This window comes from Emydura macquarii, unplaced genomic scaffold (genome assembly GCF_026122565.2).
Source record: "Emydura macquarii macquarii isolate MOO-44397 ecotype Brisbane River unplaced genomic scaffold, CSIRO-AGI_Emac_v2 contig_3603, whole genome shotgun sequence".
NCBI lineage: Eukaryota > Metazoa > Chordata > Testudines > Chelidae > Emydura > Emydura macquarii.
Window position 1 is genome coordinate 6,490,458 of NW_027133740.1, and position 288,358 is coordinate 6,778,815.

The 288,358-nt window shown below is 41.3% G+C and overlaps 3 protein-coding genes across 8 annotated transcripts in view; 2 read left to right on the forward strand and 1 right to left on the reverse strand.

The window, feature by feature from the left end:
- Nucleotides 1-1,244: 1,244 nt before the first annotated feature.
- SPATA16 (spermatogenesis associated 16) lies at nucleotides 1,245-177,086 on the forward strand. 4 transcript variants are annotated; one of them, XM_067536563.1, is made up of 11 exons: nucleotides 1,245-1,746; nucleotides 65,909-66,548; nucleotides 87,891-88,036; nucleotides 97,543-97,632; nucleotides 118,440-118,524; nucleotides 136,311-136,458; nucleotides 140,886-141,032; nucleotides 142,708-142,820; nucleotides 151,939-152,103; nucleotides 156,321-156,401; nucleotides 176,742-177,086. In XM_067536563.1, the coding sequence occupies exons 2-11, from the start codon at nucleotides 65,934-65,936 to the stop codon at nucleotides 176,862-176,864; spliced, it is 1,713 nt and encodes a 570-aa protein (XP_067392664.1). In that variant the 5' UTR covers nucleotides 1,245-1,746; nucleotides 65,909-65,933; the 3' UTR covers nucleotides 176,865-177,086. The 4 variants fall into 4 exon arrangements, 1 of the variants encoding a protein (XP_067392664.1); XR_010917718.1 differs by lacking the exons at nucleotides 65,909-66,548; nucleotides 87,891-88,036; nucleotides 97,543-97,632; ... (5 more) ...; nucleotides 156,321-156,401; nucleotides 176,742-177,086 and adding exons at nucleotides 7,318-7,448; nucleotides 8,788-10,162; XR_010917716.1 differs by lacking the exons at nucleotides 65,909-66,548; nucleotides 87,891-88,036; nucleotides 97,543-97,632; ... (5 more) ...; nucleotides 156,321-156,401; nucleotides 176,742-177,086 and adding exons at nucleotides 7,318-7,381; nucleotides 8,788-10,162.
- Nucleotides 177,087-199,237: 22,151 nt separating this feature from the next.
- On the reverse strand, nucleotides 199,238-254,667 carry ECT2 (epithelial cell transforming 2). Of its 3 annotated transcripts, none has more exons than XM_067536518.1 (26): nucleotides 254,525-254,667; nucleotides 249,783-249,941; nucleotides 243,878-243,957; nucleotides 243,686-243,778; nucleotides 242,262-242,444; nucleotides 240,156-240,245; nucleotides 238,915-239,022; nucleotides 235,764-235,837; nucleotides 235,495-235,625; nucleotides 234,138-234,253; nucleotides 233,870-233,932; nucleotides 233,053-233,275; nucleotides 231,151-231,287; nucleotides 230,351-230,470; nucleotides 223,559-223,627; nucleotides 222,199-222,309; nucleotides 220,771-220,867; nucleotides 219,507-219,588; nucleotides 218,474-218,552; nucleotides 217,953-218,072; nucleotides 210,408-210,546; nucleotides 208,746-208,900; nucleotides 206,024-206,131; nucleotides 204,565-204,711; nucleotides 201,997-202,317; nucleotides 199,238-200,605 (listed from the first exon to the last, which is right to left on the reverse strand). In XM_067536518.1, exons 2-25 carry the CDS (start codon nucleotides 249,910-249,912, stop codon nucleotides 202,021-202,023), a joined length of 2,952 nt encoding a protein of 983 aa, XP_067392619.1. In that variant the 5' UTR covers nucleotides 249,913-249,941; nucleotides 254,525-254,667; the 3' UTR covers nucleotides 199,238-200,605; nucleotides 201,997-202,020. The 3 variants fall into 3 exon arrangements, with proteins under 3 accessions (XP_067392619.1, XP_067392620.1, XP_067392621.1); XM_067536519.1 differs by having other exon boundaries at nucleotides 254,515-254,667; XM_067536520.1 differs by lacking the exons at nucleotides 243,878-243,957; nucleotides 249,783-249,941; nucleotides 254,525-254,667 and having other exon boundaries at nucleotides 243,727-243,780.
- Nucleotides 254,668-261,296: 6,629 nt separating this feature from the next.
- Nucleotides 261,297-288,358, forward strand: part of NCEH1 (neutral cholesterol ester hydrolase 1) — a 27,411-nt gene continuing 349 nt past the window's right edge. Inside the window, exons 1-5 of the mRNA XM_067536651.1 lie at nucleotides 261,297-261,464; nucleotides 276,141-276,369; nucleotides 277,701-277,770; nucleotides 283,072-283,243; nucleotides 284,232-288,358. The exon at nucleotides 284,232-288,358 is cut by the window's right edge and continues 349 nt beyond it. Coding sequence (XP_067392752.1) covers nucleotides 261,327-261,464; nucleotides 276,141-276,369; nucleotides 277,701-277,770; nucleotides 283,072-283,243; nucleotides 284,232-284,849 — 1,227 coding nt within the window. The 5' untranslated portion in view covers nucleotides 261,297-261,326 and the 3' untranslated portion in view covers nucleotides 284,850-288,358. The remainder of the gene's footprint in view (nucleotides 261,465-276,140; nucleotides 276,370-277,700; nucleotides 277,771-283,071; nucleotides 283,244-284,231) is intronic.

The window sequence follows — 288,358 nt, forward strand, 5'->3', positions numbered from 1 at the left end:
CACATCTATTTTGAATTTTCCCCTGAAATTTACTTGCTCGTATTGTGAGAAGTCTTTATAAAAATGAACCCTCCAGTGGAATTACAGATACATTTTTCAGTGATCTTAAAAGGTATGTTTAAAGCTGGTGGGTGTCACTTTGCAGAGAAGTTTAGCACATTTAAGACACACTTAAATTATCCTGCTACATATAAATCACAAGGTTCTCTAGGTAACCTTGGGGCAGAAGTTCCTCATTTCATGGTATTTATTTCCCTGAGATGCTATATAATATAGACAGTTGCCCCAAGGAAATTGCTGGTGTTCACATAGCACCTTCCCTTTGTATTATACTCTCATAACTTCAGTTATATTAATGCACCCTTCCTTAAATACAAAGGATTGCTACAAATTGCAAGCAGTTATATGGGATAATAGAGGGTTAAAAGAGCATATATAGCCAAAAAATATAACCAAAGCCTTCAGCATACTAAGCAGGAGAAAGCAGGCAGATAAAAATCAATGATAAACCCCAGGACACTAGGAGAGCAATTAAAAATAAACAAACAGCAGTTAAAAATAGAATTGAAGCAAAATGTTTTCCCCCATGGGTTATAAACTTGTGGAGCACCCTACCAAGAGCAGCAATAGAAAAGCAAATTCCGTTCTGTTTTAAGGAACATGAGATCTATTCTTCTGCTGGAAAGTAACCTAGCCCCCCCAATAAAAAGATCATCAAACACAGCAAATGGGCTGATTTCCATTTTAGGGATATGTAATCACTAGACAACTGTTAAGAGAGTAAGATTTGGGTGATTTGGTTGCTGCCTGCCTTAGATGTTGCAAAACATGTAAATACTTATACTCACCTGGTTTATTGCAGTTACCTTTTGGCACTACTGAAAACCCTGGTGAGCAGTGTGCTTTGTTCCTTTGGCTCAATCAGAATGCAGGTTGAAGCCCCTTCTGATTAATTGGCAGTCCCTTCTAAACAAGGGGGATATAACCTAGGCACTTCATCAAGTCACATCTCTTTAACAGGATGTTGAAAATTTGTCTTTAATTTTGTCACTTCCCATACCCGGAAAAGTGCAATGAGATCACACATAGGTGATTCAAAAATTAATAGGACTGTGGTGGTGTATGTACCACACAGGCTCTGAATGGGTTCATGTGGGCCCAACTGGCTACACCTGAAGGGAGAGACAGCCTTTAATTAATCATGAAGCCCAGCTGGATGGGAGCAGAGTGGTTAGTAAAAGGAGAGGAAGTTTCTAGCAGAAGGGGTTTGAAAGGAAAAAAATTGCTGGTCACTCTAAGGGGGTAGAGAGATATTGTGATAGATACAGGCATAGCAATAAATCATGGGCTCTTAGTCCTGAAAAGAGAGTCAGCCTAGAGAAGTTGTGAGGAAGAAGCCTTAGAACAGCTGGGTGAGAAGGAGACCAGGGAAATAACAACAAGGTGTGGGACTGTGCAGACCTTGGTTGTTGGTTATAGGGTCTATGGGCTGGAGCCTGATGTGGTTGAACAGCCTGGGTTTCCCTCCCAGCCACTGGTAAAGTGACATGAGCCTAGAGTTGCGACCAAAGTTGCTTCTGTGAGGACATTAGCCTGTTTTATGTGAGACTTTCTGTTACTCCAGAAGGGGAGAACTAAGTCGTGGCTTGACCGGAGGGCTGAGTTACAGGAAGGATCACCACCAGAGTGACTGTTGGCAGACTAACGGACTGTTGCCATGTCTTGCAACAAGGAGATGCGCCTGTGGTAAGCCGTGTTATAATTTATTTGAGAAACTGCTTATGATTGTGTGCTAACAGCCTGCCTCATTCTATGTGTGCAGAAGGCAACAGGCTTAAGATTAGCACCTGGTTAATCACCATTAAGCTACTTGGCACTATCTAGATTTATACCAACATTGTCTCAGTTAACCAACAGTTATTGCTATTCCCTTGCATTAGGCTAAATCAGTTTCCTGGGAGACGTCCCAGTTATCCAGCTGGCCTAACATACTGCGTCCCAGTGAGCTAGAATCCACTGTAATTATATTTGCTATGCATATAGTCTCTCTCGTCTCAAAGCACTTTTTGTATTTTATCCGTTGAGCACTATGGCGCTGCACCAGGCTCTGAGGTGACGGGTCAGTAGCCACCAACTGGCACACAAGACCCTGACAGCAGGGCAAGGGGTTGTTTTGTCCAGCAACACCAGTGCAAACCTCTGCTTTTACAAACTGCACGATGAGCTTGTCTTGAAAATTCATTGTTCTTGATCTATTATGACCTTGGCAGTTTGTCATGCTTGAGAAAGGGGGTCTGAGCCGACCAGGCCTGTATTTGAACTGGTGTGTAGGTTGCTAAACTATCTCCTCCAACCTCACACCCACTGAAAAGGAGTTGTGACGTACAATGTCTTACTCAGCTCAGTGAAGAGGACAGAAGTGGCTCTGAGGACCACCTGGATATCAGTTTCTGTACGTTCCTTTAGACAAAAGGACCATGTTGACAGGGACTTTTTTTAACCAGGCCCTGTATTTCCCTAGACATATGCATGTGAATCCTAGCTAAGTCAGAGTGCAGGGGATGAGCATAAAGGAGTAGACTACCTGGCTAGTTTAGCTATGCATGTAGGCTCAGTCCTTAGCTGCATATTTTATTAGCTAAGGGTCAGATCCTGAGCCAATGGAAGTCAATGTGCTCTGGATCAGGCCCTCTGTGGGAGAACCCCAATTCAAGAGGTACCCTGCCTATACAGAGTGTTCTCTTTAATGTCTTATGGCTGATCCAATGTTTCAGAGGAGATATTTTTGAAAGACTTGATAAGGGCTAATTCCGTGTAAAAATATGAATTTTCTGCTGCAAGATATTTCTGCTGTAGATTTGATCTAAAAAGTTGCGTTGTTTTATAACGTAATGGAGATCGTGTATTTTATTCACTATCCATGTATCCTCAAATATCAGAACCTTTGTTGCATAAACTTTCCCAAACAAAATTGCCTTCAGGCAGAGATCCAGTCTGGAAAATTTCAGCCTGAAAGATGAATGTTTCAGAGAGATCCAAGCCCTGAAAACTAGGGGTTAAAATAAAAATTAAATTCTGGCTTAGCTACAATGGCTTACCTTACAATATAGTCCTAGGATTGTACAGTACTTGGGATTATACTGCTCAGGATACATTGAGACTACTTTTGAGACTTCCACCTTAAGACCCTGAGTGTCTTGGTCAGACTCTAACATGGATCAGGATTTCAAATCTGTTTTATAAAGGACCAAACCAGACATCACATCAGCAGAAATGTAGTATGCAGATATCTGACTGATCATCCATCAGTCCTTTCCATTCCAGTGACATTGGTAATTCTTAGCCATTGTTTTAACAATAAAATACTTTAGGTGCTTATAATTGGAACTAATGTTCTCAATGTCCTCTAAAATCACCATAGTCAAAAAGGGATTTTTGATTGTTAAATGAGAACTGTTTAATCCTAAATCTAAAATATGCTAGTGCTCAAGCAAGAATTGTTAGACTGGGCAAAAAGATAGTTTGGCATAAGTATTTCTTAAAGAATAAAATACAATCACCCATACTATTGAGAGCAGGTCCTTGAACTCTATTGGATAGAATTTTCAAAAGCAATCAATGCTCAGATTGGCCTAACTCTGTTTTCACTGAAGTCAATCCTCTATTTTGAAACTGTGTTTAGTTAAACATAAATTGAGTGGATTCTCATTCTGTTTGAAGGGCATTTTATTATGCTGTATACTGTTACACAGAGAGAGTAAAAGATATTTCTACCCCAATAGTATTAGTTCAGCACATATTAAGCACATTTTTTTAAAAAGGAAGAAAAATGATGATTCTCATTAGAGCTGATTGAAAAGAGGTAAGTATATTTAACAAAAAATATTGGGGGGGGATTCAATTTTGTTCATATTTTTTCACAATATATTTCACTTTCAATCAAATTTAGCAATGACATTTTTTGAACATTTTGAAAATTAATGTTATGGGTGTGGGGGAACAGAAAATGTACACTCACTTTTTACTTACATCTCCCTCCCCTTTCCCTAGTGGAAAAAAGTTAAAATGTGAGAGGGGCATCTTTCCCACCAAAAAAGATGAAAAATTGTACATAGTTTTCATTTTTAACCTGTCAAAAGACAGTAATTTTTTATTAAATCAGAATATATTTTGGAAAAAGTATTTGTTAAAACAGCCTTCTTGAATGATTTTATTTGGTTAAAATATTTCCACTATCAAATTATAATATTCAAGAAGTCCCCTACTTCTCCATAACTTTCAATGCTGTTTGTTTTTTATATATATTCCTATAGCAATTGGAATCTTCTGGGGATTTTCTTTATTCTTATACCATTTGCAGAGTTTCTATCTAAATGGGAATAATGACCAGTGGCTATTTATACAGCACAAGGCCCTCTCTACTAGGAGTTGTGAACATCACCCCTGGAGATCTATACAATTAGTGGCTGGTGGCTAGATTTGTGCTACTGCATGTTTTTAAAAAAATCATTGATAAAACTTTAGCATTTGCCAACTTTTTTCCTCCACTAATAACCAATTTAGTGCTTTAAGTGCATTAGTGACTTAAGATCTGATCCTGCTCCAAGTGAAGTCCGTGACAAAACTCATTGATTTCAATGGTATTGAAATGGGCCCTAAGTACTGATGTTAGTCAGTTGTTCTTCGTAAGTTTCAAAAGCAGTTCTTAGCCAGCCAGCATTCATCTTTCCTAAAAAATAGCCAACTATTGAATGAAGTTGCAATTCTGTTCTAAAGAATTTCGGATTAGAAAACAAAAGAATACATACTCCAGTTGTGGAAGTATGAATGTATAGCCTACAGTATGCCAAGATCTAAATAAGGGTTATATACCTTCATGCTTCAGGACTGAAGCCAACCACTAATTACTGTGGGTTAGGAGGAAATTTTCCTTGGAACCAAGTTATCCCATAGCTGCTTACTGCAGAATTTCTTGCATCTCTTCTGAAACACAGGATACTGGACACAGGACCATAGTGATCTTTTCCAATATAGCAACTGCAGTCCTATGAATAATATGTGGCAAAGTTACATCAGTCTCTATGGAATGTTTTTTGAGCTACAAGAACTTCAAATAGTAGAAAGTAACCTCTTTTTTTTCCATACTTATCAAAACAGGATATAAACTGAGCCAAAAACTAAATGAATAAAAAGATAAGTCCATAAAAAATAATTTACTCTCACAAAAGATAAAACTTTTTTCATGGAGCAGGAAGAATTGGGTAGTTAAATCCATTAGCAGGAAGGGGAGCAATGCATCTAATTCTCACCTCACACCAATCTGCAAATATACCCCTGGATGCTGAAATTATCAGGAAATGTTCAAACAGCGTTTGGGGAAAATATCTGCATTGCCCAAATCTATAATTGTGCAACTGATAGTGTCAAAGAAGTTATTTGGCTCAACATCATGTAACCAAAAAAGCCTGACTTTAAATCTTTGTATAATATTTTATGTAATGGTTATAACACACTTGTCAAAGTATGTAGAAACACGTGTGGGAATTTGGCAACATAAAAAAACCGGAGTAACACTGGGCTATGTTAAATTATGCATAATACAAGAGCAACTGACAGATGGTATTGTAGAGTGTGCTGAGACTGGTATCTATACAATGATCATTAAAATAAATTTGTCTGGATAAATGAGGTTATTTGCAGATAGGACGCACCTAACTCTGAAATAAATGTTTATTTTAGGGTTACGTGCAACACACACAAGTTACTTTAGAGGTCGCATATGTCAGAATGTGAATGGTGTTCTGCAGAAATGCAGACACCAGTAAAGGGAGCTCACTGTAGCATGTAGAGCAGGGAGAAAAGTGTGAGGAGGGAGTGGCTTCTGTAAAACAACAGCGCTGCACACAAAGAAGCTGTCTTGACAGTGGGAGGGGAATGGGAGCGATGAGTAGATAAGTAAGACATTGGAAATAATTGAAAAATAATTTCAGGAAGCTAAAAGGACATAGCTAGAGAGCAAATAAATGGCTAAGGTAAAGGAAGCATCTATGAAATGTGACAAGTAGCTAGCAGGGGAAAACTCTTCTCCTGGTGTCTGTATCTCCCTTTTGCCCTCATGTCCCCACCCCTCATTCTAAGAAAGTTGGAAAACTGTAAAACACGGGTTCTCAAAGTGGGGGTGGGGGACCCCTCAAGAGGTTGTGAGGTTATTATGGGGAGTCGGGAGCTGTCAGCCCCCCTGCATGCTGGGCCTGTGGCTGTCAGCTGTGTGCATGGCTGACAGCCAGAGCCCTTCAGAGCTGGGTGGCCAGAGACCAGCAGCTGTTGGCCGGGTACTTTGAAGGCAGTGCTTCCCCCAGCAGCAATGCAGAAGTAAGGGTGGCATGACATGAGGGAAGGTGGCGTGGCATGGGGGGGTTCATCACTTTTTGAGGCAATGGGTTGTCACAGCCTGAAATATTTTCAAAGGGGGTCCCACCAAAAAAAGTTGGAGAACTCCTGCTGTAAAACTTCTAGGGCACAGGAAGATAGGAATCAACATAATAGAAGAAACCAGTGTCCATCCATTTCACTCTCCTGGCCAGAGGCATTTTAAAAAGGTGCAAGATACCCTGAAATACATAGTTACCCCTGGGGAAAAATGTCTTCTATCTCTGGAGAATTAGAGGTTGGCTTAAGTTCTAAAGCATGAGGCTTTAGATATCCTTTACAAAATCATCTTTGTTTGCCATTTGCTACTATAACCGGGCCTTTGGTTCTGCATATAAGGAAAAGAGAGTTGATGCTTTCATCCACATGCATAGAGTTAGGTGTAGTCAAAATTACAAAGTAAAAGAGGGCTCCCAAATTGGGTCTAAAGTATTACAGGCCTGAGCCTGTAGGCCTTGCATTTCGGCCCTGCTTCACTTAGATACTTGATACATACTTATTCCTAAATACTTATCGATCATCAGTAGAGGGATGGTCCCTGCTGTGGTTTTCCATGGGCACACCCAATTTTGCCCAATCCAGGAGTCCTCTTCTATATTGTAATTTTGACTATAACTAACACACTCTATGCATCTTCATGAAAGCATCAACTGTTTTCGCTTATCTGTTGAGCTTGAAACAGTACCGACCAGAGCTGAATCCACAGTGGTGTAAGATAACATCACTAAATAAAATAAAAAGCTACAGAGCAGAAGTTGGAGCCACTGGTTTCTTCATGCAGTCACCTCAGTGAGCTTCACACTGTCCCTGCCAAATCTAGCTTAGGCAGCTGCTTTTATTTCACATAAAGTTCCTAAGCGTCCCCTGATATGTCTGTGCATCCCACAGCTGTTTCCTGGATATCTCCAAGCCAGAGTGAGACTTGTGTGTGCCAGTATGAAGCTCTCTTGGGGTGAGGTGGATTGTGGCTCTCTTCTGCTCCCTGCACAGCCTACCCTTGTGGATGTGCAAGAGGAAATGTGAGTCTCATTCTGCTTGCAGTCAGTCCACAGGTCTGGATTAGAGTGTGCTGGCATCTTTTATTAAAAAGAAAAAGCCCACTTTTTAGTCAAAGGAATACAGTGAGTGATGTTAAGGCTCCAATGCCATGTAGCAGAACATAGCAGTGATACCATGGATCAGCTCCATGAGTTAGCAGGGTAGGTAACTTTATGGTGCTGGATGCTTAAAATTCCATCTGTCCTGCAGAAGATTTCCTGCCCTGCAGGGTGAATTCAACTGACTAGTATTGAGTTCCTGTAAAATAAAGAACAGGAATTGCCATCCTGAGTCAGACTAATGGCCGATCTAGTCCAGTATACTTTTTCAAACAGCAATTAATACAAACTGCTTTGGAGAAAGAAATCCTGAAGCAGGCAGTTATACCCCCTCAGAAAATGTCCGCTTAAATCCCAAAGGATTATAGTTTGGTTTATGCCCTGAGGCTTGCCTTGGAGATTTATATCTTTTCCAAAGCATTTTTTAAAATATTTTCTATTACAAATCTGGATAGTCTTGTTTTCCTATAAATGTTCAATCCTTTTTTAATCCTGCCAAGCTTTTAGCTTCAAAGCTATCTTGTGGCAATGAGTTCCACAGGCTAATTTGTGTGTGGCTTGAAAACTATTTTAATCAGTCTTGAGTGTTCCCATATTCTTGTATTTTGTGTGTGAACAGAAATTGCCACTCTACCCTCTCTATGCCATTCATTATTTTGTATATTTTTATCATGTTTCCTCTTTGTCAGCCTCTTCCTGCAGGACTGAAGTTTTTTTTTTTTTTTTTACAGCGCCAGGCTTGTAGTTAGCATATGTTAGCAATTATTGCTAGGTAAAAGAAAACACTGAACAAATAATCTCAACCTCAGTGTGTGCCTCTTTTATGGGTGCTCTTTTAAGTATTTGACTATAAGGAAAGCATCCAAATTTCCAAAGCACATTCCTCTTACAGCCCGGATTCATTTGGGTTTTCATAGCCCTTGCACCTTCCCAGAATCTCAAAGAACAGTGATGGATGGGAACACTTTTCTACAGTCATGTACTTTTTTTTTTTTGCTCCTGACAAGGAGTTCCACCCATTATGAATAAAGGAGCGATTTGAGAGGGAGAGGAATTAGCAAAATAACTGAAATCAAAGCTCAGAGAAGATATCATGTACACTAGTATCAGGATAATAATCCCATCTGCCCCAATGAACAGCAATTAAGTGCTAGATGGCTGCCTCCCTTTTGGCCCCCCTATCACATTCATATTTTAGAATTTTTTTCCACGTATACATATTGTTGCTAGACCATTATAACTTAGTTTCTTTCTTTTGCAGGTCTTCTGCTGATGCTACTCGTAATATGGTAGCATCACCTTTCTCCATCAGCCAAATTAAAAATCTTAATGAAGCTTGAGGCTCCAAAAGAAATCAATATCTTTGTGCCCTACAGAATTGCTCTTTAAAAATGTAAACAGGGAATTAAGTACAGGTTTGATGTTAAGATATGAACTGTTAAAAGCATGTGTGATGTGGAAAGCATATAAATGTGATACCCTTTAAATGTCAACACTTGCACTAGAACCAGGGGGCCAGGGAGTCATGCCCCCATCCCCCTTTTTAAACAAAAGAAACATAAGCACAAAATTCATGTCCCCCGCAGATTTCTTTTCCCCACAGAATAATAGATTCTGCTAGAGAGGCACTGCAATTATACCTTTCACCCACCAGAAGCCACTGTGGTGCCAGAAGATAGGGCAGCTGGCTCACTGCCAAAGCAGCAGTCATGGAGAGGGAGGGGGCACTATGGCTTTGGCCCCCCACTTCTACGAAGGTTTGGGCACCCTTGAGTGTTAACCCTCCCACACAATAATTCTACTGTCTGATGTGTGTTTGTGCTGTCCTTCAGTCTCTGGTCGCTATGGATCAGTGCCAGCAACACCGTTTAGTCTACCAGCCATGCATCCTGGCTTTTCCTCTCAAGTAAAACAGTCTATGCACATATAAAGAGCTATTCATATAAAACCCATAAAAATAGCAAATACTAACATGAATCTGAGCATCTCACTTTTTCTTTAGAAATTCCTCAAATACTTTATCCCAGTTCTGTTCAACAAAATAAATAGTGCAAAAAAACCAAGTAAAAATATTTTCAGCCAAGATAATTTCTCCTGGTTTAAAGTCTTATATGGCATGTAATGTATTTATTTGCATGAAGAGGGCATTATGCCAGTCAACATCTGTTCTCTCTAGAGTTGGTAAGTCTGCCTCCCATAACAAGTAATCAATTCTGCCTGAAAACACAGCTATCTCTTTGCTATAGATCCTAATGTATTGTCCAATTTGTGTGTAAGTTTAGTGAAATACTTCTGTTTAAATCTTATTTGGAGAGTGAGACATCATTCAAATTCCTTCCTCCTTCTTTTTCTCTCCCTCCTCCTCCCCATCTCCCCCTCCCCCTATGATGTGGACGTCATTCTAAGAACTTTTTGCTCATATGTTCTATTCAAAATAATTAAGGGTCAGATCCTCAGCTGAAATAAATTTGCATAGCTCCAATTTACACAAGCTCAGGATTAGACTTTAAAACTTGAGTGGCATTTAAACCAGGTGGGGTTACAGCAGGCAAATGAACTTAAAATCATATGTGCTTTGTAATCTCATGTAACTCAATCTGTCATTATAATAAAAACACAGCTATTTTCCCCATTGGAATACAGAGATATACAGATAATGGTGAAGAATGGGATTTTTCAATTTAAAATGGCGGTAGGAAAGAAGTGCTAGATCTTTAGAGGCCTAGATACCTTTAAAAATGCAAATAGATACCTACTGGGATTTTCAGAAGTGTCTGTCCTTGACTCCCATTGATTTCAATAGAATTTAGGTGTCTAGTGCCAGAGCTGCTAAGAGGGAGGAAGGTGTCTCCACTGGGAGTCCACTTGCCTCTTCTACTTCAAGGGTATGTCTACACTGAAATTGAAAACACCTGCCACTGGCCTGTCAGCTGATTCAGACTGGAGCTGTAAAATTGCAGTGTAGATGTTCAGGCTCCAGCCTAAGCTCTGGGACCCTTTGGGGTGGGGGGTGGCATGGTCCCAAACATCTACATGGCAATTTTACAGCCCTGGAAGCCCAAGGCAGCTGATGCAGGCCAGTTGTGGGTGTTTTTAATTGTAATGTAGTTGTAACCTAGTAGATCTCTCTCCCCCTAGCAAACCCCTTCTCTTGGGGGACCAGAGTAGGAAGACATAATAGTACCTTGACTCTGCATACAGAAAAAATTACTTTGAAATGCCTTAAACTCTACAATGGAAAAAACTGCACTGGGTATTTCAACATTTTCTTTGTATTTACATCAATGCAGAGTCCCAAGAACACTGGGATGTGCTTTCACCCATTTCTGCAAATTATTCATGCAAATCTTTGTTTGGTTGGCTGTGGGCCTGCTTGGGAACATGAACTGTTTTTTAGATGCATTTCTTCTCTTGGCCCACATTTCTCTTCTTTCTGTGACTGGTGGCCCAAAGATGACATAGTGCTGCATTACCACATGATATCAAGAGCTGTATTAACAGCCACCGAAATCTGTGGATTTCCTCTCCTGACTTGATCTTATTTTGCCTCTAGGAAAAAAGCAAGCAAGTAATGAATCCAGCAACAGGGATGATTCTAGAGTTGATCCCAAAAGTAGAATGTGTTAGTAACCTGATTATTTCCCCAGGTGCTAAGAGGTTTATGCCTATGCAGAGCAAGAAGCTAAAACACATAATAATGGTCAGTTTTACAGTTGTTTTGATGGGCTTGCTTCTCATAAATAAGAATGTTGGGTAACATTTTCAAAAGCACCTCAGTCATTTATGAGGCTAAAATTTATTGATTCTAATGCCACTAAGTTATTTAATGTCTCCTCTTGTGCATTTTTACACCTGAAGAGAACATTAGGACTGAAGAGATTTGCTAATTAGCTGACATCTAGAACAAGAAAGCACTGAACATTTGTAATGTCATGTAATATTTTTGTACCATAGGCAATAGCTCTGTGCTTAAATAATTAAGTCAGAGAGACTAAGGCAATAATATAACTTAACTGGTAGTACCCAAGAATCCTAGAAATGTAGGGCTGGAAAAGATCTCAAGAGATTATCAAGACCAGTCCCCTGTTCTGAGAGAGGACCAAGGATACCTAGATCATCCCTGATAGGTGTTTGTCTCACCTGTTCTTAAAACCTTCAATGAAAGGGGGGATTCCACAACCTCCCCTGGAATCCTTTCCAGAGCTTACCTATCCTCAGTTAGATATTAGGTAAAGTTTTCTAATTCAATCTGCCTTGCTGCAGAATAAGCCAATGACTACTTGTTTCTACCTTCAGCGGACAGGGAGAGCAATAAATCATGATCTTTATAACAGCCCTTAAGTCTTCATCTATGTTACCAGGTCCCCCCCACCACTGTTGTCTTTTCTCAAGACTAATCATGTCCAGTTTTATAACCTTTCCTCATAGGTTAGGGTTTTTCTAAACCTTTACTCATTTTTGTAGCTCTCCTCTGGACTCCCTCCAGTTTGTCCACATCTTTCCTAAAGTGTGGTGCCCAGAACTGGATGCAGTACTCCAGCTGAGGCCTCAGCTGTGCTGAGTAAAGTAGGACAATTAACTCCTGTGTCCTACATACAACACGCCTGTTAATACACCCCAGATTGATATTCACTTTTTCGCAGCAGCATCACACTGATTCTCATTCAATTTGAGATCCATTATGAGTCTCAGATCCTTTTCTGCAGTACTACCACCTACCCAGTTATTCCCAATTTTATAGCTGTGCACTGGATTTTTCCCCCTTCCTAAGTAAAGTAATTTGCACAGTTTCTATAAAGAACTGTATTACAATGAGAAATTTCTCCAAGGTCTGACTGCCTATACAGTCCATAAACAAAGCTTGCAAGTCTAATAGCACCATCTGGTGACTCTGTGTTGTTCAGGCAACTATCGTGTGCAATAAAACTGCAAATATTAGCAGTGAGACCACCTCTCTTTACTACTGTGTTCAATATTTGTAGCATCCATTTTGTTTGTAATGTTTCCCCAGGACCCTTTGTGACTGCATGGTTGGGATCTCTGCTTTGGCTTCTGTGTAACTTTAGCCACTGAATGAAACAGCCATATAACACTTCAGCAAACAGAACAAGAGCACTCAATGGAAATGTCATGTGCTCTGAATATCCAGAGCAGTAGAAATATCTTAGATTGCTCAGGTCAACAACATGCCCACTTCTCATCAAGAAATTGTATAACACTGTTTACTGCTTCTTGAAAGGTTTGTGATCCAAATTATAGTTGCCATATTACTGTCAATTGCCGTACTCTGCCTCACTTTTAGTTGGAGACAAACATCTTATTTCTTTGCTGAGGTTACTAGTTTTTGTGCTTCAAATTCAAATCCCTCTTTGGTTTGTGTTTTCTCTTGAAATGGTTCACATTTGGACAAGAAGATAGATTTTTGTTCCCTTGATGTGGTTTTGACTTCTCATATCAGAGGGAGAAGACTGGCATAGTTTCAGGTTATTTGGAGGAGTCAATTTTCTAGGATTAATGTCTCAATCAAATGGAAGTATAGCTTCAATTTTCTTCTTAAAAGGTGCATCAAATCACATCTTTCTCTTGCCTGGCAAACGTTTTACTTATTTTTGGAGTCTGCAGAATTTTGAGTCATGTCTTCTCTCATGTCACCACAGCAGGGGCAGGTTTGATTGTCAAACTTGTATACAGATTTGTTCTAGAAAGACTTATTCACTAAAGTTGGGTTGCTATACCTTACTCAACAAAACAAGAGTAAATTCACAACAGGTAAGATTTCCCCCTTGTTCAGATTTTTAACTCCGTATGTTCTTCTATTCAGAAGCTTCCACCTTTTTCACACCTGTCTTAAGAAGCACCTTTAAAACTGACATCTACAGGGGTGCCACTGAAGACAAATTTCACCACCCCAGGAACTTGCGGTATCTGTGGTACCTTCCTATACTTACAAAAACCGGAGTTATTACAGAGCTGCAGTTGCCATGAAGTAGCAAATATGAAAGTTTCAATGGTTCTCATTGCATGAGACACAGATTGACCAGCAATGGCTGAATAGATGGGAAGTGCCTTGTGCTTCCTCATTCCTACCAGAGAACAAATTGTGTTCTTTCTTGTGCCAGCTAGTGGAAGCCATGGTTCCTTTGTGAAAAATACTGTCACTGTTTCAGACACTGTCTTCACCTCAGTAGCATTTTCACATTGTGAACTACATGCTAATTTCTTATGTGATGCTTGGGAACTTTCCCTCACCTGTCAATGTCAAGCTACTTAGGTAGGACTAAAATGTTGTAAAATCTTTTAAAAACCACAATTTCCTATGAATGGGGGCAGAGGTCAAGTTGTCAGTCCCCCCAGGCAGGGGATTGAGACTTCTATTTGCATCTTTACCTAGATTAGCTGAATACAGTCTAGATGAGAACAATTATATACATCCCCCTTCAACTCCCACAAAGTGCTTTTTCTTTAGTATGAAGTAGTGGCCTCTTTCAGTCCAACACCATTGCCTCTCCATAAATCAGCTGGCAGCAGCTGCAGGCACTTGTTACTTTTCTCAGAATCCTAGTGCCTCAAATCCTGAATGCATTTGACTGCCATGGTCTCAAATATGCATTCGCCAAGCTGTCCCTAAATATAGGACTCCTGTAGTCTTTCTACCAACCTAGTAGATCAGCTTGTCTCTCATCTTTAACAAGACATTTCTACAGTTTAGCTTGTTTTAATTTTAAATATTTTCTGTTGTATTTTGCATGATACTTTTGACATTTTGTTGAGTAAACTGAAATATTCCCGACTGCCACACTAAACAACTCAGTTCAGCAGATGTACGTGTCATTCTACGTTTTGTGTGTCTCTCTACAAGAATAGAAAATTTTTAGCGAGAGTCCCTGTTGATCTGCACTTAAGCTTGTAACATCAATGCCTTCAAAGTCTGTACTGACATGCATCTGCCCTACTCTACTATACCAGATGGTAGGGCAAGACTGAGGTGTATTTCACTCCATTTTCCCTTTAACAGTATTCGAACTCCTGCCATAGAGTAACATCATGCCAATGTAAACCGCTTCATGCTCATCTAAACAACTGGCAAAAGCTGGTATCTGATTAATAGCAAGGTGTACACCATAAGTCTGTATGAAAAATAAAGAAAGCTACTTGTGGATTTTTACAAATCGACAACATTATACCTGATAGTTGGAACTGGTGGAATACAGTACAACTGCAATTGTCTAAAATATAGTTCCTGAAGTATATCATTGAAAACTCCCTCAGATATTTGATGTCTAACTTATCCACATTCAGTGTCCCATATGACATTCATGTCATCAGGGATGTGCTGTATAGTGAATCTCCTATACAGTCCTTGGGAGACATTTGTGCTCTCGGGGAATGTAACATGAGGAACACTAGCTTTATTTTTGCACTTTCAGCTAAATAAGACCCTGTCTACACTTACCTCTGAGATTCGGCGGCAGTTGATGGGAGTTACACAAGCTACGCAAAAAACTTGCGTAATTCCCATCGACTTCTCTGCTTCTCTTCTGCGTGCCATCTTCACTGCACTGTGCTGACAGGAACCACATTCCCGTCAACGCAGTGCTACGCCACTTGCGAAGGTGATCTTAGTACATCGATTTCTGGATCGACTGAGCGGGTCTGCACTGACCGCTCAGTCGATCCGGAGAAATCTATCTGCAGTGGTGACTTTGCTGTCGTCAGTGTAGCCGTAGCCTTAGTAGATAGGCCCCAGGGGAAATGTTGCTATTTTCTTTTATGAAGGGGGGATGTCAGAGGGCAACACCTAATAAAAATACATGTTTTTATCTTCAAAGTACTTTTTAAACCAACATGAATTAAACCTCCACATACTAATGTGAGTTAAGCCAGCTAATACAAACCTCTCTATTTTACAGATGTGGAATAGAGGCAGAGAGGTTAAGTGATTTGCCCAAGACACAGACCAGTCCAGAGTTCCCACATGCCAATACTGTGCTCAGACCATTAGCTGTGCATCCTACGAACTGATCAAGCCATTAGCATTCCCAAAAAGAACATACACCAACACAACAATCTTCTTCAGACCATACTTCGGCACCTTAACTTGCTCTTTTGTCCATTAGGCTTTCTACAGTGGCCAAACAAATGTTTTCAGTTAGATGCTTTTTTGGAAAGTGTATCTGAAGCAATTTTCTGGCATGTTGGTTTGGGTTGGGGAATGGAGATAAATAGAATCCCCAACTCCACTCACTCCAGATAAAATTATTAGTGAATTATAACAAATTAACAATCCAAATCAACAGGATCTGGGGAATAGAAAGATGCTGCCAGGGGCACAGAGATTGCATGAACCTCCAGATTGCCTTGGCACTCCAGTGTCTATAAGATCCATGGGGGTTTGTGGGTAGTCCCTCAACATGGTCTGCAAATGGGTAAAACCCATTCCCCCAGTGAATGGTCAGGATAAGCCTTTATAAGGAAAACCTCACAAAGATTCAACCCCTTCCTTTCTTCTGCAGGTTTTCCTGGAGAAAGGCATAATGAGGCTCCCTGTTTATTTTCATTCCCAGTACAGCAAAAGAAAGCCCAGTTCTAATAGTTTCAATCTATTCCATGTCTCCTAGCTGTTTACTATCTCTAGCCAATGCTCTTATTTTAGGCAATCCAAAAGTATACTAGTATAATACCTCAAACACCATTGTACCTCCAGCGTTTGTGTGGGCTGTCCTGTATAATTTCATGTAGCTTTTCTGGAGTAGGGTATAAATCATTAACTAGGTGAGAGTGAGTTGGTTTTATTTCTCATTAGCAAACATTATTTATAGTCCCTGGGTGTTTAGTTCTAGGCCTGTCTAATTTTTCCAAGCATGAGATGGAGGGATTACATTTTGGGTAAGGTGTCAGTTACCAAGCTAGCTGTACTACTTTTCTTTCTTGGGATCTCTAAGTGTATGCCCCCAGAAGTGTCAGTCTTCAGGCCTTTACTTTCCTGAAGTAGAAATATGCAATTTGGCTACTCTTAGACCAGGTCCTGAGCTGCAGCCCCCTGGATAACAAATGATGTTAATTCAGCAGGTCCAATTGGGTTTAGGCCTTGCAAAAGTTTATTTTTGAAGCCTGTGATGCAGTTGATTAGCCATTCAAAAACAGCCTCCTCCAAACAAAGTATTCCTTCTTCAGAGTTAGATTTGGCTCTAAATGCTTTGTAACTGTAAAAGGTTTACATGCATGGAAGTATACAATGTATTTGTATCTGTGTCAGTCCCAGAATCTTAGAGAGATGAGATGGGTCTTTTATTGAACCAACTTCTGTTGGTGAGAGAGAGAGAATCTTTTGAGCCACACAGAGCTCTTCTTCAGGTCTTGGGCTACAGCTACACTGACAGTGGCAAAGTCGCCGCCGTCAGATCGATTTTTCTGGATCGACCAAGTGGTCAGTGAAGACCCGCTCAGTCGATCCAGAAATCGACGTACTAAGACCACCTTCACAAGTGGCATAGTGCTGCATTGACGGGAACGCGGTTCCCGTCGGTGCAGAGCAGTGAAGACGGCGCGCAGAACGGAAGCAGAGAGGTCGACGGGAGTTACGCAAGCTACGCAAAAAACATGCGTAACTCCCGTCGACTGCCGCCGAATCTCAGAGGTAAATGTAGACAGGGTCTTGGAAAGGTACTCCTAGTGTCACAGCAAAATGCAAGGTGGAACAGATTGCTTTGCATAAGTAGTTAGCACATATTCTAAGGAACCGTTCAAAATAGTGTCCTATTAACACCTTTGTAGTCAGAAGAAAAAAGGGGGTTAGTGGGCCACAGGTGATAAGGTGTTTTCTATCTTTTATCATTTTCCTGTGTTCATTTGAGAGCATAATGATTGTCTTGTTTCACCCACACAATTGTTAGGCATTTAGTGCACTGGATGAGGTATACCACGTTGTCATAGTCATGTGTGGGTTCCATGGATCTTGAAAAGTATTGTTGGGGGTGTTGATCATTGTAGCAGTGGAGATGTATTTGCTTGCATCTGTTCTGGCAGGGTCTGGTGCTGCTTTGAGTTGGTGTGCCTGGTGGTCTGTGGGGGAGCTTGCTTCTGATGATGAGGTTGGAAAGGTTGGGGGGTTGTTTGAAAGCCAGAAGTGAAGGCTCAGGATGGGTTGTAGTCGTTAACTTATATGGGTTCCAGTGTGAGGTGGGGGGAGGGGGGTGACAACTAGTGTGCGGTCAGCAGGTTTTATTTCTGTATTGAAGCAGGTTCTTTCAGGATATTTGGGTGGCCTGTTCCATGATGTGGTCTACTTCTCTGGTCCTTGTTTTGTGAAAGCCATTTTAAGAGAGTTGAGGAATGTATCCCAGACTTTCTCCTCAGAGCATTTTTGGAGGTTTTGGAGTGCCTGGCTGTAAGTAACAGATTTCTTGGCCTGTTTGGGGTGGTTACTGGATCTATATATTATGACAGTCAGGCTGGGCAGGTTCAACTACTAACCATTCAACTACTAACCAGGCCTAACCCTGCTTAACTTCTGGCACATTCGGGGTGATATGGCCACAGACATGCAAAAGAGTGGTCCTATTTGGGTTCCAGGACCTGTTAAAAGCCCCTCTCCACACCTAAAGGGAGGAACTACTGAGCCTGGGACTCAACTAAATTCAGGGGATAACAAATGAGAAAACAGGAACAGGTGTGAAGGTCAAAGGGTTAAATGGAGAGACCCTGAAAGAGGACACTGAGCAGAGAACCCTAGATAGTTCCCACTGCTTCTCAAAGGTGTCTAAGGAGCCAGGGGATGTGGCCCAGAGGAACTCTGCCCGGATGCGTGATTGGACAGAGGAGCGGATGTAGGCCCCACAGTCACAGAGCACCTCCTCCACCGCCATCCTCTCCCTGTTGTTGTAAATGGCTACCTTAGCCAATGCCAGGAGGTCGATGAGGAGGTCCCCTGACTTTGTGGCGTCACGGATGGGGTGTGTGTACAGGAACAGGTAGGAGAGCTGATGTAAAGGGCTGGGGGTCAGAATTAATAGCTGGCTGGAGTCAAGCAGATGTGGGGAGATGAAAGCTCCTGAAGTGGGAGCCACTGTAATAAATCTGACTCACATACTGTCACTCACACCAGGGGCCAAACCAAAACATTCTTTTTATGTATAAATAAGAACTCTCTTGATTGCTGTGGCCACTCATGATTTTCTGGTGGTCTAACTCATGATTTTTTAACCTGGGGGCTTGACAATACTGACCAAATTCTGAGAAATGCTTAAATCTTAGTTTTCAGGGTTTGTAGCCCCTGTGTAAGCGCTGTGGCTGACCTCATGCTTGACACAGTAAGTCTTATCAGAGCCTCCATTCTAAGGTATGTCATTTTTTAAAATCTTCCTTTGTTTTATGTTAATACCGTGTGGAAACAAAAATCCCATTTCCAGATGTTCTATCCTTTCAATAAAGATAAAATGAAACCTGGTAAATAAGTCATAATGTACTGTAATTGTTCTTGTTTAAAAACAGCTTAGATGTTTAACTTTGAAAATTGCCTAATGTATATGCAAAATAGCCCCATTTACTGTTAAAAATAAGTTTCCAAGATTTTTATAGCAAGTCACATGTTTAAGCACAAATATTATACAGTAAAAAGCCTTGTAATTAATAGCCAGGCTCTAATCTACCACTGTTACTCTAGTTCTGCACCCATTTAATGCCACCAGCATACCCCAATCAACCCAATGCTGCAAAAGTAACCAGCCAGGCCCTCTTTCACAGTGCTGAGCTGGGTCTCAAAAAAAGCAGCTGGTTGCTTAAATTCTGGCAGTGCAACATGAGTGAGCTGTGTTGTGAGAAACTGGGAAGTATGCCTCAGACAGAGAGTTAGGGTTGAGATATCTATGGTAAACTGCTGAGATCCATGAGATTGGGGGTAGGTCCCACTGCTTTAATCTGCCAAAGAGCAAATTCCACTTCCTTCAGTGGAACAATTTGGGAAAAAACTTCCTATGTCCTCTCCTTGATATCCCTTCTGCAGGTTCTCAGGGAAAAGTGGATTGGGACATAACTTTTACTAATATTAAGCATCAAGGAGACTACTACCTATTGTTGAAATGTTTCTACAGCATTAGCTCAACAGAAAGCCTCCAGAGTCTGAGGAATAGCTCAGTTTCACTGCAGGAGGGAGAGGAAAAGACCCTACACAGGAACTCCACGCTACATCATGCTCCAGCCTGACACCATGTTGACCAGCATGGGGGGCATGGGGATTTGGAGCTAGATTGGCATAAAGGCAGTGGGCCTGCCCAATTTTTTGGCCATATAATTACTTGAATGTAGTGGCTACAGACTCCTCTATAAGAGCCACACAAGGGCAATGGTTCCTGTTTCAGCCCAGAAGCCGGAGTAGAGAACCTAGAGAAGTTGTGAATCTGCTGGGTTTTTCCCTTGAATCCTACTTTAGCTCCCTTTCCTCAGTCTCCTGACAGTTCCTGCTTGTGATGGTTTTGTGCAGGGTTACAAATCTGAGCCAGTCTTTGAACCTAAACCTGTACATCTTGAAGATGCATCAGTCTCCAGTGAGAAATGTCAAGAAAACAAACTTCCACTGCATCTAAAACAAAACATTGATAAGACTGAGCACTATTCTCTGCTTTGTTTTCATAGGGAAAACTGTGATGCTTTGCAGCAGCAAGAGGAAAGTCAGTGAGGGAATCTGCTCCACATCTTGCATCAATATATACATGCAAAAAGTATGGGGGGGGAATACATTTGCTCCATTATGTCTTAAAAAAAGATAAATTTCAAGACTGGAATATTTGATCTTTGCCAGAGATTAGACTGTCAGCTCCCTACCACCTCTGTTACCTGCAGGACAAGGTTTAGACTAGCAGTGTCTCAGGGATGTTGCTGGTGAGGCAGACCATCAGTGAACAGGAGTTCCTAGAGGCATTTCTGCAGCAGCTGGTGCCTCTCGCTAGGGCACTCACAGGAATGAAGTTTGCTGCCTCCAAAGTGACACTGTACCCAGCAGCCTCTTGGCTTAGCTGAAGACCCACACATCGCTTTAATACACAGCAATGTATCTAGGGTTTTGTAATAAAAACAAGAATAATTGGATTCATTAAGAACAGAGATTTAAGTGATACGAGCAAAGATGGTGGGGGGAGAAAGACAGGTATGGCTGCAAACAAAACATGGTTTCTGGTGTGTAAAGCATAACCCATTACAAGCTTGGTCTCAGGCAACTCCACACCTATAGTCAACTCACATGGCTGAAGGATCCACTTTTCACAAATAGTGAGATCTCCGGCTTGTTTTGTCTCACGTGATGGGTCCCTAAACTGTCTTTTTGGACCCCTTATATTACCCAAAGTCCATTATGCCTGCCTCAAGAGCCAGGGAGGCATCCTGGGATGCAGACTCTGTCCCGCAGCATGCTTACTAAGTTGTCTCTGCTGCTGCTGCTTAGCACAGTAGCTTTGTTGGCTTCCCAAACTCCCACTTTTATAGCACATATATGTAACTTTGTACACAACCCATACATACATCACAATGATTTTTGGGACCAGCATCTCACCAGTTAACATGATACCCTTTAGGTACATATTAAAACTGTGTGTGTTTGGGGGAGGGGGGGGAAGGAAGTAGTGAGACTGTCAGGCCTGATATGAGTTAATCAGGTGGTTCCTCTGCCAGTTGGCATTGAGGGGCTGTTAAGATCACAGGCTAGAGCTTGTTCCAAGAAAAGGAAGGAGTTAGAGCAACAGAATGGACTTAAAAGGGTAAACTTTCCCAGACTCTAAAGAGCGGTAGGCAAGGTTCCCCTGAGAAGAAAATCTAAGGGATAAAGGAGTGCAAGAGAGGTGAGTTTCTCAAGAAAACAGCATTAAAGACACAACTGCCAACTAGCCTGATGTAAAGGAAAGATAGGAAGAATAGTATGAGGCTAAGATGGCTTCATCCAGAGCCCCTTAATGACCTGAAAGTCAAAAATGATTCTTATAAAAGTGGAAACAAATTGCTAGGGATGAGTACAAAAGAATAGCGTGAGCATGTAGGGACAAAATCAGCAAGACTAAATTGTGTTGAGTATCTGGTCACCATTAATAACAAGGGGGAGGGAATCCAAGCCAAAATATGAAAAGAACAGGCTAAAACTATTTAGACATGTTAGATGTATTCAAGTCAGCAGGGCCTGATGAAATTCACCCTGAGGTACTTGACGAATTAGCTGAAGCAATCTTGGAACCATTAGCAATTATCTTTCAGAACTCACTGAGGACAGGTGAGATCCCAGAGAACTGGAGAAGGGCAAGCATAATACCTCCCTTTAAAAAGGGGAACACAGGGAATTTATAGAGCAGTCACCTTAACTTCAATGCCTAGAAAGATACTGGAACAAATTATTAAACAACCGGTTTGTAAGCACCTAGAGGGTAATAGAGTTAAAAGGACTAGCCAGCATGGATTTGTTAAGAACAAAACATGCCACCAACCTAACTTCCTTCTTTGACAGGTTAGACATTGTATATGTTTTTAGTAAGGCTTTTGACACAGTCCCGTATGACATTCTCACAAGGAAACCAGGGAAATGTTGCCTAGTGGCAGTTACTATAAGGTAGGTGCACCACTGGTTGAAAGGCCATACTCAAAGAGTAGTTATCCATTGTTCCCTGTCAAATTGGGAGGGTGTAGCTAGTGGGGTCCTGCAGTGGTCAGTCCTGGGTCTGGTAGTAGACAATATTTCCACTGATGACTTAGATAAAGGAGTAGATAATGTTTATACAATTTGCAAACCCCCCGCCCCAACTGGGAGAGGTTGCAAGCACTTTGGAAGGCAGGATTAGAATCCAAAATGACCTTGACAAATTAGAGAGCTGGTCTGAAATCAGCAAGATGAAATTCAGTACAAACAAGTGCAAAGTACTTTGCTTAAGAAGGAAAAAAAGAGATGTACACTACAAAAATGGGGATTTACTAGGTAGGCGGTAATACTGCTGGAAAGAATCTAGGGGTTATAATGGATCACAAATTGAATGTGATGCAGTTGCAAAAAAGACAAACATTCTGGGGGGTGGGCATTAACAGGAGTTTAGCATATAAGACAGGGCAGGTAATTGTCCTATTCTATTCTGGCACTGGTGAGGCCTCAACTGGAATACGGTGTCTAATCTGGGTACCACACTTTAGGAAAGAGGTGGATAAATAAGCGAAAGTCTAGAGGAGACCAACAAAAATGAAAAAAGATTTAGAAAACCTGATCTATGAGGCAAAGTTAAAGAAGGTGGGTATGTTTAGTCTTGAGAAAAGGATAGACTGGAAGGGTACCTGATAATGTATTTCAAGACTGTTAAGGACTGTTACAAAAAGGATGGTGATAAATTGTTCTGCACATCCACTAAAGGTAGGACAAGAAGTAATGGGCTTAATCTGCAGCAAGTGGGATTTAGGTTAGACCTTGGGAAAAATGGTCTAACTATAAAGGTAGTTAAATTCTAGAATAGGCTTACAAAGTTGTGGAATCCCCAACATTGGAGATTTCTAAGAACAGGCTGGACAGACACATGTCAGGGATGGTCTTGGTTTACTTGGTCCTGCCTCAGTGCAAGTGACTAGACTTGATGACTTCTTGAGGTCCCTGTTAGCTCTACATTTCTATGAGTCTATTAAATTGCTCTAGAATTTTATATTTGATTATAAGGGACATAAAAGAAAGTGATCAAAAAATTCTTTATAGTGGTTCTTGCTCGATTTGCACTATAAAGTAGAGAATGCCGGACTTTATAGACTCTAAAATATAAAAAGGACCTGAAATCCAATATATAGCCTTTTTTGTTGTTTGCTTCAATAAATCTACATTTTATCTTCTCAGCAGTGCACATCTTTATCTTCCAAACAATGTCCACTTCTAAGATACAGTCAGCAGCTCTGCTCTGGGGTATAATTTCCCCTCTTCTCCCCAAGAATCTGTGTGTGATAGGGAGTGGGCTCACCAGTAGCCTTGCCTAGTGGTTAGGTCACTGGGCTTTCACTTTGCGCCCATCTCCGGGCCTGCTGCCAGCAACCACTCCAACACTGTGACCGCTCACCTCTTGGTAGGTGGCCGCTCAGCCCTCCTGCTGGGTCTCCATTTCAGTTCACCCCTTGCAGGGTAATAGAGTTCAAAGAAACAGACTTCCACTGCCTCACAACAGGGAGGGCTTTACGTCCACCTCCTGATCCTTGTAGGTGGCTTGCCCTTGCCTTGGTGCTTATAGCATCTCTACCCTGCTCCTTGCAGGGGGTTGTGGAAGGGAGGTTTATGTCCCCCTCTAATACAAGGGTGGTTGGTAGGAAAGCCCAGGCCCTTCCACTCCACCAGACTTCAGCCCCTGTGAGGGCAACAAAGGGGTCTGACGCTCAGGAGCACCTTAAGCCTGCCCTCCATGGGCCATTGCCTACCACCCCAAAGTTTGCGGTCTATAACAGGAAAGGGTGGAAGGGGTCAGCTAACCACTTGCCCCCTCTCCACAGCAAACATGGCATACTAGCTCTCCCCCTCTTGAGGCAGCAGCTACCTCCTTTCATGCCTTGGCCCTCTGGGTCTGGTCAGTTCCAAGTCTCTCCCCTTCAGGGGCAGTCCGTAAACAAACCACAGGGAATCAATGCAAATAAACTGGGTTATTATGTGGAAGGGGGAAATGCCTCCATCTCAGGATTTATCAGAAGCAGGTCTTCCCTTCCCTTAGAGAGCTACTTTCAGGCAGTTGCTGATGAGAGAAATCCTGTCTTCCTTCAGTCCTTCCTACAGGAATTATAGCATGATAATCCTTCCTCTTCCCTGGCCTGCTCCCTTTTAACTCCTTTTGTGCATTTCTTGCAGGTGTGGCACGGCGGGGCTAGCTGAGCCCTGAGTACCTGCTCAATCTCTTGTTGCCCAGTGTAGGGTTTGTAAACCTCATCACCAGAGGCAATGTTAAAAATTGAACAGCCATGCTTGAATCTTTCAGGAAAGAAACAATTTAGCACCATCCAGGTGTAGATTCCAGGTGCATGCAAGTATGCTGGATTCTAAAAATGTACACAGATGGTTGCCGATAATGTATAGCTAGATTATTAGTGACTCTTTGCTTCGTATCTCTTTTTAACTTTCTGGCATGAAAGAACCAGCTCATCACATTACACATGACCATTAGGACTCATTACCACAGCTTGATCTTTCATTAAAGTATCAATATTCCTCCCAACACCCTTTGCTCCAGAATTCCCAATTAAATTACCGCTTAATTGTCTGCTGTCATTGATGGATAGGTAAAATACATATACATAGTCTGCAGCAGCAGCTGAAAGTACTTGCCTTGATGCTGAATTACAGTGTGGATTTAAATGTTCTTTCTTTAATGCATGAGAAACTGTCATAAATCACTGCTTCAGAGGAGTCCTCTTTTAACTGTGTTTCCTGAACTGTGGTCTCAGGGGGCACTTGCTGATGGCCTGTGGAAAGCTGGCTGGTCATATAAAGTTGGCCCTTCCTGATTTCCAGCCTCTATAACTGAATTGTGTGACAGCTAAAATCACAATAAATAAATCCCTATTATTACTGTTCTAGGTAATAAACTGCTCTAGTTGTCCCAGGGATGTTGTTTGATTGTCATTAGGCAGGGGGAGAGGGTTCTATGACACTATTTATTAAAAAGTGGCCCATGCTCTGAAAAAGCTTGAGAACCCTTTCTATAACTCAGCATTGATAAATATGAAATATATATATTCAACTTCATTTTCTTTTCTTAGTGATTTGATCTTTATACTAGATCCCGAACTTAAATTGTGCTAGAAGGGATTTATAGATCTGGTGTAGTTAAAAAGAGGTTGATGCTTTAAAGGCAGTTTTTTGGTATTATTATAGACAAATCATATGATCCTGACCCGGTGAGTTAAATGTAACCCTGGGTATTTCAATACAGAACACCTGGGTTAAAGAAAAGCCTCAAGCCACTTTTTTCCCTTTTGAACTACTAAAAATCAGGTAGGCTGTGAAATTGATAACCTTATAGTAAACAGCTATCTCCTCCCTGCCAAATAACAGGGCAGCTATTGGTGCCCATCTATTTTCCTTATAGAAAAAAGAATACTGAGTTCATTAGCGTCAGAATAGTCCTAAAAATGGTAAATTCACCAAACTGGAAGGATGTGAGCTTAAGTGGGATTTAACTGGTGCATGTATGTTGTGCTGGCACTCTGCACAGGGGTAAATTTCACCCCAGTATTTGAGTGCAATATAGCTACCAAATGGGAAAAAATGAGAGATTTCTATATTTCTGAGCTGGAAGCATTGCAGGAAATTGTGAGTCTACAGTACTAACTCTTAAAGTGTCTCCCAGAATACTTCTTTCTTGAGATGGTCTCTGTGCTAAGGAAAGATGGCTGGATTTCCTCTTTTGGTCCCCTCAGTTGAAAAATCAATTTTCATCTCACTTGTCTTCCTCTTTGTGTTTTTTCTTCTTATATGAGGAAAAAATACTGTTACTCATAAACACAGATGTATATTACATATCAAAACTAATGTCAATGCCATGTTAAAGCTGAAAAATCAAGGGCAGAAATGTCAATAAGAAATTCCTATATATCAGTGTCATGGGGAAGCAAACCTTCCTACAGCCACCCAGGCCTGTCTCATCCATCCAGATTACTATACTGGACTATTCCTAAAATTTAGCAAAAGGCTGCAACAGCTGCAGAAAGTGGCTGCTTTCTTGCTGCCTAGGGGGAATGCAAAACTTTTCAAAAGCATCCTAAGTCCCACCTTCAACAGTGATTTAAGCACTTAGGCCCATATCTCCAAAGATATTTAGATGCCAACTCCCATTGATTTCACTAAGAGTTAGGGGCCTAAATACCTTTGAGGATTTGAGTGATAGGAACCTAAGCTCCATTGACATTCAATGAGAGTTAGGCTCCTAAATCCCTAAATCACTTTTGAAAATGGGACTAAGACTCCTAAGCCACTTGGAAAATTTTACCCAACTTCCTTAATTAACACTGGATGTCAGCATTCCAAAGGATGCAATGCAATTTCTTCGCATGAATATACAAAGCTGTTTGCTTCATTACTTAGGACCTATATTACAATCATCGATGTTGCCTAGCAGTTTCGGTCAGTGTAGGCTGGTATGCTCTTTCTCCAGATTCAACACTGATCAGTGATCCTTTGTTGTGGAATTCTGACCCAAAAGTAGGTCACTGGAGTCTACCACATTAGGGCCACTGCAATTCTCATTTGTCATTCTTCTGTGTTTTGGGGGTTTGTTACCTGACCAGCCAAGATCTGATATTAGTGTGGTTAGGAATTGACATGACACTGGTTCGATAATGATAGAAAGGCTTTAACTACTACACTTATAAATTGAGCCCCCCAAACCAAATATCCAGTATACATTAGCTGCAAAAGTAATTCTCCTCATCAATGCAGGCAAGAGGCAGTGGTTTGAATTCTTGACAGGTTCTCCGAGAGCCTGGATCTGTAGTCTCAGAAGAACTCTGGGTGAGATGACAGTTCTGTGTCTGGAATGATTTCTCAGTCTTGAAGCGTCCTTGTTAGCGGGATTGCTTCCCTCTTTATACTCTTAAATTGAGTGTTTTCAAAGCATTTTTGGTATTTACATGACAGAACAAAGGAAATCCAAACAAAACAGGGGAAAGACCTATATGTTTCTAAGAAGGTGTTAGCCACCTGGATTTTATTTAATCGACAATCCAGCACTTATTTGTCACACAGTTTCACTCTTTCCTAACAAAAGGGGGTTGGAGTTTGCTGAAATGAAAATTGAATATCACCTGAGTTGGTACCCATCGGAAGATAGGATCATGTGGTATCCTTGAAAAATATGGAGCCACTGAGGTATAGATGAGTTAATTACAGAAGAAAATTTCATTAAGGAGACTGGTCAGTCAAGAGACGCCATTAATCATAGGAAAGGCAGTTACCCTGATGAAATACCAGACATGCTTAAAGAAGAAAACAGCACGTGTGATGTAATAAGACGCAATCACTTCTTTTCAAAAAGGGATTCCAGCCACATTCATGCTTTTGCAATCTGCTTCTTATTAGTAATATTTGGTAGCTTAATTTTATAAGTAGGCCTAGCATAGCTTGAATTTCATAATCAACAGCTCCTTCGTTTTTGTATCTTTGCTTTCCCGATTTCACCTTGCTAATGGGCAGTTGAATCCTTTGCAAATAGGGTGGTGTGACTGAGAGCTGTTTGGTTTGTGCTCTACTAGTTATGGCTGGCTGGTCCTTTTTTAAATTTTTTCCAATGTTTTGTATTGTAGGTCTTAATAGGATATTCATCAATGGATTACATGAAATAAACCAGGCTTTCTTTAATTAATATCTTTAAGTTAAATAAATGTGATATATCTCGATTTAGTGAGGCTTTTGATAATGTTTCACATGACCTTCTTGTAAGCAAAATAGGAAAAAAATAGCGTAGACAAACCTACTAGAAGGAAAGTGCACAACTGGTTGGAAAAGCATACTCAGAGAGTAGTTATCAATGGCTCACAGTCAAGCTGAAAGGGCATATCAAGTGGGGTCCCACAGGGATCTGTCCTGGGTCGGGTTCTATTCAGTATCTTCATAAATGATTCGGATAATGGCATAAAGAGTACACTTATAAAGTTTGTGGCTGATACCAAGCTGGGAGGGGTTGCAAGCTGTTTGGAGGACAGGATTAGAATTCAAAATGATCTTGACAAACTGGAGAACTTTTCTGAAATAAATAGAATGAAATTCAATAAGAATAAATGCAAATACTACATTTTAGGATGGAATGATCAATTGCACAAAACAAAATGAAAAATGACTCCTAAGAAGGACAACTGCAGAAAAGGATCTGTGGTTACAGTGGATCACAAACTAAATATGAATCAACAATGTCACCATTGCCAAAAAAAAAAAAAAAAAAAAAAAGCAAACCTAATTCAGGGATGTAAGCAAAGCATTCTGTTGTAAGCAAAGCATTAGAAGTAATTCTTCCACTCTATTCAGAACTGATGATGCCTCAAATGGACTACTGTGTCCAGTTCTGGACACCACACTTTGGGAAAGATGTGGACACACTAGAGAAAGTCCAGAAAAGAACAAGAAAACTGATTGAAGGTCTAGAAAACATGACCTACAAGGAAAGATTTTTTTTTTTAAATGAGTTTGTTTACTCTGGAGAAGAGAGAACCTAGTGGGGATGTGATAGCAGTCTTCAAATATGTAAAGGTTGTTATAAAGAGGAGGGTAATAAATTATTCTCCTTAACTACTGAGGACAGGACAAGAAGTAATGGCTTAAATTGCAGCAAGGGATTTAGATTAGGTTAGATTTAGGTTAGACATTAGGAAAAACTTCCTAACTTTAAGGGTAGTTAAGCACTAGAACAAATTCCTTAGGGAGGTTGTGGAACTGGACTAGGTGACTTATCAAAGTCCTTTCCAGTCCTACACTTCTATGATTCTCATCTTGAGTCCTTAAGTAGTTAAGGGTGTCTCAGTAAATGCAATGTTCTAAACCATTTTAGCTTTAGTGAGTCCTGAAAAATTGTGCAGAAGTTATTCTATTGGACATCTATGAATAAAGTTTTGAATTTTAAAAATACGAAGTTCATTTTCTTCAAACCTGAATATCTTATTTCTATCCTAGCAAGGGCTATAAACCACACTGAATTTGAAGTTCCTATCTTTAGCCATTTTCTTGAAATTATGCAAGTCCAAAATTAAAAATGGAACACATGGAGAGTCTTTTTACACTCAACTGAAAAGATGGCTGAACTAGTTCTGATGAAAGGTTGTTTTTTGTTTGTTTTAATATTGCCTTGAGACTGAGCTGGATCATGAAAAATTTCAAAATAAATAGGTATATTTTGAGAATGTTATGGGTTGCTGAAAAAGCTGGGCTGCATCTTAACCTTAACTGTAACTTTTGATATCAGGAACACTATAATAACATCATAATTATGTATAATATCTGAGAATTTTCTGTTCATCCTCCATAAAGATAATGCAGTGTGAGTCACTAAAATTATGAAACCAAATTGCCATTTTAATTCTAAGATGATATTATCTCAACTTGCACGACCCAGATATATCTCTCCAGGCAGTAAGTTTTCATATTTACACAGGAAAAATATACGCAGAATAATTGAACAACCAGTGGTTTAGAGCTGGTCATCTGAGCATTATTATACTGGAACAGTAAGATTAGGTCAGCCTGTGGTGCTTCACTTCTCCATCTGCTGTTTCTCTTATTGATTTTTGGCAGTTTTTCCTAAGTGACAAGACTATGGTGAAGGTCTGAATCCAGTGATCTGAGTGGGTGATATCTATCAATCTTGTGCCACACAAATGCAATATTGCTAGGCAACAGGTAGCAGCATGACACCCGCATTCTACAATTTCCTCTTGGTGATTTAGATTTCTACTCTAATGTATTAACTGTGCTGAACTTTCTTTCACATACTTTGGATGGTAACTCCTCAAAATATGGCTGGTATGTGTTGAAGGTAACTGTATGGCCAAAATGAAAGTCTTGGAGGCCTTTAAAACACAAAAGATCATGAGGAGGTAACTAAGGGAGAAGTTGATGTACTTACCTGTTCCTGTTCTGGCTCCCTTCCATCTTTTTCCAACTTCTCTGATCCAGTGATTAGGATACTAGCTTAGAACTCGGGAAACTGAGGTTCAATTCCCTGCTCTGCCAGAGATGTCCTGTGTGAGCTTAGGCAAATCAGGGTATTGCAGAGTGAACTTGAGTTATCTCCACTCGTGTTATTTCTATTGAATTAGCCTAGCTTGAGGGAGAGTGGCCACACTGTGAAACGACACTTGAACTTCTGCGTCCCCACTAGTGCTGCACTAACACAGGACACTAGAACTTCTGGGGGTACATCCCATGGTTCTTTTTGCTGCAGTAAACTGAGCCATTCTATGAATTTTCCCACTGAATTGTGGGATAACTTGTCTGTCTGTCTTTTCAAGGGGGAAGGTGGGAAGGCATTGAAGGGCTACTGGCACTCGAGTGGAGCTAGTCTGCATCCACACTGCAGGGGGGTCATATTAGCAGCTGAGTTGTGCTAACTCGAGCTTTAACCTAGACCCCCTGACAGGCTGGCCAGCTTGAGTTTAAAGCACCACCATAATCAAGTTAAGAGTTTTCAGTCATGAGGATAGGTCCATCAATGGCCATTAGCCAAAATGGCCAGGGATGCAACCAAATGCTCAGGTGTCCCAAAGCCTCTGGCAACCAAAACCTAGGACAAGATGACGAGGGATGGATCAAGCAGTAATTGCCCTCTTTCTTTCATTCCCTCTGAAGCATCTGGGATTGGCCTCTGTTAGTAGACAGTATACTGGGCTAGATGGATCGTTGGTCTGATCCAGTATGGCCATTCATTCTTCTCAAGGGGAGTAGTGGGGGCAAAAAACCTAACTGGCTTTAAGACTGAGCTTGACAGGTTTATGTAGGGGATGGTATGATGAGATGGCTACCATGGCATGTAGCCAATCTGTAACTGCTAATAGCAAATATTACCAATGGCTGGTGATGGGACACTAAGGGAGGGCTCTGAGTTAGTTAAGAATTCTCTATAGTATGTATCTGGTTTCTGGGTCTTGCCCACATGCTCAGGGTCTAACTGATCACCACATTTGGGGTTGGGAAAGAATCTTTCCCCATGTCAGATTGGCAGAGAGCCTGGGGGGGATTGCCTTCCTTTGCAGCATAGAAGACATGTCATCTGCAGGTTTAAATTAGTGTAAATGGTAGATTCTCTGTAACTTGAGGTCTTTAAATCATGATTTGAGGACTTCAGTAACTCAGCCAGAGGTTATGGGTCTATTACAGGAGTGAGTGGGTGAGGTTCTGTAGCCTGCGAAGTTCAGGAGGTCAGACTTGATTATCACGATGGTTCCTTCTTACCTTAAAGTCTGAGTCTATGGTAGGACTTGAGTTAGGGGCAACATTCAAGTTATAACTCAAGTTAATTTTTCAGTGAAGACAAGTCTCATTTAATCTCTCTGTGCCTCAGTTCCCTATCTGTAGAAGGAGGATAGCAGCACTTCCCTAACTCACATACATGAAGATACATACACAGAAGATTGTGAAATGCTCAGATGTAATAGGAGCCATATAGATAGAAATTTTCTTTTCTTCTAGCTTAAATATTGTTATAATTAAAGAATTGACTGATGTATCTCTTTGGAAAAAGAAAAAAATACTTTAGTTTTTATATCAGTTTTATTCAAGAAAACAAAACACAAATATTTTATAATTAATCTATTTTTATAAATCTATGACTTGTACTATTTTACAGCAATAATACTACAATTTCAAAAAATAAAAACTGAGTGAATGTAATGGTCAGTAACTAATTGGTTGTAGGCACCTGTTGTCCAGGTGTCTAGTATTTCATAGCTGGGGTGGCTTATATAAATAGGCATATTTTCAAAAGATCAATGGCTGTCTCTTGAATGTCAGTGCACATTGATGCATCTCTGCAGTTTTAGTTCACAAGCCTCGATGCCCTTGTTTTGAATACCACACATTGCTGTTAATTCATCACAGAGCCGGATTCTGCTTCACACTGGTGTAAATTTGGAGTAACTACACTGGAGTCAAATTACTTTGGATTTATATTGGTGTAACTGAGATGAGACTCTAGCCCGTATTGTCTACATATTCAGGTCTCTTTCCCATGAACTGCAACATGTGGCCACCCGTACAGAGTTCTGTAGGCTTCAGTGGAGCTCTGTGCTGGCAGATGTGCCTGTGCAGAATTACAATAAAAGATCAGGGCTTTAGTATGTAAATCGAATACATATTTTAGGAATTGCATTTCAAAATCATAGCCCAGGTTGGAAGATACTTTGCTATTTGTTTTTGACTGCATCTCCCTTCTATTCCATTTAGGTTTTATGCTGTGTACATCACCACGTTGTCTGAATGTCTCCTAGTGGCACATTAAGTGACATGACTAGGAACTGTTACAAGTGGTTACTTCTTCATTCCTTTCCCACAGGGGAAAATAGCATGTGGATTTTGGGGAGATTGGAGGGTTGGGGGGCCGTTACTGTTCATATGCAGAAAGTTTAATTATTTGAGTCTGGTTTTATTAATTGTACATGAATATCCCATTGAACCCGTCTTAAACACATTCTTTTTCATGCGACAGATTTGAAAGTCCCATATTTACCCGCATATTTTTGAGCAGTGACACATCGCAGATTATAACTCTGGCTGCAATGGTTTCCCATGCTGTTTTCCTATATACGAGAGTAACCTCTTCAGGAATTTGAGGAACATGAGGAACTTTTCTCCTGCTTTACGCACCTGTCCTCTCCCACCAGTGCAGTGCAGAGAGGAGCAAAACAAAGAGTGGGCCAGAGAGGTGGGCCACAGAGGTGGCCAAATAGGATGTTCATCCCACCTCTGCATAGCTGCCCCTCTGCAAAAACTCTGCGTAGCCTCTGGGCTGTTCAAGGGGGGAAAGTGACATTGGCGGAGGGGTTGGAACTGGGGGATGGGTACTGCAAGTGGAACATTCCCCCTCTCATACGTATTCTATAATCCATAGGGAGAAATACCAGATGAGTTGTTCCTGCTTGTCATTGCACCAGCTTATCCAAGATATTTTATGAGCTCCATTAGAGGAATCAGGGAATGCATGCATTGTCCGACAGCTAATGGCTGTCAGCTTGTCTGTGAGCTAGCCTGGACTGCCATTGCTGGACTGCAGCCCTTGAAGGGGTATGGTGGAAGAGACCTTCACAATGGGCTGAGATTAATGGGGTCTGGGGCCAGGCTGTCAGCTGCCACATGTAGCTACACTGCAAAAAAAAAAAAAAAAACCAAAAAAACCCAACCCTATGGCAGTGAGTCTCAGAGCCTGGGTCAACTGACTCAGGCTCGTGGGGCTCGCGCTGTGGGGCTAAAAATAGCAGTGTAGACATTCAGGCTCAGTTGGAGTCCAAACTGTGAAACGCTGCAAGAGTAGAGGATCTTGGAGAGGCTCCAGCCCAAGCCTGATTGTCTACACTGCTATTTTTAGCTCCATAGCACAAGTCCAGCAGCCTGAGTCAGTTGACTCAGGCTCTAAGAATCTCTGCTGCTGTGGTGTTTTTTGCAGTGTAGATGTACCCCTACACACACATTTTCAGCATCGAATCCCACTGGTCCTGTAGAGCTGGGGGAAATGCAGGCTGACAACTGCACATAAAAATCTGGATGGGTTTTTGATTATTTTGTTCCCTGTTGCTGCAAATTTTTATATGAGCCTCAATAAGACCTGGGAAAGCCTGCCATGCTTGCAAACGCCTCCTAGCAGTAAAAATGTGAGAATGGCTTTGAGATCCACACAAATCTTCACTGAACAATGCTTTTGTTTAATTAAAAGTAAAGTTAGGAACTGCATTAAATGTCAGTTTAGTGAAAAGCAGCAAAAAGTCTTGGTCAGAGAATTCATACCTAGGCAGGGATTCAATTAATATAATTTTGGATGTATTTGCAGTAGGTGTGGAATTGACTTTGGGGGCTGATACTTTAATTAGATCCCAGTTTAAAAACTTCCCATGCCTAATTTCAGGAGCATTATTTCCAAAAATAAATATCTTAATTTTACATAGGGTGTTGCTTCGTTTTTGCTGGACAAGCAAACTCTTGTTTCCTTTGACATTCTGGCCTTGACTGAGCCCTCAAAATTAGGATCTCCTTGTAAATGAAGGTTACTTACTTCCCAGACTTCTTTGAGATGACTCTGCATAGTCCCATGTATGGAGTCTGTGCCAGCTGATGGCATCCAATGGTAGAACCTTCTCTAAGCAGTGTCTGCACAGCCCCTTCCAAAGGGTTTTTGGACATTCTGAGGGCAAGACTATGTAAGGGGGCCCTATGCACTCTGCTGCCTCTGTGTTAGGATTCATGGGAGTTGAAGCTGGGTCTGCGGGGCTCCAGGTAGCCTTGCCAGAGCTACTGTCAATGCCTCATATACATCGTGGGAGATCAGTCACTGCAGGAAGTGCCACCCATGGGAGAGAACTGGCTCCCGTGCTACTCCCGTGATCTCTGATTGGCTCAGATCTACTATTTAAGCCTGGAGGGAGTACCAGGAAGTTGTCCGTGCAACTAGGTAGATCTCTGACTTATTGCTAGAATAGAACCTGCTTTGTTCCTGGTCCCTGCCTAGTCCCTGCCTTTCCTTTCCCAGCCCCCTGGTTCCTGGCTACTGGCTCTAGCTTGACTCTTGGCGACAGTTCCTGGATGCTGATTCTGGCTCGCCCATTGGCTACAGTTGCTGGCTACTGATTCTGGCTCGACTTTGGGCTCTAGACCCAAGATGCTGACTCTGGATCAATCCCTTAGGCCTGAATGTCTGTGACTCTAACTGCTGGACATGACTGCCCATGCTCTGGTTCTTGACATACTGTTCTTGCAACCATTGCACCTGATGGAAGTGAACCATTCTGGTATTTTGGATCTGGGGTTTTCTCCTATTATAGTTGCAAGTATAGTTTTAATATCCAGTAGTTTTTAAGTATAGTAGAATATAGATCAGAATAGTTTTGTAAGGCAATTCTGGGTATTTGAAAACACCAAAGGAAGGGTTAGGGAGGGGGTGCACATGCACTCCAACAGGCACTACTTGGAGAAGATTCTACTGTTGAATACTACCAGAAGGCCCATACGTGGGAATATGAAGAGCCACTCAAAGAAAAGTTTGTGAAGTTCAAAAATTATTCTTAGAAAATAGGCTAATCTTATCTAAAGAAATGAAGCACTGATATGAAAAAGGGTCAATTAAATATAAAATTTGTGAATTTCAAGAAAATTCAAATACTGGTAACTTAAATAGAAATGAAAGCAAATGCAAATGTTACATAAAGTACAGATGGAGTAAATTTTATAAAGCATTTAAAAATAATTTTATAAAGCTTTCAGGTTTGTACAAAGATCTTTAATGCGATTGACAAAAAACAGTAAATAAAATTTCCCGTCTCTATAAACTGCACTGCAGTAACAACAAGACTGCTGGTTATATCCTTCTCTCACTTACACAGTTATAAATCAGGTGTAATTCAGTTGACATCAATGGAATTACACCAGTGAAAGTGAGAGGAGAATCAGGTCCACAATTTTTTAACAGAACAGAAATATTTCTTTATAACTTCATAGACTCTCACTTCATGTTCAGATAAAGCAATCTGATGTGCAGTCAATAGCAACTGCTTCTTGGATTGATTGCGTAATTTAAAATATATACACACTGTATAAAACATAATGCAAAACAAGATGGCTGTATTTGTGGACACAGGGAAGGTCAAAAATGTTTTATGGACATTTTTTATTTAAACAGTGCTTCAGTGGTCAAATTCTGCACATATAACAACCCTGTAGCAATCTGTAACTAAGCAAAATAAATAAATGTTATAATAAACACAATGACAGAGAATCATAAATACAAGGAAGGAGGAATTTTATTTGCATTATTTTTGAGAAGATATAAAACAAAGACTGCATTGGGCAGAAAAGGAGGTATTTGTATAGAAAATCCCTTTTGTTGTTTCTCTCCCCAAATCTCTGTCTACCTGTCTGTCCATCATTAGCCTTTGGGGAAGAAACCATCCCCCTTTTTGTCCATCTGGACAGCACATAGCACATTGTGGGTACTACCTACTGCAAACTAATAATAATTATAATCTCTCAGGGTCAAATTCTTTACTGATTTACATCCCATGCAACCCCATTGACTGGGTTATCAGTCAGGACACAACTTCATCCCTCTGTGGGAATTTATATGACATAGATTGTAAAAATAATTTATATAATCCTGCAGTTGGAGTCTCTTGTGTGAAGCTCTACTCAGGTACAAGAGTCTGCATAAGTGGATCCAACAGCAGGAATGGGATTGTACACATAACTAATAAAAATGACAACATAAAGTTCCCCTGTCTCAAGAAGAGAACAGACCTCAAACATTCCCTGAGTGGGTCCATTTCAGGCAGAATTCCATCCCTGTATGATGCCTAGTTCAACTACTAATAAGATCTTTTGAAGCCATGAGAGTGTTGATGCTGGCGGGAGAAGCAGATGCAGGGGTGGGTGAGTGCAGTATAATGAGGCTGTCCATTCTCTTTGGGGAGACCCGGCCAAATGAATACATTTCTTGAAGCAGATTCTCAGTGGTTTGGATGTCATCACCAACCCTCCATGGAATACAGAAATGTTAGGTTACACAGTTACTCTGCTTCTGTTCCAGTTCCAAAAGGCATTTCGTTCCTAAAATGTAACAAGCCCTTTTTTCAGTCCTGGCTTATTTTGGTCTTTTTGAAGATGCCAAAACATAAAGGAGTCTGAGTCTCCATTGCTTTGTGCTTTGCCTTTCATTTACCTCTGTGCAAAGTGGGTGTAGAATGCTGCCAAATGACAGTGACGGCACTTTACACCCACTCTTGCACAGGTGCAAATGACTAAACAAAGTGCAAGGTGATGGGGAATCGAGCACATGGATTTGTCAGAGGCTTCAAGTATTTGATTGCTTAGCTGTGGCAGATTTTTTTTTTTTTTTTTTTAAAGCAAAATGGTCTGGTTTTTAGTCCTTCATCTGACCTAGCCATTATGGGTATGTCTACACTGCAATAACAGCCCTGTGGATCAGCCTGGATCAGCTAACTCAGGCCCACGGGGCTTGCACTATGAGGCTGAAAATAGCAGAGTAAACACTGAAGCTCAGGCTGGAGCCTGGACTCTGAGACCCTGAGAGGGGGAGGGTCTCAGATACCAGGTTCTAGCATAAGCGTGAATGTTTACACTGCTATTTGTAGCCCTGCAGCTGAGCCCCATGAGCCCAAGTCAATTGATTTGGGCTCTGAGACTCGATATCGTGTGTTTTTTACTGCAATGTAGTCATACCCTGTATTACTTCTATACATATATGTGCACATAGAAAATCTAACAAAAAAGTGATAAAAAGAATGGTGCAGCTTGGTTTCTTATTCAGATCATTGAATCATTTCAAGTTTCTGTTTTGAGCAAGATGCTTCTTATAGTTCTAGCTGGAATATACAAAGCTAGTGATGTACATTACTAATATACAAAACAGATTTCCTATTACAAGAAGGTGTAGACATTTAATGACTCTGCAAGTAATTTCTCACTGAAAGTAAAGGGTGCCAGAGTCTTTGACTGAATTCTTTTTCCCCTCCTGCTCAAGACGTCCAAAACCATAGCAAGTAAATAAATTGAAGGCTATAATGGCTTTATCAACATGTCCCTAGTTCTATTTTGAATCATGAATGTGATCTACAATAAGATCAGGCAAGGTTATCATCAGATGTTTCTTGTCCCATATGCCAGAGATTGATTCTGATGTAATTTATTCAGCAGAAAAGTTTTTTTTTTTGTAAGAACTGTCTCTTCAGCACAATTTCAAGCCTGATTTCAAATACCAGAAAGCCTGTTAGATTTCTTAAAGTCTCCTGGAGAATTTGAAATTCTACAGACAGTGCATTCCAAGAAAATATTTATGAAAATTGCATTTAAACAGCATCAAAGGGACAATGTCAAAGCTGTTATGCTAAAAACCAGACCTATTTGGTTCAGAGGCTTATGCATATGAAATACATTTAATGTCCATAACGATATCTTCCTCTAGAAGCTGGCTCCCTAGAGACTAACAGTCCACTACTTACATCTCCAAGTATTAATTTATCATTTTTGTTTAAAAAAAATCTTAATTTTAAATTAATATGGCTTTCTCCCTTCCTCTCAGAAGATAAATATTTTCCTGCGGTGTAGTAGACTTGACATTGTGCTAGTGCATGAGACTCAAAAAAGTTAATGCATGAAGTTATTTAATCTAATTCCATTGTGCAAATGTGTGAAATGCATGGAGTGAACAAACAGTATAAGTGGTGAAAAAGTTAATATTCAGGGGGAGTTAGGTGCATAAATTGCAGCCAAACTTCCATTGTGGAGCTGGTCCTAGGTGCCTTGTGGGATTTTTCAAAAGCACTGATCTGCATCTTTAGGCACCAAAACACCTTTGAAAATCTGGTCCTAAGTGATTTGCCTTAGCCCATACAGCAAGTAAAAGTCAGGACAGAGGTTCAAATTCAGGAACTCTGGCACCTGCATTTAGTCTATGCTTTTTCTCATATAATATTTATCCTTATTTAGCCATCCCTAGTATGAGCAAGCAAGATAATCAGAATTCTCTCTTCATGATATGTTGCAGCCAGTCTCCTATTTCCTTATGGCATGTCAGAGCGATGACCTAACACAATTCTTCGTTGTGAAGAAATGTTGATTATCAATTATCATTTACTTGGAAGGTTTGAAGTGCAGTTTTCTAAATATGCAAAGTAAACCACACCATCAGATACCAAAAATATGGAATTATGATGAAAATAAAAAACCCCAATGTATTCTGTATTTTTAAAAATGTGTAATAGTAACATGATTTATCGCTTTATTTTATTGGGATTATTGCAGTCAGTTTATACACCAACCCTCTGCACAATTACTCCAAAATCACGCTGTAGAATATAAGCCTCAGTGCTAAATTGAAAATTAAGGGCCTGAATTTCAAAGGTACTGAAAACCCCTAGATCCCATTTACTTCAGGAGGAGTTGTCTGTGTCCAACACCTTGGAAATTTAGGCCCTAAATTAAAGATAAATATTATTTTTATTCTGGTAATATCCCCATTAATATCACCCAGGAATGATGCACTTCTAGCACTTCCCATATGAAAAGTAATTGTCTTTTGGGATTATTTTAAGATAAAAGCACAGACCAATGTTAGTCTTCTTACCAGCTGCATACTAATACAACTGGAGAAAAGGATATATTTGGAGTCTTCTAATTGACTCAGTGGAGTTCAGGCTTCGAACTATTAAAACATTTATGAAAAGCAGTTTTATGGAACATGAAGAGTATCCACTCTAAAACATTAATATTTAGGTAATATTAAAAGTAATTTGTTTAAAAATAGGCTGGGGGAGAGCCTGTCTGTTTTAAGGCCTAAATGTCTGTCAAGTTCTGTTGGCCTTTTTAAGTTGTCACTGAGACAATCTCTCCTTACGCTTCTCCTTTCCAAACTGCAGCTGGGTGCAGATAGGATCCAGTGTCTCTCATTTTCACTTCAGTCTGGTACTACCTCAATTCTAGGGCCTAGCATGCCACTGTTCTTCTTAAAAGGCAAGTTTCACCTCTTCCTCCTCCTTAGCAGATACATATGGCCCTAAAGGCAATGGATCTGACTAAAGTGGTTGAGAGGGGAAGTCAAAACACAAAGGGTATGTCTACACTGCAGAGTGAAGTCGACTTTCACCCGCCAATTTTTAGAAGTCGCTGGAGCATGTACACACCATGCTCTTTGCGCTGGGCTCATGCGTCCACACTCACCACGCTTGTGTCGACATTCAAAGCAGTGCACTGTGGGTTGCTATCCCACAGTGCAACTAGCTGCGGTGGCTGTTGGGACGAGTGTCATCGTCCCATGATGCAAAACTGCTTCCCCTTTCCTCCTTCCCCCAAACAAACAGGAAAACTGTTTTCGCACTGTTTGTTTATGCCATGTGCTCGCCATTGCTGTGGAGACATGGAGCCAGCTCAACTCTGCACTGTTATTGTGAGCATCACAAATACATCACAGCTTATCATCGAGTATTTTCGAAGTACAGCAAGAAGCCAAAGCACAGGCAACTGCGATGCCACCGAGGCTGCCCTGCTACAAGCCATCAAGCGGAACAATTCCCGATTGCTGCAGGCTATAACGCATCATCTGCAGTCCGTGGAGCGCCGGTTCTGGTCCTGGGAAACAAGCACAGACTGGTGGGACCGTGTCGTTATGTAGCTGTGGGATGATGACCAGTGGCTGCAAAACTTTCATATGCGAAAGGCAACTTTCCTTGAACTTTGCTAGGAACTGGCCTCGTCCCTGAAGCACATGAATACTCACTTGAGACAAGCTCTGACAGTGGAGAAGAGAGTCGCATTGCTCTGTGGAAGCTGGCAACCCCCGACTGTTACTGCTCGGTTGGGATTCAATTCGGAATCGGTAAATCTACAGTGGGTGCTGCCGTGATTCAAGTGTGCAGGGCCATCAATGCACTTCTGCTACGAAGGGTAGTGACTTTGGCAAATGTGCTGGACATTGTGGACGGGTTTGCCGCGATGGGGTTCCCAAACTGCGGGGGGGGGGCATTGATGGGACACACATCCCTATCTTAGCTCCTGCCCACCTAGCAACCGAGTACATAAACCACAAGGGGTACTTTTCCATGGTCCTGCAGGGCCTTGTGGATCACAGGAATGGTTTCACCAACAACTATGTGGGATGGTCTGGGAAGGTGCATGACACGCATGTATTTTGGAATTCGGGGCTGTTTTCTAACATGCAGGTGGGCACTTTCTTCCCTGAGCAAAAAATTCACATTGGGGGTGTGGAAATTCCAATAGTGATTCTGGGGGATCCTGCTTACCTCTTGCTCCCTTGGCTAATGAAGCCATACACCGGGCACCTTGACAATGACAAGGAGTGTTTTAATAACAGGTTAAGCACTTGCAGAATGGTTGTAGAATGTGCCTTTGGGCGTTTAAAGGGCAGATGGAGGAGTCTGCTCACTAGGCTGGACATGAGTGAAAAGAACCTCCCGTCAGTTATATCTGCATGCTGTGTTCTTCATAATGTGAAACGAAGGGGGAGAGGTTCCCCCAGGGTTGGGCTGTGGAGGCAGAAAGACTGGCTGCCAATTATGAGCAGCCAGATGCCAGCAATACGCTGAGAGCTAACTGTGGAGCGCTTTGCATTAGGGAAGAATTGAAAACCAGGTTCTGCAATGAGATGCAGGATGAGATGAGACTGTTCCTGTATGTTATTTGGCTTTGCTCAACATCCCCCCCACCATTGATATCAGTACCCTCCAAATCCCTCCCAAACAAGATATGAATTAATAAAGAAACATGTTGAAATGATGCAAACTTTTATTTGTGAGCATTCAAGTCATGAGGGCGGGGGATGGGGAGGTAGTGTTCATTCACATTCTCAAGGGGTAGCGTGGTTTCTTGCAGGCCAGCTGTCAGCAGGGCCGCCACTGCTTTTTGCTCGTCTCCACCGGGGTGGAGTGCATCACATACTGCAGCCTGGCCATTCTCCTCCGAGATCTCTTGGGGGTGTGAGATGAGTAGGGCAGCAGAACCATAGGCGGAGGAGCGTTATGGAGGGGCTGCAGCAGGACTCTGTCCGGCTCCGCTTCTCCTGAAGCTCCACAAACCGCTGGAGCATGTCTGCCTGGTCACACATGATTTGCAGCATCTCCTGCGTGGTACTGCGATCATGCTCCTGCGTTGCTCTGCGACTCTCCCTGTCCATGTCTATATTCTGGGACAAAGTGAGCTGCCACGCTTGGAGCTCTATCTCTGTGGTCGCGGAGGCATTCATGAGCTCGCCAAACATGTCGTCTCTTGATTTTTTTTTTCCTCTTTCTAATCTGCGATAGTCTTTCCACAGCATTTCTAAAGGGTTGGCCAAGACTGAGGGGTCTACAGAAGTAAAAGAAATGCACAAGGTTGCCATTACTAGCAGAGGCAGGAAAATGAAACAACTGCAACAATGTATAAAATACTCCCCTTGCAGTGCACAAGGCAAACCCACACCCTCTTTCCATTCCTAACATCCCAGAAGGGTCGGCTCGCTGTGCTTTTACAGAGCTGGTAAGTCAGGGGCACTTTACGGTGCTATAGAGAGGAATAATGATCTTTAAAAAGCTCATTTCAAATGCCCTGTATTAGAGCGGTGACTGGGCAACATGGTTTAATTTGGATGACTGTTTTGTCAAGAGGCGGCCACAGGGGATCTGAGGACAGCGCAGGGGAGTTAATAGTCTCTTCTGAAACCAAATCAAAATAATTAAAGTGACTTGTTAGGACACTACAATGCGGAACACAGAGGTACAGGGTATCTGCTGTACATCTCAAGTATTTTAAATGTGCGCGGGCTTCCCGAGGTGACCATGCGCGATATCAGTCTCCTGAGGGTCACGCACGAGGAAAGGGAAGATTTGCTGCATGCAGTGGGGTACCGGCCTGGCCCTTTTGCCGCTATGCTGTGTTCTGCCATAATGCCGACTCCCTTGACTGCAGTGTGGCACAGCAAAGTATCCTACTGGGGAAGAAGGAACAAAGTTGCCCTCCCCTGAAACCTTGTGCAAAGGATAACAGATTACCTGCATGAAAGTTTCCTTGAGATACCAACTGATGATTCTCGGAACATACCTCTGCACATAAATAATCTGTTCCGGGGGTAACCCCCCAGTAAAGTCCGATAAACGCCTGAAATCCCCTTCCCAGCCCCCCTCCCGCCTTTAAAAGGACACAACCTGCTAAGAAGAAGAAAAAACTCATGAGATGTGCCTTCCCCAGGATCATTATTGCTGTCCTGGGTGCTGCTGGACTGCTCTGGGGTCAGGAATAGGTCCTGACTGTCTCGGAGAACAGACACCCTGCTCTCCTGCACCCTGCACTCCTCTGCCTCCTCCTCCTCTTTGTCCACGGAGTCCTCATCATTGTCCATGGACTGTGACCTAGCGGAGGTAGCTGTGGGGCGGCACCGTGGTGGGGTCGCTGCCGAGAATTGCATGCAGCTCCTTGTAGAAGCGGCATGTTTTGGGTGAGGAGCTCGAATGGCTGTTAGCTTCCCTGGCTTTCTGATATGACTGCCGCAGCTCCTTGATCTTCACGCGGCACTGCTGCGCGTCCCTCTTGTGTCCTTTCTCCAGCATGCCCTGGGATATCTTCCTATAAATGTCCATGTCCTTCTCCTTTCAGTGTACTGTACCAGACATTAGAGCTGATTAGAAAATTGTGGGGTTGGGGAGGTTATGAGGAAAACGTTGATGAAAATGGAAAAAATTATTTTAATTGAAATTTTCCATAGAAAAGTTCAACTTTTCAGTGAAAAATTGTAAACAACAATGTTTCAGCCAAATCCTAGAGTATTTCAGTTTGGAAATACCTTAAGGAGTTGTAGTTGATGTACTTCATTCTCTCATTCTCCTCTATAAGCAGCATTCTGTTGTTGGACTACATCTCCCACGATGCACCACAGCCTTCCCCTCCTAACTGACAGGAGCTGGTGCATCATGAAGCACTCTGTCTGAGGCCCTCAGCCATACAGGAGAATAGGAACATGAGGCAATGAACTACAAGTCCCATGAGACACTATAGCAGCATATTTGAATCAACATATTTTCATACTTAGATGGGGTTTTTTAATTGTTGTGTGTGTGGGGGGGGAGAAGCAAATTCTGTGAAAAGTATTGTTTAGTTGGCATCCCAAATTTCCATCAAAAAAAAGTTTTCAGAGTAAATTTTTGATCTGGCCTACCAGATGGTCTCCTTCATGTGGGCCTATTCCCAATAAAGAGGCTTTAATATAGTTGACAAGTTTTTTCTCTCTCCTAGAGGACCTAATGAAATGCAACCAAACACAGGGGAAAAAAATATACTGCTATATGTCACTGGACTCTTAATTTCCGTTATGCTCTTTAAACACCGTAGTGCTATGCGCATTAGAAATATTCAGCGGTAGAGAGAGAGGAACTGTTGTTTTTCTTATTTGGCTTGTCTGCATCTGACATAGATTTGCCCACTGCAAACATTTTGCACAAATAGCTCCCAACAAGTCTTCTCCCTCTCTCCCTGGGAGAAGGAACGTGACAAGGTTCAGGAGCAGATTTTATTTTCCTTGTTCCCCTTCGGTCTATGGAGTATGAGAAAAAACACAAAGGATTCTTTGCTTTTTCTCCATACCCTTGCTCTAAGGTGAAGGTAAGAACTCAGTGGAGGCAGAAGACCTTCTTTCCTCACTCCCCCTGGAGCAGGGTGCGTAGGGCTCAAAGAGAAATCTTAGCCTAGCTCTTGCTCTTCTGCTTGAGTTAGCGCTCTACCACAGCATGGAGAAAGCAAGCTTGTGTGCCAGCTCCCATATGGATGAACACATAATACCTCCACCAAACCCCAAGAGTGTCTAGTTCAAACATTGCTGCACAGGGAATGTTTATCCCAAAAAATAAGTCTGTTTCCATTTGAAGTTTTGAAGAAATTTTTCTTGGAAACCTTTCCATTCTTAGGGTGACCAGATGTCCTGATTTTAAAGGGTCAGTTCCGATGATATTTGGTGCTTTGTCTTTATATAGGAATCTATTACCTCCTGATCCCCATCCTGATTTTTCACACGTGCTATCTGTTCACCCTATCCATTCTAAACTTCATTGTTAAATCTAAATGTGGGGACAAAGATAACTTGACAGTGTCCTTTTAAAGGCATGCAGGTTATTGCACTGTGTATGGTACCTCCTCAAATCTTCCATTTCAGATGTTTTTGTTGAGAGTCAGGAAAGCAAAGAAACATAGAATAAAGCTTGTTATAAACAGGGACCAGACCCTTGCAACAAAACACATTATAGGATGTACAGTATATTACTCCTAACAAAAAACTTGTATTGGACTTCAGCTCTGTCACCCAGTACTCCAACACAGGTCCAATATTATGAACAAGTAATGCAAATAATTGCTTATACCTTATAATGTGGCCTGAGGGAGAACACACTGGTTTAGATCTGTACTGATTGGGCAACTTGTTTCCCAGTCAGAGGGCCATAACTAAGAAATGGAGGACCTCTGTCAACACGGTGTTAGGGCTATAGGTTGTAGAAGGAAGGCGTATGGTTTCTACTTAACAGAAACCTCTAGCCACCCTGATCACTCCCATCTTGCTGCTTCAGTTCCCACTGCTATCTGTTTTCCTCTCCAACTGGTCTGTGCTCCAGGGCCCTACCTCCACAGCGGAGCAGGAGGCGTGGATAGAATGTCATGTTTCAAACCCCTCTGGGTTCCACCTGCCACTTCGGGGCCATACCCAGGTTGCAGTTAGGGAAGCTTCTCAGAGTTCATGCCCAGACTGCAGCTACTGCAAAAGTAAGTTTCCACTGTTAAAACTTCCATCTTGGGTGACAACTGATCATTCATTCAGCTGCATGAAGAGGGTGTTTAAATTAGGTTGGGGCAAGCTAAACTTTTCCCTTATATAGGTACATTTTACTTTGATTTAGCTGGTCAAAGTGACCCTTAGGCAATGCTTAATTTGTCGCAGGGCTGAGCCCTGGCACCTCTAGGCTTGGTAGTTCATAGCCCTGGGACCTCTGGGCTTGCCACATCAGTTATGAAAGTAAAAGAATTGCTTGAGCGCCGGCACCTCTTTCATTGCAAATTAAGCACTGCCCTTCAGCTCTCCCCTGACAACACAGACACCCTAAAGGAGAACTACAGAAGGCTCTGGCTGTAGTATAGCAAACCACACCCTCTTTCTCGTCCCCCACTCAGCCAACAGACGAGCAGGCTTGGGAATGGGAAGCGTCTCTTCCTTTCCAAAAGACCTAAATTTACAACCAAGCCTCAAGAATAAAAAGAAACTAAACACATTTTCTTCCAAGCTGCCTTCTCTCCTCCCTATCAACTCTCTCTCCTATAGTCAAGTTCCCTGACACTCCCTTGTTCCCTCCATTGCCTAGAATCAGACTCCACACAGTACCGCCATCTCTTTGCTCACGTCAGCAGGGTTCCCCAATCTCTCTCCTGCACCCGCTCCCATCAGGGTCACTTAAGTAAAAATTACATTCACTAACTTTAAAGGAATGGGGCAGGGGGGAAGGAGGACAGAGGCCTCCCTTCTTTCTGGCCCCCTTTTTGTTTCTATGTTACCTTCTTTTTCCATCTCTCCTTCCCCTTTCATCTCCATTCAATTCTCTCTTCCTTTCTTCTGATTATTGCATTCTCTCTCCCAGGATTTCCCACCTTCCTCCCCTCCAGACTCGGAAGGGTCACCCATTACCTCTCTCTTCCTCCTTTGAGTCTTCCACATTCCTTCTCACGGTCTACCCAACTGAACCTGGGGCTGCCTGCATTTCTCTTCCTCACCCTTCTTGCTGCCTTAGATCCCCTTGCCAGCCCAGTCTCACTGTTCTCAGTACCACAGCTCCATACTCTGAAGGCCAGAGGAGCAGAGGTATGGATAGAATGTCATGTTTCAAACCCCTCTGGGTTCCGCCTGTCCCAGCAACCACACAGCTGGGGTATGTGGGGTTTAGAGGCCACACGCAGGACGCAGCTGGGGTTGCTACTCATAGGTTGCACCAGGACTGCAGCTACTGTAAAGTAAGTTTCCAGCTAGGTGGAGTTAAATCATTCAGCTGCGTGGTTTGTAATAATCTGGTGCCTTTATTGTTCTGTTTGAGGCTTCAGGTCTTATTTGTTCTTTGTTAATTGTATTTTCTTTGTGCTGCCTTGTCTACCTTTTTACCTCTGATGGTAAGACTTTGTAGTGCTGAGGACTTCAGGGGCTGGGTTCAAATGGGATTCAAATGGTTTGTGAGTTTGATTTCTCTGTGTGACCTATTCTGACGTGTTATGTTTGACAAATGTGCAATACCGAGGCATAGTATCAAATATCAATATGATGAGCCTTTCTCTACTGCTCCTGTTTTTGGTCAGTTGTCCCATGAGTCTTCTTCATTTGGGTTAGAACAGGCAGGGACTTTGTCTCTTCAGGTGTTCTCTAAATGCTGTATATCCTCATGGCACTCTTATAAAGATTAATGTTAACATATTACTAATTGTAGTTCGCCCATACCGACTTAAATGTGTGCCTCATTTAGCATCTCTTTAAGGGAATGAACAATAAACATGTTATTGTAAAAAATGTTTACCATTTAAATTTGGGGGAGGTCAAGTGGGAAGGGAGTGAAGATGTCATGGGATCCTATTGACCTGCTAACCTCTCTTGCCTAGGCCCAAGGTTTGGATAATTCAAGGTGGGTAAATGCCCCTGCTCTGTGCTGAAACAAGCTGTGAGTGAAGTGATAGGATAGGGGTGCAGGATAAACTTTCCCTGGGGAGTGTGTGCTCATAGGGCCTCATTCCATCAGGCCTGGCATGTTCCAATTGCAAAATATTGTCTCCTCATGGAGCAAGTTATTGAGCTAGGAAGAATCCCCACACCGTGACTGGGTTGGGCTGGCTAGCTCACCTTTGGGGAGGAGGTGATCCTTAGAGAGAGAGAGTGAATATGAGTATGAGTAAGTAGTTGGACTAGGACTCAGGAGATATGAATTCAGTTCCCATCTCTGCTACTGACTTCCTCTGTGACTGGAACAAGGCATTTACATCTCTTTGGGTTGCAGTTCCCCTTCAGTAAAATGGGGATAATAATACTTCCTTCCTCTGCTTTGTATATTTGGATTGTAAGCTTTTGGGGGCAGAAACTTACTATGCCCTGGTTTACACTTACTTGGAAATTCAGCGGCAGTCAACGGGAGTTACGCAAGCTGGAGTTACGCAAGCTACACCGAGTACTACTCTGTGTAGCTTGCGTAACTCCCATCAACTGCTGTGCTTCCCCTCTGTGCACTGTCTTCACTGCACTGTTCCTGTCGATGCAGCGCTATGCCACTTGAGGGGGTGGATTTACTGTGTTGAATTCCTGATAGATTGAGTGGGTCTACACTGACCACTCAATCGATCCAGAAAGATCGATCTGACGGCGATGACTTTGCCGCCATCGGTATAGACATACCCTGAGTGTATGTACTAACACAATGTAGCCCTGATCTCAGCTGGGGCCTCTACATGCTACTGTGATAATAATAACTATATTAAGCACACATAATTACTCTGCACAGAAATAGATTTAATGACATAAGGCCCTGATCCTACAAGTGGCTCTGCATGGATTTATGCATCGATCCAAATGCAGGATCAGGGCCTCAGCTGGCATTTTGGGAGGTGAAAGAATTCCTGCCAACTGCTGTAAAGAAGAGAAGGAACATGAGACTCCAACTCCAAGCCAGTGAAAAGAATATATTTTTCAGACATTTTGATCTTTATCTCATTGAGCTTCCTTTTTCTCAGTTAATTTAATAATATGTTCTAAATCTAATATCCACATCCATAGTTCACCAGTCTATTTTATAGTTGGGGAAATACATTTCATATTTGGATTATAACTTTTTCCAGTAAAGTTTAAAGAATGTGTGACAACTAATCTGAAAATATTGCCACTTAATGTCAGCTTGTTTACTGAAAAAATACATGATAAAGCCTTTTCGGTAATCACAGCTTGAAACAAACCAGAGCTCTCTTGGGCTAATGAGCGAAGATACATTTATTCATTTATAGGTTTTTCAATGGCACTTATCATCCTTATACCTTAGTATTTCACAAGCATTAATAAGTTTATTCTTACATCACCCTGGTGAAAAAGGGAAACATTATCTCACTGAAGGACAAAGATCATGTGACTTGTCCAAAGCTACACAAGAAATCTGCCACATAGCTAGGCTGACAGAGTTCCTGATTCTTATTCAGGTGCCTTTACCACAAAATCATCCTTCCTCATCCAGCATTGCTACCCCTAAGCAATACAAATCATTACTCAGGCTCCAAAAAATCATGAGATTTAAAAAAAGTAATACATGTGAAGTCTTTTTCTTTGCCTTCTGAGCCTTTACATCGCACTGGGGTCACATTTGCAAGCTTTTCTTTGCAAGCTTGAGGTTTGGTGTGGTTTTTTTTTTTGTTTTAATGAAAGCTGAGCTTCTCACCTGATCACGTGCTTCTATGAAGGTGGGGCTTTGGGAAGCAGACAAAATATGGAGAGACTTGTCATAAAATGATCAGAGTTGGCAACATTGCCACGGTTATATTGTATACATTTTGTGTAAAACATTATATTACCATATCAAATTCCTCTTTTAGCCCATCCATACTGTGCCTGGCTTTTTCTAATGCTTTCAGACTTCTTTTGATCTCACATGAATTTGGCACGCTGGGCTGCAGGTTTGGGCACAGGTTATAACTAAAGAACACAACCTTTCTGCATATAATTTTGTGACCACAAACCAGGAAGGGTTATTCAAGTGATGCAGTGTTACTTCTAAAAATAAATGAGGTGTTTTATGAGGTCTGTTATATATCGTAGTTTCCCTTCAAAAACATTTGACTTTTCGTTTGTAACTAGGTAACATTACCAGGTTAGTCACAGTATTTTTTAAAACTTGCAAACATACTTAGGGAATATTAAAGAGAAATTATGATAATATTTAAATACAAAGGCAATTGAAAGGTGTTTATGGACAATCACCGGTTACATAGAGAGTTGGATTTTTAAAAGTATTAACTTTGCGCCCACTGAAGTCAACGGGAACTTTACCATTGATTTCAATGAAAGCAGAGTTAGACCAGTGATGAGAAAATGCCACCGATATATACTATTTTAAAAGTGTGCAGAGAGTACAGTTAAAAAGGTTTTATTGGTTCCAAAGTATTACTCCACTGTAAATGTAGGCCCTCATCCTGCAAACACTTATGCACTTGCCTAACTTTATGAAAGTCAGTTGACCTACAGGTGTAAGATTCAGCCTGTCTCTGGGTGTTAGTACTTAGCACCATAGGAAATAACTACTTATCTTACACTTTAAAAAAAAAAACAAAAAAAACAAAAAAAACCGACTTACTGTGTCCACTTTAATTCAAACATTTTTAAAAAAAAATTCAATCTTTCAAAATGTACAGTATATAAAAACCCTGTAAGCTTTAGGATCTTGTAGGCTCCTTAATCCTTCTGTAACTAGGCTACAGAGCAGCACTCAAGCTGCTGTGCCTTTGTTGCTTCTTTGAAAATAATGTTGCTGCAGTTGCAGCAGGAATTTAAAGAGAAACCAGTGTTCTGAAGCAAGCTCCACTCAGAATTTCCTTAGTTATCTTTCTATTTTTATTTACTTATTTTATTTCTCATGCTTGTTTCATGCTGGTAATGGCTAAGGGTTGAATTCAGAGTCATTTTCTTTGGCCTTGATGCTGAAAACCTCTGCATTTACTGTACCTCTGTAGACACATCCATTTGGAGAACAGCAAATGATAGTTCATTTAAAAAAAAAAAAAAAAAATTCTTCCTGACCAACACTAAAGCAATTTCTTTAAAAGCAACAGCATCAGGAAAAGGGAAAAATATGGGCTATGTTCTCAGTCACACTAAGGCCCCTTTCTGCAGTGTAAGGGGGCACAGATATCCACTGTGCAGTGGCTGACCCTGATGGAAGTAGAACTGGCCAGGGCTGTTTCTAGATCCTGGCACAAAGGGATGCGGTATGTCAGGGGCAGGGAGGCAGGCATGGTCAGTGTACTGCATTCCTTGTTCTCTGCTTTACAAGGCCCACAGAGGACCAGAGGAAGCAGAATGTAAAATGTAGCAGCAGGGCTCTAAATAGTCCCAGACCCAGATGAGGCACAAAAGAAATTGCCACCATCATTGCTCCTTCCCCTAATGCGAGGACAGAGTAATTGAGAACCAGGTCCGATAACTTTCCCCCTTTTCAGTGACATATTGATATGATGGTGGCGGAGGGCAATAAAATAACTTTGAATTGCACAATTGAAAAAGCCTCTATATGTGATTGGGAACTGACATCAGCTAGTCACACCACTTCATCATTCATACCCATCTAATAAAATAAAGCCCTTAGAAGAACTCACATCTTAAGGAGCTTTACATTAAAACGTGATACAAAAAAGCAAAACATATTTTTTAAAACAAGTAAATCAAGATCAAATAGAAATTGAAAACAGTCTCTTAATTCAGCAGTTTGGGTTTCTGGTCAGAAGTGGCTTGTATTTCTAATTCAGGACACACAGCACTGAAAGCACCTGCTCCTCTTTTAACCTGAATTTTGCAGCAGCCAGTAGACCAGCTTGGAAGATCTCCAGCGATGATAAAAGTCATGCTTTGGCAACAACTGTGATACACTGGTCCCAAATATAGCAACACCATTCACTACCAGGTTCTCCTGGCAGTTTTAAAATCATTTTGATACTGAACGAGGGAACCAAGGTAGTTCCCTCTCAACTGGTGTAATATTTTGAGTCACCTTATTGCAAGTTAATATTCAGGTTGCAACATCTTGCACCCATTGGAGCCTTGAAAGATGTTCTCGGGAAGGTCATAAAATAAAACATTACAGTAGTCTAACTTAAAGGTTACGAAAGCATGGACTACAACATTAGCATTAGTCTGTGACAGTGTTGGCTTTGTTCCAGCAGTAATCTGTAGGAGATAAGAGCAAGGACTAACCATATACTTAATATGATGAACACAGACACAAAAGTCTATTGCAACCCAGATTTGGGTTTTTTTTAATGGAAGCCGAAGGGACATTTAAATCAGCATCAATGCATACATGTATAAAGTGGTGTACTTGGTAGAATGTTCTCCAGTATAAATAGGAAGCCTACACTGCCATTTTATGTCAGCCCTTCCTTTAGATGTGTATGATCAAACCAAGATGACTGCAGTATTCAGTAAGGAGAGAGAAAATACCTAACGTTGTAACATTGTAATCTTGAAATCCGTAGTGATGAAAAATAATGCACTGAAGGTAATAGACACTGCTAGAGCACAGCACAGAGATCAAAAAGAGATCACTGTCAACGCCAATTGTGGAGAGATGAAAAAACTGAATTAAGGTCAGAAATTAGGACCAGCCCATTGGTAAATTACCAAATAAACTTCAAAAGCTTCAAAAGTAAGAGCTATCTCAGAGACCAACTAGAAGCTTGTGATTGTTCTAGGAGGACACTATAAACCAGTGTCAAAGCATAGCAACTGTTATTTACCTTTAAATTACTGATATCTACTGTCAAGCTTATCTCCAGTTTAATGTAGGTTATTTTCTTTCTTTCTTTTTTTGTCTAGGAATATTAAACAAAGTCCACATTATTCCACATTGCATGAAATGGAATAAGCATATCTTGTGTATTTGCCATAGGAGCTAGTGCAAGTCAGGACTTGGGGTCTGGAGAGCTATCTGAGTGCTTCGTCATTTATCCAAACCTGCGAGGTTTGCCTAGCTATAGTTGCTACTACTACAAAAATATTATAGCTCAGATGAAGAGCAAGTAGCTCTTTACCATAAAGATGATAAGGCAAAAGGCAGTGCTTGCCTAATGAAGGAGCATGAATCTATAGAACTGATCATAGGTTGACTAGCTGCCAAGAACTTTTGTACTCTAGTTCCTCCTTAGACATTGACTTACTGTGTGCGTTTGGGTCAATTGCTTGATTTATCTGTCTGTTTCCCCACCGGTAAAATGGAAACACAAATATTTAATTTCATACCTAATGGGGAATTCAGTCTAACGGAGGTGGGTTTCAACAGGTGGGAGCACAGCCCGTTGCAATATTGGTTGGGGCTGCACTGGGTATTAATGAGCTTATATTAGAAGAGGGCTTAGAAAATACAGAGCATTTTATCCGTTCTTGGTAAGACAACACTATATTTGCTACTGGGTTGTATTATTCAACCAAACACTGATGTCCTCTTATTATTATGTGTTTTTTCCATCAAGTAGTACTCAGAGGCCTCAGTCGAGATCGGGCACCATTGTGTTTACTGCTGCTGCTTCTAAATCTAATTGCTCTTTGCCACCACTAAATCTGAAGTGAAGTGTATTTATTGCTGCAGGAAGGTGCAATCATCTTTTCCATCATCAGGATAACTCCGCCCTTCCCCCTACCAGCACTTGCAGTCCTCCCTAGTCTACAGCCCATTTAATAAAACTGTGCATCGGGTCTCAGATTTAGCCCTGGCTCTTTAATTGCTGTAACAAAAATGATTAGCACAGACTGTTGCACGTGAATAAATGTCTGTGGCTTTGAGAATAAACATCTCCACTTTACCTTGATGTTTATTTTTGATAAATGTCTTGTCATCTCAATAAGGAACCTGAGTCATTTAACCATCGCTCATTGAAATGACACCTGGGCCTAGAGATTGACTTGAAACTTTTTAGCAATTTGAGTCCCTGTGGCACTGCATTCCTTTTCTTTTCATGGCATCAGGAAATTCCAGGTTGTGGGTATGCATTTGATTTCACATGCATGAATGCTTCGGTGCCCTCCCATCACTTATCACTTTGATTCTTATTAGCCAGCCTAACTCAAGCAGAAGAATTCCAATACTGCCTTTAAGGATCACCTGAGCAGAAACTTCTGGATAAATTGTATTGTTCAGTGCACCGAAGTTCTGTGCAGCTAACTTGTCAGAAAACAACTTAATTCTGTAGACTGAAGTACAAGGATTATGGTTATGACATATTTACTCATTCTTTTCTATAGGAATGAACTTATGATAAATAGGAATTACTTGGCTCCCAGAAAGAATCACCAGCTTCCCTCTTTCTAGATACATGTGCAGGAAACTCCAGGCCAGATCCAAAGCTGGCATAAATGGATCTAACTCTATTGTTGCCAGTTTACACCAGCTGAGGATATGGCCTGATTTCCTAATTCTCTTTGAGGGGCTGGGCCCCCTGAACCCTTCCTGCAACATTTTCTCAGTTGAGGAACAGATTATGCTTTTCAACATCTGTTGTCTGGTGCTCTGTGTTCCAACCCTTGATTTTGCTCTGCTGTTTTCACTGTTCTTTCCACTTTACTATTCCTGCATAGAACATCAGATACAGTAGTTACAAAGCAACCAAAACAAACAAAAAACCCAACCAGTGAAACAGTATAGACCAAAAATGAACTTTAGCGCTAACTAAATGTAATCAGGGAGACCTATGCAGTGAATGAAGATAATATGGGAGAACATTTTGGAAGGATGAATGCCCATCGGATAGCTAAAACTGGCTTTTGTATTCATAGGTGAGGGCAGTGCTGGGATGGCTTAAATTTTCTTCTTTCTCAGGCCCCTCCTTCTGAGTTCCTTTACACCTTTTCTTCTCCCTCCCCCTTTTTTTCTTCTTTCCCCCATCATTTTCATCCTCTGTCTTCCTTTCTCTTTTCTTGTGCTTGTCTGTTTTTTCGGTGATATATAAAGCTTGTTCTTTAAGCCATAAACCTTTCCCTGTGTCCCAGAGGAAAACTTTTTTTTTCCAGTTTCTTCATAATTTTGTTATTGATCTTTCAAGTAAACTTATAACCACCACACAAATATTGTATCTTGGTTTTGTGGCATTTGCTATTGGAAGTTCTTCAGCTAACTCTAGAGTAGCATAATCTGTTTTGTAAAGACTGGACGTAATTATTTGAACTGAACCTATTATTAATCAGACATGTTAGTTCTCACTGGTCCTTCTGCAAATTGTTTGGTTTTTTTTGATGTGGCAATGGGCTGGATTGAAACTTTAGGCATAACTCAGATCAAGAGGTGGTCCATATAGTGCATCAACTCAGGAGTAACCCCAGAAGACATTATGACTTTCACACTCCTCTGAGCAACAATTCTTATCTTGCTCTGTGGAGTAGTAATTCATTGCTGACCAATACCAGCTGGTTCATCTATGATGGCCAGTGAGTAGAAAGGATGGAGCTATGCTCTCCCTTAGGGCACTCCCTGCTTATTCCCCTCCTATCTCACCCTTTCCTTACCCACCTGCTTGGGGAAGGAAGGAAGCAGGTGCCTAGAACTGCTCACTCCTACGTACTTGGATGCAACACCCAAGTAGCCCACTTGGAAATGTCAAGAGGGTTCTTACTCTGTTGCATGAATGCATAGTCCAAATCATAATCTAGTCCAGAAGAAAAAGGTTCTGAGGTTTAAGATGCAGTGGACAGGGTTCCCACAAAGCTATATTTATAAAATATACCTGATTACATTAATAAGTCTAACCAATAATTGGAGCAAAGTGATATTTTATCAAGAATCTACCTGTCTTCGGGAACTGAAACATGCTTTGTTAAATGTAATTAGTTCTTCCTCCCATTTTTATCCAGAGGATGAATAATATTTTGTACAAAGCCCAACCTGCTTATATCCTTCACCTTCACAACTTCCCCGTCATTTTCCCCCCTGGGTGCATCCCTGAACAGGAGACAAGAGCAGACAATAAAGATGGCATTAGCATCAATGACTCACCAGAAAACAAATAGGAAATCTCTTATTTCAGGACTCCATTCTTAGGTATAGACAAAATTTTTCTCTCAACGCCTCAGAGCAACATTTTATAGTCTCAGAACCAGAAATTGGCAATGAGATATTTGAAAAACTATAGTCTGGCTTGGAAAGTGAATCCTGTCCCACTAATACCCCCATTCAAACCAAGACTCTAATTCCACTGGGAATCAGGAGAGGCAATGGGAGGGAAGAAAATATGGGAAGCCCACACTAGGGGTCTGCACACTTAACAAGGTCTCCATGCATTCTAGCACAAAGAGGGATTTGATGGGACAGGGAGGGAATTGATGACCTGGAACTAAAAATATCTCTTGCCTTATCTACACTTAGGCTTTCACCATTGCTAGCAGTGGTAGAATTGCACTGGTGGTAGACCTAGAGTGGTGTAGAGCACCTGAAAATTCTCAGTGTAGATTCAGCTCCTGTGACTGTCATCTCTTCCTTTTGGTCTTGTCTGAACTTAGGATCTGATATCACAAATGCTTACTCACAGGAGCAAGGTTTTGTAGGATGGGTCCCAGGATAGATTGTAAGTTCTTTGGTGCAGAAACTCCATGGGGTAAGGGCCTGATCTGGTTCCCATTGAAGTAAAAAAAAAAGTGGTGTGGGATCAGAACGGTCTTTGACATACATAAAAGGCCATAATGTGGACACTAAAATCAGTTACTTAAAGAGTTAGCACTCATCTGCCATGCATCAAAGCAGCATAGCTTCATCCTAAGGGACTGCCTACACACATTTTTTTAGTTATGTGTTACATATAACCAGGAGTAAGGACACTCCACCATACTATGCATGCAGCTCCTCTTCAATTCCAGGATCTTCAATGGGAGCGGCCCCTCTTCCCTAACTAAGGACCCATTGAGTCTGGAGGAAATCCCTTCCACTGGCCTCACCTTTCCCCCCAGTTGCATGGGAGGAGGAGGGTGCATGTACTGCTGCTGGTTTTTTTCTTCCTGGTGTATCTGTCGTATTGGGACATAAAAGGTTCTGTTTCCCAGATCCCTTGCTTTCTACTGTGTATGCATTAGACTAGTATGTCTGTATCCTTGGTCAGTCTATCTGTGTGCTGCTTAATGGCTTCCTTTATCTTGAGCCTGGTTACTTGTTCTGCACTAGTGGCTGTTATTGTTTTGATCCTTCCCCTGGGCAGTTTAGCTGCCTTTGCTACTTGTGTCCCATTCTGGTATCCGCAGTTCAGTAAGTTCAACTGATAAATTGGAGAGGGACCAGAGAACAGCCATGAGCATGATTAAAGGATTGGAAAACATGCCTCGTAGTATAGAATCAGTGAGCTCAATCTATTTAGTTTACCAAAGAGAAGAATAAGGGGTGACTTGATCTCAGTTTATAAGTAACTACATAGGGAATAAATATGTGAGAATGGGCTCCTCAAACTAGTAGAGAAAGGTAAAACAAGATCCAATGCCTGGAAGTTGAAGCTAGACAAATTTGCACTGGAAATATGGCATACATTTTTAACCATTGGAGATTGAATGTTTCTCTGAAAGATATGCTCAGGTTCAAACAGGAATTACTTTAGGGGACATTCTGTGGCCTGTGTTATGAGATGAGACTAGATCGTCACTGTGGTCCCTTCTGACCTTATAGTACCCTTTCCTTTTTTCTTTCTGCCTGATCCACCTGTCCAAGATGAGCCAGGGGATAAGGTCAGCACAATGGTCAAAGTCAGTGGGACTTTGAAAATGTTTTGTCCCAGCCACCTGTGAACTGACCACCTGCCCATCCAAGAAAATTGTAGGTGGTATTACATTGTCTCCCCATTGATGTCCTGAAAATCTGAGGGTGCATGAAAAACCATGTGTTTCTGGGTTCTGTGTCCCATGGTTCTTTGTGCTGAGATGCTCTATGATTCTTTTCCCAGCCAGTTGTGGAAGAACTTGTCTGTTCTTTGGAGGGAATTGTGGCAAGACATTGGAGGACTATCTGCATCTCCTTTCTGTAACCCAGTTTATAGCCTGTACCTGTACTGCAAGATGGGTGACTTAGCTCCTGAGTTAAAGCAATAGGAGGTCTCTAAATTAAACCCAAGCCAGGTAGCAAGCCCATTCAAACCACTTATAAACCCAGATAAGAGGTTTTTGTGTGTCAGTCGTAGGCAGGTTGGAGGTAAGAGCCCAGATTAACTCTGCCGTGAAGACACCACACTTTAGGAAAAATGTGGACAAATTGGAGAAAGTCTAAAGGAAAGCAACAAAAATGATTAAAGGCCTAGAAAACATGACCTACAGGGAAAGATTTTTAAAAATTGTTTGTCAGTAGTTTATTCTGTGGAAGAGAACACTGAGGAGGAACATGATAATTACCTTCAAGTATGTAATGGTTGTTACAAAGTGGAGGGTGATAAATTGTTCTCCTTACCACTGAAGGTAGGACAAGAAGTAATGGATTTAAATTGCAGCAAGAGAGGTTTAGGTTAGGTTAGGTATTAGGAAAAACTTCTTAATTGTAAGGGTAGTTAAGCCTCTAGTGAGGTTGCAGAATCTCTGTCATTGGAGTTTTTAAAGAGCAGGTTAGACAAACACGTGTCAGGGATGGTCTAGATAATACTTAGTCTTGCCTCAGTGCAGGGGACTGTACTAGAGGACCTATCAAGGTCACTTCTAGTCATGTATTTCTATGATTCCGTGAGGTTTCCTGGGGTCCCATGAGACAGTGGATATGACAGCCATGATGGTAAAGCTCGCTCTTTCCACTCCATGAATCCCACTGCTCCCACCCCAGACAAACAATGTCCAAGAAGGTATGGCAACTTTATATTGTTAACATTAAATCAGTTGAAACGCATTTCAATGATCTCCGCTATAAATATTTCCTCTCATTTTAGAATCTTTCAGTTCATTGTCCTGCCAACCCATGACTTTAGCAGGAGCCTTGAAGACCCTTTATCCCAGTTCTTTTAACCCAAATAATCTGGACTATTTTACTACAACTTTTGCTGGCTTTCATAACCAGTTTTATGGTACTGGCTGAGTTGGACTTTTGTTACCTTAGACAACTGAGAGCACAGGTCTCTCTGCACAACAGTGCCCAGAGATTTAGCTCCCCTTTTGATATTAACATAGATTATTACTGTATGAACTGTTGTTGTAGCTGTGTCACTCCCAGGATATTAGAGAAACAAGATGGCTAAGGTAATATCTTTTTTTGCACCAACTTCTGTTGGTGAGAGAGACACACTTTTGAGCTACACAGAGCTCTTCGTCTTTCCAGACCTGAAGAAGAACTCTTTTTAGCTCAAAAGCTTCTCTTTCACCAACAGGTATTAGTCAAATAAAAGATCACCCACCTTGTCTCATTGATTATTATTATTATTTAGCATTTATATTGTGACAGTGCCTACAGGCTAACTAGGTCAGAGTCCCATTGTGCTAGGCACTATACAAACATATAAAAAATGATACTTCCAGTCTCAGAGAGCAATGGGAGACATATGACTAACTCTCTGCAAACTACTCTGAAAAATTACCACTCCTCCTGCCAAGGTTTAGCCCAGAGCACAATTTTGGGGGTTTTTTTGTTTTGTTTTTTGTTTTGCTTTTTACAACCACGTTAAACATAGTGAGTGAAAATAGCGGTTTATAGTGGAAATGCTAACAAAGCTTTACTGCAACAGCATGGACAATGCAGCTATAGTAATGGCAAGTGTGCCCTTATCACAGCAAGAAAAATGTAAGGAGTTCTGATTTTTGCACAGAATGAGCTATTACTTATGTCTACCACAAAGAAATAGAGTACTAGGGAAAAAAATACATTAAAGTTTTTTTTTTTCCCCCAAAGGAAAACTAAAAATAAAAAAGATCAGATGTGACTCAGGCTTTCAAACAATAAAAATAGCAAAATGAAAGAACAAGGTTGCTTCATTGCCTAGAGAAACGGCTAGAATCTTTAAAAAGTTTGAAACCTGATTGTGAGAGATTCACTTTATGGGCTGCTAAGAAGGTGTTGACCTTCGTCATCAATAGATAATCTAAGCTTTTGTGGTTTTCAGCAGTAAAGGGAGTGATTAAAAAGTCATCCCATTGAAATGTCAGTTGGAAAAATCTCTAGTTCAAATCTCAGTGTAGTTGTTGTCTGCATACACAGACACAAAATAATCTATCTAGCACAGATGTATCTTGTTTTATTTTTAAGTGACAAATCTGGTAAGCCTTGACTTTTTGGACTTATCGGGATATCTGGAATTTGGTACAAATGCGTTTTGATAGTGGAAATTTAGCTAATGGCCTATTTGGTAGGGGGCTTTGGATATGTTTTGCAATAGTACTATATATCTGTATACACCCTGGTGAATTGGAACATTGGTCATTGAACTAGTGGGATGATAGTGGTGTACATACCAATGGTCTAGTGCATTCCTGAAAGAAGGGATTACTTGCATGGTGTTTGTGACCATCTCTGTTCCAGGACTGGTATATATGTGCAAATAAACAAGTTATAGTTAGAATATATCCACATTCCATGTCACTGATGTTTCCTCCACTAGGAAATTTATCTCCAAGGCCACAGATATCTGTTACTGCTCAGCAGAGGGGCAAAAATACGATACATCCCTAGGAACTGATGCCATTTCCAAATAGATCTGAGTGAATAATTGTTTTTTCAATGTTAAGGACCAATTGGAAAAAAAAATTTAAAAATCAGTTCAATTTGAATGGAAACTGAATTTTTTTCAGCTTTTTTGTTTTGGGTTTTTCATTTAGCTTTGGGTCGTTTGGGATGTTTATTTCACTATCTTTTTATTTAGCTTATTTTCAGAATAAAAATGCTGTTTTGAAATGAAAAGTTGAAACACTTTATTTTGGAACAGCAAAATTAAACATTTCAACTTTTAAAAAAGGGACATTATTTGCAAATTCAACCTGAATTCATGACTAGCTTCAATGCCCTGAAAAATGAACTTCTTCATGAATTGACTATTTGCCAACAAAAAAATTGGTCCAGCTCTAATTTCCCCATTTTTCTGTGAAGATGAAAGTCAAGATGAATAATCAGCTTGCTCAGTAAGACAGATTTTTTCTGGGAGCTTTTTAAAAAGCAATCCTGAGGTGTCTGAGAAAGGTGGCAGAGAAACTGTGGAGGGTGGTTTGCCAGTACCAGATCCATGCAGTGGCTAAAGATGCTGTTCATCAGGTGAAGTGCTGCTTTTGGGGAGGGGTACAAACAAAACCCCACCTTGGACAGGAAAGGCTCAATCAGCCTTGCCCTGCTACATCTGCGATAGGTGTCAGACTTGCAAGAAGGACTTAAAAGGGTGAGCACTGCTCATTTGGGATCTGGAGGGGAAGGAGAACAACTCTTCATCAGCCCTTGCTGTGTGAGAAAAGCCAGCGTGGGGCCAGGAACTGACTAGACTGCCAGAGCTTCTCTCAAGGAAAGCAGGCCTGATTTGGAACTACTACCTTGATTTGCTACCAGCGATTTGTAATTTGCTTGTCACTGCTGGGTAAGATTGCCCTGCCTGAAGGAACCTACCACAAAATAAAGATCTTTTGTTTTGTGTCCCAGACTGAGGACCCAGCAGTGGTTTTTCATGACCCCAGGAAAGACCCTGTCACAGGCCTAGACCCTGGTGAAATTCTCTATGCCAGGTCTATGGTGAATGTCAAGATGTTGGCTCTCTGACTTTGAGGGCCACACTGCCATTTAGAGCTGTTTTCGGGTAATTCTAAAATTATGCCACTGGCATAGAGTCCATGGGAGATTGGTGTAACATAAAGGTACCTCACTACATTCTCTGCCTCCACCACACCCCAACTCACCTTGACCTGCCCATTATGTTGGAAGGGGGGTAGAGATGCAAGGCCCACCAATGACCTAGATGTGCCAGCAAGACCTCCTTTCTGTAAGGGGAAATATCTGCTAATGATACTGCAGCTGACAGACAAAGCAGCTTCGACTGGATTTCAGTTTATGGCCCCATGATTACAAAATGTTGGGACTGAGTTGTTTCTGAGACCTGGGATGAGTAGCAATGTCTGTGTAACTTCAGAATGAGGAAGGAGACTGTTCTATACTTACATGAAGAGCTAACTGTGATGTTGCCGAACCAGACCATGAGTACTTCAATCACTGTGGAAAAGAAAGCAGTAAAATATTGTAGTGGCCCAGTTATCTTAGATACCAAAATACAACTGTGAGCTGGATAGCCTCAATACTTCCAACTGCGAGCACAGAAAAGTACTAAGGTAACCTTAACTGCCTGGGGAATGAATCCAGAGCGACTAAAGAAACTTTACTGGGTGCCTGCCTGACATACCCGGGTGACTGGGATTACATTACTCTGATCTTCTGATCACTGTCCTAGATGCCTATTCATATCCATATTGGATCACAGTCAAAATCTGGCATGGCTGTTTTGTGTCAATTTTGTGGGCAGAATCAGTCTGGGTGTGGCTGGAACAGCCCTGGACGATAACCCCATGTATGAGGATCGTCCAGTAAAATAGGCTTCTATGCCACACGCACATTGGTGCAGAGAACCCAGCTGGGGGGAAAAGGTGTGGTGGCCACAGCAATTCTACATCCTGCTACTCCCCAGCTGTTGTATTGACCTACTGGAGCCGTTGGCTTCCAGCAGGACTGCCTGATGATTACTCTAAATTACACCAAAGTGCTAAACGAGTACGCAGTCAGTCAAGGACTGGAGGAGCACAAATATCCACCTTTGCCCTTTATTCCTCAGTCCAAGCTGAGCTCTGTACTCCTCCATAGCTAAGGGTCTGTGCTCTAGGTTTGATTTTGCAGAGCTTTCAATGGGCTGGAAGTATTCTTTCTCCAAATTCGTTCACCCTCCAGAGCCACAACCTCTCCAGATTGCTGAGATCCTCAAGGACGATGACTTTTGGTGTGGGTTAATTGTTTTAGCGGATGCAGGAAAGGAATCCTTGTCAGCAGCCTGCTTAAATTCTGAAGAAACTAATGTGGTCACTTGAAAAGTGACAGCGGAACTTAACAACAGGTGCCTTCTAAAGTGCTAGTATGATTTAGTTGCATGTGCTGTTTTCATCTGACGAGAGATGGTAAAGGATGTTGAAGGTAGAACTAAACTAGCTATAGAATAAAAAGGCATGAGGAACAGGACTGGTGAATTGAATGAAGTCTACTAAGTAGGCTACTTTCCCTTAGAAGGGCTTTTTTAGTCATAACCATTGCAGAACAATCAGTGAGCTAAAATTATAAGATTTTAAAGATAACTATATGACATAAGATTTCTTTGATAAAAATAACACATTTTTAAATGGAGACCTTTCCATATGAAAGCAGCTGTTTCTATCATAAGAGAAGCCAACAAAATGCTTTGTTGTGGTACCTGGCAGTTCTGTGAATTATAGTATCTCTGCGAAAAAGAAGTAACTCCAAAATACATGGAAAGCTATGCTTGGTTGCATTCCACAAATAAACTCATTCTTGGGAGCCCACTATGTAAATTTAGAACAGTTGCCCTCTGGAAATGATGATGAGTTGCCCCTCTGCATCCAATCCTGCACATGGATTCATAATAAGCATTTTAGATTATTTTTGTTTTTAGTACAATTTTTTTCTTTCTACAGTTGCCAGAGTTGTGTTTTAGATTGCTTGCTTCTATACGGAACCTAGTTTTGCAGTAAACTGTTCCAAAATAAAGAATGGGCATTTTAACAAAAGTCTATCAGGAAAATACTTATCTGACAAAGATAATGATTTTCTAATAGCTTTTTCCTAAAGGTGTTCTTTATTGAGGCAGTGATTAAAGTGTAGCCCAGCTGAGTTATAATGTGCTTCCTTAGTACATCCTAAAGTCACGTTAATCAACTTGAACACATAAAAATACAATAGTAGGGGAGGCAGGTGGTGTAAATCTATTTGATACATCTGGGGTCATTTCAGACACCAAATAGAGAGGAAAAATCTCCCACCAGTGATTACAAAAACACAGGTCTACATTTTAAAAGGAAGGGTTGTGGCCTAATTTTTTTTTTTTTTTTTTTTTATGCTTTGCTTAATTATTTTAAACTTTGCTCACGAGGCTGGTTCCATGATAGCATATTTGGTCAGTGTCTGCTCCCATTATAGCCACTATTAAAACTCCCATTGAGCCTGGAAGCTATTGCTGTGAGTTTTCTGAGGAGACAGTAGAGTAATTCAGTCATGTTCCAGTGTATGTCAGTTTAGTATGTACAATATCATGCTGGACACTTAAGGCAACATTTCCAAAAACATCTGAGAGGCTTAGAGTCCTAAATTCCATTTTCAAAAACGACTTAGTTGTCATTGAAAGTCAATGGGTCTCAGGCTCCTAAATCACTTAGGAGCTTTTGAGAATTTCACCCTTAATCTAAAACTGCAAGCAGCATCGAGCAATCACAATTCCAGGTCATTATGCAGGCTTCCGAAAAAACAGTTGTGTGTGTTATAAAACAGGGAAAATTGATGCCAGTTTTAAGGGTAGCTTCCTTCAGCTGCTTGGGGCGGTCACTTGAAAAGCTTGCTATAGATAGGGTCACCTTGGTCCAGTTAGGGTTGGGCTGTGCACTCTCTGGGAAATGCTGAGTATTTTCAACCCCAATTCAAGTTAATGGGAGTTGTGGGTGCTCAGGGCATCGCAGCAGAGGGTCTTTGAAATCACCTTGAATCAGGCAATTAGGCCCTAACATATTGCTGCTCCTCCTGTAGTATTTGTAGAGGCCTAAAAAGGCTTTTCTAGAAGCAGTTAATCTAAAACAGAGTTCTCAACCTGTAGGTTGTGAACTGAAGTCAGCGGGTTGTGACCACCCTACCATTCAAATACTGTGAAATGGGAGTGGGGTCCTAATTAGATCCCAACTAGATGAGAGGGGGGCCTAGGGTGATAAGGTGGGTTACAACATGGCAAAGGTTTGGAACCCCTATTTTATACTGTGACTGATTAAAGACACCGTTTCACGGTCTAAAATGCCGCCTCCTGTTTTCTCTGCTCTCTTCTGTCTTTTTCTTTTCTTCTTCTGTTGTCTAATGCCCAGTGCCCTAATCAGCGAATCTGACAATCACTGTGCCATGGTGTCCAGGGGCATAGTCTTGGTGCCTGCAATAAGCCCCATAGTACTCACTGTAGACCTTTACCAAAGCTGGAAAAGGTTGCTATGTGTAATATTTTAAAATCTGTTATTGCCCAAACAGATCATTGCATCTATTTTGTAACTATCTTTTGTACAATCTGCACCTGTATTTAAACACATTAAAATGATGGTAAGTGTGTAGAAGATTGTTTAACTGTAATGCGAGGTTAGAGGCCAAACCTTTCTGCTTAACAAGCCATTCTGAAAGACATTCACCATTAAACCTATTACAATTAAGGTTCTCACACTTAATTGAAAAATGAAAAAAAATTCCTCTCGCCTCCCACACTTCTAGACTGAGTTCAGAAGAGGCAGCTGTGAATAGGAAATTTCTTTTGAATATGAAGTCTATTATGTGAGCGAGCAGTCAGCTTTGTAATTTGGTTCAGGCTACCTGTCTCTTTCTGAGAAAAGTAATGCAGAGATGAAGTTTGAGCCTGATTCTGCAATTTGTAATGCTGGTTTGATGCCTCTGTAACATTAAAATGGAGTAGAGAACTGGGCCCTTTGGCAATTATGTTTGTTAACTGCAATATATGCCTCAAAACTTAGTGACCCATACAGTCTACATACACCTGAGTCATCAAGCCAGATGTGAATGATCTCAGACTTGTCTAATACTAGGATCCATCTTCGAAATCTACCGTTAGGACCTCTCTCTAATATCCTCATTAGTCTGATTTTTGTCAAACGTCCCACAGCTCCCATTACCTCAATGCCTGAAATCAGACTATGGTTTTCTCTTGAGATGACTTTGTGCAGTCCATAGAAGTGTGCATTATGGCTCAATCAGCCACAGATGATTCCTTCTGAGACCGAGGTCCTGACTCTTCCATTCCTGCTGCACTTTTAACTCCCATTGAAGGGACTGAGGTTTAACCCTAGGACTCTATGTATTTACTAATAACAATTTAGGACTAGATTTTGCCACAAAGACACAGACCAAACTGTAATCTAGTCCTTAGTATTTTTGTTTATGTGAGCCTAGGTAAGAGTCCATGAAAGCAGCAGTTTTTTTTTTTTTGCACATCATCAATGTAAGATACAGAGACACTGGTGTCACCATTAAAAAGATATCTTTTGCCAACAGCTACCAAAGAGTATCTGAGACACCTGATCTATTGCCATATGCACAGAATAACTATGCTGCCTCTGATAAGCTATATGCTAACTGCTGGTGAATGTTGACTGGTAATGATGCCAGCGGTCGATGTGCTGAATAAAACATTTGCATTGTTTTCTTTGCAACAGTTTAGAATTCTAAACTTTTTCCACATTTTCTCATAGGACATTTTGCTTTCTTCAATGAGTCATGGAGTCAGTAAGCAACACAAGTTTTGGGAACATCGTAAACAAGGTGTGCCAAAATGAAACCTGCCCCAAAGCAAACGCTAGTAGGGAGCCAACAGGAGCAGCCAACAAACTGAATGATATTCCAGAAGCATTGCAAGAGGTGAAAACCCTCCTTGGGGAAATGGCAGTAGAAAATGTAATGGAGAGAATAAAAATGGCAAAGAATGGCAAGGAAAAACAAAGTCATGATTTAGACAGAGCAGGATTTAAACGGAAATTAGAAAGTGAAGAAAAGCCAGCTGTGAAAAAAGAGGCAAGAATGTTAGAGCTTGATAATCAGTTAGTCACAATGCCTCTGCCTCATATTCCTCTGAAAAGTCTAATGGATGTGGAAATAAAGTTGGTCTATGTTGATGAGGAGGATATTACATATGAGTTCGTCGGGCCCATGGCGTCTACCAGCACACAATCAACGTGTCGAGATGTTGAAATAGTAGGCTCTCTGACTGCGCCTAATTTCAGCTTTCTGCCACAGACTGACAAATGGCTTCAGGTAGCCTTAAAAGATGCCAGCACTTGCTATAGACAAAAGAAGTATGCTGTAGCAGCAGGGCAGTTCAGAACGGCACTTGAGGTATGAGATTAAAGGAGTATAGATTAATGGTAGAAAACTGTGAAATGCACGGCTATGATTGCACTGAATGGTTCTGACAACATCATCATGAGCAATAGTCACAAAATTCAAGTGTGTTTATGGTTTCAACAGAATCTTGAGATATGATTTTATGTCAAATCTTCAAACTAAGGGATATGAATAAATCGTTGGTTTTTTGAGGCATTATAATAAACACAACAAAGCTCAAGTGATTTGTGATGTTACCTGCACCCTAATGTACTGTAATATAATGTATGGGGGAAAAAATTTGACTGCTAGGGTAAATGCATTGCTCCTTTATCACCTTATTTCCTCCTGTATGTCACAGAGGGGAAGGATGGCTCAATGGTTAGGGCACAAGCCACTGCAAAGACCTGGGGTCAAGTCTCTACTTTGCCACAGACTTCCTGTGTGATCTTGGGCAAGTCATTTAATCGCTCAGTACCTCCATTCCCATCTGTACAATGAGGATAATAGTACGTCCCTGCTTCATGGAGGTCTTTGTGAAGATAAATTCATTAAAGCTTGTAAGGCACCTATATACTACAATAATAGGTGTCTTGTAAGTAACTAGGATCCATATTTCTCCTTGTTCATTGCCCTTACTTTCCATCACTATCCTCAACCTTTTCCTGTTGCTTTATGAACAGATCCTTTTTGGGCTTACTATTATTAGAGCTATGCACATAATGGATTTTTTTGATTCAGTGGCCGAACCGAAGAAAAAAATAATTATGGCTCAAACACACTTTTTCATTTTTGAGTTTTTTAACTTAAAATTGAAGCAAGATTCAAAACAAAAAGTCCTTTAGAATTAAAAGACTGTATTTTGAGAATGTCAACACAAAATGCTTTGATTTTTTTGAGGTGAGAAGGGAATTTTTTTTGTTTGTTTTCAAATAAAACAATTCAGTGAATTTGACACAAGTCTGTGAAACATTTTGGTTGACCCGAATCTGCATTTCTTTTGTCTGAAAAAAATGTCTGAAAAATTTCACCCAGATCTAATTGTTATGTCCTTCTCATGGGGGAATGTGACATCAAAGGTAAATAAACCAGTCATCATTCTCCACTTTCTCCCTTAATGCATCTTAGTGGTTAAAAATATATAATCATGTTTAATGAAAAATCAAATCTTTGGATGCATATCTGAAAAAAAGATATTTTGATTCACATTGCACTCACTGACACTGGATCAAAACTACAGAAGCAAAATGAACCTGGACTATCTGAAACTCCCCTCTTATGCTCCCATTTACTCTATACTAAAATTCTCCTGTTCATCTGAATTCCTGTTTATCTAAATTACTTTCATGTTCTTTCCATTGTGATATTAGATGTTTCACTGCACCGTTTTTTGCAAATAGAAACATGCACAGACATACAACTGAGGGATATTGGACTGCAGTGAGTGAGAAGAAAATAATTCCATATTCCCTTCTACCATCCGGGACAATGGGTAAAAGTCTGCCTACCAGTATATGGAGACAGGAGTAAAGTGACATTTTTGTGATGTCACTCGTCCCATAAAAGGAAAGGATCCTGACCTGTTGTTTTCCTCTCTTCAGCAGATAAGCCTGTAAATAGCTCTTTCAATGACCAGACAGCAGTAGACCTTTGTTATTTACCACTTTTAATTTGATGATTTCCACCTCATCCCCCCAGCCACATCTATTCTGCTGGGATTCGACAGGCTGTAGGGTGCTTTGCAGGAAAGACTGTGAGTTTGTGTGAAGTTATGTTTTGCTCTCTTATTCCTTAGAGTACTCTATGGAGAAGTGACCCCTGGCTGCTGTGTGGGGGCCCTTTTTCGTCTAATTTGCTAGGGATCAATCTGCTAGACAGCAGTCCTCTGTGGATATAGCTTAATTTTTCTCAGACAGCTAGAGACCAGAGCTCCAGCTTCAGTGATGATAGGAAAAATCTTAGCTGCTCCAGACACAAAAGACGTTAGATCTTGGCTAAGATTTTCAAAACTGACAGATGATTTTGAGTGACTATTCTCTGGAGGCACCTTAAAGGAATCTAATCTTCAGAATGTGGATGCTCTCCACTTTCTGAATATCACGCTTCCAAAACTGAAGTACCAAAATCCCTAGTCACTTTTGAAAATCTTGGTCAAACTTGTGAGTGAGGTCCCATGGTTTTGCCAGTGTTATAATAACGTCCTAGATTAATGGAATAAAGGGAGGAATTTCCAGGGCTCTGTTAAGAACACAAGGAATTCTACTGGAAGAGAAGGAAGAGAAAAATGGTGAAATCTTTAGGAAGTCACAGCATTGCAACATTATGCCCAGATTTCTTTGGTGCTGCCAATATCAGTTAATTATATTGGAAATCCCTTGTATTATAACCGTGTAATTCAAACTGTGCCAGTAGAAGTCATGGTTCATAATAATCACATAATGGACAAGGAATTAGATGTAATCAGATTTTAGTTTCCCTGTCATGTTTCCATAATGCTGCTATAAAACCGACATAATCACAAAAAAGCACCAGTTTTTTTACATCTTTATCAGATTGATGTACAGTCTCTCTCTCTCTCTCTCTCTCTCTTGCCCTCACTTTTGCTCTCTTTCTTTTAAACAATGAAAGATAGCAGAAATTGGATTACAATTGCCGGGAAGAGGCTATGATAAACTGTTTGCTTGTGTGCACAATCAACCTTAATGATGGCATCAGTCTCTCTTAATCATTAGTGATTAGCCTGTATCACCCTGCAGCCAAAGGCTGCATCAAAAGAAGCGATATTATAGCATTTTGAAGGTTCATATAGCTGCCTTAAAGGAAGTTCATATAGCTGCCCAATAAAGCTTTAGGATGGCCTCACAGATAAGGCAACAGCCCTAGTTAGTCTTGCCTTTTTTCCAATAAGTAATGCAAAAATCTCACCGTAAAGGGCTATTAAGAATTTGGCAGCTAGAAATCCTACCTAGTCTGATGTAAGGGTCCTAAGGTTATATTTAGACTCCAAAACAAGTAGCCTGAGTTTTAAAAGTGCCAAGCAGCACTACGCAGCAGCCACTACCCCTCCCCTACTGCTCCCCTTAACTTAATTGAGCCATCATCTTGGTCATCATCTTCATCAAAAAGTACATAGATTTCTACTATGGCTCCATGAAGGAGGACAGGAAAATGTTGATTCTACAGAAAGGCCATTAAAAAAGCAAAATATTTTGGAAATGATGCTTATTGACTTTGGGCCTACCTTTCCAGTATCTAAGGACTAATCTCTGAAGGACTGATATTTAGACCCTTATTTTAGGCACTTTATTGAGTCAATCAAAGTGATTGGAAATTGCTCTTGTTTAACCCATCTCTTCCTATGAAGCCCACAAAACTTCTCCATGTTTTATAATTATGTGCAAAAACATAAGAATATAAGAATGCCCATACTGGGTCAGACCAATGGTCCATCTAGCCCAGTATCCAGTCTTCCAACAGCGGTCAATGCCAGATGGTTCAGAGGGAATGAACAGAACAGACCAAGAATTACATGATTCATCCCCTATTGTCCAGTCCCAGCATCTGGCAATCAGAGGTTTAGGGACATCAAAAGAATGGGATTACATTCCTGACCATCTTGGCTAATAGCCACCGACAGACTTAATTTCCATTAATTTATCTAATTTTATAATTCCATTATAGTTTTGGCCTTCACAGCATCCCCTGACAATGAATTCCACAGGTTGACTGTATGTTGTTGTTCTTTTTGTTTGTTTTAAATCTGCTGCCTATTAATTTCATTGGGTGACCCCTGGTTCCTGTGCTATGTGAAGGGCTAAATAACACTTCCTTATTTACTTTCTCCACACCATTCATGATTTTATAGACCTCTATCATATCTCCCTTTATTTGTCTCTTTTCCAAGCTGAATAGTCCCAGACTTTTTAATCTCTCCTCATAATCTCTCCTGTTCCAGACCTTTAATAATTTTTGTTGAACTTCTCTGTACCTTTTCCATTTCTAATATGTCTTTTTTGAAATAGGGTGACCAGAACTGCGTGCAATATTCAAGGTGTGGGTGTACCATGGATTTATATGTTGGCATTATGTATTTACTGTCTTATTGCCTATACCTTTCCTAATGGTTCCTAACATTCTTTTAGCTGCTGCTGCACACTGAGTGGATGTTTTCAGAGAACTATCCACAATGACTCCAAGATCTCTTTCTTGAGCAGTAACACTAATTTAAATCCTATCATTTTGTATCTATAGTTGAGATTATATTTTCCCTACTACTTACCTCTCTCCAGTCTGAAAACTGACCATTTATTCCTACTCTTTGTTTCCTGTCTTTTAATTAGGAGATCATTGAGAGAACCTTCTCTCTTATCCCCTGACTGCTTTCTTTGATTAATAGCCTTTGATGAAGGACCTTGTCAAATGCTTTCTGAAAGTCCAAGTATACTACATCCACTGTATCACTCTTGTCCATATGTTTGTTGACCCCCCTCAAAGAATTCTAATAGATTGATAAGTCATGATTTCCCTTTACAAAAGTCATGTCGACTCTTCCCCAACAAATCGTGTTCATCAATGTGTCTGATAATTCTGTTCTTCGTTATTGTTTCAACCAATTTGCCTGAACTTAGACTTATTGGCCTGTAAATGCCAATATAGTATCTGGAGCCTGTTCATTTTTGTGTCTTTTGCTAGTTGCTTTTCACATTCTTTTTTGGACTGCCTAATTATAGTTTTTCAATTGACTGGCTAGGTTAATGAACATTACAGTTACGTTTTTTCATGCACATGGGCCAGGAAATTCAAACTTATGATTCCCAAAGCAACTGTAAGAAAGACACTTGGTACCCCAAGTGAGTCTGAGGAGCCAATCCAGAAAAGTATGTGCATGAGCAGTTCCACTGGAGTCAAGTGCTACCATCACACAAATAATAAATAACAATAATAGCAATTATTTTGTCAAATTATCCTTTGCACACCTACCTATGTATTTGTAATGTATCAACACGCTTCTGTCCCTGTTTTAGAGGTGCCTGCATTAGTGATACTATCCTGGTATTTCTTAGAGAATGGCATATGTACTAGCCTGGTAATATATTTGCACATGTAAATATTGATTTTGAAAATCTAGCTCTAAAGATGTCACATTTCATTAATCAAGGAAAAATATTTGGAAAAGAGGAAAATTGACTTTCTTTTCTCATTCAGTGACTCTTGTACCTTAGACAGCATGTTGTTGATCACCCCAGACACAATAAAAGTGGTGCTATCAAGAGAAGAATAAGTTACTTTTCACCATTTCTGCACTATTTATCTGCCATTAAAATAATCAGAAGGGACTTTTTGTCTGCATTACACTTGATCTGGGCTAGGACAAAATTATACTTCCTTGGAGAACTGTCATCACTGAAGCTTAAGAATTAAGTAGTTTCTGCCACTAGCACAGAGAACACCTGAAGAAATTGGGGCACTAGTCCCTGTACATTGGCAATATGGTATGTGGAGAGAGAAGCCCTGTAAATTCACCTTCGTTTTTGGGCTCCATCTGTTGCAACAGAAGGAAACATCCAGATTGCTATAAGGGGATATGAGAAATTACTCATTCGCTTAAGCAAGCTCTACAAAACCCAGATTTATATATGTCAAAAAATATTGTTGTAGCCATTTATTAATAACTTTGCTAGCAAGAAACAGGGTACCTTTGGGGGGCAGGATCAAAAGATCTGATCTTACATTGATCTTCCCAGTATCAGAAACTGTAAAAATACTTCATAAACATCATGCTGTGTCATAAATCTTTTACAACTTTAAATTTTACACTCTGTTGTCCTGAAAATATTTTTCTCCTGGTCATTAAACAAAGAAATGAAAGAAGTTAACAACTATTCTGTTACTTAAGAGCATAGAAAGAATCCCACATTATTGTGGTAGGTACAATATCCAGCATAGCGTGTGTCTCTGGGATATGAAATTCATCCCATGAGTGAGGTGAAGACCTTAAATAAAGTGTGATTAATTCACAGGAGTGCTTTAGTGGTCTTTTTCATGAGCTGGATTATTTCCATATTCCACAGATGGCCATTATGGTCTCTGCTTCTCTGACAGTGAAAGAAGCATTAGTATCTCTCTTTTTTTTTTTAGTGCACTTTCTGATTTTAGATTAACCCTCTGTGTGACTTGCTGTTGCCTTGTGAAACAAGATTTTGCCAGTGACACTCTCCACCCTCTCTACAACAGCATCCTTGATGGCCAGGCATTTGGAGAGAGAACATGAAGGTGACGGTGTACCGTGGACATAATTACAGTTAGTCAAGGAGATCCAAAGTAGCCCTCCATCATGTGGCTTATTACATAACTTCTATGCAAAATGAGGCATGAAACAAAGAGGAGTATTTCCTAGGCAGCTGCAACACCTACACAAAACAGAAGGCTAATCTGAAAAATGATGGTCAGATAGTGCCTATTAGGCACAGCTGGCTTGCATGGAGACAGTGTAGACCCCCTGCTGCAGTGGGCACTTCAGGAGATGTTGTACACAATGTCTGCTTGAGTGCCTATGGTATGCAGCCACTCCACCACACTTGGAGACATATTGGATGTGTTCTTTTCTGCAGCTAGTAAACTCTTGCAAGCTGCGCTGGAGGGACGGGGGCAGCCATTTGCTGCCTTCTCCATGTTCCTTCCTGTCCCTTTCGACAACCTGTTCCAAGGGAGTACACAGGGGCCTGAAATTGTAGCAGATCCCTGCACTGGCATGAAAGAGAAGAGAGGACATCTCCCTGTCACTTCCCTAACCCCTCCTCATTGTGCCCCAGAACAAGAGCCAGCCACAGCCTGACCCCTGTGAACTGCAAAATCCCATGGGCTGAAGCTGAAAATTCAGCCTCTGCACTACATTGCTTTCCAGAGCTGAAATCAAACCCTTAAATTATTTTATCATCGTCATTAAGGCCACACCTATGAACCCCATCCAAAGATCAAGGCCCCATTGTGCTAAGCACTGCACAGTTGAGTAACAAAGCAGATAGGCATTGCCCCAAAGTGCTTAAAATCAAGATGCTGAGTTTACACTCCAGGAGTAAAGTTTTCATCCTCTAATAACAAAGCTGTTTCTTAAATGCATAAGTTGAATTTGACTTTCTTGAAGAAAAGCCTCATAATCAGCAGTTTCTCTCTCCCTATGGTACAATCACTATATTTGTAGGCTTTAAAGCCAAGAAATTGATTTTTTTCACCCACTATTTATTGTCTTTTATTGCTGCAGAGGATTTTAGATCAGGGATGTGAAACTTACAGATGGATCAGATCTGGTTTGTGGAATGGAGTGGGATTCTATTATAATGATCCATTTGGGCATATCCTCACCTTTTCATTACTGAATTTGAATCTTTCAGTCTTCCAGGCTTTTTAGGGTGTGTATCACCATGGTAGAGCTAAAATCTGCACAACAGATTGTCCACAAGGAATCTTGTTCTGTCCTATGCCTTGTTTGAGCTGCTGTTACTTATTTGGCTTACACAGTGCTGTTTCTCAAAGGAACACTATGTGTGAATCCATAAAACAATGTGCTTCCCCAATAAGACTTGTACAGAAGCAAAATCCCTATCACAGAAAGGACAGAGTATATTTTGCTATCATTTCAGAGCCAAAGCAGATCAGTCAATTTATACTTAGTTCTAATTGGCATCCTTACATGCTATTATTTACCTGGAGGTGACAGGTATTCAAAAGCACAAAATATTTCTTATTGCCTTGGAAACATTAATAAACAAAATAATAATAATTGTAAAAAAAAAATCACCCTTAACTTTCACTTACAGCTGAAAATCCCACTGCTCTGTATCACTACCAACTAGAAACTAAAATGTGGTCCATATAGTGGATTCTCAGTAGGTACCATACAGAAAAGGAAGGATGGTCCAGTGATTCAGGTACTAGCTGGAGACCTGGGTTCAGTTCCTTTCTGTCACAAATTTCCTGTGTGACCTTGGGTAAGTCTCTGGGCTTCCTGGAAATGAAAATGGGCATACTAGTACTTCCCTGCCTCACATGTGTGAGGATGAATATATTAAAGATTCTGAGGTGCTCAGATACTACAGTAACGGCAGACTGATAAGCACCATAGAAAAGCAGGTTGTTGTGTTTGAATTGACAGCTTAGAGAATTTGCATGCTGGGGAGGTTCTTTCCTACTTAGTTGGCCGAACCCCCTCTTAACTTTCTTGAATGTTGCACAGAAATGTGGTGAGTGGATCCAACAATCAGGAGGCCCCACATATGGCTTGTGACTAATTTATTTGAACTAATATTTTATCATCTGCATTTCTAAGCAATGCAACCCACCTGTGAGTGTGCTTTCAATATGTTCAAAAACACCAGTTAGTGATGATTCACCAGCAATTGGAAACTGGCAGGCAATTTCTAGATTAGTCACAGTCACCCCAGTAATTGAAAGGAACCCCAATTATACAGGCCTGTGTTATCTGCTACCCACGCTATTGCACAGTATCCAGGGTGAAAGTGTGAGCCTTGCACTATGTTAGGTATTTTTATAGCCCTATCAACATATTATCTGAGCACCGCCCAGACAATAATTAAAGTGCCCTCACTATATCCCTGTGAAACAGGAAAGCCTGATTATCCCCACAGTTACAGATGGGGAAGTGAATAGAGAGATTAAGTGACTTGCCCAGGGTCACACAGGAAGTCTGTGACACAGCCAGGAGCTGAAGCCAGCTCTACTTCGGCTCAGTTCAGTGCCTTAAGCATGAGTCCATCCTTCTTCCTAGAATCTAGGTGCTTCCATAGAAAAATTCACCATCAACAGTGTCTGAGAATTCACATGCTGGGACAATTAACCAGAGCACCTGGGCAGGTGGCCACTGTCTGGAAGGTGCGTAATAGGATCATACGGGGCACAAGAATTATTGTTTAGTTTGTGGCTGTGACATTTCATGATTAGAGGCAACATTGATTGAAAACATGGTGATATGCAGCTTAATTTGTAAGGAGAACATGTGGGCAAGTACGGAGAAGGTCCAAACACCAGCAGCATAGGTTACATAGCACAGGCAGTGGTGGTAATGGTTGGGGCATTATGTTGTAGTATTTTCTACCTGAAGAGTCTTTAAATCAAATTGCTGCACACTTATACAGACTCCTCTGAGAAGAGAGCTGAAAGTGCAGGCTGAAGTGAGCACTCTCAGAAGTTGGTAAGTGTTCATGAACTGATTTGAGAGTAACTTTATCTGTGAGGACAGTTCAGAGAAAATGTGTTATTAAGGTACTTTATATCCATTTAAAGATTCACACCAGCACACACAGACAATAGACGGTGACAGCTCTTCCCAGACCCATTTGTTATTTTACTCTCTCAAAGGCTGAACAGGCGTACGAAGAATATAAGTGCTGAAAAGCTTTGGTGAAGCAGACAATGAAAGGCATAGGTGGGTGTAGTCGGTTCTGGATGCTTTTGGGGAGGATTTTGGTTTTGTTTGTTGGTAATGCAAGTGAGATCGCCAGGTTTCTAATGCTTTATGCTGACAGCACCATTCAGAGCAAGGCTTGCTTTGGAGTTTACGATACCACACATGTTACTGGAATTGTGAAAGTGAGGGAGGCTGGCTGTGCAGCTAACTTGAGCTTGATATGCTGATATTGCTTGAAAATAATTTCCGCAGATGATTACGTTTCGCCAGTTCCGGTGAGTTGGCCATCCAAGGGAAACACCTTCCGTTTCTTAACTATATTGCTTCAGGACATGGTTTGGTGCACTGAGATGTGTGAACATTTGGAAATAGGGATAGCAAACCTCCTGGCGCCAAAGGGGTTATGTGGCCTGGTCCCTTACCACTTTGTCCTTTGTCCATGACAGATCTCAAGCTAACTCAAGCTAAGAACATCAGTACTTGATGTGAAAGCCACTTATTGTGATGTGCGGGCCAGCATTTGAATTGGCCGCCTGTAGTCCCAGATGACCAGACACTACATCAGGTGACGACTAATCACAAAAAAGTATTCACTCAGGCAAACTTTACCTGCAGAGATTAACAACAAAACGGTGTCCCTGCCATCTTCTCCCTTGACCTGTGTCATGGGGCCAATAGCTCTTGAGGAGAATTAGGGCCTAACTGGCCCATGATGACGCTGTAGGCTACACTTGGGAGCAATCAGGTGCCCCAGGTGGTGCCTCTTTAGAAATTCAAAGGGAGCAGCTGGGCTTGAAAGAGTCTGCTAGGACAATATAAAGGGAAAGTTGTTTATCAGGAAGAGGAGTTGAACTCTGCTCTCTCTAGAGAAGGGCTGCGGCTGCTGTGGGCTGGAAGGAGCCGATAGGAGGTAGAGTGAGCATCTGTGGGGGCAAGCCCTGAATGAGGACTTGGAATTGGACAGTGAGAGCCCCAAGAGCGTTGTCAGGGTCCCTGGGAAATGGAGACAGTGGTAGAGCTCCTCTTATTAGGCTCTGGGAAGAGAGCTGGTGTACGCCACCAGACCCAAGAGAAAAAACCCACGGGGAGCAAAATAGAGTCCTATGGGGGAAGACCTGAGCTAGGACCTACAATAGATAGAAGAAATCCACAGGAGCAGGTTAGGCCCCTGTGGGAGAAATCCTGTGATCAGGCTTCTAAGTAGGTGTAGCAAGACCTCAGAGTTAAACTTCCAGAATCCTTGGAGAAGGGAGGCAGCATGGAGAATCCCTGCTGGAGTAAAAGTAGATATCAGTCTGGCCTGAGAGGGGCTGAAGAATTATTAGTTTGGGTTTGTTAGGACTTTCACTGGGATCTTTTTTGTTATCCCAGAAGGGGTTTGGACTTCATGTGAGTTGGCCAGAGGGCTAAGCCACAGAAGACCAGGCTAGATGGAGATAACCTGCAGGAGCTTCCAGGAACAAGGACCCCTTGGCAGCATCATACCTTAACATAAGGCGGTGGTACAAGTGGTGAGTACACCACCTTACAAGCTGGAAATCTACCAAGAACAGCCACTAGTGTCACAGAGTATTGATTTACTTACAATTTTTTTTTAAGAACAAAACGTAGGCCATCATTGCTTCAAAGAGGTCCAGTGTAGCCCCTGTTTATTAAGTGCAAATGATGTGTTCAGTTCTGTACAAGACACAAATGAAGACAGATCTTGTCCCCACGGACCTCACAGATAGAGCAAGATCTACTGGGGAACCCAGTTGAGGTGTTAGCTTAGAATGCTGAAATGCTTTCTTTGGTTTTGTCTCTCTCCTAGCTTTCACACCATTGTGTCTTTGGATGGGATTTGAATGAGGAGAAGGTGGGGATTGGAGTAGTGAGAGTGGAAGGTCATTCCATGAATTGTTGGCTGGGGACAATGTGGTCAGACTGACAGGAGAGGAACATAAATTGAGTGGCTGCATTTGGGCGGACTGAATATGTGGGATGTAGGTATCCAGAGATCAGCAAAAAGGAGGCTGCAGTAATCGAGAAAGGAGACAGCAAAGCTGAAGATGACCCCATGGTACAAGCCTGGATAGCAGGGAAGATAATGATGTAGTTAGCAGTAACAGAGAATAGGCTAGGTGCAGAAATTTGCATTTCCTTGCACTAGTAGGATGAATCTGTCCCTTATCTGGATTAACAATTAACATCTCATGCTGTAGATGAGTGTGATACCAGATATGGTAGATCAGAGAGTGCCAGGAGACATTTGCAAGACAAGATGCTCTATAAATGACTTTTTTTTATTGTATTGCTCAGACTGCAATCGTTCCTCTGGAACCATCACAGTATATTGATTCAATAATATATGTTTAATTGCAGAGGTTGGGGTTTTTTGCTTCCTTGGCCACACCTCTCACCTTGGCAATATTCACATCTGGAACATATTGTGAAATAATTATTCCTAATGAGGGGCACAGTTTTATAGGACTGCACACAGGTTAATATGATGGTGGAGTCATTTCTGTAAAATGGATGACATTTTCTGAAAGCTTAGTTTCCTGATTTTACACTGGCGAGGAAATAATTTATGATAATAGCAACACAACCCCGGCTGTGTGTTACAAGTAGGGTAAAACTTTGGATTTAAATTAGGACAGTAGAACGGCATGACTAAAGGGTGGGACTGCTGCAAGGACTGTATGCTTAGCTATTGTATATGAGACTGCTTCATGTAAAGTTAATATACATATATCTATAAGATAGTCTAGCAAAAGACTTTTAACAGCCAACTAGAAATGAGCGCAAACTGAAATACCAGATCTAAGCATCCCTTGAGTTCTGTGGGCATTTGAAATCTGAATTTTGCCAATTGCCCCTATCTTCATAGCAGGCTCAACCAAACACCTACATCTACATACCCTCAAACTTTGGGGTACTGGAAATCTGGATCTGGATTTGAATTTTTTACTTGCAGCCCCAGCCTGCAACCAAATCATTCGCATACTCTTATTTGTTGAAGTGAGACATATTAAAAGTTGCTTTAGACTCTGGCTGAGAAAAGCACTTACACATGTGCTTCAGTGCCCTTCCTGAATAGCCATGCTTTCCTGAATGGCGGACTTAAGTATAAAAGATAATCTTCCAGAGTTTTGCATGTCACAGGTGCACCTAGCTCACTGCTAGCACCATCTAAATAATAGACAATCGTATCCCCATCCATACACTGTATAAAACATCCATGGCAGAATAGCTTGTGCAAAGCCTAGTAAATTTAGCTCTTTTTGTGTGACAGCTGCATACAGATTTAATAATGAATTAAAATTATGACACTTTAATTCATTGTGCAGAAAATTATTTACACAAATATCATCAGCAGTAAAGGCAGGGTTTTTACATAGAATTCCTGCTCAGTTGACTGGAACTATAATCCAAGATGTTGATATTATGTTGAACCGAAGAAGGAAAGTTGGGTTCTGAACAATGATATCACTAAGAACCGATCCTTTCCCTGTTTTTTTTTTATCCATACTGATTTATACTATGCCACTGTTAACTAGTTCTTCATTATGCTGATTTCCTACTATTTTGCTTGGAAAGTGAGGCTGAACAGAATATACCAATAAATTCAGAGACTGTTCTTCTTTGTATTTTATTTTACTTTTTTACAAAAAGAAAATTAGTTTAGATGAAAGTTGTGGTGGTCAAGCCATAAACAGCAGTAGGAGCTGCCAAATTTTGAAAGCTTTGCCTGGAAGTAGCCTTCCAGAAAAGGCAGTTCCTGAGATGAAATTGCAGTGTTAGAACTGTCAGCTGATGGACATGCAGCATGATGCAATGGTTTTGTAGCAATGTGGGTTTCAAGATATCAGAGAGATAAGGTGGGTGAGGTAATGGGGAGAGAGACAAGCATTGGAGCTTACACTGAGCTGTTCTTCAGGTCTGGGAAACTAAGGGCTTGTCTTCACTAGCGCTTCTACTGGCAAAACTTTTGGTGCTCAGTGGGGTGTTCTTTTCAAACCCTAACTCAGAGTATGACTGATAAATACAAGGTGGAACAGATTGTTTAGCATAAGTAGTCAACACATATTTCAAGGGACCCTTGAAGGTGAAGTGGCCTGTTAACACCCTTCCAGTCACACAAAGGAAAGGAAGGGGGGGAAGGGGTTATTAGTGAGTTACAGATTGTTGTAATAAACCATAAATCCAGTGTCTCTATTCAGTCCATGATTTTTAGTGTCTAGAAAGGTTATGAATTTAAGCTCCCAGGCTTGTCTTTTGAAAGCGTTGTGCAGGTTTCCTTGGAGAATGAGGACTGATAGGTCAGATATAGAGTGATTGCTTTGTGAAAAGTGTTCATATTAAAAATCATGGACTCAATAGAGACACTGGGTTTATGGCTTATTGCAACCATCTGTAACCCACTAACAACTCCCTGCAGTTAAAACAGACTAACACGTCTACCCCTCTGGAACTTTTCTCCCTGCAGTTGCTTCCCTGCCTTCCCCACCCACACCCTTCCTTTCCTCCCTATGACTAGAGCGGTGATATGGGCCACTGATTTAGTTTCCCAGACCTGAAGAAGAGTAAACTCGACAGCTTGTCTCTCTCACAAACAGTAGTTGGTCTAATAAAGATATTACTTCAACCGCCTTCTCTCCTGCAGTATGATGACATTCCTAAACACAGTATTTAGAGTGATGATAGTGTTGTGTGGTTAAGGCATTGGATTAGGATTTAAGAGATCTGACTTCAATTTTTCCCTGTCCCAAACTTCTTCTATGACCTTGGCCAAATCACTTTATTTGTATTACGGTAGCACCTGAGCGGGTTCAGTCAAGATGTGCTAGGCTCTATACGTCCAATACAACTAGTAAGAGACAGTCCTTGCACTGAAGAGTATATAATATAATTAATCGCTGTGTCTGTTTCCCAGCTGTAAAATACAGATACTTCCTTTCTCCCACCCTTTGTCTTGTCTATTCACATAGTAAACATTTTGGCACAACACTGTCTCTTACTATGTGTATGTACGGTGGGACCACAGTTGAAGCTGATACCTCACTATACCATACTATACATTTAAAAAATATTGTTCTGCAGCTATTCAGACACTGAGCACTATAACTAGAAGTACTTTCCCTTCAGTGTATCCCAGGTAAGTATTCTCAGGTAGTCTGAGCCTATCTCGGTTTTAAAGTAAACCTTCTGAAAGTAAAAATACTGTTTGTCATATGTGCAGGACATAAAATGACACATTTCAGCTTTTTATTTTTTTAACCCAGAATGGCTGTAAAACTTCGACTTTTTAAATTGTTTTCTTCAACTTTATAGCACCCATAAACATTTTAGATACACACAGATTTCCACAGAGCCAAAATGGCATAAAAATATTTTGTAAAAAGTACCCCAAAATTTCCCAGTTCAGCATTAAAAGCAAACTGTGCTCTGTAACATAACTGGAAAACAAAATCACCTGTGCAAAAGCTAGGAAGCTCTCCATCTTTTGAATGGTTTTCAAAAGGCCACCTGCTTGCTGCAGTGGGTTGGAGTGGATGACCCAACACAGATTTCTTTCAACCTTATTCATATTAACACAAAAAAGTCTTCTTTATAATGAGGGTAATAACGAGGAGCTTACTTAATTTACAGTTCATCTCACTAGTATCAGGCATTCTGAACATTTCAAGGATTCAAACCATTCAGTTGCACATACTCTATTTTCAAAAGTAAAAGTTTATGTTCTAATTGCAGCACTGTACTTGGGATATTACAGTAGTATGTGGAGGCCCAAATCAAGATCAGGGCCCCACTGTATTAATCACTATATACAAATACTTAGGAGACACTTCCTGCCTTGAAGAATATACTGCATAAATAAGCAAGACAGACATAGTATTGTTACTCCCATTTCGCAAATGGGAACTAAGGACCAAAGGAGAAACTGTCATTTATGTCTTCGAAAATCTCCCCCTAAGGACATATGGCAAGTATATGGTACAGGTAGGCATTGAACCCTGGTGTCCTAGACCAGTGCCTTAATCATAAGGCCATTCTTCCTGTCTATGTCAAAGCTTGTTGGGCAAATCTTTATCTCTTTTAAAGTAGTTTAATAAGGCTCATGCTCCCTTCAAAGACTTAAGAAGGATTATAGCATTGCACATGAGTTTTCAAATCAGCAATAAAATGAAACCCTGAAAAAGACACTGAACTGCAGAATTTCAGGGTATGGATCCCATATGATTCCCTCCTTCTCACTATCCTTCAAGAACTTGCAGTCTAGGAAGTAGCCTCAGTGTTCCAATTCCCATAAATGTAACAGAGGTCGCAGCATGACCTATTCAGCTGAGAAGCATTACCACTGAGAAACCTGATGATACCTTTATGCTCACCGATGTGTGAACATAATTCTCTGAATCTTTTAGCCACATATAGCATGTCTTACCCGGAGAAAGACTTCAGCAGATGTATATGGCACCTTGAATAAAGTTACAACTGATGTATTCTCTGATTTATAACTTTTCCTGGTAACAAGATAATAGAAAATTGTAAGCTTATGGGTGCTGCACAGTGCACAACTTCTTCCAGAAGAGGCAGGGAAAGAGAAGATATTTATCACCCCTAAACTAAGGGACTGCTTACTTGTATGACCCCTGTTGTCTGTAAAATATGGAGCTGGTTTCAAAACAATCGCACAAAATGAATGTTAAAGACTGGGGTAGCCTTGTAAGTGTTAAGTGTCAGTACTGGCACGTGATCCTTCCTGTTTCTAGTGGGCATGTCTGCAAAAGCAGATGAGACTATGGAGACGCTTTCTTTGTTATTTAAAGAGATGTGTTGACCTATTACTGTGACTTAACTCTTTCAAAAAACAATTGAGTATTGCATCTAAAACAGATATTAGCAGGTCACTAATTTTGGTGGAGAGGGAATGGACGGAGAAGAAACTGGCATATGCCCAGTCCTCCATTCTAAGGTTCTTGATCACAGTAATAAGCAGAGAAGGCAGTTCAGAACTGTCAGACCTGAACTCTGGGGGGCAGAGCCTCAGTTGTACCATGATCAAGGCAGAAGTTACTCTTCCATGACAGAACCTGGTTGTGGCTTAGTGTGCTCATGGGGTCCTATAGATCATTTTCAGTGAGATCTTAGGGTTTAAAGACACATCTTTAGCAAATCCGAAATCCTAACTCAGTATAGCCAACGCTCCAGAGACAAAAAACCAAGAGTCAGACCCTCAAAAATCATGAGATTGGCCCAAAAAATCATGAGCACTTTTTATTAGACTGAGATTTTTTTCAGTCTGACTTTTGGGTTTTTTTTAACTCCCCCCCACCCATCCCGTGTGTGTGTCTCTCTCACACACACTGTTGCCCGCTCTCCCACATTTATTGGGTAAGGTGTTTATGGCCCCTGCTGCAGGAGCTCTCACCCCCCGCATCTACCCATCTCCTGCTCAGCAATTAATCCTGTCCACCAGTGCCCCAGTCAGTTCAACCTCCACCCCTCCTATTCTGATCCCCCCAGCCTCACTTCTGCTCTTTCTAGGGCTTTTCACCGCTCTCCCCTGGCTCTGGGGGGCTGCAGTGGGTCCCCTATCTCATTTCTAGGCTCCCAGAGTTCTTCACCCCCACTGCCCCTGCCCAGACCAGGCACTTCAGGGGGAAGGGAGAGGAGAAGAGATGTCATCCTGTTCATATTTCTTACAGGAGAGGCGGGGGGGATTACAGGGAAGACCCCCATTGGGGTGCTGGGTTCCTAAGGTATGTCTACACTGCAATAGAAAACCTGCAGAACTGAGTCTCAGAGCTGACCCGGACTCGTGGGGCTTGGGTGGCAGGGCTGAAAATTGCAGTGTAGATGTTAGGGGTCAGGCTGGAGCCTGAGTCCCCTCCTTGCAGCATCTCGGAGGCCAGGCTCCAGCCTGTGCCCAAACATCTACGCTGCAATTTTTTAGCCCTGCCGCCCAAGCCCTGCAAGCCTGAGTCAGCTGACCCAGGCCAGCCACATCTTGGGTCTTTTGTCACAGAGTAGATGTAGCCTTTGTACCCTCCCCTCCCCCCATGAGAAGGACGAACAAAGGGGAGAGACTCTGTCGGTTGATCTGCATGAGGGAATGGAGCTTCTCACATCATCATCAAATGAGCTCCAGCACCCTCTGAAGTCCCGCCCCCCATGCAAACATCATGATAGTTTAAAGCTCGGTTGCAGTGATGTAACTCAGGTACCACTAAGGCCTTGTCTACACTAGCACTTAAGCCAGCAAAACTTTTATTGCTCAGGGGTGTGAAACCCTCTCTCCCCGCACCCTGAGTGACATAAATTTTGCCAGCACAAGCGCTAGGGTGGACAGCGCTATGTCAGCAGGAGACGGTCTCCTGCCACCGCTCATTTAGGTGGTTTTATTATATCGGCAAAAGAGCTCTCTCCCATCAACATAACGCGGCTCCACAAGCGCTTTTACAGCAGCACAGCTGTACTGATACAGTGGCACAGCTGTAAGTTTTAAGTGTAGACTAGCCATAAAGCCATCCTTTTAAAGATATCTGCTTTGGCCAAAAGGAATGACATATTATAATTACACTTTTGTTAAATTGCCCCATATCATTATTTTCTCTAAAAACATTGTTCTGCTACCTGATCCACAGTGTGCTTGTAATTTAATTTCAGTGTCCCCCTCCTAGAAATGGACAACTAAGTCATCCTAAGTTTAATTTCCCTCTTTATGGGCACTAGAAAGTTATTCCACTGTCATGGTAACACCCCGTTAAATAGAAAGACCTGACTATATTCCTGTATAATGGCTCTGTAAATAAAAGCTAACTCTTGTAATGATTGTTTGTTTCTGATATTTACATGACAAGGATTTGTGAACTTTTTTATTTTTCCTAAGTAAATAAAAAAGAAAGTTTATTACATTGTCTAGATGAGGCAGTTTAGTACCAGCCCATCAGAGTGCTTGAAACACAGTTATACCTCAACCAACTTTTTGTTCTTAAATTCTACCCATGAGTCTCTTGCTAAACACTATTCAGTCTTAAGGTACATCTATACTGCACGCAGAAACCAGCAGCAGCTAGTCTAAGCACCCATGTGTACAGACTCTGCCTTGTAGGACTCATGCTGTGGCACTAAAACTAGCTGTGTAGATATCCAGACTTAAGCTCCAGAGGCTGATGTTCAGCCTGGGGAGGGTGGTGGGCTTCAGACAGGGGCTTTGAGACTCGCTGCCACAGGCTTCTGCCTGCGGTGCAAATATGCCTTAGACGGGGAGCCTATAGGTAGACCTACACTTCAGCAGCAGCCGATAGCTGGAAAGATTCAGAAACCCACTGTGACTTTGTGGTCAGCAAGCAGAATTCACTAGTTCAGTAATGGAGAGATTCAAAGCTTACACTTCCCTCCCACATCCCATGTTTCCTGAGTCTACCATATTAGCTATAGTTATTATTATTATTTGTATTACCATACTGTGCTAGGCGCTGTACAAACACAGAATAAAAAGATGATCCCTGCTTACAATCTAAATATCGGACAGCAGATGGATACAGACATATTGGGAAGTACAAGAAAACAATGAGACAATATTGGTCAGTGTGAAAGGCTCTGGTCTCAGCGTACCAGCAGCCTAACTGTCACACTTTTTGTAGGCATCATGGAAAAGGAGGATTCTGAGGGAGGATAATGAATGAGTTTTGTGGCTGTTATGGGGAGCTCCTCCCAAGTGTGAGGGCAGCCTAGGCGAAAGCACGATGGTGCTTGTTTGAAAATATAACAAGTGGGCGATGGAGGCTGGCATCATGGGCTGATCAGAGGCAGGAGTCAACATCTTGAGAGCGAAGGAGAGCTAATAGGTCTTCAAGGCTATCGTGTTTCCTCTCTCTTCCCTTCATGAGGCTTTTTGCTGGATAGAAGGTTCTTGCTCTTTAGGGCAATTCCACTGAAATCAATATAAAACTCCTTCATTATGTAGAGCACTTACTATACAATGTTAATGCATCTAAGAACAACCTTACCGAAAAGGAGTGTTTATACACTTTGTATAAGGTGCTAACGGATGAACTCGTCTGGCAGAAAATCTAGATCTCTCAAATTAGTCAGTTAGCTAGTCCTTGAAGCATTAGAGACCTTGTCTGAGGATTCTTGGAGGATATGACAAGATAAATGGATGATCTTTATCTCCAATAGGTTGGAGTTGTACCAGCTTCACAGCCAGACAAAGAGCTATGAAATACCAACTGTAAATCTTAACAGTCGGCAAAGAAAGCTCCCTAAATGGAAAAATATGTACAACCTGCAATGGGGGATGGAGTAGGATAACAGGAAACAGGTCATAAAGGAAGAGCAGGTAATCCTCATCATCTAAAAGCACAGGGATCTTTATAAAACATTTTTGATCGCAAAGTAGGTATTGAGGATATCTGTTAACGAGGAAAAGTTAGGGTTAGTGTGATATAGTCTCAATTTTATGTTACTCCTGGCTGTTCCTGTAAGTGGGCAGGAAGGATCGTGAGAGGACGCTTTCTCTGCAACCCATATGACCTGTGTATCCTCAAGCACACTATACAGTAGCAGGTATATTTCAACTTGATGATTGTAACTTTCTGTGGTGAGCTATACCATGATTTTCCTAATAGGTCTCAGTGTGGCAGCTCTTTTTTAATAGTCTGTTTACATGCCTGAGGCCCTTGAACCTTGCTGAAAGGTTATCTTACAGTTATTATGGTCACCACACATCTAGCACTCTGGATTTTCATTATTAGATTTAACACAACTCATCTCCCATAGGACCAGATTCTAACACCCTTATTAATGTTGAATAGCCGCATCTTCCAATCATTATCTCATTAAAATGAATGGGGTTACATGTTGAGGCAGGTGCTACTCATAATCAGTCTTAGAGAGATCAGATCAGATCAGAATCAGGCATAAAAAGATTTCCTTGGCACATAAAGAACAGTCATTGTCTTGACCTCTGTTGTTTCAATAATCCTTGTGCGTTTCCCCTGAAGATCTTGAAGCGCTTTGGAAATATTCATTAATTAACCCTCACAGACCCCAGAGAGGTAGGTAAGTATCACGATTGACATTTTACAGACATGGAAAGTGAAGCACAGAACGTACATGAGTGAGTTGCCCAAGATCAAAGAGTGAGTGTGCTGGAAGCAGAACCAAAAACTTCAGTTCCCAGTCCTGTACCTAACCACTGCTCTTCTAGAAAGGTCCTATAGAACTTTAATATAAAACAATTCCCTTTCATAGACATAAAAAGCTCATATAATTGAATATAGAAATATATTTGTGATTCAGAATTCTATAAAAGTCTTTTTTTTAAACCTATAATAGGAGATTACTCACTATTAAATTCTATACAATTTTAGAGTAATAGGAATAAAACCAAGACTATTGGCTTCATCCCTATTACATTCTATGGGACTTTTCCATAAAGGCAAATAATTCTGCCCATTACCTGGAAACTGGGAGAGAAAATTGCCTCATTTCTCTTCAGTTTCCTTCTATTATGTCCTGGGATTTCTTATCTATAAGAATGACTGAGGCAACCTAGTGGCTTTCTGACATTACCCTTGCTTAGAGCCTGATCCAGAGATTGCAAGTGATTTCAATGAACTACCCCAGATAGTTGTGAATGGGGAGAAATGGTTATCTTTTCTAACAGTGTTTGTTTAGCTATTAATTTATTGTATCTTGTCTGGAATATCCCTCACGTGGAGTATTGCACAATGGAAGGTGACAGTAAATGTTACATTACGTTCACAGACAATAGATCATGTGTGTATTGATTGTTATGACAGTATATTAATATGTATATTTAAAGTCACAGTATGTTTCACTTAGAAGACAACTTTCTTCATTCATTAGCTAACAAATGCATTGCTGTGTAACAGAAGTGTATTGCAAAGTAGTAAACAATGTTTTTGTTTCTTGTTCAGCTCTGCAGTAAAGGCGCAGCTTTGGGGAAACCCTTCAATGCATCTCCCCAAGATATTTCAAGTATTGCCAGTTTTATTGAAACAAAGCTTGTAACTTGCTACCTAAGGATGCGGAAGCCTGACCTTGCTTTGAATCATTCTCACAGGTAAAAATGAATATTGATTAATTTGTTACTAAGACTTGAAGTAGGGAGAAGAAAAACAAGTATACATGTTGGGCTGGAAGGATGTGCAACAGTTAATTAACCAGTCCTTTGACAACAAAAGGGAAATCAATAACCTGCCTCCAAAAAATCCCACTAGGATTGGGCTAAGAGGAATGCTGGGACTTTGGTCATTAAGGCACAGTGATGCTAGAAGGCTCAAGTGATCAGAAATGATATAATTCCTTTTTACTTGTTACCAGTTCAATGCTAGGCAGAGGTGACTTAAAATTCTTTCCATCAAATGGTTCTTTGGTGGTCTTAGTCATTGTCTGCATCTCAAAGACTAGCACCACAGAGAAGCCAGAAATCAAAAAGGCATGAAAATCAAATGCTCCCTTTGACTCCTCGGAGTCAGGATTTTGCCTGGACTTTCCAATCAATGTTCAGGCACATTAAGAGAAGCTTGCACTGCCACTCTCCATCTTGTACCTGTTCTGTAGGAAAAGGATTTCACTCTGCGGCCTGTCAGTCCACCACTTTTCATTATCATTAAATATATCTGAATAAATACAGCAGTCAACACAAGCTGAGTTTTTCTTACAATTGTTTCAAGTGAATGTAAATGAAGGAAAACTATTGTGAAAGAGACAGGTTGATTTTATCTAAGAAGAAAGGTATGTTTGTGCCTAATACACTGGAGAAATTGGTGAAGGGCAATTCATCAGTATAAAAATATGATGGCTGTCTGGTGCTAAACTAGTAATCTGCTACATTAAGGGCAGGTGATGTCTGGGAGAGTTCTGCATGCAAATCTACCGGGATTTATGGGTCTAGGTTTTTGTGCCCCCTGAACAACTCTGCCCTGTAAATGACACACCAAATTTCTTTTAAAATTGTGCAAAGAAAAATACTTAAAGTTTGCTTATTTGCCTACTTTTGGGAAAAATGATAATGGAGCTGTCAGTCTCATTCTAACCACCATCCCCAAGATGTACATCAAAATAAAATGGGACGCTAACAAATTTGTGTAATAAAAACATGCAAACCTTCTTTTGCCTGTTTTAAAACTACTCGGATTGCAAAACATTGCCCTGATTCTGTAGTAAGCTCCTTGCTGGGTAACACTGGTGCCTGTTGCAGAACCTGATGGTGGGGCCTCTTTAACTTACATGGGGCTCTGCCCATGTGGAGATAGGGGCCCATAGAGGGAGTACATGAAGTTGGATTAGGATTTCTAGGTTATTGATGGAATAAAAGATATGGTGTCAGATTGGGGTGTTTTCTGGTCTTTTTTTTTTTTTCTTGCATCTGATTTTAACAGGCATTCTCACTTGCTTTCCCTTTAGTTAATATAAAGGAGAAATGCAAATCAGTAATAGCTAAATTCTCAGTTTAATTCAATTAATAATGCAGATCGTGAAATAAATCTACACACTGTGCTTGTCACGCAGTGGAGCTGCAGGAGCAGATACATACAGTACTCCAATATGAAAATATTCTGAGATACTATTAACATAAATACAGAAAATGAAGCATAATCAATACCTGTGTTTTTCAGAAAGAATAAATAAATAACTTACTTTGAGTATGTACACTATAAATAGCCCTTAGCCATCAGTTATCCGGTGCATGTAGAATTTTGCTTCCTATTGAGTTTTTATATCACTGCGTTTTAATGGTTTGGTAGTAATCGTGAATCAAAACTAAAATATTCATTTCTGCATTTATTTGCATTTTCTAGACTATCTTTATTTAATATCATGTAAATCTCAGAGTTCCTGCATACACTTTGGAAGCCTTATTAGCTAAAAATCCTCATGCATATTTGTGTGCACATGTGTGCACTCTGACACAAAGACATAAAGCTGTTCTCTAAATGTCTGGTCCTGCACACTCCTCAGAACTAGAGTCTGGTCTCTACTACAGACCTATATCAGTATAACCACATCACTCAGGGGTGTGAAAAATCCACACCCCAAGTGACATAGTTATATTGGCCTAACCCGTCATGCAGACAATGCTATGTTGGCGGGAGAGCTTCTCTCGCCAAAGTATCTACCACGTCTTGGGGAGGTGGACTGACTATGCTGACGGCAGAGTTCACTCCTGTCAGCTTAGAGCATCTTCACTAAAGTGCTACATCAACAGTATTTTAAGGAGTTTTGTCAGTTGTGATGCTTTCTTCCAAGCATGTTAAATATAAATATATAATAAAAATATATTATGGTTGAAGGAAGCTTGCACAATGTCACAACTGCAAAACTCCAGTGTCTAGGTGAAGAGGATTTTGCTGGTTCAGAGAACAGCTTTCCCACTAAATGAGTGAAAGAGGTACATTGCTATTGCCATTGGCTTTTGAGCAGGTATAAGAGGCAAAGATGAGGTTCTCCTCACAACCGGAAATAAATCTGCTGATTATTACTCTCATGTCTTGAGGCTACCTTTTAGCACTGTTGGAAGCATGAGAGGGGAGGACATCCCCTGGATATTGACCATTTGGCAGGCTGACATAAAAGATGCACACTGAGTGACAAGAGGCTGTTAGAAACGCTCCTAATACATCATCAGCGCCAACAAATGCATTATGAATTGACCTGGCCAAACAGCCACTACCGTAACTTATTTGACCACAAGCTTTCATCATTAGGTAGCCATCAATCTAAACCCTAACATCCAGTCTAAAATGGTAAAAATGAATCATACAATATTTACATTCCCTGCAGTCCTCTTGGCCCAGGCACTATGGCATATACAAGGGTTTAATGATCCTAATAACCCCATATGGCTTGCTGAGAAATTAGATTTTTCCCTTTTGCTGCAGAAGGCAATTTTCAATTACACCAGATGGCAAAACAGTGAAGGTCTAAAGTCAGGAAACTGACTGGAACCTCAGAATAGTGTTGAGGCCTTATGTTGCTCAACCTGATCTCCACAGTTGATTTTTCTTTTATTCACTCATTTATTTATTTTTGGATCTAACCGAAAGCCTTCTTGAAACAGACACAAAGTTTCAGACTCCCAGTCTCCTCTATTGAGCCTGCCCTTCGGAGAGTATGACCAACAGAGAAATACAGGAAGCTGCAGTGCAGTGGCATGCAGGAGCTGTTACGATTTGGTTTTCTCCTTCCTGCAGCTTTAAAATTGAAGAGGGTGGAGATGTGCTGTGACTCAAGGTGGAAGATCTGGCAAACCGTGACAGGCATTCTGTTTTCTCAAGGAGATGTTAGATTTGTGTCTTGTTCTGCTGGGTTCCCCCTTCCCCCCCAATTAAAAATAACCTACACTGACCCCCTATGCTTCACAGTTGGTGTGTGGGGAAAACAGAGCAGTATCTTTGTCTTTTTTTAAAAAGACACTTCCTCCCCGCCCCTGCACACACATTTTGTCAGCGATGATGGTTTGTGGGAATTTTCATCAATCTGGAAGATTTGCAGGCATACAGGATGAGAAATTCCAGGGCAGATATGTTGGAGTTCAAGAAAAATGGAACTTTCCTCAAGTTCTGGAGAGGTGCAAGGGTTGGAAAACAGGAAGGAACTTTAGCTTCACGCACACATCTGAGATAACTACACGAAGACCGACAGGAAGTTGTTTTGTTCCCCCTTCCCTTCTGTTTTATGATTGTAATATATCCAGCAACACAATTGTTGTGGAGTCTTGTAAAAGTGCAGATTATTAATCCGGGACACTGACTGATCCCTTCAGAAGTAGGATAGTTTAGCAATAAAATGTAACTACCTAACCTGGACAAGGAGCAGGACTTCACACCCAATGAAATGACCGTAAGTCTTACAGAGATGGCTAATCCTTAGACAAGCAATGGGCATATGCTCCCCTCTGTTGAGCAATCGAGAATAAAAATCACAGAAATGCAGGGGGGGGAGGTGGGAAGTGAGGTATGTCAGCGAGGGCCATCTGGAATGGAAAGTTTACTATGCTCCTCTTACCAAAAAGCCATTGGCATCTCCTCAACATACGTCCTTCAAGAAAAGGAGTGTCTTGAGCAGGAGACAGTGAGGAGTCAGGGGAAAGCCACCCTTCGTGTCATGTTTCCCTCTCTGAATGATGTAAACGATGCCTGGCAAAGCCAGATTTACTACTTCCCTGATGAGACTTGCTGTGGATTTTCTGAGAACTGTGGGGTTTAACCCTGGTTTCCCTTTAAACCTTCAGACCCCACACTTTCTGCAAGTTTGCATTTTTGCAAATTCTGCATCTCCTTTCTGAAAATGGAATGCACAGAGGATTTTACCCACAGCAAACACACAGGCCTTTTCTACTAAGGCTGCTTCTTCTGTGCCTTTTTATGTGTTCAGTGGAGGATATGGCCCTTTGTAATACCACTTGCACAATTTATGGAGAGGCAGATGGATGATGCAATAGTTATGTAATAACTAATTGATAATAAATAGCATGGTGAGAGCTTAAGGTAATACAATTAGTGGGAATCAAAGGGAGGAAAAAATAACTATAGATGGGAAGAGAGGTATACAGATAAAACTGGAAAGGCGAAAGGAATTGAGACCAATGCTGATGGTTTATGGAAAGGCCTTAACATGTGCTTTACATCCCTCCAATCCCATCCTCTCACTCCCTCCCCAAACAAAAAACAAAACAAACTTCCTGGAGAAATCAAATGAGTAGCTTCTAATAACCTTTCGCAAATATAAGGGGTATAATGCAATATACATAATTGATAAGCAATTATTCAATACAAGGCTATTCACTTGAGATGTTCTGAGACATCATAAGCTTAGATGTGCTTTAAAAAACAAACTAGCATCCCACAATAGAATTCCCTTCTCTTACGCTGCATTTGGAATATTTCTTTATAACACAGCTGCTTTATGAAAAACATTTTCTGTTAACATTTGAACCATATTTTATTTCCAGGTCAGTATGCCAACTACATATTTATTATCTAATAAAGTTGAACACTCCCATTGACTTTGAGGGTGATATTATGCCCATAATGTGTATTATTTTGTAGGATTCATTCAAAAAGAAGCTCCTAAAACAGTCTTTTTTTTCCCCTTAGGAGAAACCCACTTTGTGATAAAAAATATTAAAGCAAAGTTCAACAGGTTTTATAAAGGCTGAGATACGTATCTTCATCCTAAAAATGACAGCAGTGCTAAAGATGTTAGTGAAATTTGGTAGTGCAGAAATTAGTACTTTTACGGTTGGGAAATCAATCAGCAGTGCATTTCGTGAACAAGACAGGGAAAGCAGAATCTGTCCACCCGCATTAGGAATAGCTCATGCCCGTGAACTGGATGCTTTGAAACAAGGCCTTTCTAAATATCCTTTTATTTAGCAGGGAAGGAGAATGTTCTCCTTGTTCTTCTCCTTCATAGCTAATGAATTGAGAGCTGGCGGGCAGATTTATCTGTTGGTTTGCAATTCAAAGTGGGTCTCTACTGAACCCTATGTGCAAGAAGAAAAATGTTTATCATGGAAGATGCATTCCCCTTTACTGTCAGAAAAAAGATACTATGTGTATGTGAAAGCCTTAGTGTAAAAACCCCCTCATTATGGTTAGCAACTTCATAATATATTTTGGTCTGTGTGCTAAATGTCCTCTGCTGCTGCAGACACTATATTCACAGCTAATTCTGTTAGGCTATACTAAAAGAATTCTGATTACACAAAACCAAGTTGTGTCTCAGACGGAGAGGGAGAAACAATTGTCTCACAAAAAAAGCCGTGATCCAAACCCGATTGAAATCAGTGGGAGTCCTTCCATTGACGTCAGCAGCTGTAGAATCAGATCTGTAGTGAAGATTAAATTAGAAAGGAATTCAAACTAATTTTCAGGTTTCCGTAGAAGACATCTTAAGTTGTCTCCTGGGAAGGCACTCTCCAGCATGCGCATAGCACCACTCACAGATGCAGCCAATGGGGAGGTAACAAGTTATGTATCCTCTAGCTTTTTATTGTCTTCTTGATATCCCACTCAGAGAGGCTGCAGGTCTCATGCATTTCTTTAAATGGTTCTCACCGCCCCACGATTTTTGTGTGTGTGTGTGTGTGTGTGGTGGCACATATACAACCACATTCTCGCCACCATGGAGCGATTGCCAATGAAAAGTAAGCACACACTCCTTCTACCCTCCAAAAGTTACCAGCAAAATTAACTCAGCCTCTGCCAAAGAAGGTATGTGCAAATAGATCATTACTAGGATTGTGTATTTTATTATGAACTCAAATATGGGCCCATATGGGGTCACAGAAGAGGGAGACCGATGTTTTCCAGAGATCAATTGTTATACAGCAACTTGCCTTTCTTGCTGCGTCTGGTGTTTTTGGAGTTGAGCAGTCAGGTCAAAAGAGAACTAAAGGTAGAAAACCATGGTCAAATATGTACACCTTTAATTCATGTGCCCTGATAATCTCTGGTGGGAGAAAGCTAATGTCTGGTTTTCTTTCTCCCCTTCCCCACACCCCCTTAGAACTTGAAGAAAGATAATAGGACAAACCCTGTATTTATTTTTAAGGGAAGATGTCAAGATGAAAAAATGAAAATGTCAAAAAACAGGTTGATATACTGTATTACTTAAAAACTGTTTTGTTGAGAAAAACTGACCAAATGATTTAGGAAAGGCTTTTACTGGACAGTCTTTGGATTACACTGTAGATGAAAAATAAATGAAAATCCATTTTATGTTTACTTTAGTCTAGTCACTTGAATGGGGGAGGGGAGATGTTGGGTGGGAAAGCCTGGAAAGAATAGAAGTTTTAATCATCAGACATAGTGTTTTTATTTGCAATGTTTCCAATTAAAACTTTTGCATGTGAATCAAGACATAGCTGTATTCAAATTCCTTTCTCCTTACAATATGCCCCCCAAAAGCACGTCAATAAAACTTCAATGGCAGCTTTGCATCTAGCAGTGAGTAATACTTCTCCACACAATCCACACACAGCTCTTCATGACCCTGTAGTACATCCACTAGGCTCATCTCCTTCACTGCTGGATCTTCCCCATCTCATTTGTCTTTCAGTGCCTGTCAGCGTACGGAGCCCTCCTAAATCTTTGGGTAGCTGGTCTAGTGTCATTTACGGCCCATGGCTGGAGTTGGATAATGGAGCAGGGACTTGTTCTCAGTGTTCACAGCCAGGAAGATTCCTACATAGCCAGATGGATCTCCAGTCTGCTCTCATTTCAGGGGTGGGCTTCCTGGAATGTGGCTTTTCTTCTCAACCTCTGTTTGTATCATCCCTTTTCCTTTGTAAGGCTTGAGAATGCTAACAGCTAACAAGTTGTACATTAAAACTCATGTAAATGGCTAGTGTAAGCATCCGATGACTCAGGTAACCAGATGTCCTTTTAGTGATTCTAATTCCAATGAGAACAGCACATTTGCTTTTAGAAATTCCTGTCTGCCACCTATCTGTAAGGATCCCCCCCCCCTTCTTCCTCCATCCCACCCCCCCCCCACCGAGTGTAACCCTAGCATCCTTGATGTAAGTAAAGTGATTAAAGTGTCTCTGCATGTATGTAACGACCATTATCACTGTTGTTCTCTCTGGATGGGACAATGTCTGTATTTGTAAGTGAATAGATAAAGAATTTAAAACGTACTAGGTAATCAATAAGAAAGGGTATATAATTGACCACTGTAACATCATGAAGTTGAAGCTGATTTATCAGACTTCCCGGTATCGTGAATAAACCTCTCCAGTATTGTCTATGCTGCCTGATTCTTGGAGAAAGAATCCTTCATGTTTTACACCTTTATATGACCCCCTTTCACTCCCACCTTTGTTTTTTCACCAGTAGTGGCTTCTCAGATCTAGAGACAGCATAATCCATGCCACGGGTCAGCTTTACCCACTTTTAGGTTCATCACATGGCATGAATGATAATTATTCTACACAAAGACTGCTAAACTGTAGCTGTATTGCTATGTCAAACAGCTGTTCTATGTAAGTCCCCAGAACTGGGCAAGCCTGGGAGTGTACACGTCTCTGAAGAAATAACAGCATTCAGTTGGACTATCAAATAATCAAAGGTAGTTTTAGGTCTCTGCTTATAGCAAGTGAGTGAGAAATTTACTGTAGGTATTAGAGAATGCTATAATATTTTTTCAGTATAGAGTTTATAGATAAAAAGGAGTTGATCTTCTTAAGATTAGGAAAGAATCAGGATGAAAAAGGAGAGCTAAAATTCAATTCTTTGAGATTCTGCTACAATTCTGTATTTATTATAAACCTATCAGAGTACATCCTGCTCTAAGACTTGTAGAAAATGTGCTGCTAACTACCAGGAAATTATTGATTTTTTTTTCTTTGCTGTTGCTTAGGTGTGGTAGAGCCGATAACTTGGAAAAAAAATCAATGCTGCTATTATCAACTGTTGACTACAGTTTATAACAGCAATAATCTCCTTTAAAATCTCTTGCTGCAGTACCAGTTATCATCCAGTTTGTTAAAATGTTAATGCCTTGGGCATACTGATCATGAAATGTCAATAATATCTGAAGTCCTTTGGGATTGCTTTCGGACTAAACTAGTTTTTGGTGTGCCTCAGAGTCTCTTTTGAACTTCCAAGTTCTCCAGCATTTGGCTGAAAATGTAATATCTGATGCAATATCTGAAAAATGCGTTATCTGTCTATCCTTGGTAACAGTGATCAACCCTACAAAAAAATGGTCACTTATTACAGATAGATTATAATTAATATTTCAGATTACTGAGAGGGGTTGGGTGCTGTATTCTAGCTAAATCCTCATACCTCTCTCATGACTGTAGTATCTGAGCCCCTTCTAGTAATGAAATTGTCGTATCAGAAAAGCAGAAGTCGAATCCAAATGAATCCTAAATCCATGTCCCAAAAGACACACTGCCTGTCTATTCCAACAGTATAGTGTATGTTAATTTTCTTTACACCTCTTATTGATATTGGCCCCACTTCTGCAATTGGATCCATGTGTGAGGACACGTACATTCAGTGAAGTCAATAGGGCTGGGAAAGGTACAAGGATTCACCCACAAAAATCCAGCGACCTGAAAGGGCCCACCTTTTGTTACAATTATGGAAGCACTTGAACTGGCTTTTAGGTTTTTTTTTTAATTAGTTACTTGTGAATAATTCCTTTAAAGTAATAATGTAAGATTATCGTCAAACCCAGAAATATAGATGACAGATAACAAAGGAAGTTCTACAATAATATGTGGTATCTTTGCTGATGTTATATGCTAGCTAAATGCAGTATAACATACGCTCACCGGGACTTTAATAGCTGTTTCTATAATAATAGGCAAAGCTATCAATGAAATTGCATTTATGATACAACTTTAATAGACATTTTAATAATGCCTGTTCATCCATCTTAGCTGTCAAGAGAGAGAAAGTGATAATTCATTATTGGGTTTTGGGAGATAGATATTGAATTGTGTTTAGAAAGTGTGTACAGCCTGTGCCTTATTCAGAGTTAGATATTAATGATCTTTTAATGTAACAATTTGAGGTTTAACTTAAGCATCTCTTTTATCTTTCAAAGGAGCATTATTCTGAACCCAGCCTATTTCCGGAACCATCTTCGTCAAGCTGCTGTATTTAGATGGTTGGAACGATATTCTGAAGCTGCAAGGTATGTGTGGCATTTGTGGATTTTCTACATCTAATCTTTTCCCTACAGCTCCTTCGTTCCAGCTCTCAGTACTGCAGACAATTGGGGAAACGATTTCCTACAGTTCATTCAGTACTAGGGACATCATCATGTGTCCAAGTTTCATTCAAGTGGTCCAAAACTTTGTCAGAACCCCTTTTAAGAATCAATTTCTTGTAATTTCCTGTAGTTCGTGTAATACTTAGTAATTACTCCTTCTTTCTATATTAAAGTGCTCCTAGAAGCCCTGATCCTGCGCCACTAAAGTCCATGGCAACTTTGCCATTGATTGCAGTGTGCATAGAATCAAGCCTATAGTAGAAATCTGATCATGCTGCCCTTATTCACATGAGTAGTCTCACTGAAATCGGTGGGACTACTCACGTGAATAAGAACTGCTTACAGGGATAATGTCTTGCAAGATCGGGCTTTACCTGTGTGTTTATAGTGGAAAACTATGTAGGTATTGTGCAGCACTGGTGCTACCAAATGGTGGAAGCTGTAGTGTCGACAGGGAGCAAATGTTGTTACCACTTGACAGGTTTAGATGAAAGAAGTTACCTTCGAGGAGGTGAGTGAGGTTGCCTGGTTAATGCAAGTGGTAACTATATATCTATGTTACTGTTTATACTCGGCATTGATATAGAACCTTTCATCTCTGGTGCTGTGATTAACACCCTACTCCTATAAAAGTTGCCATGGGATCTTGGACCACAAGTAATCTGTAGTTGGTTTTATATCTCATTCTAAAGAAAGTACCTCCAACAACACAATGCTACCTAGCATCTTGCTGGGGGTATTGGGTCAGTATTGATTCAGGGAGAAGATTGCCACCTATTGAATCACCAACAGTTAAGGTTCAGTGATCTTTCACAGTTTTAAAAGTTGCAGCAGGAGACAACATTATTCCATGACTGGTAAGGAAGCCTGATTAAAGCATGTATTTCCAGATCCGTTAATTCCCCGTTATCTCACTAACAGGCAAAATGAAATAAAAGGGTTTTACTTGAAACCAAGTAGAAAAATATTTTTTTCACTTCCAGGAATTGATCTTTCCTAGAAAGTAATGCATAGAAAATGAAAGTATCTGAGAGCACAGTGTAATCCAAGAAGAAAATGAGGTGCTCATGTAACAAAAAAAAAAAGATGGTTCGTGTTGCTGCAGACAAGTAATCATTCAAGAGGAGTACTGCATCAGCAAGCAGAAAGGAACTTTGTCAGCTTTTTTTCATGTCCGGAAGCTTTCATGGAACTAGTTGATTTTAAATGAGATTATTATGTATTTTGCAAAGGAGGAGAACGTTCTGACAGATGGTGACCAAGTGGATCCAAAGAAGTGACAGTAGTATTGTGAGTTTAGCTTAGTTTAACATAGTGTTGCAATAATTGTGTGGAGCTTTTGTTCCAGCCTTGTGTTAAACTAAGCTAAGCAGCAGCATCTTTTTGGAATCAGTGTTATCAGTCTGACCCTGTTAACATAGTAGAATGCAATCCGTCTGTTACAGATAGACTGCAGTATGCAGGTGTTTAGCTGCAGTTTCTAAAAGTCTAAATATGTTTTTGTTAGCTTGAGCTGTCATATATCTCTGCCAGCTCTGTGCATGTGAATGAGGTTAGTGTGTTTCCTTGTGTGATTTTTTTTCCTCTTAGTTATTATTATACATACCCAGAACAGGCTGTGAACAGTTGTTTTTGGTGCAAGTAACATATATGTATACAGAAAATGGGCAGGGATAACTCAGCCCACCTGGCAGACTCAGAGTGTCCAAGATAGAGAAGTATTGATCTCTTTGAGGATATAGCAGGCCAAATTCCCTGAAGCAAATTCTGTTCTCTGTTCCAAATTCAGATATGAGGCATCAGCTGATGTATGTTAGACCCCACTGCATTCAGTTAGACTCCTTCGTACTTACTTACACCTATTCTTTCCCTGTGTAAAAAGACTAAGCCAGTATAAGTTACACACTGAGTAGCCAGAAGGTGCAAGTTAAAGTAGGGTGAGGGGTATTGTAATTTACACTGCCTTCTGGCTCCTCAGTGTAACTGGTAGAATGAATGTGAGAGTCTGTCTAAGCTGCCAAGTGAAATCAACTTACTTAATGTCGACTTTCACCCGTTGATTTTTAGAAGTCGCACAGCATGTACACACCACACTGCTTGCACAGGTCTCGTGCGTCCACACTCACCACGCTTGTGTCGACTTTCAAAGCAGTGCACTGTGGGTTGCTATCCCACAGTGCAACTAGCTGCGGTGGCTGTTGGGACGAGTGTCATCGTCCCATGATGCAAAACTGCTTCCCCTTTCCTCCTTCCCCCAAACAAACAGGAAAACTGTTTTTGCGCCGTTTTTTTACTCCGCATGCTCGCCATTGCTGCAGAGACATGGAGCCAGCTCAACTCTGCACTGTTATTGTGAGCGTCACAAATACATCACGGCTTATCATCGAGTATTTTCGAAGTACAGCAAGAAGCCAAAGCACAGGCAACTGCGATGCCACCAAGGCTGCCCTGCTACAAGCCATCGAGCAGAACAATTCCCAATTGCTGCAGGCCGTAACGCATCATCTGCAGTCTGTGGAGCACCGGTTCTGGTCCTGGGAAACAAGCACAGACTGGTGGGACCGCATCGTTATGCAGCTGCGGGATGATGACCAGTGGCTGCAAAACTTCCGTATGCAAAAGGCAACTTTCCTCAAACTGTGCTCGGAGCTGGCCCCATCCCTGAAGCACGTGAACACTCGCTTGAGACAAGCTGTGACAGTGGAGAAGAGAGTCGCCATCGCTCTGTGGAAGCTGGCAACCCCCGACTGTTACCGCTCGGATGGGAATCAATTCAGAGTCGGTAAATCTACAGTGGGCACCGCCGTGATTCAAGTGTGCAGGGCCATCAATAGACTTCTGCTACAAAGGATAGTGACTTTGGGAAATGTGCAGGACATAGTGGATGGGTTTGCCATGGTGGGGTTCCCAAAGTGCCGGGGGGTGGTGGTGGCGGCTGTTGATGGGACGCACATCCCCATCTTAGCGCCTGCACACCTAGCGACTGAGTACATAAACCGCAAGGCGTACTTTTCCATGGTCTTGCAGGGCCTGGTGGATCATGGAGTCATTTCACCGACATCTATGTGGGGTGGTCTGGGAAGGTGCATGACGTGCGCATATTTCGTAATTCAGGGCTGTTCTCTAATATGCAGGAGGGCACTTTTTTCCCCAACCAAAAAATTCACATTGGGGGTGTGGAAATGTCCATAGTGATCCTGGGGGATCCTGCTTACCTCTTGCTCCCTTGGCTAATGAAGCCATACACCGGGCACCTTGACAGTGACAAGGAGTGTTTTAATAACAGGTTAAGCACTTGCAGAATGGTTGTAGAATGTGCCTTTGGGCATTTAAAGGGCAGATGGAGGAGTCTGCTCACTAGGCTGGACATGAGTGAAAAGAACTTCCCTTCGGTGATATCTGTGTGCTGTGTTCTTCATAATGTGTGTGAACAAAGGGTGAGAGGTTCCCCCAGGGTTGAGCTGTGGAGGCAGAAAGACTGGCTGCCTATTATGAGCAGCCAGATGCCAGCAGTACGCTGAGAGCTAACCGCGGAGCGCTTTGCATTAGGGAAGCTTTGAAAACCAGATTCTGCAATGAGATGCAGGACTGATTTCTGTTCCTGTATGTTGTTTGCCTTTGCTAAACATCCCCCCAAAATTGATATCTGTACCCTCCAAATCCCTTCAGGACAACATAGGAATTAATAAAGAAACATGTTGAAATGATGCAAACTTTTATTTATGAACATTCAAGTCATGGGTGAAGGGGGGAAGTGTTCATTCACAGCCTCAAGGGGTAGTGTGGTAGCTTGCTGGACAGCTGTCAGTGGGGCCACCGTAGCTTTCTGCTCGCCTCCACCAGGGTGGAGGGGAGCAGGTACTGCAACCTGGCCATTCTCCTCTGAGACCTCTTGGGAGGGGGAGGGCAGCAAAGCCCTCGGTTGAGGAGCATTATGGAGGGGATGCAGCAGGACTCTGTCCTGCCTCCGCTCCTACCGAAGCTCCACAAGCCGCCGGAGCATGTCTGCCTGGTCCCGCATGATTCGCAGCATCTCCTGCATGGTACTGCGATCATGCTCCTGCATTTCTCTGCGACTCTCCCTGTCCATGTCCATATTCTGGGACAAGGTCAGCCGCCACGCTCTGAGGTTGGTTTCTGCAGCCATTGAGGAGTTCATGAGCTCGCCAAACATGTCTCTTTTTTTTTTCCTCTTTCTAATCTGCGATAGTCTTTCTGCAGCATTTCTTGAGGGTGGGGCCAAGGCCGAGGTGTCTACAGAATGAAAAAAAATTCACAAGGTAGCCATAGTTAGCAGAGTGAAGAAAATGATACAACTGCTCCAGTGTAGACAATGCTCCCCACACAGTGCACAGGGCAAACACAGACCCTCATTCCATTCCTAACATCCCAGAAGGGTCGGATCGCTGTGACCTTACAGAGATGAGAAGCAAGGGGATCTGCGAACAGCGTGGCGGGGTGTGTGTGTGTGGGGGGGTTATATAGTCTCTGCTTAAACCAAATAAAAGTAATCAAAGTTTTTTGGTAGGGCACTGCAGTGGGGAATACAAAGGTACAGGGCATCTGCTGTATAGCTCGGGTATTTTAAACATGATCCATGAGATATCAACTGATGATTATCGGAGCATACCTCATCACATAAATAATCTGTTCCGTGGGTAACCCCCAGTAAAGTCCGATAAACGCCTGAAATCCCCTTCCTCTCCCCCCGCCCCCATGTAAAAGGACAGAACTTCTAAGAAGAAAAATAACTCACCAGGTGTACCTTCCCCGTGATCATCAGTGTTGTCCTGTGTGCTGCTGGACTGCTCTGGGGTCAGGAATATGTCCTGAATTTCAGGAAGAATGGACACCCTGCTCTCCTGCACCCTGCTCTCCTCAGCCTCCTCCTCCTCCTCGTCCACGGAGTCCTCATCATTGTCCATGGACTGTGACCTAGCGGAGGTATCAATGCTGTGGGGTGGCACTGAGGTGAGATCACCACCAAGAATTGCATGCACCTCATCGTAGAAGCGGCATGTTTTGGGTGAGGAGCCAGAATGGCTGTTAGCTTCCCTGGCTTTCTGATATGACTGACTCAGCTCCTTGATCTTCACGTGGCACTGCTGCACGTCCCTCTTGTGTCCCTTCTCCAGCATGCCCTGAGATATCTTCCCATAAATGTCCAGATTCCTTTTGCTGGCTCTGAGCTGAGCCAGAACGGACTCCTCGCCCCACAGACCGATGAGATCTAAGACCTCTGGTCGACTCCATGCTGGAGCGTGTTTGGGCTTTGCAGTAGCCATGAGGGGTACAGCGACAAAGCTCTCTCCACGCTGGCAGCACAGGAAATGAAAATTCAAATGTTCCCGGGGCATGAGGGGAGGGGACATTTCTGGGTAGCGTGACCACAGTACAGCACAGCGCGAATGTCCAGAGCGGTCACAAGGGGGCATTGTGGGATACCTCCCAGAGGCCAATAAAGTCGATTTAAGTGATGTTGTGTCTACACTGACACTAAATCAAACCAATAAATTCGAATTAGGCGCTACGCCACTTGCAGAGGTGGTCTTATTAGGTCGACTTTTGCCACGACTTAAGTCGACTTAACTGTAGTGCCAGTGTAGATGCAGGTGTTCGGAGATCGACGTAAATGACTTTACGTCGACCTCCATCACCAGTGTAGACCAGGCCTAAGTATGTATGAGGCAACCTGAATGCCAGGGAGTCTAAATCAGTGTGAGCAGTTTAGTGCATATCACTACCTGTATCTTCTCTGAATTTGGCTCCATGTGTACAAATGACTCCTGTATGTGACTCTAATAGGATTGCCAGTGTTGGTTGGACGTATTCCTGGAGGTATCATCACATGACATAATTTTTACTTAAAGATTGATCTTTAATTCCTGGAGACTCCAGGACAATCCTGGAGGGTTGGCAAGTCTACATGACTCTAATAGGCTGCACTTCATGCTGTCTACTGTGTTGTGCAGTAATCCCAAAGGCACTGCCTGAGGGATCAGAGCTTCTGAAAATGAGCAGTTCAAGAAGGTGGTGGCCACTGACTCTAAGACATCAGCTAGTAAAAATATTTCTTCTCCATAGACATCTCTGAAATCTGGAGAAATGGATTAGAGGGTGAAGAGGAACTTGGAGTCTGGATTGAAAGATGATCCAGGGAAACTGATGAGGGCAGTGCAAGGGCAGTTGTCACTAGACTTTCCCTTTGAGGGAAGGGGTAAGGCAGGAGTCAGAGAGAATGCATTTCCTGCAGACATAAATGGGCAAAACCAGGGCAGAAGTATGCAAGCTATCATTCCTCCTTACCTTGCTAATATAGGTTACAACTGATCTAATCTAACTGCTTCAGTTGGAGCAGCCTTGAGACTGAGTAATACAAAGTGAAAATTTGCAATGCATAGGAACAGTCAGGCTCTATATTGTTTTGAAACCTGAAGTTTAACGTCCAGACGCTTATTTTTGCTTCATACAATAAAAACATTTCGCTGTCATCTTTTTGCTGATCTGAATGCTGTACTGCCTGGTTTAACTGCTTCATGATCTGTGAGGCACTTGATAGTGCTTTTTATAACCAGTTAGAACACGAGTGACTTGGAACTAGCTGTATAAAGACAGAGGAAAGTGGATCAAAGCACATTCTCCCAATGCCAGAACAACTCATATTCACCTGTGACTCCATACAGGATAGTGCTAAGCAGTCTTGAAGGAGGAAGAGGGTTTAGGATCTCAATAGTCCTAGTAAGGATGACTTAGCTGTTTACTGCTTCTTTTAAAAATGGCATTAGATAGTCCCATCAGCTCTATAGCAAAATAGACTTGGTAGTTTTGAACCTCAGCACTTTGTCTATTACAGGATCTCTCTCTCTTTTCATGAATCTCGTTCCAGGTCCCATTTTATATAAACCCTCCAAATTTCTACAGTGGGGAAGGGGTGGATAAATTATTCTAGTTTATCACGTAAAAGGCAAGTGCTTGAACATTTTAGTGTTTCTAAGGAGTTTAGTTACTCTGTTCTTAGGAACGGTATAACTTTAAATTCACTGTGTGGTGCTATCACTAAATATTGATCCTGTATTCTTCCCCCAAAGCCATTAATTTACTTCTTTCTACACTTACCTATTTCATGGGCTACTTCCTGTTAAAAAAATTAAATCCTACAAGGTGTTTTTGCTTTTCAAGAAATGGAGGAAGGTCTATTTATCTCTCTACTGATTTTATTTCAGTTTACAAAAAACAAAGCAAAAACCATTTCTATAAAAATCTGTTGTCATGGAAACCAACTTTGTTCTGGTTACACTAATGAAAGTCCCGTTGGGGCCACGTGGTTTGCACAAGGTTAACAGATCTTGTAGCGAAGTTTATTTTTATACTAGAATCTCAGGCCTTATGAATTTCTTGGGGTCAAGATGTAGAGAATGAACTTAAGATAATATCCTGTGCAACATTTCTTCAATATGCCAGAAAGTCATTTCAGCAGAGGAAGATGTAGCCAGTGAAAGAGTCATGATATCAGATACCCAGATACATCCAGTGAAGCAAGATACCTTCTGTTGGGCTGGCACAACAGTGAAATCTTTTGGGGTGTCATTTACTGCTACCACTTTCAGGAATGAAGTGCTCAGAGACAAGGGAACTATTTTGCATCTGTTATTCATGGGGGCATAAACATCAGGACCAACTCTACTGTAAGCATCATGCATGCGTGATGGCTGCCTTGTTGGCTGACACACCAGGGACTGAATCAGGGACTTGAAGAGCTAAAAGCACAAACTGTTACAGCTTGAGCGAAAAAGCCAAAGCTGTGTAGCTAAGAGCTGCTTCAATTCCTGTCCTCTGCAGATTGCAACAGAGAAGGGACCTGCAACACACACTCACCAGTGGGTTACACAAAGATGGTGCACAATGCACGCAAGTATCATTTATTGAAGGTTTAATTTATGGGCTAGGCAAAGAACACACTTAGTGAAAGACGCTCTTGAATATTCTATGCATACATTATCTTTGCATTTCTGCCAGTGGAGGTGCTTGCCATGTTTTGGACCAGCCAGATACCTTTTCATGAAATCACATACCCTGCTGCCTTAATGAATGCCTTCATGAAGCTCATACCTAATAGCATGCTCTTGTGAACTGGTAGGATCTTCCCTGCATGTCCATATTGCATGCTGACTTTGCCCTCTTTCCTACACCCTTGCATAGATAAAGGAAGAGTCTGACCCACCTTATCCTACTCATTTCCCCTCCACCTTGTTTTTCACTCTAATGCAGCCTGATAAAAGCATTTCTTGTTAGTTACAGTCACTTTCTTCCCAGAGCCAGGGGGCAGGGAGACCTCTGCTGGTGAGAATGACAAACCGTGATGTTTTTCAATGCTGAGGGAAGAAAATGAATCGGGGGTTTTTCTGCAAGCAAAGAACTGAGAGCTTCTCCTGTGTGTGTGCTATTTCCCCAGAGAAATATTACAAAAGGAGCACTTCATAAATTGCATCTGAGAAAGAGGCTTTGACATTTATCAGGATCAGTCAAAGCCCAGAAGAAAGTCCATGCAGCTTATTATTTAATTTGACAGCAATATATGTTGTCAGTCTGTATCCAAAAAAACCTGGCTATTATTTCTATGCTCCACTCATTATTCTTCTATCACTCTAGAATGTTTGAGTGTCAAACAATACTTTATTGAGCAGAAGCAGTGTCAAGGACAGAAAATGGCATTAGTTACTAATATTTTTCACTAAAGGTAAGCAGAATTATTGATAGTACAGGTTTTGTCTTTATAGAGGGGACAATGGGTGTATCAGAGAAGAGAATACAACCAAAGTGAGAAAGTATCAACTATGGCTTGGAGTAAGTATAGTTGCTGTTATTCTAAAAGTTACAAGAGGTACCTGTTTTTAAGCCATTCATCCCACTTACTCCATCTTTTCTCAAACGGTTCAGCCATGCCATTAACTTAAAACAGGCAGCATGGCTTTCCAGCACTTCTGAGATTTGCATGACATGCATCTATGCAAACTACTGCTTGTTTGATATTGTGTCACAGAACATCTGAGATCTTGCTGTGCTTAATGACCTGTTTTCCTAAGTGCCTCATGTCATGTCTTTCCTTTAAATTTTGTCCTTTCCAAGTCAATCCTCTCAGCTCTTTACTCAACATTTGCAAGATCTTTGTTTCCTTACATAGCAGTTGCCATTTCATAGGTAACATTTTTGTAACAAGTTATATTCATCTCAGTACAACGTAGGAAAATATTACTGTTTATTACCAACAGACAGGTTCTTTTTAAAAGGCAACCACTGTACAATAAGAAATACGGACCTGCTGGTTAGTACTCTTTACTGCCCTGCTGGAGACTTATTTTTGTTTCCTAGTAATGGTCGCTCACTGCCTAAGTCATTTGGGACTTGGAGTACAACAGAATAGTATTCTCAGCCCTTGGCTGCTTTGTGTTACTTCTCCATATGATAAAGGGTCACTGCTGGCAAGTTCCATGGGAGTTCTATCCACGCCTCTGCATCCAGTAAGATGTTAGCTACGTCACAAGCCACAGGGCTCATTTTGCTGCATTTGGTAGCTATTTCCATATCCATATATACAATCATCAAACCCTGATTGTGCTAATTTCACATCTTTCTCCTGTATTCAAAATTCTTATAGAAACCGAATTTTATTTATCTGAAACTCTGATTATCTGGTGGTTTCAGATATCTCCAGAGACCTTAAAATAATCAGTGTTTCCCTTCATTCAGGACCTGTGGGAGATATTTAAAACGGAACTATTATTTCTTTGTTCACTTTCTGAGTTGGCTAATTAGGTAAAAAAACGAACTGCCTCTAACCCTATTCCAATTATATATATCTTCTTTCTGTTTTTTAATCTCCAAAAAATGTAAGCTGTACCATACCAAAAGAGAACAGTGGTTCATCTAGTCTGATACCTTGTCTCTGCGGGGACAGTATCAGGATATAGGAAAGGAAGGTTGTAAAATCAGAGTAACATTAGCACCAAAAAGACATGGGATTGTGTATTAGAGACAACCTTGTAGATATATTAAAACTGCAAAAGAAGTATAAATATATTTACCATTTCAAGACTGAGACAGTATAATGGGGCCCTGATTTGGACCTTTGCACAGTATTATAGAATAATAAAAACCATAGAATATAGGACTAGAAGGGACCTTGATAGGTCATCTTGTCCAGTCACCTGCACTGAGGCAAGGCTAAGTATTATTTAGACCATCCCTGACACGTGTTTGTCTAACCTGGTCATAAAAAGCTCTAACAACAGAGATTCCACAACTTCCCTATTGTTCCAGTGCTTACCTAGCCTTACAGTTAGAAGTTTTTCCTAACGTCTAGCCTAAATCTCCCTTGCTGAAATTTAAATCCATTACTTCTTGTCCTATCCTCAGCTGTTAAGGAGAACAGTTTATCACCCACCTCTTTGTAATACCTTTTTACATACTTGAAGACTATTATCATATCTCCCCTCAGTTTTCTCCAGACTAAACATACATATTTTTTTCAATCTTTCTTTGTAGGTCATGTTTTCTAGACCTTTAATCATTTTTGTTGCTCTCCTCTGTATTTTCACCAATTGGCCCACATCTTTCCTGAAATGTGGTGCCCAGAACTGGATATAACAATAGTCCAGTTGATGACTTATCAATGCTGAGTAGCGTGGAAGAATTACTTCTTGTGTCTCTCTTACAACACTGTTGTAATACAGCCCAGAATGACATTAGCTTTTTTTGCAACGGTATTGCCTTTTTGACTCATATTTAATTTGTGATCCACTGTAACTCCCAGACTCTTTTCTACAGTACTTCTTCCTAGACAGTCATTTCCCATTTTGTATTTGTGCAATTAATTATTCTTTCCGAAGTGTAGTACTTTGCATTTGTCTTTATTGAATTTCATCTTATTTATTTCAGATAGTTTCTCAAGATCATTTTGAATTTTAATCCAATCCTCCAAAGTACTTGCAACCCCTCCCTGCTTGGTATTGTCCGCAGGCATTGTAAGTGTACTCTTTATACCATTATCCAAATCACTTATGAAGATATTAAATAGAACCAGGCACAGGACAGATACTTGCAGAGCCCCACTCGATATGTCCTTCCAGTTTGATTGTGAACCATTGATAACTACTCTCTGAGTATGCTTTTCCAACCAGTTGTGCACCCACCATATAGTAGGTTCTGTTACTAGTTTGTTTATGAGAAGGTCATTCCAGACAGTATCAAAAGCCTTAATAATGTCAAGTTATATCAAATCTGACTGCTTTCCCCTATTCTCAAAGTTTGTTACCCTGTCAAAGAAAGATATTAGGTTGGTTTGACATGATTTGTTCTTGACAAATCCATGTAGACTGTTACATATTATCTTATGTATTTCATCAGGCCCACCGACTTGAAGACATCTAAATTGTCTGAATAATTCTTAATTTGTTTTTTTCCTATTTTAGCCTCAGATTCTAAGTCATTTATACTGATGTTCACTATATCAGTCATCCAATCACTGCTAACTTTTTTGGTGAAAACTGAAATAAAAAAGGCATTTTACACTTTGGCTATTGTTATGTTTTCTATTATTTTCTTTCCCTCCTCATTGAGTAGTGGACTTACCCTGTCCTTGGTTTTCCTCTTACTTCTCATGGACTTGTAAAATGTTTTCTTGTTACCTAATGTCCCTAACTAGTTTAATCTTGTTTTTTTCTTGGTCTTTCTAATTTTGTCCCTATGTGCTTATGTTATTTTTATACATATATATTAATCTTTCAATTTGACCTAGTTTCCATATTTTGTATGACTCTTTTTTGAGTTTCCGGTTGTCGAGGATCTCCTGGTTAAGACATGGTTGTCTCTTATGATACTTCCTATATTCCCCATGCATTGGGATAGTTTGCTCTTGTGCCCTTAATAATGTCTCTTAAAAATCTGCAAACTTTCCTGAACTTTTTTTCCCTTAGACTTGCTTCCTATGGGATTTTACATACCAATCCTCTGGGTTTGCTGAAGTCTGCCTTCTTGAAGTCCATTCTCTTTATTCTACTGTTTTTCCCCCTACCATTCATTAGAATCATGAACTCTATTATTTCATGATAATTTTCACCCAAGCTGCCTTCCATCTTCAAATTCTCAGCCAACTCCTCCCTGTTTGTCAGAATCAAATCAAATCAAGCACAGCCTCTCCCCAAGTTGCTTTTCTCCACCTTCTGTAATAAAATGTCTCCAATGCATTCCAAGAACTTATTGGATAACGTGTGCCCTGCTGTATTATTTTCCCAATGTATGTCGGGGTAGCTGAAGTGCCTCATCACTACCAAGTCCTATGTTTTGGATGGTTTGGTTAGTTGTTTAAAAAAATCCTGATCCACCTCTTCTTCCTGGTTAGATGGTCTATAGTAGACACCTACCATGACATCACCCTTGTTTTTTATCCCTTATATCTGTACCCAGACACTTCCAATAAGTCTGCCTCTCACTTCCATCTCAACCTCAGTGTGTGTATACGTCATTAATATAAAAGGAAACACCTCCTCCCTTTTTTCCCTGCTTGTCCTTAGCAAGCTGTACCTTCTATGCCAATAATCCAGTCATGTGAATTATCCCACCAAGTTTTGTTGATGCCAATTATGTGATAATTGTGATTATTCACTAGTACTTCTAGTTCTTCTGGTTAATTCCTCATACTTCTTGCATTAGTATACAGACATCTAAGATGTTTATTAGATTTCCCCTCTAAATTCCCTCTTGTCTCTCCTTTGTCCCTGATGTGATTGCCCATATTCCTCCCAAATTATGACCCATCATCTCACTCTCAAGGTTTTGGACTTATCTGTGGGCTTTTATCTCCTACCCTTGAAGAACTTCGTTTAAAGCCTGCCTCACTAGGTTAGCCAGTCTGCGTCTGAAGATACTGTCCCTCTTCTTTGATAGATGGATCCTATCTCTGATCAGCAGTCCTTCTCAGAACAGCGTCCCATGCTCATGGAAGCCGAAGCCCTCCTGGTGATATCATCCACACAGCCATGCATGCACCTCCATGATGTGTCTGTCTCTTCTTGGACCTGCCTTTGACCAGAAGAATCACGAGAACATGACTTGTGCCCCAGCTCCTTCACCCTCACCCCTAGAGCACTGTAGTCACTTCTGAGCTGCTTTCAATATCATTAGTCCCCACATGGCTGAGCTACCACATGGGTTAGTAATCAGAGGGTCAGATGATCCTGGGTAATCCTTCCATAATGTCTCATATATGGGCCCCTGGCAGGCAGCACAACCTGAGATGCCAGGTCAGGCCAGCAGATGAATGCCTCCGTTCTCTTTAGAAGGGAGTCACCAACCACCACCACCCTTCATTTTCTCTAGGGAGTAGTGGCCGCGATCCTTTCAGCCTTAGGGGTACATGGCTTCTCCTCCTCCCCCTTTGGGAGAAATTCCTCATACTATTGCAATAGTACTAGTAATAATAGATTCTCAGGACCACTGGAGATCACTGAGCACACCTCAGATGAGGAGTAAAACTTACTTTCTGCCACTTATCTGCCTTCTCTAGATCCTGGCAGCAGTTCAGGCCAGTTCAGCACCTGGCAAAATTTAGAACAGTCTAAAGGCTGCTCTAACTTGCACAGAGTTTTGAGGGGGCCCCTATGGGCTATTATACCAGTAAGGCCACCCTCCCTATTGCTCCTGACATTTTCCTACGTTAGAGGACCATAGAGGGTGGGATAGAGATGCCTACATCTCAAGAGGAGAATCCCCCTACACGAGGGAAATCCTCATCTGATCTTTAAGGCAGCAGGAGGACGTTAGCAGGTCTGAGGATCTGGCCCTGAGTCTTACTATTGCCAGAATTTACAAAAGGAAATGTACAGAATGATTTGCAAGTAACAATGGTAGGTTTTTGTCCTCTTTAGAAATTTAACACTCTGGTGCATTCCATAACATTGTGTATGTTTATCATAATTACTCCTGCCAGTTTTCATCGTGTATCCCTAATGCTGTTGTGCAGGGTCTGGTCAGATGCTTTCCATTAGGGTCAGCAGTACTCAAGTATCTAAAACTTGCTTTGATTCTTTTCATGCATATCCTTTAAGATTCTGCTGCTAAGCTGCAGAAGACAGAGTTCAGGATCAGTCCTGGTGTTCTTCCATTTTATAGAAATATCTTATTGTTTTACACCACCAAGTGGCCAGATTGAGCAAATGTAGCAAGAATTTTTTAATCTCGCTTTACTAGCTTAACACAAACTGGCTACAGCTTTGTTGTGGTAGCCCTTAAAGGGCGAAGGTATTTATCTAACTAGTGGCTCTTCCAAAACACCTCTCATTTTGGAAAAGCTGCTTACGTGCTACGCAGATTCTTGAACTGCCTCTGCAACGCCCTTCTCCGCCCCGCTTTTGGATGCATGTGCCATTAGCACCTTAGCCATCTTGAAAGCAGTGACCACTGGGGCTGTGTGCTTGCCCCCTAATGGCAGTTCTGAGGGTGCAAGTACATGAGAAGCCGCAACCTCAACAGTTCTCATTTCCTTTACTGTCCCTGTGGAGGGTGGGGGTTCAGAACCAACAGCTCCTCTCCCTGGTCACTGTCAGGCTTTGCCTGGGTTGTCAGGGGTTTGTGCGGTTGATTGTAGGTTTTGGCAAGCGGCTGTTATTAGTTTGTTCAAAGCTTGACACCAGTTCAGACTTCAGACTACATCAACTCAGATGGTGGCAAGGACAGGAAAAAGCTGTGTTCCACCAATCCATGCCACACCGCCTCCTAACTGCTCCTTTCCTCATGGAGAAGGAGCTGGAAGGAAGAAGTTGCTATTCATTTCTGATTGGGGGCAACAAAAGAAGTTCCCTAAGGAGAGTGAGGAAAAAGATTAATTTCGAATACTAAAAGGGAAGGAAGCGTAGTCTCTGTGGTGCATTGCTAAAAATAGAGGGTAAGAATGGAAACTGCCCGGCAACATTTTAGTGGTCATTGTTGATCCTGCTATTAAACTTAGTACCTTCCATCTGAGTTCTCAAACGTTTTGGCTATTAATGAATTAAGCCCTCCAATATCCCTATGATGTAGGAAGTGTTATTCTAATTTATAGATGAGGAAGCAGAGTCAAAGGCTAAGGCCAACATTTTCAAATGCATGCATTAATTTTGGGTGTGTCAGATTTAGGAATACTAAGGGCTTGATATATCAGAGGTGCTGAGCCCCTGTAGCTGCCTCTGACTCCAGCTGGAGTTGTGGGTGTGCAGCACCTCTGTAATTCAGGCCATATTTTCGGTCTCTCAAGCTGGGGATCACACTTTTGAAATTTGGGTCTGAATTACCCAAGGTCCCCCAAGGAAACTGTGGTAGAGCTGGGAACAGAGTCCAAAATTCCCAATCCCCTGCTTTAACCAGAACATCTAAAAAACGAAACTGTGAAGAGAAAAGGTCGCTTTCCATGTAGGAATATTCAGTGGGAAAGCCTAGTTAATGGAACTCACTTTCTCATAAACTGTCAGCAAATACTTGTCGTCTTTCAGTCCAGATTATCCATGGACATTTGGTGTCACCTGAGCAATATGAGTAAATTAGGAGTGTACTGATAGCCTGTGAAATGACAAGTTTGCACAGGTCTGTGTTTTATACTGTGATGCCAGGTCACGGAAGGTGTCAGAAACAGGGAGATGACACCATGAACTGGAGTCATATTACATTGCAGTGCCTTGAAAATACTGTTTATCTAACCATAAGGTATGAAGTCAGCATTTGCCCTGTTCCCGCATAGGAGCTTTCTTCCCTTCTTGTGTCTCCCCACTCCCTCCTCCCATCTAGGGACACAGCACTAGTACATTCCTTGGGCTCAGGGGAACACAGGGACAGGTTAGGCACCTAGTTCCCATTGAAATCCAGGGGAGTTAAGCACTTAATTCACTTAGGCACTTTTGAAAATCCCAGTTGGCACCTATCTGCATCGTTAGGCCCCTAAATACCTTTGAAAACCTGGCACTTGGAAGCCTAAGTCCAATTGGCTTTAAATAACAACTAGGCTTCTAAGAACCAAAGGCTTTTTTGAAAATGGGACTTAGGATCATAAAACACTTAGGCGCTTTTGAAAATGTTATTTCAGATCCTCTGCTGGTGACCCATATTCACTACCTTCTCTCTCTTTTCTGCTGCTTCATTAGAGCTATATATAAATTTACTTTTGCCAATGACTCCATGTTCTTTGCTCTGATTTCTGTCTTCACTGCTTTATGTCTGAAAGGATTTCAGCAAAAAGGACAATGCTGTCATCAAATCTAAGGCAATTTGGGAAGCTTGCTGCCCATCTGGGGGCCCTCTTCTTCCTTTTGTAATAAACAAACCAATTACTGATAATACTTTATCCAGTTACGAAGAGCCTTCTCTCTGAAAATCTCCAAGAGCATTGCAAACATTAATGAATTAATACAACGTCTTTGGGAAGAAGGTATTATCCCCATTTTGGAAACAGAGCTATTAAAGTGATTTTCCCAAGATCACAAAGGAATTTCATGGTAACCTGGGGAACAGAACCCAGATTTCCTAACTGTGAGGCCTTTGGCTTAACCACAACATTGTCGTTCCTCTCATGTATGATTTCTGAAGATTTTCTCCTGGGAATATTTAAAGCATTTAGATGAAATAGTGCTTCTTATGAGTAACCCCACATTTCAGTTTGATCTTCTAAATGTCCATAGCCAGTTCTTGGATAGTATGTGTCTACTATCACTGCTTCTTTTAGTGCTTCCAATATTCCTTTCATTTCCACCTTTGCAAAATCTACAATGTGCACTAGGCCATGAAACAAATAACCTGAGTTATTAATGTTTAAAAATTAGCTACAGTACAAACAGAGTATTTTTTATATATGAATATTGAATGGGATGGACCAAATTGCAGATTGATATAATACTAAATATGGATTAATACCAGAGAGAGTAAAGACTCTAAGGAAGCCATGCATTGTGAGTTACTCAATTTTACACTTGAAATTATAGAAAGAATAAAATATACACTACTCTACATTATACTGGAAGATTGTATTTTTATTAAGAGTTTATGGTGACAATACATATTGTGAGAGTGAAGTTCAACTGCTTTATATATGTCACCTGAACGCCCAAGATAAACAGAACCCTATAACATGTACAGCAGATTATGGAGTATCATTTATTTCCAATTTCCATCTGTGTTTTAGGAAGAGCAGAGACTACAGGTCCCTTGGAATAGAGGTTGGTTGTGTACAGTAATCGACATTCATTTAAAACAGAGTGAGACACCATCTTCTGTATTGCTATTGTTATTTGTATTACAAGACTACCAGAACTGAAATTAGGGTGCTCTAAAAACACAGAGTAAGAGAAAGTCCCTTCTGCAAAGAGTTTACAATTTAAAGAGTTAGGATAGGTAACAGGTAGGAGAAAGGAAGGATTATTATCCCCATTTTGCTGATGGGTAATTGAGGCACATGAAGACTAAGGGCTGTATTTTTAAAGGTATTTCAGTGCTTAAAGGTATAGATACTTGCCTAGTGGGATTTTTGAAAGTGCCTAAGAAGGGGCAAAAATATATCAAGAACTGGAGCTGATGCTGAAAAACTAAACATGGAGGCATGAAATGTGTACATGGCTAGAATCTTGTTAATAGAAATGAGAACAAAATTATGGGGAAGAACAAAGGGGAAGGATATCATTTAAAGTACAATGGTGCCTCAGGGCCCTACCAAAATCAGGTCCCCATTGGGCTAAGCACTGTACAAAGATTTAGTAAGAAATGGTCCTTGCCATCTTACAAACTAAATAGGCAAGATAGTAAAGTATCATTGTTGCCACTTTACAGACAGGAAGCTAGGTCACCGAGAGATATAATGGCTTGTCTAAGGTTCGCACAAGAAGTCTGTGTCAGGTACTGAGTCCTAGTCCAGTGCTTTAACTACAAAACTCCACTGAAAACTGTGTGAAGCTGGGGAGGAAAAGGCTGGCCATGTCACAGAAATGACAGTTGGATTTGGGATTACATTTTCAAGAGCATGCAGTCAAATGGCTCAGTGAGTGCTGTCTGCAGTGAGGGTGGGTAAACAAACAGCGTGCATATTCCGACCAACCCACCTGGTCAAATTTTGCCCCATGGCAGAGCTGGGCATCCCTAGCACTGCATCCCCACAGTGACACATCCACACTGCATAGCCAGAGTGAGACTGCGATGGGCATATTTTAGACTAAGATTTGCAAAATTTAATCTTTAAAATTGTACCAGTTGTTGAATAATGGGTCCAGATACAGTCCCAACCAGCAAATGTCCGCTTATTTCTGCATTCTCCAAACATAAAGCCAGCTGAATGGATTATGGATCCTATCTATGCACCTTCACATTTCATCAAAGCTTGACACATGTCAAACCTGGATAGATAGATAGATAGATTTGGTATTGCAAAGAATCCATAGCTGCAGACAGCAGGCACGGTTATTAAATAAATCTCTTCTCATCACACACACACATTTCTCTGGGAGCTGGAGCTAGAACCAAAAACCTTCAACTCCAAAAACTGAGGCCATCAGATTGATTTTTCCAGATCGATTGAGTGGCAGTGGGGACACGCTCAGTTGTTCCAGAAGTGGATCTATTAAAACCACCTCCAAAAAAACATAGCTCTGCATTGACAGGAACACATATCCTGTCGATGCAGTGCAGTGGAGATGGTGCGCTAAGGGGAAGTTACAAAGTCGATGGAAGTTACGCAAGCTACTGTGCATAGCTTGCAAAACTCCTGTCGGCTGCTGCTAAATTTTGCCGACAGTGTAGACCTGCCACTTGACTTTAAGAAGAACTGCTTTAGTTCATAATAGAAGTCTCTTATCTTTCTTTTGGGCTAGACGCTAGAGGGCAGCATCCCTGACTCACATGCACACTTAGTATAGTACATTGCAATACTATCGCCTTTATCAAAGTGGGTGGAAATATTACAGACCACCCTGCATATGAATTGTGAATAGTATTGAATAGTTCTATAAATGTAGGCAAAATCCTTCCAGACCACTTGCAGAGCTTCTCTCTTCCCCCTCAGTTACATGTTTGGGGTGAAATCCTGGCCCTGTTAAAGTTAATGAGAGTTTTTCCATTGACTTCACTCTGGCTATGATTTCACCCTTTGTGTCTACTGTATCAGAATATAAGAGTACTAGGGCTGTGGTTACACTGATGGCGGCAAAGTCGCCGCCGTCAGATCGACTTCTCTGGATCGACTGAGCGGTCAGTGAAGACCCGATCAGTCGATCCAGAAATCGACATATTAAGACCACCTTCTCAAGTGGCGTAGTGCTGCGTCGACGGGAACCGTGCAGTGCAGTGAAGACGGCACGCAGAAGAGAAGCAGAGAAGTCGACGGGAGTTACGCAAGTTTTTTGCGTAGCTTGCGTAACTCTAGTCGACTGCCACCGAATCTCAGAGGTAAGTGTAGACAAGCCCTAGATGTGCTTAGTTAGATGCTGTTCTTTGTTCTACTGAAGTCAATGGAACTTGTGCCAGTGATGTGAATGAGAGCTGGATAGAGCCTTAGAGCTAAATCCAGCCCTCAGCTGCAAAGCCATGGCTCCCCTGAAATCCTTCTCTTCCAAATCAATGGGAGCTGCCTTTAGTTCCTAGGTTTATAATACAGTATCACAATACGCAGCCCCCTTTTACCAGGACTGCTTTGAAATGTTTGTTATTAAATCCTTGTAAGTTTTGGTCATATCTTGTTAAGAACATAATACTATCTTGGAAAACACAGACTGAAAGGGTATTACAACAGGATTGGGATTACTCGTTGCAAGACACTTAACGGGCGGAGTGGGAGATTTCAAATTCAATTTACAGTAGTGTCAAAGTACGATTAATATATAGGCAATGATAAGGAAAACATGGAGACGTACACATTGATAGCACTACATCAACAAATAAACTTTTGGTGCTAGTAATTAGGTACACAAGATTATTATATGTTTAATTGACTAAAGTGACAATTTGGAATTACATCTAGTCACATTTAATTGGATTTAGAATCTCCAGAGGATAGGAAATGGAGCGCAGTGTGGAGAAGCAGCTATAAAAGCAAACTGATTTTCTAAAGTCAGTTAAAGCAATGCATTAATATCTGCTTTACAATAGTTTTTAATATCCCCCCAGTCTAATAAGAGTAGTGCAATGGTTGTAACAAACTGTCTGGATACTAAAGCGTATTCAGTTAGATACAAAGATTGCTGACTGCTTTGGGTTTTTTTAATAGCATGATTTAATCAAAGGTGTACTAAATTTGACTTTGCTGTAGAGTGAGAGATTTTCAGACTCCCACTTTACAGTACACCCCAGTGCTGTTCTGGAAGAAATTTAGACTGTATTTTAATGTATTTTAGTCCATAAATGCTTTAAAGAATAATAAGTAGCAGCCAGAATAAAATATTTTTGAGCAGCCATTAAATATCTGTGCACAATATAAACAGAAAACCATAAAAGGAAAAAATGTAAGGCTGTTTTCTCGCATATAGTTTAGCTACCTAATAAAAATGCTTACTATATTCCCAAAATGTGTTTTACTGTTGAGCAATGACTGATAGTTATGTATAACTGTGTGCCCTTTTTATATAAACTTCATATTATATTCATTTTATATCATCTGCTCTAAAAACTTGGTACTTTTCTCTCTCCCCCGCCACCCAACATTCAGGTCTTTATTCTTCTCTTGTCATTAGGAGTGCCATGACTGCTGACTACATATACTGGCTGTCAGGAGGCTGTGAGCAGCATATAAGCAAGCTCATCAAGCTGTATTGGCAGGTAAAAATTGATGGTCTAACTAGGAAGGAGGAGCCCATCTCGCTATTAGAACCAAAATGAAGGATTAGTGCTTAAAAGACTGCCGACAAAGGTAGCTCTGGGGCATATCAATCAGCAGGACACTGTATAGTGCTAACATATTTATAATTAAGTAGATTTTCTGGGATTCATTTTAAGGGCAAAATTCAAGGTTGTTGTTAACCCTTGGCTCATACTTCAATTTTATGGACTGCTGTAAAATTTAATTCCATATACTGATACTTTTTTAAAAAATTTGCTTGAGACTGTTTTTCTGATACCTTTTCATACTTTTTGAACTGAAAGAGAAAAAGGCCTAACCAATGGTCTCAGGGAAACAGTGCAATAAATAAAAGATATCTGGTTAAAGCCCCCATTCTGCAAAGATTAAGCACTACACAAAGTCCTATCAACTTCATAGTCCCATCACTCGAGCAATTATTACTCACTTAAGTAAAGTATTGTAGGATCAGGGCCCTGATTCAACAAAGTGCTTAACTTTAAGCATATGAGTAGCCCCACTGACTGTAATGAGAGCACTGGTATTCTTGCAGGTAATCAAGTAAGTATTTGCTGGATTTGGGCCCAGATGCGTAGTGTTAGCTCACTGGTACTGGTTACATCTCTAGCCTCTCTGTCAAACACACCCACAAAGCCACATGTACTCACATATACCTATTCTTCTGAAACTGTGCTTGACAGTCTCTTCTCTTTCCTGTCTCTTCTTTATTTTTAGGATTGGGTTAAGGGGATAGTAGAAGTGGATCCCCTTATTTTTCAGTTGCATTCTTCCCTTCTACTCTCTGGGCATTAGTTCCCTACTTCCCCCCTTCCTGTCTGTGCCTTCCCTCCTGATTGCCCAATCTGGCCCTATGCACAAACAGAGCACGTTGCAAAGACTGTGTGACAGCTGAAGTGCCAGCCTTTGGTGGAGCCACCTTTTATGCAATCTTTGCAATTCGCAGATGGGGCCCAATCTACTCTTCTGGCAGTGAGACCCATCAGGAAGGAATCGGTTCATCCCCTACCATCACAGGGTAACTCATGGGCTGTTCCTCCACTTTCTAGCACTTAGAGGGCTCACTTTTGCCTGTGGCCCTATCAGTCATAAAGCTAATTCTTTTAGTTTCCTGATCAATATTTGCCCCAGCTATACCTCCCTATCTACACTCCTCATTGTCCACAAGCAAGTGCTTCATGGTCTGACTCCCAGGATTAGGAGAAAGAGGTTTCTTGTCAAGTTATTTTGTCATTGGCTGGTAAAATGATTAATAAAAATCCATACAGTCTACAATGGTTTCATACATTGTGCATAAACTTTACCTTATAATAAAATATCAGGGTCTGATTCTGATCCCACTTAAGCTGGTGTACACCAGTATAACTCCTTTGACCACACCATAGTTGCTTTTTGTTGTATGAAGAGCGAAAGACAAAACACTTCTAATTTGCTCCAGTGTAATGGAGATTAGAATCAGACCCTTTATGTTCAACTGTCACGCCTGGGGGTCTGCTTGATGAATCCTCCCTTTCCTAAATTTTTAGCTGCATCCTCTGATTTTTTTATTTATACGCAGGAATACATCTCACTCGAAGAGCCACCATATTTCAGAACTGTTGTGAGTGCAAAGCATATCTCGTTCAGAGGATTACCCATTGGGCTAGCATTTGCTGTGCCTGTGAACTTTCAAATGCGAAAAGACCAAAGGATCTGTGCAGTGGCAGCCCTCTGGCTTAACCACTGCCTCAGCCCCAGCTTCATTCTCCACTGGGGAGGGTATTTGGCCCCTGAGCCCTTACTGGATCTCTTGATGCACATGCAGTAAAATCCCAACTCACTGGTGGGAACACGCACTCTTTGCCCTGTCTGTTCCTGTTTCTTTTCTGCCTGTCCTTGGAGCTGGAGTTGCTTGTCTCCTTTGTTTGCCATGAAGTGTCAATGAAGATCTTCCCATTTGTCGGATCGCTCCAGGTACTTGATTTTTCCTGTGAGGCAGACGTTGCTTCACTAGACAAAGACACAGGCTTTCAGTTTAGTGTCTTTAGCATGAGCTAGACTAAGGATTCAATAACATCTAGGGGCAGTCACATACAGTGGGCCAATATTGTGCCCACTGAAATCAGTAGAAATATTGGTGCCTTAGAAAGCACTGTGCATTGAAGATGCACCAACAAACATCCCCTTTTTGCTGAACTCTGTGCATTCAGCATTAAAGGTCATTTCACTGTTAAGAGTGCACGTAGCAACGATGACCCAGCATTTTGTGGGGCATGACATCATATTGCTACCTATCACCACAGGGTGACTAAGCAGCATTAACAAGTACTAATCTTTATGTTAATAATCTCGCTTTATCTCTGGATAAAGCTGAAAATAACTTGTCACGACTGTACAAGCTTATGTGTCTTTGTAACCAAAGCAACAGCTATTGATGCACGCTCCTTTTCTTGTTAACCATTCTCCTCCTCCAGAATTCTGCAAGGCAGTCTCATGATTTTGAGAGAAAGCAGAGAAGAGGAAGGAGACAGACCCAGAACAGGATATTTTGGTGGAGATCATTGAGACTTTGAGAATCATTGAGATTTTTATGCAGGGGAAACTTTATCACACTTACTTCTTATCCAGTAGCCTGACACAAGGCTTTCAGGATTCTACTGGCTACCTTTGTTTCTTCTCTTGGTGATTTTGCTTTGGAATAAGACTCACAGTCCATCTGCTGCCTCTTCCATGACTTCAAATGTGTTACCCCCCTCTTGAATCTTTCTATTGACTGGTATGCTCTTACTGCATAAAATTGAGACTCTTAATCCACATACACACTCTTATTATCATCTTTCCTCCATCAAAATCTCAGCGTTTCTTCCTTCTTCTGTTCCTTCTGATCACATTGATTCTTTCACCTTATTTCTTCCTTTGTCTCTTTCTCACCTGTTCAAACAGCTATTCTCTCTTCTCATTATAGTAACCCCTAGACTTTTCCTCTTCTCCACTGATGACCTATGTCTTCTCTTGTGTCTGTTTGCCTTGATACTCACACACACACACACACACACGTTTTAAACTCTTACAGGTTTTAAAAACACACTGGATTATTGTGATAATGTAATCTGAACTCCTGCATAAAACAGGCCATAGAATTACACCTAGTAATTATTGTATCAATCATTCCATCCTGACTGAGACATTTCAGTGATGGAGAATTCACCTTATCCCTTGGAAAGATGTTCTACTGGTCACTCTGTGTTAAAAATTTGCACTTTATTTCCACCTTGAATGTGTCAGTTTTAACTTTCAGCTGTTGGATCTTAATATCCCTTTGTCTCTACTAGAGAAAAGAGCCCTTTACTGACAGATATTTTCTCCCTAGTTAGGAAATTATTGATTATGATCAAGGCCTCTTTTAAGCTTCTTTTTGTAAACTAAATAGATGGAGTTCCTTACGTCTCTCACTATAAGGGAGGTCTTCCATTTACTATACTTCTGTGAAATGACGTATAATACGACACACAATATTAGTTTTGAATAATAATGTTTTCTGTCTACTGCATTATGAGACTGAGGTATAATTAGAACTCAGTGGGGAATGGTTTTCCTATCCCAAATCAAAATGAAAAATCAAAATCTCAAGTTCTCATGAACCGAAAATTTGATTAAAAAAATTGAATTGGGTCAATCAAAACATTTCATTTAGGTAATTTCTAAATGTTTCATTTTTATTTCAATCTTTTTTTTACATTTTTTTACTAACTGAAAAGTCATTTCAAACTGACAAAATGAATTTTTTGCTTCAAAAATCTTGAAATAGGATATTTTGCCAATTGCAACACTTTTTTTCCAAACTATTTTTTAAATTGGAACTTAATCGATACTAGCACTTTCCCATGGTCCAGTTTTGGCTTTAACAAATTGGGGTTTTTTTGTCAAAAAATAATTCCTGACCAGTCCTATGTGTAATGCTGAATAGAACTGAACAAATAATTTGCAATGGATTATATTATTCAATGAATTAAGCTTTTTATTCTGGTCAGAGAATATCTTTTCAAAAGTTTACCCCCAGGTGGATAACAAATATTCAAAATTAGAATTGTCTGGTTTAGTTGCAATTGGTCGTATTAGTAACATGGGTTTTTTTTCTGTTCCTTGATTATTGGGGAAGCGTAACCCCCTGTTGAGTGTGTGTTACAGGATCTATGACGATCTGTCTGTTACAACCCCTGCTAGAGAACCTGCAGGCTCTGTGGCTGCTTGTGCATGGGGCTTCTGGACTTGGCTTTCTACAAACATTTAAGTCAGTTCAAATGGATTGCTCAAACGTTTACAGAAAAAAAAAACAGAAGGAGCACTAGAATGGTAGATGCAAATTCTTTAAAAATTGAAACAGAATTTGTTTTGCTCCGTTCATGCAGCATTACTGCTGACCTCAGTCCTTTCCATGTCAAAAATCTAGGATGTCATCAACACAAAATAATTAATTTACTGCATGATGAAGCAACTAGTCCCCAGTCCTGCAAGATTCTGAGCACTTATAGACTCATAGACTCAGAAGAGACCATTATGATCATCTAGTCTGACCTCCTGCGCAACACGGGCCACAGAACTTCACCCACCCACTCCTGTAATAGATCCCTAACCTAAGACTGAGTTACTGAAGTCCTCAAATAATGATTTAAAGACTTCAAGGTACAGAGAATCCACCAGCAAATGCCCCATGCTGCAGAGGAAGGCAAAAAAACCCCCAGGGCCTATGCCAATCTGCCCTGGGGGAAAATTCCTTCCCGACCCCAAATATGGTGATCAGGTAAACCCTGAGCATGTGGGTAAGACTTCCATAGAGTTCTACTTCAATTGACATCTTGTAGGAGCATGACCCAAGACAGCAAGGTTAATTGCGAGAAAACTCAGACTATAACCAAAATATCATCAGCAATCTTCATCTGGTTATTGGGGCTACCAATAGTATTAGATGCTGGTTCTATATAGGTGTCCTTGTCATCAGCACTGCATGGCATGTCAGGTTTTCAGTGTGGCAACAGAGAGAATGTTTTTTAGTCCTTCTAAGGGAGGGTTTCACATGAATTGACAGTTTAGTCTCTTTGGATAGCTGTGGCATCATATTAGTGAGAAAATGTATTTCTCATCAGTTCTTGAGCACACCATATATCTTGTAGCTAAGCATATTGTCATATTTCACTTCAGAAGTGCCCAATCCAGCAATCCATGCTCATGGAAAGTCCATTGACTTCAGCTGGTATTTTGTAAGTGTAAGTAATTCAGGATTGGGCCCATAATTTTGAAACAATGTCGTTAGATGGAAAGAAATATCCAAGTTGCATATACTCTAGCAGTATTTTTTTGTCCCAAGACGTATTTTTAACTTTTCTCATTGTGGGAGAGGATAACATTTCAGTTTCTTTTAATCTTCTTTCATCCCTCTTGCTAATAAAATCTCTAGGCCTATCCATATTGTATATATAAGACACAGATGTTTTAAAGGATTGACCCATTTGTGCTTTTATTTTTCTGGTTGGAATTTGGAGTGAAATCATCTAGCATTTCCACTACAAAAACTAAAATGTTTTTGCACACAAAAGACGGATAGTCTTCTTAAAACACTGGACTGGGACTTAGGAGATCTGGCTGCATTTCCTGACTCTGCCACAGACTTCTTGTGTCATCTTGAGCAAGTCACTTAGGATGTGATCTACAACCAATTAAAGTTACTTCTTCTCTGTCATGCTTATTTAGATTATAAGATCCTTAGGGCAGGAACTGTCCTTTTAGTATGTGCTCCCATCAGCATAGTATCTGAGCATCTCCCATCTTTAATATATTTTCCCTACCAATATGCCAATGAAGTAGGGAACTGCTACTTATTCAGGGAAACTTATTCAGAGATAGCCCAAGTGACAGGAATTGAATCCAGGTCTCCTTCAGCCTAAACTAGTGCACTAACCACTTGACCATCCTTCCTCACTGAGGAAATGTTTGTGCAGCTCAATTGCCATCGGAATCCTAATCACAATTGGAGTCACTGTAATATATAATGATGAGAAGCACACTGAAACAGCGCTAGAATGCTTACCTTTAGACTGATTTTTGGAACTCAGAACTACCTCTGCTCTGTTATACACGTGTAAATCTGGAGTAACTGAAAAGCAGAATTTGACCCTTTGCTTATGAGACTGCACCAATCACTTATATTTGAATTTTTCCATAAATAGCAGCAAGTTAATATGTCTGATGCTATTTTATAGGCTTTTTGTTGCTGTAGTTTTTGCTGGTATCTTCATCCAGGCAGCCTTCTCTATGTATATAACCAAGATATTTTAAAATGATTTTTCCACATATTCTTTTCCCCTTGTTAATTTTCCTCCCTTCCCCATGATTTCTATTAGTCATATATTTTTAATATCAGATAATTAATGGCAGGGTCATTGCTGGTTGAATCATACTAATATCTACACACAATGAGAAGTTAACACTTTGAATGTCGTTCTTATTAAAACAGATGATTTAATTATTTCTAATTTCAGAAGAGATGGATTTATTTAACCAATATTTCAATTTAAAGTAATAGACAATACATATCTTGGTCATAGTCTGTAGCTATTGAAATCCAATATAAAGTACAATACAAAACCCAATAAAAGTGTTAGCCATTAATGAAGACCCATAAATTATGTTGTAAAAGAGGTGGAAAAAGAGAGCAATCTGACTGGCTGACTAACGGTCCATGCCATTTTTAAAAATGTCGCCAAGTACAAAAGTAATATGAAAATGCCAGGAGTGGAATTCTGAACTCAGACTCTGCTTAGAGGGTGGGTTTATTAGACTGCAGAAGGAAGAGAGCTTGAAGATTCACAGAGGAATCCAGACCCATCCAGGAGGATGCCAAAGCAACAGCAGGAAAACCAAGTCTCACTTCCCTCCCAGGCTGCAGATTCCTTCAAGAGTTATACCTCAATTATCCTGTTTCCCCCCATCACTGTACACCACCACCTCCCTGAAAGGAGATGAATCAATAGAGGGGAGCCTGTGCAGTTCCTAGAAGTATTAACTGCCACATGAGTGTTCACTTGGACATCTGCTCTTATTCCAGGGAGGATACCACAGATGAAGTATCTTAAAAAAGTCAGTAGTTTTCAAAACCTTAATTCTACAGATAGTCAAGTTGCCCTGCCACTAGATCAGCAGCCCTTCACTTATATAAAATGTTGTTTGCCGTTGCACTGGCCCAGTCATGTTAATTGGTGCACTTCTGAAATCCAATAATGTCATCCTGTTTGTAGGCAGACATTGTCTGTCTCAGTCTGTCACTGACTGATTAAGCGTCTCATGTTTGGGTCAGGTTCCCAAAGGGCATGGAACTGTGTGCTGGGAAGGAGGACTGATGTCTCCATCAGTTAGTTTCAGCTTTTTGCACAGCTTTCGTGTCAGCTTCTATTTTTCCTGCTAAGGGCACTGGAAAGCTCCAGAAATAAGCATTCCATGTCTCCTTCAAGGAGTATTTCCGCTCAGTGTTGCTTCTTATTCCCCCATGTTTTGAGACTGGAGAACAAGTGCTATAAATAATAGTAGGGCCCAGATTTTCCTAGATGTGATAGCTGACAGATTTCTTCACCAAACAGTCACCAAATCTACAAGAGGTGATGACATTTTAGATTTCATATTGGTGAGGAGTAAGGACCTCATAGAAGAACTGGTTCTAGGGGACAACCTTGCTTTGAGTGATCATGAGCTAATTCACTTTAAAGTAAATGGAAGAAAAAACAAAAACTGGGAAATTATTAGTTAAGTTGGAGAAGATGGGGATTAAGGTGAGAACTGTAAAGTGGATAAGAAACTGGTTAAAGATGAAACCACAATGGGTCATACTGAAAGGTGAACTGTCAGGCTGGATGGAGGTTACTAGTGGAATTCCTCAGGGATCAGCGTTAGGACCAATCTTATTTAACACTTTTGTTAATGACCTTGCCATAAAAAGGGGGAGTGTGCTAATAAAATTTGCAGCTGACACAACGTTGGGAGGTATTGCCAATATAAAGGAGGTCCGGAATATCATACAAGAAGATCTGGATGACCTTGAAATTGGAGTAGTAGACATGGGATGAAATTTAATAGTGCAAAGTTCAAAGACATACACTTAAGGCCTATCAACAAGAATTTTTGCCATAAGCTGTATCAGTTGGAAGCAACAGAGGAGGAGAAAGACCTGGGTGTAATCGTTGATCACAGGATGACTATGAGCTGCCAATGTGATGCGGCTGTGAAAAAAGGCTAATGCGATCCTAGGATGCTTCAGGTGAGGTATTTCCAGTAGAAACAGGGAAGAGTTAGTACCATTATACGAGGCATTGGTGAGACTTCATATGAAATAATGTGTACAATTCTGGTGTCCCATGTTTAAGAAAGATGAATTCAAACTGGAACAGATGCAGAGAAGGGCTACTAGGATCATCAGAAGAATGGAAAACCTACCTTATGAGAGGAGACTCAAAGAGCTTGGCTTGTTTAGCCTAACCAAATGAAGGGTGAGGGGTGATATGATTACTCTCTTCAAATAAATCAGAAGGATAAATAGCAGGGAAGGAGAGGAGTTATTTAAGTTAAGCGCCAATGTTGACACAGGAACAAATGGATATAAACTGGCCATCAACAAGTTTAGGCTTGAAATTAGACAAAGATTTCTAACCAGCAGAGGAATGACTTTCTGGAACAGCCTTCCAGGGGAGCAGTGGGGGCAAAAAAACCTAACTGGCTTCAAAACTGAGCTTGTTAAGTTTATGGAGGGGATGGTATGATGAGACTGCCAACAATAGCATATAGTCGATCTGCAACTGCTAGTAGCAAATATTCCCAATGGCTAGTGATGGAACACTAGATGGGGAGGGCTCCAAGTTACTACAGAGAATTCCTTTCCAGGAGTCTGATTATTGGGTCTTGCAGAAAAGCTCAAGCTCCAACTGACTGCCATAGTTGGGGTCAGGGAAGAATTTTCCCCCAGGTCAGATTGGCAGAGAGCTGGGCGGGTTTTGCCTTCTTCTGAAGAAAGGGGCATGAGTCATTTGCAGGTGTAAATGGTGAAGTCTTTAAATCATGATTTGTGGACTTCATTAACTCAGCCAGAGGTTATGGGTCTATTACAGGAGTGGGTGAGGTTCAGTGGCTTGCAGTGTGTAGGCGGTCAGACAAGATGATCATGATGGTCAAGGCCGGCCCTAGACTAAATGGAGCCCCAGACAAGAAGCATCTTTGCCCCCACCCCATTTGTTAAATTTTTTAATATCTTATTTTTTATTACATTTGTAGCCCATTTCACAACTTTGGTGCATGATTTGCATGCTTGATTTATCCCTGCCATATAAGACAATATATTTGCATGCTAGGATTGTAAATCTGTATTTATTCATGCCATTCAAGTCTGGAAGTTCCACAAGATTCTACAAAAGTGCAGATCATTCTAGGAAGTTAGTGAAAAATGAATCCACATGTGGAATACCTGAAACATTTTACTTCAAACATTCTATTTTCCATTTTATCGCAAACAACAAAAACAGCACCCCAAACCCGGCACTCCCCCAAGCCCAGCATCCCAGATAGTCACCTGCCCCTAAATCCACCCCTGATGATGGTCCCTTCTGGTCTTAAAGTCTATGAGCACATTGAGGAGTCAGTTGGTGGCTTCCGACTACTTTGTCCAGATTTTAGTCTCTAGTTGTGTTTGCACAAATACTGACTGATGCTGAGCTTTTGGTTCGTCCCATGTGATGTGAAACTGTCCTCGCTTTTTGAGATCAAACTGTTTAAAACTTCTGATTGGGTGCAGTTCACAATTCTTATGTCATTGGAGAAACCTAACAATGGGCAGAACGTTCAAATATCAGCTCCCTTCCCAAAGCACTGCTGGTAGCATGAAATTCACAAAGGTCCACAACTGTAGATCTTTTAGTTCTGTGGGTGTGCAGGAAAGTGCAGTGGCCTTCCTCAGAGCCTGGGCCCGAGGAAGGGCCGTGATCCCAAGGCCAGCCAGTGAAAGGGCCAGCAGTCCAGTCTGCCTGGCAACCAGGGAGCCGGCCAGTGATAGGTCCGGCAGACCAGCCAATCCGGCAAGAGAGGGGCGGAGCTTCCACCGGGGCAGGAAGTATAAAAGGCAGGCCCTGTATCTCAGTGAGGGACAGATGGCTGCTGAAGGCAGATGTGCCGTCCCACCGGCTGCACTGTAGGCCTGACCCCAGCTGGGCCGCTGCCCCGAGCGAGCGTGCGTGCGTGCGTGCGTGCGTGCGCGCGCCCCCCCGGAGCAGAGGCACTGTGAGTGGCCCAACCGACCAGGCCCTAAGGACTGGATAGGGCCTCTGGGCCCCAGTGACTGGACTGAGCCCCTTGAGTCTCAGGGCTGGGAGATACTCTCGGAGGGTGGCCCTGGACTGGAAGAGCTGCCTGACGCTGAACCTCCGGAACCCTGTGACCTGGAGGAGTTGCCCTCTGCAGAGGAACCCCAGGAACCCAGTGACCTAGAGGAGCTGCCTCTGCAGAGGACCTCCCCACCTTGCCACCAGTTGACAAGGAGGGACTGGTGATCCTGCCACGGGCCGAGTACCCCAGTGACCCTGAGGACCCTGAGGATACAGGTACCTGGGGATATGGGCAGGAAGTAGCCCAGGGACAGCCATAGCCAGTGGCTGAGTCAGGGGCGAAACCCCCACTGTCAGCGTGTTGTGGCGGGAGCCCCGCTGACTCAGTGGCATCGCCTTTGCCACTGATAGGGCCCTGGGGTGGGACGCAGTGGATTCGGGTGGGCCTGCATCCCCCTCCCCTTGCTTCCTAGGGAGTGTTTACCATCCCCTGCTCTACAGACCAGAGGACACTGCTCGCCCGCCCTGCCCAAGGGCTGGGGCAATCAACTGCTACCAGCCTCACCGGACCTGAAGACCGGAGGCAACAGACTAGTTGCTTACTGGTCTTGCCCTGCCTGAGGGGTTGGAGACCCCTAGACTACTTGCTCACCTGCCTCGCCCTGCCTCCGGGCCCGAAGCGGCTGACTACTTGGCAGTCTGTCCTGCCAGAAGGCCAGGACTAAGACTTGTACAGAGATGCTAACTTTCCCCTTTTGGAAGGTGCAGTGGCCTTCCTCAGAGCCTGGGCCCGAGGAAGGGCCACGACGACCAGGCCAGACAAGACCCCGGCCTACATGGTGCCTGAAGGAAAGCTCTGTTGTACAGGGACAAGTCACATTAAATTGTTCTTTTCAGCTGCTGGAATTATACTATGGCTCACTATCAGAACAATTTCTTTATAAAGAAAGGGTAGACATTTAGCAATGTTGGTTAAAAGCTCTTTGGTCCAACTTCAGTACTTCTCCACAAAAATATGTGGGGGAGGGGCATCAATTCAGTGGACTACCATATTTTGCACTGGAGTTGCATTGAATTTTCAGTTGAGTTGGTCTTTAAATTACAGATTTTAGCAACTACTTTCCCCCCTCTCTTCCATTACAAATTTAGCTATGCCTCATTAATTATGCCAAATAATTCTGTCTCATTGGTTTGGGTCTTCCCCCTACCCACAACTAAGAGAAACGCTGAATGAAATCCATCACTGTGACTCCTATCTTGGGGAACAAAGGAAAGATTCAGTCCCCCTAGATCCACAGTTGATGTCACTCATGATTGGCTTGTAAACATGTGTTACATAAGAGATGCCATCATTCCTGCATAATGGTTTGTGGGATTTGAGGGATGAGTTTTTGTAGACATGTGTAGATACCTTGCTGAATGCTTACCCCAACTGATAACAACATATGCAGGGAATTTCAGTAACAGCCTCAGACTTCTTTCCCTTACCACCAATTTATGGTAGGTATAGTTTTTTTAATGAGTTGTGATCCCTACATAAGAATGTAAAGCATGGATCCTTTTCCCCAAAACATACAGAGACAGTTACTGAAATATCTGTTCCATCTTGAACTGTAGAGTAACCTCCTTAAGCATTTCTGCCTGTTAGAACTCAGCAGAATCCACAGATGTATTTTTATGCTGCTCTGCAAAGTTGATTTAAAAAAAACTGGTAGCAACTTAAATACATTAATAAACTGATATTTGATGTGACCAACATTAATGGGGAGGTATTACTTAATAGATAAGCAGAAAGTTCTCATCTACTGTACCATATATCATTTTTCATAGCATAAACAGATTGGGGGAAAGAACATGCTACTTATTTTCTCCCAGAAAAATAAAAATAACCTAAGAAGATCTCAACGGTAAGAAGATATTCATATCACAGCACTGACAGCCTTAGTGCATAGCTGCCAAATATTCCCTCACATTTGGAAAAATATAGAGGACAGTGTGTAGGTTGCACAGCAGCGTTCCCATATTTCTAAGAAGTGTAATATTCCAGCATCCGAGCAGTAACCATTTGTAGAGGAGACACACAGCTTTGCCCTGACTGATATCATTACATTAATAAAAATCATCAATAAAAACATCAATTCCTGCTATGATGTATATGCAGCAGTGGCTGAGCTTGCGCTGCAGCCCTGAGATAAGGCTCTCGGAAGATGTCTAAATGTTTAGCTAATTCTAGATGTCATGATAATTGTATTTTCCAAATTAAACCTTTTATGCATTTAAAGAGGAGTAAGATTAGGGAGTGGAGCTGCAAAAACTGTCACCATTATGAAGAATTTGTAGCCGCTCTGTAATTTTTCTTCTCCCATGTCCGTTATGAGTGAGGCAAAATAGCAAAAGCTTCATTAAAAAAAGTAGTTATATCATCTGCCATAAAAAGTTGGCATAGGAAAGCTTTGTTTCTTGTAAATCTACCTGGTCCTTTCATGAGTTCTTGCCAAAATTTTAGAGGGCATTAGAGAGATAATGTAAGATTATTTTGGCTAAAATTTAAGTTTCATTTAACGGTCTATGAAACCTCTTTCATAGACGTGATAAAAAATATCTCTGGTATACTTCCGCAGAAGTAGGGTGGTCAGAGATAAAGGGGATATGTGATGTTCCTTCTGTCTAGGAATATGTATTTAAACTTTTAACTCTGTCTAGAAAGAGTTTTTTGTTTGGGAGTTTTTTTAGTTTAATTTAGCAATGTAATCTTAAACATGCCTTTGGTAAACCGTGAGAATGCTTCTATTTCAGATTAAAATGAATCAGTGATTCAGTAACTGAGGTTGAAAGTTTAAATACTCTGCTGTCTAATAATTTGTCTACAGACTCTAATGTCACACAGTTCCAAAACAAGGATATAAACCCTCACACTTCAGGGCATAAGTCAACCATAGACTACAGGAGGAAACGTTTCCTATGGGAAAGGCATTTAATAATTTCATATTAAAGAACCTTCTCTGAAGCAATGGGTACTGTCTTTGTTGGAGACATGATACCGGATTGGATGGGCTGGTCTGATCCAGTATAGCAATTCCTATGTTTCAATGCACTGCTGAAGAGTGTACTTTTGATTCCTTGCAATGCTCAATGTGGGCCTGATTCAATGCCCACTGAGTGACTTCAGTGAGCAATGCATCAGATCCTGAATGAGGGAGAATTGTAGCTCTGTTAACTTTCCTTGCCCCAAAATTGAGAGGTCAGGGACAGGGAATGTTTGAAAATGTTTCAAATGTTTATAAAGAAAAAAAATTGTATTCAGATTCATTGTGACCATATTCTAACTCTTGGTAACCCTGGCCATTTTATATGTTTATACATAAATATAGCAGGTCTGGATCAAAGGCCAAAAGTTCCCACACTTCTTCCTCTCTCCTTTTTAAAAGAAATGGGAGCCCACCTGTCTTTTGCGGGGACTCTATACTATGCTGCTCCTGCCTCCCCCATCCAAACACGTTATACATGGTAAGACAACACTCGTCCCAAAAGACTAGAATCCATTGCAACCATCTTTTCCTGGTATTCTTTCCCCTCACCCACTTTTCTAATCCCACTGAGGTCAAAGAAGTGCCAATGACACCACTGAGATGTCCCCACAAATCACTCCTATCGGGCATGTGTGAAAATTCCATCTCAGCCTTACATAGTGTATAGGGAGATGTCTCTGCCTGCCTAAAGGGTGTCCACTTCCATCCTGAGGCAGGGGTGTGGAGATTCTGCCACTAGTGGGGTAAAACAGCAACATCCTCTCCCTGCTGCCCCTGAGCAGAGCCCATCAAGGTGAGGCTGCTGTTAGAAGACCAAGAAGCATGAAGGCAGCAAACAGAATGACTTTCCCAAGCCTGTTCTCCAGAGACCCAATCCAAAGTCCAGTGAAGTAATTGGAAGTCTTTCCACTAACTTGAATGGGTACTGGATGGGCTCTGGGTGCACAGGAGGAGGGGAATAATGGTTGCTAGCATCTCATTCTCAGTGTGTAGACATGCCTGCAGATTTCTGTGCTGAAGTCTTCCCAAGCATATAGACTTCAATGCATAAAGACTTCAGCAGAGCAATCTTTAGGGACCCCATTGCATAAAGTTTTCTGTTCCGAAGTTTTTATGCCCTGAAGTTTTTATGTCCTTAAAGATTTTAGCCCATAAAAATCCAAGGGGATAATAAAACAAATAGCAGCTACATGCAGGTTCAGGAGCTGGAGAAAAAAATTGCTCTTGGGTAACAATAATACTTTCAATAGTAGTATTGACCAAAATCTAAGGAACTGTTTTTTTTCCCCTTTGAGTGATATTTTACTGTATTGCACACTGACCCGGTCCCTATTTGCATACTGCACAGACTATCTATGGGTACATGGCGGTGGAAAGGTTTTATTGTCATGATTTTGAATTGGTCTCATGGCTGGTGAAGCCAAAAGTGAGTTATGCAAGTAAATTCCAGGAAAACCTCAATGTTGCAGCACACCACTATGCGTTCCGTTTATACGACATATTAGAAAATTGCTTTCTCTAGTTTTGTGCTCAAATGCGAATAAAGAATGCCCAATATCTGTACAAAAATGTCAACCCTGTTGAATGCCTGTATTTGAACTGTAAGTTGTGTTTGCATGTGCAAATAGCTGGGCCTCTGCTTTTTAAAAATGTCTCTGGAAGATTTTATTGGTGCTATTTTTCATATTCCTTCATCTTTAAAGCCAGGTTTTGCTAGTTACCATGTACAGTCCCTACAGAGACAGAAAAATTAGAGTTTTAACATACTGCATTTAAAAGAGCTTTCCTATAAATCATGGTGGTGCTATTTTAAGGTCTAATATCTCTCAACTTGCCAGAGCTAGCCATGGCTACTCTACATATATCTCATAAATGCTAGTATCCCATCTCACCAGAAGGAAACAGTAAGGGTACATCTACATTGCAAAAAAACCCTGTGGCAGTGATCCTCAGAGTCTGGTCAACTGACTCAGGCTTACACTGTGGAGCTAAAAATAGCAGTGTAGAGACTGGGGCTTGGACTGGAGCCGGGCCTCCAAGCCCTTCCCCCTTTGCTGAGTTTCAGAGCCTGGGTTCCAGCCTGAGCCTGAACATCCACCTGCTACCTTTTAGCCCCGTTGTGTAAGCCCCTTGAGCCTGAGTCAGTTGACCTGGGCTCTGAGACTCGCTGCCATTTTCTTTCTTTCTAGTGCAGATATATCCTTAGTGCCCCTACCTCTGGTAGCTCATGATATAACAGATATTTTAAACCTGTTACGGGTCCAGGACTGAATATTGCCCATTCTGAACTGCAGAACAGTGTAATTTTTCAATCCCGGCTTTTCCCTGCTCCATAATTAGGGTGAAAGAAGGCAGGGTTTGGTTTGGTTTGGTTTTCAATGTCTCTGAGGTTTGGTATGTGAGGGTTTGTCTACACTGCAGACTGAAGTCACTTTACTTTAAATCCACTTTCACCCGCCGAATTTTAGAAGTCGCAGGAGCGTGATCACACTGAGCATTGTGGCAAGGACCTGGAGAACTCCTCCAGGGCAAAGGGGAAAGGAGTAGTCTATATGGCCCTTACACACACAAACTGGGAGAAAAAGACCAGAAGGTCCACTCAGCTACAGCTTCTTTAGACTGTGCCTTACCTACCAAGAGCATGATTGCACAGGCTGATTCTATGGCTTTGAGCACCACATTGCAACGGGGTTACAATTCCCTGCATGTATGCTTGGCATCCTGTCTGAGTCCCTGCAAAGTGAAACTGCCCCATTTTGCTGCTGTGAGAGCTGACCATACCAGCAAAGGAGATGGAGGGGGCATGGGCCTGAATGCAGTTAATTTCCTGGTTCCACATTATATTCCGTGGTTGCATAAATAAATTGGTTCAATGGATATCATTACCATATGTATAGTATTGTCTTGCTATTGGGAGCACGTGTTTCTTCTATATAAAGTTGCCTATTTATAAATTTTGCCTCCCTTGGAAAATGTTTATGAAGGGCAGACCCTCTGACTCTTAACCACATCCACACACAGGTCATTCGCAAGACACATCGCATGAGGAAAATAAATCTTTCCACTCGATCCAGTATTCTGCTACTGGAGGTAAACTGGTATAACACATATAAAAGGACCTGTTTAAGGCCATTATAGAAAAGGACACAGATACTTAGTTCCTATCCTATTGCAGTCTTCCATTCCAGCCTAGCAGAAACGATTGTCTGTTGAGCACATCACTCAGACATGCACATTATTTCCTGGGCAATTTTACATCACTGAGAATGACTTCTGAAGTAAGGCCCATTTGGTCTGTCAGTGAAACAGCTAGGTGTACCATTCAGTTCAAAAACTGAGAATTTCAGAGATTCGGTGATACAAGGGCTATTCCCTGTTACAATATGTAGATCTGTCTCTTCATTCTTTTTCTTTGTCATTGTCTCTACTAACTTTGTGTCAGGTGAATGTTTACCTATATACAAACTTACACTGAAGAAATGTTTCAGTTTTTCCCAATTTTATTGAAGCTTTGTCCAATGCAACATGTGTCTGTAATGGATGCAGTTGAATCAGTGTTAAACATGATTTAGCAGGACATACAAACCAGAATGAGTGGTGTGTGTTCAATGCTGTTTCAGAAACTGTGGTTAAATCCTGCCTTATGCAGGGGCAGTAATAATGCTGAGCAAAATTAGTTCCGACCTATGTAGGCAGTTAACCCCATTTGAGGACAAGTTCAGCTGTGGGGTGATCTCATTTTACTCATTTTAGTCCATTTAGGGTAAAATTGACCTCTGTTCAGGAGGCCAGCATAGTGTACGCTTAAGCCCTATTTTAAGGGTTTACATGATGCATAAGTTTTGTGCTGGCCCTCTGCACAGGGATGAATTTCATTCTTTATGCAAACTATGAATAAATTTAACATTTTAAAGCTAACATTCTGTACAGCCCAGTGCTTGATTCATGCCAACCCCAGGGGTAATGTGAATGTATAGTATTGTTTAACCGGCTCCCAAATACTGAATAAAACTTCAAGTGAAGGATGTGACCTTCAAAGAACATGGAATCAATTTGTCTCTTTAACTTGAAGGTAATTTATCTAATATTTTTCTCCCCGTTGAAGACATAGGCTCACTGCACAGAAAACTGTTTACAAATGTTTTTTCTACATTAAATTGATTTTCCGAGCATGAGATAGGCAATGTTTTCTGGAACTAATTTGAATTCCTCTCTAATTAATATTCAAGACCAAAATGTGTTATCTTTGCATGACTGTGCAATTATTAAAGGGGAAAATATCAGTTGTGACGGCAATTATTTTTTTTTCCCTCCCCACTTTTTTTTTAAATGGCAGTTCACTTTTTACCAGCACAGTGTGTATCATTTCTCTCCCTTTTTTTTAAGGCTATGATTGAAGAAGCCATCACCAGAGAGGAAGCTTTTTCAGTTATGTATACACCATTTGCAACAAAAGCAAAGGCTGACAAAATAGAGAAGATGAAGGAAGCTTTTGCTAAAAAGCACCCCAATTATGTGGAGTACATATACACAGGTAACAGTGGATTTCACATTCTCAAGTTGCATTGGACCTTATTGGATTGTGTGTTTGTAGCTGACATGGAGTTTGATTTGTGGGTGGTTGGGGCCTGATCCTGAAAATTCTTACTCTCACCTGGGGTGAAAGTCATCCCTGAGCAGAGGGCCAACATATGACCTAGGTAGCACTTAAGTCCTCAAACACCACTTAAGTGAGGGATAGGCTCTGTACTGGCACCCTGCACAAGCATGAATTTTACCTATGATGCCTCAAAGCTTTTTTCTTTGACTTCCATTATTGCAGCAAAGCTTTTGTTGCAAGTTGGGCTTTGCAATGTGCTCTGAAGATGGTCAGACTTGGGCTCACCCTAATCTCTAGTAGGGAGCTGCATAGTCAAGGGCCCCTCTGCTGATGATGCTCTGCCTCTCATTGGTTTCACCTAACCTGAGCACTAATGATCGATCGTTCTGAGCAGTCATGAATGGGCAGCCAGGCCTCATTCAGAAACTGGACCTTGAGTAGGACCCAGAAGTGAATGGGGATCCCGTGAAAGGCATTGAGTTCTTGTGTGAACAGAGGAATCTTTTGTGTGACCCCAATTGTCACCTGCTGGTTGAGCGAGTTAAAGCAGCCTTTTCCAAAGTTGATAAGCATTTAGAGTAGGTCCTCATCCCAAAAAGGAATGGGCGTGGAAAGTGGAAGATGGGGGGAAAGGTATGTCTTGTCATCATTGCTAACTGAGTTATTTGGTGACTATGATAAGACCCTACTGCATCACACTGTGTTCACGACTGAGGATCAGGCAGAGGGAAAGGTAAATTTCTCCATCTCAGTCCAATTGCTCGAGGACATTTGCTCCCATCACAAGAACCCACACTACAGCTGGCACCTTGTGGGTAGTTCTAGCAGAATGCTCCAGAAGACTGACATGCTCTCTAATTCATAGAGGTATTGCCCTGGGTCCGAGCTGAGGCTTATTGATTGGGCTATATGACTATACCACTCTCCATGCCATACCAGCTCGGTGAATAAAGGCTTCATCCTTCAGGGCAATCAATATGGAATCTTTCAGGAGCACTAAAAACTTCCTTGCTAAAAAACAAACAGACACCAGTAAGTCCACACACTTACAACAAAGTCATGCAAGCGTTGTACGCAAGTGAGCACATTTATTTTGTTCATTTTATGTTTTGTTTTAAAAACGTCACTGTAAAGACAGATCACCTTGATTTTACAAGTGGAAGGACACCCATATGTGTGTGGTGGTGGTTTTTAAATAGAGAAAATAGGGACTCGATATTTATCGTGGAGGTTATAAAGTAGCTGTCTTCTGTTTACTTGCTGATGTGAATTTGTGGAAAACTTCCAGGGAACAAAAGTATTGGCATTAAAAGGAGTATAATATAAAACTCCCTGAACCTGATTGAAAAGGAGACAAATTCACACCTCCCAATACCATATCTCCCCCAAACAATATAAAGAGAGGTAGGATTTTCACAAGCACACATGTGACCTAGGAGGACAAGTTTCTTGGAAAGTCAATGAGACTTGTACTCCTAAATCATTTAGGCATATCTGAAAATGTCACCCTTATTTTTTAACTTTTTTCACTACCACAACCAAGGACAGAAAAAAAGAAAAAGGGGAGGGGAAAAGGAGAGTACCTGGTTTATAGACCACTTTAATCAATTATTTTGCTCATAGAATAAAGGTAATGGACCCAGTTCTGGCCCCAGGTGCAGGGTTATAACTCCCATTAAATTTCAGTGGAGTTACTTCTGTTTGACACTGGTGTAACTGAGAGCAGAATTTGGCTCATTGAGTTCTCTGGGAATTGTCCTATGTATCTGAGGTCATAATTGGGTCCATTGTGTACAGCCTTCTGTGTAATGCAAGAAAAAATCAACTAAAAGCTTTAGCATGGTTTGTTTTATTTTGTTTGCTTTTGTGAATGTAATGATGGTGAAGGATGCTGAACTCACAACTCGGGGATTTGCCGCCCTCCTATATTCACGGAACAAGTGCAGGCAGTGCTGTAGTGCAAGCTTCTCCACGAATATATCCCATTTCTGACCAGAGTACCCTCTAAAGCTGAGAACTTACGACAAGGATGGAGAAATATACTGTCATTAGACGCTCTGCTGAAGCAGCTGAGAAGGGTACCAGTAGCACCAATTGTGGTAGTGACTTGTCTATTCAGAACTGGACTGAGACTCCAAGCCATTTCACTTAGTTCATCAAAGAGCTTTCAGCTGGTGATTGTCATAGTTCAGGACAACTGCACCTCGTGGACTAGCAAGGACACCCACTCGAGGCTCTTCAGCCTAGAGTGGGCATCTAGGCTCTTCAGCTGTCACCTCTCTTGTGTGGAGACTGGCATCTCTCTCCCTCCTGATCAGGAGTTCTCCTGGCAGCATAGTTCCCTGCCTACTCTGTGAGTTCCCCAGCAAGCCAGATGGCCTAAATGGCCAGTGTCTGGCCATTGCTTTCTCTCCAGAGGCTATGCCCAGCGTAATTGCCCACTGTTAAATGTTTCCACACAGCCCTTTCTAAGTAGCACAGTTATTCTTAAGGTGAAAGCATAACAGAAAAACATATTAAAAACAATAAAAGAACCTACACATATGATGATAATCTTACCAGAGATCATCCCCAACTTCAGCAAAGACTCTGGTCGTTGAACAGTCCTTCAAACCCCACCAAGGGGCTTTTCTGTGGTTACAAGTTCATAATAGCTTTTCCTCAGAACAAGAACACAAGTTAGCCTTTCCTTTCTGCAGCTTGGATCTTTGATATGCAGGGACTGGGAATAGGTAATCAATCAGACAATGGTTCTCTCCTCGGGGTGTAGCTTCGAAAGTTTGTATCCAAAGGTAAGTATTTGCATTTCCCTCCCCCTACGTATTTCCTAGGAGACCTACTTACCTTCGTGTGTCCCGAATATTCCTTCTTGTCTGAGACGTTGTTTAAAATAGTTCTTTGAAGCAAATAAAATTTCCCAAGATTTGGAATGTCCATGTCTCCCTCCTAAAGAAGTTATACACAATTCCACTGTAATTCATAAACTCTGCATTTGTAATACACAAAGCTATGTAAACTTAATTCAACAAGCTCTCCCAAAGAGATTGCAGGAAATTGTCATATCTGTCACAGTGATGATTTTCAATCACTGCCAGATTGACACAGGTCTGAACTTGTGACCTGCAGGTGAGAGGTTCCATATCCCACATCTCTCTGGGATTTTAAATGTGAATTAAACCACTTTTTAAAAAATACTGTTTGAAGTGCCAAACCTCTCATGGACTTGTCAGTTAAAATAACCTTAATAATGAATTCCAGTAACATTCATTCATCCAAATCTTGGTTCAAGTTTTGACTTATTGTGAGGATGTATCATACTGAACTTCTCCCCAAGTTTTCCTTTGATCGACAGGAAGAAAAGGAGGTATATTTTTAAATTCAAATGCACAGTACAGGCTATTTTAAACTTTAGAATCCATCAGTAGCAGAAAGCTTTTAGAATATAGGTAGGGTTTTAAGAGCAACAATTGCATCCTATTAAAAGTTACGTAGGACTTCAATAGGTAGTATTTTATCATTTCTGGCTGTTAACCACCTGCTAAGTAAACTCTGGATGTACAAATGAGATTTAAAAAATGAAATGGTATAGCACAAAATTAGATCATTTAAAATATCTGCATAAATTCAGAACGTGCATACATCCAGGGTATAGTGTATGAGTACACAAGGACTGTACCAAACAGAACACATTCTGAGATCACATCATTGGAACTCAGTAGTTACTCTAGCAAAGTTAATGGACATCAATTGGCATAATACTTGGGAAAGAGGAATATCCAGCTCACTGCATTTCATTTATGTGCTGGTAAGTCCATTTTCTGTGGAATTTTCTGTTTGTCTCTAACTATACTACTAGGCAGCTTAAAAATAGAGCTGGTTGAAAACAGGATACATTTTTTGTGACCATCATCACTAACATTTCATTCTGCTTTTTGTGCAGGATGGTGGCGTTTGGGGTTTTTGTTTTGTTTTGTTAAAATTAAAAATTTCAACAGAAATGTTGTTGACATTTTAAATTTAGGAATATTTTGATGAGCCAGTCAAAAAATGAGACAAAATTTTCATGAACGTGTTTACCCTCTTTTCGGTAAAATTTTAAATTTTAGTGAAAAAAATTCATCGACATTCAGAATTTCAAAATCTACTTACACCTGTGCCTTGGCACCTAACAACACATTTAAGGGGTTTCTCTGGTCACTTGTTTTGGTGGGTGTTTTATGTTAAATTCAGTTGACGGCAGTACTCTTTTTAGCCCTTTTCTCTTTCAAGCAAGGAAGCTAACATCTCTTTTTTGAGAGTAGCTAACTTAAATCCCTCAAGAAAAAGCCATGGTGCAAAATGCTATCCTTGCCTTGTTCCAGATCCTCATGGACTACACATCTTACCACAGACAGCTGATTGGGCTTCTTTGCCTCCCCAACAATATTTGCTGACTCTGGGTTTCAAAAACAAAGACGTTGGGAAATTCTTGGAAAAGATGTCAAGCAAAAAGCTGCCATCCTTTTCAGGTATGCATTGCTGTTTTGCCTTGTAGTTTGAGTGCAATGTGGGTTTGTCACCTCCAGGGCAAAGGGATTGGCTGGGGCACAGATCAAGAGACTATGCCAAAGCACAGGCCACAGAGGGCAGGGCTACTCCATCATGCAACCAGACAGTCATTCACCTCCTCCCCATTTTGTATAATGTAGACACTTGTCACTGTGTTTGCCAAATGCCAGTGCAGGCAGATATTCACTTGAAATGATTAACCTGGCAGTGGCAGGAAGGAGATCTAGTGGTTATGGTGCTACACTGGGACTCAGGAGGTGTGGGTTGAATTCCCTGCTCCACCTCACACTTTCTTAGACAAGTCTCTACATTTCTGTGTGCTGCAGTTTTCCGTGTGTAACATGGGTGATTAGCCCAGCTCTACCTTACAGGGGTGTAGTGAGGATAAATACAGCAAAGTTTGTGGGGTGCTCAGATATTATGGAAATGAGGGATGCATATGACCCTTGGATATGTGTGTGGTGGTGCACTGTGCTGTTGACTGCAGAAGAGTGGTGTTGCGTGGACTCAGGGGATCAAATGTTTTTCTGAGCCTTGATCCAAGACTAGCTCTTAGAAAACCTTAGTGGTCCTGAAAGCACTTGTGTTACAGTAGTCTTTGGGGGCCAGCCATCTCATCCACCTGTGCCTCATTCTCACCATATGTAATGTGAGGATAAAAATCACTCAACTTACTGGCGTATTGTGAGGCCTAATTAATTAACATTTCAGAGATGGAAGACGCTGTTGGAGTGCAAATACTATTATTATTTATTTGATTATAGTGGTACCAAGAGACTCCAAGAATGGGGCTCCATTGTGGTAGGCACTGTACAAACACAATGTAAGGAACAGTCCCTGCCCCAAAGAGTTAACAATATAGTTAGATAAGGCAGACAAAAGGGTGGGAGGAACTACGTGACAGTTGGCAAATGTCGTGTCCATGCCAATGATTTTTCGTGTTTGGTTGATTTATTTCTATCTTTTAATTTTTTTGGAGGCTGGGTTTTGTTGGAAAGGGATTAGTTAAACAGAAACAAAGGAAGGTAGAGAGAACATTGAAGGGGGTGTATAATGTATAGGAATAGGATAGTATCTCTTTATATAGTTTGTAATTCCTCTAGGGTACTCGCATGTTTTTAGAAGCACCAGAAACCAGCCAAAGCAATAGTGTGTATGTAGCTAGGCCTTGCATGTTTGTATTTATTGAGTAAATATAGTTATTTGGGACCCAACAGCGCCACAGTGGTTCCGTCATATTGTTGTGCAAAGAGCAGAAGATTCAACAGTGGGTGGGGGGAGAGGGAAGAAAGGGAGTATGAAAGGCAGGGGGAGTGAGACTGAAGTGTAGACACTGTGAAGGAGGGGGTTGGAGTGAATATCCGTCAAGCGCAGGGGAGAGAATGACCAGATTAAAAACTGGAATAAAATAAAGCAGGAGGCCCTGGCAACATCATCAGCTTCCAGAGGTTCCACCTGCAGGTGACTTTCTCTGCTCCTGCCAGCTGAATGTCTGGGTGGCTTTTCCCAACAATTTCTCACTTCCCCGAGCTCACATGGCTTGCTAAATCCCCTGTAGAATACCTTGTATGAAATGTGCACCATACACTGGTATGATCAAAAACAATATCAAAGTTTTACTATTTCATTTCCTAGAACACAAACCTCCTTTTAGTCCTCTTACAAGAGAAGAATCAGTAAGACACTTGGAGACCATAGGGAAAAAGATCTTACCAATAATGGATTTTATCAGAGGCACCAAATTAACTGTGGGTATAGCATCTACTTTATAGAATGCAGTGAATGCAATTTTAGAGGTTTGTGTAAATGTGAATGACTAAGATGTGTTCTGTGGATGTATCTTATTCTGTTGTTACAGACATATTTAAATGAATCTATAACGTGATAAACAAAAAAATATTTTTATTTAGTGGTTCTTTGCCACATGTTAAAAAAATACTGTGATGTGCAGCAAACTCTGCATGTGTGTTTGCAAAGACTCAGCTGCCTTCAACAGAAGCAGAGTTAGCTCGACATTAAGAACTTATAAAAAAAAAAAAAACCACCGCCTCCAATATTTGATAGGTTAGCCAATTTTTTCCAAATGACTTCTTCATTTTTGGTTTTCTCAAATTCATTTCCCGTATCATAATGTACTCTGAACCCTAAATAATGACCACAATGTCTTGCTACATTTAAAAATGCATAATGTTCTACCCATTTTATTAATCTCTCCATCAAGAGTTAATAACTACACCTTGAAACTTTTCTAGAAACTAAGGATACGTCTACACTGCAGTAAAACACCCATGGCTGACTTATGTCCGCTAACTCAGGCATGTGGAATTCGGGCTGAGAGGCTGTAAAATTGCAGTGCGGGCATACAGGCTCATGCAATGGGACCCTCTCCCTGGCAGGGTTCCAGAGCCAGGCTCCAGCCTGAGATTGGATGTCCACACTGCAATTTTATAGCCCCACAGCCTGAGTCCCGCCAGTCTGAGTCAGCTGACATGGGCCAGCCATGAGTGTTTTATTGCAGTGTAGACGCACCCTTAGATTCAATTCCAACCTAGCCTCTGCATAATGAAGTATGTGAAATTACTTTCAGATCTGATACAGACGTACTGTAGGTTTATTAGCATATTCCACACCATACTTTTTGCTATAATGTACACAGTTTTTTTTATCACCTTGTCTTTTGATTAGCACAAAAGGTCAAAAATGAAATTTGCATGTAGACTAGACTATTTTAATGCAATTCTTAAATTATTCTCCAGAAAATAAGTGGAAGAAACCTCTCCTCAAACAGATTGCAAATATTAATGTTAACATTCTTTCCCTAGCAATAACAGTTTTTTAGTTATCTGTGTCTTGGAAAAATCAGATTCATTTCCTCATCAGGTGTTTTAGCAAACCACAGGATTGATATTGTTAGTCTCTGACAGTAGGCAGGAGGTTGACAAAAAAACTGCTACTTAGCAACCTCTATCAAGTGAAAAACATTAGCTAAAATCTTGGAGAAGCTATACCTTCTTCAGTCTGACAGTAGTAAGTAAACAGACAATATGGGGCTCATCTTACAAACTCAGTGTGAGGTGAAGGTGAACAGCACCTTGCAGAAATGGACCCTATAAAGCATTTGCTTCTTAGCCCAGTATGAGGAAGGTGAAGGAGTCTGATGGCAGAGATCCCAAAGGAAATGTACATCTTTTTGTTTTCAGTGCTAGTGAAGCTCCTTGAATTCATCTGTCCTTGACCATTCTCTGACTAACTCAAAACCCAGTGGCATACCGTGGGTCTCTGGCACCCGGGGCCATACTGCCATTGGCACCCCCCATCGACAACAGCGCCTCACGGGGGTGGGGGCGGGCATTTGCAGGCCTGTTTTCCACTCTCCCTCACTCCTTCTCCCCATCGGCGGCAGCATAGCGTGGGCAGCGCCCTGGGGGGGATCTGCAGGCCCATTTTCCGCTCTCCCTTACTTCCCCCCCCCCCCCGTCGGTGGTGACAGCAGCAGCATGTCCTGCTCTTCTCCACTCCCCTCCGCCCCCCCCCCCGACAGTGGCGGCGGCAGCACCCCATTATGGGTTGTTGTCTGCAGGCCCACTTCCCGCTCTTCCCCCGCTGTGGGGGCGGCGGGGGCTCCCTGGTAGTGTGTGTGGCGGGGGGGTGACAGACTCTGGTCCCTGCAGCTCTCTCCTTGCACTCCGTGGAGGGGCTGGGAGTGTGCCCTGGCTGCCTGTGACAGGGGGCAGCTCCTCCTCCCAGGGCCTGGCCGGTGCCCCCCTCCCCAGGCCAGGGCCCAGGGGCATGCCTCCCCCATCCTTCCCCTCCGTACGCCACTGCCAAAGCCCCTTCTAATTGGTGTGGAGACTGATTTGAAATGGGGCCACTTTGAGAAAGTATATTATGTTTTAGTCGTGTGCTTGTGCATTGTTAGACTTCAGGATTTTGTTATGCTATTTAGACCCTCCAACTTTGATGCTTCCAAGCATGGAATCCTGGACACACTGAAGTTAATGGCAAAACACCTATTGACTTCAGTGGGAGCAGGATTTCAGCCCAGATCTTAGAACATAAGAATGGCCATACTGGGTCAGACCAATGGTTCATCTAGCCTGTATCCTGTCTTCCAACAGTGGCCAATGCCAGGTGCTTGCAAGGGAATGAAGAGAACAGGCAATCATCAAGTTATCAATCTTCTGTCATCCAGTCCCTGTATCTGGCAGTCAGAGGCTTAGGGACACCCAGAGCATGGGGTTGCATTCCTGAGCATCTTTGTTAATAGCCATTGATGGATTTATCCTCCATGAACTTATCTAATTCTTTTTTTAACGCAGTTATACTTTTGGCCTTCACAACATTCCATGGTAATGAGTTCCACAGGTTGACTGTGCATTGTGTGAAGAACCTGCTGCCTATTAATTTCATTGGGTGACCCCTGGTTCCTGTGTTATGTGAAGAGCTAAATAACACTTCCTTATTCACTTGCTCCACACCATTCATGATTTTATAGACCTCTATCATAGCCCCCCTTAGTCGTCTCCTTTCCAAACTGAACAGTCCCAGTCTTTTTAATCTCTCCTTGTATGAAAGCTACTCCATACCCTCAATCATTTTTGTTGTTCTTCTCTGTACCTTTTCCAGTTCAAATATATCTTCTTTGAGTTGGGGCAACCAGAACTGAATGCCGTATTAAAGGTGTGGGTGTACCATGGATAGTTGTAGTGGTGCTATGATATTTACTGTCCTATTACTAGCCCTTTGTTAATGCTTCCTCAACTTCTGTTGGCTTTTTTGACTGCCGCTGAACATTGAGCCGAAGTTTTCAGAGAACTATCCACAGTGACTGCAAGATCTCTCTCTTGAGTGGTAACAGATAATTTAGACTCCATCATTTTGTATGTATAGTTGGGATTATGTTTTCCAATATGAATTACTTTGCATTTATCAACACTGAATTTCATCTGTCAGTTTGTTGCCCAGTACCCAGTTTTGTGAGATACCTTTATAACTCTTCGCAGTTTGCTTTGGACTTAACTATCTTGAATAATTTTATATCATCTGTAAACTTGCCACCTCACTGTTTATCCCGTTTTCCAGATCATTTATGAATATGTTGAGCAATCTTGGTCCAGGTACAAATCCCTGGGGGACACCACTGTTTACATCTTTCCATTCTGAAAATTGACCATTTATTGACCTTTGTTTCCTGTCTTTTAAACAGTTACTGATCCATGAGAGGATCTTCCCTCTTATCCCAGAACTTCTTACTTTGCTTAAGAGTCTTTGGTAAGCGACCTTGTCAAAGGCTTTCTGAAAGTCCAAGTATACTACATCCACTGTATCACTCTTGTCCACATGTGTGTTGACCCCCTCAAAGAATTCTAATAGATTGGTGAGCACAATTTCCCTTTACAAAAGCCATGTTGACTCTTCCCCCAGCAAATCATGTTCATCTATGTGTCTGATAATAATTAGGCTTATTGGTCTGTAATTGCCAGGCATCACATTAGTTATCCTCCAGTCAACTGGTACAGAGGCTAATTTAAGCGTTAGTTACGTACCACAGTTAGTAGTTCTGCAATTTCATATTTGAGATACTTCAGAACTCTTGGGCGAATACCATCTGGTTTTAGGAATGTATTACTGTTTGATTTATCAATTAATTCCAAAACTTCCTCTATTGACACTTTATTCTGGGACACTTCCTCAGATTTGTCACCTAAATATGTTTCCATAAGGTTTTATTTGAAGGTCTTAGAGGAGAGGTGGTAACATTACATACTTCCTAGACAGGGCCTGCAACAACAGACTAAAGAATGTCAGGAAGAGAAAATTGTCTCCAAAGGAATCCTGTGTTTCCCCATTTCCAGTCTATCCTGGAAATGAATTTGCAGAAACAAGGCTAGATGATCCAAATAGAAAAGTTTCACATGTGAGATCTTGGTATATGGAATGCAAGAGAAAAGACACAATCAACCAACCTAAGAGACAAGATCAGTGGAATATGTGGTAGGGTTATTTGTGCTTATGAGCCAGATACTCAACAGGTGTGAATTGGCATAGCTCCCTTAACTTCAATAGAGCAATGCCAATTTACAACAGCTACGGATCTAGCTCTGTGTTTTTGTACTTGCTGAGATGGATACCTGCTAAGCAGGACTGTGAGCAGGAAATTAAATGTCACCATTTTTGGAGGGGCACGTTCTGTGCCTTCATTGTGGCCCTGTGGGCTGGAAGAGTGCTCTGTTCCTGCTGCAGTGCCAGGGCCAGAGGAGATTGCTCTGCCTGCCGTGGTCCTGGGGCTGGAGGAGTTCTGTGCCTCTGCCAATTATTAGGGGGCCCATGCCCCTGCTTGTCCCCCTTGTGCATGCCCCTGCTGTTGAGGAACCTCAAAGTATATGTGGTGATCTCCTGCCCTATTGAAATCAGGGGCAAAACTTCCATTCACTTCAGCAAAACCAGGATTTCACCCATGGAATTTTGATGAGATCTCCCTGAATGCCTCTTAACTTCACAAGAAGCAGAATTTTAAGTGGACTGAGTAAGACATATTCATAGCGATTCTAAACCAGCAGCCACTTTGCCAGGAGGTCATAGATGGGGACTTTGCTAGAAGAGAGAAAAACCTGAGACAAAACTACTTATCGTTGGCAGCTGCCAATCTTGCCCCAAAGAATCCCTTCAGTCTTCTTAGTGCAGAATGATTTTGACAACATAGCACCCCTGACCGAAAAATCAGATTACAAAGCAAAGGAGACCTGATAGCACAGAGCTGGGACTGTTCTTCTAGCCCTGATAAAAGCCTCACTCGAGGCATGGCAGAAACTGGACACTTCAGTTTTCTTGAAACGATTCCAAGTTTTTCTTCAAGCCAGAATTTAAGTTCCTCCTATTATTTCTCTCTCACAAACTACATAAAATGTAGTCCCAAGAAGAATCTGCTTTGTAGACCACTCTACTTCAATTACTGATGTTAGCTGCACAAGCGTCTCATGAGTGAAAAGAAACAAGGTCATTTGTGGGGGAAAACAAATACAAAAAACTATACTTCAATTGAAAAGGCAGAGCTATTTTTTGTGCAGTCCAAAATTCCTCTCCTAGTCATTTTAATGGTATTCCTTGATGGAAACATCTTAGTGCTAAAGCAAAGTTAATTAAACAATAGCAGCTGTCCTAAATATCAATCAATCCCAGCACCTCAGACTTGCCGCACAGGAACTTGGAGTTAATTATACAATTCATTCAAGCTTTGCTGTTCGTAAGTCATGGAGTTAATGATAAATATACACCTAACACAGAACACACGTTATGCTCCCAGCTGTGGTACCCTTATTTACATCACATATTAGTACCTTGTTACCCACAGAGTCCTATTGAAATCACTGAGATCGTTTGCATAGCAAGTCTACCCTTTAAATAGTAGCAACTTCTTTGGATAGTAAAAATTCTCTAAATCTAATCATCCAGACAGTTACACCAGACTCACCTCTGTGGTATCTGAGTGTCTCCCACAAATTGTTGGAGCTCAGTCCTGCTCCTGTGGAAGTCTTTCCTGATAAGCCAATGGGAGCAGGAGCAGAGTTTTACACTAGAGCTTGATTATGAAGTCTTTGGTAGGTACTCAAACAAATAGTCCCACTGAGCCAGACTCTGCCTCTCTTGTCTATGTCCTCGCTCCTGGAACAGTTCCATATGTATGGGACAGGGTGCTACATAGCATGACCAAACGCGGCCCTGAGGTATATGAAGGTGAACAAGACTTAATGGGTTTCCACAGCAAGACATACAGAAATAAAACACACTTAGGGAACAAATTACTTTGCTGTGTTTTCAGTTTGGCAACAGTGTTTATTATAAGCAGATTCCAGGGCATGTTATGAAGAATCCTGAGGGTATTGAAGAAATGTGATGACAGGTTTCCACGGATTGTTCCAAGTCACCATTGAACCTGTTTGCAAGGCCCAGCATCTTTCACATGATAAGCTGATAAAATGGAGATCCCATAAAAATGAAGGACAACAGCTGTGGGGGGTTGCAGATGTTTGCAAAGTTGCGTTCCCCACGGCTAGATGGTTAAACATGCCACTTGCCTTTGATGTCAGAGTTCCTGCTTTAAATCCAAGCCGAACAACCAGTTTGTTTCTCTTATTCTCTAGGACTCAGCAAGCAAACTTTATTAATGAATGGAAAGGATATAAATATTACTTCTTAAGTACTATCTAGAAAAACAAGAGGGGGAATACCATCTCTCTGATATATCTCAGTGTCATGTGGGACCTATAATATGCAGCCTGAAGTTCTTAAGGACACTTTAAGGTTGCCCTGTATGGTACAGGCTCTCCAGCTTCTTTAGCAATAGCACAACAGTCTTGCTTTGCTTTAGGTTCTGTGCTTCAGAGACCCCTCTAACTGCCAAGCTAATGGTATCAGGCAAACTCCACCTATAATGGGCTGGTTTGCTGTTGGGTTGGTCCCCTCCATTGGAGATGAGCTTCCAAGGACTTAGAGAGGGATCCCAAAGCTGGCGTTCAGGCACCACATCCTTAGATGGTCCCATCCTTCCAGCAGATCCCACTACTTTTCTGTGGAGAGAGGCAAACCCTACCTCTCTATATTCAGGGGGAACTCTCATGAGATTTCTCTTTTAGTTGTGGCTTGCTGTGTGTTTTCTCTGGGGAGGGAGCAATCTGGCCGGGAGTAACTTTGGCCTCTGACTTCAATAAGACTATACATGTGAGTGAGGGCTGCAGGATAAGGCCTGGCAATTGTTAATTTTACTTTTCATTTATTCTGTGTAAGATCTGGATGATGAATGTGCGCGTCTGCAAGGGAAAAGCGTGATTTGTCTGCCAATTAATGTTTTAGTCCCTTATTGCATTCCTATCGAAGATGCATTTTCAACCCCTTATGATGAATTTGTTGGCTATATCACAGTCCTATTTCTTAGACCTTTAACTCTTCCCTCTATTAAATAGGCCAATTCTTTTCCCCTAAAGCCTCCATTTAAGATTGCTATTTACTTAACCTTCACTGTACCTGTATGAGGCAGTTTCAGCTTCATCCTTGGCCACTTTATTATATTTTTTACTGCGGCTTAGTAGCCTCTTGAACTCCACTATAGTTCATGTATTTTCATTATAAGGTTCATATCCCTGTAAACGCTTTTTCATGCCGGCAGCGATTATTTGCGCTCTCTTTCTTCATTTTTCATTGTCACTGAAACACAATCTCTGACAATGTTCAACCTGTTATAATTCCTTTTAAAATATCCTGCTCTTGGTTATTTATTTATTTACTTCTGACCTATTGTAAAATTCAAGAACACTGCCATGTCCATAGAGCACAAGCTGGCTCAGGGACCAAATATGTTTTCTTTAGCTCCATTGTGTGTGTGTGTGTGTGTGTGTGTGTGTGTGTGTGTGTGTGTGTGTGTGTGTGTGTGTGTGTGTGTGTGTGTGTGTGTGTGTGTGTGTGTGTGTGTGTGTGTGTGTGTGTGTGTGTGTGTGTGTGTGTGTGTGTGTGTGTGTGTCCCCACACACACGCACTTTTTTTTTCTGGCAAATCAAGATGACAAAAAGCAGTTTCCTTTCTTTATTTCCTTTACTTTCATAATAACTGGAGAAGCACACCTGCAACCTGCCCCAAGATAGCAAGATTCGGCCAAATGATGACATTTATGATTAAAATTTCAGTTAAAAATATCTCCAACTTTTGTGAAAAACCAAGAGTTTTAAAAGTCAATATTTTTGCAAATTAAAAAAACAAACCCTTTCATTCAACCAGCCCATTAACTGTCGGAGTGGACCCATAAATCACATAGCTAGGTATCTAATTGCATGCAATTGTATCTTGCAACTACATGTAATTGTGGGAACAAAGATCTGCCAAAACTTATTAGAAGCTATCTTGAAAATCTTGTCCAACATTTTGAATTTCAGGCTCTTAAATAAGTGGTTTGATTTTCAGGGGTGCTAAGCACCCACAGCTCCCACTGAACACGTATGGCCTTCTAATCACTGATAGAATTTAATTTGCTTTCATAAAACCAGTTGAGGAGTTTTCGAAGAGCTGTTTACCTTTCAAAAAAGAGGCTAATACAGATATTGGCTCCCATTTACAAACCCCCTGTCCCAAAATACTTGAATATGCTCTAAAGATTTAATTTTCAAACATATTTAGGCATGTAATGTGATTTTCAAAAGTACTAAAGTAGGTTAGGGAATGGGAGTTAGACACCTAGACCCTTCTGAAAATCCCCCTGGGCACCTATCTGGATCTTTAGGCACTCTTTAAAATCTGACCCTAACGCCCTAATCCTGCAAACACTCGGGCACGTGCTTCAATGTAAGCGCATGACTAGTCTACTTGTGTACTTAAACTTACCCATTGCCTAACTGCCTGCAGGATCAGAATCGAACTTTGCAGTTTTCTGGCATTAGGTTCGAAAGCTGTGGATTTTCTTTGCCTGTGAACATGTGGTAGATTTATGCATTACATTGTTTCCTCAACCTCTTTACTGAAACAATAAAAGCAATGCATACAAGCCAGACAATATTTTAACAAAGAGGATTATGGAAAAGCCTTTTCTAAGTGATTACCATAAAAATTACATTAATATCGGATATCTGCAGTCTCCACCTTCCTATCTGTTTTAAGCTATGTATTTATTTTTCTAATACTACAAGAGAGATTGTGTAAAGGATGCCTTTTTTTGTCTACATAAGATTTTAGAAAGCATCATCTTAAAGGTGGTGTATGACTCTTTGGTTACAGTATTACCAGCGTGAATATATATGATGATAAGCCCTGACATAAGTCTCAAGAGAGAAGTGTGTTTTCTGTCGCTCTCTTCTAACCCATTTGCTTTTGCTGAGAGGATAGGAGAGTTTCTCTGCATGTTCAGGTGTGATAGAGAAGTTGCAGTATGCCAGCCTCCTCAGTCAGTTGCAGCGAGTCAAGGAACAGTCCCAAGTGATTAATCAAGCCATGGCTGAGCTAGCAACCATACCCTATCTACAGGACATCAGTCAGCAGGATGCTGAATTGGTAAGTATTTATTTTTAATCCTTGTTTTGGCTTTTGTAGGCAGCGAGCCAAGGGGGAAAAAAAACCTTGCAATGCTATTTGTACTGGAAGTCAATTTTTAATATGCAGACAGCTTGGAATAGTTTTGAAATCCTCATTGCAGTGTTTTGTCAGAGGAGAGGCTAAGCACCTGGAAGAATAACTTCTATGCAACCAGTCTGAATCATTTACACTGGCATTTTAAAAATCTTTTCCCTTCCTCCCCCGCTCAGAAAATGATCCTGGAAAATGATTGCAGTTATTCAAATTGTGATGTGTTAAAACATTGAGCACTGTAGCCAGATGAAACAAAAGAGGCAGACTTGTCTAGCGGTTAGAGCACCGCAGTGGGAATCAAGAGTTTTCTATTCCTGGCTCTGTCACAGAATTGTTGTGTGACCCTGGGCAAGTCACTTTGCCCCTCTGTGCTTTAGTTTCCATGTGTGCAATATGTGGATATTAACATTCACAGGGGTGTTGTGAAGCCGAATTGGTTAAAGTTTTTAACCAGCTTCGATATCCACAAATGGAAAGTACTAAAAAAGTGTGAGTGTCGTCAATAGTGTGTAGAATAAAGATTGTTTTATTAAACTCCGTGAGGGTTTTAAACATGTTTAGTCCTCTTACTCGAGTAAAACAAATCACTCCCATGATTTGCCTGAATGAGGATGACATGATCCTCACTCCCTACATTTGGTTTTGGTCACACGTTGATGATTCAAATCCTGGTTTATTGAAACTCTTGGTTTTCCTAAGGCCAGTCCCCCAAGGTTTGACTGCCGTCCTCCAAAGCTCCTAACCTCTATAGCACTGCAGCTTCTCAGAGTGGCTTGCTTCCCTTAGGGAAGCTGACTGACTGCCTATAGCTGGGGGAGGTAGTCACCAGATTTTGAAATCTGTGTTCAAGGTAAGGGGAAACCACATTACCGAGAAACTGGTTTATTACAAGACACCATCCTTTGGTCAGGCTTTTCTGGTATTAAAACCCAATGCTTCCATGTTTTAAGACTGACTAGAGGAATATCCTGAATTACTGATGCAGACTTTCTCCAGAGTCCTATATTTGTATTATATCACAGCTCAAGCACATGCTTTTAAAATGTTGCCTAAATCCCTTTAGAGCAGCTTTTTTCCACTTGTGAGCCTGACATTCCTGGGAACCTTTTCAAATCTGGGTTCCAGGAAGCCTCAGGACAAACAGGGACACGGAAAAACTATTATTTTCTTTTTTTTGCATCGGGCTTGGCAGAACCAGAGCCCGTTACAGAATATTCCATCGTGAATGTTAAATATTCAGTAGGAAATTCCTTGTTTGCCAAGCTCAAAGTGCAGATGATTTAAAAGGAGAGAAAACTTTAACAAACTGTCCTGTCCATGGTATTAAAATGTACTTTATGATTTTATGCATTTTCCTATGGCTCTTTGTCTTCTCATCTTCTCCAGGATTCTGTCTGACTGCATTATTTTAAACTGTCTACATTAAAAGAGGCTCAAATTCTTTAGGGCTGGAATGTTATGGCAAAATCTAGGTATCTGTCAGTTAGGGCACAAATCTGCAGTTATTCCTGCCCAGTATCCCGATTATTTCAATTGGAAGCTACATGGGAGAGACTGTGCATGCAGGAATAACTGTTTGCACAATTGGGCTCTAAGAGCTTGATACAACATCTATTCAAGTTAATAGAAAAATTCCCACTGATTTCAATGGGCATTGGATAGCGTCCTTAATGAGCACGCGCTCTGTGGTGGTTGTGATTAGTCCTTCATTCCCTTTTATAGCTATGTGAATAGATTTTTTTATATCTTTCCATCAAGAATATAATAGGTCAAATCCTGTTTTTGTTTGCACCTATGTAAATCAGTGGAGATACTCTGGATTTACACTGGTACAATTGAAATTAGACTTTACCCAAGTAGACTAATTCAGATTTACTAGTAGGAAAGTGCTAAAACTGCCATCTGTTTATTATTATGTGCAGTATAAGCAGGATAAAGAAAAAAACCTCTAGAATTACAGCAGTGTGTCATTTCCACTGATACAGTGAGGGGCCCACAGGTATTTCAGATTTAAACTCCTTTCTGTAACTACTGAACCATATAAATTCAGAGTCCTAAAATATGGCATATAACACCTCCAGCTCAGGATTTTTTAAATTACTCTTAATTCATAAAATCTGTGAGGGAAGAGGAGACTTCAGTCAATTTGAGTTGTCAAATGTGAACAACAATCAATAAAGACCTTCCAGAGGCTTAGGGGTTTCACAACCCCGCATTTGCATTTCCATAAATCAAAGACCAAAGCTAGATGGAAAATGGAAATCCTTTTTCATGAAAAACTTTGCTTTTTTGAAAGATTGTCCATTCCAAAATGGGATAAAATGTCAAAAATATGAAATTTTTCATCAGAAAGAATTTCCAGAAAACTTTTGTTTCAAGAGAACCAAAACAGAATTTTTCAACTTGCCAGCTGCCTTCCTGGATGGCTCATGTCAATTTCACTTTCTTCAAGAAGGCAGAAAGAGAAAGTGAAAGGAGCCTTCCAAGAAGTAGCCAAGAGCAGTTGTTTGAATTTTTCCTGACCGAAAATTTAAATTTTTCCGCAAAAATGAAATTATCCTTGCAGAAAGCTATTCCAACAAAAAATTCCCAAACAGCTCTATCAAAGACTTTTACTCTGCTCCCATTAAAGTCAATGGCAGAATTTGCATTTTTTGTTTCCCACAATTACTCGTGTGAAAGACTTTGACATTTGCCTTCCGCAAACATTTGGACTAATTAGACTCTGTCCAATAGATGCTTGTAGAAAATGAACACAAAAGGGGAGTGAAAGTAGCCAAAGAAAAACCATTTAGAGATTTCACATGCATATTCATGGAGAAGATTTTGCATTATTTATCTATCCAGCATTGGAGAATGGGGAAGAAATTTTAACTGCAAAAACTTGAATGTTGAGGCTTACTTCCATAAAATTAGGAAATACAGAGCTACTGCTCAGATTACATGGCAACTTTTCCTTACCTTGCTCTACTGAGCCTTAACATCAGTGCTCCTATACGACATCAGAACACGTACTATCTAGGTACAGAAGGGTAAGCAAATCACAGTGTTCACCTGAATTTTCTGAAAGTTAATTATGTATTCCCCTATATTTGTGGTTTTTTATACCAGACCCTTGAAGAGATTGGACATTGATATGAGTTTATGAGAATTTCCAGAGATATAATAGATAATGCTAACAAATTTTGGAAGAGATATGAAATCTCATGTTTCAGACTTTAACCCGATCTCTAACTAAAGGGTTTAGGAGGACAGCTAAAGGGAGATGGCGGAGTGGCAGGGGCAGGGGAAGTTACCCCACATCTGCCTAATGTAAGATTTCTTGCATCTTCCTCTGAAGCATCTGGTGCTGGCCACTGCTAGAGACAGAAAACAGGACTAGATGAAGGATGGGTCTGATCCAGTCTGGCAATTCCTATATTCTTGTGTTATTTAAATGCACCTGAAAATATATTTTTTAAAATGTTTGAGAAAAGTAACCCAAATGAGACAATGTCATAACCACACTGGGCCTAGGCTCTAGCATTGAATACTGGTTATCAAGCATTTATCAATACATATTTTTATAGTTTATGGTTTTTTTTATAGTTTATAACCTGCCTTGTTTTTTATGCTCTGTTATGCTGAATGATGGGAAGGCTCTGTCAAAGAAAAGGATAGTAAAAGAAGGTAAATGAGCTATTTGCTTTGAGACACAGTAAAAACATCTCAGCTTTAGCATTGTCCTCTGGTGAGGTTTTACATGCTCTCTTAAATTATGATGCATTAGGCTTGAAAGAAAATACAAAAAAGCATTCATGTAATCCACAGACTATCTTGGAGAATTAAAAAATAAAATATGGAACCTTTATTCTTTACAATCCAAAACTCCTTTACAAAAGATAAACATTTGCTACATTAAAACGTATAGACTTAAGTACAAATTTTCCAGTGGAATTTTCCCCATTGTTAAGTATTTTATATCTACAATAATACAGTGGAATGGCTGAAGTGAAGATGAGGTGGCAGTGCTCATTGTGTGAAAGATGAGTAATAAAATCATCACTGTACAAATGATTTTTTAATTAGGTTTTAATCTGTGTATTTAGAGAAGTTATTTCTGTGTGAATTCCACACTGATAATTTTTATCTTGGTGCCACAGCTGCAATTGCTAATGGCAGATGCCATGGACACCCTTGAAGGAAGAAGTGACAAAGAACGTGTGTGGAATAAAATTCAGAAGGTAAAACTTGCAGCTGCAGACAGCAGATTATACTGTTTCTTAGGGAGGGAGTGTCACATCTTGGGTCACGTCTGGTCAGATGGTGAAGAAGAAAGTTGGTGCTATCGTGAGCCCAACCCTTTGTCTTGGAGCTTATTAGAGCATAGACAGTTAGCCACAAACAAGTATTTATTTTTGCTTTAAAACTGTCATATGTTAAGTCTTTGTCAGCGTTAACAGTTTCACATGGCTATCATCTGGGAAAATTGTTTGAATAGTTTGTTTTTGACTGATTATTATACTTACCTTCATTCTCAGTCTTTTGGGAGATTGTTTTGATTGTTTTTCATTATGGGTAAAATTCAGCCCAGATCAGAGGACACACACACATTCTGAGCACTATTCACACCTCACTTAAACCCCACTGAAAGGCATAAGTGAGATTTAGGTGGTGTGAGGCTTACAGGGTGTGTAATGCCTTTCTTAGGACTTCTGCATTTGGTCAATATCACCAAGGGACTTAAGAAGGATTTAAATAGTACTTAGGATCTTGTGCTGACGGTCAGCACTGGGATGAATTTGACCCTATATAGTAAATAATGTCTTGGCTGTGAAGAAATAAGGATATCTTATATTTACACAACGCATTTCACCCCCAAAGCACTTTACAATTGTACACATACAACACTGCAGGGAAGGGGAAATTTTGCTCTAGGTTCAGAGTGTTGCTCTGATACAGATTGCCATGGAACCTTCAATGTCCCAGCCAGACGGATGGGACTTCAGTTTTAAAGATCCCATCTAAATACCAATGTATAGCAAATTGCATCTCTTTTAGAAAAATGAAGGGCAAATTACTTGAATCTGAATACTGCGGGGACCTGAACTTGTGGTTCCAGGGAGTTGAGGTCTACTGTAACTCAATCGTATTATACAGGTGAAACTGAGATAAGAGCATGTCCTTAGTTATTTCACACCTGAAACTCAGAATTCTAGGGTGCCCCTCCATCTATGCAAAGCAATTAGAGGATTGAGAGTTCCATGTTCTCTCAACCAGGTGAGCTGTAGTGATTTGTGACAGCACCAGAATCCCCAAATAGCCTCCATTACATGCTATGACAGCGATGTTTGAAAGTATTCAAATAGGTGCTGCCAGAGGAAAGTAAATGTATTTAGTCCCTTTCAGAATCAGTGATTACAACTTAAGCCAACTGAGTTAAGATTCCCAGAATACGTTGTGTCTGAGTGCAATTTTAACAAGAAATAATTCATGTCAGATCACGTGATGACTTTTTCAAAGTACAGGATTGTTATAAAATGCAACCACTGGGGTTTTTTCAAATGTTTTTCAAAGATATCTAGAGTAATAAACAGATGTATTTTTGTCATATTTTATTAGAAATATGAAGAAATAAAAGAAATGCTATGATATTCACAAAATTTTGCTCTGCAATTGGTGTATCTTTTGATTATCTCACATCTGCCCACAGATCCCATGAGAGGATATTTTAATGCTTATAATGTTTCCTTTCATAAATAATAACTAAACATTGATATAAAAATCTAAAATGAATACAAACAGTTAATTGAAAGTCCACAAAGATCCATCTGCTTTATGCCTCACTTACAGGTACCCCTTCCTCTTAGTTAAAAGGGCCAATTTCTAGCCTCACATACACAGAAGCAACTTCCATGGAGCAGTATGAGTGGTGTGCTCATATCTGGTGGCAGAATTTGGTGCTTTTAGATTATCTCTTTGTATAATTAGGTGTCTCCCAAACAGTTCCAGTTTGAGCCACAGGCCTGTGGAATGGTTTTGTCTGAGGTATACAGTACTCCAAATAAAACAGCCTGTAATACATCACACACGCAAATCTATGTTAAACAAATATTACATTTGCAAAGTCAAGCACTCAAAGGTAGAAAATATCAAAATTAAGATTGACTGGGCAACTTTATTATTGGCATTGTGATGCTGTGTTTAATTACATGATCTCTCTCTCTCTTGTGTCACACACCACACACACACACACAAACACACACCGGCTCCCAGTCTCACTATTGCCGCAGGCTCCTCGGCCCAATCTACTCCCTATGACCCCTCTCCCTTCCATCCTTACTCCCTCCCTGCCCCATGGGTCCAGCGCTTCTCTGTGCAGTCATTCTGCTTTGTCCTCTTCTCCCATGCTGCCAGCATGCCACCAAAGGACCACTGAGAGTACAGGAGAAATAGTCTCCCGGCTCTTGGTTCTGGTGCCCGGTGTGACCATCTCAGTGATCTGCAGCCGCCAGGAGCAGCAGTTGCATTCTATTTCCATCCAATCAACATTAAGCAGTATGTCTTTCATAACCTGTACAATATGCAAGTGCAAACTTCAGTTTACTTAATTTTTGCTGTCCATTCTATTTCCATGTTGTTATATCTCTCTTCTAATTGGTTTATTACCCCGATCATGGACTGATCGTGCTTGCTAACCAGGCCTTTCACCCTTTGCTCGGTATACGGACTTTTGGGTAGCATATTTTGTGTGTTCACTGTGCTGATAACTTCCTCTTAGCGATGTAATATCCTCCAAGTCAGTTCATTCTGGGAACAAAACATGACGTTTGTTCTATACAATACTCTTAAGCAAGTTCACATAAGGGCATATTAGCAAGGCAAACACCCATGTCAAAGATTAGATCAAAGCCAGCAAGCTTAGTGTAAGTATTACCCTGGCCTATTCAACATCATTCACTATATATGCTTATGTACTTTATGTACATTCACTATATATGCTTATGACATTCCAACAAGCTGCGAGGGCTGGGAGTATGCTCAGTGCATATGAGCCCTTTGGAGAATTTAGCTGCCAAAGTCTTAACAAGTCTGTACCGAGCATGTGAGATCTGAGATTTTTCAAAGGCTTTTAACTTAGCCAAATATTCATGAAGATGGCAAAAGGCATATCCCTGACACAAAGAGCAAATTTCAAGTCCCTGCTCCGAAATATGGGGGCAGTAGAGCTTCTGAATGAAACAATTATATCTTAATATAATATATTGTATAAAAAGGGCAAAACTACAGATTTTTCCCTAACCTAATTCTTGGAAACAGCTAAACTATTTTTGCTGAAATTTTTCAGATAAATTCTGCCTAGGGCAGCCACCCAGCAAAATGCATAGAAAACTTCAACCTGAATGGATCAAGTTTGGCAAAGTTATAAGCAACTGCAAAAAAGTCATATAGTGAAAAGGGTTGGGCAAAATTACATATAGGCAGCATGATCAGCTCTGCCTATAATTCAGAGGTACCAGAGAGGTATTATAGAACAGTGAAATATGGAAAAAAAAAAAAAAACAAATCTAAGAGACAATTTTTTTCAAAAATGGAAACCTAAAGGACGGAGTCTAATCCATATTTGGCCCCATATATTAGATGTTAAGTCAATAGTTAGGTGCCTATATAAATAATCTGATTATCAAAAATGCGGAGCAACCCTGGAGCTCACATTGACTTCAATAGAAGCTGCTGGGTTCTCAGCACTCTTGAAAATCAGGCCACTTCTATCTAGGCACCTAAATATTGACTTAAGGCCTAATTGGATGCCCACTGAAGTTAATGGCAGGATCCCCACACACTTCAACAAGTGCTGGATCAAGCTTTAGGTATCCTAACTTTAGCCATGCATTTTTTAAAATCTTGGTCAGGGTATTTTGCTCCTTTTCAGTGTGACCTTAACATGAATTAGTCCAATTAGTCCAAACGGAACAGAATGTTCTATGGTTAGGAATAGAGCTGTCCAAAATTCAGAATTTCCATTCTTTGGGGGAAAAAATTTTTTTGTTCTGAATTGGAACAAAACAAAAACAAAACCCTAGAAATTTCCCAAAAAACAAAATTTTTGAAAACATTTATTTTCCAGTCAGTCAAAATGTTTCATTTTTATACAATTGAAACACTTTGTTCTGTTTCTGACTTGCATTTTATTTTATCGTGTATTATAATTTAATTGAAAATTTAACACATTTCTAAACAAAAAATCTAAATGTTCCATTTAGATAAGGATGAAATGTTTTGTTTTGATTTTATCAAAACACATTTTTTTCATTTTTTTCCCTAAATGAAATTTAATTAAAATCACATAGAAAGTTTCAAATTCAAAGAAACCATATTTCCTGACAGATAATCATTCTGTTGTGAACTTTTTGACCAGCTCTAGTTAGGAATGTTAGACTAGAGTAAACAGCCCTAACAGATAGTTGAGGAGCAGGATTAGGTGAGATGAAGAGCTGGTGAATGGAGGTTGTATGGTTCAAATTTCTCAAAGAGCTCTCAATTGCTCAGCCATCATGTGACTGATTACGTGGCAGTATGCATACAGCTGTATGTGGATTTCTACAGTTACAAGTTAGTTAATATCCTTTATTGCCATTAAATTAATTTAAATGTGCTGGAACAAGCATGAGATCACAGTGTAGCTTGTGCAATCAGTTATAAATGCAAAGTTCTTAAAAAATCTGCAGTCCAGATTGCCACCGCTGAAGTTTGGCTTCTTCAATAGAAGAAGTGGTTGCACCTAATGAAAACACTCAACATTTTTCTCTGAAGCAGCAGAATTATAGCTGTGCCTATTTTCCAAAATGGTTAAAGCGTCTGTCAGAATTCTCATTGCAAACCACGATTTTCTGGGTTTTAAACGTTGTCAACCATAAAAATTCACTCAGGCTGAAACTTGATATGCAAAGGCCCTTGAAATGCATTTCTTTTCTTTCTGTGATAGGACAAAGAGCTTATCAAATTAATTTCAAATTATTCTGGCCATTTTTAAACCGCAAGAGTGACAAAAAAATAAGATTTTGGTGGATGCAGATGTTTATGGGATTCTGCACTCATCCAGTTCATTGATGGCTTTGCCTTTTTCCATTGAATGTTGTCACCGAATGTATCATACTGACTAAATGTTATTTTAAAGTATTAGAAACAAAGAAAAAAATAGCTAAGTAATTTTATCGGTAAAAGCAAATTGCAATGTAAAGAGGCTGCCTTTCTGTGTATTAATGGGATATGGAGAATTCCACCTAGATAAAATTTGGCCAAGGTACAAAGTTGCTGAAATAATTGCACCTGACAGCTGTTTGAGTTGGAGGCAGTCTCAGTCCATTTTCTAGTGAACAGGTGCCTGACCACAAAATGCTCACTAATCCCTGACATCCCAGCTGGTATTCTCAGCAGACTGGCCAAGGAATTAGGTACAGAGAAGCTGAAAGTCACCTCCCTTCACCCTCCACCCAAAGCCCAAGTATCTGTGATTTGTGCAGGGAAGCTAATGTTGCAGGTGGCAGGTATAAAAACTCTCCCACAGTCCATGTGCCTCCACACCATCCCCTAAGCTAGACTAGAGGCTGAGATCTCTCCACATCCCTTCCAGGGGAGGTTGTGGCCCCTGGATCCATGTAATCAAGGATCCATTGGCCATGCTTATGTCCAGTCCCAGCCCAGTTTCCATGTTCCCAAGTGGAGCTGACACAGAGCCTGCTTCCACCATGTGTAGAGGATTTGGAGATCTCCTGTGTACCCATTAAACAGCTGCTGCTCACCCTCCATGCGGTGAATCAATGGCAGTTCTGCAGTGGGGACTTTCTATCCCATATACTACTAGATACGTTTAACCCACAGAGACCTAACTTTCCTTCCTCTCCCTCATCAGGGTAATCCCACCAAGTCAGCATTCAAGCACATTTACTGAGCAGTGCTGAAGAACTAGCACTGTCACTTTCTGTTCTGTGCCTGTATTTAAAATGATCTTCTATCTACCAGGCAGGACTTTGTGTCAGGGTACGTTGTCTGACTGCTGTAGGCGTTAGCGATGTCATTGACTATTGCAAGGAAACACTGACTCATGGACTCAGGACCTTTCGGGTAATTGAAGGAGGAATTCATGTTCAGTCATTTCAATATAGGAGAAAGGACATTAATAAAATATCTTTGACTTTCATCCCTCTTTTTACAGTTTTAAGAAACTCCCATCTTAAACTTGCGAGAGCCTAAAAACCATAACTTTTGGGGTTGCAACCGTGAAGTTTTGTCTTGTGTTCAAGTCGCTGGGCCAGGACTGTAGCCTTGATCTATGGATCATGTATTAATTATATTGATTACTTAAGAATACTCAGTTATCATTCTGAAGTTTGACAAGTTCTTGTCCCATGATCAGGCATAGGTCCTGGAACTAAGGGTGTGGGAGGTGAGGCAGGCTTGAAGTGGTTTCCCTTATATACAGCGTTTACAGTTTGGTTCAATGGCTGTCAGCACCCCCATGATAAAAATTGGTCCAGCACCCCTGAGATCAAGCCTAGTATTATCAAAATTACTTTCAGTTGGGAACCCCGATGTGCATGGTTGCAACATTCACACTTTAGGAACTCTTCTGTATTTGTAACGGTTTATTAATACATTTAGCACAGTCACAAACATTCTAACCCAGCCAGGTTGATAGAAATAGCACAGAGTGTACATCCGAACATCCGTATACTCGCACCATCCTTTGCAGAACAACCTGAAATGCTAGCCATTATCTTTCTCAACACCTTCGTCATCATCACCAGTGGCCATCATCCTGACACCTCCCAAGGGCTACAGCTCTCTCTTTTTCTGCCAGAGGCTGGGAATACAACTTTTATAGTATATTACGCTGACGCCACTATGCCTAGTTCATACTCCCTAGGGGTTTCTCCCCTCTTCATTATTTGTATTTGCTCACCCTACTACATGTTGGGGTGCCCCTTCTCCTACAGGTTAGTATATTAAATATCTCAGCTTATTATCACATACATCAATTCATTGCCATGGCACTCTTGTGGTCAAACATCTGCAGAAGTTCCTATCCTAAAATATCCAAAAAGTTGGTGTCAGGTCATATTCCTCTGGTTGCCTGATGTGGGTAGGTACAAACTGCCCCCTTAAATACTCCATTCCCAGTTCCACAAAAATTAGGGTGACTGTTGTTGGGCTATATATCTGCACCAAAGTTCATAGGCCTCAAGCCCTATGCTAACTGGTGAAGCCAATGTCTTACAGGAGACAGGCCTGTAGGTTCTTAGTGCTACTGCTAAATAAAATAAATGCTAAAGCTAGCTCTATGGTCTATAAGACTCAGGTGTTTTAGATTCAATTCCCTGCTCTACCACAGCTATCTTGTGCGACATTGGTCAAGTCACTTAATCACGCTGTGCCTTAGTTCCCCCCACTGTACAATAAATAAATAAATAAATGGAATATTAATACTTCCCGCCCTTGGGAGAATCAATTCATTAATATGTGTAAGGTGCCCAGATACCACCGTGACGGGGTGGAGAGGGCATGTAAGTTGATAAACAGGCACGTTAGAACCTACCAACTGGTAACTTCCACAACCAAAGGAAGGTACAATAATGCAGCAGGGCCCAATACAGATCTTTTTAATCTTCATATGTAATAATACAGATCTTTCCCTCTCCTCCTTTCAGTTCCCTTGGAATACGGACAGCTTGTGGTTTAATAGGATCCTTTTAACATCTTTGGAACAACTGAATAATAGCCACAAGTTGACAAATAGACTTCTCCGAGCTGCTACATGTGAGACACTTCATAAAACCTTCACATCTGAGTTTACCTCAAGGGCATTACATACTTTGCAATGTAGATAAGTTATTATGGCCGTCTTTTGCTGAGCTCAGTGGAATGACTATTTCATAAATCTGAAAGCAGACCAAACATGTAATAATGAATAAAAGAACAGATGTAACTAACAGAAGGATAAATATATGGAAAAAGTAGTACTAATGTATGTGACTATAAAATCGAATAAAATTAGCCTATATTTTTGCCAGGCAAACAGACTGTTGGATAGTTAACCTTTGCTTCCAGTGCCTATGCTTTATTCAGCAGCCACAGGATGCTATTTAATGAACTGCTGTATTCCACTGATATTCCCTCTTAATTGAAAACCTAACCATGGAAAAGGGGAATAGACTAGACAGTCTTCAGGTCAGGAGTAGGAACAACAAGGGAGACTCTTGATATCTTGATGGAAGGAGGGACGTTAAATAGCACTGGATGCTGGATACTACTATACTTACTTGGTATAGCTGATGTTGGAAGGTGGATGTGGGAAAAAAATGTAAAGGTAATCTAATCCAGTGGTTCTCAACCAGAGGTACGCAAACCCCTGCGGGAGTTGACTATTTTGAACGTGGGTGCCAGGGAGCCCAGTGGAATTTTCAAAGGGGAAGGAGAAGTTAGAGTAGGAAATGAGATTCTGCACCGTTGTCTCCACTGATGCAGGATGGGAGTGTTGGAAAGACAACCAAAGAATTAAACTAATAAATTCAATAGCATTGTTGTGATAATAAAAACGTGTCATCATCTTCACTTTTATACTTGTATAAGCAATGATGGAATTTTCAGAGTTTCCAAAACTTCCTGTCCATAAGTGAATCACTGCCTTTGAAAGTAACCCCTCTGGTTCTATCTCATGCACAGAATAGGCAGAAGAGAGGAAATGGCAAGAATGTGGTGCTCACAATGTCATATGAGCATTTCTATGAACTTGCTGCTCATTCTGCCTCATAATGACGGTGAAAGGGGTTAAGTTCACCCCACCAGCTATGCAGAAAAAAGTGATTGCATTTTACCAGCTCCTCATCCACCCAAGTGGCCAGTGTCTATCTTAATGTTAGAACTAACCTAAACCACTGACCTTTTATGTGCCTCCAAGTTGTTGATAGGCCAGTAATAAAAACCAAACACGTGGGATGTTACTACTGGGGAGAGAAGGGAATGACTGCTCTGGTGCTACAAGTGACTTTTAATGCCACTAGCTCCTAATTTATAGATATTTGGCCTATTCCACTATATACGATGCAGGAAGAGACTGTTCACGGGAAGAAGTTTAAATAATGGTGTCAAATATAGCAACATTGTACTCTTTTAAACCTTAAAAAACTCAGCTGATTGTGGTCAGCTCCTTTTCCAGTAGGTTACAGGGCATGAGGCATTAAATATTGGCATTGGGCAAAAAAATGTTTACCAAAATGTTTTTCAGTGGAAATTGTAGATTCAAGTTGTGTTACACATTTTGCAAATTCATGTCGAATTCATCAAATTGTTTTGGCTGAAAAAAATAGTATGAGAAGAATCAAAACTTTCATTTTGACGTTTTTTTTTAAAACAAAATATTTAAATTTTTCTATTTGAAACAACTTTTCATTTTGAAATTTTCTTCAATTATTTAAAAAAAAAAAAAACCACTCAAAATGAAAACATTTCAGTTGACTCAAAGCATTATTTTCCCTGACTTCTTGGTTCACTGAAAATTTAATTTTTTGGTTTATTTGTGTCTAGGCTACCTGAAATAAATTTTCTTTTCCAGTTTTTCAGAACTGTCAGTGAACAGACAAATCAATTATTTTCACAGTTCTATTGAAGATCCCGCTACACATTCCCTATAAATAGGGACTGGCCTGGGTATTTTGGGCTAACATTTCCCTAGCCCTTGCTATCATGAAGCGCCCTGTGCATAAATTCCCTGCTTAGCTGCTGCCCTCCTGTCCATGGTCAGGTATGCATATGGAGCCAATCCTGCAAATTCTTACTACCAAGCATTATGCTCACTACTAAGAGAAATGCTACGAGTTATCAAGACTACTTGTAATAGTAAGCACTATACTTGATAGGAGTGTTTGCAGGGGTGAAGTGAAATTGGATTATTCAAGCTGTCAAGTACTTAGTAAATGTAATCTATCACTATTATTATTTACACTTTCATTGCGAAACAATCCTCTTCCCCCACCTGCTTTTAGCACCAAATTAATGCTAGCATACTTACAACCATCCTGTTTCCTATCGGTGCGTATTGAACCGTTTTTCAGTGTTTTACTAATTCAGTCCTTTAGGAAGGAAATGTATGACAGAGCCGTCTGTCACCTTACATGCCTGTTTCATTAAAGAATGGCAGTGAAGATGAGCCAGATGTGTGCAAAATACAAAAGAGAAACATTGTATTTATCTCTTGCATCAGCTTCCAAAATTGCGGCCTCTTCTGAAAGCAGGCCCAAGGCAAGAATTGCACAATCTTTTAGATTAAGTTGTCAAACAATTGTAGGTAAATGCTTTGGATCTGGAAACAGTAGTTATGTGTATTGTGTATGTCACAGTTCAGGGCAACTGCACCTGTATTCCCTCTATGTGGTCAGCAAGGCACCCAGATTTAGGCTCCTAGTTCTTCAACCATCACCTATCCTGGACTTTCCCAGGTTGCACAGTTTCCTGCCTACACTATGAGTTCCCCAGTAAGTCAGAATGCATAAGTAGGCCTGCTTTGCTTTCTTTTCAGAGCCTATAAATAATTATAAAATACAATACAGCTTTTTCCTAAGCAAGCACATTTATTTTTAAGGTGAAAGCATTACAGAGAAAACATATTAAAAAAACGCATGCTAATAAGCTCGCCAGAGATCATCCCAACTCCAACAAGGGCTCTGGTAGGAGTCAGTCCTTTGAACCACAACACGGGGGTTTTGTGTGGTGACATCTTTTGACCAGAACAAGAACACCCATGAATCTATAAGTCTCTCCTTTATACAATTTGGACCTCTGATCTTGTCCTCATTTAACGGGTGATCAGCAAACAACGATCCTCTCCTCAAGGTGAATCTTCAAAAAGCTGAATTCTTGCATCACCAGGGAAGTACATTTGCATTCACCTCCCCTTAGAGATTTCCTGGGAAACTGACTTAACTTTAAACCATCATTCTTGTCTGGCACATTGTTTCACATAGTTCTTTGAAGTTTATACCATTCCCAGGGTTTACATTAGTCATGTCATCCCCCAGAGCAGGGGCATGCACAAAGCAGGCAAGCAGGGCCATGGCCCCCTCCCCCAAAATCTCCATGTGTCCCTGCAGCCCAAGAAGGGAGGAAGCAGCAGCGTGGCTCCTGCCACAACCCTCCCCCCGGCCAGCTGCAGCCTGCTGCTGGAGTCCCATTAATTCATTGCCTCTGCCTCCATCCCCTGACTCACCTCAGCAGGCAGTCCGCAAAGGAGACCACAGTGCTGGGACTCCAGCAATGAGGAAAATCATGCATTTCTATGGCCAGAGTTTTCCCAGCTAATGAGCACCCTTTGCTCCCAGAATCTGTGCAAACCACATCACTTACTTTTTTTATAAAAATCTTCAAAGATTTCTGCTCATCACTTTTACTCATCCTCTCAACTCTTACTCCTGTGCTTCATATATAAACCTCACTAGCCTCTCTCCAATATCCTTTTCTATAGAGTTTTACTGTCTACGTTTATTGCACTGAGGTTTTCTATAAGCTGGTTAATCCTGAATGTAAAATAAAAGTATGAAGGATGAAGATGTTGAGATGTTTCAAGATGTTGAAGGTCAACACCTTTGCCTCCTAATACCAGTAGTTCCTAACTAATAGAAATAAATACAAATGTTTTAAAATTTATTCTGCCACTACATGTAATTTATGGCTCTTGGATAAAATTTTCAAGTGCAGCAAAATCACATAGGCCAGATTTCTAAAGGTATTTAAACACCTAAAGATGCAGATAGATGCCTAGGTGCTTTTGAAAATTGCACTAGGTGCCTAATTCCCATTGATAGCAATATGAACTAGAACTTGAGGTACTTTTGAAAATGCCAGTAGGCACCTAAATATCTTTTTTAATCTGCTCCGCCTCCCCCGCCCCCACGGTGGCCTAATTCCCACTGATTTGTTCAATGAGATTTAGGCACCTTGGAAACTGGGACATAGGCTCTTGAGTGACTTCTGCGCATTTGACAACTTTACCAAGTGTCACATCTTCCAGAGTTAAAACTAAATTGGCTTGTTGCATATCTATCTAATTTTTTCTAAAGATCAGATAAATACTTTTCCTCTATTGGTTTGCCCCTATGGAATATTAACTCCTGCATCTTCTGCTTTTGCAAAGCCTTTGATCTGTTTTAGCAGCTAGCATGGTTGATGGAAGGTATTCCTGCTCAAATTTATGAAGTTGTCATGCTGCCCCTTTAAAAAAATATGTAGGCATCTAGTTATGTGACCACAACTGCTTTCCCGTGTACTGGATAAGTTAACATCGTCCTGTTGATTGTTTGGAATCATAGGGTTAGAAGGGACCATGCCAAGGTGCAGGATTTGTTAGATCTAAACCATCCAAGACAACCTTCTGAAAACCTCCAGTGAAGAAGCTTCAATGGCCTCCCTAGGCAGTCTGTTCCATTGTCCTACTGTTCTTACAGATAGCAAGTTTTTCCTGAGATTTAATGTAAATCTCCTATGCTGTAGTTTGAACCCATTGCCTCTTGTCCTACCCTCTGTGTCAAGAGAGAACAACTTTTCTCCATCTTTTTTATGGCAGTCTTTCAGATATTTGAAGACTGCTATCATGTGCCCCCTTAATCTCCTCTTTTACAAACTAAACATACCCAGTTCCTTCAGCCTTTGCTCATATGGCTTGCATTCCATCCCATCTTTGTCACTCACCTCTGGATCCTTTCCAATTTCTCAACATCCTTTCTATACATTAGTGGCCAAAATTGGACACAGTACTCCAGCTGAAATCTAACCAGCACCGAGTAGAGTGGTACTATGAACCTCCCATCAGTTTCATGCTTTGCCTCTGTTAATAAACCTAAAATTGTCTTTGCTTTTTTTTGCAACAGCATTGACTTGCTGAATCATGTTGAGGATATGATCCACCACAACTCCCAAATCCTTCTCAGCAATGCTGCTGCTAAGCCACTTAACTATGTTTGTGCATTTTGTTTTTCTTCCTAAGTACAGCACCTTACATTTGTCTTTGACGAGTTCCATTTTCTTGTCTATAGCCCAATTCTCCAATTTATCAAGACCCCTTTGAATTTTAGCTCTATTCTCCAAAGTGTTTGCAACCCCCTCTAGCTTTGTGTTACCTGCATATTTGATCAGTATGCATTCTATTCCTACATCCAAGTCATTAATAAAGATGTTAAATAACATCGACCCAGAAGCGATCCCTGTGGAACCCCCAGTTGAGACTTCCTTCCACTCTGATATCATTCCATTAATAGCTACTGTTTGTTTGCAGTTATTTAACCAATTATGATTCACTTAATGGTAGTTCCGGCAAGCCACATTTCTCCAGCTTACCTATCAGACTGTCATGTGGGACTGTAGTGAAAGCCTTGCTAAAGTCCAGGTATGTCACCCTATCCACCAAACTCGTTACCCTGTCAAAGAAAAAAATCACTGATCATGGACATCTCTTCCTTGGGACAAGCCTTCTGTAGCAATTATGTGTAGAAGTGACAAGTTTAGTGACAGCCGTGACCCATCAGGACTTGGATGAAAAGACCCTGGACTCTGGATAATAACTGTATAATACATCTTTGGCCCTATCATCCTTTTTGGGTTTGCCGCATCTTTAAGAAAGACTATGCAAGGTGCCCTTGTCCTAGTGAAGAACAGCACCGAATGCACAGAAAGCCAAAGCAGTCGGGCTCTCTGTGAGAGTACTGGTAGTGTATGTATGAAGCAAGCACTATCAGAAGAGGAGGGAAGTAGTCTTTCAAGAAGGAACATGGCCAGGCTGAAAGAGCCTGTGTCACATGCTCTCCCTTTCCCTGCTCCCGTGACATTGCATATCAAAAGCACACAAGAGACGCAGAAATTAGCTGTCTCTGATGCCTCCCCACCCAGTTGCTGTGTGCTTACGGGACTGCAGAGTTAAAGGGATGGGTGAGTACTGAGTGCTGGCAGCCACATGAGACACCAGGAGAGTCTACAATAGGAATAAGGACATCATAGCCAATCAGGCGCCACATCATTTTTATCCCTTAAAGGGACCCCCAGATAAGTCAGTATAATAATGGTAATATCCATGATCCAGCTGCTAATGGTATTCAAGACACAGGGTGTGATCTGCTACAGGGATATAAACCACATTCATGAGGGAGACTTCTACAGTGACCCTTGGTGGCTAGGTGCAAGTATCCAAAACTAGCCATCTGGGCATGACAGCAATCACAGGATACAAGTAATGTGAGCACAGCTGGCCCATACGCAGCAGTAAGTGAGATGCATCCAATTACATCCCTCCTTTCCCTTCCTACCAAAAGCAAATAGGATGTCCCCCAGAGAATAGACCTGAACCAGGGAGCAGCAAAGTGGCGTGGCTGGGATCCATCACAATGCCCTGAGCAGGGCTCTCTCCTGGCCGATGAGCAATGTCGACAGTTGTCTGCTGCATTTCCATTCACTATCATTGACCCACCTTACCCCTCCCCGCTGGCAAGCCTCAGGATATTGCAGGATATTATTGGTAAAATGAGTAGGGTCAGGACTGGAAATATCTTTATTCACTTCAAACAAGGCATATATTCTTCCTTATCTTTGTATGGAGTTCTATTTAATGTCTCTTTCAAGAATGCAATAAAATGTTTCTGAATCAAACTCCCAGCTAAAGGAAAAGCCATATATTCTTCTCAACTAACAAGAAATTCTGCAGTTCAGCCTTCAAATTAATCATATTCTGTTATCAAAGTACCCCATATTGGCATTGTAGCCTGGCATTAACTATATTAAATAAATCTGCTGAAAGTATTTAACCATTTACAATATCTGCACAGTTTTGTAGCATAATGTAGCAGCATTTTAGTTAAATATGAGCTGTTTGCCTTTGTAGTTAAATGAACCAGAGACCATCTTCTTTTCTACAGTGAATTCAGAATTAACATATAGTGCAGGGTAATAGACATGTAGCCCATCCAGTCATTTATAGTGCATTAATTATACCTTTCATCTTTTCAAGACGTGTGAGAATGGAAATGCCTGTGTGTGTGGCACTGATGTCAGACAGACATGGACCGTCCATCCTTCCATTTATGGTCTTTAAAAAAAAAAAAGGTGAAGTGGGAAAGTGGAAAAAAGGAACTCCTTCAGGTCATGCATGTGTCTTAGCAGCAGTGAGAAGACAAGGTTTGTTCTGTGTGTCAGTGGAACACAAGGCCTGTGGATTAATGGTTTGATGGCACATCCGGTTTTGTACCTCATCCTTTTCACTTTGGGTTCCACTTAGAGCTTCCACCTGCCTGGTTTGTAACAGCCTTGACCAGTTTTTCTACTGCTGGGTTTTTTTTCACTTGGGACCAATGCTCACTGTAAGCTATGCGCACACAGCTGCGCAGCACTCTTCTAACTACCGTGCATGTCACATGGCGGGATTGCGACTGGCACTCAGGTCCCGCTCTGTGGGCTGAGCCCTCAACCTGCCAGAGCCATGGCAGCTCCTCTCGGTGCTGGGGACTGGGAAGCAGGACAAGACCTAGGCTCACCAGCAGAGAGAGGTAAGAAATGGGGTGAGGGTTGGAGAGGAAGGTGCAGAGGCTGGTTATTCTCTAATTTGGAAGTGACAGCTATAGTCAACGCAAAATGTCCAGAATAAGTTGACACAGTGAAGGATGGGCAAAATAGCCCTTTACTCCCCATGTCTCATTTATGGTTTGCTCTCCATAATGAGACGTACTTACAGTATATCATTCAGCCACTAGCCATCGCTGGATGGAGTTCAAAGTTCCAGATGGGGCGTGGTCTCTGGTAAACAAGAGAAAGAAAACTCCAACTCAAGCTGGGTGGAAGCCTCTTTGCTTGTGTTTGTAGCTTTTTTCTTTAATAAAGGCCTCCTCCTGGAGGACTGTGACTCCCTCTAGCCTGGCCCTCTCCGTGTTAGTCCCTTTGCAGTATAATTTTGCCACATTCTGATAGTCCCAGTTCCCATTTTTAAAAACCTCCCCCACTCTGCGTCCGTTATTTATTTTTTCTGTGTCTCTTTCATCCTCTGTTCATCGTCCAGGTTATCAGTCTGTCTCAATTTTCTACAGCTTTCTTTTCTTTTTCTCTTTTCCTCAGTTTGGCCTCTGTTGCTTTTCTCTCTATCAGTAAATACACAGGGCCCCGTATAGTCCTTAATGCAGAATTATAGACCAGCAGCTGAGGGTTTGTCTACACAGCAGCTAGACCCCCGCGGCTGGCCCATGCCAGCTGGCTTGGGCTGCGGGGCTATTTCATCACTGCATAGACTTATGAGCTTGGCGGGGAGCCCAGGCTCTAGGAGCCTGTGAGGTGAGAGGGTCACAGAGCTCAGGCTCCAGCCTGAGTCCGGAAGTCTACCCAGCAATGACACAGCCCCAACGCCCGAACTCCATGAGCCCGAATCGACTGGCACGGGCCAGCTGCAGGTTTTTTCTTTGCTGTGCAGACATGCCCTCAGAAAAGAATTACATTGTAGAACCAGCGGAACTCCATTGACTTCCTTAGTAGAAACTCATATGGCTACCGATAAAAGCTTGTAAGTGTGAACCCAGCCGAAAATGATGCTGTTGTATTCCTTAGGCTGCCAATAGCATAACTTAAATTAATTGTGAGATGGGCATAGACTTCTCTATGCAGCTCCATGGGTTATTCGTTATTAGCAATGAAACTTAATTAGGACAACTTACATGTCAACATTGTTAGGCATGAGAAGCAGCTTGAGATCCTGGGATACACACATTCGTTACTATGATGATCAGGGAGGAAATGCTTTTCTCAGTATCAAATGCCCCCGCTTTCCACTACCCAGCTACCAAAACCTCCAGTTTCCACAAGTGACCGCTTCTACGGTGTGTTGTCAATACAAGACTCTGAAGGCACAAGAAAAACTTTAGGGGTAGCATACCAGAACTTGAACTGAATAGCAGGTGAAGTCACACAAGGAATGAACTGCACTGCCATTATTCAGTTACATAGTTCATTCCATCAAAAGCGTCAATTTTTATAGTTAGCCAGAGCTGCCACTGCTCTTACAGCCTGTCATGCAGCTGTACTGCAAAATGGAGGGCTCTGCTGCAGATTTTAGGTCTAGTTTGGTGTAAGTATTCGTGCCCCTTTTTCTTCCATCTCTCCCTCTTTCTCTTTGTTTTCCGTTCTTCAATGTCTTTCCACATCTCCCCTGTTTCCTCTGTCCATTGGGACCTGTCTGTAGTGACCCAGTGAGAAGAAACAGGGTCAAGCACAACCTGAAATTGGGCCCTGGGGGGGAGAGCCACCTCAGTGAAGGGGCCATTCCCGTCATGAACCCAAAGAACATGAGTATAGATTTCGTTCAGCTGTTGCTCTGCTGTTTGGAAGCCTATCCAGAGTCGAAATGGTTTCTGCTGCCTCTGCACAGCCAGGAGGCAGGGGTGGTGTGGCATGATGGGGGAGTGCAGCTCATGGCAGCAACAGAGCAAAGCACGGGTAGCAATCCAAGTTGTCTGGTCCCTCAATGAAAATGGACCTCATGGACTCTCAGTACGTGGAAGTTTGCACCCTCGCACAGGGTCAGCCAAGACACTGTACGCTTGGATGCATAGAAGTGCATCGCTTGCAACTAGGGAAGGCATTAAGGGATGTTACGCCTGGGATGAAACGTCATTGGTGGAGCTCATGTATTGGCTTCTTGTATTGGATAATCCTAAAGGCCCAGTCGTGGCATTGACGTCAAGGTGGAATGTGCTGCATCTCTATACTGTAGACAGGGGGGGTTTTCCCCACTATGGAAGCCGAAAGGCTGATCCAGTGGGCATAGGACCAGGCCTGAAATGAGTCACACAAGAATCACTAACGTTATTGACTAGTGTCAGGTCTCTGGACCAAATCCTTTGACTTCAGTGGTAATGTTGCCTGAGTAAGGACTGTAGCACTTAGTTCTGTTGCTGCAGGATTTGCCCTGTCCGTAGAAGGCAGATATCAGCTACCGTCACCATTTGGCTATAAATATTTCTAACATTTTCTCTACAACAGCCATGTCCACAGCATCTGAAAAGCCTGCTCTGTGACAGTAGCCTCTTTCATGCCATCTTCTGACTATAACCCTTCAACCTGACATCCATATGCTCCGTTTACAATGCCTCCAATTTACCATTTGAAAGGAAATGTGCAAGCTAAAAACCATGAATAGGAATCACTGAAAGGTGCAGCCACCTAACAGCCATTTTTAAACTATTCCCCCACCTCCTATCATCTTGTCAAAGGACAGGATTTGCATTGTGTTCATATGGTAATTTAAATCTTGCTCAGCCTCACTGCATACATTTTACTTGTAAGTCAGGTATGGTTTGAATGCCATCACTGCTATGCAAATAACATCATCAGCGCCTCAGCTGTGGCAGTAGCACAGCAGTTATGGAAGCAACTGTTATTCTCCCACCTTCCCTCGCTATGCCATACTAGAAGTTATTGGGGGGGGTCTTGCTTTGACAGATGTGTTATAAATATAATATGCATACAATAGCAGAAGAGTTGTGAGTTGATCTATGAAAATAATTCCATGCAGAGCTTTCCGGAGACATTATCAATCTTGGGATCCGTGCTGCACTGGTTTATTATATCTCAAGAACCCAGAGGAAAAGCTTTTCCCATTTCCCCCACCCCCCCATATAACCTGTTCTGAACAAGGTTTAGGAAACACTATCCTGAGGGGAAGAAACTCAGGAGCTACGCCCCAAGGTATATGCTTGGCTGAAAGAAAAGAGCAATTTTGTTAACTTCAAGAAAAAAAACAAGTGGCTTTTTAATCTAGCCGTGGGTGGAAGGCTGGTCTTGCAGGTAAAGTACTGGACTGGGGCGGTCAGTTCCCAGCTCAGCCACAACCTTCCTGTGGGCCCTTGGGTATGTATTTTCATACCTAGGCACCATGGGGAGGGGGCTTTTTAAAAACAGGGATGTTAACGTTACCTTTCACTCACCCTTTGTCTCGTTAGGCTGGATTGTAAGCTCCTCGGGGCAGAGGCTGTCTCACATTCTCTCCTTGTACAGTCCGCACTGAAATGGGGCCTCAATCTTGGTGGGCACCTGTAGATGCTACTGTGACAGAGCACTTAGCCACATGTGGGTGAAATTCCACCACTGAGCACGCACCATGTTGCCGAGGATAGCTGGGAAAAAAACCCAACCTGTGCAAGAGTTTCAAGTGGCTTTCCAGCAAGGTGCGGGGTATAGGTGCCCCACTGAAAGTCTACACTCCAGGGATGGTGCTGCCCCAAAAGTCACAGCAGGCGACACCGTACTGTGGGCCTACTACAGCAGAAGCCTCCGAGGGGCCTGCTAGGCAAACCCCTGAGTCAGTGTGCATGACCTGCATGATTTTTACACACAACACCTACCATGTCCCCCGCCCACCCCATATGCACATGCACCAGGCAGACCCCGGGTGGAGTGGAGCTGCTTAGCGCCGGAGGTCAGGAGTCACACTGCAGTAGTAGCCTCACCCATTTTGGAGGCATATGGAAGCAGATCCTGGCCCCTAATCTACAAGTAAAGTGCAGTAGTAAACCGTGCTCAGATTAGTTCTGTTATGACAAAAGCAACGCTCCACTGAACGTGTGTCAGGATGATGGATTAAGCCTTTTTTTTTTTAAGCGTGCATCTTAGAATGCAATTGGAAGATTGATTCGTTAGATGCTTATAGATATGGTGCTTTGGAATGGGTTTGTATATCATTAAATGCAAAGTCGTCAGCATCATGTTCACCTTATGAGAATGCTGCTCATTTCAGAGGATGAAAATGGGTATGACTAAACCTGAACTATGGACCTGGAGAGCCATGTAAATATATATGCATCAGTGTTTACAGAACACCTGTACACCATCCCATTTTGTATATGCTGTTTTAGATTGTTTTTAAGCTGTTTTTGACAGGAAAAAAAGTATGTGTATCTGAAGTGCCATTTATTAGAATCATTTTGATTTTATTCTAACAGGAGACTGATGGTATTCTCAGGAATTATTGTTTTGCATCCTTTAGTCTTTTACTGTATCCTCTGGTGAATGATATTTCATGGGAAAATGTATTTATTCAAAACTTCATTTAGATTTAATAGAAAAATGACTCTTGCCATGGCAATGTGGAATACTCATTTTTCTCCCTGTGCTGACTTTCAGCATATAAATGCCAGATGCCTCTGTTCTCTTTCCGCATTTCTTTCCTTATCAGAAAAATTTGCTTGAGATTAATTTCCTCATCATGCCTCCTTTTAAAAGGACTGTTTTTCAATGCCATTAAAAGACAGTGCTGTGATAAATTCCTATTTCCAGTGTGCAGAACCCAGTGAAAGAGTCTATTCCACATCAGTAAAGTAAATTCAATCCCAGTGGAAAGGGACAAAACAATATTTAGATACAGATACACCAACCAATGTTTATTCCGTAAATTAATTTTTTATTAAAAAAAAGAATTTATTTTGAAAGAACAAACCTATTTGAGGAAACGCTTTTTGTGTTTATTTGCAGGGGGGAACATACCTTTGACATTTATTTATTTCTCTTTGCAGGTTGGAATAATTGAAGACTTCTTATACCAATTAGAAGACAGCTTCTTAAAGACCAAAAAGCTCAGAATGGCCAGGAGGCAGAAAATGAAAATGAAGAGGCTTCAAAGCATACAGCAGCACTGATCTCTGGGGAAATATGATATTATCTTCTCCTCCCCCCTGCCCTCCAAGACATGTCGAGGAAGGCAGCAAGGACATTCATACCGTGCAAGTTTTGACAGTTGGGACAACCAGGGCCTGCCTTCAAATTAATGAGGTGTCCTCTCACGATGGCTCATCCTTTGCAAGGAGCTCCTGCACTTCATTAGTCTTAACTGGCAGAAATAAATGTTTGCAGGCAGCTTGGCTTGCATCTTATTCAAAATCATCTTGTTTATTTAAACCCGGTGGAGAAATAGCCATTGCTGCATCTTTCCCACGTTCTCCTTTTATTAGAGACTAAAGGTGTGTGGCTTTTATCCTGCTCTACAAAAGTGGCCTAGAAATAAGGGGACCCTCCTTTTTCAGGTGCCCAGCGTGCGGGTCTTACTCACAGAAGTGCTACGCATCCACCTGACAATCCATCTGAAATGAATGGATGCCCTGAGCTGCAGAAAACCAGGCTGTAGGGTGCAGCTTCGTAAAGGTGTGGCTCAGTTCAGCACTGCAAGGCCAGAGGCCCAGATCTTCCTCGATTTCAGCAGGAACTAGGCACATAAACACCTTGGAGTTGCTGGGCCTAAGTACCTAAGTCACTTTTAAAAATGGGACTTCGCCATCTAACGCCATCTCTGCGCTTCCCCTGTGTACCCTGCCGGTAACTATACTGGTCCAGCGAGCTTAGTGCAGACATACCATCCCGGCCATGCGGTGCTTTTACCAGCACAGCTTATTTTATTCCACTCCCCTCTGAGGGAAACAAGCTGTAATGGGAAAAGCACAGTTTTGCTAGTATAACTGTGTCTACATTAGGGGCGTTTGCTGGCACAGCGATATTGGGCAGGGCTCACACCGCTTCACATGCCAGTCCGACATAGCTGTAGTGTAGACACAGCCTAAGTCACTTTAGAGCTATGCCCACAAAGTAAGTTATTAACCTAACTGCCACTTTGGGGCGCCTAAATCCAAAATGTAGATCCTTGGAACCCTGCTTAGCTGCCTCCTAGCCGTGTAGGTGCCTACATTGCCTAAGTGCGGGTGTGCACGCTGGTAAAGTTCCCTGGGTGCCAACGTCTGCCAGGGCATACGTGCAAAGCAACCTAAGTCCTGCTGAGCTGCTACGCAGCTAAACCTCATTCACCAACGAGGCCCCATTCCTCAAGTAGGTGTTCTCACAGCATGCCTGACCCACAAAAACACAGCTGTGGAAGTAGTGGTACTGCCCCCTCCACATGTACTTACTAGTCCAATGGTTAGAGCTAAGGTGACCATAGGGCCCATTTTTCAGCTCCGTCCCTGCCAGCCCGACTTTTTTTGCCAAAACTGGGCATTTGTCCCTGACTTGTGCAGACAGCGCTGCCTACCAGTAATCGTCTCCACTGCTGCTGGTGGGGCAGTGCTGCCTTCAGATCTGTCCCCACCCCCCCCAGCAGCCCCTGCCCTCCAGCTGCAAGGCAGAGCAGAGAGCAATGGCAGCTGCCCAGGGGGTCAGTTCTGCTAGGGCAGCTCTGGGGTCTGGTGACATAGAATCATAGATGATTAGGGTTGGAAGGGGCCTCAGGAGGTCATCTAGTCCAACCCCCTGCTCGAAGTAGGACCAACCCCACTAAACCATCCCAGCCAGGACTTTGGCAAGCCAGGCCTTAAAAACCTCTAAGGGTGGAGATTCCACCACCTCCCTAGGTAACCCATTCCAGTGCTTCACCACCCTCCTAGTGAAAAACCTTTTCCTAATATCCAACCTAGACCGCCTGCACTGCAACGTGAGACCATTGCTCTTTGTGGTGTCATCTGCCACCACTGAGAATAGCCATGTTCCCTGAACCCCCACTTTCAGGTAGTTAAAGACTGCTATCAAATCCCCCCTCACTCTTCTCTTTTGCAGACTAAACAAGCCTAGTTCCCTCAGCCTCTCCTCATGAGTCATGTGCTCCAGCCCCCTAATCATTTTAGTTGCCCTCTGCTAAATAGAGGGAAATAATCACTTCCTGCAATCTGCTGGCAATACTCCTACTAATGCAGCCCAATGTGCCGTTAGCCTTCTTGGCTATAAGGACACACTATTGACTCATATCAATCTTCTTGTCCACGGTACCCCCCAGGTCCTTTTCTGCAGAACTGCTGTCTAGCCAGTCGGTCCCCAGTCTGTAACAGTGTATGGGATTCTTCCGTCCTAAGTGCAGGACTCTGCACCTGTCCTCGTTGAACCTCATCAGATTTCTTTTGGCCCAATCCTCCAATTTGTCTAGGTCACTCTGTATCCTATCCCTACCCTCCAGCATATCTACCACTCCTCCCAGCTTAGTGTCATCTGCAAACTTGCTGAGGGTGCAATCCACTCCATCCTCCAGATCATTAATGTCGATGTTAAACAAAACCGGCCCCAGCACCGACCCCTGCGGCACTCTGCTTGTTACCCCTCATGTTACTCATCATCTGCTGAGCCGGGAACTCCCGGTCATGGAGAGAGAGCTCAGGTGGGGAAAGTGCTGGGGATGGGCAGGAAAGTCACGCTGCACAAAGGAGCCTTCCCTGGCCCATCTGTACCTGTGCCCCCCAGAGCTGCTACCCTCATTGGCACACAGAGGCTCTCACTCCCATTAGGAGGAGCAGATACAGCTACAGAAAAAATGCCGCTGGAACTGGGACACGGATCAAGTCTCCTAGCAGGGGAGGAAGGGGTTAGGGAAAGGAGAGAGAGAGAGAGAGAGGCCTGCAAGGGAAAGAGATTCTTAGCTCCCAGATCTGCCCAGCTCCATTTACTGCATCAGCCCTGGGCAGATCCCTCCCATGCTGTGAGCCTGGATTTCCGGTGCTGAGCACATCACAGCTCCACCTCTCTGCCAAGGGGGCTTGCACAGGGGTTTCTTTTATGGCAGGCCCTGCCTCAATAAATAATTGCATAAATTCATTGGTGCCCACCCCCCACGCTTCTTTCAGAAAGCCACTTCTGTGACTATTTTCTCTTCTCTGGGGGTCAGGGAGTGCATCATTTAGCTGCATGGGGCGGTGGGAACCTCACACTCTCATGGGCACTGTTAAAATAATAACTAACAATCCCATGATTATTATATTACCCTCCTGATGCCAGTGTTGCCCCGCTGCTGAGTGAGAGCGAGCCTGTGTCTTGTAGGTTGGCATCCCCGTGAAGTAGAAATCAGTGAACAGCGTTTAAGTTAAATGTGCTTTGCTTTATATACACACATACACCAGCCTTGGAACAGAGGCAAATAGCAGAAATCTCAGTACACACCAACGCTTGGTTCCCAGAAAACTACTCTGTGCCAACAATTGCCACCGCATACAAAGAATAAAGCAGTGCAAACGCTGCTGGGTGCCACAGCTTCTCTTCAGGACAACTGCATGACTGAACTCACAGTGACATGCTTGTCTGCCAAAGACTGAACATTTACTCGCATACTAAGAAAAAGAACCCATCAGCCTGTGTAGCAAGCAGGACCACCTGGTGCCTCCCACCATAATAATAACAACAATTCTTGGTGGAAAGGAGCCAGGAGCTCTTGGGGGAGAGGGATTTCAGCTTCCAGTACCTCTTCACCCTGGGGCGGCCCTGCGGAGGTTGTGGAGCATATTGCTAGTGAAGGGCAAGGCGGCTGGGTGGGGGATGGTTCTTGTGCTTTCTCAGAGCTCTGTGGAGCACTCAGATGCCCCTACCACCCCAGATTGGGAGGGGGTGTCTGTCTTCCCAAGACCCTCAGTAATTGAGGATTCAGATCGGGGGGGGTGCTATCAGTTTTCTGTCCCCTCCTTGGCAATAAAGCGTTACAGGGATTGTGAAATAAAGTGAATGAGAAAACGGATTCCTCCTCTTGTGAGGCCCTGAGTTGAGGCAAAAAAACTCATGAGAGCAGCTGGTGGAGAAGCTAATACCCCCCGCACTCTCTCGCTTCCTGGCTGGCGGTGCCAGGCATTCTGGTGTTACTGCCATGGGACCCTGAGCTGCGTTGCCAATAGCCTCACCTCCTGGCTCCGACCTCAGAAGTACTCACACCCTGCTTTTGCTGCCCAGATCCCAGCCCATGTCCATGCCTCTTCGCCCTTTCTGCTACTCGACCCAACTGGGGGTGTGTGTGTGTGTGTGTGTGTGTGTGTGTGTGTGTGTGTGTGTGTGTGTGTGTGTGTGTGTGTGTGTGTGTGTGTGTGTGTGTGTGTGTGTGTGTGTGTGTGTGTGTGTGGGTGTGTGTGTGTGTGTGTGTGTGTGTGTGTGTGTGTGGAGGAGCATTTAGGCGGGGCGAGGCTTGGGCCAGCCCTGCGCGTCCCATTTTCAGTTTAGGGAAATATGGTCACCCATTAACGTGCTCACCTCCCACCCACGCACAATAACACAAACCGTCTGCCTAACTGAGTGCCCCAACCCTTGGGTTAGGGGGTATTCTGGGGTGGGTCACCAAGAGTAGTGAGATTTACATAGACTGAGGATCCTTACATCAAACTGCGAGTAAAACCATGAGACCTGCAGCAGGCTAAATGCTCGATATACACAATCACGAGTCAAAGAAATGATATAACAGAAATGAAAATGTGATCAACTGCTTTCTACATAATCTGCGCTACCTAGATCTACTTTTTAGACTCATGGGACACAGCTATAAAGGGATATTGTACTATGGAGGCAGGGTCATTGTACTACAGAGCGGGTTTTGTCAGCTGCAATTTTATGACACCTGGTAGCAATCATCCATTTTTGATGAGCATTCACAGGGTACAGTGGCAAGCTAGCTCTCCGAGGACCAGAGCGTTACAGTCCACACACAGCCTCCTTTGGTAAATTGTCAGGCTCATAGGAAATGTGGTGTAAAATGATGTAAATGAGCACTCCTGCTTATTCTGCAGGATGGAATACAAATATAAATGGTTCTGTCCAGCATGGTGCAAAGTGCAATGAAAACAAATGATTTCACAAACGCTAAAGCTTGGGGCAAGGGAGACATGTCACTGACACTATAGAAAACCGTTTCCTTTCCAGCATTAGACATCAGCTCGCTGTAGTAGGGTTCCAGCTATCGATCCCTGTGACAGACCTGGTACTGCGCAGGGCAGAAGGGAAGAGAAGCAAGATGTTGCCTCTCACTTTAAGGAACAGCTGTTTGCGGTCCAGATAGGGAAGAAGGACTGCTCGACATTTTGCACGCCAGTTGGTAGCGTAGCATTGCTAGCGGGCATGTGCCTCACCCTGCGGGAAGCCTCGTGCTATACCAGTTATCTTGCAGGGAAAGGCATCGGAGAATCAATGCAAATAAAACCTGAAAAGTGACTCAACTTGACATGGAGAAAGAGTCCGGGTGCCCTATAACAACAGTCTCACTGACCCCATTCTTCTGTCCAAGGCTGCATGTGAATTATTGTTGAGTGTGTAATTACCGTTGTCTTTTAACCTACACAGTGAATTTCCTGCAGCACCAGCATTTTGCTCGTTAGGTTCCCAAGTGCTTTGGAACGCCTTGAGTATAAGAGGACCCCTAGAACACATAGTCCATTCTAAGAATGCAGGATTTGCTCTAACAAATCAGCCCTGTGGCTCAGTAAATGTTGTAACCTGCCTGTCCTGTCACAACACCCAATCACTCACACCTCAGAGACCAGTGGAGAGACACATCTAATGTACCTGATCAATTACTCAGTGGCATATACTGGGAAAATCCTTATTCCTGCAGCAGCCAACCTATATGCTAAAGGATAAGATTCAACTGCACCTGCCTCACGATAAGACTGGTCATACTGAGTCAGACCAATGGTCCATCTAGCTCAGCATCCTGTTTTCCAACAGTGGTCAATGCCAGGTGCTTCAGAGGGAATGAACAGAACAGGAAATCATCAAGTGATCCATCCTCTGTTGCCCCTTCCCAGCTTCTGGCAAACAGAAGCTAGGGATGTGTCAGAGCACGGTTTTTGTATCGCTGCCCATCCTGGCTACCAGCCATTGATGGACCTATCCGCCATGAACTTAGCTAGCTCTTTTTGAACCCTGTTATAGGGTATTTCCAGGTTATTTCTGTTGAAAGGGCTGTTTCCTGAATGAATAATGGTTATTTTCCTACCATAGCTCTTTTTCCTGCGTCATGAAAACGATGGTCCTATTGACAACTGGGTTCACTGGCGTCAAGCGGCTGATGTCAGTTAAAACTCCTCAGTGAAAAACAAAAAACATTGCACCAATTTCAAAAATTGATATAAATATCCAAACCCTCTAACCCTGTCTGTTATCCTTTTTTCTTGCTGCTGAGCAAGTATAGTATATCCTTTTTTCTTGCTGCTGTATAGAGCCTATACATGAAGACCATCATTTCTCCTCTGAACAGTAGGCACTTTTGTTTAACCCATTCAGGTACCAGGTAAATTATTTACTAATCTTAATCATGAACCAAAACTATCGCGAGCAATGAAATCTGCCCACCAGTTCAAAGTTAACAAAGCATTTTGCCATAATAAACTTTTTCACATTAATACTTTGAAAAGTCTTTCCATCTGGCAAGCAGTTGGAATACTGCACAAACACTTTAAAATACAGGACAGGATCCTTTGAAACAGCAGAGGAATGACAGTCCAGTGGTTAAGGAACAGCCCTGGGACTCAAGAAAGCTCTGCTACTGACTCAACTTGGGCAAATCACTTAATTTCCCTGTGCCTCAGTTTCCAATCTGTAAAATGGGCATAATAAATCCTTCCTTTCTCCCACCTTTACTCTGTTTTGTCTGTTTAGACTGTAAACTCTTCAGAACCAGGAACTCCCCTACCATGTGTTTGCACAGTGGCTGGCCCTGTAGCCACAATCTCGTTTTGCACTTCTAGGTATTATTATATTACAAATATACTAATACCATAAAATAAACAGCATTTTAAAGGTTAAAAATGTCAAAAACAACCCACACAGTTCATGCTATAGAGAAATGCATTCATTTACCCACTGCAAGTCAATGAAAGAGACTAGAAAAGAGCCCAGCAGTATACACTATTACAATGCAATGATTATAACCCAGTGTAACCCATCAGTGCTGATGTATTAAGAATATAATCTTGTGGGCCACCTAAATCTTGGGCTGATCACGTCATTTTAATTTTAAAATCGGGCAAGGGTAGGTTACAGTCTTACACATTCCCATTTTAACTACAATCATTGTCAGGAGAACACATCACATTGGGCCGTTTCTTGTTCTTGTTGCAATCCATCATGATGAGATCTGAGATGCCTCTGCATAGTCCATGAAAGATAATAATACTCTGTATTACTTTGACCTTCACAGTTTGCTTTGTAACGTGATTGGCCAGCCATTCCTGTTCTCCCCTGTTAACCACTTCATTAACCTGGGAGGAAAAGGTGGAATGGACAGACAATTAGCCTGCGGAATATTAAAAAGGTTAACACTGAGCTGCACATTCTTGGCTTTCCTCAGCGGCAGTGGGTATTAACATTCTGATATCTTGTTCCTCTTTCAGAATCTGCAATGCAAATAAGTAATGATAAAAGGTGAACCAACCTTATTCTCATTCCAGCTTTCAGATTGTAATCATGTACTTCTCCTCGGACGTCACACCTAGTTGACGCTAGTTTATGCATGAATAAACTTGGTGTGATGTTTACTACTCCCTCCACCCCTCCCCCCCAGTTCTACGCCTGGATTGAATGTTCTTTATATTAAAGCAGTCAATTTGTCTGTCCTCCCTTGAAGTTGGTCCCTCCTGAGTAAACCGAATATTGAAGATCAAAAGCTTTTAAATCTTCTCCTTCTTCGATGTTTCTTTTACTAATAATAGTGCCGTCACCTGCAAATGGTCACCATTTACCACACAGTTGTACCTGAGTCATTGCAGTTATTTCCTAGCCTAAAAAAAGAGTCTCATCCATCTCACTATGTGCTGTCAAGTGCAGATTTTTTTCACTTCAACTTAAAGCATTATTGTGAGGTAGATGAATACTATTAACCCCATTTTTACAGATGGAGAAACTGAGGCACAAAGGGATTGTGGGTGAGATTTTCAAAAGTCACCTAGTGAAGGTAGGTGCCCAACTCCCATTGAATGTCAGTGGGAGATAGATGCAGCAGGCAGCAAGCCACCCAGCCCAGGCAGACAGACTCGCGCTAAGCGCAAGAATAGCTGCATGGACATAGAGCACCAGCAGAAGTTCAGGATAGCCAGCCACACTCAAGCCCGGCTAACCCACTGGGTCCAAGTTCCTGTGGCCCACACCTCCACTGATATCGCAACATCCACAGAGCTATTTTTAGCACACTAATTTGAGCCCCACAAGTGAAAAATCTGTCAACTCAAGCTGAAGGCTCACTCCCAGCTGCAGTGGAGGCATACGCTACGTTTCTTGCCCAAGATCTCCCAGCGCATGAGGGAAAGAACAGAGAAATCACCTGCTCTAACCCCCAGACAATGCTTGGAAAAGTGCAGGTGGCTTGTCTATTTTATATAGAGAGGTGATATGGGCATCACTGTGCAGAAAGATTGTGTTTGGCTGGGTGTAGGGTTGCATTAAGTTTTAGAAGGGCTCAGAACAAGTGAGAATTAGGCTGAACTTTGTGGATAGCGGCTAATCTTTAACCTTAATGTATGGTGGTAGAGCAGAAAACTCTATTAATGCAATGGCAGGAGTACTCAGGCTCTTTTTGGACAGTGTTTTTTCTAAAGCATGAAGGGGGGGGTCAAATATTACAGTGTAAACAATTGGTAATGACCAGAAACAAATGCATCATAGACCTCACAGAATCCTGTATAAATAACAAGCCAGAGATTACCATTATTGATGAGGGATCATCAATTCATAATCCCTATTGTGTTATTCTTGAAGGGACACATCCAATTATCAAATTGTAAAGTACTTGATTAACAGTTATGGTGAAAATGAAAAGGCCCGGTTCATGTAAAGATGCTGTTCTCCACTTGGAATAGTGGGCTAGGGACCAAGTTCTATAAATGACTTAGGAGAGGAAAACCACGCAATAGTGCACACCTTGGAGCATCTTATTTCAATTAGAAAATGGATCTTCTAGAGCAGTGGTTCCCAGCCTTTTTGGCTCGAGGGCCACAGATATTTTTTACAACCCTGAAGGGCCACCCATCTCCGCCAGCAGCCCTCCTCTCCCCCCCACCCCTACTGTAGCCAGACGGAAAGAGTTCAGCAAGGAGGCTGCCTCTCCTCACTGATCTCCTGTCTCTCTAGCTGCAGAAGGGAAACTTCACGCCTCCTGTAGCCCCGTGCGCTCCACCTGGGTCCCTAGGCAGTGGATCCCTTCTGCAGCCAGGGGGCCAGGAGATCAGTGCTCCCCTCCCTCTGGCTCCAGCAGGGACCTCAGTGCGTAAGGACCCAGGCGGAACGCTTTGCCATGCTACCTGCTACAGCCAGAGGGAGGGGAGCGCTGATTTCCTATCCCCTTGGCTGCACCAAGGAACCTGCACCGGTCTTGTAGCTCCACAGCACCGCACTCCACCTGGGTCCTTAGGCAGCAGCTCCCCTCTGTAGCTAGCGGGATGGGATGGGAGCAGTGGGCCACTTTGAAAGCCCCCACAGGCCACTTTTGGCCATAGGTTGGGAAGCACGCTTCTCGAGAATTGGATTGGTAATGAAATACAGAACCTCTCACGTCTACGTCAATGGTTTGAATCTTACCCCAGTTGGTGAAGACCTCCACTCGTTACTATCTCATGCCTTTTTGTTTAGACTATGTGAATTGAACAGGGGGGGGTGTAGTCCAACACGGCAGGTGTCCGTGTCAATCTTTAACACAACCAGTACTAAGTGTCACCCCTTTTGGCAGTGTCAGCGCAGACAATAGAGAGGGAATGGGCTTCTTTAGTCATTGCACTAACTATATAACATTGGGAGGTGGTTCCCTTCAGAAGAGAAGCAAGGCCACTTTGGCTGGACAGGGCTGGAATTTTCCATTGCCATTCTCCTCCTCCTCTCCCTCTTGGTTTCTTGCAAAAATGGCATAGGTACCTAACTCCAAGAGAGGGTTTGCATCTGAGAATCCCAAGCAGAGGGAGATGCTTCCCTGCAGCCCACACGGCATCTGTCTTCAAGAGAGGCTTAGCACACTACCTTCCCATTGGCTATGTTTGGTGACAAGCCTCCTAGCCTGCTGGCTTTTGTGAATCTTGTTTTGAGGTGCCTATCTCTTCCCATTCATTGGACAAGGGGACTAGGTGCCAAACTCAGGCTTTATGAATACCTGCGATTTTCTGGGTGCCTAAAAGTTACTCTTGGCAACATTTAGCATTACCATGCTTATGATTCTTTGTCAATTTAGAGCAAGATGCCTAAGTTCCTTTCCAAAATGGGACTTAGAAGCCTACGTCTCTTAGACAAAATTGAAAATCTTGCCCCTTGGATATTCTTCTTGGTCCAGTTCAGACACACAATGCAGTTGAGATATTGAACATTGTTTAGATTCCTCCCTTCTGTCCACAGAGGCTACCTGCACTGAACTCAAATAAAATGGCTGGAGAGATGGACACAAATGGTATCAGGGATTCTTTCATCTCAGCAGTGAGTTAACTTGGAAAAAGTTTTCAGATAAAAATATTTTTAAAATCACTTTCTTAAAATAAAGCCCATATTGTTTCCTTGGGTAGCGTGCATATTAAAAATAAATCACTCCGGACTATGTCTTCTCTATAAAGAAAATTCATGGTGGAATAGTTTCATTAGTACATTACAGAATTCCAGACGTGATTACAAGTTTGCAGCGATGCATTGTTCAGCCACCGCATGCTCTCAAGGAAAACTTTTTAAAAAAATCACAAAAGCAAATGGTTACGTCAAACAGCCAGACGTAGGCCAACCCTGACCACATCTGAAAATCCCACCTTATAGCTTGGCTTTATGCCTGCCTTTCTTAGAGTGCATGCTGTATGGGGCAGGAACCATGTCTTCTTCTATGCACCAGGTACAGGAAGTGATCATTGCAGTGCATGGGGGCTGACCCACGAACGAGGACTTTTTTAATCCAAACAGAATCACATTGTATTGAATGGGCACAGCGCTCTCTACATGGAGATCAAACTGCAGTGCAGGATCATGGCCAGAGGTATTAAAGGCAAGTAGCCAGTGTAAGGAGTATCTGGAATCCCTACCTTCCTTGGGTTAGTTCTTAACTAACACAAGCACTACTGCAGTGCAGCACGTTTGGATTCGTTCAGGCTTTGAATGAAATTCTAGTCCCACTGATGCCCATTGACTTCAATGGGGCCAGGATTTCACCTGAGATTGTGCTGGGAACAAATACAACAGCTTTATTTTTAACCGCGCCTTTTATGAAAAGCTGTCGCATTTATTTTCAGGCAAGGGTGACCTTATCATCTACTCACATTTGGCACATGCGGATGAACTACATTTTATTCCATTTTCCGTGCTAAGATTCTGTACTGGCCCTGCAAGCACCTTTTTGGCTTAATGAAACAAATCTCTAAACTATGTGTTTAAACACTAAGTCGCAGTATAATTTAATTCTTACTTTGGATGGAGGGTGTCCCTTCTACATACCACTGCTTAGAATCTTACATTTGTTGGGGAATTGATAAATCCTTTTATTGTCTCAGATTAATAATAAAAATGGTCCCTGATTTTTTAAAGGTAAAGAACTAGATGGGGATATTTCTGATACTACTGATATTTAGGAAGTAATGATGTATCTTATCATGCTTTATATTTTTCTTCTAATATACCTTGCTTGGTTTGACCCCAACCCCCCCCCTTTTTTTTTTTTAGATTAATAGATTTTAACTCCAAAAGGGACCATTATGATTATCTGGATGCCAAGAACTCTAACACAATACTTTTTGATAAATGTCAGCTGCAAGAAAGTTTTCTTCTCCTTTACCTTGGTTTGACGGCATTGTCTTTTGTGGACATTTGTGAGCATAGGTTGAGCTATTCACTATGTTGTTGACACATTCACAGAAGCTTAACAGATTAGGAAGGCCCAATTTGTCCTCCTTAATGAACGTTCGTCTAAGGTGTTTGCAATTCTATTTTAATTACAGTTTCAATGAGTAAAACTGCCACTACTGAAGTAAGGCGTTCTGGTCTGTAATTCCTTGGATTACCTCTGGCACCCCTTTTAAAGGTAAATCATGTAAGATTTGCTGCCCTTCCATCCTGTAGCATAATGGCCAATTTTAATGAGATCGGGTTGTGAATTTAATTTTGGAATAATATTTTCAATATTATCAGACATTTTTTGAGACGTGTTCCCATCTGTCTGTTCCCATCTAGCGCTGGATGCCAACCACCTCAAAGAGCTCCCACTTGCTACCTCATTCTTTGTCTAGATCGCTATCATTAAAGTATACCACTCTGGCAGGGATCAAAATTAAATTCCGAAAGCGTGTTGATTAAACAGACAAATGGAAGGGTAAGAAACTCCATTCCTGCGTTTGTTCTGGTTTCTGGGGGTGACCTAGGGGGTGCCTGGGGTGGTGAATGAACTGTCCCAGTTTGCAGATAAAGGCTGAAGATCTCATTGTTCTTCATGTTCAGTGAATGATGGGTAAAGTGATCCATAAGAGATTGACTATGCCGGGAACCACACTGTGCCATTATGCTGCCTTTAGCCGTCTCCCTCCAAAGTCTCCTTTATAAGTGAGATGATAGATTTAGAAAATAGAATTACTGAAAAATAGAATTTATCTGCCACTTACGTTGAAACTACCTTGAGACATTTCATTTCACACAGGGATAAGAGCATCAGATTTTACATAACCAACAAATGAGCACAGAGAAAGCTTTTTGCTAAGATCCGGAGTGTCACTTTTCAAGGGGTATAAGCTGGAGGTGCATAAAACTGAATTCTACCATTTAATTAGCAATCAGCAATGATCTGTCAGTCATAGCTACTGTAATTCATGAACTGTTAAGTCAAAGCAAAATGGCAAGTAATTAGACTGTATCCATTAGAGCTTTGCTTCCACTCACTCATACAGCTAGAGTTTTAATCTGAGGAAGAAATGGATGTGTGAAACTCCTTAATATATTCAGCTTTTTAATTAGCAATCAGTGCTGATTTGTCAGCCATACCGACTGTAATGCACAAACCATTGAAACACAGAGAAAAGACACATTTTGGAAATCAATTATGCTTATATTTACATTCCTTCCAGGCTGAGACACTGCAGAAACTACCAAAATGTTATCTTTGCCATCACAGAGTAGCAGAAAGCATGTAGGAACCTGCAATCCAGTATAGGCAATAAATCACGTACTGTTTAGGCAAAGATTGAGAATCTGAATATTCATGAGGGCACTGATGCTGAAGTAGTTAGTATCTCCAATCAGTGGCAAATACATACTACCATTTTTAACTGTACACAAAACAAATCCTCCAAGAGCACAGGTAACAGGATTTATATTCTAGTCAACCCCAATTTAGAACATTCTCTAAACAGAGCAATACTGTGCTTTTTATGTGAGGTGAGGAGGGAAATGATCACCCACAAACCACCTTCCAAGACCTCAGAGAGAATCAAACTTTTCTCCAGCCCACAAAAGTAGAATGCAGCCGCCCTCCTGAGCCCATTTATTCCATCCCGAGCATTTGCCAAGGCTCATGAATTGGGGCAAGTTTATGAATTACTAAGACTGGCACAAGATATTACTTCTCCAAAAGGGGGACACATGCTGCATCCACAGAGCTCCCAATCCCAGCAGCCTCAGGAGCAAAGGATTCACATATCACTGGCATTAGGGCAAAAGGCAGATCCTGCCCCACCACATCTAGCAAAATACTTTTTGCATTATTAGCTGTAGGTATTCTGAAAGACGAGAGATTTCAGTCGTGGGTTACCCACCACCATTAATTCAGTCTCTGTATCACAACCATTGTTCCCTTTACCCACTTTATCCTATCCCATTTACATTTCTACTCCAGTCCACAAAATGGACTCATCGCCATTGATCATTTTGTTGAAAGTGGGAAAAGAGAAGTGAAAAATTGTGAACTTTTTTCACAAAAATAAATAAATAAATGATCATGAAAACATTTCACTGAAATTTTGAGGAATGTCAATACAGCTTTAGTGTTCAATTAGACCAGTCCAATCTAGCACATATAGGTCACTGTTTAGCCTCTTCTACCCTATTGCTTAGCGCACACTGCAGATAATCCTTTCTTATCTCGCAGTTCACATATGTAGATCATAGGTATACAGCCTCCCATATTTCCTATCTACAATCAAAATATGAGAATACCTCACACCTTATACTTTTCACTACTATATTATCAGACTCCTCTTTCTTCATCATAGATCCCGTTCCCCTCTTTATACAATAATTAAAAAAATCTCTCTGTCATTATTCCTATATTATTAGCAGTGACTGCATGTGTGGTTATACATACCCCTTATTGGAACATTGCTTGGTTTAATTAATTACTGCTGGGATCAGACAATTAAAGGCACTAAAAGAGCACAAAGGCTTTTGCACACACAGTAGATAATTGTGCGCCTATCTACTTTGCACAAACAAATGTTCAGTTGTATTTGCACATGGTCTGTTAATGTATTCTGTGGCAACTGAAAACCCAGCCCTTAATGGCGCTAATGTTCTTATCTAAAAACTGTGTTTGCCTAATGTCTGCAAGTGTTAAATCTCTAGTGTTAGATGTTTAGTTTGTTTTTGTGGCATTCTGATTTCCATTTTGGCCCCTATCAAAATGGTAGAGAAGTTTTCTGATTCTGCACTTAAAACCAGTCCCAAGGCAAAGAATTTGAACATCAATTTACTTCACCTCTCCAACAGCTGCTGTGTAGAGTTGGCCAACATATCTAGCTGGGAACTGCTTTGTTTTGGGGAGGGTTTTAAACGCTGTAGTGAGCCTTTATTTTGTCTTCAGCTGATGTCTGGCTTTTAGATGTAAACATCAGTTTCAAAAATAGTAACAAGAAAACAGTGTGAAATAGCAGCTATTTTACTGAAAAACACAGGTCAAGCAGTCCACTCTGCACCAGATTCAAAAGCAGGTGCTCTCAAGCAGTTTCAATCGCTCCACTTTTTCTCTTCAAACAAAGAATTGTGAAAGATGAATCATCTTAGTCCATAAATGCTTTAATAGCTTGCAGTGAAAGTATGTTTATTTCTAACAGTGAGCTCTGAATTCAAATAGGAATAGGTTTATGCGTGGCTGGAACCTTTGAGCACACATTTGATGTAAGGAAGGGTGCTCTTGCAATTCAGGCACCGGGCAGACTCAGGAGGAAAGGGTTCAAATCCTAGCTCCAGCCCAGACTTCCTGGGACACCTGGAGAATGTCATCTCCTCCCCCTGTGCTTTAGTTTCCCATCTGTAAAACAGGAGCAATAATACTTCTTCTATTTTTTGTCTGTCTTCGCTATTTACAATGCAAACTTTTTGGGGCACTGATCACAGAAAAGACCTCTGGGCACAACCATAACTTTTATTATAACAAATCTCTTTAGTGTAAGCATGGCCAGCGTATTTTGTTAATTCATTAACTGATCTACAGGAATGATAGCTTTAAACCAGGGAGAAGGCTGTTAGCAAAAGGGACCTATAGTTTTCTTGGTCTGCTGCTGAAACGGCAGCACATTTAACATTTTAAAAAAAAAGTCTTTTAGCAGCGCAATAGTACAGTAATGGCACCACAGCACTGGGATTTCTGTCCTTCTGCCATGGGACCTGGGATTTGAAAGACATATACACTCTCACTGAGAGAGAAGCGTGTGGCTTCACCCTGACAGTAGTTATGCAACTATATAGTAGTGCAGGTGGTAAGTGTGGGTGGAACAGCTGCTCAGGGTACTGAGAAAAGTTACGTCCCCACCTAAAATAAACCAACTGAGTAGGAATCCTTTGCTGAAGAGATTGTTATTGCCTTTCCTCAGACCTGGTTTGAAACAATGGGTGAAGATGGATGTTCCTGTCCACTATTACAAAAATCTAAATCCTAGCCCCATTGAATCAGTGGCAAAATGACTGCAGGCTTCAACAGGAGCAGGAATTAGCCCAAATAGATAAAATGTCTTCCATTTACAGTTATTTTCCGATAACTGCCAGTACAAGTCAGCTTAATCTCCAATTCTTTAAGAGTTTCTAATTTTGTACATCCCCTGACAAGATAGATTGCTGAGTTTATGGAACATGTTCTTTATTTTCTATAAGTCATCTTGAGATTGCTTTCACTTAGGGAAAGCTGAACCATCCCTTGCATGCTGAATATTCACTGGCCTACTCTTTTGCCAAGTCATAAGTGAAAATGAAGCAGGCTTTAAAAAGTGCCTGCTGCTACCAGGACCCCCACATGGGGGCGGGGTACATTTTTCTGGGGCCCGGTCCAGATCATGAGATTGTATGTATGGGATGAGGGATTGTGGTATGTGTGTGAGAGGGGGCCCATGTTACAAGTTTGTAGTGGGCCCCAAAAATGATGCTTGGACCCTGGCTGCTACTGTTCTTTTCACACTGACACCTGTCCCCTAGAAAAGTTTGAGGGCATTCCTGTATACTACTGAGGCTGAAACCTGAATGATTTTTTTTAAACTACATTTGAAGAGAAACAAGTTTACAAATTACCAGCAGAGAGTCATGTTATTTGTAATATGGGGGTGCATCTAAGAGCTCCATGAACAACCTTGTACTAGTGACTGAACGAAAATAGCTTTAAGCTCTTTGGAGCAGGAACAAAGTAGTATAAAGATAAGTAACTATTAATTATCCGGTGTGCTACAGGATACCATACAGCTAAGAGACTAAACGATTATTTTTTGTGGTGAGACGGTTGCAGCAGTGAATATACTAAAATCTTAGGGCTTGTCTACACTTAAAATGCTCCAGTGTAGACACTACCTGTGCCAAAGGGAGGGATTCTCCCAGCAGCGTAGGTAAACCACCGTGTGGTAGCTAAGTTGACAGAAGAATTCTTTTATCAACCTAACAGTATCTACACAGGGATTTAAGTTGGTTTAACCGGGCTGCTCAAAGCATGGATTTTTCACAGCCCTGACTGACATAATTAAACCAACCTAATTTTCCAGTGTAGACCGGGGCTTTGCTACAGTAGTTTGAGGTTCTTTCCAGTGGGAGCTACCCCTTTCATCCATTCCTCCAGGAGCAGGAATACCTTGTGGACTAGTCAGTGAACAAGGCAGACCTCCATCTCTCCACCTGCTGGGCCAAGTGGAATGAAGGGTTGCTAGTTCTGTCAGCTATCAACCCTCTCAGAGGACAGCCAATGTGACTTTTTCCAGTCCTGCCCCTTTCTACTATGGGTGCTGATAGTAGTACTTTTGGCGCATTCAACAGAGGTTTTTTGTCCCCTCCTGCTATTTTCCCAAATGGTTTCCCCTAACTGGGTCAATCAGACAGAATGTGCTCTTTGATCAAACAGTGCAAAATGTACTGGATATTAGGACAGTTTGACCTGGTCCCTGCCAGGAGCAGGGAAAGGATTGATGGCTGACTGACTGAAAAGCTAGGTAGTATCATTTATTGATGACTATTACTCACGTAATCCTTCCCAATGCTCTGTATCATCGTGTTGGCCTCCTTGAACGTTTTCCTCAAGTGCCCTGTTCATTGTCTGACAGTATTGTATTGTGTTTGTTACAGCCGCACGTTGAGTCTAACCTTGGATCTTTGGGTGAGGGAACATTTTTTCCTGTGGTTGGGTGATGCCTAGCACAATGGAATTTGGATCTCTAACTACTACCATAACACAACTACTAGTCCGTTTGTGGGTTTGGGCACTGTTTTGCATTTAGTGAAACAGCAGAGCCATATTAATCTATGAAACTGATGAGCTTTGTCAGTTATACAATTAATCTATTGTGGGTCTGTGTAAATCTCTAGTATTTTAACCCATCTATTCTACCTTTAAAAAAAAAAAACCACACAAACAACTCTCTCCTCTTTCTTATCTCCCCATTCCCTATCAACTTCTGGCTCTCGTAGGGGCAATATTAGAAGCAGAATAAGAGCTTTTGACACTAGCGTGAGATTTATACTCTTAGCAACTCAGAGAACTCTTAGCAGGTACTCTTAGCAACTCAGAGAACAAACATGCTCTGAATTAACTGCGGTTCAAGTCTGTCACTTTACAAGCAGTCACAAAGCAGCGCATGATGTCACAGAGTGCATTCTCTGCACTTTAGTACCTCATTTGACCAGGGAGCCAACGGCTCAGCCCTTGTGCAACCCTGCTGCAAAACCTCTTTAACTAATTGTTAAATTCATCCCTGCCATCTGTGGCAGATTAGCCTAGTTACACTATTTTATGTCAGGGAGTAAGGTCAAAAAAAAAAGGGAAACATTATCCCCACTCTTCCCCTTCTTCTTAATAGAATCTTTGGCCCGTTGACATGAACGGAATGATAGCCTCCATTTGAAAATATTAAAGAGATTTAAACTAGTAATTAAATGTCAAGAAAAAGTCTTTGGGGGAATGGGTATGTCAGTAACAGGAATTTTTTTCATTGCCTTCAGCAACAGTAGAGCTACACTCTGATAACAGTGAGGGTGGTAGAAACGTCTGCACATAGTCTACACTAGCGCTTATATCATTGGTAGCAGTGAAATACAAAATGAGGAATTAAGCACGTGTCCATTTCCCAAACTTCCTGAGGGCAGAGGATATTTGTTTGGCCTCTTTTACCACACTGAATACACAGTTTATCTCTGTGCAAGAATTTCAGGGTTTTCATTTTACTTTTTACAACACAACTTATAAAATCCAACAATGGTTGCACCAGCCACATGCACTGGCAATGAAGGGAGACGGCCTTGTTTCTTGAGAATACACCAGTGATTCCTTGCCTCTTAACAGAGGAAGAAAGATTAAGCCTGAAAGTTGAAAATATTTTTAAAAAACATGGCAACATAATAGAATGCAATGAACCAGTATGTTAAAGTCCAAAAATGTGAGATTTGATATTCTGAGTAGATAAACAGGCTGCAGCACCTGGCTTGTAATTCTAATTTTGTGATTATAGCTCAACCCTCCCTTCTTACCAGCTTTCCATCTTGGTGCAGAAGTATTACAGAAGGTGAGTGACTGTTTGAAGTAGAATTTGCAAGCCTTGACCTGCAACTGTCATTTACTGTTAAACTGGGTCTTTGTCTTAGAACGACTAACCAATAGCCTCATTTGGATAGTAGTATTATTTACTTCCTAAATTCTCAAATCAGGAGTTTTCCAAACAAACTTTCCTTCCACATCCTATGTGTGAGAAAGCCCACTGAAGAATTTTACAACCTCACACATTCACTGCCCCCAATATGGTTGATGATAGGGACTTCTTGCACCTTTTTTAAAATCAGAGCATAGTTGTCCTGTGTTCTCTATAAAACATCGCATTTAAACAAAAAAGTGGTTACTTTCTGCACCAATTCCAACCTCCAAATCAATTTAAGATGCAGCCTCTCAGATATTGCATATAGCAGTAGTCTAACTTTGAAGAAAAAGGTCTGGACAAAGCTAGCAAGAACTGAATCTGAAAGATAAGACTCTACCCTGTCTGGCAAGGAAAGGAATATTAAAATGCCTCTGTTTAGTTAATGGATTTGATGTTTTCCTTGCAGCCCAAAACTAGTGTTGAAACTAGGTTCTTTTAAACTATTTTAAGCATTAATTTCTAAGCCACATGTTAGTCCCCTATTTGAAGATATGTACATGAACAAGTGCAAGTTATCAGCTTTGTTCCTTAACCTTGTTGAATGATGGATTGTTAAACATTACAAATCAGAATGTTCTCAAATTCCCCTCCCCCCAAAGGTTGCAGTTTGAAAGCTCTGCTCCAGCCAAATTCAGACAGGCAAGCAGAGGAGACAAGACCAGCCAGAAGGGAAAAGAAAAAGTGTCCTCTTTATGGTCCATTTAGTACGCTAGGTGTCCATTATCAGCTACAGAGATTGCCTAAAGCACTTTCCTGACTTATGCAGAGAGTCTGCTTCGCATCAGAAGCTAGACAGGAGAATCCAACTGGTTGGGTAAGAGGGGAAATCTTCAGTGTTAGGAACTAGCACACCGTGCATGAAATGAGCAAGCAGAAATCAACTGAAGACTGGTTATGCTAAAGCCTGTGAAACAGCCTGAGGTGTAATAGTCTTGCTACCCATTTGTGCCAAATAATGGAGTAAAACAATAAGGAAAAAAGCAAACAAGACAAGCCACCAAAAAAGAAAAGATGGGCCCCGACTTCTAGGTTTTATACTTGACACAAAACAAAACCACCATCACTTAAGCTATTTACTGCAGTTCTTTCAGAGTTTTCTAGTAGCCTTTTACCTTCACTTCAATGTGGAAACAACACACCCTTGGGCCAGCACTACACAATCTGAAATGAAAGTTTAGCTTTCCAGAACCAAATTTTAAGTTCCAACATCCACTAAGTACCTTGCCTGACTGATTTGTTTTTAAGACCATTCTCCAATTCAGGGAAATGGGGCACAAGGCCTTAATATCTGTTAGTCTCTACTGTCATTTGATCCTAGTCTCCTGATGCTTCCTATTTACAATCCCATGAAGCACCTGGTCTTATTTGCAATCACTAAGTCTGTGTAACAACTGCTTCCATGGAAAAGTAAAATTAGAATATTAATACATTTTCAAAAGTTGTCTTTAATGCTATTTAGCAGTTGGAAAATTGAAGAGGCAGTACCAGTTAGCCAAAGACCAAGTGATTCATGGCCCACCCTTAAGACCTAGAAACTTACAGTTCTAACTAGAAGTTCCTACGTACATTGAAGTATAAGAAGTTTCTTGAAACGGAATCTAAAGGAATTCACACAAAAAGATTTGAAAATTCAGTGGTGATTTTCTCAGGTCAAATAATTTGATTTTTTGCAGCTCTATTCTCACAAGCATTAAAACCTGATTAATTTAGCAAAGCCATGAAACTTTAAGGCCTGATCAGCCAACTCTTGACAGTAACTGGATAAAGAACAAAGACATCTAAGGATATGAAAGAATCCAGGCTACTTTTAGTTTCACAGGGTTGGCCAACTACACAAAAAACTTGAAACAAACCCAGAATTTTTTTTTTTTTTTTTTTAATGTTGAAGACTATAATTGGGAACTATAGACATTTTCTCACCACCAATTTCTGGGTGGTTGCTGGATTACTACACGCTCACTAGAAAATTCTCAGCTCTGTATAATTTAAATACGTTTAAATACGTTTAAATACGTTCTGAGTCTATAGAATTCCACAATACTATTGTTTGTGACAAGGTTCACTTCTCAATTACCCAATTTTTAGTTAAACTTACTGTTTCTGTTAAAGAAGTTAGACAAACTAGGTTAAACTGGTTTTTCCCTTTGTCTCTTTGGAGTGGTAGGAAACTCTTCCTATTACATAACTGCTTCATTTCCCGTTTTTGGCACAGACCCACTATAAAACAAGTCTCATGAGCACCTCAAAATAGGTCATGTCCACCCACTTCAGTATCACCAGTGGTAGTCATCTCTTAACTTGATTTGTGGTCATTGCTAGAATGAGATTTAAAAAAAAAAAAAAAGTGATGCACTCTATAGTAGGCCGTAATTCTGCAGCCAGTGGCTAGATTCCATAGCCAAATTACAGAGTAATGGACCATGCTGATCCAGGATAAGTCAACAGACTGCAGTTACAAGAGGACCAAGTAGAGTGCAAAGATTGGCAAAGTTTTGGTCTCTGCTGGTGGAGGATTAGTTACGCTTTAGCCTAGTTCCATTTCAGGTTTGAACCTACAGAGTACCCAACTTGTTTTATTTGGACTCTCGCCTTCACAAAATATAAGAGACTTTGCTAAAGAAAGCCAGGAAAAAAACAAACAAACAAAAAAACTTAACTGGTTTACTGAACATTATTCATATAATTTTTGGGTTAAGGGACTGGTAGAACTAACTGAGCCAGTCAGTGTGCCTTTGCTTTTATTTTCATTGGTACATTGGATCCCTATTAATTAGGATCAATTTGGGGCTTCTCACATTTTATAAGTCAATGACTAATGTCACCACAGCTGAGAAATATAGCAGACTATATTGATAGCATTTGCTATAGCCACATACAGACGTAGATATGCAAATATACAATACAAAGCAGTAATTCTATCAAAGCATTCTTATGACAAACTGCATGAGAACAGTTAGTCATCTCTAACCCAGGCAGATCTATACATAAATGTCCTGTGACCTTGTCTCTTGATTTGCCTTTGACGTGCTGATAGACCAGGTGTCAGCTCTCACCAAGGCTATATAGTAGGCTATATAGTAGGCTCCCCCTATATTGCTCTGATTCACAATACAAGCTTCTAGATTAGCTCCTGTTGCAGTAACACTCACTTGACACACAGACTGATCAGACTTCCCTGAAAAGCCTGCTTAGTAGAACAGTAAGCAATGTTGTTTTAAACAATTTATTTACATGATTTATATTGGCAAAAATCTATCTTAAAAATACAGAAGTAAGAGGCCATCTCACATCTTCAAAAGCAGCACTAATTACATATAACAGAAAAGATAGCATTTTGTGGTTAAAGAGTTGTAAGTTGGAAATGCCACCCACGACACAGACAATTGGTTGAAAGTGAAGTTTAGACACACACACACATCTGGACAATTCCTGAGACAGTGTTCGATAATACAGATTGAAAGTGTGATTATTCTAAAATGTACAGCTTTCAAAAAACCAAGACTAAGTACAGCACAGATGTAGGAAAAGGTTTTGGAAAGTATACATCAAAAGACTAAGTAAAAATATCAGAGTTAGACATTGAAACCAGGTCCACAATTTCAGCTTTATATGAACAAGCTATATATAAAAATGTAGTTAAACAAGGTTCTGGAGACAGCTTTAAAAAGTCTCAACACAAAGGCTATAAATACAATTTAAGTACAGTGATTTCTTTCATTGGACTTCCACATCACAAGTGTGTTAGTTTTAATTCCCTATTAGACCAAGTTGGTGGTTAAGCTAGTCATAGGATTTGGATATATTGGTCAAATACACACATCTATCACCCAGAACTTTGTACTAGAAAAGGATGCATAGAAAATGTGAAGGACCATATACATGGACCATATGCATAGACCGCTCAAAAGGCATGTTCATGCACTAATAAGCTAGATCTTCTAGAATTTTCAGAAAAAGCAGCTGTATAACAGGTCAACTGTCATACTTTAAAGGGCATATCTTAAGCAGACTATTTCAGTTTAGTCAATGGTCCATGCCTCAGGTTTTTAAGATAAGGAGTACAAAGCCAACTGATGAAGTTAAGCAATCTCTTCTAGATTAACAACTGAAGAACCTTCAGTCCAGTGGATGGCTCAAGTCAGAGACTTCTTAATTTCAGCATTTGACACCAAAACAATTTATTGCAAGAAGGGGATAGTTTGCTGAAAAAAAATGTTTACATTACACTGGTGAGGAAATGGGCTTGTGCAAAGGAATACATTATATCTAAACCAAGATCAAGTTTTTCACTTGTTTGGTTGACTAACTGATCTGCTTCAGTACAAGTCAAACAGTCACTACTGATTAACATAATGTTACCTAACATCTTGCTAATTGTCACTAGGTGACAGTAACTGAAGTACCATTAATGTCAGTAATAGGGCATCTGAATAGACAGTTGCTTGTCAGTCATTTCAGTACAGTAGTCCATTTATAGTAGTCCTACTTCATATTAAGTGAGTTGTTGATCGACTTAAGGTGTGACTCCTCTTTTCAAACACTGAGGAAAGGTTGACCAACGAAGGAGAAGGGATACCCTGTTAGGTCAAAAAAACAAAAAAGGCATTTGTTAATATGATCAAGGTATCAGTCTCAGTGTTGTAGTCATACCGCTCAACATTTCAAGGACTCAAAGTAAGGGGGACACAGTGGGTTCAGTTTCTTCAATATAGGTAGTCTCCTAATCCCTATTTTAAGCATTCAGCATTTCTACGTTTTGGATAACAAACTTGGTTGGTAAGACACATGGTTAAATAAATAAAAATGAAGATTTCCCCCATAACAAGACTGTTGAGAGGTATGCACAGTACTAGGAGACTGTCTGAAGAGTTCTCTTGATCAAGCAAATATTTCTAACCCACATCCTTGTGCAGTTCATGCTTTTACAACAGTGTAGTATCTCTTCCAAGTTTTCTAACACAAAACATGTTATAAGACAGTTTGCTATATTATCAAACCTCGAAAGATTAAGAGGAGCGTCCCATGGCTACATAACAACTTAAACTTGTTCTGCTCTTACCGTATTTTCTAGCCTCCTCAAAAACTACTGATTTTACCCCTGCAGAGACGCAGGTATAAAAAAGGCAAAAAATGTTGTAACTTAATTTTGATAGTTGATTACTGAATAGTCTTAGCCTATGTATGCCTGTATGTGACTGCAAAACTAGACAGGTTTGCTACTTTCTGATGTTGTGAACAAGTCGCAGTGAAACTGATCATCAATGTGGATTTTGTGGTGATCTGCAGGCTTAGCAGTTTGTCGTTCATCAAAAGTTTATATTTGTTTTACTTTAAGGTTAATTGTAAGAGCTGCTTTAAGAGCTAAAATGTTTTTCTTTACAACCTTAGTTTAATTTCACGTGGTGGAAGTAATAACAGGTGATTGTACTATAGTTATGCTTCAGTTGTTGAACTAAAGAGAAGCATGTTCTTATGGAGGTATTTAACATAGGATGACAATTGCATAACTCACGGATTAAAACTCATGAAAATCTAGAGTACAGCTGTTGTGAGAAGTCTTCTGTATTTGCAATCAGAGGCAATAGACTATGCTGAATCTGGAATCTGATCTGTGAAATTTTAGACTTCAGAATGAAGACTCTCCCATACTTAGTGACTGTATAAATATAAAGAGGCACTTCAGTGCTGTTGTAGAGCGAACATGGTTAGAAAACTTGGAAAGAAATCCAAAACCCCTCGTTATCAGTAATGTCAATTCCATTTCCAAAGAATTTAAATTCCCAATTTCAGACCAAAACTAATTAACAGAAGAAATATTAAGTAGCCTAAAGGTAGCTGAGCTGTACACCAAGAAAGACCAAGAAAAACCCAGCACCCATTAGAAATGTTTGACAGATTCTGTATCTTTTAGTAATTCTGCCATTTCATCTCCATTAGTGCTAAATATAAGAATTGTTGGGAAGCTCACTTTATGCAACGTGGGCATTAAAGATCAGGGTTTGACGACTGAAATGTTCGGAACACCACTCCAGTTATCTCCTACATCACAAGTGGTAGTAATGACAGGCATGGGACACGGTCTAGCCGAAGAGTGGCCATATAAGCTTTCAGGGCTGGAGGAAGATTTTCCTTCTCTGGCACATGAAGGGCGGCTAGTTGGAGAGTCGGGACAAAGCATGGGTTGAGACCTGGAACTTTGAGAGCTCCCATCAACTGAATTGGAGCGCTGAACACTAACGACATGTTTGACAGATCCATTTAGGCTGTATGTAGAAGAGGAACGAGCAATCTACAAATAGGAGGGGGGTGAAGAGTTAGTGCAGGCATTGCATAAATTCAATGGTTACTCTTATTACACCTTATTTCCAGTGCCATTTCTCTTTTTTCATTAAAGTTGTACATACCTATGGCCAAGGTATTATCTAGACAAACCACTTCACCTAAACAATTCCTTTGAACCTTTTGTAAGAAGCTTAGGGGGCTCTTGTATTCTGCGAATTTTAAAACTTACTCAATGTCTTCAAGAGATTAATTTTGTAGGAACATCAGTGAGATCATACCACAGGTTCAATAATGCATACAAGCAAGATCAGTACTCTTTCTGCAGTACTTTGCTCTAGTGGAGATTGTATTCATGGCCTTAAATTGAAGTAACGACAAATTCACAAGTCTTTTTCCCCCATACCAATGATGCTCTTGGATATACATTATGTATATATCAGTGCTATTGTGTATTAGGCCATGGCAATGCCTACATGAAGTACGGCTTTGACCAATACTCTGGGTATCCCAGGTGTCTATATTATCTGTCATAGCAATATACAAAATAAAATTTCAGACAATTAAGTTACATACAACACTTGTAAAGTTGATTCAAGAACTATGATCCAGAACACAATCCCATTAGGAATTAGAGGGTTTCCTGCAGAAACTAAGACCATTGTGGTAATCAATGCAAATCTCTACACAAGTAGCAAGTCCAGAGTAGCCTTACCTTCTGGGGGAAGTTGCATATACTAATTTAATTCTACTATGAGACCCTGACTAACACAGAAAGAGCAGTATGAAGTGATCACCGTAACAGTGGAAAAAGTCACTTTCACCTGATCCAGGACTGGCATAACACTGACCAAGAGGGACAGACCCCGAAGGATTTAGAGATTAATTAATTTAGAGATTAAAATGGGGGGGGGAAGGAATTTAAAAAAAATAAATAAAAAATGATTTTTTGGAAGGGGGATGCTCACTGCATAACTCCAATCTCTAACTCAAGGGAACTAGGATGCAACAATCCTTGAGGGCAAGTTAATCCTTAGTTATCTTACACAGAATTTCTAGCAGTTTCCTCTGAAGCAGTTATTTCTGGCTACTGTTAGAGACAGGATACTAGATTCAGTGGACCTTGCTCTGATTCAGAATGCTAGTTCATATGCTGCCATCCTTAACTCAAGCAGTAGAGTGAAGCTATACTTTGATTGGGCTGATTATCAGTGGGCCTTCAGAGTGCACATTACCTCTATTCCAGAGGCAACTATAGGAAAAAGACACAATGAGAGTTACAAGGAAATTCTTTCAACAAGTTACAGATCTATGAGCAGGTGTTCTAGCATACAATTTACTCAAAATGTAGTTATTTTCATTCCCACCAAGACTTCTCTGTTATAGTCAGTTGTGCTGCCAACTTGGGTCTCTGCTGCTATAGTTCTTAAACTACAGCAAAGAAAAAGAATGGCACTATATGTTATTGTTTTAGACACTGAAGACTGAAGTCCCCTCTCCCCTCCCCAAATCTATGACACAAAAACTATCCTTTCCAGGGGTTTTTGTGCTGTAGCTTATTGGTCCAATCTGTCTGCAACCTCCCTCCCCCAATTTAGAGTACATGAAGATGGAATTTAATGAGGTAAGACAGCACAAGATGTCTGTTTTTATGGGCAATTTAGCCATGCATCATTCATTCAAAGTTATACAAACCAGCTGTATACTTTGTCCTAGGATAGTTTCAAAAATGATTTCACTTCCCAGTTGTGCTCTGAGTTTCTCATCTTGCCACGAGAGAGCATGTTCACTCTTAAAAGCTGGTCACTTTTTGGAATCTGCATAGTGAAGTCTAACTCCTTATTTCCTATTGGTAGAGCAGATTTCTCCGCATTTTACAAATTGCTAGGACATTTTAAGAATATAAGAACGGCCATAATGGATCAGACCAATGGTCCATCTAGCTCAACATCCTGTCTTCCAACAGTCGCAAATGCCAGGTGCTTCAAAGGGAATGAACAGAACAGGTCATCATCAAGTGATCTATCCAGTCGACCATTCCCAGCTTCTGGCAAACAGCAATCCCTGTTAAGTGACTTTACTGACCAGAATATAAATGGATTTTTTTTAAAAAGCATAGACAAGTGTTGCATATGCATTGTGGACATTGTTCAGTAAGAGTTTGCCATGTAAGAATAATCTCTGTGCACCAAAATAAATAGTCAGCTTTATCAAAATGAAGGTTATGCCATTTGGACTGTACAGCCAAATCACTTACTGCTAGTGATGATGTACTGGTGAGACGGCTGCCTAAATAACTCACACTTGCTGAACAGGGACTCCTTCCTTCTACTGTACCGTGTGCCATTAAAGCCCTTCGAAGAGCTCTCTTTGGTGTTTTGGAGAAAGAGAATGCTCTTGTAACCTGCAGAGTTTGACAAAAGTTGTTACATATATTAAATCTCAGTGAGAGAACATAAGCATCTAACATGCATTCACTTTTTGGACTTGCTGTGAAATTACCTTAACACTCTAGAGCAGGGGTTCCCCAACTGGGTACGTGTACCCCCAGGACTACGTGAGACATCTCTGGGGGGTATGCAGAAGAAATTGTGTAATGGTGGATTTATTAAATTATTTTATTTATTGAATTTTTATAATAGGCTACTCAGACAAAGCTTTAAAACTCTGTGGGAATTTGTTATATAAAATGCGGTAATTAATTTACTTCAAGATATGCCAAACGAGAACACTGACACACTGACACTGACATACAGAGCCCGCACCTCCAATCACCATGCAGTGCGAGTTCAGCTGCCTAGCAATTGTCCAGTCTAACTGAGCTCAGAATTTAGTCAGGGTTATTTTTTTCACTTGTATACATCGCACTATATCAGTACATCATTGTGATATATGGACAGATGGCTGGAAACAGGTAGTATTAAGAAGAACACAAAATATCACTGATGAAAAGGGTAGGGGTACACAGTAAGAAACGTTTGGGAACCTCTGTTCTACAGATCTTAGAATGAGAGACCATGTCCTAAAGTGCTTTCTATACAACATCATAGAGCTCTGTTTTAGTAGTCAGCCTGTGCGTGCGATCTTTTCAATCCCTGCTCCCTCAGCTGAATGCAACTTGTGGTCTGGATACCATGATTTGAATTAAGACAAACTTCATTTTACACAGGTCACAGAACAGCCACATTGCAACTCTGCAGCACAACTGATCTCATGGAATTTCTTTTACTGTATGAAAGTTAAGCCAACAGAAATATTTTGGATATATTTACACTCCTGTAATTAAACCCCCACCACCCACCCACCTCACATATATACCTACATTTTGTAGCATTGGCAGAAATACCAAAATACAATTTCTTGACTAGATTGGCACTAGTAGGTTTTAGTGGGACTAAGGGCATGTCTACACTGCTGCGGCAGGCGTTGATGCAGTGGCATCGACTGAATGGGGCTGTGTAGATGCGCTCGGTCAATGGGAGAGTGCTCTCCTGTCAACGGAATTAATCTACTTCCTCGAAAGGCAGCATTAATGGAAGATGCTCCCTTGTCAACGTAGCGTCATGAAGACGCCATGCTGCGTAGACATAAGTACGTCAACGTGAAATATGCTAGTTATGTTATGTATCTAGCATATCTCGCACACCAGTGTAGACCAGGCCTCTGCAGGCTCACATGCCAGGTGATTACGTAATAAGTAAGGCATTAACTCTTACCTTTTTTGATGTTTTCTTTATTGCTCTGGATGCCCTGCTCAATGTACTGTCCACATCTTTTGTATTTATGTCAATTGAATCAGGGTCAGTGGTGTAAATGAGGTTTTCCTGCAGACAGGCATAACCATAAGAACAGGTCCACAAAACCACCAGCAGCTGTAATTAGCCTTGCAGCTGCTGTTTGGATTTACTTAATTAAGTGAAGCTAGCTACTAGAACAGTCTCCTGCAAGAAAACTTAGCACCATTTTCAAAATCAGGGTGGATCAAGGCAAACCAAGTGGGTCAAATCTGAAATAGTTAAAACAACCAGACCTGATACAAAGGGGTACACATTAGGACTATAAAGATAGTGGAGTCTTGGCATGGCAAGGCAAGCCGCTCCACTGTTCTAACAGACAGATCTGATAGTCTTCAAAGACTGATCTTAACTTTTAGGTTTTTTTAGCTAGCAAGAATCTATACCTTTGGCCTATGTTTGTAAAAAGTGCTTCAGAAGATCCCAAGCTACTCCAGTGAAGAGAGATTAAGATCAATGAAGTGATTCAAAATATAGAATCTTCAGTTACATAATTAAGAGCAGGGTGCTAGTGCATGGGATAGGATAAAGCTTTAAGTATTTTTATAGTTTTACTTGCCAGTTTAAGTAGTGTCACTGACATCCCAATACATTTTTTATACTCTGCATTCTTAAACTCCAGTAGCTTCACAGCAGTCTTTAGATTAGACTAATTATTTATGTAAGGGATAATGAATTGATCTTTTGTGAAGTCAGAGGAAAGCAGACTTCCCAACTCACCCAGAGATGACTGTACACATATAGTTAAGTTTCAAGATGAGCTTATGAGAGCATAGACACTATAGTGCTACTACACAGAACTGAAGTTAAAGCCTTGACTGCCACCATGTGGAAGACTTGTAAATACCTACTTAATTTATGAGAGAAAGCTAGACATTGTAGAATTATGCCACTGTCACAGGCTTTTCAGAAAGGGTGTGGCGTCCTGGTACAGATGGAGAAGAGGAGCAAGTTTGTGACCCCTAAAGTACAAAGACTCCAACTTAAGCTCTATTTAGTATTCAAACCAAGCTAAAGATCGGGGCACATTTCCATCCTGAATGTGTTGTTTTAAAGTGTGGTGGGGCTGCTGCCTGTATTACACCCAGTTCTCAAAAGTGATAGTTAGGAATGGACAATCTTTCCATGCAGACAAGGTGCGTTTCAGAGTGTCACACTCCATGTGGAGGGTAGCGGGAGGTCAAGCGCTTTTCTACAGTACTGTAATGTGAGAGCATTAGCAATACAGATTATGACACCCATTAGAATTGAGTGGTGACAAAGACAATTAAAGGAACTGACAGATGGGTGGCTGGGAGGGCTTCACAAAGCTAACAGACTTCTGTCAGGATCACATCGCTGGGGGGAAAGCCCAAACCCGGGTTTGACATGCCCCTTCTCCAGAAGTGCACACTTTCAAAGTGAGACAGTGGATCAGAAATGGCACACAAGGGGAATCTTCTGAACTAAAGTCCACATAGAAAAATGAGACTCATTTAGAGAACAGTTGTTTCTTTAAAGCAGAAAAATTCATTTACAGATTGTATAGTGAAAATATAAAGTAGCATTTAGAACATTGACATCAAACTCAAACCAGCTGCTCACTCCAGTTATACTGCATGCATCTTCAATGGAATTGGAATGACACAAGCATATATATTATGGAAATAATTAAGAAAACGTTAGCTGGAAGGTTCCTGCCCTATTACCATTTTAAGTACTTGTTCAGTATTTCAAAGTTAGTACTTTTTTTTTTGGTGTCTGGTCTGGAGATGCTTAAGGAGTGCAGGGAGACGGCCGACACCTTTAATGGGCCAGTTTGAGGTTAAAGATGCTTTAGGGATCTATGCCTCACTGAGGGTATGTCTACACTGCCAGGGCTGCGGGAATGGATACAGCAGGATCGATCTGAGTGGGTCTCCAGAGCCCGTTCAATTGATCCCGGAAGCGCTCTCCGGTCAACGCCATTAAATCCATCCCCATCCCCCCCAAAAGGAGTAAGGATGTGTTGCCCGGAAGACATCTCCTGTCGACGCAGTGCAGTGAAGAGGCTGCGGTACGGCAACATAAACTTGCGTATCTCCTGTCAACTTAATATCTCTTGTCGCCGGCAGTGTAGACCAGACATTTCATACCACAGTTCTATCAGGCTATCTATGCAGACCAACAAACTAAGAGATAATACAATCAATTTTTACATCCAAGTTAAAATTGCCTGTCATTAGGCATGCTGCATCAGTGCAGAGAGCACTGCACTGGCACAGCTTATACTGTTGAAAGACCCAAAAGACTACTCAGATTAGACCTGCCCCATTGTGTCTGTATACTACAGACCTTGGACTGTTATCACAATTCCTTATCCCTCACGTAAATAATTAGAATTAGCACTTGTATTTTAAAAATACTTAGGTTCTACAGAACCTAATGGTTAAGGAGAAGGCCTCAGCAGCCCTCTTAATCACTAGGGAAGTTTCTTATTCTGTTAGTTTGTGGCTATGCCAAGGCCTGGTTTTATGCTCTGCTTTAGCCAGTACATGTATGTCACCAGCATTGGTCCAGTATTAACCAGTTTCTTCCTATTATCCACAAGGAAGCAGTCACTTATGTATCCAAATACATTCGCAGTGAAATATTTTCATTGATAACCTAATACTAGAGAACTTACAGCATCTGCTTTACAAATTGTGTTAGCTACATGTCGACACAGCATCTTCAGCCAATCCTCTTTAGGAGGTTCCTCAGTTGTCATCTGAAAACTGAACAACAAGTTGCTCTGTTCTGTTGGTGGCCGTACAACCAAGGCAAAAGCTTTGTGGCAGTCTACAATTGAAGACAAACATCCAGTTCACACTGTTTCAAACAGAGGACAATCAACCTTCATACAATTCTGAAGAAATAGATTTTAAGCAAGTAATCTTATAACCTATGTTTAAGTAGCAGTCTGGTTCAAGTTGAAGACTATCAGGGTATTTCTACACTGCAATTAAACACCTGCAGCTGGCCTGTGTCAGCTGACTCGCGCCAGCGGGACTCAGGCTAAGGGACTGTTTAATTGCAGGGTAGATGTTAAGACTCAGGCTGCAAGGTGAAGGAGGGGTCCCAGAGCCTGAGCTCTAGCCCAAGCATCTACATCACAATAAAAAACAGCTCCTTAGCCCAAGTCAGCTGGCCATCCAGAGGTGTACACATACCATTAGACTATACTGCCTCCAAGGGTAACTGGCAGTCACAAATCTTGGATTCTCTTTTCAGTTCTGCAACCTCGGGCAGATACAGTTTCTCCATCTGCAGAGCAAAGGGAAGTGACGCCAGCCCTAATTTGTAGAGCACGTTGAGAAGCAGCATTGAAGGGCTAGGTATTCTATTATGGAGGAAGTTTAAGTTGCAATTAAGCCACAAGCGGAGACAGACAGTGCTCATCACTGCTGCAGAAATGTGAGTTAGAACTTGGTCAGAAAAGTCCATTTACCCTCGTCACTAATGGATCATCTTTCTAGTGTAGAGAAGTCCACAGAGGCTAAAATTTATCAGTCTATTCTGGTATCGTCCATGAAATAATTAGGCTACAGTAAAAACAAGCACTATGCATTAATACCAGTTTTAAAAATAACTGCAATTAAAACTAGTGGCCTCTTCTTACTACTTACTCAGAAGAGGTGCCTTAAGCTCTCAAAACATACAAACACTAGCCAAAAAAAGTTTGATGTAAAGACTATCATTTTAAGTGAAACATTATTGTATCTTAATTTCTAAGCAGAGAATGTTTCCAGCAATTACAAACTTCAGAATATAGATTTATGATGGCATTGTTGCTACAGCCTTGAATAATGTGGTATGAATTGTTGCTACTGTGAAACATTAATCTAACTATGATGATCAAGTGGTAACACAAGTTAAACCTTTGTTCTCAAGTGCCAGGGATAGCGCCTCTTCAGCGCCATCACCACATTCAAAATGAAGATTTGTATTTGCGGAGATAGCAGTGGGCCAAGCAACACAAAAGTGCACTCAGCAGAACAAAAGCTCCCTGGGTTTTTGTTTTTTTTTTAATTGCAGGTTCACTGCCATTTGGCTGGCTCTTTTTCAATACAGTCTTTAGTGACCTTTTCAAGATCATCAGCCAGGAAGCAAACAGTCTTTAAATAAAAAACTTGTTGCTAGGGGGTTTCAAGCCAGAACATTAGCATTTGTAGCTGTCAGTTTGAGTGTAATCACATAATTAGTTCTTAGAATATATTGTATATACACACACTTCAATGTTTTATTTATCTCCCCCCTCCTTTCCACCACTGGGTTTGTTAGCAACACCACCATTCCAAGCACAGACCTTCTGTCTCCCTGATGTCTAGCACTTTCTTGATCTGCGAGAGAGGCATGAGACCAATATGTTTGAGAGCTGCTGGGGGCCTGGTCTGGCCATGGGGGCTCTTGAAAGCATTGATAACTTTGTGCCGTTTCCTTGCAATCTGTAAGGAGAGTGTGAAGTAACAAGTCTTACAATTAAAACAATCATTAAATCAAAGCTTAATGTTTAGTGAGAGATAAGAGATGAAGTCTTCATTTAGTAACCAGCTGCAACACATGGATTTATACTTCTGCTTGAAGTGAAGCTGTACATCTATTCTATTAAAGAAAAGAATCCTAGTTCTTCTGAAAAGAGGCATGGTCCTTGAAAGGCTATGATATTTCCTCTCATCTGCTTACCTTGGCCTGCCAGCATACTCTTCTATCCACCTAGCCCAGTATTTCAAACAGGTCCATAGAGCAAATCCGAAAAACAGCAAATAGGGATGCCACCTGTTAGTTGTGGCCCAGTTCAGGATTTGGATTTCCAGAGCCCTTGGCCCCTCTTAGAAAATCCACTTCTCTGCAATCAGAGGGTGATTTAAAGCCATTTCATCTACAAATGTGGTAGGGTTGACTTTACCTAAATGAGATGAGCTACTGCAAAACATGGCAAGTTCAGAGCAATGAGAGCCATAGCAATGGAAGGTGGAAGGAGATAGTATTTTTAAAATGTAACTGCTCTTTTCCATATAGCCATGCACTATTTGTTGCTGGAAAAAAGGAAATTGTGGGTAAGTTGTTCATAAGTAGTCCAAGGTAGGGAAAGTTTGAACATAGCCAATGTAAGCCATCTTTTGACCTAACCTGCCTCTCCACCACCACCCACACTCAAAGTAGTACTTTTCCATTTTATCTCCAAACTTAGAGTGTGCTGTGTTTTTCTGACATGTCATACCTAATTCACCAGCCTTCATGGACTCATTTCATGGTTCTGCTCTTACTCTTCCAGTTTTGGGAATGCCTTCTCTATGCTCTATCTGCTGCTTTTTGATAATTACTTCCTCTTCCACCTGCTGTCTTCAATGATTAACTATCTTTGCCCCTCAAGATTCTGTCTCTAGATTCCTCATTCCCTTTGTTTACTCCCAGATCTTTCTCCCTTGAATCAACATACTGAGTCTCCAAGGGATACAGAGTTCACACACAGCAACTTTTTTGCTCTTTGAGGACTGAATGGTATTCTGTTCCTTGCTCAGCAGCAGGAGATATTATAGAATGACATGAAATGGTCTTCCATCAGAAAAGTGCAATACTGCAGACTCTACCCCAGCAGTCCAGTTTCCTACTGGTTTGGTGAGTTTAAAAAAAACCCAAAGTAAAGCCATTGAGCCTGGGGCAGTTGCATAAAAAAAAGCAATCTATTAGTCAGAGAAACAAGTGTGGTGGTTAATCTTAATTATTTAAATTACACACTTGCTGTAGTGTGTTTGTTTTGAGTGGTGAGTGTATAATGAAGGCTACAAAATAATGGGCTCCCAGTTTGCTTGCAAGATTTCCATGAAGTTTGATGCAGTACTAGTCTACTTTAGATTCTTCCTCCCCCAATGACAATGCATGTATTTAGCAATACTTTTTTTTTTTTTTTTTTTTTAAAGTCAAAACAGGCCCCACTAGAGCCAAAAGTTGAACTATATTTTCTGATGAAATCTTGTACGTTTGTACAATCAAAATTCCCTATTTATTACTATTACCCCAATTCATGTGATCTTATACTGAAGTGAGTAGGAGGTGGGGTACTTTGAAAAGTTAATTTCAAGACATCCCTTAGAACAGGCAATTCTAGAAACTCCGGGAGGTAGAGGAAGGACTACCCCCAAAATCAAAACGCTATCAAGTTATCTGCAGTGATTTGTGAAATACACATTTTCACAATAGTCTCAAAATTGAATTTTCATGGTCCATCCTCTACAATCCATGAACCTCTAAAGTAATCCTTTCTTGCTCCCTCCAAAGACATTATATCCAATCCTGGCACTTAAAGAACTTGAGATTTCTTTGAAGTCCATTCGGCTTTTGCAGTTTTATTTATAACTTTCTCATGACAGAGTTTTATGTATGTGGGTTTAAGTGCATTATATCATCAAGACCTCTAATAAAGCTATCTAGCACAGACTGCAGAAGTGATTTTCTGTCTACTATTTCACAAAGTCGATAGCTGCCAAAATCCTGACTCCAACCCATAAGGAAGCATTCTGTGTACCAGTCTGATAAATATAAAAAATACTCAAGCATTTTTTTGGGAGACCTATGTTGATGTTTGCCTTTCATTAGTTTTTAAAGTGAAGAGTTTTCCTCCATCAAGCTGCCTGGTTTCACTAGCTCAAGTTCCTTTCCCAAATACAAGACACAAAACGGTTCAAGGCAACTGTGTTGATTGATGCAGAGATTACGTGCAGCAGGTTGCCACAGCTTACAACACAGTAAGGATGAGACACAAGGGACTGCAGCCCTCTCATTTTTCTGCTGAGCTAGGAGAGATGGGCAAAAGGAGCATAAAAATCTATTCCTTCTGTTGCAGTCTGTTAGCATACATGACAGTGTACAGGTAAAGTGCAGGGGATGTTCCATGAGGAATTCTTGTAACAGTCAGCAGATGGAATCATCTGGAAACTCTTAGGGTTGTTTATTCAGAGTAGGGGAAGAGATTGAGTATAGGACAGGCACAGCACAGGTAAAGTTTAGAAAGCTGTCAAGGGCAAGACTAACTCATGGTGCACATCACTTTGAGGCACCCAATTAGTCAGATGTTAGGCTGCCCACAAGCATAGTCTTGCCAATAGCATAGTCTGCCCCAGCATTGCCGCACACGGACAAGTGACTCTGGCTCACCATCTTAGCTCAAGCTACATTATAGATGCAACTTTTACCCTGAATAACTTTTTAAAGGAAGTGTTACTGCACAGGGTGAGTAACTATAGCTCTTTGAGATGTGCTCCACTTCATAGGTGCTCCACTTCAGGTTTGGATGTTCAGCCTGTGTATGTGTCCCACGCCTCCTTGTAGCAGACACCAACGCTATATGGAGTGCGCAGGCAAACCGCCCTCAGTTCTTTCCCTTCTGCTTTGGTCCTTCCCTAGGGGAAACCTAGGTAGAGAGGGAGGGCAGATGGGCAGACCTCAAAGAGCTATAGTTACTGCACAAAAGGAGTAACGTTTCCTTCAAGTAGCGTCCCTATGCGTGCTCCACTTCAGGTGACTTCTCAGCACTATCCCCAAAAAGGAGGCAGGAGCTTCAGAACAGGACCCAGAACTAAAGATCCTCCTGCAGAGCCAAGTGCCGCATTGGATCTGATGGCATGGAGAAGGGCCTAATGCAGGGATACTCAGACTGAGACTCCCAAGCCACAGATGGCTCTTTAGTGGATCTCCTGCAGCTCTTTGCAGCATGAGATTAAAACACTGATTTAATTATTAACCAAACAGGATGCTTTTAATATGTTATTAACCAATTATAGTTTGTAACAATACTTTGTCATTTTGCTGTGAGAATTATAAACAAAAACTAAATATTTCTCCTGTCATACTGTTTAAATGTGACTATATAGTAATATAATAAATGAAACAATGAATTCACACAACTGCAGCCCTTTTGGGTAACGGTGATTGCTAATTTGGCTCCTGAACCTCTGAGGTCTGAGTATGGATTGGAGACCAGGTAGCAGCTCTACATATGTCGGATACTGGGATATTCTTCAAACATGCAGCAGATGTCACTTGCTATCTGGTTGAATTCACTCTCACCTCCCTCACCCCTGAGGGGACTGAGCATCTACAGACTCAAACAGGTTTAGATACAACCAGATATTTATTTTGAAAGTCTTTGTCCATTCACAACATCCATCACAAGGAAATTAGATGAGGAATGGGAAAATAAAAAGTCAGAGTCCTTAGGGGCACATAGTACTTCTTGTCCGAGACCCTTTCACACATTGGTGTAATAGTAGACGACATCTGCCATATCATCTTAGCCAGATTCAGCAGAGCCTCATTAATAGGTAGTGCCACACTAGAGGGTGTTGCTGACTGCGAAATATCTAGAAGTCTGTGCTGCTGATCTTTGACCTCTTCCACAGGGATCTACAGAGAGTGTCAGTTATTTTTCTAATGAGGTCCTGGATTTGTCTCAAGTCAGTGATAGAGGAGATGATTATGCCTCCTGCCTCCTTCTAGAAATGACAATGAAATGGGAGTCTCAGGGTGACTTCCTCCTCTGCCCTAACCTCCAGCTCCCCAAATGCCACTTCCTGCTGTGAAAAAGCAGAGGGAGGATGTGAAACCCCAGTTTTCCTAAAGGACAGTACCATTGGTCTATTGAATTGTTGCCAATAGGCAGGCCATGAGTCCGAAAACAGCCATTGCAGAGGTCCATAAAGGAGCATGGGTGGCATACAAGGTTGGTTCCACTATCCTTGATGAACTGCATAGTTCCTGCTGTGCAAGGGCAAATTCCTGAAGGGAAATGTAGGAGAACCCTAGCATAAAAATTGAGGAGACTGACTGGGAGTCCTCTTCTTCCTCCATGTCTTCCCATAGGGGAGAAAGGGAAGCGGCCAATGAGGATGGAGGAGAGTCCTGTGCCACAGAGTGGTCACTTAGAGCCCCAGGTCTCAGCACTGTGATGCTTGGCACCTGACAGTAATGGGGACTCTAGTTCATCTGACAGAGAGATTCCTTGAGGATCAGAACTCCTGTGGTAATGGAAAGACCCCAAACCAACATCACAGCCAAGATCGCAGTGGCTGGAACTAATGGCACCAATAACAACGAGCATACCATAGACTGCATGAGATGCTGATGCCTGCTCAAAACCAAGGGTACTGCTTGTACAGGCATCCCCAGCTGAACTACTTGCATCAATGCCAATGGCTGCATTGAGGCTTTTGATGGCACCAATGGCTGAATAGAATGCTTCAATGCCAATGATGAAGCTGATCTCGATGGTATCCTATGCTTACTCTCCTTTCTAGTGGAAAGCATGGGCACCTTATCAGAGTGCTTCCTCTCCTTGGAGCTCTTGGGCTTCATGGGCCCACTCGTACCAGAGGAAGAGTCCTTGGCCTCCACAACACCCTGGGAGACAGGGGACTAATCTCTTTTGGAGCTGGCTCCTTAGATACAAAGTCTGTGCTCCTCTTTTTGGGAGCTTTCCCAGGGGGCTCCAAAGGCTTTTTCTTCAGAGAAGCATGATCTTGAGGGTTGACAGAATGCTGGATCTGTCTGGGCACAAGTGTATGGGGGAGGTGTGGGAGCCCTCACCTGGCTCAGAGGTTGGTTGCAGGGATGTTCCATTGCCAGCAATCTGAGCATTATCTCCCTGTTTTTAATAGCTCTAGATTTGAGGACTAAAATCAAACAAAACAAAAAAAATGGGAGCACTTCTGGGAGATAAGAGACTCCCCCAGGCAACAGACACACTTGAAGCATCCGTTGTTAACTGCTATAGCTTCTTGGCAAGAGGCACAGCATTTGAAACCTGGCAAACCAGGCATATCCCACCAAGAAAGGACAAGTCTCCAGGAGAAGAGAGAAGGAAAAAACAGTTCTCACACAAACACTAAAACAATCCTAAGCTAACTATGACAGAAAAAAGGGATTAAAGAGAAAGGCCTCATGTTCTAAGCAGGCACGCTAGTGTTCCTTCTCCGGCCAAAGCAGTAGAGAGGGAATGGAGAGTGGTTCGCTATATAGCCTTGGTGTTTGCCATGAGGTATCATAGGGCATGTGCATGGGCTGAACAGGCACTACTATTACTACCTTGAAAAATCTTCAATCAAGGGCTCAAGAAAGATGTGTGTATCTGAAGTGAACACCAATAGGGATGCAACTTGAAGGAGAACACTGCTTCCCCAAAGGGGCAGTGGGTGCCAGATACTAGCAGAGATCAATCCTGAGTGGGTGATATCAATATGGGGGAAGACGAGAGCCATCATTTAAACCCTAAGTGTACAATTTTATGATTCTTCTGTCTTTTTTTAACGTAGGCAGTATCTTGGAAACTCCTTGCTCAAACAATCTCCAATGTGGACCACTAACCCTACCCCAGACAGTGATGATACATGGCAGTTTCCAAGACAATTCATATACACATTTATTTTAGACCATTTGGAAAATGTCAGCTGTTAAATGGTAAACTAGTCTCAGCCTTAACAAGAGATGTTTCTGCCCCAATATGGTTACAGTGCTGCAAGTAGTCATATTTACTCATAGTCCTTTATGGTAGCATAGACTAGAATGAATGGTGGTGGATTCTGCTTAATAAAAGCCCACCAAGATTATTATAGTTTTAGGAATTTACACGAGGCCCTGTCAGTTAACACTACCTCATTTTCAATAACTTAAGCCTTCTAAAGGAGAAACAAAAAACCCAATATTTCATCAAAGCCAATTTAAACTTTCCCTTGCCCTTCTTTGGGGAGAGTGGTGTTTCCCTTGGTCAAAGTAGCTCAGCTTTGTTTTGTCAGTAAGTGATACAATAAGCTATTTTGTCTTGTGGTCTTCTTTGGGCAGACTTTGCAGTGAGTTTTAAAATTCTTTACCACTATGACTGGTTCAGAAACTTTCATTAGCATATACTTTACAATCTCAATCTCTTCACTTGCGGGGGGAAAAACTTAACTAGGCTTTGGAAGCGCACCACGCACCTCTTCATTTTCCCCAGCAGCAATTACTGGATATACTGCTTGTGTGGACACTTCAGACTACATAAAAATGTGTACATAGACATCTACCTGATAGAGCCCATTATTTACTCACATTAAATACCAATAAGCCCCAAAGAACCAGTGTGCTGCTAAGCCAGTATCTCCAGCACTTCCAGTAATGCTGGTGACTGAAAGAAGCACCAAGGCCTGATTCACCTCTCATACCACTGCAAGCAGAAAGTAACTCCATAGATATATTGGTGTAATTACTGAAATCCAGGTGGTTAATCCAATTCCAAGCATGCTGAGGTTTAACATCTTCTACTTACTTAAAGGAAAGTGCATATTGACTTTTTGGACAAGTAAAATACTTAACTTGCTGCATTTTAAAAACTTTGTACCTCTCAAACAGCATTCACCCATTCAAGTGAACATTTAATTTAAAAAAATCATTCCATTTTTTGTAAATCAGAAGACATAAGCCAGAAGAAAATTATAACTAAGTTAAATTCATTTAATTGATGTCACTGGTTTGTTCCAGAGAGCTATGTCCTGTGGAATAGCAACAGATACTGGAAGCCTCATCCATCAACTTTAGTGGACGATATTATTCCATATGCTGATTCAACAGAACAATGTCTTTCACTGCCATTAAGTAGTCCGTTCATTAGGGATATATGACAGACTGCTCTGGCAAGTTTGTACAGTAGCTCCAAGAAACAGGCAGATTAATAATAAGCTAACTATTCAACTCACCCTCTCGGTTTTGTATTTCTTCATAGGGTTTCAGTATTTTGGATAACTTGCTTATTCATATTAAAGTTTACTGCATAACAAAGCATTCTGCAATGTCACCGTTCAGTGAGCATTTTCTACAGACTTACCTCTAGACAGTCATTAAACAGAAAGAGCGTGACCTGTTCTCCTCTGTCACAGAGGTCATCGCCAAGTGCAACCGTTTCCAATCGCTGAACTAAGTTTCGGTGAGAGGACAAGAGATTAGCCTAAATGGTAGAAATGAGAAGCTCATTAGACATTTAATTAGAAAGCTAGTCTACCACTCACTCAATACTGGAAGGGACTGATGTTTGCCAGAAGCTGGGAATGCGCAATGGGATGTATCACTCGATGATAGCCTGTTCTGTTTCTTCCCTGTGAAGCACCTGGCATTGTCCACTGTCAGAAGACAGGATACTGGGCTAGATGGACCATTGGTCTGACCCAATATGGCTGTTCTAATGTTCTTAGAAATATAGTGATCTTTCAACTTTAGATATTGTTGAATGTATATTCCAACACAATAGTTACATAGAGGTAATCATGAAGTTAAGTATAATTTTGCCAAGAGGGCTAAGACAGTTGGATAGTCATTCTACAGGTTGATAGCTTGAGGGAAGTAACTTACTGGACATCCATCAACTTCATAGACCACATCAAAGATCAGTCTTTGTGCTTCTGTTTTCCTTTTGTCTTCATTAATGTGTCTGAGGAAAGTATATTGGTTTAATCACATCATGCAATAAGAACAGATCACACTGAATTTAAAGGTACAAAAGTGAAAGTGGACAGTCCGAGATACTGTTCCCACGGCCACACTCCTATATACAGTAATTGCCGGTTCAAGTTTTTTTAAAAACATGTTTGATCATTTAAGTGAACTGTTTTTCCTCACTAGGGTACATGCAAGAGGTTAGACTCTTATAACCTAAGACTTCAAGGAGAATGCTTATATGAATACACAGTTAAACCACACACACAAATTAAAAAAAATAAAAAAAAAAAATCACACAACAGAATCTGACACTCTACTAGCAGTTTGAATCCAGTGAACACAATTGGAAGGACATAAGATAATGGTTCAGATCTTCACCCGCTCTTTGATCCCTTTACACTGGCTAAGAGTGGCATAAAGAGACTCTAAAAGCACTAGATCCAACCTGGGCCAAGAGGAAGGAATTCTCCAGACCGGCACTGCAGAAGATAATTATGAGGCTGCTTTTGGAAGACTCTCTTGAAATCTCTGGCATGGGGTGAGAGGAACGTTGAGGAAGGAAGGGGGGGGGCCACAGCACTACTGAGATTATGGACAGCTCAGAAGCTGAAGTAACTTAGACAGGTTCCCAGGACTCTCAAAAACTATGCATAGAGCCTCAGCAACCCCACAGAACCCTCCAAGATTGAGATGCCCCACACATGGCTTAAACCCACCATGGCTCCCATTCCCGAGCTGTGTCAATAATTTCTGTGTCAAGTTGTTTGCGATTACCTCATGATGAACTTTTTACATTGAGTGAGCACAGCTAAGCCCAGCAACACAGTTAGCAATTCCTGAGTAGGAAACCCACTCAAAATTAGTCTGCCATACTAGTTCAGAAGGAAATTCGCAAGATACAGTAGCAAGACCCAAGAGGATATTTCATATCAAGAGCATTACTTACGTCATCACTTCCTTTAATGATTCAATAGCTCTCTCTAGCATGCCTTTGTCTGGGTTGTCTTCTGCTGTATGCTTCTTAAGGTCTACAATAGAAAAATGTTATACAAGTGTTGCAGCTCTACAACACTAAATCATTTAACTTTAGCTTTGTTCCCACGATAGGAAGACCTCTTACTTTTCATTGTTAAGTTAATGCAGCCTCATGCCCAACACAAAAAAGCAACTTGTTGGTGAATTTTCTGCTGAAGTCAGTCACGCACACTCATGGGTGTTTTCAATCACCTTTATGCTTACCTACTCACATGCATGCTTATTGCTGGTTCAGGCCTGCATGTTCAATTTGCACATGCACTTTCTACAATAGCTAGTCACTTAAGCCATTTGCATGTATTTTTTGTACACCTATGTTTATGTTTGAAAAAGGTTAGTCGCCTGCATTCCAATCCCAGCAACAAATATTGGGCTCTCCCCTTAACATACAATGCTTGCGAAGGAACATAAAATTGAAATCTAGTCAATTAAGAAAGTTGAAGACTTTCAAGAATACTATCCTCCACATGCCAGTTTTTGTGCTTTTATCATCACATTCTCTTCTCAGTTTAGCTTGTCTCCTTTTTTTTGCAGCAAGGGGGTTCATTTTGTGGCTTGAAAGACCCACAAAAACCATCACATGATAGTCCTATATAGAAGAAATTACAAAACTTGCGACACAAGCTTATGATAGATACAAGGTAAAATAAAACAATGTCTTTGTTAGAGATCTTAGGTTATATTTATAACACTACTAGCTAGAACATTTAAGACAACATGGATTTTTAAACTATAGTGCCTTTAAGGGCAACCCAAGGCCATCACAATGACTGTTACGGCAGACAGCTGTTCGTACACTAAGTGAGTCACTAGCACTGAAATGAATTCAGAAAGTAGTTCATGCTAGGACAATGAAGTACTTCCCATAGTTTAAGCACAAAGATTGTGGCTTTGGGAGCTGAAATATATTCAGATTTAGAACATATACCCCATTTTCAGAGTAGAGGCTTGCCTATACCTGTATGCTGAAGTCAAGCATGAGCAATCAAATCTACTGAAATATATATCACACACACAATCTGGCTCTTGGCTTTACCAACTGACTGGAACAATGAAATAAGATCCTAATTCATCTAAACAAAACCCTACTAAAGTTAGCCAACAGCAGCCACCTCATTTCTTTTGCTACCCAACAGGCCAGGTGGCTGACCCAAAATACAGTGACAAAAAGTTACCATTTAGAAGTAAAGCAACACTGGGTAACCTCTGAACTGGTCGAATGAGTAGTTCAGCCAAACTTTGACGGCCACACTCTGGTTTAGCTTGGTTTATCTAGAAAGGAGGAAATTCACTGTACTTTACACCAGATCAACATACAGGCTTTTTTGCTTCAGAAATCTAACATGGAGTTAAAAAAATTGGTTCTTAAGAATAGCAGATTCTCAGTTACATTCCTGAAATATGAAACTAATTCAAGTTAGTATGTTAAAGCAGTACTTTCAATTTTCTTATCATTGGCACAGTTTATGCCAAAAGACAGACAATATTTAAAAGTACCTATAAATACAAGTTGACAGCATGGGTGAAGTTCCTAACTACTGCAAACACTTCTGAGTGCTCACTCAGCACCTTTACACAGCTTTTGTTAAATCTACATCTAAAGCCCTTATTACCTAGATTAAGGTAACTTGGATGCTTACACATTATCACTACAATAGAGTCTAAAGGAACTTTCCCTCCTCCTAACCCCTTTGTTTCTATATCAAAGATCCCCTTCCCTTTGGGAAGTCTGAAAGGTGGGGAACAATAGCATCCTAGTGCAATCCCATCCACCCCAACAGGTTGACAGTATGTGTTAAATCTGTCGCTATCCAATTCAATTCTTATCCATCACTCAACAGAAGCCAGTTGTTAACATTCCACATGCTGGCCTGAAACATGATTGTCTATGAATCAAAGAAATCTCAGGACTTTCAGATACCAGAGTTTGACCACATTCCGAATAACCACTTCCCAAGAAAAGCAAGTTAGAGAGCAGTAGCTGACAAGATCCTAACTGTTGTGATTCTTATGAGTCTGGCCAGTAATCTGAGTGAATGTGGCTCCCTGACATTCCTTATGGAGGTATTAACATTGTCTAACAGATGACCCAATGCCTTCCATCTTATTTTCAATAACCATGAAAAAAAAAGTCACCTTGTAGTTAGAAACTCCAACTTTCTACCACACTAAAAGTAGCCAAAACTCAACCAAGGACAGTTAAATCTCTGTTCTAGTCCAGAAAAATAGGTTGCCCATCTAAAAAGAAGCAATATGCCCTCCATTTGTTTTCAAGAACTTAATCCCACAGTGATATTAACATTATCTGGAGGTGGTGGTGATAGTTACATTTGAAATGCAACAGCCTGGTTTCAGGCAGCTAGCCTAGACACACTAGTATCTCATACTAGTCACAAAATGCCACATCTCATTATAAAGGTTTGAAGAGTTACTGAGGATTGTAGTTCCTAAACCTCCCACCCTACTCTATGCCTAAAGTTTACAGTTCTACAGTATCTCTCCTTCCCCTAATTGAAATCTTGAATTTACTGAGTTAGTGAATTTTTACATTTCAGTAAACATATTCAAAGACTTGCTGAAAATAAAGTTCAGTGCATAAATACCTTTAGGAAAGCATGAAACCGTGGCTTCTGTTTTTCACATTTCGTTATAGTTTCTTTGCTCATTTCAAAAAAGTTCACAAAAGGAGGGTATGTTTTCAACAAGTCTTTTGACTGAAAAAATATTGCAAAATGTTTTAAGTGCAGCCCTTAGGTAAACAAGCAAGCAGTCTTCATGTACATTACATTAGAACATTAAAAAACAAAATTTAAAAATATAAATGACTAGTTATGGCTTTAGTATGTATCCTGCATGCTACCAAAGCAATTGAAGTTTGTATTATGCATCGTATACGCCACAAGATAGAGTATGCACTATATCTTTTATGCTTAAAGTTATTATAATCTACATTAGGGTCACATAGCATGTGGTTAGGGACTTGGGCCAAAGTTAAGTCAGTTGCCTGAAGTTAGACTCCTAAACCAAGGAGGACCTGCTTTCTGGTGCAAGGTTCCCAAAAATACCACTACATTAATGGAATTTTTGGGTGCTCAGCAACTCTAATAAATGATCAGGCTTCCATTTAATCTAATTTCAGATAGCCAGCTTTGAAAGGTTTACCCATTTCCCACTCTGGAACTCTGAGGGTCTCTCTGGTTAAAACACACCTTCCTTGAAGCAGAACCCCATTCCTTCACTGTTTTTCCTCCCCATCCCACAGAAGTGATTATAGGGTTGCCTGTGGTTTTATCTTGGGCTAAGATGTGTGAAAGTGACAGACCATTTGCCTTACTATGGCCATATTTTCAATTAAGCCCATTACTGTCAATAGTCAGGGAGAGCATTGGATAGCTGTATTCTGAATACTGTTTCCCTAGAACTGCATTCTTCTGTATCTTCATTACTGAAGGACAGGAAATCTTGGTCTGACTAAAATAACTAACCCTCTGAGTTGGTTTAGAATTTAGATTTATTCCTCCTTCAACCACCCTCTCTCCGCCCCTCATGCTTCTCTTCAGTAGGAATGAAGTACAACCACACAATTAGGAAACTGACAGGCTGTTTTCTTGGTGCTCCCAGTTTATTCAAACAGCAGTGGAATACCAGAGGTTACAGGAGAACCTCTTTGTTACACTTCAAGTCTGGTTTCTAGAGTTTGGATAAGTTTCTGTACCAAACTGTTTGGAGCTTTGCCCAATATTACAACACAAAAGAGAAAGAGGAGTCTTTAGTTCTGTGTGGGTTACTACACGAGCTTCCTTACTGTGTCACTGTCTAAATGACAATGAAGGATTTACCCTGGATACACTAATGAGAATGATATACAGATCAGTTTTAATCCAAAAGATTAGTGGCGTTCCTCAATGTATTTCAGATTACACTAGGAAAAACTAGTTCACAGCTACTGCAAAAATAACTTACATATTTAAGAATGACATCACCAATACTTTTGCTTTCAGCCCAGTTAATCATAAGGTCTTCAAGGTCTTCCTGGAATATAAACAAACAATTGTATTATTTGTAAGACAATAAGCAGCCTGATTTGAAAGAGCCATGTATTTAAGTTGTACAGCTTTGAAAGTTTGCAGCTAGAATTTATACATTTCTTTATTCAGGTCCTGACCTATTGTGTGGCAATTGCCAGGGAATCCACCACTTGTTATAGAACTGTGCTCTAGATTCAAAGCATACATACCATACAAACATACATATGCCTAGCATTCATAGTTGTGAAACAGCTTTCCAATCATCATCTAAACATAAGCCAGTGCATGGTTATCTTCCAGTCTACAGACAGACTAACTACATACGTGTGAACTCCTTCATTCTCAACAGGATGTTAACTCCTAATGATGGTAGTTAGGGAAAGGGTGGGTGAGAGAATGAAAACCCTTCATAAGACAAACTATCATTTAGATGTCCACTTTTCTCTCCTTTCTACAGCCGCTGCCGCCCCCACCAATAGAGAATGGAACCTATAAAGTGTGAGACATACCAGGGTGCAATCCAGGCCAGTGGGGGGCTGTGTCGCCCTTGATCTGCAATATGGGGTGCCTTGCAATGCCCTGCTGTTGTATCTCCCAATCTGTACCCCTCACGAACAGCTTGCCAACATGTATGTCACTCCCAGATGTGTTTACCTAACTGCAGCCTGCCACTCATTTCCTGGCTCCCACTAGCCTTGGTTATACTGCAGGGTGACCCCAACACACTCACAGTCTTGGATTTTCCACCAGAAATGTAAGTCATGTACTGCTCAGCCCTCTCCTGGAGGGTCCAAATATATTAAATCCATTATTCCTTTAAGGGAATAATAAACAATTTAACTCCCTTAAATGGAGTTACTCAGACATTCAATTTAAAAACACTGGATTAATAAACTTCTTTTGTTTTTATCTAACTACAAAGAAATGGATTTTTAGTGAGTTTAAGTAATGAGGCATAAAAGTGAGAAACGGTTACAAGATAAAATGCTTACTAGTGCCTACCAAATTATATTCAATTAAAGTAAAGTTTTTCACCACATGCTTCCAGTAGTATTACTGGCCAACCTCTAGGTTAGGACCCTTCCCTCAGAGGCCAATGACTGCTTCTTGTGTCTTGTCAGACACAGAGTGAAACGGTCAGGGAGAGATAGAGAGCTCAATGTGTTTGCCCCTCCTTTTTCTAGTTTCAGTCCCCCTTTGAAAAGCATTTCCAGCTGAGACCCAGGAGACAGTCAGTGTGGAAGGATGCTCCCTGATGGCTTCTCTCACCTGTGAGATCTTCCTTTGTTTTCTCCCTTTCCCATTTCTACTTCATGACTGTTTACTGCTCAAAATACTTATGGAGAAGTATACACTCCTTTGATCAAGACCGGTTGGTTTGACTAGTTTGATGCTATGTGAGTCTGAACGAATATTTTTATCATCATCATACAGGGGGAAGTTTATAACTTTACTTAATACAGCTACACACTTTTTACCATGATATTTCTGATAAACAGTGATGGGTTTTTAAATGATATCTCACAAGGCAACCCTTGTATAAAGATTACTACGATAGTGTGCAGGGTGTGAATACAATATAGTGCATGCTGTCACAGTATGTCTAACACATTCCAACTCCTCCTCAGACTGGAGATCTGACAAATAAACGGAGAAACTATTGGACCTGGCATATGTAAAATAGAGAAGAGAGAAAATTTTAATAGGAGAGTTCACACGTGTTCTGGAGGCAGAAGCAAAGCATCTGTGGACAAATTTGTCCAACATAATCCTCTCCGGTGGGAGATTGGAGGATAACTGGCAATAGATTGCTTTTTACCCCCCTTATGGGTGAGAAGGATTCTTGCCTCTTGCCGACCCAGCAACTGATCTACATTTGCACTACACCACAGTGAAGACTGGTGCACTGTGGCTAAGTAATGAAGAAGCTACTGCTGGCTCTGGGACAATCTTCATATCATTGATCTTCAGAACCAAGGGGGATAACTGTTAGGCAGAGAGTTTACCCGGAACCAGAATTTTAGTTTGATTTTGGATCAGAGAACGTTGGATCCTAAGCCAAAGGGTTTCCTGCATGTGATTTGGCCCTACTAACAGGAACCTTACCTCACAGTCTCTGAAAACACAAAAGCCTCTGAGATTTTTCCCCATGGTTTGGCTTTTATTTCAGAGACCAGGACTGTCCAGATCAGAACACTTCAAAGTCAGATCCAATGATTTGGGAACCAAATCAATGGAAGTCCTGTAACAGAGAGATTGGAGCCTTTTGTGTACTGTTCATTCTAGTATCAGGGCCATCAGTAGCCTATTCACATTGGATATGGATCCCTCAGCTTTGTCAGACCTGGGAGACTCTGCAGCCAGGATTTCTAGAAACAATATGGCTTTCAGCCTTTTCTGACACTACACTCCTTCTGTGCCCTTGGGGTAAGAGTGCTGCTGATTCAGAGGGTCACTTTCCTTCAAGAGCATGTGAGGCACAAAGAGATGCATCTTTTGAAGCCAGGTCTCAACTTCTGAATCCACCATTGAAGAAACAATTACTGTAACTGGTTCTTCAAGGCGATGCAGATGTGTATTCCACTTAGGTGATTCACAAGCAGTACCCCATGGGAGGCAGGGCTCGGAGTCCACCTAAACAAAGACTGCAGGACTGTTCTATCAATGTTCACATCCGCCCGGGAAGATGAGGTTATGTTCACGAACCATTATGCCATATGAACTGATGACTGCATAGCAGCCATGCAAATGTCCAATATGGAAACATCACTGAGAAAAACTCTACAAGCTGAAATTACTTCATATGCAATCTTAATGCAGGATGTTACCCCTTGGAGATCATCTGAGAAAGAGACTGCTTGACCCTTCATGTGATCCACGTATGAAACAAACAAGGCAAAGTAAAAAAAACAGTTTGGCCCCGTCCAGCTAAAAGGCTAAGCATCACCTGATGTCTAACATATGAAGACGCTGCTTCCTTTTGAGAGGAATGCAACTTAGGACAGAACACAGGTAAATACACCATTTGGTTCAAGTGCAATTGAGAAGCCACTTTAGACAAGAGCTTTGGGTGGGTTTGTAAAGTCACTTTATCCTTGGAGAACTGTGTATAAGTAGGCTGTGACATCAGGGCATGCAACTCACACTTTCCTTGCAGATGTTATAGCTACCAGGAATGTGGTTTTCTGACGCAGGATCAGGTAAGGACAAGATGCTAACGGGGTATGTTAAAGCCCATTAAGGCCACACGGACTACATTATGGTGGAATGTAATGTGGAATTCCATCTTGTAGTAAGGCTCTCAGACCGGAGGATGCAAAAGATCCCTATCATTGCCAAATGTACTTTCAATGAAGTAATCGCCAGCCCCAATGACTGAAGGTGCAACAGTTCTGCAGAAAAGGACCTGGGGTTACAGTGGACAAGAAGCTGGATGAAAGTCAACAGTGTGCCCTTATTGCCAAGAAGGATAATGACATATTGGGCTGCATTAGTAGGAGCATTGCCAGCAGATCAAGGGAAGTGATTATTCCCCTCTATTCGGCATTGGTGAGGCCGCATTTGGAGTATTGTGTCTAGTTTTGGGGCCCCCCACTACAAAAAAGGATGTGGACAAGTTGGAGAGAGTCCAGCAGAGGGCAACAAAAATGATTAGGGGGCTGGAGCACAAGACTTCTGAGGAGAGACTGAAGAAACTAGGTTTGTTTAGTCTGCAGAAGAGAAGAATGGGGGGGGAGGGAGGGGGGGATTTGATAGCAGCCTTTAACTACCTGAAAGGGGGTTCCAGGGAGGATGGAGTTAGTCTGTTCTCCATGGTAGTAATGACAGAACAAGGAGCAATGGTCTCAAATTGCAGTGCGGGAGGTCTAGCTTGGATATTAGGAAGAAGTTTTTCCACTAGGAGGGTGGTGAAGCACTGGAATGGGTTACTTAGGGAAGTGGTTGAATCTCCATCTTTAGAGGTTTTTAAGCTGAGGGACAAAGCCCTGGCTGGGATGATTTAGCCGAGGTTAGTCCTGCTTTGAGCAGGGGGTTTTACTAGATGACCTACTGAGGGCCCTTCCAACACTAATATTCTATGATTCTACTCCAAAATGTCCTGGCTAGAAGCCAGTGTTGGTAGGACTCTGTGGGCTAATGATCACACTGAAAACGCTTTCACTCTGCTGAATAGGCCACCCTAGTGTAGGCTTTCTACTGTAGAAAAGGTCTTTTTGAACAATTGCCAAACACCACTCTTCTTCCTCATTCCGCCCTGAAGAGTCAAGCCCTGAGATGCAGTGATCTGAGCTCAGGTTGCAAGGTGTGGCCTTGGTTCTTTGTGGACTGACCAAACCCCTGAGCCCGACAGCTTTCTCCTGTGGGACCTATGCCCATTCTGAGATAATTCTGCTGACTCAAAGAAGGGAAAGGCTGAATAGAGCATGCTGCGGATGGTGCTGTTGCTGAGAAAGATGTGGTATTAAACTGAGCTCTGACTCCAGTCACAGGTGGTAAGAAGGAGCTGAGGGACGGTTGGGGTGGAGTTGCCTCATATAGTCAGGGAGGTGGCAGCCATGAAGCACAAGTGCCACCCCTCTACAGGTACTGCTAAGCAAAATTCTTCAGCTCTGGTGTGCAGGGTGCAGATGCACCTAAGTGGAATACATGTTCACATCAATGGGAAGAAGAATCTCAGACTGTACTATCTAAGAATAAAAACTGTCCCATAATTAATAAAACTTAACCACCACAACTAACACTGGAACTACACTAAATAGTAAAGCTATAATGAAGTAAGCCACTAAGTTCTTCTCAAAAGTATCATCCAGGTAAATGGATCCTGATGAGTCACATACATCTGCTACTGCAGTCGGAAGGAACTGAGGCGGCAGAGGATGCCATACCCCCCTTTCACACAGTCTCACTCTCTGAATTGTCAGGAACACAGAGGGGAGGCATAGGACAAGCACGAGCAGTCTAACAAGCAATGTTTGAGGAGGTTCCACCATCTGAATTGCACCCACACCAGTGCATCCCATGAGCAGGAATATGAAGAGGACATTAACTGAATTAACCTCAAAATAGCAAGGCTACTATAGTGATTCTATTCACTTTCATAGTTATTCCATTAAAACCCTCAATGTAAAAAAAAATAAAATAAATTAAACAAAAAGCTGTATACTTCCCCATCAACTGCACCAGAGCACCACAGAAACCTTACCCATTCTGCCAACTTTAGGTCCAGCATCCCACACACTACACAGGTTTATACTCATTTGCTGATGTCAGAGCTAGGAGTGTGTTAGCACTCCAGATGCATCCTGAACTACCAGTGAAAAGGACTATGATACAGTTCGAGAGGTTCTGTTTCTACAGTGCTCCATTTGGCAACTAGGATTGTATGATCCTAGGCCTTTGTACTTGCCCATGGCAAAGACTAAGTCATTTGAGTATCTTGTTCCTGTGCTGCTCTTCCTTTTCAGCATGACTAAGGAAACAGAAAGGAAGTAAGTATCCTTAACTTCCCCAACCTTAAATTTAGTACCACCTCCCTGCAGGTGTGTGTTGGGGGCTACTCAGTTAATGCACTGATAACTATGCCCCCAAATTACAGTATCATTTCTAAGATTATTAAAATTAATTTCAGAAGGATGTAAGCAATCTGAAATCCCTCTAATCCAGATTATTCAGATATGAATCGGGACTCAAAACCCAAAACAACGAAAAATGGCATCTAGCAATTGTATACTAAGTTTTAGGAAAGAAAAGCACACTATAAAAGCAAACTTTCTTCATTTGATTAAAATTTCTCTCTCCATTCATCAGGAGATTCAAAGTTATGGCTCCTTGTTCCGAAAGATTACAGCAAAGTGCTTAGTCTAATTTAGACAGCAACTTGCATATTAAGAGTCCAAACTAAGAGAGAGACTGAGTGATGCAGGCTATATTCTACCACAAACTTCAGCCTATACCTCAGCTCCTGGCTAATGTCTCCAGATAGTTGCTTTTGAAAATCTTGGTGTAAACCAAATCTTGTGTTTGGCCAACTCAAGACACCTTTTAAAGGGGGATTAAATTTCACGAAGAGATGAATGCTAATCCCCTCTGAAAAATTTACTATTGGGCACAGAAAAATTGAGGAACCTTTTGGAAAAAAAAACCAAAACCAAAAACACAGACACACACCTCTAGATATTTTTCAGTGTCTTGTCCCTTTACTTCAAGGGGAATTGCTGGGTGCCCAGCACTTTGGAAAGTTACCCTAATGTTAAACTATTTTTGAGAATGTGGACTGAGATCAAAGACAAAAAGAATCCAGAGCTACAGAGCTCTCTGCAGAGAGCTATTAAGATGGAAATGAAACAAGCCAGCCTGTGGAGTAGAGTGGAGTGATCTGAATGAAGAGTTCTGCAAATATCTACTGTTAAATGGTCTGAATTCTTCTACATTCAATCTACAAGTTCCACCTCCTTATACATACAGGGCCTTTTATCCTGCAGGATCCTAAAGCATTTTAGACTTGCACATCACTCACCAGTCCTGAAATACAGCCAACTCAGGATGGAACATGGCAGCCAGCCATTCTGAACCAGACGGCATTATACAACAGTAACAAGCAAGTTAAGAATAGACTCTCCAATTGAGTGCAACAGATGTTGATTTTTAATGTGCACACAAAAGATAGTAACTCAAGATGGAAAATAACTGATGGTATGGAGGGAAAGAGAAACATGACAAAACTTGCCTTTATTTTAGTGTGCACATCAAAGATGTCTGGAATGCTGCCAAATATGGTCTTAATCTCTTCCTGAGCAAGGATAGGCCCTCCAAGCTGCCCTTCCTTTTCCAATGGAACTTGAAATAACTGAAAGAGTAAGCAGAAAGAAAAGTAATGGATTAAAGTTTTCATCTTTGAGATAGTGTATACACTCACATTAACCACTCTATTAAACTTGAAATATTGTGAGGGAAAGATTTGCTATGTTGTTATTTTCTGATCATGTCTTCTATAACCACAACCTTGAGAAGAGGATCCCATTATCCTCACATTTCATTGGAATGTATTGCATCATTCCACATGCCACAAATACTGGGTTTGAGGGTACAAGCATAAATTCATCCATTACCAAAACCATTCAATTCTATAAACACCACATTAGAAAAAAGTGGAGCAAAAGCTTATGCTATAGTAGCATGTCTAATTGAACCATCATATTTGAGCTCATTCTTTAGTGTATAGTCAGCTACTGCAAAGGAAATTGACTAAAATCTTGAATGCCATTGAGTTAAGTGTATTGTTTGTAGATTTTTTTTTAAAAGGAATTCTGAACAAGTTCCTTTTTCTGAAATCTTACATTTCTCTCTCCAGCTCCTCACTAGAGCAAGTTTTGGAATTAAGACAAAAAAGGGGAGTTTTTAATAAATGCTTATTAAGTGTTTTGAGATCCTCCAAGTAGAAGGCTGTATCAAACTGCAAGTTAGTGGGGCAATTAAAAACTAAACAGTGAGACTCATCTAGATACAGTAACAAATCTACAAACTTACCTGAATGATTGTTGTCAGAATATCTACGTAGTTACTTTCTGTCTGATAGAGTTCCTTTGCAACCTGCCATCTTGCAGACTGCTTTGGAGGCAGAGGAGTTGAATTTTTGGAAGGCTTTGCACATGATTTGGGGGTTTCTAATGAAGTTGAAAGAGAGGCAGACTATTTTAGAATTGTATTAAAATCTTTCCAGGAAATTAAAGTCCACTGTCTGAGATGGATTCCCAAGATTATCAGAAAGAGATACCAACTTATTTTGTTAAAGGAATCCCCTTCAAATAGCAAGATGTTTTTGAAAAGTTATATTATCCTATTTGATGCAAGGAGAACATTTGTTGCATTAGTGGGAGACCTTTTTTGGTCCACACTTAAACTCCTACTATTACCTTCAAATGTCCTAGGACATTCACTCTGGATATCAGCCATAAAGCTAGGGAGAGTACTGTGATCAATTTTCAATTTACTATTTTATATTCTATAGGATTAGTTCTCAAACTGGTGCACCACTCACTGGTGGTTCAGAGAGCTGCCTGCTCAGCTCATATGAAGGTACCTCTCTATTTCTAGCAGCTGAACACCATTTAAAAAAAAAAAAAAAAGCAAGTATTTTCCTCTGTTACTTTTCCATGTAAGCATTTGTCATAAGATAAACAATTGCCAATAAAAGGGTAGGTGGCATATATGAAACTCTCTAAAATATGGTCCACATTATGCAAAGCCTGAAAACCACTATCCAACAGGAGAGAATCCTAGAGACCCTAATGTGCAACTAGTGGTGTTCCGAATACAGATCCTTACATTAATTTGAGGTATTCTGCACATTTTGAAGACCACCAGTCACACCCAAAACTAGAAGATATACATTTAATAATCAAACTGCTTAGAGGGGCAATTTAAACTGGATTTTTCTGAATTTGTACTGATCAACTTCAACATCACTGTTCCTGCAGCAAATATTCTTACCTGCTATCAGAGCAGCACTGGTATCACTGTAACTGTAACTGGCTTTTGATTTTGAAGCAGAAGGCGCAGAATCCCCTACTAAAATGTTAGTCTCCTCTATCAAAGACGTTTGATCTATAAAGTTACACTGGTCCTTACTGTCCTCCTCCTGATGACTATGCCTGTAGGTTACTTGCTGGACATAATCACTGGTGTTCAGATGAGTCAGGTCATTCATATTTACATCTGTAGCATTTCCAGCTCTTACTCTTGTATATTGGAATTGGGATTTATTTTGAAGTCCAAGTTCTAGAAGTTGACTAGTTGTGGATTTTGCAATTTTCTCTCTTCCACAAGAGCCATATGCAGAGATATTAGCTTCTTTGTTAGTTAATTGGTCAACATAAGCTAAGCAAGTTGGCTCTTCATAATTTTGTGGCATGTTTGACATGTTATTTGTCCCTACAAGGTGTTCACATGAGCCAAAAGTATCTTTCAAGGCTTCAAGATAAGTTGGTCTTACAGTGGGCTTGTTGCTTTCCTTTGGAAAAAGCACTTTTTTTTGGAGATTTGATACTGTCCCTTTTCCAGGTGTGCTATTGCCTAGGCTTCCAAATGACTTACTGCTAGCTACCTTGTTCATTTGCTGTAGACTTTCGACAGGATTCGAACACTGCTTTGGAGTAACATTATTTAGAAGCTGATATTTGATAAATGTATATTTTTTCCTCATTTTCCTCCATGTTTGACTATATCTACTGACATGACGACAGCTGACCTGGCCTCTACTTGTGTCTGAACGCCTCATTCTTATTCTGCTCTCTGAATAATTTGAAAGGATAAAGCCTGTGGTTACTTATACTGTAGCATAACTAATAATTTTTTCTACTTCTATAATTTGCATAGAAAGAATACTGCTTTAAGCACTGGTAAGTTTGGTTAAACCTCTTTCAACTATACCTCCATTAGCAATGATGGACTCGGGTGTGTTAGAAACATCCAATAAAGACCCCATAGAAAGGGAATGCTCAGCTGATTGACGTTTCCGAGGAGGAAATGGTGACATTTCAGTTTCTCTGGTCAGCTGCGCAAGAGTCTCTCTCAAGCGACGTCTCTTGCGATTGCTGTTTGGGGTATTCAGAGAAAGTTGTGACACAGACTTTTTGAGTTCAGGACTCTCTAGCTGTAATTAGATATGAAAACGCAGGTTAGTATTTTTAGTCACTGCCTCCAACTTGATTCTGTATAGGCTACAAACAAAAAGATACATAAAGATTACATGGGACAGTTGCCCCCATTTCACTGTAGAGGTCAAAAAAAAAAAAAAAAAAAAAAATCATTGAAAGTTTTATACAGCAAACATGTTAGTAGTTTAAGACACTCTAGTACCTCATGTTAAACATGATTTTGTTTTTTAAACAAAGGCTAGTATGTATTTGATTTTCCAGATTTAAAAATTCTGCACTGCATAATTACAAGACCACCAGAAAGTGAGCACTAAATGAGCAAAGTGCAAGTAAATCAAGTTTAAGGTTTAGTCTGAATGCTTCAAGACAACATTAAGGAATTTTAGAAATATACTATCATGAGTTATAAGCATTCAAATTAAGCCCTAATCCCGCAAATATTTACACATGTGCTTAACTTTATTACTGTAAGTAACTGCATCAATTTTAGTGGATGTCTCAGAATAGTCAAGTTAAACAAGTAAGTATTTGCAGGATCGGGGCTTTTACATTCAAATATTACAAAGAAACAATCCTAAAGGTCAACATACCTTTTCAAATAAGTACATGGATTCTCCAGCTCTGGCATCCATCTGAATGCTTCCCCAGAACCACTACATGGGGAAAAGAAAGTGTCTTCTGTAACTTGTTTCAAAACTTGATAAGCTTTTGACCTGTGATATTGAATATCTTTTACATATCTGCAAAAATCCTCAAAGTGTTAACATGTTTGTTCAGAATATACATTATATGCAATACAATTGTGGCTTACATATTGAATGATTTTAAAAAGTGGTAAGAACTTCTGTTAATACTAACCTCTTGCTTTACCACATAAAGTTTCTTTGAAGGCTGAAACGGGAGATCTTTTACTGTATTTTCTTCAACAACCAGATGTGTGCACCGTTCATCACTAACTGGCAAGTACTGCCCTCCTAGCGTAAGAAAATAAATCAAATTAACTGAAGAATTAAGCATCTATAGTTTTGCAAGAGACAACTTTGCAGTATCATCAAGGTTGGGGGTAAAGAAGAGTAAGAATTAGAGGGGAGAAGATTAAGATGAAGGGGGAGTTGGTCGGCAAGTTTTGAGACAGCTGCATGCTGGGCTCCCCCAGCACACACCACTCTGGAATGCAAGTAGTACCAGCAGACATTCTATTGCAGTACAAGTTCAGGGGACAGCTTCGATAAGCCAAGGCGCACCATTTATGTAGTGTTAATCTACCCCCTTCCCAAATTCACAATTTCTGTTATGATGAAAGTTGTGTGAAGAGAGAATAAAAATCTTACTCTTCTGGAGCTCAAGGGGCACCAGTGATTTTTTTTTAAAATGGTTTGGAGAAGGTCTTAGAACAAGCCTCCAGAAAGACTGTCTCCTAATGAGCAAGCCAGAATAGCTTGCCTAAACACAAGCCATCACAAATTGGAAGCTGTGCACATTACAAAACTAGCTATACCATATGGGCTAAAAGGACACTGAAAAAAGGAGACTCCTTGTATCTGTCTTAATAAAAAGCTCAGTTGTGTAACGTTTCTAAGATAATAGCTGGTGCAGTTCTACAGAACATGCAACAAAACTTTAGGAGCAAGATGCTACATATACATAGCACTGTAAGAACAGACCTTAAGCAAATTATTGAGTCAGACAAGTATTTTCATTATGTTGTATTACACTACTGAAGGGAAACAAATATTTGGCCACAAGTTCTATACAAATTATTTTCTTACAAATATATTATAACAACATTTGTGAGCACTACATGCTTCAAGTAACACTTGAACAGATATTTGTGGAATGCAACTTTAAGGGTCAAAAAAGCTAAACGTACACACTGCATATTTACATAACCAGCTTTCCAAAGTTAAATCTTAGCCAATAGACATGTGCATGCGCGCACACACACGGGGCTGAAGTGGGTTGGAACAGTTTTGAATCCACAGCTTGACAGAAAAATACCTCAATTTGGCATAGAAAGTTTTTGCTATATGCTTTATGCCCAATGAGATCTAAAAAAGCTAAATGTAGCTTTTTAAGTGCAAGACCTGTTCACATCAACCTGCGTACAAACAGTCACCATTTTAGTTTCAAAGACATTTTAATAAAAGTTAAAAATACATTTCCTATAAATTCCATTGTGAATGTGATCCAGTTAACAGAAACATTAAACAACCACCTTGCATTTTTGTCATTTCTTCCATGTTAATTCTCTCTTCATCAGAAAATCCAAAGAAACTTAACACGCAGTCCTGGAATGGGGGAACCTTGAACTCATTTCTGAAATCATCATCAGCTGCACAGAAGTCACTTAAAAATAAATATTCATTAAAATTAGTTGGATATTTATAGTCACTCTTTACTATACAGAAACTTGTTTTTGTATCACGGAAAAAGGTCTAAGTTCAGTTGGTTTGGGTTTTTTTTGTTTTTTTTTTGAACACTTACATTTCATTCCTTCTCTCCCAAGCCTTGTAAATCCACTCAGCTTTCACAATAGGTGTTCCCAGACTCACAGCAACCTACAAGGAGAAGGAAGTCAGTAGTCAGTATGATACGTTAACTCTCCATTTAAATTCTTCCCACACTTGGAAAAAGATTAAATAGCAACATTTCTGATTTGCAAAACAGGTATTGTAAAAAGAATTAAGTTACTCCTCTGAGAGGCTGAATCACAGAAATGTTGGACTGAAGGGACCTTGAGAGGTATCTAGCCCATTCACACACACATACACATTCACACAGGCCATCCCTGACAGTTTGTCTAATCTGTTCTTAAAAAGCCAATGATAGGGATTCCCCAGCTTCCCTAGGTCATAGTTTTTCAACCTGTAGTGTGCGTACCCCATGGGTACGCGAGACACAGGTAGAGGGTACCCAGGGAAAAACAGAGTGAAAGGGAGGCAGGCAGCAGCAGCCCACTTCCCACCCAGTCACAGATCCCAGACAGAAGGCAGGCGGCAGCCATTAGCTTCTGGGGGAGGCGGGCAGCAGCCCCCCGCTTCCAGGTGGGAGCCCGGTGGCAGCCTTTTGCGTCTTCCGAGCTGGGCTCGCAGCTGGCTGGCAGCCACCCACGCTCCGGCTCCGAGCCGAGGGACAGCCTCCAGTGCCCCGGCTTGAAGATGGGCAGCAACCGCTTGCCCACGTCCCCGGGTCCCAGCCGGCACGGAAGCCTCCTTCGCCCCAGCTCGGATTGAGTGGCAGTCGCCCGCCTCCTGAACTGGCAGCCAGGTGACAGCCGCCTGCAACTTACCCAGGTGGCAGACCTCCTCCCTGGCTCCAAGCCCAGTGCCCAGAAAAACTTGTCAATTTCACTGCTCTAGCTGAACAGTGAAATTGACAGCTATGACAGTCCCAGATTTCACCAAATTACCCTCTTTTCCTGTCTCCCTCTCTCTCACCCCTTCCTCCTCTCAAATCTATGGCAAAATATTTGGCACGGCACTTTATATTCCCCAGAATTGGCATGCCGCTCAAAGCCGCCTAGCTTTGGCCAACATCACCTCTAGCCTAGGTACATACTTGAGCTGTGGCAACCCACACCGGATCTGACATCTGTCCTATCATGGCCTTATATACTCAGCCCTTCTTCCAACATATGACTCACATTAGTCTGTAAATATAAAATCCCATGGAATATTGAGTGTTGGGGTACTTATTAAAATTTTCAGAAGTTAGGGGGTACTTGCTCCTTAAAAGGTTGAGAAACACTGCCCTAGGTAACATACTGCAGTCCTTAACTATCCTTACACAGAGGATTTTCCCTAATATTTAGCCAAAGCCTCCCTTGATGCAGAGTAAGAGGATTATTTTTTGTCCTACTGCCAGTGGGCCTGGAGAGCAATCGATCACCATCCTCTTTGGAGCCATCCTGAACACATTTGGAGACTTAGAGCCCCCACCGCCACTGTTTTCAACACTAAACATACAGATTTTAAGTCTCTCTTCATAGGTCATGTTTTCTAAATATTTGCTCACTGTTGTTGCTCTCCTCTGGACTCTCTCCCATCTGTCCACCTCTTTCTTTAAAGTGTGGCACCAAAGCTGGACACAGTATTCCACCTGAGCCCTCACCAGTGCCAGATAAAGCAGGGCAACTTAACGCCCATGTCATCATATGACACTCCTGCTACTACACAAGAATATTAGCCTTTCACATTGTTGGGGTTATAAGTGGATCACAAGTTGAATGAGCCTAGTTTATTTTCTGCAATACTCTGCAGCCAGTTATTCCCCATTTTGTATTTGTACTTTTCATTTTTTTTTCCTTCCCAAGTGAAGTACTTTGCACTTGTCCTCTTCACTAAACTTCATCTTGTTGATTTCAGACCAATTCTCCAATTTACCAGGGTCTCTTATAACTGTCCTCAAAAGTGCTTGCATCCCTTTCCAGCATGATGTCATCCACACATTTTACAAGTATGCTCTTTATTCCGTTATCCCACTCATTACTGAAAATATTTAATGGTAATGGACCCAGAGCAGAACCCTGTGGGATCCCACTACCTAAGTCTTCCCACTTCTACAGCAAACCATTGATAATTACTCTGAATGCAGTCTTTCAACTAGTTAGACCTACTATAAGGTGGGAATGCATAACAGCAGATAATCAAGTGGTAGTATAGATCACTGTAGTTAGAGTGCAAATATCTTTACCCATGCACAGATTCAGAAAACCACGATATTCATTCAACATCCACCCGGTAAATGTGAGCACTAAGCTGTACCCCATTTACAAGATAGTTGAAGCCTGAAGTACATTATCCAGTGGAAAAAGTTTCTAAAGCTATGTCTACACTACAGACTTTACAGCGGCTGAGCTGTACCGCTGCAACTGCGCCAATGTAAAGTCTGCCACGTAGCTGCTCTATGCTGATGGGAGAGAGCTCTTCCACCGGCATAATTAAACCACCTCCAACAAGTGGCGGTAGCTATGTTGGCAGGACAGCATCACCTGCCAACACAGCATTGTCCACACCAGCGCTTTGTCAGTGAAACTTACGTCCATCACACCCCTGATTGAACAAATGTGCTAATCTAGACAAAGCTCAAGTTTACTTAAATTCCTCTTCAACTACAAAAAACCAACAAACAGCAAAGTATAGTTTTCAGTTGAAAACAAAGCTCTGTTGCTGTTTTCTGGGCAAGACCCCAAGGCCCAACAAAACTAAATAAATAAATAAATAAATAAATGATTTTCTGAAGGAGAATCATCTTCTCCAGCAGGTAACAAGGTGGTAAATGCTCTGAAACCACACTTGCAGAAGTCTCCGTTAACTTAATGCTAAGTACTCCACAAAGAGACAAAATGCTTATTTTTGAAGGTTGCACTCATCTGTAACCAGAGTCTTTAGACAAAGGTATTTTTAGAACAGGCTGTTCAGCTACTGGAATCAAAAAGCAATTACCACTCATTGTTTTTAAAGTCTGACGTCAAAGAAACAAAGAAATACTGAAATCTTTAATCCTTTGGCATTTACTTGCAGTTAGCCCTTTTTCTTCAATATGAAAGTGCATCTGAAGGTATGATTTCAAAATGTCGATCTACACTGAGAAACTTTTCAAATCCAGTCCTTGAAGTGCAAAGGAGTTCACATACTCTGAATTTGTCTCCTTGTGTAGAATTAGCCACCAGATGTGTAACTTTTGAACTGAAGTCCCTCCGAATAATTCCGCCCATATGATGAACCAAGGTCACCAGCTTAACCTGAAGAATCAGAAAGTAAGAGAATCAATACACGTTTTGAAACATGCAGCTGTTAACTAAGGGACAAAACAAGAGTTATATACATTGCAAGTTAGTTCCATTATAAACTTAAAGCAAAGCTTTTGCATGTTCATTTAACCTGTACTGTTGCAGTTATGAAAGGAGTCAGTTCTAAAACAAGACATGGTTGGCAAGGCATAAATGTTACCTGCCTTGGAAGTATTTAACATATATCAAGTGTATTTTAAAGAATCATCCAAGCCACGATTATTGTAGTTTCAGCTATAGTTAGTAGTTCATAATGCTTCACAATCATCTCATCCCCTCAAAGTCAAATTTAGATAGCAGCTCATAAAGCAATCAAACAAGATGAGTTCAGACATATCACAGCCTACTGTAATGCAGCCACTTCTGTGGAGAGAATTGGCAGCTGTCTTTGGATTCTGTGCTATTAAAACATAGAAATGAAGGGTAACATACTTGGCTGAAAAAACAGCGGTTTAGAACAAATGAATGTGGACTGCTCAATTTGAGTCTGGCAGAACATCAGAGTTAACTCCTAGCTCTTGGAAGATAGTCTTGGCTCGGTGCTTCATGCAATTGCCAGCATCTCCAGCAGTACAGTTCCCCCTGATGCCATGCCAGAACACTGATTCAGTAGTGGCTCATGATAGTGAGACACCAAGCAAATCATCAGTTGTTTCTTGTAATATCTGGGTTTTCCTTCAAAAAGTACTGACCAGGCATGATGCTGCTTAGCTATAGTTCTGATAAGATTATTGTTTATGATAGTGATACTCCAAATGCTCTAAACAGGATCTCCAAGTTTTACTAGAGTGCACTCAAGAGCACGTACATAATCCAACACAAGTGGCAGGTCAAATCGATGCCGTCTAAGGATCCAATCCTGCTCCCATGCAAGCCAGTGAGTCCCACTGTCTTCAACAGGAGCAGAACAGTCTTAAGTAGCCCATAGAATCGTAGTTCTGTACTCAAGAATACAAACTTTAGTCACTGTTGAATGTTGTACACTAGAGCTGATATAACAGAAGACTACTTTGAACATAGTTACATGAACGTTACTTAGCCCAAGAAAGGTGAGGGGACAAGGGAATAAGACAAAAGAATCTTACTAGTTCTTCTTTCCTCCTGAATCCTGTAAAGCACAGCACCAGATTCAACATACTTGCACAGTACAATGGACGACATGAGAAAGGTAGAGGCTGAAATCAGATAACTGATTTATTACAGTAGCCAGAATCACAAGCTTTATTTAAAAACAATGTTAAACAAAAAACTTAGACAATGGCTCTAAAATATTGTAATTTTGTTAAAATGCACTGATACCAATCAACAAGGCTCAGTGTTCTCTGGTATGCCTTGAAATAGGAACTGCCACCATTTTGGTGAAATGATTGACCTATCTCTGTATTATGTGCTGAAATGATGCTGTAAACTTTTTACAGTTGTGACTTTAGGTGTCCCTATGTTTCCTACAGGATCATATAACATACCTCTTCTTGTCCTGTAACAGAGCATTATTACCCCCCCACCACTGCTAGAATCTTTTTCTGCACCATACTGCAACCATGTTGAACAGATATCCCTGGCACTAAAGCTGTCTTTACTCACTCAGTGCAGTATTCCAATGACGAAAAGCATTTCACATTACTAACACTTGAAATTAAAGTTATTAGCATCTATATTTCCTTAAACCTCTTGCTGATGCAGAGAAGCTTTTCTGCACACTTCTTGTCTGTCAAAGACCTTATTTTGAATAATCTTGTTCAATATCACTACCAGCGGTTTCAACAACATGTTTTTTTTTAAAAAGTTAATTCAACTGGGTTTCTCGGGACTTAACTTCCTAATACTGTACCCATTCTCAGAAAGGCCTGCAAATAGCAGTATTTAAGAAAGGGTAGGGAAAGTAACGCAGGGGTTCATGATGCTGCCATGCTTGAAAGTGTTATGAAGAAAATACTATACATTAAGGCTTTGTCTACCCTACCCTAGAAAGTTATACTGCTTTAACCACCCTAAGTGCTACAATTGATAATACAAATAGTATACTAGTCTAGTTAAACCAGTACTGCCCTCTAGCGTGGACACAATTATGCTGGCGTAGAGGTGCTTATACTAGTACAGTGGGTCTCAACCTTTCCTTACTACTGTACCCCTTTCAAGATTCTTATTTTTCTTGCATACCCCCAAGTTTCATCTCACTTAAAAACTACTTTCTTACAAAATCAGACATAAAAATACAAAAGTATCACAGTACACTATTACTGAAAAATTGCTTATTTTATTATGGTAAAAATGAGAAAATCAATTGGAATATAAATATTGTACTTACGTTTCAGTATATAGCATATAGAGCAGTATAAACAAGTCATATGAAATTTTAATTCGTACTAACTTGGCTAGTGCTTTTTATGTAGCCTGTTATAAAACTAGGCAAATATCCGGATGAGTTGAAGTACACCCTGTAAGACCTTTGCGTGCCCCCATGGGTATGTGTACCCCTGATTGAGAATTACTGTACTAGTATATCTATTCCCTTTTATGTACAGGAATAAAGCATATGGTATAAGGCAGATTTTATGCCAGCATAACTGCATCTACACTAGGGCCTTTTACTGGGTTAACTATTTTGGTTAAAAACCCCACACCACTAACCAAACTAGTTATACCAGTAAAGCTTCCAAGTGTAGTAAAAAGCATTAGACCTGGTCTACATTTCTCTGGAAAGATATCTGATGGGGTAGGGAAAAGTGATTTGTTAACATAATTGACTGGTTTGAGCTACATTCAAAGGTTGACTTGGCAGTGTTAAACCACTCACTCTGCATTTACAGCCTACTTTCCAGAAGTTCTGAGCATCAACAAATCCAACTGAAGTTAAATAGAGCCACTGGTGCTTACTACTTTTTAAAGAAAGCTGTAAGTATGTAGTGAAACATTCAGATGTCAATGGCCAGGATTCGGCACTGAGAAAGACTGATACAGCTTTCAGCAATTCTTCAAGTTTAGAAGAATTAGAAATTCAGAATAGCTGTGCAATTGTAACACAAAATCTTCATCTATGTAAACAATAAGGAAAGCTGTATTGCAATTTAAATGAAACGTCTACCATTGGAAGAAGTCACACGACTCATGTGTTGCCAGTAATACTAACATGTAAATGTCTATCTACAAATAAAGTGAAATAGGACATTTGCTATCACCTGAATACTTACTTCTCCTTTTTTAGCACAATGCAGTACTATTGGAGGGCCAAGAACTCGACAGTCAAACTTGCACAAGTTGTCCAAGATGGAATTCTGAAAGTCTGCTACAATGAAGACGGTCTCAAATTCTGGAGACTCAGAATCCCCAAACTCTTCCACCGATTCCATCTTTATATAGGGCACTTTAATTTCCTTAATTTTTTTCACAGAGTATTAAAACAAAGAGTCATTCAAGCAACATACATAGTAAATGAATGTCAAAGTCTTAAAGTGATTTTTATTAAATTTCTCTAACACTTCAAGGTATCAAAGACACCTTTCACCCATGTTCTAAAAGTTATATATTATGCTTAAAAAGATACAAAGAGGTGATTTTGTTTGTTTGTTTCTGTATATTTCTAGCACCGAACCAGTGATGAGCTAGGTTTCTAAAATTATTTCTGATTCAGAATTTAAGGAATTGTTTGAGAATCCAAAGTATTTGTTCTAATACTAATTGTTTTACCTCTGTTTAGGGAATTTCCTCAGGCTTTGGAGGTTCACAGTGATAAAAGTATTTGATCAAAAAATATCTGGATTCAATTGTTCTTGTACAACAGAAAATGTGTTTCTTTCAGGGCATCTGAATTTAGAGTATTTATTTTGGAACTCTGTCACTAAAAACAGACTCACTTTAACTATTTTAGTTGCAACTTGCAGACCAAAAGATTCCATAAAGAAATGTTTCATGCTGTATGAAATTACACTCTATATTTCCAAAGGTTCAACTATAGGCCGCTCTGAATCTGGAGGCATTAGGTCTAAACTCCATTTTCTATACTCCTTCACATTAAGAAACAAAAAAAATCCTTACAGAATAGTTCATGCACCTGCCTTAAATTGCAGCTCTTTCACTGTTGAATCAGAAAGGCCATTTAACGGATTATGAAGCTAGTTCACAGCAGAAACATATGAAAGCTTTGTCTAAATAGAAGTGAGCATCTGGAGATTATATAATTTGAGTGTTCCATACCCTAGTTACAGAACACATTGAGTACACCCATTACGTTAGTTCAGGGGTTCAGAACAGACATTTAAGGAAATTGCAGTTTCAAATTTGATTAGTTTCTACTCAACTAGCTTCAAACTACACTATAGGAAACATTGTCTATTGAGCCTTTACCATAAAAGTAGTCCATTACTTTTTGTCAAGGTATAGCCAAGGTCCAGATTCAAGAGAAAATAAAACCCCCCAATAATGATAAAAAGATGTCAGGGACCATTCAAAAGCATCTGGTGATCCAGATTTGGCCTGCGGTCTGCCTATTGTCTACCCCTGCTTTATCACATCCAAATACTGTATCAGAAATCATGAAGGTTAAATATTTGTGCACTCCAATCCCAGTGAAGTGCAACATGCAGCATGCAATCATATGCACAGATGCCTGACATACCATATGAATTATACTTTTTATTAGTTTTTCTTCCGATTTACCAGGATTAGTTTCCTTTATCTTTATAACTGGGACTTCCATTATCTTAATGGTCTGTGAAAGAGGAGAACTTTGGTATGAGATTAAATTACATACATAAAGTTTGTCACAACATTCTGATTGTAGTGAATGCTTTATGTTAAAGCCACATACCTCCAAGGCTTTCAAAAGTTCTTCACGTTTCCCAGCTTCCTGGACTAAAACCACTCTGGTTTCAATTTGAGGCATTTCCTCTGTTTGGGGAAGGAAAAATTGCAATATTCATATCCAATAGCAAAATCTAATCCTAGTGTTAAATGAAGCCATAAAGTAGGGAAACATGCTAACTCCACACTTGTATCTTGCCAAGATGCAGAGTCTTTTCTCAAGCAAGGTGTTATTTACCAAGAATAGTCCAACTCTAAAGATTAATGCTACCTCAACAAGCTTCTTCTTTAAGCCAATTTTGAAGCCAATGGATTACACTGTGAAGTGTAAATCTGGAAAGGACCTCCAGAGGTCACCTAGTTCAACCCCACATGCTGAGGCAGGATTAAGTAAGACTAGATCATCATTGACAGGTGTTTGTCTAACCTGTTTTCACAACCTCCCTTTGAAGCCTATTACAGTGCTTAATTATGATCTTTATTAACGGAATTTTTTCATAATATCTAACCTCAATCTTCCACAGATTAAACCCCATTACTTCTTGTCCTACTTTCATTAACATAGAGAACAAGTCATCACTGTTCTCTATACTACAGCCCTTAACAGTCTTCACACGTTATTAAGTCCTCCCTCAGTTGTCTTGTCTCAAAATTAAACATACCCAGTGGTTTGGGGTTTTTTTTTTTGTTTTTTTTTTTTTTAATTAAGCTTTCTTCATAGATCAGGTTAGCTAAGTCTTCTCCTATTTTATTGCTCTCCTCTAGACTCGGTCCCATTTGCCCACATATTTTCTGAAGTGTGGTGCCCAAAACGGGGTACAGTACTCCAGCTGAGGCCTCACCAGTGCCAAACAGAGCAGGACAATTACCTCCTGTGTCTTACACCCATTAATATATCCACAGTGATATTTGCTTTTTTGCTACTCTATCATATAGTCATTCAATTTGTGATCTGCTATAATCCCAGATTCTTTTCAGCAATACCACCACCTACAAAATGGGGAATAACTGTATCTATGCATTTGATTTTTCCTCCCTACGTGAAATAAAATTTACTATAAATGAATGAAAGTATCTTGTTGATTTCAGACAAACTCTCCATTTTGTGAAGGTGTTTTGAATTTAATCCTGTCCTCCAAAATACTTGCAACCTCTTCCAATTTGGCATAAAATGCAGATTTTGTAAATATACTCAACTCTATTATCCAAGTAATTAATGAAAATGTTTACTAGTACTGGACCCAAGACAGACCCCTCTGGGACCCCACTAGGTAAATGCTCCCAGTCTGATGGAAGCCAGATGACTCATCTTAAATTAGAACTCAGGAGCCATCTAGTTGCTAAAGTATATGATGAAGCAAGAACACAGTTTATGGCCAGTCAAGTGCTCAGTCATTCACACAGGGACTGTCTGAAAAAAAGTGACCCACACATATTGAGACACACAGCAGTGGTAGAGTTTGACTCCATGCTACTAACAGATTTACCAAAAAATCTGTTTAAACCACTCATCAGTCTTCTTCCCTCACCATGCAAATCAATCCCAAAAACAGTAATACAAATACTTCCTAAAAAGCCATCACTGTCAAGGTGTGTTTGAGGACGAGCTCTCACTCCTTAGAAAATGCCTCTTTTGACCAGTGTAATGTACATCCTTGACTCCTACCACTTACCATCTCTTGGCAGAGACTTTCTTAACTGAAAGCGAGGGTGCCTAAAGTGGGTGCCTGACACATTATCACCAGATGGCTCCAGGTAGATGGGGCTCGTTAACTATCGTAGGCAGCCTTAGGAGAAAGGTCTCCAATTTCAAACCACTATCATTAGATCTAGCCCGCTGGTGGTAAAAGTTGTGCCAATCACACATGCTTGTTGGTCTTCATCTTCAAGGAGTATAACTCTTGGTGACAAAGAGTGAGAGCTGCCAACCCCAACTGATGGGATAAGGTGAATCAGAAGAATGGTAACATAAAATAAAGAAGATATTCTAGTTCACAATTACAAGAAACTGTAGGAGTTAGTCTATGGTGCAGAGTCGTGGCTGTTTAGTATTTTATGTTGTAGTGCTTAATATCTTAACATTAATAAAGCGTTCTCCAAAAACAAAAAAGAGAAAAGTGATGTCCAAGTCCCTACGAACTCTTTCCTTTTGTCTTGCAGACTTCCTGGTAGCATTCACAGATTTCTGTCTTTTGACATACCAGAGGCAGATTGTCAAAGTCAATGCAGGGAGTCTACTAAAAATATAAAATCACATTTCTCTGTGAAAGACGAACTGCCCCACATAACACAAGGTCACTACAGCATCTGATATTTTTCCCAGTTTATCAGCATTTCCCAGTTTGTCTAGTTCAGTATTTCTCAACGAGTGATTCGTGGACTGGCGCCGGTCCCCAAGATCTCCCTAACACAGTTTAGGAAGGCAGCAAGCTGGTCCCTGGTATCAAAAAGGTTGAGAAACATAGGGTGAAAATGACTAGATCAATCTGTGTACCTTTCATACAAAGGAAAGGACAATCAATTTAAGAGAGTGGGATTTTAAAGCCACAAGGATTGAAAGGTCGGGAGGGATTGAGGGAGATATCTCAGGGCAAGTGTATCTGAAGCTATTTTTAACAAGTTTAAGTTAACTATGTCCTCTGGAAAAAAGGAATAAATTACATACAAGTGCCCTACCCCAAGCAATAAGTTTGCAGATCTTAAAAGGTCTGTTTATTCTGGAGTTGCAGTAAGACAATTTTAGGCTTCTCACACATTGCTTTTTATTAACAAGCAACAGTGTGACTGATTAATGAGTTTCTATGGGAAGCCTAGATCAATAATTACTGAATGGGAATGCCAGCAAGAGGGAAGGAAAGGGAAGCTCCTATGGGCAGGATTTGTCAGAGGTACACATGGCAGATTTGAGCTAGTGGCAATTTGCTTTTTCATTTTTTTGTAATTAAAAATTTAACGCACATCTTTAAGAACGGCACTTAGCTACAGACTCAACATGAAGTGCTGTGTTTTCACCCTTCACTAATGGAAAGCCTTGTTTAAGCCACTCCTTTTCCACAATTCCATCACATCACTTTATGACCAAGAATCTTCCTAAATTGCTCCCTCAATCTCATTTACTCACTCCCAACTTCACATCATCTTTCATAATACCCTGCTTCCTTGTAATAACCTCATATTTACTGTTTGCCAAACTCATCCCAGAGGCTCATTCCTGCTACACTGACTATTTACCTCTGTTCCTGTTCATGTCTTTACATCAAGCTCTTCAAGGCAGAGTGCTGTTTGTTTTGCTTAATTCATGTGCTGTATAGCACTGTGTGTATAAAAGATTCTATATTCTAGACACAGAGACACCTACAGTTAGGGCTACATGAGCATTCACATTCTGAAGGGTTCATTTTTAGAACTTACAACTGGGTCAAATTCTGAATTCAAGTTTGTTATATTTGACTCCAACCCTGAGTATTTTCCACCCCCTCTAATTTCAGCACAGGAAATTATCCATTTGACAACATTAGAGTAAGATATACAGTAGAACCTCAAAGATACAAACACCTCAGGAATGGAGGTTGTTCGTAAGTCTGAACAAAACATTATGGTACAGTCCCTGCAGTTAGTGTCTTCCCTGAGGCTGGGAAGAATCACTGCAAAAGTGGCACCTGGCAGCACTCCCTGGTTCGCAAGCAGCTCCCTGCCCTATTCCTGCTTCTTGCCTTTGAGCTGAATTGAGGGGACCTGCCCTGCACCCTTGGCACTACAAGCTCCAGTCCTCAGCCGCCTCTCCCCAGGGCTCACCCTGCTCAGTGCACTGCTTGCCACGCTCCAGAGGCAGCATGTGGCAGGGGGTTGGTGCCAGTCCAACTGCCAGCAACCCTCCCTCCCCTGCCCCTTGCACTCCCAGAGGTGCTCAAAGGATTCAGGAGTGCAGCCACAGGCAAAGCTTGGGCCGCAACAGTGCGCAGGCTGTGGCCCTTTCAAACTCCTCCAGAGCACAGCTGACTCCCACTCCAGCTCCAGGCTAGGCTTTGGCTGCAACCTTCCTTAAGTTTCTTGCAGCAGCAGCAACAGGGAGCTTTCATTCCTGGGCTCTGGAGTGGGGGGGATGTGAAAACAGCTTCCTCCTCTCGGTGGGGTGGGAGGGGATGAAACAGCACCCTTGGTTTACAGGAATAGCACAGACCCCGGACTGTTTCTGCTCTGCATTCCAACCTTGCATACAGGCACAATATTTGCTTCCTCCCCCTCCCCCTGCAGCTGCTGCCTGATTGCTTACTTCCAGTTGCAAATGGTGTTTGGTTGGTAACTCTAGTGTTCATATCTTTGAGGTTCCACTGTACTTCCTACTAAAGAATTTTTAACTTAGCTTATACATAGCTCTACCACCTCAATAGAAGGAAGAAACTTGAAACTTGGGAATGACAGTCTTTAGATCAAATGCTCCTGTCAGTGTTCCACTGAAAGTCAATTTTTATTTAGAACAGCTTTGGGATAAAAAAAACCTACTTCATGTATACTTATTGATTAGTACATTGTATAATTGATTTGCTAGCATTCCACCGGCACTGCACATACCAATTAAATCAAACTGAATGGGGGTGTGTATTGCAAACAATTATGGAATGAGGCAGGGCTCCAGAGGTCACCTGCAGAATGGGGTGCGTATCTAGAGCCCGAGACAACATCTAAGCCAAGGTGCCAGTGTCTGAAAGGGTCATGGAGGAACTAAAGAGGAAAGTTAGCGTTACCTTGAGAGAATCTAGCTTCTCTCCAGCCTTCCTCTTTTGATCGCCACAAGACCTCTCTTTCTTAGAGGACAAAAGGGAGCAAGTGATGACAGTAGTTCAAGTCTATACCATGGCAGGATGTCAAGCAATAAAATATTCAGAATCCCCTTCAAGAGGAATTTGAGAGCTCAGTCTACGTAGTTCTTTAGAAAGCCTGAGTGGACTATCTACCAGATAAAAATACACCAGTCTTCCAAAGAGACTAGCACTACTCTATATGGACAGCTCCAATGCCTGCCTTCACTGCTGCTGTTGCTCATAGCTTCCCCAGTGTGCAGGTAGATACATCCAGAATGGATGTCCCCAGAGAAAGAGGATAAACCAAATACAGAGGAAAACTACACTATTGTGAAAAATAGAGTATACTTTAATTTCTCAAGTCTTTTTTTTTTTTTTTAAAACGAGAAACTGGTCTATATGATTTAGGAGACTGGTAATGAACACAGATCTTTCCAGATGTAGGTCGCTGGTTCAAACATCTAGACATCAGTAGAGACCAAGAGCCACCCATCTCATGGTTCTTTACAGACCTATAAAGCAAGTTGGTGGTCAGTGCCTATTCCTAGGCCCTGTCTATACTTACCTCCGAGATTCGGCGGCAGTCGACGGGAGTTACACAAGCTACGGAAAAAACTTGCATAACTCCAGTCAACTTCTCTGCTCCTCTTCTGCGCGCCGTCTTCACTGCACTGTGCTGACGGGAACCGCGTTCCCATCGATGCAGCGCTACACCACTTGTGAAGGTGGTCTTAGTACGTCGATTTCTGGATGGACTGAGCGGGTCTGCACTGACCGTTCAGTCGACCCAGAGAAATCGATTTGCTGCCGTCAGTGTAGCCGTAGCCTTAGTAAAAGCATCCACATCAGAAAGCCACCACTATGACTAGATTCTTGATTGGCGCTGAAGAATGAATGAAGAATGAACTACTTTAACCTGTAGAGTTGTGTCCCTTTTCTAACATAGCTGTGAAGAAGGCAGAAACGCTGGTGTTTGTTCAGTACCCACTTTGTGGCCATAAAAGGGACTTCAGGTTATTGAAATCTTCCATGAAAGCTATACATATTCCAAAAAACAACATTCAAATCACATACAAGTGAGATAGTACTGAAAAAGGTTTTTCCTGTTACCTTCAACATCTGAAGTCAATCCAATAAATATATTCTCCTTGGAAGTTTCTGTAATTTTTGAATCAAGAACTGAAAAATCTGCCAAGAGACTCCTCCCTGTGTCAGACACTAGCGTACTGCTGTCAGCCATGATCAAGTCTGTGTTTCTCTCTTCAGTAGCTGCAAAATAAGTATCCAAAATAAGTTTAATGGGAACGGTTCATATTAAAAAGTCAGTAAAAGTCCTGTGGACTAGTAGGGAAGTTAGCTTTAGATTTCTAAAAATCAAAACTACTAAATCCCACTTGCATGCTAGTATCCTCTTAGCTAGAGCTATTCTAGAAGTCAGAGTTTATACAAACGACTATTACAGAAATAGTTTCGACAGGTAATTAACAATAGTCTATTTTTGAGGAAAACTGTATGAAGACAGAGCATTTTGATAGTTAGGGATATGGGAGAAGAAAAAAAGTCATCTTCAAGGATTTATTTTGATCTTGTGTCAAGAAATCGCTTGCTTATTCCGGATAGGAATTTTGTTAAACATGATCTGAATGAGGTTCAAGGAGCTGGAATAACTTATTATTTGCATTTAATTTTAGAGAGGTTCACACTGAAGAGATGGATCTGCATATATTTTCCTAAGGTGAAAGTTTGAAGAAATTAGATTGGGGTGTACAGGCCACCACAATAGACTTCAGATTTCCCAGATGAGCTGACCAAGTTTGTCTAGCTTACTGTTGGAGTTCCTCAGGCCTGTCTTGCTGGGTAATTTCAGTGACGCAATCCTTATCACAGACAAGAGACAGGGTTCCTTGCCATCACTGGAAAGCCTCATGGAGGCACCAAGTGCATTATCTATATACAGAATTATCCAGTATTATTAGCAATTTTTAATAAAGAACTCAATGCTGCATTTAAATAGAAAAATCCTCAGTTATCTGACAATGGGGGGGTAATGTGGGAGGGATTAAAAAACAAAAAACAGTGAATTTGCAGGACACCAGAAGGCAAAGCAGCAACATAAGTTTGCTAACCAGCACTAGGAAATTTTCATTCCGTGGAAATAGTACAGACTGTTGAAAATAATACCCGTTCACAGAGTTCCCCATCCCACATTAAGGGGCCCTTTGACTCCCTGTCAGCACACTATATTTCTCTTCCATCTTCTAAGAAGCTGCTTGAACAATTGTGAACTTCAGAAGACGGGCCTGTCTCAAATCCCTCAATCCTCCCACCCGCAGACTAATGGATTGGCTAGAGAGCCATCAATTCAGTTAGCCATGATTCTCCTGACTAGGAAGAACCATGTTTTTCGTAAGTGGGTTTGGAAATATGCAGTTCTTGTGATCAATCACGCAACTTTAAGTATTTGTACAGTGGTTTGAGGGTGCATGAAAAGGTATAAAAAAAGTTTAAGATGCCATGGTATAGATACTATATAAAAATCAAGGAGAAAGTGCTAAGTATCCTTTTTCAGATATTCTCTTCTCTTTACACACCCAAATGCTCAATGCTTTTATTACTTTAAGGAAAGACATCTGCAAAATGTTACTCACGGATAATCTTACAACTCAGTGTGCTCAAAAGGGATATTTTTGTAAGCAAAAATATTTAAGGGGGGTTGTTTTTCCTTAAAACATAAACAAACAAAACTTGTAAGATACAATGCCCTTTTAAAATAGTAGCCTTTGAAGTCACAAGTTAAAACACTGCATGGAAGAGGACACAGTAAAATCCCAAGAAATTCACGTATGGGAAAGAATGAAGTAAGTAACGAAGACCAACATTATTCTACAGGCAGCAAGGTTGATCTTGCATTATATACCAATATAGGCCAGGTCTACACTATAGACCTATAATCAGTATAACTAAGTCACTCAAAGGTGTGAAAAATCCACACCCCTAAGAGATGCAGTTATATCAACCTAACCCCACATGTAGACAGCCTTATGTCAACAGGAGAGCTTCTCCCACCAACATGCCTACCGCCTCTCAGGGATGTGGATTAACTATACTGACAGGAGAAGCTCTGCCATTGGCATAGGAGTGATTTCATTCAAGTACTTCAGCAGTGCAGCTACACCACTGTAGTGCTGTGTGTGAAGACAAGCCCTTAGAGTTAAGAGCATATGAATTGTCATACTGAGTCAGACCAACGGATCCAGCCTAATATCCCATTTCTGACAGCGGCTGGTTCCAGAGCTTCAGGGAGCAACGTACAAGACAGTTGGAGTGATCAACCCCGGTCTTCCCCTTCCACTTCCCTTCCCACAGTCAGAGGTATGGGCATGGGGTTGCATCCTTAACCATCTTAGCTAATATCTATTGATGGACCTATCCTCCATGAGCTCATCTAGTTCTTTTTTGAACTCAGCTATATTTTTGGTCATCACAACATCCCATGGCAATGAATTCCAGAGGCTAACTGTGCATAGTCTGAAAAAGTACATCCTCTTCCTTCTAGTAAACCTGCTACCTATCGAGTGACCCCTTGTTTTTGTATTGTAGGAAAGAAAGTTAACAACACTTCTCTATTCACTTTTTCCATGCTAGTCACGATTTTATAGCCCTCTATCATATCCCCTCCACCCTTAACTGTCTTTTCTAAGGTCAACACCCCTAACCTTTTTAGTATTTCCTCAGACAGAAGCCATTCCATATTCATGATAATCTTGTTGCCCTTCTCTGAAGCTTTTCCGTTCCATTATATTATATTTGAGATGAAGTAACCAGAACTGGACACAGTATTCAAAGTGTGGGAGCAACATAGATTCATATAGCATTTCCTATCCCTTTCTTAATAATTCCTAACATTGTTAGCCTTTTTGACAGTTACTGTGCATTAAGCAGAAGTTTTCAGACAACTATCCACAATGACTCCAAGGTCTCTTTCTTGACCAGAAACAGCTAATTTAGAACCCATGATTATATATGGGTAGCTGGGATTATTTTTTCCCAACATGCATTATTCTGCACTTACGAGTGTTGAATGTCATCTGCCATTGTGTTGCCCCATCACCCAGTTTATGAGATTCCCCTGCAACTCTTCACAGTCAGCCTTGGACTTAATTATTTGCAAACTTTGATATTTTACTATTCACTTCCTTTTCCAGATCATTAGTGAATATGTTAAATGGCATAGGTTCCAATACAGATCCTTGGAAAACCTCACTGTTTACCGCTCTCCATTGTGAAAACTGGCCATATATTCCTACCCTTTGTTTCCTATCTTTTAGTCAGTTATTGATCCAATAAGACCACCTTCCCTCTTATCCCATGATTACTTAAATTTTCTTAAAAGTCTTTGATGAGAGACCTTGGATGAAAAATCCAAGTATACTATATGGACCTGATCACCCTTATCCACTTGCTTGTTAACCCCTTGAAAGAATTCTAATAAACTGATGAGGCTGGACTTCTTTTTACAAAAGCCATGCTGACTTTTCCCCAACAAATAGTGTTCATCTATGTGTCTGATAATTCTATTATTTACTATAGTTCTTGTAAACAGCCAGAAGAAGGGATTCTCACCACAGTTCAGAAGGACCCTATTCTTACACAAAGGCACTAAGTATTTTATAATCATTCAATAAATTCCCCAGAGGTACTACAGTACTGTACGAAAGAATTACACAAGTTAAATAAAGTATCGGGTAGAGACTATGATACCATTGAATTAGAAATACAGAGGCTACCAAAACAAGCACTTATTAAAGCAGTATTTAAAACAACAGGGGTGCCCAATCTGACATTAACGATCACCTGGAATCCTATACCTGGTAACATGCATACCAGCGTAAACATTTAAAAATGTATACCAACACAAGCAAATAGTAGGATCTTCTCTTGTTTGCTTAATACAAGCTACACACCGTGCATCCCCTTTCAAAGGTCTCTCTTTTGTGAGTGATTTTTGCAGTCATGTATGGAGGGGAAAAAAAAGTCTCATTCTATATTTTGTGAGTTCCCTTATTCTAAGGAATATGGCTTTGAAACAGCCGGGAAATACTGGGAGTGTGTATCTAAGGTTACAAGAAAAATAAAGCAGCTAATACGCAGGCAACCAAATCCAGGCATCAGTTTGCCAACAATTAGTATTTCAGGGGTAGGTGTGTGTGTGTGTGTGTGTGTGTGTGTGAGAGAGAGAGAGAGAGAGAGAGAGAGACACACACACACACACACACACACACACACACACGAACTCCACCCCCCCAAACCCAAAGCTGCTACTGCTAGAACACGTACTATTATAAGCCAGCTGGGGGGAAGGGGGCAGCTTTGGTTATTCCGGCCATTGGACAGCACTGTCGGTACCTCCAGCGTCACCGGCCCGTTTCCCCGCCCACGCACAAGGGCTCTCTCCGTGTCAAAGCGCGCTGGGGCAGGAGGCAGCGGGCTGGGAGCTGTTTCGCAGGGTGGGTTTGTAAAAGCCCCAGCGCGGCTCGCACGGAGGTCCCGTCCCGTCCCGTCCCCCCTCCCGGCAGGTGCAGTCCCAGAGGCCGCGCTCGGGCCCGTGGTGGAAGCTGATCGCGGCCTTTTAAGGCCCGTGTCAGTGATTCGCCTTTTAAAGGATTCTACCGCTACATAAAACACGCGCCACAGGGCCAGCGCCGGGAGCCCTGCGCCGCCAGGGCCAGGCACGTTTCAGGCTTGGCCCGGCCCGGCCTTCCCTGGGCAGCCCCTTCCTTCGCCTCTCACCCCACCGGCTCCGCGTCCCGGCCTCGCTCCCGGCCCTGCCACAAGGCCTTACCGCGCCTCACCGTGAAAACCCCAGCCACCGCAATCTCCCCGCCGCCATTAGCGGCCGCCGCCGACCCCAATTCAAAAAGCGAGCCGCCGCTCTAAGCGAGCCGCCCATTGGTTGCCAGCCGGTGTCGGCGCAGGCGTCCCTTTGAAAGCCGCCTTCTCATTGGCCCTTCGCGGGATTCCCAAGAGCGGTCGCTCTTCCCCCTCCCCCTCTCTTTGAAAAGGGCTTCTTGTTGTCCTGCCTTCTCTCATTGGACGTTGCCCGTGAAGTTCGTTGCAAAGCGGTCTCCCATTGGCCGACCGGGATGCCTCGGTGTGTGAATGAAGGGAGTTATTTGTGAGGCCCCTCTCGCCCAAACTCAGGTCACAGGGGCGCTGAGCTCACCTCGGCTCTGATTCGTTGATGGAGGTTTTCAAACGAATCCAACGGCTAAGACGGAGAGACCCGGATGCAACAGTTGCTGCTGCTGCTGCTGGACAGTGCTTGCCTGGCCACACTGGTGGTCCCCATCCCTCCATCCATCCATCCCAGTCCCCGCACCCTGCCACTGGGCTGCTCTCCAGGCCACATCGCTTTAGCCGGCCAGGCATCCCCAGCCCCGAGTGCAGCACGGGCACCCCAGCCTGTGAACTGTGGAGCGTGGGTGATTCCCATCGGACTGGGTTTTGGAGCCATTACATTGATGTATTTCCCAGGCAGGTCTAGCTCCACCCCAGCTAGAAGGGAAATAATCTGTTTCCATTAGGATTTGCGGTCTCAGTTGAACTCTCAGTTCAGCTTCCCGACCTGGTAACCCAACGCTCCTTCTTTCCTCATTTCTCCTGGCCAGGGACAGCTTCTAAAATGCGCCCTAGAAATGTGACCTGACAGTAACCATAATAACTAGAAAAGCAAAGTATAATTGGCCATGCAGGTGTGCACATTCTTAAACTGAGTCACACCATCTACTGCTAGCTTGCCCTTCTCACCCCATTTCCTCCCTACTTCTTGTTGCCTGAGTTGTCACTTCATATTTAAATCCCTCTCTTCAAGGCAAAGATCATGTCTGTCTAATTGTTCAATAAACCACCTACGCCACCTTTGGGCGTGATATGAATAATTACTTTGGGCACCAAAGAATACTAAGACATTAATAACTTCAATAAACTTTGTCTTAAGGATGTTAAAAAGTCTTATGATTTTGATGAAGAGGAGCTTCTGAATAATCAAATTAAATCAGAAGGAAAGATGAGTTGATTTATGGAAATATGAATGGCTCAGGTCAGAGTCAGTTAGCTGACTCAACTGTACCAAAACTGATATAAAATTAATCAAACCTAATGCTTTTAATTTCCTCTTCTTTTTATTTTTCTCTACTATTAAACCTTTGTGATCTGGAAAGGAATATTTTTGTATGTACTCAGCATCTTATTAATAAAGGCCCAATTTTGTAAGTTCCAACTGCGTCAATTTAAAAGGAACTTGAAAAGGTCCTTCTAACCTAATTATTATATGCTGAATTATTATATGCCAAAATTAAACATTTGGATAATAGTCATCCTTTTATATTAGGCATTCTTACTACTCTAGATATCTTCAGGGCTAAGGACTTGATACAAAGTCAGTGAGAGTCTTTCCGTTGATTTCAGAGGGCTTTGGATCAGATCCTAAGGACCGAAGGACAGGGGAGACTGCATGTGATAGCAGGGATTGCTCATGCGAGCAAGGGCTTGCAGGCTCATGTCTCATGTAAACAGAGATTATGTGCATGAATAAAAGGTTAGAATCCTGTGAACCAGGTAGGTGGCCTCAGTTTTGGCACTCAAAACAATCAGTCATTTATTTCACACAATAATAGCAACACTCGTGCTGGTGATTGCTTGCTTGTTATCAAAATTTAAAGGCATTGGCAACAGTTGTTTCTGCTTATAGTCTCAAAACCATTTTGGGACCTAATCTTGCAGTTCCAACTCAAGTAAACTCATTGATTCCCAGTTACTTTCAACCAGATCCTGTAAGGTGCTGAACACTTCCTATTACATTCGTGTCCCTTGCTACTTCACATATCCAGCAAAGTTCCTCTGAGCGGCATCCAGTGGCTCCTTAGACTCCTTTGCAGTAGGGTAGGCAGTGTCGAAGGTTCTCTGCTGATGTCACCTTCTTGAGCCCTGATTTTGAACCTTTGGCTTGCACCCACTTCCTGGTCTAAAATTTGCTGTCTAATCTTTAGAACTTTAAAAGAGATGCACAGAATGCTCTGACAATTTGTAAAGAAAGCAGAAATATATTCATACTGAATCAAATTCACCCCTGTACGCAAGACCCAGGCACCACTTAATCTCTATTTTAAAGGCTTAGGTGATACATAAGGTCTCAGCACAAAGGTGAATTTTTCCCATTCTATGCATGTAAAAAGCAGTTAGAGAACAAATGTATTAGCCATTTTCAAAATATTATATTTGAAAAACAAAGATTACAATATTAAAAACTGCAAGGCTATATTGATAAACGACCATGAAACCTGAATTAAACCACCTTTCAATGGGATGACAAAAAGTGGTCCAACTTTAGGGTGCTGATTATTTAAGGAAGATGGCTAGGAATTTTGCTTGATAAACTGAATGGGATCCTATAAAAGATCAGATCAGAATGATTTGATATCAACAATTATTTTATTGTGTCTAAAACACTTGAAATCCAGAACTTAAATACTTCTATATTTATAAACCCATCAAAATACAAATGTTTTTCAATGTGATTTTCAGCAAGTAAAATGTCACCTGCGGCTGAAACTTTGCTCTGTCTACTGGTTACCCTCAACATTGGCAACATAAACGTGTACAGTTTATTAGGCCAGATCTTTTTCTTCCATGGTGAATCCACAGAAAGTGAATGTTGGGAGATGACATTGCTAAGAGAAGCTCCCCACTTTGTCTCCTTGAGGGCATGCAGTTTGCCCACTCCCATTGGAAAAGCTGTGGGGCTTCCCACACACCTGGTGGAACCAGGGGGCATTGTGGGGGGTCTGAGCGATCCATGCAAGGACCTGTGCCTCCTCATTGGCTCTGGTCATTGGTTGCTTTGCACTGTCAGGGTCTCTCCCTGACTGTAGTTGCCCATGGGATCTATTGGGGTGTTTTGCAGGGACAGAGAAGGGACAATATTGTCCACCACACTTAAGTCCTGCCCCCACCTTACTCCTCTTTCCCTGGCCGTCCAACCTCCACTTCCTCCCCCAGCATGGACCCTGTATCATCAGAAAGGTCTCCAGGGGGTTTGGAGGATGGGGGAATCCTGCCACAAGACAGCTGACTCCACTTCTGCCTATTACCTGTGAGGTACCTTCACAGAGGATCAGTTCTGAGCTTGAATCACAGGGAGATGATACAGATTGTACCTGACTGCTGTTTGGCATTTCAGCATAAAAACTAGGAGTAGACGGAACAATGCAAAGTGTAAAATCTCTTGTACACAAACTTTGCCCCAGATTCTGCACTAACATATATGCTTAACTCAATGTATGTGTGTGTTTGCAGAGTCCAGCCCTTTGTGCATATATACCATGTGCCTTATGGGCATTAAATTATATGATTCTTATTACAGATAATTTAACTTTGTAAAATCCTTGGCAATATCTTGGAGTGGTTGCTTAACAAAGGCTGGCTCTCACTCTAATTCCAGGAAAAATTCTCTGCTCCTGTAAATTGGTGCTACTTCATCAAAATCAGTAGAGTTGTGCCAATTTGCAACAGCAGATATGTCCCATATATATTGCGTATGTACAATTTTAGAAATGACTGAATGTTTTGCTAGTTTGTAAAAAAGAAAAAAAAAATACCTCCCAGGCTTAGACCTTGGCTTGTTGTTTTTCAACCCACAGCAAATTTTTACAGCCTAGTTATGAACTCTTGGAAAAAATAGATTCATCATGGAACCTCTGATTCTCTTTTAATAAAGCAATGCTAATGTGTTGCTGTATCCCGTAGCTCGTTTCCTAATAGCCCTTTAACAAACAACTTGCTCAACAAAGTGTATGGGGAAACAGTTCAAGAAAGCACATTCTGCTTTTGTGATAGTGTTAACTCACAGACTGGGATCTGCTATTAGTGTGCTCAGGAATTGACATGACTCTCGTTTGATAATGACAGAAAGGCTTTAATTACTATACTTATAAACATATAAAATGAGCCCCCAAACCAAAAGTCCAGTATATTTTAGCTGCAAAAGCAATTATCCTCACCAATGCAGGCAAGAAGTGGTGATGAATTCTCAGCAGCTTCCCCCAAGAGCCTGGATTGGTGGTCTCAGAAGACAGCTGGGCAAAATGGCAGGTCTTATCAGTTTCTTGTCCAGAGTGATTCTTTACTCTTGAAGATTGCTTGCCTTGCTTATTTCCATCGCTTCTCTTTTATATTCTTAAATTCAATGTTTTTGAAAGCATTTTGATAATTTACATGAGTAAACACAGTAATTCCTGAAAACAATACAAGAGGGAGAGACCCATGTGTTTTACTTAGTTAAAAGGCGCTATCCACCTAGGTTTGTTGTTTAGTTTCAGTGTTCCACCCTTCAAACAAAGGGGTATTGGGGTTGTTGTGATTAAATTGAGCAATACCTGGGGTGGCATCTAGCCATGGGCTTTGATCATAAGGTATTTTGAGAGTTCTGGATCCATGGAGGTATAGCACACCCTGCATTTAACACATTTCTGTTTACTGCATAGATGAGTTACTCCCAGAGGATAAGTTCATTAGGGAAGATGGTCCAGACAAGAGAGACAATTAATAAGCAGTTATCTTAATGAAATACCAGACATACTTTGAGAATGGAAAGATCGCATAGGTGTGTTGCAATGAGAAAAACCACCCCTTTTCAAAAGGGACTCCAGCCACCATTTCACATACTCTGCAATATGCAACTTATTAATATTTGGTAGCTTAATTTTATAAGTAGGCCCAGCCTACCTGATATTTCATGGTCTACAGATAGCACATTGTTGTGGTCCTTGGAACCCCATTTTCTCACAAAGTACAGGGATTTTCTCCTGCTCCCACTGGAATTAATGGATGTTTTTTTATCTTTGTCTCAAATGAGAACAGGATCAGTGTCAGCTTTTCACTTCTTATAAACTAGTCATTGCAAATTTTTCATGCCCTTTTTTTAGGAAGCTTTTCTTTTCAGGAGCTTAACAGAAATTGTATTAGTTTCCTTTGTCTTTTTTTATCTGAGGAATTAGTTTTAAAACATCTATTAAAATTAAGGGTGTGCTCATTCTTTTATGTGTATTTGATTCATGGTATATCTGAAACTAGCCATTTAACAAGATATTTGAATTTGTTTAACATGGTCCCATAAACAAGCACAAGTATGTAGTTACCATTGATGATGTGGAGTTTAGTCAGAACCTGCTGAACAGTGTCATCGTGTCTGTTACTTGGCATGACACAGCAAGATGGCCTCCACTTTGAATTCATGAGGGAAGAAGAGAATAACAGAAAGAAACTTGTTGAGGAAGTTTTTTTATTTTATGCAGGATAAATCCTGCTAACGCAAAAAAGCAATATGTATGCTATAGGCATTTAGTAAACTCCTGGCCCCATTGAAGCCAAGGGAAGTTTTGCCACTGACTTCAAAGGGACAGTTTTTCATCCAAAATCCACAGTTCCTTCCCTAGGTTTTCCACATGCCCATTCCAAACTACAGTATGTACAAATTTAACTATCACACATATTTTAAAAAATCGTCTCCAGTTGAGACTTCTTTCTGTTATTCTGATTTACTGAAATGGCCATTTACTACCTTTGTCAGGTCAAAACCACCTCTTCTCCCCCCAAAAAACCCCTTCCGGTGACCCAAAGTAATAGATTCCAACATACACCCTTCATTTCTCATTGCTAGACTCACTGGTAGTTGACAAAGACAGATCCAACGCTCCTCATGCTTCTCACTGGATTTCCATTTCTCCATTCCTTTCACCTTCCATCCTTGCCACGCATAGGAGTTATGGGCTCTGTAAAATGAAACACAAGTCAGGTCCTGGGTACCTTCCCTGTGCTACTGCCAGTCAGTCCGTGAGGAGTCAATGGTTCTGTAGCAGACATGACTGTAACTGACAATATGTCCCTGGCCAGCTAAGCTTCTAAATTTGGGGGAGAAGGAAAGAGGTGAGAAATGCATACATTGTTCACGTTCCATAACAAGTGTGGTGTCGTTTCTATTAGTTGCAACAATGCTTTCACACCGGTACTGCAGTGTATTCTGTAAAAACAAGGATCTCAATCCTGCTAGCTTCTGCAGGGTGCATCCCCCTCTGAGCAGCCTCAGGGAAGCCCTTGGCACTTCATAGGCATAAAGGTGTCCGGCTTGGGCTCCAGTGGGACTGCTCCTGGGTGTAACGTTACTTAAGCACCGGAGGGACTGGAGACTTGGGCATCACAAGGTGCAACATTTGCTGCACATCGCCATCAACTTTTTTTGGGGGGGGGAGGGGGTGGCTGATGATTTGGGGGCTGGATGACATAAACGCTGAGCCGGGTGTCGAGCCAGGGCAGCATGTGCCGTGCGGTTCCAGCGGTGCACTGCACCGCGGTGTCCCCTAGATGTCTCTGTGCTCAGCTGAGCCCCGAAAACACGCTGAGACGAAAACAATTGCGAGGACCCAGATGTAGGGACGGAAAAAGCCTAGACTTCCTCTTCAGGCGTCCGCTGATTGGCTTGTGAAGGTTATGAAACCCTTGAATGGGAGCTACAACCTTGCAGCAAACTTGCAGGAGGCAGAAAAAAAAACTTGCTTCAGTGTCCGGGCTTGTACCCAGCCAGGAAGGTCCCGGCCCAACATGAAATCAGCCTTTGTTTTGCTGACCGCCTTGGCAGCTTTGACAGCCTATTATGTGTACCTGCCCCTACCCAGCACAGTGTCGGATCCCTGGAAGCTCATGCTGCTGGATGCCACTTTCAGGGCCACCCAGCAAATGGTAAGATTGATCCCTGCAGTTTTATTCTCTCTTCCCCTGCACCCCCCCTTTTATTTCTTCCGTTACAGTCAGCTGAGGAAATGTCATGTGTAGCCCAGGTTTAATTCGAAGCGAGCCGAGCCGCCTCCGCCTTTTGCAACAGCTGCTACCGCCAAGGCGCCTCCGGGCGTGTTGGCAGAAATTAGCTCTGTGCGAATGTATCTCATCTTGATTTCTTGAAAGCAAAACGCTAACGCGCTATCCGTTCTGCTGTCAGATGGCTCGCCACGTCCTGGGTTAATGGGTTGCTTGATTTGCAGCAGCGAGCGCTCCCATTTCCTCCCTTGCTGCTTTTGCATTCAGTGAATGAAAAATGCAGAACAAACCCCTTTCTGGCAGCTCTGTTACTCCCTTCTATAATATTGAATGCAGTTGTGGTGGCTGTCGGCAGAAAATCTAGGCATAGAGTCGGATCTCTCTGTCTCTGTCACACACACACTCTCTCCATCAGCTAGGAGGAAAATGCCCCCAAAGCCAATCCACTTTAAAATCATGAGCTCGGTCTCTATTTTGTTTACTAAGCTGCCTTTGTGACACTGGGAAGCCAGCTCTGAGCTGGCTTAGCACAAACTCAAAGCTTTTCAGTTACTTAGGAACCCTACCCCGACTCATTTGACAGTGGGAAGTGATGGGCTGATTCCATCCTAGAAACTGCAAGCATTTTGTGGTCGCTATTCAAGTCAGGGAAGGCGGAGAACAGGTAACCAACCTCATTGCAGCCCCCAGTGCGGTCCCAGACAGTTACTGCATGCCATAACCGAGAAGGGGCTGTTGATCTCTGCTTTACTTAATCCCACTCACAAATCCATAAGCATAAGGCTTTGAGGATTTTAGATGCAATATATATTTCCTTCTCTCTAGATACACAAACTAGATTATCACAATGCAAGAGCCAAGGCAGAGCCAGTAGTTAGTTGTCTGGTGCTGCTGGTTTTGTCTTGCTTATTTAACCAAGCACTGCCATAGTATGTACATTTTTCATAAAGCTGCCATCCACTTTTCTTGCTTCCTCGCTTGAGGATGGAGATCTTTTGTATGCAGTTTATTGCACTTCTCAACACTGGAATGCTTTTATCCTAGCACTTTACCTATCATGTTCTAAGAAGAGTTTAGAGTGGAATTGATTGAAAACAGAGGGAAGCTCTTTCAAATCTAGTAAAATTAGTATTTGGTTTGCACTAAAACACAGGACGAGTTTACCTTTGCACACTGTATTTGTTGTAATGTATTTTGCAAATAACATTTCAGTGGCTCCCTAACCTTTTCCCCACTTTCAATTTTGTTCTGGTGTTTTCATAGTAATATATAGACTAGAGGTTACAAAACAGTTCCCGTGAGGGTTTTGGATGAACTTAATTCCTCTTCTGCTAGTACAGTCTGATCTTTTTATAGGGATTGACCAACAATTCTGGTTTTACCTTGCTACATATGCTCAGGCACTCTTTAAAAAACTATTTTTGCCGGTAGTACTTCATTGTATAAAATGCATATATGGAAAAACACTTTTTAAAACACTAATTTATAGCAATTTTTTTAAATGTAAAGGACATGTCAGCTTTTCTCTAGAGATCAAGACAGCCATTTTGATAAGTTTATGGGGGATGAATTGATAAATGTTTTTTCTCACACATCCTTGTAATAGATAATGTATTGCATTGGCCAAATGATGTGAAAGTGCTCCAAAATAGCTCCATTCTTCAATAGAAGATAAGGATGCTCAGCACCTTATATGATTGAGCCCCTTCATTTGTTCTGTATTAGCGTCTGAAGCAGTTGGATTGTAAGCATTCACCATAATCAGTTCATAGATTTTTAAAGCCAGAAGGGCCTACATAACTGGCTATAGAATTTCACCTAGTAATTCCTGCATCAAGCCCGTAACCTCTAGTTGAATGACAGCATATCTTCTAGAAAGACGTCTGCTCTTGATTTAATCAGCCTTTGTGTGCATGTTGTTATTAGTGTATAAACTCCAGGTCTCCACCATATTATTTATTTATGTAGCTCCAGAGGTAAATGGTACTGCACACTGCGAAAAATAACAAACAGTCCCCGCCCACAGAAGTTTACTTTCTAAAGAAAGGAACAAGTGAGTACAATACAGAATAAATATGGAGTGGGGTGCAGTCTTCATAGATGGAACACGTCACTGTATAACTGAGCATTCAAGAGTTTGTTTTAAGGGGGAAAAAGGGAGAAAGTCCTTGGCAGAGATTAATTTGGAGGCTTTCCAAAGCTGAGTGACAGCATGAAATCAGGAATGACGGACTGTCTTTAAAATGGGAGTCTGAAAGTCCAAAAACTCACTGTGTGAGTAGCTGAAGTGCTAACTTTAATAGTTAAGCCATGGCAGTTATTTTCAAAGTCAGTTTTTATACATATAATAAACGGTATAAAGGATACTTTCAGCAGAGCTAAATGTCCCCCTGCCTCCCACACTGGTTATTATGACACTGAATGGTTTTAGGTTTCTTTAAATGTGACCATTGAACTTTCACCTACTCCTGAATGTATTTTCAGCTTGTTACTGTTTATCATTATCACAGAGAGGTTTGATTGCAGACTGAAGGAATACTTTTCTGGCTAAATGTTCTGATTTTTAAATCTCTGGAGTTCTTGTCCTTCTCCCAAGAGCATGAACTTGATTTCACTTGCTTCTAATCATATAACGAACTGTCCTCTCAACTATTCTGAAGGCATGTTATTGAAACAACTTAATAAAGACTGTGCGACAGTTAAACATGACAATTTCTTGGTGGGAATAATATTTTTATTTCTAATTATATTAATAAACAGTAGCAATACAAAATGCAAGTCTCTGTCATAGATTTAAAATGTAATAACCACAGTATCTGTACAGCTTTTTAGCCCACTGGATCCCAAAGTATTTTACAAGCCCAGGGCTTGATCCTTCAAGATGATGAGCACTCTGGCCCTGAACCAGCAATTTAAGCACATGGGTAATAATAATGACACCTACCTCTTATCAGTAGATCTCAAAGTGTTTGACAAAGGAGATTAGTAGCATTATCCCCATTTTACAGATGGGGATACTGAGGCAAAGAGAGGCAAATTCACTTGCCTATGGTCAGCCAGGGGCATAGTTGAGAATATAATGCAGCTCTCCTGAGTTGCAGTCCAGTATGCCATCCACTGTGCCACACTGCTGTGAAGAGAAACCAACATCCTATTGAAATCAATGGATTAGGGCCAGTGTTCGGTAGATGAAATCCATATATATCAATTGTTTCATTCACTATTCAAGTGCAACCCCCTCTCACATGAGAAGTAGCAGCTGCTTTACAGTTCACAGCAGCACACCACAATATTTTAGGACATGAAATCAAAAAGAGTGTGAATTCACTTTACATGGAGCTTAGGTAGGCAGAAGTCTTTGTCTAACTAGCAAGTGGTCAAACCGCTGGGATTAATACTTCCTTCCGTGTGTTAGGAATGGACTAAAGGCTCAACTAGCGGCACTATTTGTCTGTTCTCTTCCTGCCGCAGAACGCCCCAGTGAACACTCACTAATGAAGATGGTGAAGTTCAGAGCTGTCCTGATTTCTTAAGGGAGGGAATTCCATCGCGGTGGATGTGCAGCCAAGGCGGCATTCAGTCCCCCACTTTCCCAAGTTTCGCTCATGTGGAGCCTGATCCAAAGCCTGGCTTCAGCGGATAGCTGGAGCCCAGCCTTTAGGATCCTGCAAGGGTTCCAAAGCGCAGGTTGTCCAAGGCCGAACATCTACACCTCAATTAAACAGCCCTTTAGCCCAAGCCTGCAAGCACCAGTCAGCTGGCACAGGCCAGCTGCAGGTGTCTAATTGCAGTGTAGACGTACCCTTAGAAAACTTTCCTAGTGGAGACAGAGCCACGGGGGCTTGGTTTGTGTTTGACAGGGAGGGGCACAGCTTCTTGACAAACGCCCGGCAGAAATAGTGGTTCATGTTTGTGTCTCTGTGAGTATAGCAACTGCGCAGAGTTCACAAGGCCCTGAGGCTCTGTGTGATCTTCATAGGGTGAGGACAGACAGCCTTGATTGATTGTGGAGAAATGTGCCAGGCATTTCTTCAAAGCATTTCACTCTGCTCCTGTCCTTTTTTTAAAATCATTTTTAAATGTCTTCCCTGTATTTCTGCCTTGTATCTACTTGCCTTGGCCAAGTTCAAGGTTATTGACCTTATTCCTTAGTTTGTAATCAGTTGAGTTATGGGTGGCTCTAAACATGAGATGCGCTCACACCCAATGTGTTTAAAACTTGATTAGTATCTGGATTTCCCCACTAGGAAGTTTGCCAATATGGGAGGGAGCATAAGGTTGGCATAATGGCTCTACACTACTCCCTGCCTCAAAGCGCTTATGTTAGACTCATGCTGGGATGAATTGGAGAAAGAAAGGTTGTGGCAAGAGCAACTATTCTTCAGCTGTTCTGAGCTGCTGGATAGTTGGGGAGCATTGCAGCTCAGTCATAAATGAGAGCACCCCTGTAGTGTAAACCAGGAACTGAACCAAACAGGAATCTGAAGCTGTAGCTCAGGTTGCTGGCATGTTTGTCTTTGCGGTTGTGGTTACTTTGCTGTGTTGGCATGAGAACTTACCCACGTTTGTGTAACCAGTTTGACTGATCTTCTTCCCCACAGCTCTTTGTGGTAGCACCCTAAAGCAGATTGCCACATATGCAACTGATGCCATATCCTCCAGATCCTCTCACCTGGCAAGGCAGAATAGGATAGCTGCACATATTTTCCTAGAATGCACTGCTTTAAAAAAAATCATTCAAATTTTGTCACGGTTATTTTTTTTAGTAAAAGTCACCGACAGGTCGCAGGCAATAAACAAAAATTCACGGGTGCCGTGATCTGTCCGTGACTTTTACTAAAAAATAACCAGTGGGGCGATCGGGGGAGGAATGACAGCTGGAGCGCCACATGGGGTTCAGGGGACTGACAGCCCGATCCCCATTATCCCCATTCCCATAGGGGTGGGGGGATCACAACCGTGGCTCCAGCCGAAGTTGCTAACAGCTGAAGCCGAAGAAGTCACAGAGGTCCAGTAACATCACGGAATCCATGACTAAATCATATCCCTACCCATGGTTAATCAGACAGATAAGTGTAGATGCACAACCTCATTTGTGATGGCAGAAAAGCTGCTGTGTGGACACAAACTGACCCACATTTCTTGTAACTGGTTACGCCCACCATGCCTGTAACAGGCAACAGAATCTTCCTTGTAGTGTGGACAAGGCTTTAACTTTTTATAGTTTCTCTTCTTTCTCCCAGGCTTTTGGTTCTCATATTTACTTTGATTGTCATCTCTCTTCGTTTCTTTCTCACTTTCTCCTCTGAACCCCTCATCTTCAATCTGTTCCCTCTTTCCTCTCCCAGTCTCTGCCCCACTTATATTCCTTCTTACTATCCCACCCTACTCTTGTCTACCCCCGCACCAGGAATATGTTGCCAGTTGAGAGCGAAAAAGAGACAGAAATACTCATGCATGTGCACACACACACAAGTGGTGACCTCCCACACTCCAATGCTCTGACACAGCGAGGGCAGTGAAATCATGGACTCAGGCAAAGGTCAGGTGGTGAGTCATTGCTTGCCTGTGACACTTGAGTTGCCAGTAACTTTGCCACAAGAAGGAATGCCCAGAGTCAGAGCCAGTCTGTAACTTCATGTGGATTTTGTTTGTAAATTCCTTGGGGCAAGACTTTCTCATTCACGAACCAGCACATTCGCAGTACTAAAAATCATAACCAGTACTAAAATGATAACCAATCTTTGCATATAGCATAGATATTTCTAATGCACCTGTCACTTTGATATCTAAGCACTAAGCACAATTAAGGCAAAAAGGGTGTCTGGGTCTAACAGAAATTGTTCTTTCTTGCCATATCCTTACGTACAGCAATGTGTGAACTCAGTACATTTTTTTAACTCAGTAAGTGGGCAAGGGCTGGCTCCAGTACTTATGCAGTGGGTGGGTTTTCAGGGAGCAAAGTAGGGGTGACAGGATGTAATAGACATACAGGTAGCCAGGCTGCAGAGTTGCAAAACACTTTTCTGTAGAACAAAACAGGGACATGCCCTGAATATGGGACTTGTAGGCTACCTATCCAGAGAGAATGTGAGCTAGGGTGACCAGATGTCCTGATTATATAAGAACAGTCCCCAACATTCAGGGCTTTCACTTATATAGGCGCCTATTACCCTCCACCCCATCCCAATTTTTCACACTTGCTATCTGGTCACCCTAATGTGAGCTAAAGTGAACAATCTGGGCATGACTTGTCTGCTCCTTCCCCTGGAAGTGCTGCTTGTTGCATTGCAGCGGTAGATAAAGCAGAAAAACTGTTTCACAAAATTTCCTTAGCTCCTTGTTTTTAGCTAAAGAGTAACCCCTCAAAACCACCATAAGAACTACAAAGGCCAGATTGCAGCTGATGTAAATCAGCACAAATCCACTGAAATCAGTGCAACTAGATGTCAAAGCATTACATAATGTTCCTGGACTTCTTTGACATTCAAAGGAAGCTAGGGGCAGTTCTTTGATCCACATTGACTTTCTTTTCCCTAATATAATTTGTAGGAGAGAAACTATGCTGCATTCAACCTTGAACTGGATTTTCCTATGGGAGGAACACATGTTTTAGAACAGCATGCTCTGAAATTCAGAGATACAAATTGTCTTGTGCATTCAGCATTTACACAGCTTAGGTTGATACTTTTTGTATTCTTTTTATTGGGAGGGCTTTCTTACAATACACAGAGCTGGTGTTCAGTCAATAAAACCATATACATTTTGGAACCTGGCTTCCTGAGAAACTACCTCTTTCACAGTGTTACACTGCCACAATTTAAAGAGTCTGAGTGGGAGGGCATCCTTTTTCAATACCTCTCAGCTTTGGAAATGGATTGCCCCTGTTGGTCCATTGAAGCTGGGATATGTAAACCTAGGCATACTTTATTCCTCTTTCCGTAGTGTAAAGCACGAAGGATTCTTTCTCCAAGATTCAGGCAGCACAGACAATACTGAAGAGGTTTATTCACGATACCGGGAAGTCTGATAAATCAGCTTCAACTTCATGGGGTTAGAGTGGTCAATTATATACACTTTCTTATCGATTACATAGTACGTTTTAAATTCTTTATCTGTTCACTTACAAATACAGATATTGTCCCATCCGGAGAGAACAACAGTGATAATGGTCATTAAATACATGCAGAGACACTTTAATCACCCTACTTACATCAAGGATGCTAGGGTTACACTCGGGGTGGGGGGAAGTGGGGGTCCTTACAGATAGATGGCAGATGAGATAGAAATTCTAAAAACAAATGTGCTGTTCTCATTGGAATTAGAATCATTAAGAGGACATCTGGCTACCTGAGCCATCGGATGCTTACACTAGCCATTGTCCTTGAGGATCAAGTATGCTCGTTAGCCTTTAAATGAGTTTTAATGTACAACTCGTTAGCTGAAAACAACCTCAAGCCTTACAGTTCCCTCCTGTTTGACAAATCGAACCCATAAGTGAGATATGATCAATTATTTAGATACTTTGATATTCATGATCTATTTTCGGATTATATGGGGAAGGTGTTATGGAGGGGGAGGAAAACAGGGAATGGGGGCAAGAGTAAAGTTGAAAACAGGACAAGAATAGAAGCAGCAGCGGCTGCTATTTGCAGGAGAGTCCACCAGGTGATGAGGCTATAGGACAGACCAGAAGTTGAATCTTCCAAGCAGGTTACAATCTGGGTGGAGAGGTGGTCCTTCACACGGCCTTTAGCAGTGTTCTTATGAACGGTGGCAGACACAGAGGCAGCAGCAAGGACCACTTTAGCCAGCAGCTCCTTTGCAATTTGGGATTGCCATACCGCTAAGGAAGTGTTGTCATTCCAGTGAAGGTCACCCAGAGTGAAGGAGCCTGTAATCTGTAGACACATGGAGGAGTTGGCTGGACATTGTAGTGGGCCATAGTTGTAGATGAAGTATTCAAAGGGCGGAGGGTAGAACAAAAGCAAATAATATAGTCGGCAGTTTCTGTACAACAGTCCGAAGTTGCTATGAGCATGCCGCCACTGGGGGAGGGAGACATAAAGCCAGAAAGTCCGATTCGATAGACAGTGTTGTTAGACACATAACCAATAGATTTAAATTAAAAAGAGGAAGGAAAAACATGGGTGGGGATAACAAAAAAGGATGTAAGAAGAAAATCAAAAGGGGGGGGAAGAGGCCTGAGGGGGTAGGGGAAAGGCAACAATCAACTGAGCAGATACCAAGTTTGCAAGGGCAGAGGAAGAGAGGGTGTGTGGGAGGAAAACCAAGGCATAGATCTAACATATCTTCTTTTAACATATTGAACAAATCACGAGCTAACATAGCACAAGCATGTCCCTTAGATTGGGATATAGTCATATTGATCATGACATCGGAGGATTTCTCAATTGCTATGTAGAATCCATCCATGGCTGCATCAATAGCAGTGAAAGAGTATAATAAGCCAGCATTGGTGTATTTTAGGGCCTGGGTAGTCTGGCTTTTAACCCAGGCATTGTAAGATCTATCCGTATTGGCATTAAGTGAGTTTATCATGGAATTTGAGCTTCCAAATATTCCTCCAATGTCACCTAGGATGCCTCGCTTTTGTCTTTTTACTGTGTGGGTGCGGACAGTATACTGGTGCACTAGTGACTTTAACTGTTCTTGTAGCCATTGTAAAGAATTAGGGTGGTCGAAACACACATTTTGTAATGGTACAGTAAACTCAGACAAATCGTATTTAACTTTAACAGAAACCATGACTGCATCATGTAGAAGTGTCTTATTAGATCCCAAATGGATAATACTATCAGGAGTTTGGGGTGGCTGCCACTTGGAGATTTTCCTGTGGAATTGTTGCAGCCTTTTTAGCAACCTCGTCTACAGCTGCATTTGCAAGAGAAAGGGGGTCACTCTTTCTGGTATGTGCCTTGATCTTAACCACAGCCAGCTTTTAAGAGTGGTACCGAATGAAGGGAGGTAACCCCTATTAGTCCAAGAATCAAGATAGTCATGAACTACCCCAAATGCATAGCATCTGTCTGTGTAAATGGTAACAGCCTGGCCCATGCTAGGCCTGTGTTAGTGCCACTAATTCGGTTACTTGAGCCGAGCAGGAAGGCAGCAAGGAACCCGACCAGAGGCGTGTACCTGACAGGTCGCAAACTGCCCAGCCGGAACAAGGTTGACCGGCGACCTAGTACCGGAATCCGTCAACAAACAAAACAAGATCAGAAGAGGATAGTGGTTGTTCAGACACAAGTCGGTCCTGTATAATGGTGTCCTCAGAAGGAGGGCACTGATGAGGTTCCCCTGTTGTTGGCATTAAGATAGCAGGATTAAGAAGGTTAGAATGTGCAATTGTAATGTGGGGGCTTAGAAGGGTGCATTCCCACTTGGACCATCGTGCTGAGGTGACCTTTGAGAAGTGGCCCCTGTCCAAGATTTTGTGAACTGCATGAGGCATGAAAATTGTACGGGGGGCTCCAGAAACCAAAGGTGAAGAAACAGTAACAGCCCAGGAGGCTGCCTCTACAGTTTGAAGACAGTGGTTAAAAGCCAGAATTACTGGATCAAGCTGGGTGGAATAGTAGGCCACAGGGCGGCGCCTGTTGCTGTGGTTCTGAGTGAGTACAGCAATAGCCTAGCCATCCTGTACATGGGTCCAGAGCTCGGATGGTACTGACGGGCGGGGGAACCCAACTGCAGGAGCAAAAAGGAGGGCTGTTTTAAGCTGCGTTAAGCAGTGGTCATGCTCTGGTGACCAAGAGATGGGGTCCAAGGAGGCTTGAGCCCCTTTATGAAGGTCATTGAGGGGTTGTGCTAAGGTGGAAAACAATGGGATATATTATCTACAAAAGTTAAGGAGGCCCATTAACTTACGTAATTCCCGAACTGTTGTCGGCCGTGGGGCTGCAGCAATTGCAATCCGGCGGTCTGAAGTGAGGGCTTTGGAGTCCTGGGAGACCGTGTATCCCAGATATTGAACTGTAGATAACTATCTGAGCTTTCCGAGGGTTGGCCTTTAAGCCTGCATCGGCTAAGGCCTGGAGTAGCATTTGAAGGGCATGTAAGTGGTCAGAGACAGTGGAGGAAGCAAGCAATAAATCACCAACATATTGCAAACAAGTAGAATCGGCAGAAGCCCAGTCTACCGAAGAGAGGGCCTTTGCCGGTGGAAGAGGTGGAAGAGGGTGGGAGAATTATGATGTGCTTGGGGCAAACAAGTCCAGTTGAACTGGGTGGGCCAAAGGTAAACGCAAACCAGTGTTGTGACTCTGGATGCACGGGGAGGCTCCAAAAGCCGTTTGCAATGTCTAACACAGTGAAGACGCAGTAAGAATGATCAAGGCCCGAAAGGGCAACTGATGGGTCAGCTACAATGGGGGCAAGTTTATCTGCATATTGATTAATGGTGCGGTAGTCGATGGTAAGGCGCCCTGAGCCATCAGGTTTTTTTAAACTGGCAAGATAGGAGAGTTGGTGGGGGAGGAACAGGGAACAAGTATGCCTTGTTGGTGTAAAGAATGAATAATGTCACCTACGGCGTTTAAGGCCTCAGGCTTGAGAGGATATTTTTTGGTAGGTGGGGGAAGTTGACCAGTGACCTGGATGGGTGGGCAGAGATGAGCAGGCACCAAGCCGCAAGATAACTTGATGGAAGGAAACCTGGAACATAATTCTTGAAAAAGATTAGAGGTATTCCAGGTGAGAGTTACAAATTTAGCAGTGGCAATAGAAGAAAGAGACTTTGTTGCTGCGAAGGGGAATGGTTTATATGTATCAGACAAGGATCTTTCCTTTTGCCTTAACTAGTGGGCTAGTACCTTAATAGTCCCAGATATAACCCAATACATTTCATGTTTTAATGTAGCCAAACTGAGAATTTGCATTTCAGTACATCCAATAACCAAAGCAGTTCTATTTTCCATTTTCATTTGCTACTTGTGTAATAGCCACGTGTAACTATTGCCACATATTTCATACAGCTTTAAGGTTTCCCAGCCCTATTTGGACTAAGTCCACATTGATATATATATATTTGTTTACAATGCTTATTGATTCTCTTCTGCTTAATGTAGTATACCACACAATGTTAGTAACAAGACAAACAGCACAAAACACAATCTTTGTTGCAATAATAAAGTCGTGGGGTTGTTATTCAGCTGTTTTGCTGGCACCCACTTTTCTTAAAGTTCTGAAAGACAAAAAGAACATTTTCTACCCCATTTTGGGGGTGGCAGATTATTGCTTAAAATACCTCTTCTTTTTACAAATTTCCTTGCTGATCGCAGGCAAAACAGAGAAATTACCTTCATATTTTCCTGTATCTGGCTGACTTTTCCACAAGCCATATCTTTTAGCATTTAAAGTGTATCCATAATTCCTTCTATTAAAATCTCAGAAAAACAGAAGTGCAAGTGTGTGTGGGTGGGGGTGGGGTGGGGAGGGAAGCAACCAATTACCTTTGTAAAATCATTTTAAGGTACAAGCTAACTGCAACAACATTCTTTAACAGTTTAATCAGGGATTCACAACAGCTATAATTAGCAGGTGCTCTGCCCTGCTCCAGGGTCAGTCTTTTTGGGATCTGCAATGCCTGCATTACTTGAATACAAGTCTCACTTTTGCTTACACTACTTGGCAGCAGGCTCATCTTTGCACGCATTCCACTCTCAGTCCCCAGTTACCAGCTCCATTGCCCAGGGCATTTTGAATGGCTTTTTTAAAATCAGTGCAAGCATGGGTCATATCAGCTTCTGATTTAAACTTAACAGAGGCCCAATTGCCGTTTTGATGTTCCTTTAAAAGGACCTTGACCCATGAAAGGTCAGGGCATTTAGCTTTAGTCAGGATATGGAGATCCCTAGGATGTAACATATATGTTGTAACCATTTGATTTATTTATTTCTAAAATATCAAGTTTGAGTCTTTGGGCTTTAGATGTGGGAGATCCTTTAATAAGCCCCTCATTTCCTCTGTACTGAGAGGAGTATACTTATAAGCATGCTGAGCTGTTCTGTTACCTCCCTGTCCCGTCCATTTTTACATTTGTTTTGTAAGCTGTTTCCAATTCATTTCTTTTTGGTTATTTTCATTATCATTGTCTGAACCAAAATCGGTGTGATCCTCCTGTTGCATGATAGCATTGATATGATATGCGGAGGAGTTGCATTCTTTCATTGTAACCTTTAAAGCACTGTTCTCCATTTGAAGTTAATTTAATTTATGGTTCAGAGTTGCCTTTTGGCTCTGCACCAATGTGAAAGCCTTTTGAAGTTCCTCTAACTTTTTTACCTTTCTTTCATATTCACAGTAAAGTATCACAACTCCTTTCTCTAGCTTTCCTTTTGTCTGACCAGACCACCGAAACAAACTGGCTTTTACACTTACACCGGTCCATCCATCTTTTACCATAGAATGCGGAACTTTTGCATGTTTTTCTTTTAGAAATTCAATGATTTTTTCCTCCTGTTGAGGGCATCATTGAAGCACCCTGGGGCAATTCGTACGATATTGTCACCCAGCTTCCTAAAACCCACTTAAATGGTGTTTCAGGGGAATCAGCCGAATACCTTGTACTCAGCATTACTGAAGCACACTGGGGCTCAGTACTTGGCATTGCAGCCTTTGCCGGAGCGATCCCTGTACCCCGAAAATGTGACCAAAACTACAACCCCAAAACACAATCCCTGCTCAGTCCTCTTGTCTATGTGCCTTATGCATGGTTTGTTTTATTTAAAAAAGGGTGCAAAGGGGTATCTCAGGGAGTCCCAGACCAAGGTGCGCGCCAGAGGTGGTAAGTATAAAAGATACTCACCTCTGTTCTTGGTCGTGGGAAGTACTCCGAGGATCCCAGTTGCACCCTGCTTGCTGCGCCAAATTGTAAAGCACGAAGGATTCTTTCTTCAAGAATCAGGCAGCACAGACAATACTGAAGAGGTTTATCCATGATACCGGGAAGTCAATTATATACAATTTCTTATCGATTACATAGTACATTTTAAATTCTTTATCTGTTCACTTACAAATACAGACATTGTCCCATCCGGAGAGAACAACAGTGATAATGGTCGTTACATACATGCAGAGACACTTTAATCACCCTACTTACATCAAGGATGCTAGGGTTACACTCGGGGTGGGGGGAAGTGGGGGTCCTTACAGATAGATGGCAGATGAGATAGAAATTCTAAAAACAAATGTGCTGTTCTCATTGGAATTAGAATCACTAAGAGGACATCTGGTTACCTGAGCCATCGGTTGCTTACACTAGCCATTGTCCTTGAGGATCAGGTATGCTCGTTAGCCATTTAAATGAGTTTCAATTTACAACTTGTTAGCTGAAAACAACCTCAAGCCTTACAGTAGGAACGTGAAGGTAGTTGGGGGCTTTTTATACAGCAGCTGGATTAATGCCTCGTATTTGTACTGAATATTGATGTTCTAGATTGTGGAAAGTGCCATAGGTAGAAGATTAGATTTATGGCCCCAAAGAAATAAAACCTCTGTGTCCAGGAATCTGCAGTCATGTAACAAACCCTTCTTTCAATGGGATTGCTCTGAAATATTATTATTTATATTACCATAGCACCAAGGAGTCTTGGACATGGACCCCCATTGTGCTAGGTGCTGTATATACACAAAAAGATGGTCGCTGCTCTCAAGCTTTTCCTCTCTGTGTTTGTGGGAATACTGTGCTTCTGTTAAACTATCCATCCTCCAAAAGCTTTGATACTGTAGCCTGCAGTAATAGGCTCACCACTGGAAAGTGCCCAGGGAAAACAAAAGTGCAGAGATGGAGTAAATAAAAATGACTGTTTTTGTGTTAATCAGTGAAATACATATCCTTAAAACCAATTGGAAAAGCAGCAACAGATTAACACTTGGTAGTATTAAAACTCATTTCCAAAAAGTCACTTTGGAGCCAAAATCCCATTGATTTTTCCCCCCCCTCCAATGAGACGTGATCTCCACCCAGTTTTTATTCTGGTATAATATTTTAATTGGGGATAAGGAGGCTGATTATTTTGGTGTTCTGGTTTGTTTTTTGGGTTTTTTTTTAAGTTATACCAGTACAACCCCTAGTGTGGATGCAGTCTTATTGGTATAAAGGTGCCTTATACCACACATCTCAGAGCCTAGGTAAACTGACTTGATCTCACTCTATAGAGCTAAAAATAGCAGTGTAGATGCTCCGGCTGGGGCCCAGCCTCTAAGACCCACCTCTTTCACTGGTTTGCAGAGCTCAGCCTCCAGCCCAAGCCCAAACATCCACACTGCTACTTGTAGCCCTGCAGTGCAAGCCTCATGAGCCCAAATCAGTTGACCCAGCCTCTGAGATTCACTTCTGTGGGTCTCTTTTTGCAGTGTAGATGTACCCTGAGAATTCCTGGGAGAGTAAGCCCAGTTTTGTTCCAATATAATTTTGAAAGGCTTTGATATCATTACCTTATGGGTGTTAATTTTTATTGCCTGTCTGGTTACAGGTACCATCTTTTGAAGAAAATTGCACGGATATTTAATACAACATAGTAGGATAAGTCTGTGAGTAACAAATGATTTTTTTCCCCCTCCTCAATTTCTCCCTAGTGCAACCTGGTTCACTGTCTAAGACTCAGCCATCACTTGAGAGTGCTGAATTATGTGATTGGTACTTTTGACAAGCTGGAGCCCTCGTCCTCTGAGCTCATTAAGATAACGGACACCCTTTTTGATGGAGTGGAAGTCAGAATGTTTGAACCTTCGCCAAAGCAGGACGAAACACTGAAGCGCAGTGTTGTTTACATCCACGGAGGAGGATGGGCTTTGGCAAGTGCAAGTATGTGTCTATCAATAATTAGAGTGGATTCTGGTATAGTCTCATCACAGCAGATTCAGAGTAACCAAAAGCTGTTTTCCCCACCCAGAAACTGAGAGTTTCACTGTCGGAGACATACCTAAACCTAAGAAGAGCTGGAACCCGGAGTCTATATGAGCTGTCTCAACTCTTGCCATAAGGGGGAGGGGAGAAGTAATTCTGAAACAGAAAACAAGTGCATACTTTATCAGCACATGACTGCAAAAGAATCAGAAGCTTATAGAGAAAAGGGTTACCATTTAAACTTTGGGGACTCCTTCATGAGCAAGCTAGAAAGGAATTGGTATAGGTCACCCTGGTCCCTGTGTTGCATGCTATGGAGGAAAGTAAACACTGACCACATGGTTAGGGACTGATGGCTACATGATATATTTTACCTAGGCCCCAGGCAGTGGGTTATCCTGCATGAATCACCTTAGCTGGTTGAAAATGTTGACGCTTTTCCTAGAAATGGTCCCATTTTTTGACTGGCTCTAAATTACATTTATTTTGAGTGATGTGTGACCGCAGGGGATAGAGGCAGCTAGAGGGAGATGGGAGAGCAGGCACTCTGCCTGGCCTGCTCCTTTACAAAACCAGTGCAGTTTTTAAGCAGAAAACTGCCTTGGAAGTCCAAGTTGCCTAGAGCTGGTGTTAACTTACCACGCTGTGGATGTGGAAGGTGGTGCACAGCTGTAGACAGTGATGGCATGGCCACTAATCCAGCCATGCTATTATCAGGGAGTAGACACTCAGAAAATGAATACCCTGAGAAACGGGATGGCTTTGAACTTGCTGCCGAGACTCGGGTGAGCATTGGACATTAATAGAACTACTGCCTTGAATAGAAACTGCCAGTTTTGAGTCCAGCACGCCTAGTCTAATGACCACAGATACAATGACTTGCACAAAAATAGCATTTCCCAGGCACTAATCCCCAGAACAGCCCAATGCCGTTAGACAGCGGTAAGTGAAACTGAAACAGAGAGGTGGAGTGACTTGCCCAAAGTCACACAACAAGTTGATGGCAGAGCCAGGAAGGGAGTGCACAAACTGTGTTCATTCCACTAGGTCATGGTACCTGCTATCGTGCCCTGACTGCGTTCTATCCATTCATTTGCATTTGCATGAAGATTTGCTGGTAATAGAGAGTGCCTATTATAATGTGAGGTGGTTTGTTTTGGTTTTACAGGATTGAATACAATTGCTTACTGTGTTTCTTGTGAATCTAACCTTACGTAAAGCTGTGTACAATATGTATATTATCAAAATTGACTGGTCTTTTCACTGCTATTTGGTCCTTTTATTTTCAGGAACAAGCTTCTATAACAATCTCTGCAGGATCATGGCAGAATCTTTGGATGCTCTAATTGTCTCAATTGAGTGAGTAATCTATAAAATCAACAAAATCTTAAAGTATTTAGAAATATATGTCATTATGAAGGAGTTAGGTGTTTTTTACTTGTCTGTTACTTGTTTAAAAGGTTTTCATTTGAAAAAAATCTCTTTAGCAAGACAATTTTTTTTTTTGCCCTTCCAAATGACAATGGATTAGAATGGTATCTGAACACTTTTCTAATTAGAAGAAACAATGGCACCCTCAATTGTACAGGACATTTCAAAGTACATAGTGGAAAGGGGGTGAGGGAGATCACTTTAACTGGAACTAAAAAGCCACAATCTTGCTAACACATGCATACGAGCAGTCCTACTAAAAGCTGTTGGTTTACGCAAACGAGTTGGTTAATCATGTGCATCAGTGCTTGCAGGATCCAGATCACAATACAAACACAGACACTATATACACACACATATCCCCACACACTTTGAAGGATGAGAGAAATACCTGTGGCTCAATATCTCCACTCAGAGGGTGGGACTGTTTGTTGTCTCTCTCAGTGGACACTGTCATTGTGCTTCCCAGCAGGAGGCTGAGATTTGTGAGGCAGATTTGAACTAAGGATATGTCTGGTCCTTTTAGAAACTAGACTTTAAGTTGTATTAAGGTCTGGTATAGAACTTCAATTGGCAGCTGATTTTTACCACTGTAGCTTAACCAAAATATGCAGTGGAAACTATTTCCTGCTGTGCCCTCGCCTCTGCCACAAACACAGATACTTGCTACATTGATCTACCCTCACCCACACACTTCAAGTAAGTAAGTTTGTTTATTCATGTCTGAATACTGGAAGCCTTCACAATCCTGACCTTCATGCTGACCTTACAGTGATCTGCTCTGCACACCATCCATCAGTTTCCTCACTTGTCATGCCCTGCTGCAATGACCCTCCACCATTTCTTCCATAATAATTTTCTCAAGGTTATTTCTATCTCTAAGCCTAATGTGAGCAAAGTACATAAGTTTGCATCTGTTGATTTCTGACATCAGGATCTGCTTCTCTCAAATAATATTTCTAACATAAGCATTAGTCTTTTTTTCTGTCCACACGTGGCAGTCACCTGATGGCATGACAGAACGAGATCAACTATGTAATGATACTGGAGATCAAGTGTGCAATGAACAAAGACTTTCCCAAGTGCAGACGGTGGGTCAGACCATCATCTGTTAGCCTGAAACAAAATCCAATATTTGGATTGTCCGGAATCAACGATCATTATATAACTTCAGTCCAGAATGAGTTTGAGTAATTGGCACGGGACCTCTTAGGGTGACCAGATGTCCCAGTTTTTATAGGGACTCCTGATATTTGGGGCTTTTTCTCATATCAGTGCTTATTACCCCCCATCCCATCTCCATTTTTCATACTTGCTATCTAGTCACCCTAGCACAGGTGAAGGAGAAGAACAATCCCAACAAATGGAGTAAAATGAAAACTATTACGCTCAAAACCACTAAGCACACATTCTAAAAAGTCACTGTTGATCTGCTCCATAAATAACTGAGAAGGTGTTTGAGCTGGTGGAAAAATGGTGCAGCGTGAAAAAGAATAGCTTGGAGATGAAGAACGTAGGAGACAATATAAGGAACTGAGCAGACTAATTGAAAGGCAGCCTAGACGAGACAAGGGTGAATATACAAAGGCAAAATGTATGTAACTTGAGAATTATGAAGAGTAATAATACAAAGAGTATGTTCACAGTGGTCAGGTTTCTTACCAAAAGGTTTTCCCTATGATCTAACATCATAAAAGATCATGATGGCAGAGACCTCACTGAGGGTGATTGTATTAAACGCAAGTGGAGAGATTACTGCGCCAATATGTGTGCCTCACCTGATGACTGTGTCGCACACTTCGCACAAGTCCGAATCACTACACAAGCTGGAAGGCAGTGGAGAATCTGGGCCTCCTCTTAAACTAACTGAGGAGCCTCCCTAAGGCAAACAAACCTCTAATCAGCTAAGAACATTAATGGACCGCTCTAATAAACCAGAAGAGGGAAATTTGAGTGGTTGCAGTAAACACTTTGCTTTTGTAAATGAAAATATTAAAGTTGACAGAAAAGGGGGGCCAGTGATTGAATTAATGAGATTTACCAATTCTCATGATCAAATCACAGCCTCATTATGCAGAATTGATTTTACTGGTACCATATTCATTCCAATGTAGTTTAAGGGTAATTTTTTCCATCTCCTTTGTATTGTCTCCTCTAATAAACACAAAAATAAAAACAAGATGTTAGCCATTGCAGACAAGTGACTATCACAATATTGAAATGTCCCTTATTATTCCTTTTCTTGTTTATGATGCTATAATTCTGCCTGTGGTGAGTTGTCTGTCTTCTCTTCCCAGTCATTATCTCTGTCAATCAAACCTTTTGTACTCAGTTAGTGCAGTCTAATTTGATTTCTCATTAGTTTAATTGCACATCTTCTCATTTGCCTGTTGCATACCCAATCTGTTATCCAGTTGCACCAGGGGTTCCCAAAGGCCTATCATATTTTACTTTATCTGATGTAATACAGAGATTGCTTTCTAAAGTCCAAACAGTCTTAAGAATATGAAAAGCTTCATATTTATCTCAATATTATGCCTGAAATTTGTTTTGCACATACAGTTTCTGTTGGATGCAAAACACTCAGTCAGTAGAATATGGGAGTAGGTCTTAGTATGGCATGTGGTGGTTTTATTCAGAGGTGTGTGTTTCAGTCAGGGTGAATCAATTCTTATCATGGATACAGGAGATAACATTTAAGAGTGTTAGTCAATCCACCACATTATATTCAAGAGTAGTAAAATCAAATCAAATTTTGTTGCATCCTAAGCAGGCTGAAAGCTAAGGCCTTGTCTAGACTAGAGCTTAAAAGGGTGTTGTTAGCTAGTGTTAGCTTGTGTAGACAAGGCATACTGCTTCTAACATATGCAAAGCTGGTAGAGTGGAGGCCTGTCATGTCGGTTAGCACATGTTAGCTAACATTTTAACAACACGCCTTTACATACTAAACTATACAAGGTTTAAGAGACTAAGAATTTGAGGAGGAAATGTAGCCTAGTGGATAGAGCACTAGAGTGGAACTCAAGAGACCTGGATTCTATTTGCAGCTGTGCCACTAGCCTGCTGAGTGACCTTGGGTAAGTTACTTCACTTCTTTGTGCCTCAGTTTCCCTATCTGTAAGATGGAGATAATGCTACTGACCTTTGTAGAGCACTTTGAGATCTACGGATGAAAAGCACTATCTAAGGGCTAGGTATTCTTATTCTTGGTCACACTGGCATGTGTTGCTGTTGCCAGGTTGGCATGATAAATAAGGGAGCAAGTTGTGAAGGTGCTTTTTAACCCGCTGCCCATCTGACAGTAGGGGGACTTTCCTGGGAAAAGCATGGTCAAAAAATTCAGCCTGACTTGCAAGTCTCAAATTAATCCCACTGATTAGTAGGCTTACACAACAGAGAGAGAAAGTGTCATCACAACCCCACGAGTCCAGACTCCAAATAGAGCAAGATTCCTGTTGCCTCAGAGTTGAGGATGATATAGCTTCCAGGCAGCATTCCGAGAGCACTATAGGAACAAAACCAAGGTTGCAGGGTCCATGAGATTTTTAAATAAATAGATCACTCTGGGGAGAGAGAACAAAGGCCGAATGATTAAGAGTGTCTTTCTGAGGGTGTTTTCTGTAACAGTCGCAATTTTAAGAAATAATGTCCAAGGCTATCCTATTAACTTCCTCAATGGAGGAGCTGACAGTCTTTTTCTGTGGATCTAAAATGTCAGGAAACGTTACATTTCCAACTAGTGCAGTGAGACACATTTATATTACAACCCCAGCTATTGGCACAAGTTTACCTTATAAACTTGTGCCAATAGGCGGGGTTGTAATATAATATATTTCCTTATAAACTTGTTGCACCCAATACCATCCTTCCCATTTAGCTCACAAGTTGGGAAGAGAACAAATGCTGACTTCTGCCTTGGCTGCACACTAATCAGAAACAACTGGTCAGAAAGGAGTGTTGTGAGTAACTGGCCAAACAGGGTAAATAAAAGAAACCAGACTCCTCTCCTGCTATGAACACTAAAGAGAAGGGTGGCTTTTCTGTTACCACTGATGGGCTGATGGCAAGGGTCAGGTTGCAGAACCCTCCATCTCTGGAGGTTTTTAAGAACAGTTTGGGCAAACACTTGTCAGGGATGGTATACTTAAGCTTGTCTCAGTACAGAGGGATGGACTTGATGATGTCTCAAGATCCCTTCCAGCCCTACATTTCTATGATTCTATTAAATTAAGCTGAAAATTTGAGGTGTATGGGAAACAGTTTTTTCCTGTCCTGAGAAAACTTTCAACATATTGAAAAACTTTCAACTTTTCATCCTGATTCAGGATTGGAAGTCTTGAAGATTTTTGTGCATCAAAAATCCCCCCCAAAATTTCAGTTTGGGTCAGTGGTATTTACGTAGCTCTAGAGAAACCCTGCGACCCCCAAGGGCTTAAGTAATGACCAAAATATCATTTATCTCCCACTGTTGTTCGAAGACCAGGACAACCTAGTGGCTAGAGTGTTGCACTAGGACTCAGGAGAGCTGAATTCTATTCTTGGCTCAGCCATTGGCCTGCTGGATGGCCTAGGGCAAATCATTTCACTTCTGTGTCTCAGTTTCCCCAACTGTGAAATGGGGATAAAGATAGAGACTTCCTTTGTAAAGCATTTTGAGCTCTTTGGATGAAAAGTGCTATATAAGAGCACTTATTATTCTTCCTGGCCCACACTTGTTTCATGTTACATATGCTATAGCTATGTTAAATGTTTCCACTGCAGTGTCCACTAACTATAATTACAAATGCAAGGGTCAGGGAACTCCATAAGTTTTATTTCACATCCTTATTCCATTGGGGGCACGTGGCTTACCCTCACCCACAGGGGCTAAGCAGGCTCTTCAGCCTCCACCCCCCAGCAGAATAATACCACCTACTTTTTATGGGTGTTGTGTGGATTCATTCATTAAAGTTTGTATCACCTTTTGAGATCCTCTGTTGGGAGAGAACATAAAAGTGCCACTTAATTGCCTAATTTTTATTCATATTCAATTGGTTAGCATTACCCTTTCAGAATTAGAGTTGTAATAACATGTAGGCAGTTAAACAGTGTCTAAGAGTTAGATGTTTCATATTTCATCCATAATATTTAAACTGTTATTTTTGCATTGTACAATCCATAGTAGCGCTGCTAGAAAAGTACATTTTCTGTGTATAGATTGTCCTACTATGCCTCTTTCTTCTTTTCTAGGTACAGGCTGGTACCAGAGGTTCATTTCCCTGAGCAATTCAACGATGCTTTACGTGCAACCAAGTATTTTCTGCAGTCTGACATCCTAGCTAAATACTCAGTTGACCCGAGTCGAGTTGCAATTTCTGGTGATAGCGCAGGAGGAAATTTGGCTGCTGCTGTGTGCCAGCAGGTAACATCCACGGTCTGTTATCTATCACACTAGCAATCCATATTCCAGCAATGCACATGGGTAGACAGATTATTTGTGCTGCATCATCACAGAGTAGCTTTATAGATAGAATGGTAGTGATCCACAGTAAAAGCCAGCTTCTAGACATTTTACATAAGTGTCACTTATTCTGAATCTAGCAGCCCCAGAATGTCTTACTGCTTTTATAAGTTGTTATGAGCCAGATTTGAGGTGCAATTTAGATACCAACATTTACCCATTGTGCTAGTGAATCCTTTATTTGCCTGCATAAGTGACTAACTGGGAACATAAATGCACAATTGATAAATTCAGTTCCCTGTTTTTTGAATAAACAGTTTTTGCAGTTGCCAATCTTTGAAAATGACCTTATTCATTTTAATACAAATGAAGGGGAAATAATTTTTTTTAAATTAAATGTTATTTTTTCCCCGCAGGAAGACAATTTGACAGAAGAGTTAAAATCCAGTTGTAGAGAAAATCTATTTTCCCTGCTCTTCATACCATATCTATTACTAATTTAAATTAGTCTTAATTTGATCTGGTTGGAATTTTTAAGGCAGCCTGGGGCAAGGTGAAAACAGTAATAAGGGGCAATTGCCAAAGGAGGTCAGTTCTTTAGGACTAACACCCAGGACAGCATCCCTTTTTTAGAAATGGCATGTCTGAGTCTCACTTACACTGCTGTGAATCAGCTCTGATTCCACTGAAGTCACTGGTGTGAGAGCAGTGCAGGTGAGAACAGAATCAGGACTAGACTGTTAAGATTCAGATTAAGAGCAAAATTCTCTGCAATGGAGTTACACCAGCACAGCATTTGTCCATAAAATGCCAAATTGATTTCTCCCCTCTTGGGGGGAATGAATTGTAACTCCTTTCAGTGGAATTACTGATGCAGGATCAAGCACAGCATAAGTAATGACTGCTTTTTTACTATTTGAATTCTGTCCTGTATTTTTTTTTTTTACAGCTTAGTCTAGATGACAGTGTGACCAACAAACTGAAGTTGCAGGCTTTAATTTATCCAGTCCTTCAGGCATTGGACTTTAACACCCCTTCATACCAGCAGAACACCGACATGCCTGTGCTTTCCCGTTTTGTCATGGTGAAGTTTTGGATAGGCTATTTCAATGGGAACTATGACTTTGCCCACTCAATGCTGATCAACAACCACACTTCCCTCGACGTGAGCCAGGCTGTTTCTTTCAGGGGACGTCTGAACTGGACTTCTCTCCTGCCTTCGACGTTCAAAAAGAATTATAAACCTGTGATACAGCCCACAGGGAAGGCTGAAATCATCCAGGAAATACCTGCGCTACTTGACATACGTGCAGCTCCATTACTGGCAGAAAAAGAAATTTTCCAGCTACAACCAAAGACCTACATCCTGACTTGTGAGAATGATGTCCTGAGAGATGATGGAATAATGTATGCCAAACGGCTGGAGAGTGCAGGTGTGGAGGTCACACTGGATCACTTTGATGACTGCTTTCATGGCTGTATGATCTTCACTATTTGGCCTACCAATTTCTCTTCAGGGCATCGGACCAGGGACAGCTACATAAAGTGGCTTGCTGAAAACCTGTGAAGAAAGTGAGTCCTCTCTAGAAAGCACAGAGGGGTCAATCTGAAGCTCACTGCTTCAAAAACAAAACAAAAAATGTGCACTTTTATGTTCTCTAACTTCATTTCTTCAAGATTGTGTCATAGAGCTTCTGTTGCAAGAGGTAGCCTGTCACTAACTACTTGGTTAATAGCATGGGGCTAGTTCAGGGGTAGAGGGACATTACCCCTCCAAACTGCAAGCCTTGGGTAAGCACAAAATTTGGCGCCCCTCCGCCTCTTTGGCCTGACTGGCGCTCCCTCCCCAAATATAGAAGTCAGACTCCGCCTATGATTAGTAGTTGCTTAGCCTTGTCCAGCATAGCAGTTTGCTAAATACTTATTAAACACTATTGTATGCAGTGTAGTTGTGGCCATAGTGGTCCCAGGATATTAGAGAGAAAAGATGGGTGAAGTAATAGCTTTTCTTGGATCAACTTCTGTGGGTGAGGGAGACAAGCTTTTGAGCCAAACAGCTCTTCTTCAGGTCTGGGAAAGGTACTCCCGGCATCACAGCAAAAGGCAAGGTGGAACAGTTTGTTTAGCATAAGTAGTTAGCACATATTGTAAGGAACTATTCAAAATAGAGTTGCCCATCAACCCCTCTGCAGTTATAGGGAAAAAAGAGGGGGTTAGTGAGTTCCAGATTTTAGTAAAAAGCCATAAATCCAGTGTCTCTGTTCAGTCCATGATTTTTAGTGTCTAGCAGAGTAATGAATTTAAATTTTTGTGATGCTAGGAGTTCCTTGCCCATACCTGAAGAAGAGCTCTGTGTGTGGTTCAGAAGCTTGTCTCTCTCACCAACTGAAGTTGGTCTAATAAAAGCTATTGCCTCACCCACCTTCTCTATCAAACGCTAATCAGTTTTAGGTTCAGATGCTACATTAATTGCAGTCATGGCAAATGAATGCTGAGCAGTTCTAAACAAGAAAATCACCGTTCCTAAGACTTATTCTTACTGGTCAAAATGTTCAAGTGTGGGCACATAACATTAGGTTCCAAGGCCCAATTTCCTAACACTTAAATAAGGGTAGCCTGATTTAATAAGCATCTACAAATCCCACTGCAGTGAAGGGAGGCTGTAGTGCTCATCAACTTTGAAAAATCAGGCCGTTTATTTAGGTGCTTAAATATGGATTTAGGTGCTGGCCTTTAGGCACACAGATTTATAGCCCTTTTTTTTTTTTTTTTTTTTAAATAGTTCCAACTTCAAGGTATTTTAAAGGATGCTAAGCAAGCCATTTACCCAAAAATGTAACAACTTTGGAATATGGTCCTTTTCTGAAACAAGCACAGTGCTAAAAAATATTGTAAAAAAAAAAAAAAAGAATGAAGCACGCTGAGGTCCTTTCTGTTGACTTTAATGGACATCGATCCTACACACGGACAAAGCAGTGTACAAGCTGATATGTAGGACCAATGGAAAGCACCAAACATAGATTCCATTATATGTGAATTTACAGCTTTAAAGTTGATTACATTTTTGGCCAAAGGATGTGACTGTGCCTGCCTTAAAATTTCAGCTTTATGACCACTTTAAAGAAAAATATGAAAATACAAAAAAAAATAAAAAACCCTCTGTATTGTTTGCACTGAAGGTTGTATTTAATGTTAACAATTGTTCACTGAGTTTTTTCTGCGCTTGTAGCTTCCAGTTCATTGTCTTCCATGCTTTTTGGAGGAAGGTTTCCCTGTGTAGCAAGCAAAATCACTAGAGATGAGCTTGAACCTAAAGTCCAGATTCAGATGAGAACTATATAGTTGGATCTTCTCTCTCTCATGGAAGGAAACAAAATCCCAGATATGAATAGCCTATGCTATGGGGGAATTAAACTTTGCAGCTTCAGCTCCTCTCTAAAATAGCCACACCACCATGACTTGAACTCTTAAGATAAGAACATGGAAACTACTTACAACAGTGTGTCTTGTGCGTAATAATTGTTGTTCGTTTTGTAGTTTGTGGTGTTGTTGTTGTTGATGAATGTAAGCTGTGACAAACTGATGAAAGCCAGGAACTTCTAAGCTAAGACAGAGTGATGGTCTTGTGATCCAAGTCTGGTGCTTTAACTTGGGAGAGTGGACTTCAGTTCTGAGCTCTGCTCCTCTCTGTGTGTGACTTTGAACCACTCACTTCACCTTTGTGCCTCAGTTCCTTATTCTGCAAGAGAGGGAGTAATATTTCTGTACTTCACAAGGGTGTTGGAGATAAATTAATAAACGTTAAGGAGGCCTTGTGAGACTACGAGGGACTGTTAAACTTTCCCTATCCTTCAATGGCTGTATTGTATTGTTCTGTCCTATGCCAGCTTGGACCATTAGAATGCATGCCCTCTGATGAAGGCAACATTTATTTAGCTCAGCTTTCCAGATTACAGTCTGCTGCAAATTTACAGCACCAAGTAAGCACCTTCCTGGCTTTTGTCAATTTATAATGAAACATTTTAAAATGGAGACTTTTTGGTGCTTGATTTCTATGGGCGGGCTCTAGAAAGTCCTAAAACACATGTACTTGATGGACCAAATTGGCTTCTGCATTTTTAATGGATATTTAGAGGTCCATTTTCATGGGTATGTGCACACAATATACTAGGAGTTAATGGCAGAATGATCTTGTTGTCTCATATGGGTTCCTAGCAAGAAACATCAGGATGTTGATAGAGTTGTGTATTAAGAAAGGTTAACAAGAGAGGGCCCCAATCTACACTGTGCCACGAGAACTTGAAACTAATCTCTGGATACAAGTTCACACTGAATGCACAGCCCAAGCCAACTTCAATAACTGGCTAAGTAAAAACACTGACACAGATTCTTCTCTCAGTTACATTGGTTTAGATTAATTGACTTCACTGGTGATACTTCAGATTTGCATCTATGTAAATTGGAGCCAAATTTGGCCAGTGTATCCAAATATCCCAAAACATAGAAAGGTTCGGACTCAGATCTGGATTTTTCAAAGCTCTCACATCAGGACTGCTATGTATCCAGAGTTTTAGTTCCAAAGTTACTGTATACACGCTAAAGCCAGCTTGCAAATCTTAACATAGAGGCTACACCAAACTCCACTGAAGTCCATGAAAACATTTCCACTGAGTTTAGTTGGCTTTCTGTCAAGGCCTGTATGGCTATGGGCCTGATCCAAACTCTGTTGAAGTCAATGGAAGTCTTTCCATGAACTTCAGTGGGCTCTGGAAGTGACCTTCTACTTCAAAAAATAAAACTCAGTAAAAAAATAGCTTAATTTACATTCAGCTACAGGCTTACAACATTCATTTTAGAAAACTCAGAATAGCATCAACGTGCTTAATATTTCTGTAAATTTGGGGTTGTGTTCTATAAGAAGAAAACTGGCCACAGGACTTGTCTGCAAAAGTTTTAGACCAGCATATATTTATGGCAGTTGTAAATCCCCAATATGAAGTTATAATGAAACTACTGATCTATTTTAACTGTAGTGACCTGGATAGCACAGCTAGAATATATATTCATGGAGCTGGC

Bases quoted from the DNA above. Each gene is read 5' to 3' on its own strand.
- SPATA16 (XM_067536563.1), top strand. From the start codon at position 65,934: ATGGAGTCAGTAAGCAACACAAGTTTTGGGAACATCGTAAACAAGGTG. The intron at 141,033-142,707 runs GTATGCATTGCT...TTCATTTCCTAG, and splicing joins AAAGCTGCCATCCTTTTCAG to AACACAAACCTCCTTTTAGT. The intron at 156,402-176,741 runs GTAAAACTTGCA...TTCTCTTTGCAG, and splicing joins TGTGGAATAAAATTCAGAAG to GTTGGAATAATTGAAGACTT.
- ECT2 (XM_067536518.1), bottom strand. From the start codon at position 249,912: ATGGCTGACAGCAGTACGCTAGTGTCTGACACAGGGAGGAGTCTCTTG. The intron at 242,445-243,685 runs GTATGTCAGGCA...AAAAAAATTAAG, and splicing joins TAAAAAGTATAATTCATATG to GAAATTAAAGTGCCCTATAT. The intron at 240,246-242,261 runs GTAAGTATTCAG...ATCTGATTTCAG, and splicing joins ATTGTGCTAAAAAAGGAGAA to CCTCTACCTTTCTCATGTCG.